The sequence below is a fragment of the Thamnophis elegans genome, chromosome 4 (genome assembly GCF_009769535.1).
Source record: "Thamnophis elegans isolate rThaEle1 chromosome 4, rThaEle1.pri, whole genome shotgun sequence".
Classification (NCBI taxonomy): Eukaryota; Metazoa; Chordata; class Lepidosauria; order Squamata; family Colubridae; genus Thamnophis; species Thamnophis elegans.
The window spans coordinates 97,528,584-97,816,941 of record NC_045544.1 but is presented as its reverse complement, the minus strand read 5'-3'; the positions used below and the strand labels follow the sequence as shown (position 1 = coordinate 97,816,941).

The following is a 288,358-nucleotide window of genomic DNA, read 5'->3' as shown; positions in this document are numbered from 1 at the left end:
ACTGAAATATGTGGCTGCCAAACTGATTTTCTTCTGTCATTTATTCATACTGTGTGTGATACTAACAGTTGATAATGATCTGATTTCAAAGGGATTTGGTAGGATAGAGAATCTAGGGCAAGCTTGGGAAAAGATGTCAGTTTATGATTCCTCCAAGTTAGTCTATCAAGGTCACAGAGCCCCTCCCAAACACCCCATCTGTATACTTTAGCCAGTGTTTCAAATCCATAATAGCCACAGTACCAACAATATCAGTAATATAATCTGCTTCTGTGGTTAGGCAATGGTCAAAAGATGTTATTGAAGAAATGACAGACATAGAACAAATTTTATCTAACAAATTAGAGATGGTATCAAAAGTAGACTTATAGCTGACAGGCGAAGGGAATGACTTCAAAAAAGACGTTTCACTGGATCTATAAAAGAAACTAAGTGAGGTTTTAAAATTTAAAAGGGAAATGCAAATGACAAACCAAGAAGACAATTATTTCCTTTGGATGTAAGAGTCGTAATGGTGCAGTGGTTAGAATGCAGTATTGCAAGCTAACTCATTGCTCACTATGAGGAGTTTGATTCTGACTGGCGAAAGGTTGACTCAGTCCTTCATCCTTCTGAGGTTGGTAAAACCTGGATTGTTGGAGGCGATATGCTGACATTGTAAATCATATAGATACTGCTGTACAAGCACCATGAAGCGATATATAAGTGTAAGTGCTATTGCTATTGAAGAATTTGGTGATGGGACAAAGAAAAAAAGGAAGAAAAACCAAATCCTACTAGAATATTCAAATGAACTAAAGATGAAAGACTGTTAGAAGTAAAAGGAAGGAATGTAATGTTGATTTACTTGATCAAGGCTAAAACAAGATATGTTGAAACTAAGTTTGTTTATACTTTTGATGAATGTTGGAAGCAATTTCTTTATATATTTTCTCTTTAATTTTCTTTGTTCTTTCTTTTCTCTCTTTTTTCTTATCTTTGCACATTTTTTACCTTTCTTCTATTCTTTTTTTCTATAGGTTTAGTTTGCATTAGATTTTATTATTATAATCAAAATTCTTATAGGTATAAATCCCAGCAGTCAAAAGTTTCCAAAGTTTCTAAGCTCAATTTTCCCTAGTCTGGTTCCCTACAAATATGATAGACTGAAATTCCTAGTATTCCCAAAATTCTGTTTGGAGATGATGAGAATTATTATACTCTTTGAAAGCATTAAACTTTATTTTTTCTGGATGTTTACTGAACTTATTGGTTTTTTTTCAGAAGCTCTTATTGAAATGGGGAAAAAGCAAGCCATAAAGCCCAAATAACTTTAAAGAAAACCAATAAATATCATTAATTTGGATATAGTTATGACTTAAGATTTTGCATAACATTCATGGCCCTTAGATTTATGCCTTCCTGATTTCCCCTCTGATATAATCATTACATTCTTACTTTCTGGTTCCATTTCCAACTAGTTAGAATTCAGAGTCCAAGTCATAAACTATGGTTAAGCTAATATATAGTTATTAAATCAAGCTGTCTTCATAGACCACAGTTTGAAATTGATTGTTTTGTTAGTAAGCTATGAAGATCGGCTACAGTCAGGGTTAGGTAAGAATGAAAGAGGAAAGACTTGGTATTCTGACAGCCTCAGTAGAGGAAATGCATCAATCAAAGTTCATGAAATGAGAATATTTATACTGATTTCTTGTCTAAGAACATGATGATCTGTTTTCCAATAGTTAGTTACAGGGTGATTGGAGTAGCCAGGAACTTCCAATTTTACTAGCCCCCCTTCCCTTGTCTTACTGTCAAGCCATGATTTAAGTAGACCTACCCTATTTTTCTTGAAAGAGAAAAAAGGAGCTAGCTAGGGTAAACAGCTCATTTCCGCTCTCTTCCCCCCACCTCACTTTTCCTGAGCCTCTTAGAGAAGCAATAAAAATGTCAGCAGAGTCATAAAAATGCTTAGAAAGCAAAGGAAGGTTGATAACAAGGAGAAGGGATCCTTGGGGGCAAGGAAAGCTGTGGGAAGCAAGGACAATGGAGATAACAAGAGCAGAAACATCAGAGAGTAATCATTATTTTAACACACATTTTCTGTAGTCTTAGTAAGGCCATTATTTTTGTAGTCCCAGCTTGGTTATGTCACAACTTCAGACCTCATGGATTCCACATATAAGTTGATTTGTATGTATACTTTGATAAACTTTTGCAACAGGGTTGCCACATTTTAGGTTTATATAATATTGCTATGCACCTCTGTACCCAATAAATGCAGGTGGTGCTTCTATTGATAGGCATTCTGGTCTCTGTTATTAAGCAAAGTCATGAAGGAGAAATTCCTTCTATAATTTGGTATGAAATTAAAAGACAAGCATGGGTGCTGGAGAATTCTGGAAGTTGAAGTCCATCCTAAAGTAGCTGAGATTGAGAAACTGTGATCCATGGTGATGCAGTATTTGTATGACTCCCTAGCCATTCATATTTCACAAATGGTATACCTGCACTTGATTCACTCATGGATTCCAGTTTCTGTTTGTAGGAAACATTGATTTGCAACATCTATACTTTGGATGAGAGCAGAGTTTTTCAAAACTGCATTTTGCAGAATTCTAAGATACTTTTGATTGAACTTTTAAAAAAAAAGTTAAATAAAGCCCATTTTCTCTGACTAGAGCTTTGTTCTTATCCGAGGTTCAGGATTTTTTTTTCTTTTTAAACTAACAGATCGTATGGCCTGAAAAGGTTTGAAAATGCTCATCCTAAGCAGTTGAGGAAACTTTTGGTAGCCCTTGGCAAAATTGATGCAGTAGCAGCAGCAGCTTGCAGCTCTACTTCCCCCCTTTTATATGAATGACCAGGTTCTGCCTCAATACATGAATTTGGCTTCATCTCCAACAGGACTTTTTGTATCCTAGACTCATCAGAGCTCCAAAATTGTACCTAGATCCACTTGTTTTTAGATGAATGTTTCCAGCACGGTGGCCGCCCTGACGGTGTTCCCAAAATGGCTTCAGGGAAGACAGCCTGCAACTCAGGGTTTCATCAAGGGGGTTTTAAGGTTTGTTTGTTTGTTTATTGGATTTATATTCCGCCCTTCTCTCAAAGGACTCAGGGCGGCATACAAAATAAAAAAACACATATTACAAAAGTTAAAAAGGAAATTAAATAAAGTGTCCAAAACCAAACCCAATTAATATTAACAATACAAATTTAAACATTAGATTAAAATTAACAATTAAATTAATCGTTTATTTTATTCTGTTCAGGCCAACTTTTGGAAAAGCCAACTTCTTAAGGTGTGTCGGAAGGACCGGAGGTGGGGGACTATACGAAGCTCAGGGGGCAGCTCATTCCAGAGGGAAGGTGCTCCCACAGAGAAGGCTTTCCCCCTGGGGGTCGCTATTCAACTGTCTGGCCGACGGCACCCTGAGGAGGCCAACTCTGTGGAATCGCACTGGGCGGTGAGAGACTACTAGTGGCAGTAGGTGGTCTCACAGGTACCCTGGGCCTAAGCCATGGAGCGCTTTAAAGGTCATAATTAGTACCTTGAATCATCTTGTGATTCTTCCTTCCATTCTGATACCTTTGGCGAAGTTGGAGGCTGAAAATAGCCACTCCAGTTGCAACTGTCAGCTCCTCTCCCCACCAACTTCTGTTGACAAGTGTTCTTCTATTAAACTAAATCATATAGGAGAAATTTCTCCTAAACTGTATCACAAAATAGCAGCCAACAGAACATTAGAGAAGAGAAAAGATAGCCAGGACAGTGCATCCCCTGGGCGAGATGGTCTACGTACACAAGCAAAAACTTGGTTCTATTATCTGGACACGAATTGTAAACAGTGATGTGAGGGGGGGGGGAAGGGCTTAGAAATTTTGTTAACTAATTTTTGTTTAGAATATGTTATAAAGGTTTAAGGCTATTGGATGGCTCTGTAATAATTAATGAAATGCCATTAGGTGGTTGTGTTTTTTAACTATGGATTATTCTAGGCAAAAAGGACACTAAAACAATTTCAGTCAAATGAGAACTATGATATGTTGAAAGTAAGACTCATTAAGAACTTTGACATTTGATATGAATGTAAGTAATGACTGTGGAAGAGATGCATGAAAGCTAATTATAACTAATTGACACACTTTCTACAAGATATAATGTAAGATGATTATTTTTGTGTGTGTTGTTTGTTTAATAAGAATTTAAAAAAATGTAAAAAAAACCTTGGTTCTATTATCAATCAGAATAGAGCTGGGAGGGACTTTGGAAATCTTCTAGTTCAACCTCCAGCTCAAGCAGGAGAACCTATACCATTTTAGACAGGTGACTGTTCAGTCTTTTCTTGAAAACCTCCAGTGAGAAGCACCTACAACCTCTGAAGGCAAGCTGTTCCATTGATTAATGGTTCTCATGTTAAGAAGTTTCTCCTTAATTCCAGGTTGCTTTTTTCCTTGATTAGTTTCCATCCATTGTTGTTAAAAATAATTCATGAGGAAAAGAGTACTGTTGACCTCCATGACTGAAACTACTTATATCAGTCAATATAGTTCGCTCCTCCCAGTGCTTTCTTAATGAGATCAGCTTCTTAGGCCACAATTTCCAACATGGAATTAGCATTGGGTGAGGAATATCAATTCTTCTGCTTTGTTTTTAAACCTCAAAATCCCACTTCTCCAACAATATAAATGCTTCCCTATGGTTCATTGGGGGAAATATACTGTACGAGAATCTGTCCATTTCCTATCACTGAAAAGTTCAAGTATTGGGAGAACACCTGGAGCAATGGTGGTAGGTTTCCAAACTTTTTACTATCAGTTCACTCTTGCATGATGTTCTGCGCAGAAGCATCCGGGCAGGTGGGTGGAGCTTCCCACCACCTCTACTATTGGTTCGGCTGATCTGGGAGTACTCCACCTCTGATATGGAGGCAGAAATCAAACCAATGAAGAAGCAGCAGTTATGAGGTGCCTTCTATGACTGTTCATTTTCCTGCTTTTCAATTTGGCACTTCATTTTGTTAAATTTAAATATCAGAGTTTGAAGCTAAATTGGTTTGTTTCATCCATTTATATCATTTCAATATGTAACTTACAGGCTAATTTACATGATTATATATAATTTAAGTATGTAATTTATAAGCTAATTTGCATGATTCATACCAGAGTATCAAGTGGCCCCAGATACATGGAAATTGGTCATAGTCTTTCTCTACAATTACATACTTTGAAGAGCTTCCATGCTCTAGCTTTATAATTCTGTTACTCTATAGGGATGTCCTTCCTAGAGGAGAACTTGAAATTAGGCACCTGTAGGATTTGCCCTCCACTGATAATAGCTTGCATGAAAAAGATTTGGGCTGTGAACCTCCTGAAGTGTACTTTAAAATTCCATCTATCATTATTTTGCTTTCATGCGAAGAGAAAAGGGTTTACAAGTTGAAAACAGATGCATATACAGTAGCTAGTGTAAATTAACTGCAATGGTTTTCTGCGAAGTCTGGGAATGAATTTTGTGAGTAATTTTCTAGCACTCATTTATTTAAAACATTTATGTGCTGCCTTTCCATCCATCATAATCCTCATGTTATCTGACACTCCGCTATGATAACCTACGACCCAAATGGCAGATGTCAGCTGTAACTTCATTTGAAAAATTCAATTTAATGAGGACAAATTCATTTTAAATTCATGTTGAACAGGATAGAAAAATGACAAACAAGAATTAAGAGGCCAAATCTTTTAACTGCAGCTTTTTAAAAATATTATCTTAGCAGCGGTGTTTTGTTTTTATAAAAATGGGAAAAAAGAGAACAAGGTAAAAAGAAAAAATAATAATATATTGACAATGTACAAGAGTAGGGCTTGAAAATCCATGTCTGCCAACGAATACAAGACCCAGCACTTTAAAAAGAATATTAAATTTGTCTGTTTACTGGAGTCAAAGATTTGCTTAATGAACCTTTGCCTATCCACTCCTAACCCCCACCACTCAGAGATAATTCAGCTACCGTAACAGGCAAGCTACAGAGGCAGGATTCCATTAGCAAATTCTATGGTATTTCTTGGGTTCTAAATAAGAATTATGGGCAATCTTCTTACTACTTGATTCAGCAGTACATTCATGTTCAATTTTCCAGAAATGCATTTCTAGGGTTTTTTTTTTAGTTCTCAACTTTTCAGTGTGGAGAATATATTTAAGGGAATGTAGCACTGATTTGCTCTGCATTAGTCACAGTGTGAACCAGGCAATCATTTACTAAAGGACAGCCTAGTCCTTAGAGTAAGAGATAAATTTATAATTGTATTGGTAACTGCTGTAAAGAATACCAGAAGCCAGTTCTTTGCACCTTTTTTCTTTTTTTCCCCTTTTAGATTTTCTTATTGAGTTACATGATATATATGAGGCAATATATTATTTAGAGAGAGAGAACAACTTAGCACTCTGTGCATATAATGAAAGGCAGGTTGTCTGGTTCCTGCAGCAAATTTGTGGTGTCACAACTTGTAAATTGTCTGGAATTAATTTATTGATTTTATTTGTCAGAAAAGCAGGAAAGTGGTGGTTTTGTTTTTGCCTCAAGTTCAAAAATAAACCTGGATTTGTATGGGAAGTTGGAGAACCACTGACTACGGTGCTTCTGGAATTTAAAAAATCCTAGACCACACCTTATGGATACTTATAACAGTCTGATAAATATTTTTTTTTTATTTTCCTAGTTCCTTGATGGGTTGCAAATCCAATTGGTACACACAAATCCCCATACTGGCATATGAAATATTGTTGGCACTGTCTGTGTGTTCGCATAACCCATAAGCCTTTATAGTATTTTGAGAAAGGTGGCAGATATTGCTCTTCCATTTGCAGTGTAAGTCTTCAATTTTGGCGATAGCTTTCAGTTGTATTCTTGCTTTGTTTATTGATTTGGTAAGAGGGAAATCCAGGGATGTTCATTTATTTTTCTCTTTCTAGGTTGGATCCGAGTTGGTATTTAATTTGGGATTCTGTTTGATCCTTTTTATAATTTCTTTGATAGGTTGCTTTTCTGATTGCATAAGTTATGCTTCCAGGAGAAGGGATCGTTTATTGGCAATTCCTGGGGCTGAGGAAATACCATAGTGCAGTGTTTCTCTGTTGCAGCAATTTTAAGATGTGTGTCAACATCCAGAATTCCCCAGCCAGCATGCTATCTGGGAAATTCTGGGAGCTGAAGTCCACACATCTTAAAACTTGCTGAGGTTTAACAATACTGCCATACATACAGGGACTGATGCTGGTGGCTTTTCAAGGAGACAAAGGGGTCAGGCAAGCTATCCTTCTACATATCTATTAGATGGCCTCAAGGAGTTAAATTTCCTTGATTTTGCTGCCAACCACAGGCTATCAAGAGTTTTGCATCCCAAATCTGGTGGAAATATTAAAGAACAGAAACCTTTTTCTTTGCATCTGCTTACAGTTAACTGTGATTATGCTATGTTTATCTGAAAAGCTTCTTGTTTAGATATCGGCGTTACTTTCTAGAGATAGAAGTTGTCAAGCTATGCATTTACACATAGCAGAAATCCAACTAAGCGACTGATATTTAATAATGTACTTACCTTGAATACAACTCTGCAGCAATTTAATTTGTGGATATGTTGCGAATAGAAATGCCATTTCTGCAAGAATGCAGTAACATGAAGGTAGACCCACAAGGTACTTTTATTGCTCTGCGATCATTTATATGTAAAAAGAACATATTTCAAAACAAAAAAATTGGGGAACAATTTTGATTAAAAAGGAGCAGAGTGTGTTGAAAGTAAACTAAACTGAATGCTATCTCAGGGAGATTTATTATTTTTTAGAATAGACCAATTCTTTCCAGGCCAGATGGACCTTCATGACACCACTACTGTTATTTGTACATTTATTTTGCATTCTGAGAGCAAGTATGGTATAATGGTTAAAGTGTCAGATGTGGAAACTCTGATTCAAGCCTACCTCAATTATGGAGGTTTACTGTATGTTTTGAGTACTTGGGACTCTTAAAATTTGTAAGATTTAAATAGTTAAAAACATAAAGATGTACAAATATGTAAGATATTTATCTACAATTTTTGTTTACAATTGTTCTGCCTTTTTTGTCATGATGCACTTCAAAGCACATTTAAAATATGCAATATTCATTAAATTATGAAATGAGGCTGATTTAATACATAACATAAATTATGAGGCATACAATTCATGGTAGAATACCCTGTTCTTTTAATCACTTATGAATGCTTCATTAGAAAACATATTATTTAAAATGCCTAACGTTTAGAAATTTTTCAGAAATTCAAAATAGAAAATCCTTATCTATCATTATTTTATGATTTTTAAACATGTGCCACACAAATATTTGTGTAGCTACCGTAATAGCTAAACTCTGTAGCTAAACTTAATAGCATGCTAGATGTGCATCTATTTGAAATGTAAATGGTATAGTATATAGAATTTTTTCCATAATGAAGAATTAACGATTCAGCAAAACTTGCTGATTGTTTAGATCTCCCTCATCCTTTAAAAAGCACATTTGTTCCTCTGGATCATAACAATATATATATTTTAATATAATTTCTAATGAATTTGCAATTAAACCTTTAAGTCTTCAGCATGACATCAATGGGCATTGCAGTGGTTACACTACCTTTAGTACACAGTATGCTTATTTCCTTCTTTTATTTGGATTTTTAAAGACATTATTTTTAATTGGGATGCTGTCATGTTGAAAATGAAGTGCACAATTTCAAAACCATTTTTATTTCCAAGAATAACTCTGGGTTCCCTAAGGGCTCCAAAATCTTTCTAAAAATTAAAAATAATTGTTTAAATCAAATGCTTCTGCATGATGTTATTCTATATTAACTGGTTTATTTTGGTATACTTGACATTTTTTCTATTGATATATTCTCTTCCTTCTTGAGATTGTACGTTCCTTAGAATTATCATGCCATATGCCTTCTGGACAGAGGTATTCTGTTATGTTGTATGATTTGGCACCAGGAGCTCAGGCCAGCACTATACTGAGGTCTAGGACCACAAGGCTCATTTGTTTTCTGTGGTACAGAGTTAAAAGTAAGACCAGGAGTATCTTAATAAATTGGGCCTCAGATTTCCATATCAGCTTTATACTTAAATTTTGATTATATTACTTCATGTGTTTACACTCCAGAAAATGTCCTTTGATTTCAGTCCCAGTATTTGTGAATGGAGCAGCTCTTCCACTGCAGCCATTTTGTGCTATCTATAACACATAGCCAAAATTTCACTGGCTCCAAAGAGGCAATGATCTAACATGTTAATAGGACATTGACAAAAAACAGTATTGATGGAGCCAGGGAATCAAATCTATTCAGTTGTCTGCAAATTAATCCTGATTTCAACATTTCTATTTACCCTTCACTGTTTTAACCCAACAAATTACAAGGCTCTTTATATATGTATATAAAATCTAAAAACAGATATACCCCACTCTTTATTGGCTGCAACATCTGATGATTTCAAAAGACAACTTTCACCAGCCATGATTCCCAAGTAGAGACAATATCGATTCAGCTGACAATCAATATATACTCAACTCTTGTTCACATACTACTAAAGATGCATACACCATACAACATTCAGTCCCTTCACCTCTCTATTACCCTTACAATCTCTACATTGAATTAATCATATTTAAAGAAAGACTGGCCAACACCTACTTTACAAACTGCCTCTGAAGCTAATATTCAAGTTTGTATGCCAGGGAAAGAATGTGTAAAATTCTTTTAAGTCTTTTGAACAGATTATTCATTGTTTTCCCTTCCTATAGGAAATCCCAGATAATCTTCTTGATTCTCCTCAGCCTTTGCCCTCTCTTTTCAGCCTTGTTTTCCACTAGAAAACAATTGGCAGTTTAGGCGATATTTTACTATCACTACTGCATCCAACTTGCTCCCTCTGTCTCTTCGCATTGCACAAAAGCACGTGAGCCACCACATTTCCCACATCGCACACGTCTGCTACATACTGCAGTAACAGCAGGTACGTGTATCCAAACTTTTGACATGAAATGGACAGGGGAGAAGAGTATGTGGTCTCCACCGAAACCCTTCTGACCAACCCTCCCCCCCTTTTTAAGGGAGAGCCGAGTTGCAGTGACAGGAGAACGCCCTTGTTTTCTATTAATTAAAATCTTGTGGCTCCCCGTCAAGGTCTTCTTTTGTACCTCCATTCGGTCATTTCTAATGGGGTCCTCCACCCCCTATGATCCTTCCCAAGAACGGAGACGACCGGCATTCGTTCCGACGACCTAAGTCCTCGGCAAATCTATTCGCCTCTTCCGAACTTTATTTTCCACCCAAGGCTTGCCTGTAACCTACATTTGGGCGGTTGGGTTGACACAGTTGTTGGGTTATTAAAAAGGAAGCCCCGTTGGATATTGGTTGCATTGTTAGCCGCCTAGAGTGGTGCAGGAGCGGCTGGCTCTGCATGTTGAGTAAATCCCATTAAACTTATAGGGCTGGATTCTCCCCTGAAAGCGTGTTTCAGGTTGCACAGCTTTTGCAACATTGGCGAGCGCAGGACGATACGGCGCACTACGCATTTCGGCTCCACCTCCAGCCCGATCCTCAAAACAATTGAGGCTCGGAAACTGGTCTGCTTCGCATGTTGCCCTCCAACCCTTTATTGCCACTCACAATCTTCCATCCAGCAAATCCCCTTTCCTCCTTCCCCAGGAAAGCTCACTCCTCTCTTCCCTTAGCCAAGGCTTCGGCCCGAGAACTTTCCATTCACCGCGAGAAGCCCTCCAGTCGCGGTGCGCGTACTGCGCCAGCGCCGGTTTTCCCCAAGACTCAAAGGCGGCCCCAACCGCCTACCAGTTAACACTCCCACCCGCCCCCGCGCCCGCGTCCTCACGGACTCCTCAATAGAGGGCGCACGGCTCCCGAGCCAGACTGTGCATGCCCGAGTGACGCATTGCAGGTACGAAGCCACCAATCAGAGGAGCCTGTTCGTTGTTCACTCACTCACACGTTTTCCTTCGTCCATCTTCTTTCGCCGCGCTAAAAAAATCCCTCGTTAATAAATAAATAAATAAACAAACAAACAAACCCTACTCGACAATTTTACTTTAAGAGAGCTACTTTTTACCATTCCCTTTTTCATCTTTAGGGAAAGGAACCTATTTGTGTGTCGGAGGCAAAAAAAATAAAATTCGTGGAGAAGGAACGGAATACATAGCGGGAGCGACGGTTGATACGCTAGTTGCGGAACCGGATCTCCTTTATTGCGCGCTTTTCATTTTCGCTATGGTGTCAGGGGGGGGGGAGGAGAAGGCGCGGATGGATTTCAGAAAGCAGTGAAGTGGTTTATGAGGCGCTGCCGGCAGGCGTGCTTCGTTCAGTGTGAGGTGAATCGCCGAGGCGTTTGGGTTTTAGGAGCTGAAGAGGCAGCAGACGGCGCGCACTCCTGTCTTCTGTGCCGAACAAGGCGGCACCAATCGTGATCCTTAGCCTGCAGTAATCGCCGCCAGGCCACAATGGTTAGCAAGTGGCTAGGGAGGGCGAGGATCGGTTTGGGGGGGGGAAGTGGGGCGATTTGGCGTGATCGCGGTAGTTACCAGCAGAACCAGGAATGGATTGCTTTAAAATGTCACTTTTTAAAACTAGTGGGGCGATGCGGGGACCCGGGTAGGCATCATGTGTGTTGGGAGGGGGATGTCGATCCTATGGAAGGACAGCCGATACATTGAGACCAGTTGAGAAAGAGCGCGCTGAAGTCCGACTTTCTCGCGCGCTCGTGTCAACGTCGACTAAAGAATTCAAACGGACGCCGGCTGCTTTTCTCGGCGCCATGCTGGGAGCGGAGAGTGTGTGTGTGGGGGAAGGAACAGAAGGTCTGTGGTAACTCTTTCCTTGTTAGATTCGTTTAAGGAAGGGGGTGTCCTGAGAACACCGTTTGCGGTAGGAAGCGGGGAGGGCGGGTAAAATTCAGTTGCTGTAGCAACCGAGTTGTCGCTGCTGCTCGTGCAACGTTTGAGGCGTCGCGGGTGGGAGGCGGGAGTTATCAGAAATGTGACGGCGCCCCGGCTTGGGGTTTTTTTTTTTTTTGGTGGCGCAGGGTGGAAATCGGGAGCAGTTTCTGTTCGCAGAGAATGTTTGGGAGAAAGTAAGCGGGGATCGGCTTTGCAAAAATCACACCTGAAGTTTAAACCGCTTTGCTTTTTTTTAAAGAGTTGCAAAGTTTCTGCTTTCCCTGAAAAGTAAGGTTCATTTAACGTAAAAGGTGCTGTCGCGCGCCATGGGAAAAAAAATCTAATGGGTTAAAGCGTGGAGCTACATTGGAATATTTGTGTGTGTGTAGAGAGAGTGTTTTCTTCCTACTGAAGGAATTGCAAGAAGCTAAAATAGGAATCTCAGTAAAAACTGGGGAAAAAATCTTGTAACATTTCTGTGCAGACTTTTTGGGATAGGATGTTGAGTTAAGGGTGCATTAATGCTCTGAGGTTCCTAGGTTAACATAAGTGAAGCCATATTAGGGAATTTTGAGGAATGTTAAGTATGAGGAGAAATAATCATTAGAAAGTTGTATGATTTGGATATAGACACTTCATCAGGAAAGAAAATATGGTAATCTAAGGAATACCCTTAAAATCACAATGCTAAGCTGCTATTTTACTGTACCTTCCATTCCAAAAAGATTTGATTGTACTTTCTATATTTTAACAAGTAATATGTTTAACCGGTAATATAGTTTCATACCTGTAAAGAAATGCTTGAAATTTGAGAAGACTGGGAATTGAGCAAGAAAGCTCTACTGCTAAATCTTGAGTTCTGGATGTTGAAATAAATGTGGATTCTGTGCTAACTCCACCTTTCAAAGTGAATTTTCTCTTCTTGAGTGGAAATAGTTGAGATGACTGATTTTTTTCTTTTTGCTTAATGAATAAATGATTTGTTTTAATACTAAAGCTGAATGAAAGTTTATCCAGGACAACAAACTTCTCAGTGGCCATAAAAAGTATAGAACCTCAGAGCACAGGATAAATTTAGATGTTCTTAACATCAGTATCAGAGGATTCTAATTTCTACATCCTCAGCAGCTAGACAGAGCCAATCACTTCATTTTCTGTTACCCTGCAGAACATTTCAAGTTGACTGTTATAAATATTTATGAATTTAAACTATCTTTTGTTTTCTGAATGTAAATCTTTGTACTGTATAATTTTTTTCACTGAAATAATGGAGTATGAAGAACAAAAGAATCTCAGGAATGCAGATGATTTTCTAAGCAACTTGCAAAGTTACTGTGCAAGTAACCTATATACAGATTTCTACTTTAGCTACATGACCTCAATGATAACAGCTCTTCAGAATGGCCTCCATAATCTTTGGTAGATTGCTTTAAAGCAAAGCTTGGAATATAAATATTTGGCTGGAATTTGGAAAAATCCTAGCTACCAGATCACATAGGCTAAAAAAATGTTATGCTAACATGTAGGAATTTAACTTCCTTATCTGTAGCAGGGTTTATTTCTAGAGATTAGAACTATTAAAGCCTTTCTGTAATGATTCCATATTTGTGACACTTTGTATCTTAATTTAAATATGAGTTAAATGACCAATTGAAGACTCCATATTGAAGAATTCTTAAAATGGAGTGAATAATCTATGTGCATTCAAGTTAGAATTATTCACTAAGTAGAGATATTTTATATAATATATATTTTATATAATATATATTTTTATTATATACATACATTTTATCATAGATGTGAGTATTTTTTGAAAGCATAAAATTATATTACAGGGAGGCTTTATTTCATTTTCCCTGAGAGCTGCAAGATATGTGCTTTCCCCGTGGGACTTTGAATTTAAGAGGCTTTAGCCTTTTTTGACCTTTTTAGAATTGCTGAAATTTCTTGAATGTTTTCTATTATAGAATTATTTCTGTTGCTCAGCCTTGTGGATTTTTTGGATAAAATTTCAGATTCTTGCTTTGTGTTCTAGGGAGAAATCAAGATCTCAACAGTTTCACCTGGGAATCTAGAATTTGTCATGAACATTTATCTGTAGGCCATAGTGCAGTTATGCCTCTGTAGAAGGTCATAAGTGATTCTTTCCAGCAAGGAAGAATGAAGTACAAAATGTAAAGGGCAGATTTGAGTAATTGATAGCAATAGCTGAATAATTCACTTCTAATGTCTGTTAAAGCAGTTTTTGCTTGTTATATATTGATAGAGCTATTTTTGAATAGATGGGTCATTTATCTAACATCAGTTTTACTATTTGTTTTATTTTTCATGTGCCCAGTCCTTGTAATAGCAATTATACAACTGTTGAAGAACCAACCCACTGTCAATGCATATTTTTCAGTTAAACATTTTATATTGCCTATAATATCTGATACCATGCAGTTGTGTTATGCTTACATACTGCTTTTAGACATCTTAGTTTTAATTAATAAAGTTTTATTTTTATCCCACATTTACTTTTAGGAGGAACTCAAGGTAGTAAATATATCTAATATCCCTTCTTCCTCCTATTTGCTCTATTATAATCATTTTTTTTAAATGAAAAGGGTGACAAAAGAGTCAAAGAATAGACTCAATTCTAATTGTGGATCTAGAATTTTCTGTTTTCTAGAATTTGAGAACTGGTAGATGAGAATTTGTTAAGGGAAGGGAAACAAGTTTTAATTCCTGACCATTGACGAGTTGTAGTTGCTTTAATTAGATTAAGTTTCTTTGAAGGCACCAATTGTAGAAATGAAGAACAGCATATTTTAAATTACACAACAGGATTTTATTTTTCTTTAATTGTTGTGCCCTCAAATCTCCTTGGAAGGGAAGAGTCTTCCAACTCATAGAATACATTTGCAGGTGGTTAGGGATGTAAAAATCTTCTACTGCAGAATATGGTTCTATCAATTGACAGCCCCAGCTGGATATCAAGTAGTAATTTTATGGTATGGGCCTTCAGGAGATGCCCTACTAAACCTATGTTAAGTGAGGTGATAGTGGTGATGATACTGTACAGCGTTTAAGATTTTTTTCTCCAGCTGTTTTACTTACTAACATAAGTTCCTTTGCTTGTCTGCCCCCCATAATTCAATAAGTATGGGTAAATGGATAGTTTGATGTCTGACATGGCTATAGAAAACGTTTTGAAGGTTTGCAGCAGCTGCATCTTTCCGAAGCTTCTGAATAGCTGTTTTAGAGGCTTCTCCAACTTAAGTGAGTCTGCATTCATCCTTGTTCAGAGTTTCTACTGGTACTTCTGACATAGTTGCAGTGTGGGCACATGTATGTGGAAAGTATCTTATAAAATCCTTAAAGTGTTTGAGCTTTCTAGAAAATGCTGTTACTTGTTTTGGGGAAGAGCCCTTTTCGCAATCTTTGTATAACTTTACTTAATAAACAATTATTTATATTGCAGTTTTTAAAGCCTTTAATATGCAGCATAATTGTGTATTTATGGGCATTGTAATTGAAAACTTCAGAAATATATCCAATTGCCTAACTTAGCATAATTTCAGCTCCAACCTGAGCTGTACTAGGGCATGGACAAAATGACCAATGTAGTCAGCTATATATAGTGCTTCAAGATTTGAAAAAGCTGTTTCTATTTTGTCACTAGAATACCTAAGCATTAAATCCAAAAGGATGTGACTATTAATTTACTGTTTAATCATAATAATTGAGATTAAACAAAATAAAAATAAGTTGTGGATACAATATAAATACAATAATATAAAAACAGCTTTATTTAGAAGCATGATAAAAGTGTTGGACTCAGTATAGTGGTACAATGCTTTTAATTCATGAAGAAAGTTACTGCATCTTTTCCCCTTCCTAGTTCTGATTTCTGTAGTTTCTTTTGCTCTGCATATCCTGTAACTCATAAAATCTTTTTCTAAAGTCTTAATAAAGTGAAACCTGTTCAGATTCTATAAATCCTTATTTGTTGGAAGAGTCAAAATATTGGAGTTTTAAGAGATACCTTTGTTCTGTATTATCAAGACAGAATGAACAGGTAAATTAAATTTCCTCAACTTCAGTTGAAGTTTGCAAAAAAGATAAGATTGATCTTCGGTTCAAGTATATGTGATTAAAACAATCACATTTCATTGATGTTCCAGCCTCACTTATTATTTTTCGTCTCTATGCAATGCAGAGAACATTCTGAGAATCCTAACAGCCATTTTCTACTTGCTTTTTCAGGCCTTAATGTTTCAAATTTTCCATATTGATTTGCCCATTAGAGAACATTGGGAATCAACATTTCAGTCCTTGTATGATACAGTGAAATGAGATGTAATGCATGTCTTGTATATTAGGCATGTTGAGGTCATTTTAAGTAGGATTCAAATATACTGAACTGTTTATAGAGAAAAATTAACAGCCAGACACGTTTGTCAACCATTAGTTTCACAAACAAGCTCCCAACTGACTGTTTAGATTTTTTTTTAGCTTGAGCTGTCAAATTTGCTGCAGGGTTTTATTTTAGTATACTGAAAAGTTTAGGCAATATATATGTGAGTTGATAGTCTCTAAAGATGTTAAGGTAAAGTTACATAGTTGAATCAGAAGGGTTAGGGTTAGGGTTGTTTAAAATTCAATATGTATTGGGCTAATGTTTCATGCTTGAGGAAACTGTCCCAAACCATTTTACTTGAGGAGAGAGCATTTCATAGGCAATTTCATTGTTCTTTATAAGAGCAGATTTCCTGAATTGTTATATGCTGAGGTTTAGTATTATATATGCTATATTCTGTATTTTCTATGAGGTAAATCTCCTCTACATTATAGTATCATAAGTATTGTTAGCATCCTGTTGCATAGGTGCAAATTAACATATTTTGGCAAAGTGTCCAGTACATTTTCCAAACACAATTACAGGTGTTTATGCAAAATTGTACAATTGAGTGTTAAACTTTTCTAGTATGCAGTAGAGTGCTATCTTATAATTAAAGTTACCTTATTTAACCAGCTTGCTTATTTGCTTGTCCATAGATAGTGAAAGTGACCAATTTCTCATTATTTCACATATTGACTAGTTGCAAAATCATTTTTTTTCTGATTTCTTATAACTTTATTACAGCTCATATGTATTTTGCCAAATTGTGTAATCTGAAAATCTGAGTGGCTCTGTTAAGAGCAGGGGTCCCCAAACCCTGGACCGGCACCATTCTGTGGCATGCCAGAAACCAGGCTGCGCAAACAAGTGAAGCCCCATCCGCGGGATGGAGGCAGTATGCAAAACCACACCCCCTCCAGTCCGTGGAAAAACCTCTCCATGGAACCGGTCCCTGGTGCTCAAAGGTTGGGGCCACTGGTTTAGAGTCCACTGACATGAATAGAATGAAGTTAGATTAATACCCAGTGAATCTGCTTTTGTAATTTAAAGCTACTATTTAATAGAAGAGGTAATAGAGGTACTTGGTAAGTCTCTCCTTACTGTTGATCTGAGGACTGCTGGCTCTATAGAACTTGTTTTCTTTTCTCTATATAAGGAATTCAGCTATAGCCATTATTTGACTGGAGCCATTTGGATTTATTTATTTATTTATTTATTTATTTTTTGCAGTAATTAGAAGACCTATGTCAAAGGTGTTGGCCTGTCTTTGTGGCTTGAAGCTGCGGCTTTTTGTCATGGTGAAGCCTTCCTAAGACATTTACTTGTCTTATTTAGCAACCAAATCAGCAGAAAATAGTACTACAGTACTCTTCAGTGGTCTGCATTTGTTTTTCAATATTGCGCTGAAAAAGATGTAGAGCACTATGCAAGATGCGCATTGCCTATTCCCTCCTTTCAAGGAACAGTACAGATGAAATATAGCTACATTTAAATGTATATTTATAGTTTGATTCTGGCTCTGTATTCTCAAAGTTCCTTTATCTTTTCATTCCCTCTTAGAGTGTTTGCTTTGTTTTCAGAATTATAAGCCTGAATATAGAGCCTTTTGTATATTCTGCAAAAAAAAGTAAGAGTAGTAAATATAAAACTAGTTTGCCAAGATATATTAACATCATTATGTTTACATATTCTAGGCTGATCAACTGACAGAAGAGCAGATCGCAGGTGAGATGCCAAATTTATATTACTTATGGTGTTAATGTGCAATTTCAATGGATTTCAAAAAAGGAATAATGCTTGAATTTGAATATTTTGTCTGCTAATTGAATTCTTTTTATTCATAACTGGCAACTTCAACTACTATGTTTATAATTCTAAAGATAGCTATAATTTAACTACAGGAAATTCTTAAACTTGAAATAAGAATATTGCATTACCTACATGCCTAAAGTTTGAACTGCATGAATTATATCACTTCTTTATATTAGTATATGCCTGCACTCCTTACACAGAATTTCTGAAGGAGCATATATTCTTTGTAACTTTCAGTTAAATAGATATGTAAAAGTGTGTTTGGATGTGTATATTTGGGTTATATTCCTTGAGGAAAAAAGTGGTATTTGCAAATGCCATTTCTATATATTCTTACTCAGTTTGCTCACAGTGACCATAAAAGTACTCTCCCTAAGCAAATTTTAATATGGATGTTTGCTACTTGAGAGAGAAGAGGAATAGCAAAAATAAGATCCACTTCCTGCTTGCAAATCTCAGAAGGTTGATCCAGAAATATATTTATGGATCACAGTTATATGTAATTCTATATTTACACCTCATCTTACATTTGTTCCTTAGTTTAACATTTTAAAGGAATTGCTAAAATAATAAAACAGAATAGTGTCATTTCAAAGCATATTATATATTCTGTTAGAATGTTTGTTATACTGAAGAGATAAAAATCTATTGAAATACAATTAAGCAGTTACTTTGGTGCTCTAATGTAGCTGAAATGGAATTAGCATTAAAGAAAGAAAATTAGGAAGGATCTGCCTTAATTGATCAAATGGTTAAAAGTGTCAGATTTCAAGATTCTTGTAATGTAGCCTTAATTTAGTAGATTTAATTGGTCTAGTTGTATTTTCTATCTGATTTACCTTTTTTTTTCAGAGTATAAGACGCATCAAGGTTTTGAAGAGGCAAATAAGTTTTTGCACTCTGCAAACCTCCCGAAAACAGTCCCATTTTTCAAAAAAAGGGCATGAATAGCCCTTAGGAGGCTTGTGGAGTGTTCCTGGGGGGGTAGGAGGGCAAAAAATGAGCAAAAAACAGCCAGTTTTTTGCAAAAACGGGCTTGTTTTTTTGTCAAAAAAGGGCATTAGGAAGCTTAGAGTGTTGCCGGGGGGGGGAATTTGAGCAAAAAAAGGGCTATTTTTTCCCCATTTCTGCCTTCCCCAGCCCCCAGGAGCTCTCTGAAAGCCTCCTACAAGCTATGCCCGGCCATTCTGGAGAAGGGGCGGGGTTTTGGGAGGCAAAAATGTTGTATTCAGTGTATAAGATGCACCCAGATTTTCAGCCTTTTTTTTAGGGAAAAGGGGCATCTTATACTCCGAAAAATACGGTAGGTGGGCTGACAGAAATGTATTCACTTCAATATGGAAAGTAATTTATTTATTTGATGGATAGCTAAATCATAACTAGAGTTAAGGCATTAAAATCAATAAATTATCATATGTTAAAATAATTTAAATCTTAAAACATTACAAATATCCCAAGATAATTCAAATCTAATGATAGACTTATTAAAATTGTGTATACTATTAACCTAGATTCATTGAAACTGTACTCAATTGCATATTTAAAAAGTGAAGATGCTGAGTGAAACTGCTATTATGCTAGTTTCTCTCTCCAGATGAAATGTGCCTACTTTCTTATTCCAGAATAGCTCTGAACTGGGAAAATAACTTGGCATAAAAAGTTAATCAAGATCTGAGGTTTACAGTATGTATATTCACATTTGACATCCTGCCTAGAATTAGAAATTCTAGTATTAGAAATTTCTCCCATAGCAATATAACTTTTCTACTAGTCTTTTCAGAAACCCATAATTTTTGTTGGTACATCTTAGGAAGGTCTTATTCTGATATCTTCTTAATTCATAGGCAATAATGAAAGATTAGCTGGTAAAAGTTCCAGTCCCCTAAGCAAGGCTCTGTTTTTTTGTCTCAAGAAAGAGGCACAGTCCAACGTATTTGAAGATAGCCTGTGATACACACACAAGCGCTCACACACACTTACTTACTTAGTAGGAGTAATTGCTGATAACTATTATCTATACCCAAATGGGAATAAGAAATTATAGCATTCTCAGCCAAAAAGGAATAGAAAGCCAAAGTAATGAAAGGTGTGATATATAGGGGAAAAAATAAACACAGATCTAATTTATTCTAATCCTGTTGGTTATGTTTCTGCTTTTCCATTTTTGGTCTCCTATGCTGATAGTTAGCTTTCTACTTTAACTTTAAATTTTTCTCCTCTTTTAGAGGACACATCTCTAACCATCCTTTCCTCTCAACACCTTTACTCTTCATATATTTGTTTTGCAATTTGAATCTTATTTATTCATTTCATACGAATACTTTCAAAACTACTTTCAGTTTTGTATTCTATGTGCAATCATTCCATATGTATTGACCCTATTTCTTGATGGTTAACCAGTTTCTTATCAAGCTATATACTGTATGACATAATTGAAGAAGCAACCATTAGGTAAATGTTTTAAAGCAACAATTAAGAAGATAAAAGTATAAAGTCTTAGTAACCCAGTCCTTTTTTATTAGTGAATTCTTCCAAAGAAAGTCTCTTTGAAAGTTTTGAATCTCTTTTTCCTGGGCTTTGTGCTATCCAGACTGAGCTACTACTAGATAAAACACTAACAAACTTTCACATCTGTTGATTGCGTATATCTAGAGGTCCTTATGTTTCTTTTTGAACCTCTAGAGCACGTTTCACATTCCCACTGTTCACTTTACAGGGATATTAGGCAAGTTCTTGACTTAACAATCACAGTTGAGCCAAAATTTCCATTACTAAGCAAGACAGTTAAGTGAGTTTTACCCCATTTTTATGAACTTTCTTGCCACAGATGTTAAATTAATTACTGCAGTTGTTAGTAATATGGTTGTTAAGTGAATCTGGCATCCCCATTGACTTTCTTTGTCAGAATGTTGCAATAGGTGATCAGATAATCCTTTGACACTTCATGGGTCATAAATACTTGTCAATTACCAAATACCCAAGTTTTGATCACGTGACCATAGGGATGCTGCAAAGGTTGTACCGATTGTAAAAAAGCATCATAAGTCATTTTTTTCAGTGTGGGCATGGCCAGCTCAATGTCACTCGTGTCAGGGGTGGCCCAAGCGCTCTGCCAGTGAAAATGGGCTCCTGAGCTCTGTTTTTGCCTCCTGCAACCTCTGCCAGTGAAAACGGATTTGGGAGGGCCATCTGCGGCTCTCCCAAGCTCCATTTTCGCTGGCAGAGGTACTGGGGGCCAGTCCTTCAATGTTTCCAAGGCGGCCTCACGGGCCAGATCTAAGCACTCTGCAGGCTGGATCAAGTCCCTGGATCTTGAGTTTGACATGCTGGTCCTATAGCTTCTGTCCTTGGTTTAATCAAATGGTACATTCTGTAGTTTTAAATATTGAAACGGGCTATCCCTGCATAAGTGATAATAGTTTTATATGATTCCTATTAAAAATGGAGACATTTTATGTTCTGGAGAGAGAATTAAAATACTTCAAACATCAAATACAAAGAGTTTAAGCCTCCATGCCATGATAAATTAACTAGTGTTTGGAAATATAAAAATAATGGGAATGTGTGGATCAGTGATAATCAAGGAAGTAAATTTCACATTCAGGACAGGATGATCCTATATAAAGGTAAATTTAACTACAAAAATCAATTTTGGTTATATATTGTTTTTCCCTGATAACATAGTATAGCAAGCAAATTGGTTTCCTACTGGTATTAGTGATAACTTAAAACCAATTAGGCAATAGTTCACTTTACTTATTTTGGCTAGGTATTATAATACGTTCTAAAGCTAAATAAGGCTTAAGTGTAATTGATCCAATAAGAGGTATATTAATTGGATTAATAGTAAAACATGTTCGTCCAATTACTAAGCTATAGAAATGTTGTAAAAGACTTGAACAGTAATCACAATACTTTGCATGGGAAAAAATGTGGTTATTCAAAAGAGATTTCCTAAGTCAGAATTTAAAAACTTACCTTAAAAGGAATAGCCGGGATGGAGAAAACAAAATCCTGTAAAACTGGTGGTTGAAGTTTGAATTGATTCAAGAATTCAATGACTAAAAGACCGTAAATAATTGTAGAATATCTTATTTTGTTGCTTCCATTTTCCATGATGAAAATTTCTTTGAAGTAAGCTGAAACTTTATTAAAATAAATCAGTGTTCCTCAGCTTTGGCAACTTTTTAAGTTTTCTGGACTTCAGCATTCAAAATTCTCCCGCCAGCCATGCTGATGGGCGATTTTTGGGAGTTGGCCAAGATACTTAAAATATGCTAACTTTGAGAATCACTGATGTAAGTACTACCATTTTCTTTAAAAAAAGGTTTAACTTTTTTGTAGTGAGTGCTATGAGATTTAGAAGATTTATTTATTAAATAATATTAAACAAGTTTATATACCTGCTTAGCTCACACATAGGTGACTCTACAATAGATGCTATTTTGGCATCAGATTTTTTTTTCAGAGCCCCAAAACAAGAAGGTCCAAAGGTAGGGAACATGAGAGGTTAAATAATAGTATAAACGGTATCTGGGAACTTCAAAAGAAAGAGAAGTGATATACTAATCTCCATTGTGGAAGTAGCTTTCTGAGCATCAAATGATAGAAGGATTTTTTATCTGATGGTAATAAAGGGGCTTCACATTTCCAAAAGAAAAGTATCTTCCTTTGGAACTGGTACATGGGTTTTTTTTATCCCTTTTCTTTTCCTGAAACTTGGAGAAAAGGTGGGGAAAAATTATAATGTAATTCTTAGTCACATTCATCTTAACAATGGTTTCGTGGTCTTAGCCATATAGCTTTCTTGGCAAGAGTACAAAAATAATGTCTTCTTGATTATTTTGTTGTATTTAATTTCAATTTGATGTTGTGTGGTGGTTTTTGTTTGCATACTAACCTGGTTTAGTCCTGTTTATGTTATCAAGTTTAGCCAAGGTTCACTAATTTAAAAAAGTTGGTTAGTTGACTCATCTCAAAGTTTTGTTATGGAAATTAATTACATAAAATTTGAAAATATCAGGCACTCAATATCCTATTGAAAGCATATATGTATATGGTTTCCTCTTTTGTGTTACAGAATTCAAGGAAGCCTTTTCACTATTTGACAAAGATGGAGATGGCACAATAACAACAAAAGAATTGGGGACAGTGATGAGGTCACTTGGTCAGAATCCCACAGAAGCAGAATTACAGGACATGATCAATGAAGTAGATGCTGATGGTAAATTTTATTTAAAACAATTCAGTAGTTAAAATTTAATCACCATTAACACCTGGATATAATTGAAAGGAATTTTATTAATATATAAATTATTTTCCAGGTAATGGCACAATTGACTTCCCAGAATTTTTGACAATGATGGCAAGAAAAATGAAGGACACAGACAGTGAGGAAGAAATTAGAGAAGCATTCCGTGTATTTGATAAGGTATTCCAGATATTTTGATAAGTTTTCAAGGTACTGTGTGCCTTAAACCAAGGGAAATTTTCACTTTGATAAGAACAAATTCTGTACTAATGCCAGTGAGCAATGACATATTGTTTTCAGGGAATTACATTTCACTTTTAATGCAAGCTTTCTTAACTTGCAGACAATCTGTTCTATAAAATTTTAGAAGAGTTGGTGCTACCAATAATAGTGCACTTTTTTCATTCCTGCCAACCCAGTTAAAGTATGTAACTAATGTCAAATAATGTCAGTAAATAGTTTGGTCTGTAATACAGTCTAAAAACAGAGCTTTCCCAGGTATGCATATATAAGAGTTCAAAAAGAATGGAACAATAATTAACTGTATAATTGTCTTAACTTCCTCAACTTTTCTTTGCAGTAGAAGCAAGTTATTTCTGATTAAGTAATTGTTAAAATATGAGTTTAAAACAATGTAATATAATTAAAGTGACTACCAAATGTTTTCCAGGATGGTAACGGTTATATTAGTGCTGCAGAACTTCGCCATGTGATGACAAATCTCGGAGAGAAGCTAACAGATGAAGAAGTTGATGAGATGATTAGAGAAGCAGATATCGATGGTGATGGTCAAGTAAACTATGAAGGTAAAAGTTATACATTGTTTTTAGTAACATAAGTTGTCTTGAATCTGTTAGCAAACAATCAAACCACTGGCCTTAACACACCTGCATAATTAAGGCCAAAGAAGTGATAAAATGGCTTCTGCTTAAAAGCAGTAAAAAAAGCTTTCTTTTCTGATGGCTAGAGGATGTGCTGCTTTTTTTTTTTTTTTGCATTTGGCACTCTGAAAAACCCAGTAAAAGTATTTGCAATGTGCAGTTTCTCCTTTTGAGAGCTTGCATTAAAAATGGAGAGATAATGCAAAGGAATCGCACTGTTAGAATCCAACTAATCTAACTTTTTCTCATAACACATAATTTCAAAGTGGCAATAAATTAATTGGCAATCAGATAAGTAGTCTTTTTCTAGCATCTGGCTAATCAAATAAAGATGTAAGTATTCCCATGCCCCCAATGTGATATCAGAAGATTGGCATCATTTTATTTTCTCTTTAGAAACAGGGATTCTCTGCAACAATAATAGTTGGAGTAAATCATGTCTTAGTGTCAAATATATCTGCAAAGTGACAATGTAAAGTTTTAACTGGAACTAAAAATAGAAAAGTACTATTTGGTTCTTAATTACTTGCTATAATCTTTCAAAAATACTTTATGTTATAAATATTGAAGTGCATGTTTATCTGGCCAGAAATAACATTAAAACGTAGATCTGATCAAAAGTATTAGTTTTTATTTGATGTGAGACAGAAGATATGCCAGTAGGGCTTGCAGTATATCAGCAAGGATTCTGACAGCCAGTTATTTAGCACTATTAAAGAGGTTGGTTTCTTTCCCTGCTTTCAATTATGCTTGAACAAAGACGTTTGAGGTAAATTATAGGTTTTATACTGAGGGGCTAAACTGTATTTAGGCCTTTGCTTAAGAAAAAATGTTCATTATGTAGCAGTTTTTGATAAATTGGTTATGGATCTGTAAAAACTAGAGCACAACATGAAGGTGGTCTATCTAATAATACTTTGTAAAACATTTGTAATGTTGCAGTTTTTTAAATTACTTAAATAGAAACCTTGACAATTGTATCTGGAAAATGTATTTTAATGTGACACTTAAAAGATAAAGCATTGAGTAACCAAAATTTTGGACATAACAAGGCTCAGTATTTTAGTTAGGTACCTTAAGAAACAGCTGATCACAATATTGGTGAACAACTGATGTTGCTTTTTGTATGAATTCTTTGTGTATTAGAAAGAATTACTACTAATTAAACGAATGAAACATGATTAAAAATTATTTAGGAATAATAGCTTAGTGAACCTACTCTTGAAATCCATAAATGGTGAGAAGCACTGCACAAATTTACAGAAAACAAGATGGTAGCTAAATGGCATAAATTTATTGGCTAAAATGGCAGATTGCCTGTTTTTTTTTTTTTACTATTTACACAGATACTTGAATGACATCATCTTTTTTTCTTTTACAGAGTTTGTACAAATGATGACAGCAAAGTGAAGACACTGCACAGAATGTGTTAAATTTCTTGTACAAATTGTTTATTTGCCTTTTTCTCTGTTTGTAACTTATCTGTAAAAGGTTTTCCCCTTCTGTTGAGAGAGATGCATGTATAGTAACAAACTCATTCCTCCATGTTTTCCCCTTTATCTGTCATCCTGATATTTTGGGAAAATGATCAAAGTAACAAATGTTTGCATGTGGCTTACTCTGGATATTTAAGCCCTTCCACACTTCTAAAGTTAGATGGTGTTGGTTAAATGAGGGATCATCTAGGTTATGCCTGTTGAAATTAGTTATTTTAGGAAATTTAGCATGTTGTTGAAATGTAGTCTTAACTCTGTGGACTATGGACAGTCAACAATATGGAACTTTAAAAAGTTTGCACTATTGCAAAACGGGTGTATTATCCAGGTACTCGTACACTATTTTTTGTACTCCTGGTCATGTACCAGAAGACATTTTCTTCTATAGTTACTATGCTTTTAAAAACTTTTGTTCAGCCACTTATTTTAAAAAGAATCCGCTTATGGCACAACTTGCCTCAAATCCATTCCAAGTTGTATATTTGTTTTCCAATAAAAAATAATTAACTCATATTGTCTAAATCTTTTTTGAATGCTTATACATTGTTTTTTAATGTGTCTACTTCTGAAATTAATCCTTGTACCTTTTAGACTCTAAATGAAGGCTGTGTTTAGGCATAGCAAAAGTAGCAATTTTACCTTTTAGGCTTGAACTTGGTTAAGCTCTATCTAGCATGGCATATAGCAAGGAATGGCAGTGGTTTCAAAACAAACATGGGAGACGGGCTGTGCAGGAATGAGATTTGAAGGTGAAAGGTAATTTGAAGTGTGCATGAGCATGTTGTCATTTCCTTAAATGCATCAAAGATAAGTTTCTTTAAGGAATTTCAGGAAAGTATAGTGCCCCTGAATCACCTTTTCCCCTTTCAAATCTAGAAATCTGTACAGTGAATACAGATAATATCAACAGTACAGTGCAAACGTTTTAGACAGTTGTACAAAAATGCTGTAAATAATGCTTTCAAAAATATATTTTAATAATTTTATTTTGATCAATATACAAAATGCAAAGTGAGCAAATAGAAGAAAAATAAAAATTAAATCAATATTTTACCTTTTGGTTCAAACCAGCTTCAATTCTTACACTTGTACACATCCCAAAATCAGGGATTTTGGAGGTTTAGCAGATTAACCAATTATACCAAGCAGGTGTTAATGATAATTCCATATGTGGGTTAAAACACAGTCATTAACTGAAACAAATGGCAGTGCAGGAGGCTTAAAACTGGGTGAGGAACAGTCAAATTGTGCTGCTGAGGTTGTGGAAGACAATTTCGTATCACAAGTCACATAAACCGTGGCAAAACTGAGCACAGAAACAAGGCACATTGTAGTTATATTGCATCAACAAAGTAATTATCAGGCAGATTGTAAAGCAGACAGATTCAGAATGTGCTGTGCAAGGTTTTTTGCAGAAGGTGGTCAGCCAAGAAAACAATGCAGCAAATGAAAGATACACCAGGCTTACTTACCTTGTCCAGCAGTGTCATTGGCAGAGAACTGCAGAAATGAGTGGGATCCAGGTACACCCATCTACTATCCAGAGAAGGTTGGCCAGAAGAGGAATTGTGGCCAAAAAGCCATACCTACAAATGAGACTAAATGACTCAACCGGGGTGCATAAAAATGGCAGCAGATGCTTTTGACTAGAATCAAAATTTGAAAGATGTGACTGTAACAGGAAGCAGTTTACTGAAAAGCTGGAGAGCGGTACAATAATGAGTCCGCAGGCAACAATGAAGAGCATGGTGGAGGTTCCTTGTAAATTTGGGGCTGCATTTCTGCAAATGGTGAATATTTAGACAGGATCAATGGTGGTATCAATGCTGAGAAATACAATTACTTATCCATCATGTCATACCATTAGGGAGGCATGTGATTGGCATCAAATTTATTCTGCAGCAGGATGACATAGATTCAATGTCCTTAAGAACAGTATAAAGAACAAGTTCTGGAAGTGATAGTTTGACTCCCGTAGAGATCTGATCTCAATACCATTGAGTCTGGGATTACATGAAGAGGCCGAAGGATTTGAGGCAGCCTACGTCCATAGAAGATGTGCGGTTCTCCAAGATGTTTGAGGGAACCTTGCTGAGTTTCTTCAAAAACTGCAAATGTATCTAGAAGAATTGATGCTGTTTCGAAGGTAAAGGCTGGTCACACCAAATTTTGATTTGATTTGGATTTCTGTTCATTTATTTTCCATTTTGTTAATTGATGAAGCTATTTATCAAAGCTACATTTCTGTTTCTGAAAGCACTCTTAATTTACAGCATTTTATACAACGGCTTAACACTTTTGCACAGTACTGTACATCTCAATGTCTAATATTGGAATTGGTGTGATTAAATGAGAAATGTATACATGTAATTATTACATTTGCTGACCATCTCCCCACAAGGTGACTGGGTGGTTTACAACATTGAAAGTTTGTGTGTATGTGTGTAGTATAAAATCGCATTAAATTACAATAAAATGCAAGTTAAAACTAAAGATGGGGAGGAAGGAAGCAGAATATACGGGGGGGGGGTAGAGGTGGCGACTTCTATTAGTTGATCAGCGTGATATTCCTCCATTGGTACCTCAAGCTCTTGAGGAAAGTCAGGCGGGTGAGAGCCAAGCAAATTCTGTATTGATGCATAGTTGTGTATTGAAGATAAACTGATATGGGTTATTCATTAAAGCTGCCCCCACTGATTGGGAGTTAATACATTGCATCACAGTTGTGATTGTGATATTGCTAATAGCTTAAAAAGGAGTCAAGGGCATTTGTGTACCCCTTTCTTCAAAAGTTTGACCAGCACATCAATTTTGTTAGTCATGCCACATGTTGGGAGCCGAACATGACAAAAACCTGCTTGTAGACTGCAATACACTTAAGACCAAGAAGTAAAAATGATTGGTTGCCGCTTCAAAAGTCGAAAGAGTGGACCAACAGGTGCACGGTCTCTGGAAAGAATGAGTGTGAGTGATGCACTTTGTTTTCACTTGGGCTGTGTTCCAAAGGAAACTTATCTAAAATTTTCTGGCGCATGGTTTCTTCTACATTTGTTTTATGTCTCAAAAAATAGTTATTCTATTGCTAAGTACAAAGCACAGGTAAGCCAAAAGACTGGGTGCAGTACTTTCTGCCCCTATCCTCAACTTTTTTAATGGACAGGAAGGTAAATTTAAACATTAGTTGATGCTAGTATTTTTAATTTGTAAGAATGCCTTTGGAACCATGTCAGGAACAGAGATGATTCTTTATCTGTGAAAAAAGCTAAGGATATTTGTTGAAATATAATTGTAAGAACAAATGGGCACCTAAGCAGAATGCCTACTCATAGAAAATGCAACCATTTGGGAAGCATCAATTCACAGAGTATTACTTGCTCCTTTCCCTACTACCCTGCTCATCTTTACTGTTTTCTGAGCAACAATGCACATCTTTTTACATGACCTTTTTGTTTTTAAAGAGGTTTTTCAAAATTGTAGGATGAAGCAAAAGGGGCAGGAAATCAACAAACACCAGCAGTTTTATGATAAACACCAGGGACTTTGGTTCTATTAGAACAGAGGTCTTCAAACTTGGCAACTTTAAGACTTGTGTTCTTCAACTCCTAGAATTCTCCAGCCAGCTATGCTTGGCAACTTTAAGACTTTAAACCTGGCAACTTTAAGACTTGTGGACTTCCAACTCCCAAAGCTCGTCAGCAGCCATTTTGTATGCAACACAAATTGCATACAAAAATGTCTTCTCTGTATCTTTCATTAATGAATCTTCAATACTTATTAAGAAATATTCTTAATTGTTTCAATATAGATGGTACGATTCAAACAAATTTATGGTGAATCAGTGATTTCAAAAGTTCAGTAATACTATGCATCCAGCAATCCTGGCCCCATTTGCTTTTAAACAAAAAATAGATTTTACTCCAAATAAATCACAATTTGCCATTTATCTAAACTTTAGTACAACCTTCAGGGCTGTTGCTTCTTAATATCATGTCTGGTCCTGACAATTCCAAAGGTGTTCTTAAAAAACAAAAGTTAGTTTCAATGTAACATAACCTTAAAGGTTTACACAGAGGATCAGGAGTGGAAAATACTGAAACCATCTTTTGGCATGCCAATGTTTTTTATTTGGTAATATGTAGCATGATAACTAAAAATGCAGAGCCCTTAATTCATTAAAAATTTGTGGGGTCACTCCCTTTGATCCATTTCATCAGTCTTTGGATTTAGAAAGGGGGATTAATAACATCAGCTAATAAACTATCCACGTAAATGAAAGACTAAGATGGATGCGAATATAAAAAGCAATAATAGAAGGGATCATTCAAATGTATGTTATAATTTTTTTTAACCTAGAATACATAATTCTATGTGTGTGTACAACTGATGTGTGACTCTGACCATGAACTCACTTAACTGAATTAACCGGGGAAGTACCAAAATAGGTGAAAAACTCCCAATCATTTAACTTCCCCTCTCCCCAGTAATGAAATGTAACTCTGGCACATCCAGCCACAAACAGGGTTAAGCTAACTCCATATAGTAATATCTTGGGAATACCTAGCACAGGGACCAGTATTGTCTACCCATAGAATTGGAAAGAACTTAAAAATCATCCAATGAAATTCCCTGCTCAGTGCAGGACCACCTGCTAAAGCATTGTGGACAAATGGCCTATTTGTAGTTGCTAAACTATTCCATTGATTGACAACTATTACCACCAGGAAAGTTACTCTAATATTTAACATGACATCCCCTCTCCTGTTGTTTCAGCTCACTTGTTCTAGTCCTGTCTGATTCTGCCTTGTCTCCTTCTCACAGACATCTGGACACCTGAAGACTGCCATTGCATTTCTTCTCAGTCTTTTTTTCAGGCCAATATTTCTAGTTCCTCTCTCTTTTCTTCATAGGACTTGGTTCCCTTACTACCTTGGTATTCTCCTCTAAATGCCAGGTTTTTTTGCCCACCCACTGTTGAGAACTGCAGTGCCAAGAACTGGAAATACTATTTATTCCAAATAAAACACTGAAATGCGGTTCCAAGGCAGAACCAAATGAGACAATTACGATATGGAGTTGATGTTCACCCTGTTCACCCAAGGTCATTCTCACATTCTATTACATCTGAAGGGTTGGGCAAAGGGAATAATGCCCTGTATAATTACATAATCACTGGAATGCTGGAATTTACATACATGTGTCAAATGTTCTGACACAAGCATATAATTGGGGTATTTGCATGATTATGTAATGGTATGTTAAGGCTCAACTCATTCTGTGCTTTAGTTTCTGCCAACTTCTTGTTTCCTTCTTTGGTTATACATCCCTGCTATTTTCTATTTTTTCTTTTCAGCATTTTGCAAACCCTGTGTTTATCTACACTGGTGTCCTTAGATCTCTCCCATTTTAATTTCCACTGTTTGCAATTACAGCTTCAATAGCCCATTTTTCAGAATTTCTCACCCTTTACAGAAAGTTTTCCCCTTCAGAATGTCAAGCCATTGGATGACTTCACCAAAAACCACTTTCCTGAAATCTAGTATGCAAGTATTTTCCCTATCTTTGATAGCAGAAGTTCAAGGATAACAAGAACACTTTCTCTCATTTCTGGTCACCTTCATTTCTTCAGATAATTCCTTGTTGGTAAAATTTATGGGTGGTGTAGCAGACTCCCCTTGTTCCTTCTTTGAGCTTCTAACAAATGAGATTGCCAACAGAGGATAACATTTTGGGAATCTCTGACTTTTGGCAAAGTGAAATGAGTGAAATCTCCCATTGTCATTATTTTTTTAAAGTTTGTTATCAGACCCAATAAGATTCATCCAAATCTTTCACCTGTCTGCATTGTATTTCCCTCCATGGGGTAAATAGGGCTTGAGAAAGCAAGGCTCCCTATTACCAAAACCATTGTCAGTTCATAACATGTCTCTAAAATATCAATTTGCTGCAGTTCCTAAAGTCAGTGCTGACTGAGCTTGGTAAATGCTCCAACAATCACAAGGTGGTGGCAGAGATACACACCCACAAAACCCCTTCTTTGCTGCCATTCCATGGACATCTGATTTTTTACAGCCCTAGCTCAAGATTCACTCATTGTCCTGTTTTTGGGAAATGGGAAATGGTTAGAGATGTCATAAAACCTCAATAATCATTTGAAGAAGGATTTTGGAATAACAGATACCTTTTGGAGAAAAAGTGAGACCTTCGTGTTTTCTAATTGGTTATTCTGATCTCCTTAATATGTCAACATGCTGCCAGAAAGGTATGAATGTGGGAATGGGCTAATCTCTATTTGGACTAAGTATTTATCTATATATCTATTTATCTGTATATCTTAATACCAAGTTATGTGAAAAGAGAACTTGCAAGCCAACCAACTTGCTAAAAGAACAAAACAGGAGTGGATACCTTAGGACTAGGTAGAACAGGGTTTAAATATATTCAATTTGTCTCATTTTAGAAGATCATTGAGGGAGGGATAATTTCCTTGTCCTAATGAACAGATTTTTTAATATCCATCTGTTGCTTCTGATTGACATTTTCACAGGTTTATGGGGAAAAAAACCTGGCATAAACTCCTTTTAGGGAGTTTAGAAGTGGTCAGGCCCCTGCCTGAACGCTGAATTTCCGAAGTGGGGGGGATGCTTCTTGGGGCTGAATACTTTGAATGCTTTCTCTTTTGCTGTAACCACATGGGAATTAGGGAGCGGGGCTGAGCCATCAGGATGGATTCCCAGCTGGTTCTAGCCTGTTACCCAAGGTCATGGTGTCCCAAAAATGACCTACTACCGTGATGACGAACGTATGGCACGCATGCCACCCAGAGCCATATTTGCTGGCACGCCAGCCATCAGTTCTCGTGTGCTGGCCAGCTGATTTTTCGCCCTTCCGGAGGGTTGCAGGGAGGCCATTTTTTACCTCCACAGACTTCAGGAAAGCCTCCAGAGGCTGGGAAGGGCACAAATCAGCCCCAATGGGCCAACTGGAAGTTCGAAAACGATCCGTTTCCAGCTTCTGGGGGTGGGGGGAGGCTGTTTTCGCCCTCCCCAGGCATCAGGAAAGCATCCGAAGCCTGGGGAGGGGTCATGCGCACATGCATGGGGGTTTGCGTGTGCATGCGCAGGTGGGTGGGGAGGATTCAATTGATGTGGGCACATGTGGGTGCGTGATACCACACACACACACAATTTTGGCACACCATAAGAAAAAGGTTTGTCATCACCGATCTACTATCACCATCCCGCCTCGGAGTTCTCATAACACCTTTGTGGCATTGTATTGGCCACTGGTGGACATGGGGCACTGGGTAGGGGTTGATCAGGGGAAATTAACAACGCTTCACGCGGGAATCTTCAGACTCTGCCTGACTCCACCTGAGTAAAAGTTCCTTTTGAAATACCAATTGTTTCAAGAGTCATACTTTCCTGAGAAGATAGCTGAGGCAGGTCCTTACACAAATACACATTTCTCAACTTGAAAGCAGAAACCCATTCTTAAAATCTTGTCTCAATTCTTTATCTGAGGCTACATTTTGTTCCAGATGCTTGTATTTTCTTCCAAGTAAGAACACTCAAATCCTTAGCATGTGGATTGTGATGTCATAGACAACTATTGCTGATTTGATGCAATTATCCTCTAAAAAAACCCAGAGGGAGAGCATGGTTGACAGCGTCTTGACTAGTAAAGCAAGCAAACATTCTCCAGTAAATGTTCTACATCTATCTTATTGCAATTCTAGCTCTTATTATATTTTCTCTTGTAAGATGAAACATTTTAAATGTATAGTAAAACTAAACATTTCATAAGTGAGACTCCTAGTGACTTCCTGGAGACATCCTTAAAGTTTTCTTGGCAGCAGCATGGAAGCATTCTGCCAATTTCTTCTTCAGGCTGTTTTTCAAGTTCTTAAACTAGCCCTAAAGGCCTTCACTTCCTGGTTGACTTCCATTTGAGTTCTGATCAGATTGTCACCTTGCTTTAGTAATCAGCTCTGTTTGGTTAGGTGCTAAACCTATTGCTATTCTAAATATAAAACCATTTTAATTTCCTCCTGAAAAATATATTAATATGTTTACTTACACTTAAAGTTGTTCTTTAACAATCCTGATTTTTTTTCTAGGTAGTAGAACATGAAAGAATACCATATTACAGAAGAGATACATGGTGGAGAGACTCACTAAAGGTAAATAATATAATATCTATTTATTCTTATGTTTTTAATTTACAAGCATAAAAAATATTTATCAAATTTGGATAGCTACCAAAATATTGCATGTTATTGAATTATATTCCAATTTGGGAACTAGTACAATTAAGACAAGTGAAGCTATTTAATAGTTTTCCATTTCCATTCTTGAATAAAGTAGAATTTAGGGATATCATGTGATAGTTTAAAACAGCCTTCCCCAACCTGACATCCTACAATTTTCAAAACTGGCCATGTTAGCTTGGAATTTTGATAATTGTAGCCTAATATATATGGAAGGCATAAGATTAAGACAAGCCAATAGAGAATTATTCTTAGCCTATTGAAAATGCTATTATATTCATAAATGCTATTGCAGTCATATTCCAAGAGGTATCTAGTTCTATGAGCACAGAATGTTAGAGTAATTAGTCCGTGAGATCAGTAGTGGGATTCAAATTTTTTTACTACTGGTTCTGTGGGCATGGCTTGGTAGGGATGGCTTGGTGGGTGTGGCAGGGGAAGGATACTGCAAAATCCACATTCCCTCCCAATCAGCTGGGACTCGGGAGGCAGAGAATAGATGGGAGCGGGACCAGTCAGAGGTGGTATTTACCGGTTCTCCAAACTACTCAAAATTTCCACTACCGGTAGGTACTCCAGAACTTGTCAGAACCTGCTGAATACCACCTCTGCTTGAGATGAATTAGTATGGCTCCTCCAATTATCTAGATACTCCTATGAATCATTGAAAATAAAGGGCCTCTCTCCATCCCACCCTTTGCAGAACATTTTTCATTGACATGTCTATATTGACAAGGGGTTGTTCAGTTTACAGCCTGTGGCCCAGCAATAAAAAAGAATTAATGTTAGAATAAGCTTCCCTGGATTCCCCTCTAAGGCCTGACCTACTTCCTGCAAGCTTTTGATTTTTTTGCCCTGGATAGACCTTTGCTGTTCCTCCAATTTTACTTCTGCGAATCCTTTATTTCACATTATAAATCAACATTGATCTATTAGCCTCTGTTCTGTTATTTCTGATTCCTTGTTGACCTGGGAGATGATTGATCTGATCTTTCTGAAAATAACTGAATAAAAATATTTTCCTCGTCTTCCAAGCCATATATTTGAATTGAGCCACAGATACTGTAGGATGCCTGAATATTTAACATTAACATTTAGACACTGGATTTCTGTGTTAAGTCCTTGAATTATTAAAGGAAATTGAATGGAATAAGAAGTGGTGAGTTATCCAAATGAATTATTAGCCCGTAAGTGAAATATGTCCCCAACTAAACTGTCCTTTAAAAGATTTGCTATTATTTCTTGCAAGAGGACCATTACCTACACTAGTGATGGTGAACCTCTTGGCACGGAGTGGCCAAACCAGAATGCATATGCATGCATGTGCATGTGCCAGAGCGCCAGAAACCCAAAGACCAGCTGGGTTGAGGTGAATGTGCATGCTGGCCAGCTGGACTTGGGGTTTCTGGCACGCACATGCTGAAGACCCAAAAACCAGCTGGCCGGTGCATGCATGCCTGTTTTTCGGCTGTTTTTCGTCCATTCTTTGGGCCATTTTGGGCTGTTTTTGGCCAGTTTTTTGGCTGTTTTCAGGCTGCCTTCTGTTTTCTGTGCCATTGTGGGCTGTTTTCAGGCTATGTTTCAGCCTGAAAAATGGCCTGAAAAACAACCTGGGTTTTGGCCATTTTTTGGATAATTTTCAGGCCATTTTCCAGTGCTCCAGTGCTCGTGAAGACCATATGCTCCGGAAACTAGAAGAGCAGCTGGCAATAGCATGCGTGCCCACGGAGAAGGCTCTGTGTGCCCCCTCTGGCACACATGCCATAGGTTTGCCATCACAGACCTACATTGTGAGATGTTAATTTCCCTGGGGTACCAAGAATGGTCAGTCCAGCCCAGTGTTTCACAATCTCAGCAAGATGAGCTGAGGAATTTTGGGAGTTAAAATTCACGCATCTTAAATTTGCTGATCAACGTTAGCAAAAATAATAATGATACAGAATGATCTGCTTAAAGACACTACCAAAATCCATATTTCTATTGTCAGATATGCAAAACATGTTATTCATGCTTTGTCTCTTTTTACTAGGAAACCCCAATCCCAGGGTCTTATCCTGTGCGAGATTTTCTCGAAGAAGCTCAGTTGAACCCAGTGAAACCGACCTATAATTTTAAAGGAGAAGGGAGAAAGAGAGTGTCCATCTATCAGCAACTACCTGATTTGACCTTCTCAAACAATTTCATGTACTATCCTCCTTCATTTGTGGAACTGGCAGAGAAAAGACCTGCTACTTATTCCTTTAAGAGTACTTCAAGGCAAAGCAACTATCCCGTCAGCGGAGATAAGGTAAAACGAAATTAGGAATGGGGATCTATAACAATAATTGCCATTTTAAAAGAAAAGGTACATAGCTAAAATATGGTTTGGGATATCTCAAGACCTACCTTTAATATCCAGATCCTGTCTTATATCCCAATGGGAAGTCCTTCCGAGTGGGTTTAATGGTCAACAAATAAGGAGCAGGGAATGGAAAACCAGAGAGAAATGGAATGGAGAATCTCAAAAGAAGTTATCCCCATCACCTTAGAATAACTAACTAACCATAATAATACAATCTGGCTGACAATCCAATAAACAAATAATAATAATAATGTCCACTGAGGCATTACCTTGACGTGGTTGTGGGGCTTGTGTGCTCCAAGGAGAATTGAGAGCTAGTTCAACCATAGTCTCAGAAGTCCTGACAAAGATGGTCTTTTCCATAAAAAGTATGGTGAGACACAATTTACAGAAACTTATAGCAGCTCAATCATTGCCCAAGAAATGAGAAGGAATCACAAAAAACAAAAGAAAAGCTAGTGGATCAAAGTCTATTTATAATCCAAATGAAAATACTAACAGAAGTAGAATTGGAAGAACTACAAAGGTCTATCCAGGGCAAAGAAATCAAAGGCTTGCCAGAAGTAGCTAAATGGTAGAGGGAAACCAGGCAAAGTTGGCAATAGAAGGGGCCAACATAGTTATTGAATTATTTTCACTCCCATACCAGGTACTCTCTCATCTTCCAAAGTCCTCTAACTAAAAGGCAAGAGGAACTGGAACAAAGAATAATTGAGTGTCTTGAATAGCACACATACAACCAAATAAGGTTGCCCACATTGAAATTCATTATAAAGAAGCAGCTAGCACAATTTTTAAATATGCCAATACTGTAATATCAAACATGAGCAACTACTCACTACAAGAACCAAACCAACTGATATATAATACAGCTGCATTTATAACTGACAATTTGGGCTGCAAAATCAACAAACAAGAAAAAGACAAGTGCACCACCAAAATGAAAGGTCAGGGTGGAAAATAAGATCAGTATGCTACGATCAGATACAAGCAAGCAAGTACAGATGAAAGAAAGGTAAAGAACCAGAAGACCCAAAAGAAAAAGAAAAAACCCTGATCAAGAAATATCACCTAGAAACATGGAAAAGTAAGGAAACACAGGAGATAAGCAGATATGAAGCTCAAGCAGAATCTCTAATTTCAGTCGAATCAGAAATATTTCTACCAATTCATCAATGGAGAGACTGCAGCAAACCAATCAGCATCTGACAAAGAAAAAACGGTGAAGTTCTGGGCACAGATATGGGACAACCCAAAGAAATACAACAAGAATGCAACTTGGATAAAGGAGGTGGAGAAGAAAAGAACTGAAATGAAAGACATTGTAATAATTACAGAAATGGTAAAGAGAAGCAAAGAAGATCAAAAATTGCTCAGCAGTGCATAAAGAATGAACTATATATTTTTTGGGTTGAAACATCTTGATTGTCTTATTCCCACTTGTTGCCAAGCAGTTTAACAACCAGCTTCAAGAAGATGAAATTGAAGATTGATTAACATCTGATAATGAAAGATCCAACAAAGGGGGCAGCATCAGGCAACCACAGTTCAATTAACTGCTTACCAACAACTTTCAAATTACTAATCGGTGTGGTAACTGATGTAGTCCAACAGCATTTAGCTCAGGGGTGTGAAATTCGCATCGTCATGGCATCATCACATGACGTATCACAGGTTTTCCTCCTTCGCCAAATCATGCATGGGCATGGCTGGTGCGTGATGCATCCAGCCCGCAGGCTGTGAGTTTGACAGCGCTAGTCTAGTTAGAAAAAAGCTGGTATTACCTGAGCAGAAAGGAAACCACCCAAACAGCAGAAGAGCAAAAGATCAGCTCCTAATTGATAAAATGATTTTGGAAAATTGCAAGAGAAAGAAGACTAACTTGAATGTATCTTGATTACAAGGAGGCGTTTGACTCCCTGCCACATGACTGGATAATCAAGTTTCTGGAAATAAGAAATAGAAAGAGGAATCTTTCAAGGATACTTACTCTCATCACTACTGCTTATCATTGCACTGATTTTTTCCATCAACGATACTGAATAAGTCAGGCTACAAACATCAAAAATATCTGCCAGGCTATGCTACCTCGTTTACATGGATGATCTGAAGCTGTGTGGAAAAACACCATCTGAAATAGAATTGCTGCTCATCATCATATATACTGCCAAATTATTCCAATGGAATTCAGATTAGACAACTATGCCACCCTCACCATCAACAGGGGGAAATAGTGAAAACTGAAGGAATCAAGATGCCCTGTGGAAATAATATCAAGAGTTTGGATGAAGATAATCACTTCAAATACCTGAGGATCTTTCAAACTGACAACAACAAGCATACTGGAGTCAAAAAGAAGATCAGAAGTGAATACAGTATGAGAAGGAAGAAGATCTTAAAATCTAAACTCAGTGGAGGAAATGCCATCAAGGCAATTGACTCCTGGGCTATTCTAGTCATTAAATACACAGCTGGAATAGTGGATTGGGCTCAAACAGAACTGAAAGCCCTGGACAGAAAGAATGGAAATATAATGACTATGAATCATGTCCTTCGTCCATGCAGTAATGTTGACAAATTCTATTTATCAAGAAAAAGAAGGTTAGTATGGAATGTTGCAAGTAAATCAGACAGTAGAAGAAAAAAAAGTTTATTGAAAGAACATTTGAAGCACTGTTCCCTCTAAGGTGCGCGCCCTGCGCGGCCGCAGCACGTGGCTAGAAACCCCCGCGCAGAGATTTCTAACTGCTGCGCAGAGATTTCTACCAAAGCAAACGTGGGGAAGTCCTTTGCAGGCGGTTAGAACTGGCCGCCTGCAAAGGACCTCCCCAGACTTGTTTTGATGAGCCGCCCGTGGCAGTGGTGCCTCTCTCTCCACGCGGAGCACCTGAGCTGGCCCCCGCGTTATCCCTCCCCTTCCTCCTCTGCCGTGCTTTTGAGGCCGCGGGAGCTAGTAGGAAAGCGGCGGAGGTGGAGGCGACGGCAGGGATAACCCAGAGCCCAGCTGAGGTGCTCCGAGCAGAGGGGGAGGCACCACCGCTGCTGCTTTGCCGGTGAAGGAGAAGGAGCAAGAGGACTGGCGGCTTTGAAATGGTCCCGCCGGCTGCAGATTTGATTCGGCGTAAGCAGGGGCCGAACACATGCTGAGCCGACTTTGCGCAGTGAGGCGGAGTAATTCAACCCCCCTCAAAGAACACGTGTGTGTGTGTGTGTGTGTGTGTGTGTGAGAGAGAGAGAGAGAGAGAGAGAGAGAGAGAGAATTGGATCAAAATTGGTGGCCAAAGGAGTGGAGGGAGGGAAGGAAGGAAGGAAGAAAGGAAGGAAGCCCTGCCCCCTGTGAAAAAAACTGAAGATGGAGCAGTGAATGAATAAGCCATAAAAGCAACAAACAGTTAATGCGTAAGTAAACTGAGGAGGAAGTTCTCAACTAAGGAAGCAATATAAGAAAGAAATATAAAAAGCTCAATATGCCAAAACACTTATTTTAGTCTTCATTTAATTACTTGTATTGTAGTCTGATGTAACATCTTTTTAAAGTTAACGTTAGTTAGAAAAGATAGGGTACAAAACTTAAATAATAAAAAAAATCTACATTCATTTTGAAAAATAAATGCAATACTTGATTAATTTCATATCTTTATTTAAATAGTTTTGGCATGGCATATGATTTTATTGACTCAGTTGGAAATGATGTGGATGTTGTATCTGATTCTGAGGTATATATATATATTCTTAAGTAACATAACATATAGCATATTGTCCAAACTTGCTAGACTATTTAATTGATCTTATTACTTTAAAGGGGGAGAGTTTCATGATAAATTATTTTATTACATTTATGTTGCATTTATATATTATATTTATTACATTTATATTCCACATTATATATTTGTATTGTTATTTTAGTGTTTATTGTCAATTTTGATAGATATATTGATATATCAATACTGATTTTAATCATACTAAATAACAATTACTGCTATTATTTATCAGCATTAAATATTTACATTTTTAATATTGAGTTAGTCATATTTTAGAATAATAGGATTATCTTTTAATAGGATAATTGGCAAAATCTAATTCAAATGTGTTGGGTTGCATTCCAAAGGAATGTGAGAGGACAGGTTGCCTGCAAAATGCCAGGACCCAGGACCCTGTTGGTGCCATGTCTCTCTCTAGCCAGTCTAATGATCTAAAAGCTGCGCAGAAGTCTTTTTTTTTTTTTCAGGGTGAGCAGAAAAGTATAGTGTTTGAGTAGCACATTTTCATGCCTGGCATTCATCAGGCTGAAACCTCGCTCACAATTGGTGCTTGGCGCTTGGAATGTTGTGCAAATGTCCAGCAGACGAGACAGAAGTTCAAACTGTTGCTCTCTTAGGTGCTCAGGCATGAAACTGTGCCGCTCAAACACTATACTTTTCCGCTCACCCTGAAAAAAAATTAGAGGGAACATTGATTTGAAGGGCAGTGAAGAAAAAAGAACGCCATGAAAGCTTACTGAATACTGGAGAGACAAAACTGGCCTACCAGAAAGACCAAATGAAAAATAGAAATGAAGTGCACGGCAAGACAAAGTATTACATGAGCAATACATGAAAACTAGCAGGCAAAGCAAGTAAAAGCAAAAGCTGGCAATGACTCAGAGCAGGAAAGTTAAGAAAGAGACAGAAAGTCTAATTCTGGTTGCAAAGACCAGGTCTTAAGAGCAAATGAATACAAAGTCAGATTTGAGAGGACAGCAACAGACAGCAAATGCATCCCTGCAAAGAAGCTGAGGAATGGATCACTTAAGTTAACTGCTGCAAGAAGATCCTACAGACTGATTACAAATAATGACTTGAGAAAGTAACAACTAGGGTGCATTGGAATATCTGCAAGGAATACAATTTGCTTCAAGCAGGAACTGGCGGGAGCACAAAATAGGCAACGTAATAGAAAATAAAGAAGCTAAATTGCTCTGGGATTTTAGAATTCAAATAGACAAGGACCTGCTACACAACATTCCAGATTTAACAATTGTTGCTAAAAAAAAGGCAAAGTTTGGATAGTGGACACATGTGGTTCTCCCGAGCTCCATTTTCACTGACAGAGGGTTGCAGGAGGCTGTGGCAGCTGCAAGTAGAGCTCGGAGCCCATTTTCGCTGGCAGAAGCATCGCAGGCTGGTCCCTTGCTGTTTCTGGGGCGGCCCCTCAGGCCAGATCTAAGTACACTGTGGGCCGCATCTGGACCCCCGGGTCTTGGGTTTGACACCCCTTAGAGGGAAAAAATCTGGTCTTAGGCTGGCTTCTTAGTTTTCTATTTACAAAGATTGTTTAAAGATAAAGAGAAGAGTGACTTCACATCTGCAATCAAGTACAGCAGCCCCTTAGTTTATTTCAGCCATGCCAAGATAAGGCAGGACAGGGCAGAGTTGATCTCTTGGAAAAGCTGATCAATACATTAGACTACAAAACAAAGCCTAAAATCTTATATTTGTACACTGTATTTTTGATTCCCCACAGAATATAAGGACTGATCCTGGACAGTATGATCTTTTCCCTCGTCCAGTTCCTACTTTTCCTACTAAGTAAGTATACTTTCTAATCTACTTTTCTTTTTAAATGGATTATTTTGGCATGTAAAGTCTTAACATTTCTTGAATTTGGCTGCATTTCCAAGCAGTAGCATAGCCCTTGCCTGAAGCCAGACCATTGTGGTAAGAGGCCAAGATAGATTCTTGCTGATCTCCATGAAAAATTAGGCTTTTTTGAGATCCTTTCTTACTGGAGAAATGCCTTCCAGTTTCTCTGAGACTGGTGCAAAAAGACCGCAAAAGATAAAGATCCTAAAAGAAGTGACAAGACGAAAAAAAAGTAGTCAAAGCAACTGTTCACCTTGCCAGTCTGGTTAGTTACAGGGCAAGGCAACATGTTGCCTTTCAGATTTTTGAGACTGTAATTCTCATCAGTCCATCCAGAGGGGCTACTGGTTGAATTATGGAAAATGTCATCCAAACATCTCACACACAAAATTGGCTGTTTATCCTTGTCTTTCTCCTTGCTGTGATGAGTGATGGACAAATAAATTGCATCGCTATAGAAATAGCTGGGAAAAAATACTGATTTTTAAAGGCATGTTTGATATAAAATTGGATTGTAGCCTCAATACAAGGAGGAAAGGTTGGTCCTAGAATAATCACTGACATTTCTGCAGCAATGCTGTGCCTTGGAGTTCCGACTATTTTGGCATATTATTAAGGCCAGGCTCTTTGGTGGATGAAAGATCAAGGAAGGAAATTTAATGTGTGTGTTTTTAAAAATAGTGTAACAGATAACAAATTAACAGAGTTGGAAGGGACCTTATAGGTCATCTAATCCAGTGGTTCTTAATCTTTTTGAAAGAATCGTCCCCTTGAGCCATTGAGGAAGTTATCATCGCCTCCTCCCCCAACATAACCTCTCAATCACAACACAGGGAAATAATTCTTCAATTTATGCAAACACATTTTTTGTTTTCTTTAAAATTGTCATCAGGACATATTGATGCAAATAATTTATTTCAAGTCTTTTCCCCATATCTCAACTGTGTGAAAAAGTCTGATGCCACCCATCACTTTACTCCCAAACTTCATGATACATGTATTTCATTATTATCTTATTTATTCAAGATACTTAAATGCAATGGCCACTGAAAACAAAATTCAATTGCAAGAAAATGAAATGCCTGAAAAAAAACAGTAACATTTAATGATTTAATTACAAGTGAATTTTAAGACGCAAAAAGAAATATAAAAAGGGCATAAGAACAAACCGCAATGCAGGAACTAAGAATTTCAAGATGAAAACTCTGAAACTAAATTAAGATTCGAGGAAAATATATATTCATGCACATTGTAAAAAGGGTTAAAAGGACACAAAGAAAATTTTTACAGAAGGAAAGCAATAAAAATCAGAGCCCAAATATGGGAGGAAGCCTACTGCTTTCCTTTCTCTGTCTATCGGCTCGTCACAAGAGACCATCCAGACAGAAACCCAATATTTTTACTGTTGCCTTTGTTACATTTGTGTTGTATTTATTTATTTATCAGCACAAATACAACATTATATATATATATAATGTGTGTGTGTGTGTGTGTGTGTGTGTGTGTATATACACACACACATATACATACATACATACAAACACACACACACACACACACACATATACAAAGTTTACACAAAGAGCACAACCAAAAAAATTGAAACCATAAAACCGAGAAAATATAATATCGAACTGGAGTGCATGCTAAAAAAGTACAATACAAAGAGACACACAAAATTTTTTACAGAGCATAACAAGAATTCAAAAACGAAGCCAAAAACTCAGACTGGAACGTGAAATCCAATGCAAGCAAATACAACAATAAGAGCTGAGACAATTATTAAGGAAGAAAATGTATGTACACAAAAAGCAAAAAAAAAAAATCAATGGCTGCCTTGTGCTTGGTGAGCTGATGCCAATTTCTTGATGTCTAGAATCATTTTTGTTAATCTCATTCTTAAATCGCCATGCTCAGTGATCTTCAACATGTTCCTTGACTTAGAAAGGATCTGTTGGATGGCGCTGAAGCCCCTCTCCACTAAGTAAGTGGAAGGAAAGGCTAAAAGAAGCAACTTAACTTCCTCCCACAATATTGGATAAGTTTCCTCATTTTCACCCAAAAAGCTTCGCAGCCGTAACTCTGAAAATGTGATTGGGTTTCACAGTCGTATTACAGATCTGTCAGTGGCTCTTGCAGTTTGGGATGAAGTTGTGCAAAGTCTGCTGTGAAAGGATTTAGCACCCAAGTGGGCACTTCCAGATTTATCAGATCATAGAATCTCGTTTCCATATCTTCTTATAGTTGCTTCAAGTGGCAGCAAAAAACATCCAAATATTCTGCTTGGAGCTGACATTCATTACCAAGGCTTGGGAACTGATACAGCTCCTGGCGACTCATATTGCTTGGAAGGAAGTCCAATTTGGAAATAAATGAGCAGATTACTCCTTTGGCCTTAAGAAAATTGATTTTATCTCCTTGCAGTTTTACGTTCACTTCATTCAGCTTGTCAAAAACTTCAGCGAGATAAGCTACATCCAGACGTCGAAGTTTAAGAGAATTGCTTAAACTTGGATCAATGGATTCAAGAAATTCGACAACTGTGTCAAAAAGTTCGTGGAATTGCCGCAAACACTTTCCTTTTGAAAGCCACCTTACTTCGGTGTGCAAAAGGAGACGTTCAAACTCTTTGTAATTTTCTTCACAAAGCTTGTGAAAAAGTCAGTTGTTCAAAGCATTCGACTTAATTTTATTCACAGCTTTAATGACGTAACATATAGACTCATGCAATCGGCCACTCAATTTTTTTGAGACAAAGTGCTGTCTATGAACGATGCAATGGACAGTCATAACTCCAGGTACAACCGATTTTAGATGATCTTGAAATCCATGATATCGTCCAACTATGGATGCAACTCCGTCAGTTGCACATGCCACAACATTTATCAAAGGGATGTTTTTCTCATTCAAAAACTCTTCAACCTTTTTAAACATTGAAGAACCTTTTGTGTCAGTGGCTAAATTTTGAGCAAATAACAGTTCTTCCCTGCTCTTCATTTCTGTTGATGAAATGGACATAAGCCAATAACAAGGCTTCATTTTCATGAATCGTTGACTCATCAATCTGCATCACGAATTCTGTACTTTTCAAGATGTCAATAAGCCTATCTTCCACTTCAGCAGCCATTTCATCAATTCTTTTTGATACAGTGTCATTGCTCAAAACAATCGATTGCGTGTAAGTGCTTGTGCTGGGCCACAACAGGGTGGCAACAACCTGTTTCACTGCTGGTAAAATCAGTGTTTCTCCAATAGTGTGAGGTTTCCACATTTTGCTATCAACAAAGATACTTCATAGGAACAAATGAGCCCCTTGTCGGCGTTGAGTGATGATTTTCCAAATAACTTCTCAACAGTGCTGTGACTCTCGAACTTGGCCTTTAAGGATTGGAAAAACGATATGGTTTGTTGGCTTTATCCAAATGAATTCTTACCAAATGATCTTTCAGTCGGGAAGGCTTCATCGCTTCATTTGAAAATGTTTTCTCACAAAGAAGACAAAATGGAAGCTGTACGTTGGAAGGAGATGGAATGAATCCCAATTTTAGGTATTCTGTCAAATATTGGCGACACTTCCTCTTCTCGGCCATGTTGAGAGGTCTTCAAAATGAAAGGCACTAACTGCAAATTAAATTTTCGACTGCACTGGAACACTATAAAACACACGTGGACGCTGATAAACCTAGTTTCAACAGTTATGTTGACATTACAGCTGACATCACAGGGGACAGCCGCTCAGCATGCAATGTTTCGAAAGAAGCGCTCACTCCTCCATCACTGCCCATTCTGGCCAATGTGCGCCATTGTATGGGTAGAGTGATAGAGGCTGCTGTGCAACACGCATGAAGATGAGTGATGCGTATTCACATATGTACGGCATTCTGAAGCTAGCTAGAGGAACATTTTAAAACACAGTTCAATCTACTAATAGCGAGTGGTCTGATGTTTTTGTATGACAGATGTTCAGTGATTCACTGTACGAAAAAAGTCTCAAAAGTGTTCCCAAAACTTTTCACTCCCTCGCCCCCATATTGCCCCCTTCCGTTCCTTCGCCCCGTGTCGCCCCTTTTTGTTCCATTCCCCCCCCCCGAAAAACAAAAGTATTTTGGTATTTTTTTGGTATTTATTAGACATTTATAGGCCGCCCTTTTCCCTGAGGGGACTCAGGGCGGCTTACAATCAAAAAGGAAAGGGAGTGTAGGACAGTACAAAAAGAAATGTGCACAAAAGTAAATTAAACAGTAAAACTCAACATTCACTCAGCATTCGGGAGGGGCAAAAATAAACTTATCCCCAGGCCTGACGGGCTAGCCAGTTCTTGAGGGCTGTGCGGAAGGCCTGGACGGTGGTGAGGGTACGAATCTCCACGGGGAGATTGTTCCATAGTGTCAGAGCCGCAACAGAGAAGGCTCTCCTCCGAGTAGTCGCCAGTCGGCACTGACTGGCGGATGGAATACGGAGGAGGCCAACTCTATGCGATCTGATGGGACGCAGGGAGGTAATTGGCAGAAGGCGGTCTCTCAAATAGCCAGATCCACTACCATGGAGCGCTTTATAGGTGGTGAGTAGGACCTTGAAGTGCACCCGGAGATCGACAGGTAGCCAGTGCAGCTCACGGAGGATCAGTGTTATGTGGGCGAACCGTGGTGCGCCCACGATCACTCGCGCGGCCGCATTCTGGACTAGCTGAAGTCTCCGGATGCTCTTCAAGGGCAGCCCCATGTAGAGCACATTACAGTATTCCAGCCTGGAGGTCACAAGGGCTCGAGTGACTGTTGTGAGGGCCTCCCGATTCAGGTAGGGCCGCAACTGGCGCACCAGGCGAACCTGGGCAAATGCCCCCCTGGTCACAGCTGAGAGATGGTGGTCAAAAGTCAGCTGTGGGTCCAGGAGGACTCCCAAGTTGCGGGCCCTTTCTGAGGGGTGTAAGTTTTGTCCCCCCAGCCTGAGTGATGGTATGTTGGTCAAATTTTTGGGAGGGAAACACAACAGCCACTCGGTCTTGTCTGGGTTGAGTATCAGCTTGTTTGCTCTCATCCAGTCTTTAACAGCTTCTAGACCCCGGTTCATCACGTCCACCGCTTCATTGAGTTGGCACGGGGCGGACAGATACAACTGTGTATCGTCCGCATATTGGTGGTATTTTATCCCGTGCCTTCGGATGATCTCGCCCAGCGGTTTCATGTAAATGTTAAATAGTAGGGGGGATAGGACCGACCCCTGCGGCACCCCATAAGTTAGGGGCCTCAGGGACGATCTCTGCCCCCCTACCAACACCGACTGCGACCTGTCTGAGAGATAGGAGGAGAACCACTGCAAAACAGTGCCGCCCACCCCTATCTCCCGCAGTCGTCACAGAAGGATACCATGGTCGATGGTATCGAAAGCCGCTGAGAGGTCCAGGAGAACTAGGATGGAAGCATGGCCTCCATCCGTAGCTCTCCAGAGATCATCGGACAATGCGACCAAAGCGGTTTCTGTGCTGTAACCGGGTCTGAAGCCAGACTGGAAGGGGTCAAGATGTGTCCCCTGGGGGGTGATGTCGTCCAGGTTAAGAACTACTGATCTAATCCTCACTCAAGCTGGAGACCCTACATCATTTCTGACAAATGGCAATCCAATCTCTTCTTGAAAGTCTCAAGTGATGAAGCTCCCACAACTTCTGAAGGCAAGCTGTTCCATTGATTGATTGTTCTCACTGTCAGAAAGTTCCTCCTTATTTCTAGGTTGAATCTCTCCTTGATCAGTTTCCATCCATTATTCCTTGTCTGGCCTTCAGGTGCTTTGGAAAATAGCTTGACCCCCCCCCCCTCCTCTCTGTGACAGCCCCTCAAATATGTCAATTGCATATAGTTTTATGAAATTATATTGTATCTATGTAGCTTGTAAGAATCAGTTAAACTTAATTTCTGGGACTGTATGCTTGATCTTTCCTTTGAGTCTTAGTATTATTCTAAGAAGGCCTTAGTCATTCCTTCCCGCCACTTGACTTCATTTGGATGGTGAGAAAAGAGTTACAATTCAATAGCTTTGAAATATGCAGGAGGGATTAAATGATGTTGTTAAAGTAACTTTAGTTTTACTGATTTCAACACTTTTGAGTAGTTCCTAGGAGTGGGTCCTTCAAGTTAAAACCAAGGAATAAAAAGTGGTCAGTAGAATACTATTAAAACAACTAAAAATAAAAAAAAATAAGTACAAATTAAAATCAATTCAGTTTAAAAACCATTCAGGCCTCCTGAACAAAATGTTTCACAACAGACACTTGCATAGAAACATAGACAAAATTCATATTTTACATAATCCCGCCCCCCCCCAGTTTAGCAGAAGAAGATGTTTCAAATGTGGATCTTCTTAAGTTGGTACAAGATTCAAACCTTTACAACATAGCAACTCAGCTTTAGCCTTTTGGGAGATGACCATTAAGAGGGCAAAGCAGACCTGTCAGAAAAAGATTTTGAAGAAGATGGAATTGGGAGTGAAGTTGGTGCAGGCCATTCAGGGGTTCTTTTGCATTTCCTGGATTGTACTCGGGGGCATAGGAGCCTCTGTTCTGTACTTTTGAAAAGAAGAAGCCTTGCATTCATTGAGATGTAGATTAAATTAAAATCCCCAAATGTTTCAAAAGAACCGAAATGCTAAAATAATTTTATTTTCTCTCCTTATTCTATGCAGGAGTTATATGTTTCGATCGGCAGTTCAAAGAGATCCCATTTTTCCTCTGGTAAGTTTTATTGATTAATGACTATAAAATGTTGGTGTTTCATGCAGAGAAGAGAAAAATCCACTCCAATCTTTTCTTCAAAATAAACCATTAATACTTCCCAACTCTTCAACTTTCACATTTAGCTTTTTTGGGAGTAGTTAGATTTTTCAGGACTAGCCCCACAGCTGTAAACTTTGCAACCACTCTTGTCATGCCATCTCGAGTTTTGTCATCCCCCCCATCATTAAGGGATGGTGCTATAAAAATGTAAATAGAGGTCAGAGAGGCCATTTTTTTCTTTTAAAAATTCTTTTTTTTTAGACACATGTCAGGAAAATGCATATCTCCATTTAAGAACTCACTTTCCCCCAAAAAATAGTATTTCGGAGAACTGGCCTGCATGACTCCCCATGTCTAGGGGAGACATGATAGCAGAGTTCCAATATCTCAGGGCTTGCCACAAAGAAGAGGGAGTCAAGCTATTCTCCAAAGGACCTGAGGGTAGGATAAGAAGCAATGGGTGGAAACTAATCAAGGAGAGAAGCAACTTAGAATTAAGGAGCAATTTCCTAACAGTGAGAACAATTAATCAGCAGAACAACTTGCCTCCAGAAGTTGTGAACGCCCCAACACTGGATGTTTTTAAGAAGGTGTTGGATAACCATTTGTCTGAAGTGGTGTAGGGTTTCCTGCCTAGGCAGGGGGTTGGATTAGAAGATCTCCAAGGTCCCTTCCAACTCTGTTATTCTATATTCTAAATACAATTGCATCTGCTTTAGACAGATATATCATCTTTCTCTTCTTGCCCCATCCTCTTATCTTCCTCTTTCTTTTCTTTTTAGCCAGTCTAGTCACAAAGGACCGAATCAGGTATTTTTGCCTTCCAGAAATTCTCTCCTATTCAGGGATTCCCCTGGAAAAGTGTCAGGAAACTACTATATACCTTTTATGTAAAGAAAGTGGAAGAGCAGCATACCAGAAGAATGGAAATTTCCTAAGAGGGTTATGGAATGAATGAATATCATACGGTGGCCATGTTAGCATGACATGGCTAACCCAGTTGCCCCTCTGACATATTTCTATCTGCCAGCAACATGATAACCAGGTGGTCAATTTCAACCATTTTTTCCAGCTGTGCCAGGGGTGGGTGGGCGCAAAACCCAAGAGGCTTCCTGCAACCATGGAATTGATGTCCTACCCTTTTTTTACCTAAGTCAAAAAGTCAAGATCACTTGGAAAATAAGCGATGAAATATTATAATTGCTACACTTGCCCAGTAGAATTCTAGTTTCTTAAGAAATGAAATAAAACAGGCACCATGTTGGGGCTGCAGAATTGTTGACAACTATTAGATGGCAGGAAAGTTGTATTTTTTTTTTTGTATTTCTTAGCTGCCATCTAATGATCAGCTGGATTTTTATAGTTCATATATGCTAGTTGATAGAATATTTATAGCTCAGAGTTGACCTATGGGAACCTTAGTGCTCTCTAAACTTGGTTGTCTTCTTGCAGATGTTTCATTATCAAACCAAAGTAGGTAATTGTCATCAGTGCTAAATATATGCTAAAGTTATACTGAAACCATTAAAACTATAAGCATTCTAACATTGCATCATCACTACTAATTTACTAGTCAGATTGGTAGCACTATGTTTATGTAAATCTTGGCCAATCCAAAAGATTTATTCTGCAAGATGATAGTAAGAACCTATTATGCATATAAGAAGTTATAAATCCAGGGCATTCACCTTCCCTGGTAAGTCATTAGTCTTACTGCACTTTCAATTGGAGCTCTTGACATCTGTGTAACATCATCCTAGTCCTTGTGTTGGACAGCCAGTGTTTCCATGAACCAGTCACCATACTACAAAAGCACATATTGCCAACTGAGTAATATAGGTTCTTGAGCAAGAGAATCTATGTAGGAAACTCCAGCCTTCATGAGAACTTGAACATTTTCATTATAAGCTACCTAGGATCATGTCTTTCATACTTGACAGATGTGTTGATTGCAGTTGTCCAAATATGGATCGGAGGAATAAGCAGGCTGATGTTATTGATGCATCTGTTCCCCAGTTAATAATACCTAGATTCAGGAGCCAAAGCAATGAGGAAGTAGTGAGAACTTGCCATCAATATTAAGTAAATGTATTAGATGGAGAGCCTATGAGTCACTCCACCATAATCTTGATAAATGACTCAATCCTGAAGGAACAGATAGGAGCATAGGCCATATGAAACTTTTCAAAAGACCAATCACTCATATTCTTGAAAAGCTGTCACTTTAGCACAGTCAGAATTACACAGAAGACCTTGAACTATATAGCTGTTGTGGCTAAATGTGCCTCCCAAGCCCTCTTCCCAGTATTTATGATAGGAAGAAAAATTTGCTTAATGGCATTTTTACATTTTGTAATCGGATCGAAGTTCACTTCAGTTTCAAAATTGTGTTAAATGAATTTAGAAAAATGCTCTTTTTGGGGTTTTGTTCACATTTGGGGGTGTATCACATTCTAATGTTTAAAAATGTCTGAAAGTAACACATGTGCTTAGGATTTTTTAAAAAAATATAGCAATGGAAGTATATAGAAAATGATTACTAAATGGAAGTGAAAAGCAAGTATTGCTTTTCATAGTAGAAACATGGAAGTGAAAAGCAAGTATTCATATGTAACAGCATTCCAGAGGCCAAGGGGCAGTTTATTATTGAGTAATCCCAGAATGCCAATCACTTTTGAAATGCAGCATAGCTAGCAAGGTTTCTGAATCCCAGAGAAGTAGAAAAATGGATCTCTTGTATCCTGACTTGTCAATAGCCATTTGGCAACAGGAGTAATTATGTCAGCTCTGATGAGATGTACGCATGGCTAAGCACTCCACTTAACATTCTGCATCATCTGCAGCTTCAAACCTAGTAAGAGAAAACACACATGAGAATAGTTTCACAAAAAGAACTGGGATAGTGCAATGAATAGAATGCAATGTTCTATTCTTAGACTTATTCTGCTGACTGCCAGAAGTTTAATCCTGACCAACTCAAAGTTGACTCAACCTTCCATCCTTCTGAGATCAGTAAAATGAGGACCCAGATTGTTGTGGGCAATATGCTGACTCTGAATTGCTTAGAGAGAGAGCTGTAAAGCATTATGAAGTGGTATATAAGTCTAAGTGTTATTGCTATTGCTAAAAAAAATATCATGGTAACCTGAGCATAATGGTTAAGCTGTCCTACCTAGGAAAGGGGCAACTGTACCCCAACAGAGATGGATAATATGTTCCTTGTTGATGTGTGAAGTAGAAAAAAGATATTAAAAAGCAACAAAAAAATCAGCACCGGCAATGATATTATAGAGAAGGTAATAATCAGGAACAGCAGTTATAATGGCAATAGAAGGAATTTAATTCATTACAATAAAGTACCAATATAATTGAAATTCCAAAAACATTGAAAAAAACATCAATTGATTTGTAATGAGAAGACTTGGGCAATTGTTTTCTGTTGGAAGAGTAGGGATGTTAAGAAATAGGTTCTTCACTGATGGAAAAGAAAAGCTTTTGCTTGACCCAGACCATAATTTCTTTGTTGAATTTGCTGCTTTCAAGTAGGATGATGACTGTGGTTCTCTGACTTAAAAAGTGGAACGAGAAAGGTATCATACGTAGGTGTTGCCAACAGCTCTGAATCAAGATGTGGCTTCAGGCTTATAGTTCTGTGATGGACACGCTGACCCATCTACAATTCCCAGGTTTCTCCATATGTTGGGATCGATGGGCATTGAATCAAAAGTACCTGCTCTATATCTAGTTGGCTTTTTCTGCTCCAAAAGGCTTTGGAACATCTGTAAAGCAACACTATTGGCAGTTGTGATGGATTCCTATATGCCTCGGGATGGCCACGATTGAGTAACAGGAGCCTGGACTAGATTGTCCATTGATTTAATGCATTGTGACTTTTTAATGATTTAATGGCCAAGTTGTCAAATCAATGAGGGTGTATTTAGGGAAGAGGTTTATAAAAACACATACTGTAAGTATTGGGTTATGGTGACTAGCAAGAATGTTATCTCCGTCATTCTGAGGCAGTTTTCTAATTAAATTTGTCTGTCTTTTCCCTCTATTACAAAGCAATGCTGTGTTTCCCCTTTGTATTTGTCTATGAAAATGTGTTATCAAGTGAAAGCGGTGTACCACAAGGGATTGGGTGTGTGTTTGTGGAAATGAATATGACAGTTCCGTCACTCCTAACACATGTTCATGCACAGAAATGACAGTTTATGACAGTGATTCCCACATGCCTTTTACAGCTGAGCAGAAAAAAAGGCATATTTTGCTGAAATTAGCCATAAAAAATCTGCACTATGGAAAGGAAAATAGTCAGCTAAGCTATTAAGAAGGAATCCAGGCAAGCTGTTAGAAAGTAGTAAATGAGCTTCTTTGGGTCAGATGATTTTCTTCCTCTATATTATTAATTTTGGCCCAGCTGGTCCATGATCAATAATATTAGGTCTTCATACCACAATTCTCCAGGGATGCACTTATTATATAAGGCATGCTTTTTTTTTGAGGTCACTAGTGACTTTCTGTTTTTTTAAAAAAAAATATGTATCTGGAATGATGATAGTGGAAGGAGGGCTTGCAGCTTTTATATGCCAACAGGAGCTGCTGCATGTTGAGGAGTGATCAATAGCTTAAAGAAGCTTTCAAAGTTTCATGGTGCCCTCCAGTGCAATCCTTGTCTCCTTGTAACTCTGAAGTTTGTTTGCTTTTATATGATGTATTCATACATTTTAAAAGAAGAAGGGGAAATTGCTTGGGGCAAAGGCAATAAAGTGGCCCTTCAAATATTTGCTGACCATTATCCTTGGTTTAAAAAGGCATGATGGCAGCTATGATCCAACCCTATCATTTATCATAATCCCATGTTAAAAAGGAATGCGCAATGCGTGGTCCATGGGTGTAACTAGTATCTTAAAAGCTATGTTACATTTCTCCCTTGTCATTAATGAGGAGGTAAATTATATATGATTGATTTATTCATTAAGTGCATTAAGCTGACGTTGACTCGCATATTATATGGATGGATCCGTAGGTTTAATTTTATTACATAAAGTTACAATTTTAATTAACGTTAGTTGCTATTACACTAAACAAATCCATTTTAACTTTTGTTCTTCCCCTGCCTCTTCTTTGTTCTTGGGCTTAGGCACCTGCCAGCACACCATGTAAAACCTACCGGCATGTGTCGCACAAACAGCTTATGTAGCCCTGATTTAGCAAAATGGGAAACCACCTAACTAAACTTATGATCTACATTTTGGCAGCCACCAAATCAGAATATTTTACCTGTTAAGCCATTAGGCTGTGAAGGATCTCTGAGAGATATGGACATACCCATTATAGTGGAATTTAAACTGATGCCTTTCATTTCCCCTCAAAGTTTGCAAAATTCTGCTTTTAGTTATATTAAATCTGGATTTGGTAAATAAACAAGATACAACCTCACTTTAGATTCTGTTGATGGGAATTGCACATGAACCTTATTTTCCGCCATCCCACTCAACATTGAATAACTGCACAGAGGCTATCACATATTTATTTATGAACCGTGGTGGCATAGTGGTTAGAATGCAGTATTGCAGGCTAACTCACTGATCACTGCCAGGATTTCAATTTTGACTGGCTCAAGGTTGACTCAGTCTTCCATCCTTGCGAGGTCGGTAAAATGAGGATCCAGATTATTGGAGGCAATATGCTGACTTTCTGAACCACTTAGGGCTATAAAGCAGTATGAAGCAGTATATAAGTTGTTAGATATTCACCTTATCTACAGTGGTTTCCACCAAGCTCCTCTGTTCCAGCAGGAACAGAGGTTTAATCCTATTGGTCGAAGGGTCTGACAGCTCCCTATAAAAGGGCTGCTGTCAGACTCAACCTTCGCTGGATTGTTCTCACTTGTTGTATTCAATAAAGAGCTGTTGTTACCGTTAAGCCTGTATGTGCCTATCCATTACCCAATCTAACACTGGCAACGAAGGTGGGATTGGAAGGCAACTAGGTGAACCAAAAAGAGTGTAGCAATCCAGCAAGTACATCCAGCCCAGAGCTCAGCGCGGCATCGAGCAGCCATTTTTGAGCGGCAAACTCAAATTGCTCTCTGTATGCAAAATGGTTATGCACGCCCCACCGACTCCGTATGACCCAGTCACCGAGCACTGGGAATCGTACATGCTATGATTTGACTGCTTCCTCGAGGCAAACGACCTCATGGGCATTCCCGAAGGCCGCAAGAAGAACATGTTCCTCAGATACTGTGGTTGGGAAGTGTTCGAGATGGCAAAAAACCTTTCTGAGCCGACACCGCTTCAAGCAGTTCCCTGGTCTGCACTGCAGCAGATGCTAAAGACCCACTATGCTCCCAAGCTGTCTAAGCACGTTCGCGGGCATGAGTTTAACATCAGAAACCAGAAAGAAGGCGAGTTGATTAATGAGTACATTGCGGTGCTTTGCAAGCTGCAGCATACTGCGAATTCCGACACCTGGATGAACTGATTCTGGACTGCATAATTTGCGGCGTGCAGGACATTACCCTGCAGAGAAGGTTACTCACTAAATCTAACCTCACTCTGCAGATCGCATTGGACGGGGCCAGGGCATCCGAATCAGCCGTCAAATCGACTGAGACTCTGCAGCGCCAAAGTGTAGCACAAGAAGTGCGGAAAAGTACATGTGTACATCGCGAGGCTGCAGAGCCCGAGAGCTCAGAAGGCGAGGAAGATGACAGCTGCCACATGTGCAGCAGCCGTGCCTAGCTGGCGTGCAAATTCAAATCGTGTCTCCCGCCCTGTGCTAGCTGTAGAGGAGACCATTCCATATCGACTTGCCATTTCTACGACGCAACCTGTCAGCACTGCAAACGAAAGGGGCACATCACCAAGGTGTGCCAGAGTGAATTCCCTGCCACCACCTGGAAGCCTAAAAGTGCACCAAGCTGCCAACAGAAGCCCAACCCAGGGGCCTGGCAGAAGCCACCACGGCACTCAGAGTGTGACAATAGAGTCACGTGCCACACATCAATAGGCCAAGTCCACTCCAGGTGGCCAAAAAAGCTGAGGGTCACAGTCCTCATCAAGGACTCTCCATGTGAGATGGAGATCGACACTGGGTCATCACTGACCATCATACCGTGGTTGACCCTAAAGCAGGCTATCCCTAGCCTACAGAAGCAGCACCTAGCACCCCTGACATCTGCCTGCGTGATTACCATGGAAACCGGGTCCCCATCGTGGTCCAAGGCACCTTCCGGGTGAACTCCAAGCAATTCAGCAGGAAACTCCCAGTGACAGTGGTCAGCGGCAACCTGCAGAGCTTCCTAGGGCTAGATTGGTTCCAAGCCCTGGGCTTAGAAGTGACCGGTATCAACGCCTTGAAAAACGACAGCACTGAAGCCATCTTTAAGGAGTTCGAGGACGTCTTGGGCACCGGTCTGGGTAAGTATGTGGGGACTCCAATTTCCTTTAATTTGGACCACAGCATAGCCCCAATTAGGCTAAAACCCAGGAGAGTACCTTTTGCTCTCCGCCCCAAAATTGACAGGGAAATTGACAAGCTCATGAGCCAGGGAATCCTAGAACCGGTTCATCACGCATGCTGGGAGACCCCTATAGTGACACCTATCAAATCTGATGGGTCTGTTTGCATCTGCGCAGACTATAAATGCACAATTAGTAAAGCGCTACAACAAAGTGCCTACCCTGTACCCATTGTACAGCACCTACTCCATTCACTAGGCTCAGGAAAAACCTTCACAAAATTGGACATGGTGCAGGCATACCAACAATTGCCTGTAGATAGCGCTACGGCAGAGGCCCAAACCATTGCGACGCACAGGGGTGCATTGAAATGTCACTGCCTGCAATTCGGCGTTAGTATCGCCCCTGGACTGTTCCAAAGGATCATGGAACGGCTTTTGCAGGGGATTCCAGGAGTCCCCTATTTTGATGACATTTTGGTATCAGCTGCAAACAAGGTGCAACTTTTAAACCATGTGCGAACAGTTTTGGCTTGAATTAGAGACAAAGGCCTCCATCTCAAATAAGAGAAATGCCAAATTAATGTGCCAAGAATTGTATTCCTAGGGTACCTGATTGATGGTTCTAGGATTCACCCAACTACACAAAAAATTAAAGCTATTCAGGACACCCCCACACCTCGCAATCAAACCGAGCTGCAGGCGTTCCTCGTCTCCTTAATTTCTACTGCATCTTTCTCAAACAGAAAGCCACCATTGCTGAGCCCTTACACCATCTCATGGCTAAGAACATGAAGTGGTCCTGGGGCAGAGCCGAGACTGCCGCATTTGCTGCGGTAAAACGACTCCTGTCAGCGGACTCCTTTCTAGTCCAATTCAGCCAGACCCTGCCATTCATGCTGACCTGCGACGCTTCCCCTTTCGGCGTAGGTGCTGTGCTCAACGGAACCGAAGCCCCTATTGCATTTTACTCCAGGACCTTGTCTCCCACTGAGCGGAACTACAGCCAGTTGGACCGTGAGGCTTTGGCTGCAGTGGCCAGAGTAAAGAGATTCCACGAGTACCTTTACGGCCGGGACTTCGAACTGGTTACTGACCACAAGCCGTTGTTGGGCTTACTGGCTGGGGACTGACCTACTCCAGTGTCGTTATCACCTTGCATGACCAGGTGGACCGTCTTCCTAGCTGCCTACTCCTACTGCCCCATCCACCGACCTGGATCCACTTTGGGGCATGCTGACGCTTTGAGACGCTGCCCATTGCCAGAGCTCTCACTGACTCTACCCCCGAGATGCCAGTCCTCCTCATTGACTGCCTTGAGACTTGGCCTGTCTCATCCAGTGATGTTGCCCATCAATCTGCAAAGGACTCCACCATCAAGCAAATTTTGAACTGGGTGTGGAAGGGGTGGCCCAAGAAGCCTGTTGGGGCTGATTTCAAAATGTATTTTGCTACATGCGATGAGTTATCGGTTGTTAACGGCTGTTTACTGTGGGGGAACCGGGTAGTTGTTCCACCCAAACTGTGCATTACAGTATTAGAGGCTTTACACGTAGGGCATCCTGGAATTGTCAGGATGAAGTCTTTGGCTAGGAGTTACGTGTGGTGGCCTAACATGGACAGGGAGATCGAAGAGTGGGTGGCTACCTGCACATCATGCCAGGAGTCCCCTGGTGCCCCCACGCCCCCAGAGGTGCCCGCTAAGGAGTGGGAGCGACCTTAAGCACCATGGTCTAGGGTGCACATTGACTTTGCTGGCCCAGTTCATGGCCAGACATTTCTTGTAGTTGTGGATGCCTACTCGAAATGGTTAGAGGTAGTCCTGATGACCTCCACTATGGCAGAAGTGGTCATCAAGGTGCTACGGAGACTTTTCTCCACGCATGGCCTGCCCGACATCTTGGTCTCTGACAATGGGCCACAATTCACAGCCATGCAATTCAAGACCTTCCTAGCAGCTCAGGGAATCAGGTATGTCCTGGTCACGCCATTCCATCCGGCCTCCAATGCTCAGGTGGAGAGAATGGTGAGATCCGCAAAAAAGGCCCTCGCTAGAATGGGCCCGGGTTGATCACTATTTGCTAATTCAGCACATCACACCCAGTGCCACTACAGGGAGAAGCCCCTCCAAGCTTCTCATGGGTCGCTGGCTAAGGTCCCACTTAGACCGGCTACACCCCAATTATTCTGCCTCATCGCCCTCAGACTCCACAAGCAAGATTCGGACATTTAGCATAGGGGATTTGGTATACACCCACAACTATGCCGGGGGAACTCTGTGGATTCCTGCCACAGTGATAGGCATCACCAGCCCTCGTTCTTACCTCTTAGAGCTCGAGGACAGTAGGAATTGGAGAAGGCATATTGACCTACTCCGTGGCTGCCTCTCCAACTCCACTCTTAAAAAACCAGAGGTAACTCCTGCACAAGTTAACCAAAGCCCTACGCAAACAGAGCAAACACTCACTCCTTCCACGGCGAGCTCAAGCCTGAGGGTACCGGGAAACTTCTCTGGTTTTGTTTCAGGGCCACAGTGAGCTCCGAGCGAACCGGCTCTAGAAGCTCCAGCCGCGGCCTGTGAAAGGTTCCAGGAGCAAACAGGTCTGTCCAACCAGTCCAAGGAAACCCCTTCTACTGAGTTGCGCAGGTCAGGCAGAGCTACCCAAAAGCCCACCTACCTGCATGACTACGTTACAAGTAGGATTGTTCCATCCAAGAGGGGAGGGGTGTTAGATATTCACCCTATCTACAGTAGTTTCTACCAAGGTCCTCTGTCCTGGCGGGAACAGAGGTTTAATCCTATTGGTCGAAGGGTCTGACAGCTCCCTATAAAAGGGCTGCTGTCAGACTCAACCTTCGCTGGATTGTTCTCACTTGTTGTATTCAATAAAGCGCTGTTGTTACTGTTAAGCCTGTGTGCGCCTATCCATTACCCAATCTAACATAAGTCTTAAGTACTAAGTGCTTTTGCTATTCAAATTTGTTATAGCTTCCCAACTCCAGTGGACTTAAGCCTCTTTCCTCCCTTCTCTGACATATCTATTAGATTTGATAGGAAGGACTTCTCCAAGCACACAAATATTTATGCAAGGAGTCAGATGCAGGATAAGATCCTGATGTTTAATCAGGATACTTCCTTGTGGTCTGTCTACATATTTAAACACACATGGATACTTTATTAAGAACACCCAATGGATTCTCCTTGAGGTGAGGCAATATGTCTATACAATATTGAGTATATACTTCTTAAGGCCTTGTTTGTTGAAAACTGAGGAACATGTGTATAATTTTTTCCATGTGTTGTGTCACAACAATGTCTCTCATGCTTTCAATTCCAAATTTTGTAGCTGGATTTATCTGATAGTTTGGAATCCCAAACTTTTTTTCTGCCTTGCAATGAAGAAGCTAGAAAGTCTGTTGCTGCTTGGGTGCATAATCACCGCAGTTTTGTATCCTATAAATAGGTTTAGTAAAGCTTTGTGTGGTTTCAGAACAGAATATTCTTTCACCCTGAGGCCACAGCAAGAGACAAGGTGTAAGAACATACTCTCTGAAAAGCAGGTCCTTTCTCAAACCATTATCTGAGTTCTGTGTCTACATCAGCTTTACCACCTATCAACTGAGTTCTAAACAATCGTTGTCAGGTTGAAAGGGCCCTATTTTGAACTTGTGAATCAAGGCAAAAAGGTGCATTTAGGGAGAAGCATGATCACCATAGTGTTTATGCAATTAGAAGGATGCTGTCAGCAAGCTTGAAAACATATTGTATTTTTCATAGGCTTTATAGGCTAGGCCTCTTCCCTGGGAGATGTGATTCACCTTTTTCCTTTCAAGAAAGTTATGCTTGCTTGTATGATATTTGTTTAAAAATGCAACGTATCACTGTTTTTGTTGTTTGGATAAGGTTTAAATGCCTGTAGTTTTTTAAATACATGGTTAATTCTGAGATATCAGCCAGGTCATAAGCCTTGGAAAAATAAGAGGACAAATTTAACTTCCAGAGCCTAGTTCTTTTATTTTCCAGATCAGTTTAGCATTTTTTTAAGGATTATGATGGAAGAAAATATGTATATGTATACATATCAGAATAAACTCTGATCAGCTACTGTAATAGCTATACATATTTCAGTAGCCGATCAGAATTTATTCTGAAAGAGCAGCAGCAAACTAATGTGAATTGTCTGAGGAATTTTTTTTTTTTGGCTTTTAAATAGATGTTAACCTTTCATTTGAAAATCCTTGAGGATCTCATTAATGACCTCGTGGCAGGTGGCCTCTTGTGACAGAAGAGCCGTTCCATGTAAACAACTACTCTTTAAATGAGTTATTGATACAGCTGCTATCCAATATTTTGCAACAAATGAACTGGAACTGACGTCTTAGTGTTTTCCTGCCTTGGAACAGCTGCAACCTGGGTGTTCTTTGCAGGTGAAAGCTATTGATGCCCAGAGAGTGATTTTGCATGTGTTGTTCACTGCGTTGGAAATAAATGGCCATTGTTTTGGGATAGGCATGGACAGGCATGGAGATTCTGCATAAAGAGATAGGGTTGCAATGAACTTTGTTTGTAGATTCTGTCTCAGGTATAGCAGGAAGATGGTTTAGGATGCAAAGCAAACCAACATTTAACCACTGCTTTTATTTTATTTTGCTTTTAGAGATAAAATTTATTCAAGTTCACTGAGGTTCTATTAAGTCAATATTTTCCATTATTTTCTCCTGAAACATATTCCAAGGTGGATTAGGGAGAGAAAAAATGACATTTTAAAAAAGTAGCTTAAAAATAGAGGAATGCTGGGACCACCATATGTGGACTGGGAAAATCCAAAGAATCATTAGATTTATTAATGTAAGCACATACAATCAACAATAAAGAGAACATATGTGGACCTCTCTTGAATTCTTGAGCCAAAGTACTGTTTTAATTGTCTTCCTCATCCCTTGCTTGACATTCCTTGGATCTTCTTTAGATATATCTGGTAGGTGAAGATATTTTGTACAGTGAGGGGAAAATTGTGGCAGATATACTCCATGAAGTATGCTGAGGAATTTTAACTCTTTCAGCCAAGGCACATGCCTTCTAATTTTAAATTTTAGATATGTTAAAATCATTGTGTGGTAGAGTTTTATCTCAAAATCATCTGGAGCAGTGGTGAAATTCAATTTTTTTTTACTACCGGTTCTGTGGGTGTGGCTTGGTGGGAGTGGTGTGGCTTGGTGGGGGTGGCAAGGGAAGTATACTGCAAATCTCCATTCCCATCCCACTCCAGGGGAAGGATACTGCAAAATCTCCACTCTCACCCCACTCTGGAGTCAGCCAGAGGTGGCATTTGCCAGTTCATAGAACTACTCAAAATTTCCACTACCAGTTCTCTGAACTACTCAAAATTTCCGCTACCAGTTCTCCAGAACCTGTCAGAACCTGCTGGATTTCACCCCTGATCTGGAGGCCACCATTTTGGAAAAGCTAATTATAAAAAACTATATATTTCTACAATTGATAGAAGAATAAAAATAGAAGTTGTACATTATATATGTATTCATTATACTGACATCTAGGTGGTCCTCATTTAAAATTACTTATTCAGCAACTGTTCAAACTTCTGATGATATTGAATTGAAAGGTACTTACAATGGATCCTTCAGTAATTCCAGCCATCACATTTTCCCAAGGTCATGTTGTTGCCATTTTTGACTTTTTTTGCTAGCTTCCTACAAGCAAAATCAATGGGGAAGCTGGCAGGAGATCGCAAATTGTGACCATGTGATGTCTTTGCTTGATGATCTGCAATGATTCGCTTAATGACTGAAACCGGAAAATGCTAGAATTGATGTTGCTAAGCGATGCAGTCACGCAACATTGCACTTTTTGACTGTGTCACTTAGTGATGGACATTATGACTCCCATTGTTGTTGTTAACTGAGGACAACCTGTATTATATTTTGATAGGCCTATTCATATTTTATTATAATATTATAGTCCTGAAAATTTCTATTTTGTCTTTGTCTTTTTATTATAGCTACATGATTTTTTTAAACCTAAAATGCAACGTCTGCTTATCAAAGATTCTTAAATTATCTGTTGTTACAATCCATGACAATTCCTTATGATTCACTTTCCATTGGCGGCTTTTTAAAAAATGCCACTGTGTTATGCCTGTTTGAAAATTTCAGAAATATTTGCGTGGAAAATCCTCCTCAACTTTTATCTTGAATAAACAGAATAAAACTGAGTTGCCCCAATGGAAAAAGGTATGAACACACCTGCACAGAAAATGTGATTATTTCAAATATGTACGAAAGCAGGAATGTTATGCTCAAAGGAACATGACAGATGCTAATATAGGAACACAGAAATAACAACAGGCAAATATCAGCCTATCTCCAAACTATAAATAGATTTATTTCTTGTCTTATAACAATAAATAAATTACTGCTTTACTAGTTGGTGTCACTTTTGTCTCCAGGTGGTTGAGAATAGATTGATCAGTGCAAATGCCTTTGTTAGCAAATGAGTCAGCAAAAGATTGGTGTCAGTTGTTTGTACATTTTAAAATATGGTTATTTGTTTTTGCAAGCCAAAAGCTGATATCCTGTAATTACTCCAGGGGCTTGCAAACCTGTCAAAATCAGTCAGTGTTACTTAGCTCTTAGCTCTTACTAATCTTCCTAGAACAAAACAGCTCTTTTCATTTGGGTTCCTATGCCCAGGGAGGCAATCAGGGATAAATTAAGTGGACCATTCCATTTCTCATCCCTTTCTACATTCTCATAGCTAGGCTCTCTGTATGGTGGAGACACGGGCATCTCTAGGGTAGAGGGGGAAAAGAAAACATGAATGATGCAAAAACCATGTTTTATGTAGTTGCATTAGAGGTCCTGATGCAAATACATAATTGTGTCATTTTCATGATTACATAATTGTACTCGTTATCCTTTTGGCATGACTGTGGTTTGCTGCAGAGACTGTCATGCAGAGATCCACATGGAATGAGAGAAGGCACCAATGCATAGGGCTCAATTCTTTCTTGTTCTACCATCTTCAAGAGTACAGACTCTGAAGCTTCTCCCGCAATCAGGGATCAACATGCATTGCTCTATGATGGTGTTATCAACCTTCGGCAAATCTAAGAAGTGAGGTTTTAACCCTCAGAATTCCCCAGCCAGCGTGGCTGGATGAGGCATTCAGGGGAGCTGAAGTCCACACATCTTAGACTTGCCATAGTTGAGAAACCCTGCTCTAAGAAAGTTCTCAAAGTGAAGTGCTGGGCATTGTCACCCTTGATATTTCCTTGTCCACAGGCAGCCACACAGCCAAATATTTGGGCAAATAAGCAGACATGTACAGAAAAGCTATAGCTGTAGCTAAACCTTTCCTTCCTCCAAACTGTATTTCAAGTATTGAGTAGCTGTCTTGCGCTGAGTAAAAATGTTGATTATGTTAGCAATGTCTTTAAGACTACATAATGCTAGGAACAACAGTGTGATGGAACTATTTATGTATATGGAACTTGTAAAAAGGAAGCATTTTATTACGTTGTAGATGCAAGGTCCAGGCCCAGGGCAGTATGAAATAAAGGATGTCCAACCAGTTTCAATACGATCGTCCTTCGTATCAAAAGTACCACGAATATTGCCAGCTCACACTGTGAGTATAACATTGATAATGGTTCAATCTGTGCTTGCAGCTGTAGGGCTGACTTGGGGTTCCTGACTTTCTTGGAGACATTCTATTTTCAGCCTTTGGATTTTCAGCTTTTTTTTCAGGGTGAGGTGGGGGGACACCTAGTATTTTCAAGATATAAAGGAAAACATGGAGACAGTAAATGTTACTTAGATTCAGGCATTATTAAGTTGTATCCATGGAAATAAAACCCGGTTGTGGAGAAGATCAGACTGGTTGCCTGATGTATTAGAACACCACTTGACAATACACCTGGGATCTGTTCTGAAGTTGGGCAATCTGGAATAAGGAAGTGTGCTCAGTCTTGAAAGATCAAAATGAAGCCCAAACACGAGGGCATTCTAGTCCATTTCAGGTAGTCCTTGACTTACAACCATTTGGTTAGTGACTGTTCAAAGTTACAATGGATCTGAAAAAGTGACTTATGATTGTTTTTCACACTTACAACTGTTGCAACATCTCCATGGTCATGTGATCAAAATTTGGATGCTTGGCAACTGGTTCATATTTATGACAGTTGCAGTGACCTGGGATCATGTGATCATCTTTTGCGACCTTCTGACAAGCAAAGGCAATGGGGAAGCCAGATTCACTCAACAACCAGGTTACCTCACTTAATAACTGTGGCAAGAAAGGTCATGAAATGAGGCAAAACTCGCTTAATATATAGCTCAATTGGCAACATAAATTTTGGGCTTAATTGTGGCCATAAATCTAGGACTACCTGTATAATATTTCATTTAGCATTATTCATCCTGCAGTAGCAAGCTGGCAGCAAATATAAAGCTACTGGGACAAACTAGGCACTAGTCTGTGAATTTTGCGATATTATATTTTAGTTTGGTAGATGAATACAATCCATTATCTTTAATCATATGAGTCATACCATAATGTTAGTATAATTTAATTTGGATTCTTGCACTGAGAAAAGAGTTGGACCTGATAGCCTGAATGGCCTGTTTCCAAGTCTATGATTCAAGGACTGTAATTCTAATCATCTTGAATTTGCTTTTGGTTGCTAAGAACATCTTATTGAAATCCAAGCATCTTAAAATTGCTGAGGTTGAGAAACGATGCAATAGACAGGAAGGGCCAAAAGAGTAGGAGGTTCAGAATAGCTACCATGTTTTCCCAAAAATAAGACAGGTTCTTATTTTCTTTTGACCTCTGAAATGAGCACTTGGCCTTATTTTCGGGGAGGTCTTTTTATTTTTGAAGTGCAGGAGGCAGCGAGCATGGACTCCCCTACTGCTGTGTTGCAATATTTTTTGAGGAGGGCTTATTTTAGCACAGGTGCTCAAAAGCCCGATTGAGCTTATTATCCAGGGAGGTCTTATTTTCAGGGAAACAAGGTAGTTACCAGGTCTTACATTCCCTGTTTCAATATTTTGAAACATGCTCCTCAATGGTGAAATTAACAGGATATTCCTATCTAGATGATCTTCTTTAACTCAGACTGATTCCACATAGACAGGTCCAAGTAGTACCTGCTCTAGAGGTGGGTTTTATTTTATTTTTTTTGGTAGCAAGAAATTTAAAAAAAAGACCTTAGAGTGATTTAAACAAGATCTGAGCTGTGAATACTAGCATTGTTGTTGTTTTCTTATAGAATTCTTGTTTGTATCTCATTCTGTACAGAAAGTCCCTGGTCCAGGATATTATTGGCCTACCAAGCAGGCACCAAGACAGCCTAGAACTATTGCCAGCCTTGGACGGGAGCATACTATTTTCTTTAGCAATGTTCCTGAACTTTAGAATACAAAGGATACGTCGTTGTGACACCTTCATTAAGACAAGCTTCCTAATTTTTATTCCTCTTCATTTTAAATGATTATGTTGTTAATCTATGCAAATGCTATTTTGATCAGTGTTTTTTTAGCATCCTAGATTGTTTTTGGTTTTAAATCATGGCATACTTTATAACTGTGGTTAAATCATGGCATATCCTGTGACTGAATATTTTGTAATTTGCCTGAACTTAAATCATTCAGAGACAGCAGTATTTGCTAAATGCAAGGTCAGCATTGGAAGAGAAAGAGAATAGAGATGACTTAAGTTATCCAAAAGGATTGGCCTTCTCATCTTTTTCCCGATAAGAAGGATAATTTGGTGCCAGCATATCTAAATGCCAAACCTTTCTATTTCTCATTCAACCTTCCCAGATTTCCCCGGGTGTTATCTATGATAAATGAATAGCTTACTTCAAAATAATGACATTGTAATCAATAGCATTCACTGGTCTCTTTACAGAGTTTCAAACTCTGAAAAAATAGTTTATATCCACTCAAAAGACTACATTTAGTAGGCCAGGAAAATCGTAAAAAGAAGTGAAAATGCTTATTCTTTAAAAATAAACTAATCATTACTATAAGAAATCTAGAACTTCTTTCTTTGCAATCTTTTTTTTAATCCTGGAAAATATTCTATTTGAAAGAACTGTGTGTTGGAGAAAGGGGAATTGGTTGTGGTTTGGCATATGCTTGTTTGTTAGTTAGGCTTGGCTGAGATCATGGCTGTTTCAAGGTCTCGTCATGATTAAATTGTTACTGTTCTAGCTTTCCCTAACTACAGGTAGTCCTCGACTTACAACCATTCGTTTAGTGACTGTTCAAAGTTACAATGGCACTGAAAAATGTTTCTTATGACTGGTTTTCACACTTATAACTGTTGCAGCATCTCCAGAATTCAGATGGTTGGTAACTGGTATTTATGATAGATGCAGTGTCCCGAAGTCATCTGATTACCTTTCGTGACTTTCTGACAAGCAAAATCAAGGAAGAAGCCAGATATACTTAACAATGGTGTTACTAACTTAACAACTGTAATGATTCACGTAATAGCTGTGGCAAGAAAGGTCGTAAAAAGTTCACTTAACAACTGTCTTGCTTAGCAACAGAAATTTTGGACCCAATTGTGATCGAGGACTACCTGTATTATGCACAACAATGTGCAAAATTTAGGGATTGACTGTGGCAATAAAATAGGCATGAAATAAGCATGCCAGGTTGATACAGGGAGGGAGTCAGTGAAGATTGATGGTATTAGGCATCTGGGAAGGAGGCGAAGGGCCCTTTGGGGTCTAGGGACTGCACACAAAAGCTTTGTAGTGGGAAGGGCTTGCCATTAACTTTTGGCAGAACTTAAATGGGCTCTGGAAGCCATGAAAATGGGCTCCCCAGACTATGAGAGGAAGGCATTCGCAGAAATGGATTAATGCCTCTCCTCCCCTTTTAGAAAATGTGTGTTGCTTCAACTTGTGACGTTGCAGCCATCCGTGATGGGCAGTTCTGGGGCCCAGACTGTTCAGCTGGCTCAAGGCATCCTGCTGAAATGGAGACCTTTAATCTAGGGAAAGTTCTCCTCATATCCAGTTCATTCATTGCCTTTACTTCTAGGTTTCCAATAGTATATTGCTCCCAAAGGACATTTCTGCCTCACTTTGTACAATATAACATGGAAAACCTGAGTCAGCAAAGAATTTCAGTGGAAGCAAATCATTGATAAATGGAGCAAAGTCTCTCCGGATTACTAATCATTATCAAAGGGGATCTTGCAAATCGACTTCTCAGAATAAAGTATAGTCCTTTATTATTCCTTAACATTAATTTACTACCTATCTCCCTAATCTTAATTGCACTCATATCCCCCCTCCCCCATGTGCTATTAAAATTCATTAACTTGAAAGCAAGCCTCAAAGTTCAGAAACTTCAGCTGGCAGAGCCCTTCAGCACTTCTGTAGTCAAATGAGAATGTCAAGTGATAATACGAATGTGCCAGAAAGGTTGCGGGGAAGCTGCTTGTTCACGTGTTGAAAAGGCTGTGGTAGCATTGTAGTAATCTTGCAGGCATTTTTACAACTCTGCACTGGGGTTGGGTTTGACTTGAAAAAGATTTGAGGGCTGTGGCAGTGATAAACCGATAGTGCACTCTTGAGAACGAAGGTCAACTGTATGTAGCAGAGGAGATCCACACCCTAGAATTTTGCTTGCATCTTTTCATAGCATCAACATGCTCCACCAACTTCTTTCTTTGCACCCTCTCATTTTCATCTGATTCTCTTGTGTATGCCAAAGGAAGCCTTAAGTTACCTTTAGCTGTCTTGGTTTAACAATATTCTTTTCTGTCTTAATCCAATAAATCTGGTATGCTTCCTTGGCTGTTTTGCTGAGGAAGTGGTCACTTAAGTCCTAGTGATTGGGATCTGCCCACTTCCTGTTGGCTACTTTAGGTTGGGTCCTTCTGGTTTGGCAGCAAGAGAATCCAGTTCTTTCAGTTCAGCCTCTACTTTGCATTCCCCAGTTCTCCCTAGCCAATATTCAATCCTAGCCTTAGTCCTTTGGGCAAATATCTGTGATTGGGCAGGTCTATAGTGGCAGCCATTTTCTGAAAGGACAAGCAATACAATACAATACAATACAATACAATACAATACAATACAATAGCAGAGTTGGAAGGGACCTTGGAGGTCTTCTAGTCCAATCCCCTGCCTAGGCAAGAAACCTTATACATGCTCTATGACATTTTACCAAGTTGCCACTTCTCATTTTGCCTCAATATTATTTACATGGAGCCTTTTGAGAGAAGAGATTATTCTTGTTACAGTTACTTGAGGCAGAAAGAATCTCTAGAAACATCACTTAATCAAAACAAATTCCTTGTATTTTCCAGAAAATCCAAGCTGCGATAATGCCAATTTTTGGCTTGATAATAAATACATTGAGTTCAATTTTTTAGACAATCAGACCCAATTCTTGCCTTCAATGTACCCTTCTCTGAACTTTGCAGTATACTTCTTCAATCAAAAAAATAATAATATGTAGCAAGTTGCAGATCCTAGGGAAAAGTAACCCTCCATGAATATATTACTGAAACAACATAAAAATACATTATAATAACAACATTGCAAAAATGTATATAAAAGCCAAGACTGCATTGTAAAAATCCTCTAGTGTACATGAGTAAAGAGAGGGGCACATAAAAAGAAATATTGTTGTACAATTGAAACAATCTCAAGCTGATATGAAGATCAGGCAAATGAGAGTGAAAACCTGAAAGCAATAAAATTACTTAAAGCACAAATGGAGAAAAATCCATCAATTTCTGGCAGCGTAGCATCTTTTCTCCTGGGTAGCATTATGTAGAATTTTTAAGAAAACGTAATACAAGAAAGTGATATATAAATCATCAATCATTTGTAGTTTTCCTGCACAGGCACCATTGCAGTGGACAATTCTTTGCTTGTCTGCTAGCCAAATTATCTGGTACCTTCAAGATCAAAAAATGGATGAACCAGGAAAGATTCTGTCACGGGAACACAGCTCTTCCGTGGTTGATTTTTAATTGTATCTTCTAATTAAATACTAATTCCTAACTTGCTGGCAGTTTACTTCATATTTTGTTTTACTTCACTTTATCTATTCATTTCTTCAAAAAATAGCAACGCAAGAGACAAAATAAACACCCCACAATGGTAAATACATGCATAACGCCATCATTACACCACAATTAAAAATATGGTTTCCCAATAATAATCAACTAAATGTTGAATGCCTGTTCAATACCAAAAGGTTTAAATAGAAATATTCTGAATGCCAAGAGAGAAGTGTCCAATTGTACCTTTGTAGTCATCATATTCCATAATATGTGGGCAACCACTGAGATGGTCCACCTACTGACTTGAAGCTGTTGCACATGTCTTAGAGACCTGGACCTTGAGTGGACTTTCTCTAAGTGTCCTTACAGTCCATGCAGAATCACGGCCTCCAAATTTCTATAAGGTGTTATTTTATAATAGTGGATTTATCCTGCTAAGAGACTGACCTCTGCATTCTTTATCACTCATAGTTTCTGAGTCATCTTCAAAGGCAGCCCTATCTAAGCACATTTTAAGAGCCTGAACAGGTGGTGATAAGTGTGAGTTACTGTTGCCAGTGCTTCCTGATCTAGGCAGGGCATACTAGCTAAAGGTGAAGAAAAGTCTCCCTATCTACAGAGTCCACATGCTCTTCAAGTAGGAAGCATGAATCCAACACCCACCCACCCCAATCACACACTTGCTCATTCAGAGGGAAAGCTATCAGACCAGCAACCATAATGGATATTTCTCTCACAGCCAACACACTTCCATATCTTTATTTCCCTGGCTTATGCTAGTCATCTGTGCATTGACAATACTTCACTTACATAAAGAAATAATTTCTTACAGGATTTTTATATAAATGTGCAATAGTATATGGAGAAGACACTCCATATTGGAGCAACCACTGGTTTGATTGCTTTGCTTCTATTACTACCAAGTGGATCTGCTTATTGAAGAAGGAGTTGAAATGCTCTAAGATGGTTCCTTCAGTTTCTCAGTCCATGTAAGTCAGTCTAAAAGGATAATAACAATAGCAAAATGCTGCTAAGTCCACATGGCCATAATGTTCTGTTCTGGGCTTGAATCCTGACTGGAATTCCTATAGGATCCTCTGTAGCTGATTCATCACTGCCTTCTCAAAAAATGTCACTGAAAAAAAGAAAATTGGAATCTGAGTCTATGCAGTGGGGTTTTGCTTAGAAGAGAGATGGTCTCCAGAGAGCCTACCACTGCTTCCTTCAAGACAAGTAGTGTCTTATTTCCCTCAGAGAGGTATCAATCACTTTCCAGCTCTAGCTGTACATATCGCATCTGGCAACCTGGAAGAGCCAGAAGTGGCATGAATCCAACCCACAAGAGGCAAAGCTAATATTACCAAGCACCTTATCCATGTCCTCAGGTTCCACAAACTCAAAAGAATATTGTGAAGCATCATCCCTTCTCATCGCACATATCTCCTGTCTAGTTGAGCATTAGACCTAAGAGAACAAGAGTGACTTTATCCTTAAAGAAGTCTGCAACAACAGCAGAACAGCCTGCAGACAACTTGTTCTTCCAAACCTACCCTAAAAGAATAAGATTTAGCTTGAGACTGGATGTCAGGCAAGAACTGGAGGGCAGAATGAAGATAATAGACATGCTCTGCTGCTCTTCTTGCCAGCATGTTGGTCCAATTAAGGTATAATATCTCATTCTTTTCCCATTGTTATTGCAGGCATCTTTTAACATGCTTCATCTCTCATAGCTCTTCGGAGAGCCAGGGAGTGGCTTGAGATTGTTATCCAGAAGGAGAACCTGTGGGAGAAATTTCATTCAGTGCTTGTCCTATTAATTTTACATATTTATTTATTCAATTTGTATATAGCTTCCCTTCTCAAACCACTGACTCTGGGCAGCTGCCATAATAAAAACAATTAAAACTGTCAAAATGATTATAAAAAAGAAATTAAATGCAATTAGCAGCTGAGAGATATTGTAATTGGTATTAATACAGCCTTCATATACTCCAAACTTCAGACCCAGGTGCATAGCCAGGTCTTCAAGAACTTGGTAGAAATTGACCAGGGCCAAGATAAAGATGCATGCCAAATCCTTAGGAAAGTCCCTAAGCACTCTGAAGAAGTTCCATGAGACATTTAGGGTGGACCATATTAACAGGTATACTAAATATTCCAATAATATATTCCATATATATAATGGAATTAATTCTCAGTTATAGTCATTTGTACATAAGGTTGTGTGTGAGACATAAATACAATTAGTTTGTGTGTTTGTGTGTGTGTGTGTATTTATGTGTGTGTGAGAGAAAAAGAGATAGAGGGGGAGAGGGAGGGAGGGAGGGAAAGGAAGGATAAAACTCCAGTAAAAACCAAGTTTGGAGGAGAAACCAAAAACTCCAGTAACCATAACTGGTTTTGTTTTGTTAGTGGAATTAATACAGCAGAATAATAATTTTGGAAGGTGATCATGCTAATTGGCTTCAAGTTGAGCACATCTGTTATGGAGGAATTTACACACAGAGGTACAGACATACACTCACATACACACAGTATAGTGCTTTGATTTTATTAGGTGTGGGATTTCCAGAAAGGCCATGAGTTTGAAAATTATATTGATAATTACTCAAGGGGCAAAATTGTTGCATGTTCAAAGTCTTACAATATGCAATAAAGGACAGATAAGAACAAGTCAAGGTGTACAGCTACAACGTAATTATAATTGTATATTACTTCCAAACCAAACCCTGTGAGGTGATAAGATCATGAGAAATCAACTAGTTTTCTATAGTATTAACTACTGGGATAAAGGATACCTGCGTTATTGGACGCCTTCAAAGAAGATAAATTAATAAGAAACAGCAAAGGATCTGCAGAAAGGAAAATTTAGTTCTGGACCATAGGCCACGGAAAAGCAAATGTCAAGGGCTTCATGTGCTGGAGAATGAGGCATGAAGGGGTCAGAATAGTTAACTTGAATATTGTTGCAATAGGCAGGCAGGAAAACATGCTTACTTGTTAGCATGTAAGGAGTTGGCAAGAAATTAGCAGCTAAATATTTTATATTAAATATGGTAGCCATATTTTCTTAGAAAAAAATAAAGGAGAAAACTGAAAAGTGGGCAAATCTGAAAGAGGTTTATATTATTTTAATTGTTTATAGCTATAACTTTGCTTTACAAAGGAAATTTCAAAAGTCACTTCTCTATGAGACAAGTGGCCATATCTGTAAATATAATGAAATAAATAAATTCAAGAGCAAGTCAAGCTTTATAAAAAATATCCTAATAAAAATATCTGAAATCAAGTATATATGTACATTTAGTTTGAAAGGCAATTCAATTCCATATTTTTTTACATGAATGTGAAAGACTGGATTTTATGTGGTACAATTTATGGTAGAAATCAAATGACCAAAATAAAGGATAAAAGTGAGTTTTTGAAAAAATATATCTAAAAGACAGTTTTCTAAAATAAAGGCTGTCCTTTATAATAATGAATGTATAGTCTTTGAAATTATAAAGCAAAGGAGTAGACAATTGGAATAATTTTAGCTAAAACTCTGTTAATATTGTTAGTATAGATGCTTATGCATACATTTGGTCACTATATACACACTAGCTTACTAGAATTATTACAAAGATACTATGCATCAAGCTTGGATAGTAGTAAACACTGTTTTATTCACTTGTTAGCTATGTGTGCATGTCTATCTTTCTTCATATCTGTACTCACCTATTGACAAAAGGCAACAGGTCTCCAAAATCTGCCTCAGACCACAATTAAGACCATGTAAAGGGATTCCATTGGCAGCAGGGTATTCACTACATCAGTAGAAACCCTAATTTGTCTCTGCGGTCCAATCACACTTGGCCAATAAAGAATTCCAGCCTATTCTATTTAAGGATGAAGGCCTTAATGAATGCAACCCTTTCCCGTCTCTGTTCTTGGCATTGACACTGCTGACGGAAGAAAACCCAGCTGAGCAAATTTCTGAGAGGGTGATACTGTCCTCCTTGCTCAGCCAGATTTCAATAATACCCATAGATCTATCTGTTCTTTTCCTACTAAATAATGTATATATATGATCTCATATATATCCTCATTTGAGTATTCTTCTTTCAAGTCACGCATCCTGTCACATAAGCCAGCTCAGACAATTCAAACAGGGAGATCAACTCCTTGTCAATTGCTTCTCTGACTGATTCCCTTCGAACACTCAGAAACATTCACAAACATTTACTTAACCCAACTTCCAGTTGGGGGCTACTCTTTACCCATAAAACAACCCACCTGTGGACAGTCCTACTTGCCCTCTTATCACAAATAGATTAGCGTCCAATCTTTTGCCTGAACAAGTACTCAGAGCTGGTATTAAACTATTGCCCTAAGTGTAATGAAGTCTCCTGACAACTCCCCTTGGCTATTGGGCATGTAAGTGGGGCACAGATGAAACTCCCTTGCTTCCGTTCAATCTTCCGATCTAGGTGCAAAATTTAGTTTTGATTATTTGAGTGCACACATGTTTATATATTTTGTTTAAATTAACAAAACAGTATCCAATAAAAAGCACAAGGAGAAGAAAGAGAAGCCATTTATTATTGGGGGCAAGATTTAGTCCCAAAGAGTTCAAAACTAAAATAATCACTTACTTTAAAACAATGCTATACAAATGCAACTTCTTACAGACTATCTGCTTCACCAACTCTTAATAAAATAATTTAAACAATTTTTTAAAATATTTCTTATAAATTAAAGCATCTCTTGTCTTTTTTGCATCAAGCATACACAATGAATTACCAATCAGCCTGTCCAATTCCTCATTCCAGTAAAAGATTTGAATACCCATAATCTCCTGTAAATAGTAGAAGAACTCGACCGCCTGTGACATAACGGAATCCTGACAAATCAAGATGTATGATGAGGGTTAACTTGTACTTCTGTTCTCAACTTGATTGGCACCCAGCTCAAAAATGGATTGTTCTCATTGCCGACCTTTATGCAGGTAAATTCCTCTCAAGAGCAGTTGTATTGATATAAATGCTCAAACGGATATAAATGAACGCTCAAACATCTTATAGATATAAAAGAATGGTCCAATGTTTTGTCTAAGATGTAAGAAGTGTTTTCAATGAACTGGACAGTAAATGGCTGGACTTAAACTAGCAGACAAAGAATTAGCTAGTTAAATGAAATAAATTCATGCATATACAGTATACGTATCTCCTACAGGCATTGGTTCATAGAGTGAGTGAGGAAGATATCCAGCTAAACAAGTCAATTGACCCAATATACCTCTTTAAACATTTGTACATGGAAGCACAATATTTTGATTGTTCTTCTTAGCTCAGTACTTACTTGGATAGCTGAAATTCTGATTTACATGTTCAAAATGCTCACATAGATAGTTTACTTCCATCTCTTCCTCCCAATCACAGTCTCAAAATATAGCTGGAGACAAGTTGAAGAGAGTCTTATAATTTTGATGTCTGAATGTAGTGTAGTCTTGAGTTAGTTTAACTTTGAAGAAGTGGAGTTATTAAGAATGTGAGAACGTTGTTTTATTGGGCTGCTAAATAATATTTCAATGTTCCTACCACTGTATTTATTACATTATGCATAGTAAATGGAGTACTTGTATATTCATGGTAACTTAGCAAGAATACAGTGAACAATATTTGATAGCTGGAAGTTTAGAGACAGCATCAGAATCATTAAAATATAGAGTAGCTCATTTAGATCAGCATATACAAATACCTCTAAATGCAGGTTTAGTGCCCAAAATGGAGCCATATGATTACAGTGGGTGTGACGGCTATCAGAACTTTGTCATAAGTACCTTTTGGGAGAGTATATTGTAACTTGAGGACTGCCCATAGATCCAAAACTCTTCATAAACAGACAAATTCCAAATTGTTGAAATATAATTTAAATATAATCTAGTAGTTTCATTTCCATCCAAGAATCTGGTTCTTAATTGTAATAATAACTACTGTAATGAATAAGGAATTGTCAGTAGACATGTTCAGGGCATATGCACTAATTGTAAAATATTCTAAGAGTCTAAGTAGCTAGTGAATTTCCTTTGTATTATAATCAAGATGAAAAAAGAATTGTTCACATTGACAAACTTTCTAAAGGATTATAATAATTCAACTATTAAAATTGTTTATTATTCTTGCAAGAGTCAGGAATGTTGTTTTGTGTATAAGTGCTTCTTTTGTAAATATACTTAAGGAATGACTGAGCCTCCCTTGGGCAAAAGACCAGCTGCCTTACAAGGGGAGATGAGAGAGAAAAAGAGAGGGGGGGAGGGGAGAATTTCGCATTCCTCAGAGAATATTGGAGAAAATAAAGTTTTCTGAGAAACAAACAAAAAAAGAGTTTCGGGGATGCTTTGATAAGTATCTTATCAGATGCTTATTATCAAGTCAATAAAATTGGCCATTAAATACCCATCTTTGATCCCATTCACCTTTTCTTTCTGACCTCTCAAAGTGCTCTTCTTCACTCAGCAAGAGCACAGCTCTTAATAGTCTGAGAAGAACCTTTGGTTTCTAGGTCTCTAACCGGAAATGTTGTACAAAAGGCCTTGAGGAAGTAAGAAATCATTGCCGAAACCTAGCTATATTGGCTTCCCAAATATTTTTTCTTTGCATCTGGACTAGCTTTAACCATGGGTCAAGGTGAAGTGCACTGATTGCTCTTTGACGGTTCTCTTACTTGAAAGTCAAAAATGGTGGATACTATGCAGCTTTTCTAAACTATCTTTCTGAGGTAATAGGACAGTCTATTTCCCTGTTAATATTCCAACAAGTTTCCATTTCAACCCCCTTTCAGAATGGAAGGAGGGGAGTCCTGGGATATTGTGTCCGAGGGTCAGCATCGTCTTAGCACATGCTCTGATGTTTCACTGACCTGGAAAATTGAACATAGTAACAAGATCCTGGTAGCAATGAAAAGTATATTAGAAGTATAATAAAAGTATATTTTGGGGAAAAATATATGTACTTATAACACTTAAATTTAAATAAGCCTTTCCACTATTTACCCAACTCTCGGGGCCAAACAGGGGTGATTTTTACCAGTTCAGTGAACCACTTCAAATTGTCCCTACCGGTTCACCCAATCCAGTCAAATTTCACCCCTGCTTCCTGAGTCCCATATGATAACCCAATGTAATAGATGGGACTTAGAACACAATTTGCTGGATGGGAAGAAATAATTGGTAATAGTTTTGCAATTTTTTAAATACAGTATTTGCCTTAAATATACATATACCTTATTATATCTATATTATTCAGACCAAACAAAAGCTGCCATATTCTAAGAGAGAAGGAATCCCCACCTTTCTTGTGTGTGTGTGTGTATGTGTATTAGGTGGATTGCTCTCCTGGTTCTACCTAGTCTTCTCACTTTTTTGGATTCTTTCCTTAGCCAAACTCACAATTTTCTGTTTCTTATTTTTTTAACTTTCAGAAAATTATACTGAGATTGCCTTAGCCAGAAATGCTACAAATCACATTATGATTTTGCCTATTATAATGCATTAACTTAATGCTTCAATATCTAGCTTGGATCGCAAATCATTTTATCTCTATCAATACTGACAGAAAGTCTTGCACCGACATCCAGTAGATTATATAAGGACAGTGAAAAAATCTATTCATTTCATCAACTTTAATTTCTTTTAAGATCTATCTTTCTATAGATACACCTTCGGAGTCTAACTTGTCAATCCTTCAAGAATCATAAAGTTGAAGCTATTGTGATAGAAACAGACAAGCTATCCTCTTTAGGCTAAAATGAAAAACTAAAACAGATTGGGTTTATTTATTATCGCTTCAGAGCACCATTTTTAAGGTAATGGGCAATAAAAAAGTTGAAAACAAGTTTAAAAGGATATAAAATATACCAAATATAGTTAAAAGAATCCAGTAAAATCCCAAGCTAGCACTGAGAAGAAAATCTACATTCCAGATAGGGGTGGCTCAAGGCACTTAGTTGCTGTGGTTAAAGATAAGATGTTCAATTTGCTGTTCAATTGGAAGCTGACTGGCTTCATATTGGTGTGAAAATAATCCCTCATGTTAAATGGGATGAAACATATCCTCTACATTGCTTTATCACAGACATGGACTTTGGATAGAAGCAGAAGTCTGAGGAACAAAACATATCAGGAAACATAGGAAGAACTGAATATATATTACCTGTCGGACATAAGGGAAAGGGTGACATGATTGAAACCTATAAATATAATAAGAGTGTGAATAAGGTTCTGTAAGGCAATATTTTCAATATTAAGCAAAAATCAAGAAAATGGGGCATGACCTCAAACTGACAGATGGTAAGTTCAAAAGTAACATTAGAAAATATTACTTCCCAGAAAGAGGAGTGGAAGCTTGAAATCAATTTCCAGAGGAGGTAGTGGATCAATCATTAGTAAATGAATTTAAACATGCTTGGGATAAACATGTCCATCATCCAACAAAAAATTAAAAAACAAAACAAAAATAAATAAGATATAAACATTGTGATTAAAATAATAAATAAATAAAAACCATACAAAAACAAATAAACTCAAAGGGCAGATTCAATGGACCACTAGGTCCATTGTTTCCATATAGGCTCAGAAATTTATGGTTTCTCAGCCTCGAACTGCTTTACAGCAAGATTTAAGAAAGAGAAGATCAGCATCATACTGTGCTTTACCAGAACTTTTTATTTTATGTATCCTTCTAGAAATTGGTCTAGTTCTCCACTAAATGAGATTTGGTTGATTTCTCTAGCCTCAACATTATAACGCCCAGACCCGGCACATTAGAGTTTATTTCATTTTTATCATCTTTTAATTTGCCAGAAAGTCACACAGGTTGTGGGACTCCTATCTCTCTCACATACTAGTTAGAGAGAGGATATAAGGTGAGGCATCTCCCCAAGTTTGGTAGCAGCTGGAATTATTAGGCTGAGATAAAATGGCAGCCTTCCATTTAAATCTTTGTTCACAATGTGAAAAACTCATGCCACCTGGTGTGAATATGTTGGTAAAAAGATACTCCAAATGTGGGAAGGTCTCTAAGTATATTTTAACACAATAAGTTATGCCATCCTCACAACCACAGATCGTCTTAAAGGTACAAACAAGGCTTGTGGCTTTTTAACCTTGCTATTCTCCAACACATGCTACCTGAGGTAGCCCTTCTCCCTAGAATGTAATAATACTCTTGACCCTGGTTATAATTTATAATTAAAAGAGAAAGACCTAAATTCATCATGACATTACATCCATACACCATATGATGTGTAATTTGAGGCATCAAGGCTACATGCAGCATCTGAATGATTCTCCAGACACAATAGCAGAATATGAATTCTTGTGGTGTTTAAGTGGGAAATCTATAAAGTCAGCACTCCTAATTTTATCTTAATGTAGGGTTTAAAAAAAACAAAAAAAAACACCTCCCCTCCATTATTCCTTTCCAAAGTGGAAAAAGAAACAGAAACTCCTACCCCCCACTCCTCACATACTGCCCTTATTTGCATTTTAAATAATCTTCTGATCCACTATATAACCCCCTTCCAGTGGTGAAATTCAATTTTTTTTCTACCAGTTCTGTTGGCGTGGCTTGGTGGCGTGGCAGGGGAAGGATACTGCAAAATCCCCATTCCCTCCCCACTCTGGGATCAACCAGAGGTGGTATTTGCTGGTTCTCTGAACTACTCATAATTTCCGCTACCAGTTCTCCAGAACCTGTCAGAACCTGCTGAATTTCACCCCTGCCCCCTCCCAATGTTAAGTGGCGGCTTGATCACCAAAAGATTGCCTGCCCCGATACACCAGCATCTAAGTTATATTTATTTGAAGTCCACAGTTTGGAGACTGCATCTGGAATTTCAATTCTACTTCCAACATTATTAATTTGGAATTCAAGACAATTGTCTGTAATTTATTTACTATTTGTGGCAGATTATGGAAATGTACTGCTTTGCTACTGACAATCTGGCTGGTCTAGAGAATGGAGATGTTTGATTTAATCTAAGGTTCATCTACTGTTTCCCAAGACCTCTCAAATGAATGGGAAACTATTTTCCCCTTTTTCTGTGGATTTGAATGTACGTGTAGCCAAAATATGAACACACCTTCCTTTCCTTCTATTGCAGTAGCTCAGAGTAACTTAATTGAAAGCATCAGGAAGACCGTGACTATTTCCCTGTATCATTTTTTCCTTTAATCTTTACACATGGGCTTCTTCCCTCCCTCAATATACAGTTTCAGCTACTTTTCCTCCTAGTATGTAGTTTCCTACATACAGTACAACAAGGATTATTGTAGCAAACAGCTGTATTTTCAGGCTGTCAAAACAGCAGACAATAATCCTAAGAGATGTGAAATGAGTTAACAAAAATACATAAGGAACAAAGATTTTCTTCAGGCTTGCAATAGCATTTATTTTCTCTTTAGGTCTTTTAGCAAAGCTTCCAATCTATGAATTGGAGAATGAAAGTAGCAGGTATTCATATGGAAGAATTCTTGCAAATTCCAGGTCTCTTTTGGACCAGTTCTGGACCATTATTTCTGAAAGGGATGCAATGCCTTTAGCTTCTGTAGGGATATTTGGGCATAAAGATGGATTACCCTTTTGTCACTTGCCATTAAATCCCATTTTCTTAAAGGCTTTGGCTCTAATATTGTACAGTTCAGTATGTCAGTCTTTAGCCATACTGGGTTCATTCGCAGTCTAGAATAGATGAGCCAAAGGCCCCCTGCTTCCACGCAGATGTGTTGGCATGATAGGCAATATTTTATTTTTTCTGTAATATGTCCAGCTTTTAAATTTTCTTTTTTTAAAGATGGTAAAAACTATCTGGTAGGGAATCCTCTGGACAACAATGGTCCAGGTACAGAAACCCATGGACTAATTCTTGCACTATAGCATTTTGTTGACCATGTTTTCCTACTTAAACTTTAGCTTGTTTCTGAACCTCTTATTGTCATATCAAATCACAAGAGTTTAGCAGTGGTATTAGTGGTGATTTGAGAAATAATAATACTTTTAACTCCTTGAAAGGGAAGGGAAATTGTACATCTTTCATGGTTTGCATAAAAGATCGCATTACTGCAACGATGGAGCATTTGATAACCTAATAAGCAGAGAAACTTGACGTGAACTCACAAACCTGGGTAGATCTTTCCTGTGTATTCTATCAAAGGTGGCCCAGGGCAGAACATGGAAAAGATTATTTCTGCAATATACACCTCCAATTAATTTCCCCTACTCCTCCATCACCCATTGCACTGAAAGTTGCCTAGAATAACAGCTGCCATCCCTGCAATGTAACGAAGACGGACCCATGACACTATTGTATCTGGTTTCTTCCCATTTACCAAGCTGATCTAAATATCCACTCCACAAACATAGCCATCAATTATGAATGAGGCAGATAGAATGACTGTTTACACACTTACATCTATTTTAGTCTCAATGAAATACACCAGAAGCAAGGGGACTTGTTCAATTATATGGTAGATGGAGAATGGAAAGTGTTTTCTTTTAAAGTGGTGCAAGAGTTTGCTGTGGTTATATGTCATGGTTACCTGTCAGTTTTTCTCATTCAGGGTGATCATCAAGATTACAATATTAATAAGATATAGAGCGAATTCTCCCATCTTTTGTAATTGTTAATCATTGGTCTATGAATCCTTAACACCAAGGCTACATTAAATGTAGTGATGATTACTTCTAAGTCAAAGTTCTTAGGATTTCATGGCACATTACTATACTTTTGAATAATTTAAAACATTGGTCAACTTATTCTGCTCCTCACTTACTTTTAGGAATAATTGCAAATACCAAATACATTCAACCCAAAATAGCTAGTTTGATTTATGTACAAATAAGTACATGTCTTGACCCAATGTCTGGAGATTAATTGGATATGGATGGAGAAGGACAGACTTAAGCTCAATTCTGATAAGACTTCTCATTCTCTGCTCAGTCTGGATATCGCGACTAAACAGTACTTCCCTGTTTGAGATTGGTTCACAATTTGGGGAGTCATCTTGCAGTCATAACTCCTGTTTACAGAGGAGGTAGCAGCTGCAGCCAGGATACCTTTGCACAGATTTATCCGGTACACCGCTTGTGATCATTTCTAGATGAAGTATGATTGGGTATGGTCATTTATAAAGTCACCATGGAGATGGATTTATTCCAATGTATTCTACATTGGACTGCCCTTGAAGATCACTCAGAAGCAACAGCTGGTACAAAATGCAGCAGTGCTTTGGCATGCTGTGATATGTCCTTGTGTCATCACTACTAAGTGAGTTGCACTGGTTGACAGTTGGCTTCTGGGTGACCAATTCATAGTTTTGGTTACTATTTCTGAAGTCCTTCATGGCACTGAGTCTAATAATTTGAGATAACCCATATCTTTTTACTGCATATAGTTTGTGCATGTCTAGTCAGAACAGACAAAGTAGTTTGCTCTAGGTCCCTTCAAATACTGTAAACAGTGTCATCTGCTCAGTTTGGTTTTGTAGGAAATGTAATAAAATACAGGTGAGAGTCAGTTGTGGGATTCAACATTTTTTACTACTGGTTCTGTGGCTGTGGCTTGGTGGACATGGCTTGGTGGGCAAAATCCCCATTCCCTCCCGATCAGCTGGGACTCTGGAGGCAGAGAATAAATGGGGGGAGGCGCCAGTCAGAGGTGGTATTTACTGGTTCTCCGAACTACTGAAAATGTCCGCTACCAGTTCTTCAGAACTGGTCAGAACCTGCTGAATACCACCTCTGGTGAGAGCACTAGAAGCAGATGGTTAGAATACATATAACTTGATCCAAGAGCTTGGATTAGTATGTATCTGGGGTGGAGAGCATAAGGACCTAGGGCCACATGAGTCTTCCTCTTTTTTGCAGCCCCATGGCCTGGACTAGGAGGAGCTGACTGGACAGTTTCCTGCTCTTTGGATGTAGGAATCACATGAAAACTATGGTGATTGACTTAAAACAGGCCTATCACAAGTAAAATGAAATAAAATATAACTCCGTGAATTGCTTTTCAGAAATACATCCTATTGAATTCAAGGGTATTTTACTTCATGCAATGTATACAATATTATAAACTAATTAAAATAAAATAAAGTATTTTGGAGCTTAAGGGGATTATTGAATAAAGCTTTAAGATTTTATTATAAATATCTTAATTATTTAATCCAAAAATTTAATTGGTTAAACACAGCAGTCTTTATCAGGAACATAACTTTTTTTATTCCATTCATCTTTACATTATCTTCAAAAATATTAGTTTCTTCCAGATATCCCTCCCTGAATTTCATTGAAACAGAGAGGATGTTTTCTTCCCTCCTCCTCAAAGTGTATTCAAATATTTTTCCCATACTTTTGCAAAACCTGGGTTATTCCCAAGCCTACTGAGACTGGGACTCTTGTCCTTCAGTGATAGCTTGAATGATGAGTTGCTATTATTACATATCAAGAACCCACATGAGTCATACTGTCAGTGGTGAGATTAAAAAAAAAAATACTACTGGTTTTGTGGGCATGGCTTGGTAGGCGTGGTGTAGCTTGATGAGCATGGCTTGGTGGGCGTGGGAAGGGAAGTAAAATCTCAATTCCTTCCCCACTATAGGGGAAGGATACTGTAAAATTTCCATTACCTCCCAATCAGCTGGGACTCAGGAGGCAGAGAATATATGGGGGTGGGGCCATTTATCGGTTCTCCAAATTACTCAAAATTTCTGCTACCAGTTCTCCAGAACTGGTCAGAACCTGCTGAATACCACCTCTGATATTGTGTCAGAAACAACATTTTAAGTATTTGTATTATTCTGTTCCACTCACACTACTGTATAATAAGTTTTATTTATTTATTTATTAAGAAAAGTTATATATGGCCATCCAGTTCATTCATGGTGATTCCAGGCAGCCTACAGAAATAAAACCTCCAATACAATATCCAATAAACCTCCATCCCCTTGGAAACAACAATCAAGCAAACCATTTGATGGGCTCCCTATCATTCTTTGGTCTCCAAAACAGCTGGCAAAACCATGTCTTCAGGACCTTTCAAAAGAATATCAATGTGGGACCAATCTTATTTCTGCAGAGATGATGTTTCAAAATGAGGGAGCCACCATGGAGAAGGTCCTTGTTCTTGATCCCACTAGAATGGACCTCCTTAATAGAGATGACCAGTAATATAACCTGCCTCGCACTCTGATAGTCAGCTAGATGAAACTTGGAAAAGACAGTCCTTCAAATAATTGCCCCTCCATTTTTTTTAGAGCTTATTGCGTCACAGTCAACAATAAATACATTGATTGTGTGAAGACACATTCCTCTGAAAAGTTAATTGTCTATCACAAAATTCTTATATGGTTTTCTGAGCTTTATTTTCCCCTGACCCCTTTCTTTCAGCTATGGGCACTTCTACACAAGGTGTTTGTTTTGTTTCTGAATCAACTTGTATTCCTTTCTGTGATGTTCTTCAGCAGTTCAGCCAATTTATTTCTCTCAGCTGTACTAGAAGAGCTGCAGATTCTGGAGCTCCATAGATGTTGGAGGCAGAACAAGACATTTCTTCTTTTTACTTATTCTTTCTCTTGGCTCCTGAGCTTCCAGATCACTAACAGGTCCTAAAAGAGAAATACTGGCTTGACACTTATCATCTTCACAACTAAAGTGAGCAGAGATGACTCCTGACCTTTCTGCAATGGACAACTCATGCGAAGTACATTTGAGTTTTTATCTTTCTTTCTTGTACTGAGTGGGAGTAAAAGGCCTTTTATTGCTATAGGATATGTGAGAGATCAGTGATTTTTGCTTCCATTTTTGGCATTTCTGAGTCAGCAAAAGTGAAATCAACCATTGCTTGCTTCTAAATTGCTATTAAGGAACTGTGAGTCGAAAAGGTGATACTTTGGAATTGCCCTGTCTGGATCTCCCCTTCCCCTAAAGTTTCAGAGTTAATGGCTGTATTAAGTAATGGGCAAAAGAAGATGAACTACATTCAGAACTTTTCTTTGTATATTTTATAGCTGTTAAATTATGCTTTCTATGTTGGCTTTGATGTGATGGTGTTTTTTTTTGCGGGGGGGGGTAATGTTTTCCCCTCAAAACTAATGTTTGACAGCATAGTTTGACAGTATCCCCAGTACTCAATTGTATCTTTTTCTTTGGTGTTTGCAAAGGTTTTGTGAATGTCCCCAGACTTACTGATACTTCTGATATATATATATATATATATATATATATATATATATATATATATATATATATATATATATATATATAGATAGATAGATAGATAGATAGATAGATAGATAGATAGATAGATATAGATATAGATATAGATATAGATATAGATTAGATATAGATATAGATATAGATATAGATATAGATATAGATATAGATATAGATATAGATATAGATATAGATATAGATATAGATATATTTATTACACACATACACACACTCCATAATGATCGGTCGCATTTCATATTCTCTCTACTGAAGGGTAATAGTAGCATCTACAAAGGTCAGCACTAATACAAGAGGGGGTAAATTATCGCCTGGTTTCTCTGCTCTGCTGTTTCTTGATGAAAGACAGCAAATAGCCATTTAGAAGCTGCTTATTTAGAATAGTTCTGCATCAACAGAGTTTCACCCCCTCCAGGCAATGCAAACATTTTGCTCATTGCTGAAGGTTACAGCAGGTTGATTCTCCAAAGCAAGTTGGACTGTTAGAGCTTCTCGGGAGCAACATAAAGCCGATTTAACTGCTGAAGTATTGTTCATAAGAATTCCCCTGTCTCCAGAAGTAATTTGTAAAGACAAATGAAAGCCTAGTTAAACTTGATCGTCATGACTACAGTCATGACTTCTGTTTGCACCATGATGCTCAGAGCTGCTTGCCATTGGAAACATGGCAAGTACATGGTACATAGTATATGATGCATACTACTGTTGGAAGAAATATCCATCTGGGTTCAGTTCCAAGTGGGGAAAAAGACACTGAAAACATGGAGGCTGTTTGGAAAGATGGTTTAATGGTGGACAGGATCACATGGCTTGAGCTCCTGAACAGAAAAGCGGGATCACATGCTTCAAGATGTTGGGTGAAGAAGAAAAAAAGGCAGAGATGCTGAGGGTCCCTGGTTTTATGTCCTCTCTGGGATTTGAACTTGAGCTTGTATTTTGATCAGTTGTCAGACTCCCATGGGGCAATGCAGTGGCAACTCTGTAGGCTGTCTCCCAGATTTGCTTGACTTGCTGGGTGATGATGTAATCTTCCCAAGTGCCCTGTGGTGAGATGTGTAAAGGGGTAATATTATCATGTCTTAATCCCATCACTCTGGAGCTGAAGGGGGGAGATCTTTGTTATGTAGAATAAACTGGCTCAGGCCTTAATGGCTTATTGACAAAGGTGGGGTGGGGGAGAGCTGAGTTTCTGTCTCCCATTTAGAGAAAATATTCTGTCCTTTTAATATTTCCTAAAATATTCCATTTTCCAGTAGTGGGGTGGGTTTTAACTTCCTACACTACTAATGAAAGAAGACTATTCTTTCTCTCTTGGTTTCTGGCTGCTTCTGCCTATGACAAGCTGACTAGGAAGTGCTTGTAATAGGAAGAGATAGAGATTCTCATTCAATTTCATCTGTGTCTCACTTTGACCTCTAGGGGGTCCTTGCTTGTTTATTTCTTTTTATTTATATTTACAATACAATACAATTGCAGAGTTGGAAGGGACCTTGGAGGTCTTCCAGTCCAACCCACTGCCTAGGCAGGAAACCCTATACCGTTTCAGACAAATGGCTATCCAACATCTTCTTAAAGACTTCCAGTGTTGGGGAATTCACAACTTCTGGAGGCAAGCTGTTCCACTGATTAATTGTTCTAACTGTCAGGAAATTTCTCCTCAGTTCTAAATTGCTTCTCTCCTTGATAAGTTTCCACCCATTGCTTCTTGTTCTACCCTCAGGTGCCTTGGAGAATAGTTTGACTCCCTCTTCTTTGTGACAACCCCTGAGATATTGGAACACTGCTATCAGGTCTCCCCTAGTCCTTCTTTTCATTAAACTAGGCAGACCCAGTTCCTGCAACCGTACTTCATATGTTTTAGTCTCCAGTCCCCTAATCATCTTTGTTGCTCTTCTCTGCACTCTTTCTAGAGTCTCCACATCTTTTCTACATCGTGGTGACCAAAACTGAATGCAGTATTCCAAGTGTGGCCTTACCAAGGCATTATAAAGTGGTATTAACACTTCATGTGATCTTGATTCTATCCCTCTGTTTATGCAGCCTAGAACTGTGTTGGCTTTTTTGGCAGCTGCTGCACACTGCTGGCTCATATTTAAATACATCTTATTTTATTTATATTTATATTTCCTATTTTTAAACCACTTATCTCCCTCAGAGAGTGGCTCTGCCTGGGTAGTGTATAGTGTAATCAATATATAAACAACATATTGAACTATTAATATTAATTTAAGATTTAAAATATTTAAGTTATAAAATCTAACATAAAATTTCAAAGAAGTAAACAATTTTAAGATGGGCATTTAGCAATAGGTAATACATACCAAAGGGATTGTCATGGGGCCAGTCATCCCATAATTGCATGGACATTTGTGCCCCCCCCCCCAATGCAAGACTACACAGCCAAGATTTGACCCCCTTGCAGAAAGCCCGGAGAGTGGGAGCCCCCTCATCTCTGGGAGCAAGATATTCCATAATGCAGAGGCAATGGCAGAGAAGGCTCTATTGATTGTTGATTGCAAAACTCTAGACTTAACTCAGAGCCCCTCCAAATGTTGCTGCTCTATTGTGATTTTAATGGGACAAAGAGACATTGTTAAATATTAACTATTTAACTATTTTAGTTCTATTCATAGGGTCATTGTCACTGTCAACTTCAAATAGGTGCCGTAACCTTGTTTTGTCAAACAACTGATCTGTCCAATATCCTCAATTCCTTTCTAATAGAAGTGTGGCAGTTAGAAAAATGTTCCTCCAAACCTAAAAAATACCACTCAGAAGGCCCAATGTTTCTAAATCTAGAGTAGGACTCTAGATTTATAGTTAAAATGTCAGTCTTCTGCAACCAGGTACTTCTACTTTTTGGATATATCAATTCCATGTCAGAATATTCTTTAAAAGTATGGGATGATCTGTCAGTCAAAGTATGAAGAGATTTTCTGACCTCATCCAAGCATAATTTTCTGGACATCCTATGGATGACCACGACAATCAACTGATGGGCCCAAAATATTTCTGGATCAGAACCAATATACAGTATATATCAGTGATGGGATTCAGCCAGTACGCACCTATTCGGGAGAACCGGTTGTTAATTTTCTAAGCAGTTTGGAGAACTGGTTGTTGGAAGAAATCTCCTTTTGTTTTTCCCCACTTTACAGGGCTAATCCTGTAAGGAAGGCAGGAAGGAAACATTCTGGTGTTATTTCTAGCCCCATCTTGATTGCCTGCTTACAGAAACTGCCTCTCTGGTTAACCCTTATTACATTGTAACAGCTAAGGCGAAGCCCCATCAACATGAGTGACGTTGAGTTGACTACACCCAGTCAGTCACATGACCACTGAGCCATGCCTATCCAGCTGGTCTTTAGGGCAGAGAACCGGTTGTTAAGTTATTTGAATCCCACCGCTGCTATATATATATATATATATATATATATATATATATATATATATATATATATAGTATTCTACAATTTTCCCCCTTGGAGTAAGTACAGAAGCATTAGAACAGAGATTGAATACTGTATTTCTACTTTGAGCAGGTTTATGCTCTGGAAACTGATCCTGTAACTAGAAGCCATATTTTTGTAATCAGCCCAGGACAAGAGGACTTACAACCCTAGATCCTCTTCCAAGGCAACGTTCATTTGCTAATTATCTCTGCCAGACAAAGACGAGTAGGTTGATTAACACCTTTGACCTGCATAGACCAGACCTTAACCCCCTGAACTCAGATTTTCCTGAAATAGTGCGTGTCACTATCAATGCAGCTGGAGTATATTTCTCATATGACAAGTGGACGAGGAAATCTTCTTATTACTCATTTATAAACACAGCAATTTTCAGGGCACTTCTAATTGTGGCAGCAGTTAATCAAAAGGGCACGATTGCAGGGAAAATCTGTCAATAGATTTGGATTGTCAGGTGAATGTAGTTCACTTAAGTACTTTGATGTATCTTTATTTAGTTTCTCTCTTACTACAATCACCTGGTGTACACTTCACAGTGCTTAAGAACTCATCAACCCATTAACTGCGGCATGAAGATGTCTTCCTATTTTGAAGGGCCATGCCCTCATGATGTCACTTCCATCTAATCTCCAGATTAGATGACGTAGCTTTTAGATATTCCACTGTTGAAGTGATAAATGTTCTTCTCATCCAAACACAAGTCATGCTATACAAGCAATTTACAATTCGGTGACAGACTACGAGGATGAGGTGATTGTGGACAGTGATCTGCTGTCAATCCTTTGAAGTACTCCAGACAAGAAGCACAAACCATGCACCAAGATCACCTTTACCGTAAGATTACAGTAACAGAATTTGCATGATAGTTGTCTGGTCTGTGACTGTTCCTCTTGTCTCCCAAGGTCATTTCTGCCTACCATGACATCTGCCTCACTCCTATTCGCTGTCTCAATCTGTGTAATGGGCAGAAGGAATTACATTAAGAATCAGGAGGAGCTGCTATGGTAAAAAAAAAAAAAAACCTGAGTCCAGGGCAGAACTAAGCTTAGAATAGGTCTCAAACAAGACCCTCCCTAGTTCTCACAAAGATAGTGGGAGGGGGGAAGAAAGCATATTCAGACTTTCAAGATTCCCATACCATACCGTTATAATAACAGTAGTATTGGCCTGCATGCCTTTGTTTTTCTAATCTGTTCTATATCAAAATGAAAGCATTTTTTGTTTTCAAACCTGAAGATTCAAACCATCAATTTTTTCTTCTTCTTCTTCTATATTTAAAGTAGGTATACTCTTACTCTTCACCAATCTGTTTGGAAAGGATCGGGAAATTTGGTCTGTTATCATCATAATTTCTTGTAATTAGAATCATAGGGCTGGAAAGGACCTTGGAGGTCTTCTGGTTCAATTGTCTGCCTGTAGCAGGAGACCTTATTCAATCTTGGATAAATGGCTGTTTAATCTTTTCTTGAAAATCTATAAAAATGGAGCATCCCAACTCCAGAAGGTGAGCTGTTCCATTGATTAATTGCTTTTACTGTCAGAAAATGTCTCCTTAGTTCCTTGTTGGATCTCTTTGGAGTGGTACTATCACTACTCATGATCTTGATGCTATTCTTTTGTTGATGCAGCCTAGGACTGTGTTAATTCTTGTGTGTGTGCGTGAGTTGCAGCACACTGATGGCTCATACTTAAGTAGTAGTCCAAGTGATCTATATGCCTCCTTTTCTTATAATTCTCTTTTAATCAGACACAAACTAGTGGGTTTACAAAACTAAATTTCACAATCACTCAAATAGAGGGCGGTCATCTAACAGCTCTTTTGTCTATTGTAAATTTAGGAATATGGCCACCATACTTTTCTTACAAATGTTGAGTCTGTGGGCCATCTGTTCTGACCTAGGCTTCCCAAGAGCATGAAGCAAACTCCTTGTCCCAACAAAAAACCCTTTTATTAATTTGCTGTGAATTCTGTTCATTCACATCAAGCAAAGTCTTTCAAGGAAGGGTTTACAGTCACAGACCTTATCTGGCTTGGAGAGCTGCCAGGCTGATATCTGGAAAACTTGGCAAGGAGTTCTGGAGAGTGATGAACCAATTAAGCGAACTAATTGTCTCCTGCAAACTCCCCTCCCCTTTCGCTCCTCTTTTATTCCCTCTGGGAGGGCCATTCATCATCCACCTGTGGCCTTACTCCCAAATCGACCCGCTCTATAGCTGTTCCCTTCATCTGGCAACTCTGCGCATGTGCACACTGGGAACAGGCTCCAGCTGTTCATCTGATCTGAAGGCAGCTGAAAACTGGCATACGGCTCTAGCCCCAGGACTGGCCCATGTTCCTCCCAACCTCCTCACTGTCTGAATCTGCTGCCAGCTCCACTGGCCGCAGGAGGGCCACAACACCAGCTTATTTCCTCTAGTCCTTCTATTTCGAGACAAGAAGGTAATTATGTAGTCTGGGAGAAGCAGAAGATATCACGTGCTTTAAATGTCTCATTCCTTTCATGGCCTGTGAATGAGGTTATGGAGATGGGAAAGCATTTTCTATTTAGATCTGATTCTCACCCTCATGGATATTCCCTTTGGAATCTGAAGGAGATTTTTTATAATGGCTCCCCATGAACTAGTGTTTGCTTTAGTCATGATTAGGTCACATACCATATTTATACTTATCACATCTCTGTCTACCTCTTTCTTGCCAGAATTAGGTCAGAGGAAGCAGAAGATGTAGCCAAATTAACACATTTGAACAATTCAGAAGCTGTTTTGAATCATAACCACTGCAAGAGCGAAAATAAGCAATGTTCAGACTGGAGGCAACTAATGAGAAAAGCAATGGTAAGAAAGGTGAGGGTTCCTTTAAAAGGTGCAATTTAAAGCAGGGGTTTTCTAACTTTTACAGACTTGTTGAGTGTTTTTTAAAAAAAATTCCAGAACTTCTGATCAAAAGGCAAAACTTTTGCACTAGAAAATTGGTTTTATTTGAGTGCTCTCTAGTTCCTCAATGAACATCCCCCCCCCCTGTAGTGTGTCATGGAACCCCTCAAAGTCTTGTGGACATTATATTTCAGCAGAACAGTTATAAAAACCCTGATGTAAAGCACAATTCTTCAGAAAGACTGGCAAAAACAGCCAGTGTGGTTTCATAAAGAAAGAGATCTTGCCAGGGGTGAGTTCTGGCAGGCACCACTGCCGGTTTGCTCATGGGTGCGCTGCGCACATGTGCAATAAAAATTGTTCTGCACATTGCAGAAGCAAAAAACAAGATGGCGGCACTATGGCGCCCCCTGGAGAACCGGTTCAGGGGCATAGCAGGCCTGGGTCACTGCCAGTTCCAGCAACCCAGGCCACCAAACCACTACTGATTCGTCTGAACTGGTCTGAACTGGTAGAAACCCACCACTGGATCTTGCAAAGGTAGATGGGACATTTTAAAATAGAGAGTTTAAAAGCACAACAAGTGATCCTAATAAGCAAAATGTGAATTCTGAAGAAGGCAATGTAGTTGTCCATTCAAATTTAACAAAGGCCTGAAAAGAAAAAGATACATATAAGAGCAATGTCTTCTTTTAAAAGACAACATACATTTAATCTGGCAATTCTGAAGAGCAGAATGAAGAACAGGTTTGGGATTGATAGAAATATCACATTTATTCTGAGTAAATTTAAATCTCAGGAGCCAGAAGACTTTCATCCTAGGATAATGAAGGAACTTACTGATGGGATTCAGCTGACCCCTTACATAATATACATATACTGTAAAGTGTCAACCAACAGGAAAATAATAAATGACTCTTATCTTCAAAAAGAGAGGAAAGCGGGATCTAGGGAACTGTCATTCAGTCAGTTTAACACTGGTATCTGAAAATATTCTGGATCAAAACATAAAATGATTTATAAACAATGTTGAGGTAAGCAAAAGATCTGTCAAAAACAAGTCTTGTCAAAAGAACTATTTAATTTTTTGCACAGTGCATCTTTGCACCAGTAGATTATAGGAATGCTGTAAACATAATATACTCCAATTTCAGAAAAACATTAAAAAGAGGTATTCTATGACTTTGTAATTAGCAAACTAATTAAATGTGAATTGAGTGGCATTACTGATAACTGACACATAGGTAGTCTGAAAAGCACATTAATGGTTCCTCATCAAATTGTAGAGAAATAGTGATGGTACCATGTGATTCAGTCCTGGTTTGTCTACTTTTTAGTATTTTTTATTAATATTTTGATTTGACTGAAGAAATGAAATGCTTATATATTTGTAGAGAACACAAAGTGGATTGGATAGGCAATATCCTAGAAGGCAGAAATAAAATTCAAAATAATCTGGAAAGATTAGAAAAGTGGGATTAAAACAACAGAAATCAAATATACCGTGCATAAGATGGGAATCACTTGGCTTGGTAATTTTAATTGTGAAAAGGATTTTTGAGTACTGGATTAGTAGCAGTTCCATTTGGCTGTCAAAAAAGCAAATTCACTATAAATAAGTATAGTCTAAATCATGTTGGTGTATTAAATCCATTTTTTGGTTTCATAGTTACAGGACTCAAGACAAACTGAAATAAGTTCAGAGAATGTAGTAAGAATGATGAGCGTGTACAGTAGAAACTAAAAGCTTTGACTGGCAATTACATAAACTGGAACTCTTTAATCTTGAGAAAATTGAAGTGGTATATGATAGCATTCTTCAAATAATTGAAAGGAGGTCACTTTAAAGAAGGCCAAATTCTTTATTAGCTTAGTAGGTAGAGCACGAAACAATATATTTATGATAAAAGAATTGCATATGCCAAATTAATATTGGAAAAGTTTACAATAGTAAATTTGATTGTGTAAATAATTACCCCAAAAGATGGAGGACTCAATGAGTGTTTAAACAGAAGCTATAAATCCTTCTGTCAGGGATTCTTTGAATGCCTGTACTGGAGTTTAAATGGTCTCTTCTGATTCCATGGTTCAATTCCATAATATGGTACCAACCTTGATTCTTCCTGGATAGGATACTTCCCTTTACCTTCCATATGAAACCCTCAGAAATATACTAAATTGTTTTTTGCAACAAATAGGCATCATTCAGAATTTGATTTGTGTACATTGATGCAAAGAATGAGAAGCAGCAGCAATGACCTTATATGCGCAACACATCTTTCTCTCTGGGATTTGTTTATTCATCTGGTGAAAGCTGTTTCAAACTCAGTGTTGTCATGTCTCATTGTGAAAAGGCATATCAAATTTCAAAGGCATTGCAGACTGGCTTCCAAATGAAATAAATGATGTAGTTTTTCTTGGAGAATATTACATATTAGAATTATGGACGTAAGAGCAAAAGGGGAAAAATTGTTTATAATGTACCGAAGTATTCTAAGTAATTAATGACTTTCAAGCCCCACACATTCATCAGTGAAAAGTTCCTAATTAATCATGTTTATACAGTTAATTAATTTTCATGTTTTCTACTTTCTCTAAGATGGAGTGGCTATCTATGACTCTCCAGAAATTGCCAAACTGTAACTCAAAGTGGACTCACCTAGTAAGTTGTAGTTCAGCTATGTTTATCTATCTATCATCCACCCACCTATCCATCCATCCATCCATTAACGCATTTATATAACCAACCAACAATAAGAGACTCTGAGCAGCTTATAAAATTTAAAATATCCATCATATAATAAAACTCCATAAAATAACTCATCCTTGGCAGTTTTCTCCTTCACAAAAACATGTACTGCAACAAAAGGGAGTTTTGACTCTTATATAAATTAATGGAATGGACTTGTAATAACTAGATACAGTATTATTTTTGTCAGTGGCATCTAATCGAAACCATATTTGGCTGAAGAGTGGCCGAAATAAAACTCTCAATAAATATATAATAATAGTTTCCAGAACAGTTGGCTGTAAATAAAATAAGAAAGCATTCATGCTGTTACACCCAATTGCAATTGTTTAAACTCACTCAATCTTCAGAGTTTAATGGATTCAATATTTTACGTATTCTACTACACAGTATATGAAAAGTTTCATAACCATTAAACACTGCTGAGGCTGTTATGCACAAATGTGAAGTTTACTGGCTAATAAACAGATATCTAAGAATGTCTGGTCCTAGTCTTAACATGGATCCTGATTTGTGTTTGTCTTCTTCAACTTCATCCTATTTTTCACTGAAGCGCTGCTTTATGAAGATGCGGCATCATTTACCGGGTTACCAAGGAGGGAAATGGTGGTTGCCAGGTGATGAGTCACCACTGCCATAGTAAGCCTTAGTTATTCCCTGCAAATTAATTGTAATGCCCCAGTTTTGTCACTGGGACAATAATGGAGAAAGGACATTCGGGAAGGGTCCTGTTATGTGAGGAATATAGCCTGAAAAAATTGTTTAGTTGATTATGTAGTACTCTGCCAAATGTTTGTGCTATCAAAATTCAAGTCTTGTATTACTCAATTAGCACCTTGATTATGTATATGAGATAAAATAGGGCCTTTATCTTCTCTATCTTCTAACTGGAACTTTGAGGTGATTTCTGTCCTAAAGACTAAACCCCCATACCCAATCCTACTTTAAATTGAGATTTAGAAAGAAAGTAGCAGCAGGTAAGTTTGGATAGCCATACCATAGGGGCTTACACCTATCTTATCTAATCTGGTTATTGATAGTATGTTTATGGGAAAATGAACTAGTTCAGGTGAGTACATGAAATCAGTCAGAATGATCACAGCAGCCTAATTAAAAGTAAATACCAACGCAACTGAAATATTAGTAAAATGACTCTTCTAGACCAGTGTTTGTCAACCTTGGCCACTTGAAGATGTCCGGACTTCAACTCCCAGAATTCCCCAGCCAGCGAATGCTCGCTGGGGAATTCTGGAAGTTGAAGTCCAGACATCTTCAAGTGGCCAAGGTTGACAAACACTGGTCTAGACTATCTCCTCTAAACTGGAAATAAAATTTTAAGAGGCAAGAGGTCAGTTATATGGAATAACATGCTGTTATTTGTGCCATGTACTACTAAAGGAACAAAAGGATAAAATGATATGAAGAACCAAGAAGCTACAGTTACATCTAGTTACTGTGCTTTCACAGATGCCTATACTTTTATTTTATACATCCCTGAGCACAAACAAAACTGATTTAGCCTAACATTTGACAAATTAGACTCACGGACCATTGTAATATTCTGCAATAGGTCCCAAACCTATAGGTCCCAAATTTTGTAGTAATTTTGTCCCTTGTGCATCCCAACATCTCCCATCACGGTTCATGATTTGTACAAGCAATTTTGGTGACTTTTTAATGATTTATCTTTAGCTCTAATGATCCCCAACTATGGAGCATTTGTGGAACACTCTTAAAGAAGATATTGTAAGGGATGTGTCCCTGTCAGTATCTCAAGCTGTAGCTTAATGTCCCAAAACTTCTGATGATCTAGAACAAAATCCTTGTTGAAATTTTAAAGCTGAGCTGCCCTAATTTTTTCTTAATAAAATATTCTGGAAATACGGGGTACCTAGTGCTCTCTGAACTTGGTTGTTTTCTTGCAGATGTTTCATTACTAAAGTAGGTCACATCAGTGTTAGTAGGGAGTGGAGTTTGTTCCCATTTTATATTCAAGGGGTTTGCCCTGACAGGTCAAGGAAACAACAAAGCTACCAGAGCATCTGGGACCCCACAGTTCAACCCTGAGCTACAAATATTCTCTTCTATCAGTATTCTGGAAATGCCTATTGTTTTCTCCAATTTTATTTTATTTTTATATCCAATGCCACAGTAATTTAAGGCAAGGAATGAAGAATGTGTCCACCTGACATTCTCACCCTTTTTAAATCATATATTTCCAAAAATCTATAAGTCTTTAAAAAATGCAGTGAGACCTCCTCTTGGAAGTCTGACTAACTGACATCTCAAATGGGAGATCAAAAATAGTCTTCAGAGCAAAACAAAATAACCCAACTGAACAGATATGTTATAGCTTAATGCTACGTATGAACTAAACTAGAATCTGGTACTGAATCAGCTTAAAATGTGATATTCTTGAAACAGAATCATTACCATGAATAAAGCTTTTCTTATTCACACAAACACACTCACACACACACACACACACCTGTAAACTGACTGCTTATCATCTAAACCTCTCCACATAACACATTTGATGAGTTAATACTAAACATTCACAATTCCCTTGGAATAACTGTAAATGGAATTATAGGGCTGCTGGATTCAAGGTCCAAAGCAGTCAGAAAGCACTCAACGGCAGCTTCATTTTTGCCCTGAGCATGAAGGACTTCTCCAAGGCTGTTCCAGGCTTTGTGGCTGGTACTCTGTATCTGGACTGCATCCTGAAGAACCTTCTGAGCCAAATCTCTTCGCCCAAGCTTGTTGAGTACCAGTCCCTGCCAAAGGAAAAGTAACTCAGTGTTAATCACAACAAAACTTAATTGTTTGATGGATAAAAACAGGAGAATAAGAAGATACTGAGGCAGGCTAATATTCCGTATTGTCAAAGTCTCTGTCAGAGTAGCAGTATCTATGTACACTTGCAAAAATCTTGACAACCACTAGATGGCAGTGAAGTGACATAAGAAACTATAATTACTGTGGTTGCCCAGAATTTTGCTGGCAAATTATGGTAGCTCTTTCTTGGATTTCACCCAGAATCTTTTTCAGACTGATTTGGCGAGTCCAGGAACTGGATGCTATGAGCTATACTATCAAGCTATATATAGCCTTTGTTCTCAAATACAGAGTCCAAGTGTAATTATAAGTTATTCCGAATGATTTCCTTAAACAAAAGCAGTGTATCCTTTAACTTGTAGCCTGATATTTTTTGCTTCGTTAGTGAGCTCCAATTCCTCAATTTTTCATTTCAATTCTCCCTTGATACTTTTAAGAACTCTCGGTTCAGCAATGGAATGTCTAGAAATGCTGAAAAATTCTCCCGTCATTTCACCATGTCTTGGTACTTGATGTTGATTTGGCCATAAGAACACAGATGGTGCATTGGACAAAAAGTGTCTTATAGGAACATCCCCCAAGCTTATGGAACATTTTGCTTTTGGAACATTCACAGCAGTGAAAAGCATTGCATTGTTGTACTCTTGAGACTGAAATATATTCTAGCTCTGAAGAATAAAACCAGTATTCCCCAACCCAGTAGCTTCCAGATGCATTAAGAAAAACGAATGCCAAGATTATTATCTTCCATAATGTATTATAACAAGCATTCCCACAATGTATATGAGGAAACTGATGCATAGACTTGTGAAGGTTGATACACAGGTTTGATTTCAACACTTGAAGGCCTTGACTGACAGAAAGATACCAAAATACCAAAGTCTCTCTTAGGTTGACCAAGAGAAAGACAACTTCTTTTTTGTTATCATCTTTATCTTTTAACAAAATAAAATATTCTGAATTCTAAAGAGTTTCCCCTTACTCTTATACTACAACGGCTCTTAGCCTAGGCCAGGGCTGTCAAGCTCATGGCCCGTGGACCGGATGAGTCACCTGCTGGCCATGTCCACAGCCAGTTGAGCGAAGGGGAAAAAGTCATAATGCATCACTTGACACCTCTGTGATGACATGAGTTTGACACCCCTGTCCTAGACCAAGCTGGCAGTAGTGATGGTTCTGCCCACTGCCAACGATACCAGATGCTGGTTCTAGCCCAGTTGCTGTGAGTTGGATAACTTGTCTGTCAAAGATGTTTACTTCCAATAGATTTGGAATAATCATGAACAACAATTTATCGCACTGTATTTATACAGGTAGTCCTCAACTTATGATGGTTCATTTAGTGACAGTTCAAATTTACAACACACTGAAAAAAGTGACCATTAATGCCCATTTTTCACACTTACAACCTTTGTAGTCTCCCCATGATCATGAGATCAAAATTCAGATGCTTGGCAATTGGTTCATACTTACGACTGTTGCTGTGTCCCAAGGGCACATGACCACCTTTTGCAACCTTTTGACAAGCAAAATCAATGGGGAAGTCAAATCCTCTTAACAACTGCATTACTAACTTATCGACTGCAGTGATTTGTTAATAACTAGGGCAAGAAAGGTCATAAAATGGGGCAAAACTCACTTAACAAATGCCTCACTTAGCAACAGGAATTTTAGGCTTAATTGTGGCTGTTAAGTTAAGGACTACTTATATAGGAAACAACAAGCGTGACTACAGATTGTAGCATTTATATGCTACTAAAATACTCCGGTTTGTCTGTAATTTTCAATTGGGCAAAACGATGCATCACTTAAAGAATGCGTCCAAAGTCTGGACTTTTTGCTCCTCTGGGACCGAAATTGAGAAAGTTGTGGCTGCCAAGCTGCCACAGACAGTAGTGGCTGCATGATCATCATTTCCAATGTTCCCTGCCAACTTTCCACATGGAACCTCAATGGGGAAGCTCGTGAGAAGTTTGAAGTTGCACCCACTGCTTTTTTGTCTGTCTCATGTCATTCTGTTCTGCAGTTTAATCTGCAGGAAACATCTCTGGAATAATTAGTCAATGGGTCACTGATCGTCTAGTTAACAATAAAATGAAGGAACAAGTAAAAACCAGAACAAATCTGGGTCTTTCTCAAGGTGCCTAGGAAAAATGAAGTCTACAGCAGGGGTGTCAAACTAGATTTCTTCGAGGGCTGGATCAGCATTGTAGTTTCCTCTACAGGCCAGGGGGTGGGGAGTAGGGGGAAGACAGGACAGACGCCTGCTGCAGCACCCTGCTGGCCAAAATAGACCATGTGGAGGCTCCGTGGGGTCTCCGCGCGGCCCGTTTTTGGCTGGCAAAGTGCTGTTGAAGGTTGGGGAGGCCAAAAACGGGCCATGGGCCAGTCTTTTGATATTTCAAGGCTGGCCCCATGGGCCTGTGGATCTTGATTTGACACCCGTTGTCTATAGGTAGTCCTTGATTTACCACAGTTTAGTGATCGTTCAAAGTTACAATGGCATTGAAAAAAGTGACTTATAACTATTTTTACAATTATGGCCGTTGCAGCATCCCCATGGTCACATGATCAGATGCTTGGCAACTGATTCATGACAGTTGCAGTGTCCCAGGATATGTGATCACCTTTTGAGTCATGCAAAATCAATGGGGAAGCCAGATTCCCAATAGCTGGGTGATAACCTAACAACTGCAGTATTCACTTAACAAGGGTGGCAAGAAAAGTCGTAAAAATGGGGCAAAACTCACTTAACTGTCTCACTTAGCAACAGAAACATTGGGCTCAATTGTGGTCGTAAGTCAAAGACTACCTGTACTTTTTAATGGAGGTTATGTTCGACCCCTCAAACACCTCTTATTATTTTTTCTTTTTGTGTGTGTCATTGCTCCCCCCCCCCATTTTACTTTTGTTAAGGAAAAATGAGGAAGAGGGGCTCAACAGACGATTTCAAAACAAAGAAAGTTCGGGAGGCACGTCGTCATGAATTTTGGTCCCAAGCCAGTCACATTCCCTTGAAGTGGGAGTGGGCACGCCAAAGGGATGATCATGCCCGTAGATCCAGCTGCTCTGAGATTCAGAAATGGGGTGGGAGAGGGGTGCCAGCTGCTATGCTACGGATGAGGAGTCAGGCAGCATTACATTGGTACTTCCTTCATCTCACCCAATGCTTCTTCAAGCGGAGGCTGACATGGGAGGGGACAGTTATATGAAAAAGCAACAGCCTCAGATCTGTCTGGATTGGATGAAGAATCACAGTCTCAGGACAACTCCCACCCCACCTCAAAAAAAAAAAAAAAAAAAAGAGCTATGTATTTTTGACTCTGGAAAGCTAGTATGACACACAGCACTGAACGCTCTGTTTCCCTGAAGAAATCTCCCCTTGAGAGCTGCGAAGCTCTGGCAGAATTTTACATCTCCCTACAGAGTCTGGCAAGTGGTAAACAATGCCTCCATGTTATTGCTGTGTATAGTCCAGCTGGGATCTGCCCATGATGCAGAATGGAAAGGTGTGGGGGGAGGGGGAAGGAGGGAGCAACAAGAATATTCATGTATCCTCCTGCAGAAGGCAATTTATATTTTTAGCTGGGCTCTCTCTCTCTCTCTCTCTCTCTCTCTCTCTCTCTCTCTCTCTCCCTCCCTCCCTCCCTCCCTCCCTCCCTCTCTCCCTCTCTCTCTAGTAGGTTTCCTAATGAAAGTTCAGTTTCTCAGTTTCCATAGAAACACTTCTTGTTAAGGTGCATGAATAATTTCATAAATTCTGCAGAGATTGAGGGAACATTAGAAACGTGTACGTGTGTGTGTGTGTGTGTGTGTGTGTGTGTGTGTGTGTAATAACCGCACCACCCTATTGCCATTTCAAGAGAAAGTAAAACTGCTATTCCCTTTTGTTTTGGTAAATGAAGTATTTTTCTCAAATCAATATAGAAATCAAAATCAGTCATGAGGCTTTTGAAAACCCTGGGGCTTTTAAGATTTTTTTTCTTTCCACATCTTTTCACTCAATTATATGTCAGGGTAGGAAAGAATTTCCCACTGTTGGTAAAAGCATAAGAACCCTGCTCGGAGACAAAAAGGCCCATCTAATTTGGCATTCTGATCTCAGAAACATCCCATAATAAGGACAAGCACCCTTTTCCACTGCTGATTATACCAGGCACAGAGAGATGTGTTGCCTCTAAACTTGAAGCATCTGTTTAAATCTGAATACCACCTCTATCTATTTCCCTTTATAGCTCCCTAAACCAACAGGATCACAAATGTCATAAACAAATTAGGTCTCTGTATGAAAAATGTATTTTTTAAAACCCAGATAATGCTATTTTCTACTTGTTAATCACATGCAAGGCTGGTTCTAGGCCTAAGCAACCTACGCAGTGTCCAATCTAGGCAGTATGCCAAATTTTAGGGGGCACTAAAATTAAACAGACTTCCAAGATACTCAATATGCATATAAAATCTGATAATCTTTGCCTGTTGCTTTAGAATTTTTACGCTTTTCAAAAACACCCACAAGGCCATTTGAGTGGTTGTGAACAATCACTAACCAGGCATTGCAAGTCATGAAAAAAGAAATTATGTTTACATTTATGGACTTCAGGAAGCTGATAATATTACTGAAGCGAAACAAAAGTCTGACGGGAAGATCCTAAGTGAACGGATTGTGGGACTATTTATTTATCAAAGTTATACTTGGAAAAGTGAAAACAGCACACATTGTATGCCAGAACACCCGCTCGAGGGTTAAATATAATTTTGCAGAATAGTTGCCATATGACAGCAATGTAATTAGAATTTCTGTGATTCACTGTAAATAGGTTGAAAATATCCGAGAAAGAAAAAAAAAAAACATTGTCCAGAGCTGAAAATCTTAAGTATACACTTCAAAGACTCAAAGAAAATAAAAGAAACAAGATTGTCTTTTTGACATTCCTAACAAAATTGGAAGATGAGCCAAAGCATAGGAAGTGTCAGAATATGACTACGCCGAAGATGCCAAAAAAGGTAAGAACCAGCCCTAAGCCCATGGAGTTGTCCTGGCAACAAGTTGCCACAGATGACCCCAAATTCCATGTTGTCTACTTTTCAGTGATATACAAATGGATGCCCTAGTTTTAAATAAACAAAGGCTAGAAGGCTTCAGTATCAGAAAAGTTTCCTTCTCATTTTGTTTGATCTTATAAAATGCTGTGAAAAACTCACAGTCTTGTATATTTAATTTGCAATTTATTTTCCTGCGCATTTTATTGAACCACTATTTTACAGAATGGTACAATGGATCTACATGCTAACGAATGCTGGATGCTTTATTTATTTATTTTTATTTATGGTCATGCAGCCAGCATGACTAAATGGCGAAAGCACATGGAGCGCTGCTACCTTCCCACCAAAGGTGGTTCCTATTTTTCTACTTGCATTTTTACAGAAGCTGGGACAAGTAATGTGACCCCATTACGTGGCGCTAGGGATTCGAACCGCCAAACTTTCTGAGCTCACCATCTTAGCCACTGAGCCACCACGTACCTAATGCATCAATGTAATAACACAAAAGATGGATGAGTGGAAAGCAGAGAGCAGAGAGCAAGAGGTGGGGAAGTGGAATCTGCCATCAATCCACCAGCCACCAGTGTGGAATTCTCCCATTTGATCCCCAGGCCAAAGCTCTTTTTCCTTTGTTCCTCTCTGACAATGATCATTTGCACTTCTTTGGTAATATTTATCGTTTCTTATTTAATTGAGCATTTCAGTGCTATTTCAAAGGCATGGTAAGATACTGAAAGTGAATACAGCATTTCAAATCAAAGAGCTTCAAACTATTCATTAATCAGTATTAACTGCATGGCAACCAATGGAAATAAAATGTCAACAAAGCAGTATGAGAGAATGCCATCCACTTACAGAGAGCTTTCTGAAACAGTTTTCTGATGCTTGAGGAGAGGCAGCAGTGAAGTAGTGGAATGTCTTTATCTAAGGAAAGGCTTTTTAGATTTTTGGCACCACTGACTCAAAAAAAAAAAGACTCAACATCTTTCCTCCTTCTATTCCTCAAACAGTAATTAATGCAGTGTCTTTGAGGAAGGTTTTTTAAAGCAAGAAATATTAATCCTAAATATATCTGAAAGGCTATTTGAACCTTTCTGAGAACAGCCTGTCAAGAGCGAAATATGAAATGACATCCTACACATGAATGTAATTATATTTGTCTTTTATATTATAAAAATGTAAATGTATCGGAACATTCTAGAACACTTTCTCAAGTCCCTGATCTAATTACCTTGGGAAAAATGAAACATCTTTATCTTGGAAGGTTGGGAATTACGTTTATTATCATATTGGTGAGGAGTTTGGACTAAAGAAAAGCTGACATAATAAAATATTATAAACGTAATAAAAAAAATGCCAAAGGTTATATACAAGGTTTGAATAAAACGCAAGCCTCCAGGTCCTTAATATTAGTTTAAAGAGGGATCCTTTAATAAATGAAATCTGAAAATAATCCTAGAAAGAAGCTCTTTCATTGTCTGTATTTACTTCTCCGCGTAATAAATATAATTTACTACAAACTTCTACTAATGATGGACAAGCTTCCTAAAGTTTTCATTTAAAAAAAGCCTTGTCTCTTCAACCCTTTCACTGAATCAAGCCAATGCCCAAGAAGAATTGAAAGTTGCCAACAAAAGTCATGCTACAAGAATGTAGGAGAGGAATCCTTAAATTTTGAAAAAAGGTGAAAGTCATATGGCAACAAGACTGGACTATTTATTGTATGGGATGAGATGGTGAGATCCAACTCCACAATTGCCTCTGGGTGACTTGTCAGATGTGAGATATAGCTTGTGGCAAATGTTCCTTCTTGTGAACGCTGGTGAGTCATTGTTTCAAAGGTTGAATGCTCCATTGTAATGTTATGACTTCATAGTGGAGCCAGGTTCAAGGAAATCCATGTAAATAACATCATTTGCATATCCCCAAATTGTAATTATGGCTTTTCCTGGTGAAACCTGACTTTTGAAGGTTTTTTTATTTTTACTCCATGGATAAAGCTATGCCGAGCTGTCAGAATGTCATGAAAAATTCCTCTCCTACATTCTTATAGCATGAGTATTGTTGGCAAATTTCAATTCTTGAATTCCATCTCTGCTATCTGCTTGTGAGGAACCCGTCTTGCACAAACTTTCTAATATTGAAGAACATCAACAATGTGACTTGCATGTTCCTGTGAAATTCCAAGCTTGACAGCAATGTCCCTTTGAGGGATCTGCTGATTGTCCTTAATGAGTTCATCTATCTTTCTTATGTGAATCCTGTCAATTGCCACCACAGATAGGCCCCTTTGTTCTTCATCCTACTAGTCAGCACATCACAGTTCATCATATTTACATTTTTTGACTATGCAAAGAACATAGTATTTACATCAACTTCTTAATCCACTATAAAAAAATATACATTCACCATCATCACCATTAAAATATCAATTTAAACCATTTAAATTTTAGTTCCAGGAACTTTTTCAGTCAAAAATTTAATCATGGAACATTGCTTAAAGGGCACTGATGAGTATTCACAGCAAGCTTCCATTGCATCACAACTTTTTCTGTTAAGAGCTTCTCACCACAAAAAGTAGGAGGACAAAGGCTAAAGAAGATATCAGACCTTCTAGCATGTCAGTACTGCCAATTGTTGGCAAATTTGAACATTAGAGACATTACTCTTCATTCAACCCTTATGTAAGATGCCATAGATGTGTTCCTACAAATGAAAGAGACAGTGATGACCATCTCTTTTAAATTGTGAGGAGTGTTATAATCCACTGGTTTTCCTATCAGTATCAGTATCAGTTCTAATTCTAGAAAGCCTTAAGATAAGATCCTTTCTGAAATCATTCCTCCCAGGCCTTAAGAGGGTATATCAAACTTGTTATTGTTTTCATTGTTTTGCTGTCTTCTTCTGGACCCTGTCCAGTGGTGGATTACAACTGGTATGCCTCGGTACGGGCATACTGGTGCCTGCCAGGGGCACCGCATACCATTCCAGTACAGTGCTCTGGAGGGCCCACCCATCCGCCCCTGCTCCTTACTGGTATTTGAGCTCTTCGGGGCTTCTGTGCATGCGCACAGAGCATATAGCACCTGCGCGATGCTCCATCAGGCAGCTGGAGCATCATGGAGGTGTCGCAGAGCATCGCAGACAGTAAGTATGCATGTGCATGCTGCACATGTGTGCATGCGTGCTACGCACATTCATGTGATGGAAGCCTGGCCCCAGTGCAACTAACCCTAACCCCACCACTGGGTAGGGTCTGGAACCCACGACTGACCCAATCATATGGCCAACAAGAGAGGGCAAGAACTATACAGGCTACCATTGGTACTCTTTTTCATTCTCCTGATCATCTTTATTTTCTCACAGAGGTCAGAGCACCAGAGGCTTCAGGGTTTGGCAATAGCTAAGTATTTAATCTGGGTCTTGGGACATCTCCATATTGACTCATAATACTGGCCCAGGTTCTTATAACCTGGGATGTAGGATGCATGCAGATGTGAATCGTTTGCAATATTTTTCCAAGACTTGGAGAAATCCATCTCCCTCATTATACCTGTTAATTATACTCCTGTGGCCCAAAGGCAGAGGAGAGACATTCCCCAGCAGAAACATTTAATTTTGATCTTTTCTTCGGATCAGAGTATCAGAAGATCTAAAGGCTGAACAGAAAAATGTAAAAGAAGCAAGAGGAAAGAAGGGAGTTAAATGTTTTACTAACAGGTTTAGACTTAGTGAGACCCAGATTTCACCCCCCCCCCCCCCACTGCTTATTCTAAGAATCTAAGAAAACGTTCTATCTATAGCACAAAAGCTATGGACGAAAACCTGACATTCCCGCTGTCTTTCACCAAGTCAACAGACTGGCTGTTAATGTGTTTCACCTTAAACATGATCAAACATTTACTGGTAAAAAAGGCAGGCCCTTAAATATCCTTTCAGAAACTGGGAGGCCCTGATGTCTTTGTAGGGAGGCCTCAGATAAACTCAAGAGTAGAAACTTAGGGCAAGTCGGGCAAGGGGTAGAAGAGAAAAATAAATTGGATATATTTTCTTTCTTCTATTCTTTCTTCCAAACTTACTCAAAGCATAACAGCAGGCTGCATGGAACACTTTGCAGGCGGTAATGCTTTCACTGAGACCTAAATGGAAATGGAAAAGCAAGCAGCAGATGCTTTGTCCCAGTATTTAAAATGCACCAGGCACAGTGTTTTCTTGATTCCCCCCCCCCAACCAGGTCAAGGCTGCAACTCCAGCAGACACTATTGCAAGAGAAGAGCATGATGCCATAATCCACCCACATTAAATACTTGAACAAAGGCCCAAATAGCTGTCTCTTCTGCAGATCACATTTTACAAGTTTATATATATATAATCATGGATAAGCTGTACTCATTCAGTTTGGCCAGCAGGTTTCCACAAGATACCTTAGTTTTAGGGAAATGAATTTCTTCCCAGGAAAGCTGGCTGGTAGACAACCACAGAAATATAATCAGCACTACTGGTTTCTTGGCAAGGTTTTTCAGAAGTGGTTTGACATTGTCTCCTTCCTAGAACTGAGAGAAAGTGACTGGTCCTAGTCACCCAGCTGGCTTCATGCCCAATCAAGGCTAGAATGGTGCAAATCTTATCAACCAATTTGTGTGATATATGAAAAAAAAATCAAGGAGATTGCTTCTAGATCACGGGTCCCAAACTCCCAGTCTGTGGGTTGAACTGGTCTGTGATCCTTTGGGAACTTGACAACACAAGTGGCAGGTGAGTGAGCAAAACTCTATTTGCACAAGTGGCAGGTACACGTGGGAATCATCCCCCCCCCCCCGGTCGGTCCATGGAGCATGAAAGGTTGGGGACTGCTGTTCGAGATAAAACAAGATGATCTCATGTTCAATTTCTGGCATTTCCAAAGAACAGATAGCAAATGAAAGGTGTTTGCCTGTGAACATATAGAGTTCCCATTGATCAGAGAAGTCCAAGATCATGTTACTATCTTATGCTGGAAATATACAGTATTTGGATTTTTGTCAATATGTGGTTTTCTCACAAAATGAGGTCTGGTCAATTATTAAAGACAGATTTAATAGAAAATGGTACTGCCTCCTGGTGGTTGGTGTAGCTACTAGTTCTCCAGTCCAGAGAATTCCTTGTCCATTATGGGGCTTAACTGTATAGGATGCTGGAATTTGGTACTTTGATTTTCAGTGTGTCAATATTTTTATCATCACTATTACCACTATTATCTATAACAAAGTTGTGATAAACTAGAGGGAGACTTATTATCACACTGTTTATCTCAACAGTACCTAACACTAGGATGTTATATGGGTCTCTCTCAGAGGTCGGTTCTGCTGGTTCGGCCTCAATCAGCCGAACCAGTAGTAGCGGTGGTGGGAGACTCCGCCTACCTGCCTGGACGCTTCTGCGCATGCCCAGAAGCGTCACATGCGCGCCCGAACTGATAGTGAAAAAATTACCAACCCACCTCTGGTGTCTCTCTCTCCCTCTCTCTCTTTCTCTCTCTCTCCCTCTCTCTCTCTCCCTCCCTCCCTCGCTCTCTCTCTTACACACACACACACACACACCACTCATAGCCTCCCAACTTTACACTGTTCAGAAGTGGTTACTCCTGATGGTTTATATTCTGCAGTTATTCATTATGTCACCTGTGCAAAATAAAGCTAACCACATGAGGCGAAGGAACTTGTTTTATGGCAACTTTCTAGTCTTATTTCTTTCATATATAATTAATAACAACTGCTATATAATGTACAGTCAGACAGATCCTTAGGACCAACCTTTCTATTGTAGCTAGTATTAGAAAATGCAGAAGGATGTAAGCAAGAATGTTTAAGCCTCCAGGCCTATTTCTCCAAACTCTAGGAGCAGACTTTTAACCTTCTCTAACCTGAAGTGTTTCATAAATCATAACCTTGAATAAATCACAAGATATTACTGTATTATAAATGGCTTTATGGTATTGTTTATTACACAGTTAAAAGATAAAGAATAAGAGTGGGAAAATATAATTTCATAACTAAGACAGAGAATTTAAATTTCCTTATAAATATTAAAGATACCTTGCTTGGGTGAATACAAAACAGTCTAAAGCATCTTGATGTTAGAGAGCTGCAGCATAAATTTATTTACCTATTTACAGTAGAGTATACAGGTGTGTATTTCCCTTGTCTGGGGTTCAGTGAATTTGTTGGTGGTTTACAACAAAGAATCAAGACAATACCTGTGTGCAGTTTTTCTACAAAATTACAAATGATGAATATCATATCACATACATATCAATCTCTCCAAAACTGTAATATCAAGCAAAGATCTGGATCGGTGACCACTACTGGCCAAATACCATCATTGATCAAATGACAGAACTGATCAAATGTCACATTCTAGACCTACAATTTGCAACATCTCAGTCACTGTATAGTAAAATAGAATTACATCTTTAAGTGTCATTTGTTGTGTGTAGAAAATTAAGAAGTGTTCAAACATTGAACAGGGCATGTATATACACATAGTCCACTGGGTACAGCTAAAATGAACACATCATGCTGGGAAGGCAAAGGCTACTATAATTCAGTTAAACATTCACAGAATATGTGATTGTTTTATGTAAATAGCATTAATGTCTAACATAATGGAGCAATTTTATCCAATCCTCTTGGCATAATACAGGATGTACGAAATATGGGGTTATATTTTCAAAAGGCAAGCAGTTCAATTAAGGGCAGGCAGTTTAAGGCCATGTACAGATTAAAGCAGTTTGCCTTAATTCCAGGAAAGAATATTTATTAATTTAGTTTAGTACTCACTACGCTAAACATGGGTGGGTCTACAAAATCCCAGAAATATTTCCCATCACCCGTCTCCCCACAATATCACTTTATTTAATTCTTCCCCCTGAATCCAAGAGATCTGTCTGCAAAGACCATTCTATATTATTCAGCTATAGTCATTCTTTAGATGTCTAAAATAGCAGTGTTGTTTTTTAACCACCTACAGCAGTGTTTTCAAACTTGGCAAATTTAAGATGTATGGGGTTCAACTTCCAGGATTCTCCAGCCACGATGCAGACAATTATCACAGAGACTCTGATAAAACTTGCATTCATCCACCAGCCACCATACCCATGCCATCTCTATCAGTTGTTGTTATTATTATCTCTTTTATTCATTAAACATGGGACTCAGTCAACTGAACATTTAAAAATGTATCACAAATATTACTGATTGGTGCTGATGGTTGATATGGGTTGCTGCCAGCATCCTAGGTATCATCATCATCATCATCATCATCATCATCATCATCATCATCATCATCATCTATAGGTGCCGAGGTGGTGCAGTGGTTAGAATGCAGCACTGCAGGCTATTTCAGCTGACTGCTAACTGCAGTTCGGCAGTTTAAATCTCACTGGCTCAAAGTTAACTCAGCTTTCCATCCTTCCAAGGTGGGTAAAATGAGGATCCAGACTGTTGGGGGCAAAATGCTGACTCTGTAAACTGCTTAGAGAGGGCTGTAAAGCTGTTAACCAGCAACTCATCTCACAGTAGCAAATGCCAAAGTTTAATAATGTATTGTATAACTAAATTTCCGGTATTCCCACCATAGTTTTGCAAGATAGGTTAGAATAAGATAGGAGAGACTGACCCAAAATACTAAGTGAGCTTCCAAGACTGAGGATGGATTTGAACCTGAGATTCCCAATGATGTTCAAGCGTTAAACCACTATACCACATGCTTTCCAATGACTTTGTATAAATACCCACTACCCCCATCTCCATTACCCTGGGGAAAGTTTACACAAACAAAAACTGTGTACCTGCAACCTGAAGTAATAAAGTCTAAGAAAAGCCTTTCCCATAACTTCTGCTGAATATTAAAAGAGGCCCTACAATTTTCACAGTGTATGGATATACAATGCATACACTTACATAGATCCTTTACCTATGGTATAATGGTTTTATCCCTTAAGTGGTATCTGAGAAAAGCTACTTCTGGCCCAGATTTTAAATAAAATCTGTTTAAATAACATTGGGTCAACACTGGAGGTTTATTTTTTCTTCATACACCCAAAGAGTACAATTTGAAGGCAGCAGGCAAATGATCTACTGGCTCTGGAGAAGGAGGAGGTCTTCCCTTTCCTTGACCTACTTCATTCCTTTACAGTTGGATTGTATTCAAAATCTGATTGAAAGACTGCAGTTGCTCAAGGAGTTATATATATATATATATATATATATATATTTTAAATGCTATTTTGGGAAATTGGAAACAAACATTCTTGGAATTCTGGTTCTGGTCTTTAGGATTTAACTAAGCAGAAACACTGCAGCTCAACTGCCATCGAGGATGTCAAAGACATAGGGTTGTGATGGCGAACCAATGGCACACGTGCCAGAAGTGTCATGCAAAGCCCTCTCAGTGGGCACACGTGTCGTCGCCAGCTGCTTTTCTGGTTTCCGGCGCACACATGCACACTGGCCAGCTGGTTTTTGTGCATGCTGGAAATCTGAAGACCAGTTGGCAAGTGCGCATGCCCATGCCGATCACTTAGTCTTCTGGTCTCCGGTGCTCCGGTGGGTGCGAAGACCAGCTGGTTGGCATGCATATGTACACTGGAAACCCAAAGACCAGGCATGTACTGGCCAGCCTGTCTTTGGGTCTCTGGAGCTCCGGTATGCATGTGCATATGCACACACATGTGTTCTGGTTTGGGCACTCGGTCCTGCAATGGTTCGCCATCACTGACATAGGGGGTACTACTTGCAGTCTATAATGGTAACCACATGTACACTCACATTCTGAGATGCAGTTATTAGCTAGGTTGTCTATTCTGTTCTGTTCTATTCCTTGCCTTTGTCCACTTTTCCTATAGGTCATCTGGAACTCTACCCCTAATTTACCTTCAGGCAATGGAGTGAATAATAGTCTTGGGAAACAAAGGGGAGGAAGAGAAACTTTATGTCCTTCCTCTCCATTATATGAAAGGACTTTTTCTGGGTTACAACCTCAGAAGGAAATACAGAAGATGCTGTCTAGAAGCTGGCAACTTTCCTTCAGCCCGCGACAATGTTAAGACATCCAATTTTAAAATGGATATGTTTTGGAGGGTTCCACATATGCTTCTTTTTGATATATGGTGATGTGGAATAGAGATACCCAAATGATAAAGACCCTCCAATGTTTTTGGGAACTAAGATTCTTTGACCGTAAACTAGTGGCACATCTCACACCAATGTGAACACAAGGAAGTCTTTGTTCCTTCTCCTGTGAGACAGGAAAAGAGATGGTTTGATTTCACGCTGACTGTCTTTCTTCTTCCTAGCCATAGCCAGAGCCTGAGTATGTCTGCTGCTGCTGCATATGCCATATGCCTGCAGCAGAAATCCATGGAGCAGGTAAGGCATAGAAGTCTCAGCCTAGGAGCATTGGCTATCCAACATCTTCTTAAAGACTTCCAATGTTGGGGCATTCACAACTTCTGGAGGCAAGTTGTTCCACTGATTAATTGTTCTAACTGTCAGGAAATTGCTCCTTAATTCTAAGTTGCTTCTCTCCTTGATTAGTTTCCACCCATTGCTTCTTATCCTACCCTCAGGTGCCTTGGAGAATAGTTTGACTCCCTCTTCTTTGTGGCAACCCCTGAGATATTACAAAACTGCTATCATGTCTCCCCTGGTCCTTCTTTTCATTAAACTAGACATACCCAATTCCTGCAACTGTTCTTCATATTTTAGTCTCCAGTCCCCTAATCATCTTTGTTGCTCTTCTCTGCACTCTTTCTAGAGTCTCCACATCTTTTCTACATCGTGGTGACCAAAACTGAATGCAGTATTCCAAGTGTGGCCTTACCAAGGCATTATAAAGTGGTATTAACACTTCATGTGATCTTGATTCTATCCCTCTGTTTATGCAGCCTAGAACTGTGTTGGCTTTTTTGGCAGCTGCTGCACACCGCTGGCTCATATTTAAATGGTTGTCCACTAGGACTCCAAGATCCCGCTCACAGTTACTACTATTGAGGAAGGTTCCATCTATACTGTACCTGTGCATTTTGTTTTTCTTGTCTAAATGTAGAATGGTGCATTCTACATTAGATGGTGCAGAGGCTCAGGGGAGAAACTAGTGCTCAGGAAAGCCTGATGAATGTGTTCTGGGAATAAGCTGTGTCATATGGGATCATGTGCAAAGAATTAGGGAAAGCATCCATGCAAACCTGAAAAAAAAATTAACTATTGCGCCCCCCCCCCTCCCCAGCGGTATGACAAAAAATGCTGGAGAAGGCAAAATATCTCAGTTATTGAGAGCAATGCTGACTTTACTAATATTGACAGTGATGCTGATTATTTCTGATATATTACCTTGCTAAGGATTGGCAACTTATAGCTTGTGGCAAAGCTTCAGGGAATGCAGAACAAAATATCAGTCACTGGCACATTCAGATTTTCAAGAACCCCAAGGCTTACTTCTTAAGCATTTATTTATTGCTTCCTCTGAATATTATCTACATCTGCTCAAAGGCAGTAAATAATCTACTTATCTTTTAATGATCAGAAAGAAGAAAGCATATGGCTCAAGGATTTGGTAGAAGTTCTTAAGAAGTGGGGCCTCAGCAGGTGTCTGATGGTGCCTAACAAATTATGAGCATGACTTCAGGACACGTTATCAAGTGATCCTGTTGAATTTCTGCATTTATTTTAGTGTGTAGTTTCAATAATACAGAATTTTATATGAAGTGATTATCAAGAAACTATTATAATGGGACCCCTGAATGAGCTTGATTTATTTAAAAATCACAGAAACATAATTACATGCTGCTATTGAAGTGAATTCATTTACAATAGTTCATACAGATAGAGATGATAAAGCTGGTAGTCATTCAGATATCTTACTGAGTAGATCAAGCAAAGAAAAGGTGGAAGCATTCAGAACCCTTTAGCATCAGACAGACGTATGTACAAAAAGTCAGTAGTGATGACCTAAGAAAAAGTTACTATTATTTTGAATTAATCAAGACAAAAACCAGGACTGAATCTATTGCATGTTTTTGCTGGAATTATATCTTCAAAAGGACATAAAAAGTATGGTTTTGGTACAGATAGTTTTGCTATGCCAATTCCCCCCCCCCCCCTTTTACTTTTCTGGTTATAAATTCATTCTAGCTGGCAATCAAACCACAGAAGAACGTCTAAGGCAGTGTTTCTCAACCTTGGCCACTTGAAGATGTCTGGACTTCAACTCCCAGAATTCCCCAGCCAGCATTCGAATGCTGGCTGGGGAATTCTGGGAGTTGAAGTCCAGACATCTTCAAGTAGCCAAGGTTGAGAAACACTGGTCTAAGGGTATCACTCCAAGATACAGTCTATTTAGCTGGTATTCCATCTGCCCTCCATAAGAAGACAAACGATTGAAATGATTTGTTCTTGAATCATTAAATGTGACTGAACAGTCTCAATCTTTCTCTCTCACACACCTTTTTGAAGCATTTTCCTGGATGAGAGGAAAAACAACAAGGGAGGCAAGCCTCTGAATGTATGAGTGAATATGGAAGTGATTTATAGTAGCAGTTTATAGTATTATTATGTATTTGTTCACGAATAATAGACCATATTAAAGTAGGCACACATGCTGACACTCTGAAAAGCTGTTAGTGGTATGAGAAAGCTGGGCTGCTGAGTAAGTTAGCCATAGCCCTAAATTGCTCTCTGTATTCTGAGGATATTAAATGATGATAGAGAAACAAAGAAAATGCTTTATTATCATTCTCCTACCACACTTCATATAAATTATGATGTGTTACACTTAATATTTTAATTCCATCTACATGATTTACTTTTGTAGACAGATGCAAACAGTTGTATATATCTGTCACTGGCAAAGGAAAGCACTTAAGGAACAATAAGGCCTATAGAAAATATTGTGAAAGAGGAATTTCCTCTGTGATCCTGAAAATGCATGCAAGATTTTTCTTCTTGTTCCTGTAGGCATTTAGGGCTCATTTTGGGGAGTAGTACAGAGGTGATATTCAGCAGGTTCTGACCAGTTCTGGAGAACCGGTAGTGGGAATTTTGAGTAGTTCAGAGAACCGGTAAATACCACCTCCTACGGTCCCCACTTCCATCTATCCTCTGTCTCCTGAGTCCCAGCTGATCAGGAGGAAATGGGGATTTTGCAGTATCCTTCCCCTGCCACACCCACAAAGCCATACCCACCAAGCCATGCCCACAGAACCAGTAGTAAAAACTTTTGAATCCCACTACTGGAGTAGTACATATTTCTGGAAACTAATTTGCAAAAGAACTATGCCGTTGTCCATAGCTTTCTATTATTATTTGACACTTTGATGTTGCCTAGTTACTAGTTTTGTAATACTAACGATCTACATTAGACAACCCATCTCACGAAGGCATTACAGGCATCTCAGTGCAGGTAGGCAGTAAAACATAGAGTATGACCTACTTTGATCCCCTGAAAAAATCTGCAGAGAAGGGCTTTTCTACCATTTGGTACAGGTAGTCCTTGACTTACAATCTCTTAGTGACAGTTCGAAGTTTTTACAACACAGAAAAAAGTGACCTACAATTAGTCTTTGCATTTATGATCGTAGCAGCAACCCCCATAGTCATGTGATCAGAATCCGGACACTTAGCAGAATTTATGTATTATGTACTTATGTCCCAAGGTCATGTAATCACCATTTATGATCTTCTCAGCTGTCTTTCAACAACCAAAATCAAGGGGAGGGGGGATCCAGATTTATTTAATGACTCATGTTTCATTTAATAACCATAGTGATTTGCTTAAAAACCATCACAAAAAAGGTCATACAATTGTGTGTAACACAACCATCTTGCTTAGCAATGGAAATTCTGGTCCAAATTCTGGTGGTAAGCCAAGGACTACTAGTACAGACCTAATGTGGCAATATCTATGCAAGTAAAGGTAAAGGTTCCCCTCGTACATATGTGCTAGTTGTTCCTCACTCTAGGGGCTAATGCTAGTGCTCATCTCCGTTTCAAAGCCGAAGAGCCAGCCCCGTCCAAAGATGTCTCCATGGTCATGTGGCCAGCATGACTAAATGCCGAAGATGCACGGAACGCTGTTACCTTCCCACCAAAGGTGGTTCCTATTTTTCTACTTGCATTTTTACATGCTTTTGAACTGCTAGGTTGGCAGAACTTGGGACAAGTAACAGGTGCTCACTCCATTACGCAGCGCTAGGGATTTGAACCGCCAAACTGCCAACCTTTCTGATCGACAAGCTCAGCATCTTAGCCACTGAACCATCATATCCCTCTTCTATGCAAGTTATTAAGCCTAAACAATAGATCCTCTAGTTCAGAATTTTTATATGGAAATTTGTCTATAAAGTTTTAAACTAGGTTTCATAGATTTCTTCAAGGGGCCTTGAGAATTGTAATCTTTTAAAAGTATTATTAGATTTTTTACTCTGCCCCTACCCCATTTCTCTCTTCCTCTCTAGATAGATGAACTCAGTGAGTATGCCTAATACTCCTGCTTTCTATTTTCCCTACAACAATAATCCTATAAAGCGAGTTGGACTCAGACAGACTGATCATTATATAATGAGTTCCTGTTTTAGTTCACAGTGCAATGTGCCTAGTCTTTGGAGAGAATTTGTGACTTTTGCAGGCATACAGCTTGTTAAACTGCTTGTACTGTGCTATTTTGGGGACAATAACTTATTTGAAAAGATAAAAACTTCAAGAATCTATATGAAGAATGGATTCCATGGACTATGTGGCATGTTCAAAAATTACATCCAGTTTGGTACTAATTTCTGATCAAAAAAATCTGTAAAAAAAATTCCCTGTGTTGTACCTTTATCTCACTTCTTGGTTTACATTGAATGATCCCTAAGGAAGACTGTAAGCTTTTGCTATTTAATGAGGACTTCGATTAATTTATTTAGCTATTTTCACTACTGCAGAAGCAGGAAACCTGTAGGACATGTGCTGCTGAGTATTATATTGATCTATTCATCAGAACACCTCAATCAGTTTTGCAATTAATGGGTGCAAGGCTGAGAAAACTTAATTTTAGTGCAGAACATCTGCAGAAGTGTGACTTTGGCTTGGACCCTGAAACATCACCGAGAAGGTTACATTCTGTTGACTGAAGAAACAAGCACCATGGCATAAATAAATAAAATTGATAAGTTATTCATTCTTATGAAACAGTTTTCTAGTTTCTCATCCTGCTGTGCTGTGGAGAACCACTGTGGTGCATTTGTGATGCAACATAAAAATATGCTGAACTAAAATAAGTTTCCATACAAATGTGTCACGGAGGTTGAGGCTGTTATTCTATATTCTAATGTCTCTGAAAGACAGAGATTTTGGGAGGCCTTCTTAGGATATTAGAAACTAAGAATTTAATAAACTGCATATCAACACAGAATGCATTAAGGATAGCCTTCTGTATGCCAAAATCAATTAATTACTTAATTAACTAATTATATTTGTAGACTATATGTAGACTGTACCAGTCAACTGATCCTCTAGGACATGGGTGTCAAACTCCAACGACAAGTTGTGATGCATCTGGCCTGCAGGTCACAAATTTGATACCCTTACTCTAGGAAATGTAGGACAATAAAACAAGAAAGGCAAGAAAGTAATATAACTTCTCTCACAAAACTCCCAGCAACTCCAAGCAACAGACAATAGCATTATATAGTATCATGGTTGTCCACAACTTCTCAAAGCCAAAGGGGGAATAATAAAAAGGTCTTAATAACCTTGCAAAATGGAAGGAGAAATGAGGCCAAATGTACTTCTCCTGGAAGTAAATTCCAGGGTATAGGGGGATGCATTGATAACCAATGCCATCAGGCCATAGTTCCTATCTGTCTCAAGGAGGGAAGGCTCTCTGCACCCTTTTCTACATGTTCATATGAGATTGATAGATGCACTTCTGTAACATGGGTTTTGGGGTGTCATTGGACTCATAAAACTATAGCTATGGACCATGGTTATAGATCTGAAGGCAAATTTCCAATGTCCTCAGTTAAATAGGCACAATGCTGTAAGAACCTTTGCCCAGTTGCCAGCAGAAAAGTTTCAGATTACATACTTGTACATGCTGCTGAAACATCCGATTGCTTTATTTTGTTTGGCTTTCTTGTTTCATATTGATACAACATTTATCTTCCATAAGGGTTAGCAGATTCCATAATCCTCATAAGAATCCTCTACTTCCCTGTATTTCTAGTTAGACAGTAGCAAGAGTTTGTTTTAAGATGGAGCAAATTTATTATGGCTATTTGCCTTTTTTCTAAGAAGTCTAAAAGGAAGAATGTTTAAAATTGAAAGGACTTACAGATTTCATTAGGAATCCCTCCTAATCTAAATATGAATGACTCAACAGTTTTTTCTTTAGATCTGGTGCAGAAATGGGACATATGTACATATACCTCTGGAATAAAATGAGACTACTTTGTCAAACAAAAACACAAAGGTTATTAGCTACAGTTTTTTCTGTGCCAATTTAAATATTACCCTGTAGGACTGCCAAATTTAGACTGCAAAAGGTGAAAGAAGATGGCAGATAAGAAGTACAGATAGTCCTTGATAAACAACAATAACTGGAATCAGAATTTCCATTGCAGTTGTAAAGTCTGTTGATACATGATTGTATTGCTCAGCAATGGCAATCCTGGCTGTCCCCATTGCCATTGTTAACTGAATCCCACTGGTTGTTAGATGAAAACCAAGCCTGGTTCTACCTAGCCCTGAACCTTAGTAAGGTAAGGGACTGTCTTCTCTGTCTCCTCCTGTGATGACCCAGGGCAAGGCACGGAGGCAACACAGTTAGCTGAACAGTTCAAACTGAACAATTCTGGAGTGGATCCAATTATTTAGAAACATAATGGCTTCCATTTGCTGGGTATGTTCATGTAGAGGCTAGACATCCATCGTGCTGGAATTTGGTTTCCTGAAAGGATCAGAAGATGGATTTTATGACCTGAATATTCCCTTCCATCTCTTGGATCCTATGTCATTTCACACATTTCAAATATTAAAACAAATGTAAGAATACTTTTTTTTTAGTATGACTGATGGCTTCATCATGAATCGGTGCTTTACCTTCCCTCAGGGCATACAATTTTTAAGCAACTGCTAAGAAGATAGGAGGGAGATTACTCCAACAGTTCTCACAGGGTGACTAAAATTGCAGCTTTCATGCCATATCTTGATAATGCGAGAAGCCTGTTGTAGGGTCATCCATCACAAAATAGTTTCCTACTATATACCATGGCAACAGGAAATATTAGGGATGTGGTGGCACAGTGGCTTAAAGACGTTGGAACTGCTGGCCAGAATTGGGTTGCACTCCGGTAGTTTGAGCCCAGCTCCATGAGATGGAATGAGCTTCCATTGCTTGCTACCCAGCTCATGCTCACCCAGCAGTTCGAAAGCATGCAATATTGTGAGTAGATAAATGGGTACCACTTCGGTGGGAAAAAAACTAGCTGTGTATGTGTGTGTGGAGAGAGGAAGCCGGCCATGCAACACAAGGTGAGTCAAGACTGGCAGAGGAGCCCGGAACTCAAGTGCTGCTAGTCAGCTGATGTAAGCTAGTCTGCCCCCTGTGGTACACCAAGGATAGGCAGGCAAGCGCCGGATAGAATGAACTAGTAATTTAGGCTGTCAGGGCTGCATTGTTCATATTTGTTGACTTCCCTGTCATTGTATGCCATACATTAAATAAATAATATGAAAACTAAAAATGGATGCCCTTTGGGTAATATATGAGAAGGAGATCTTAATAAAAGGATCAGTTGTTATTTTATATTTCATGTCTTTAAAAAATGTCACAATAACATGCACGTCTTTAAAAACCCATGCACATACCTACATCAGATCAGGGATCAATCATACTGTAACTGTCTGCAGTGCAAATTATTTAGGCTATTGCTGGTTTATTTATCTCTTACATCTAACTGTCAATGACCAACTGGAGAATCTGCAATTGCAAAAGGATACCTAGGCTTGGTTGGTGTTCTAACAATAACCCAAAACAACAATCACACAATCCTCAAATCAAGTTCTTTCTTTTTGGCATTTTTTTCATCTTTACAATGTAAGGCATTGCATTAAATAAAATCTAAATTTCTCCAAAGTGTTCCAATATGTGATTTCACCAGGAAACTCCCAGATCATCAACATCCAGAGGAAGATATTTCATGATGGAGTTTAGGTAAAAGGCATTCAAATGATACAGCTTGTATAATGAATAAGATAGCCCAGTGATTGGAGTACTAGCTTCATAAAGTATGCTAAGTTTGATTTTGATTCAGGATCAGTTTTGGCATACTCATTGGAGAAAACAAACATATAATGTAATCTATATAAATTAGATAATAAATAAAATACAATGTCATCAGTCTGTGCTTACACTATTTGGTCCAAATTTTCCAGTAGAGAGCTTGTGTTATGAGAAAACAGCTCACCAACTTTTGACTAATTAGCTCTTTTTTCCAGGTTCATTATAATCTTTTCATTTCCTGCCATCATTTCAAAGATATTTCCTTATCTCTGGAAATAGAATGATGAGAATGACCACGAGCTGGCAAAAAATCAATGGACACAGGAATGGCTTCCAACTTCCTGTTGGCTTCCCCATTGAATTTCCTTGTTGGAAGCTGGCAGTGAGCATTGGGACTCTTTTCTCCTTTTCCCCCCTTCTGTCCCTTCCTTTCACTTCCCTTCCCTTCCCAGAAGGCAGGTAAATGGCTGCTGCTGGGTGGAAGAGAAAGTGAGGTGTTAAAGAGTGGCTCAGAAACTGTCATAGAATATTGAAAATGAGGATTCTGGCTGCAGCATCAGTGGTAGCAGCCTGGCAGCACTGAAGCAGTCACAACTTCCCAAGATTTCATTCCCTTGAAAATCGTGTTGTTTCAAAAATTGTTGCCCTACAATGCACCATTTTGCCCAGTTAAAGATTACCAAAACAAGAATTTTAGTTATATAGAGAGTGAGAACAATTTTGCTGGAGCATCGAGGAGAATTAGTGTCCATTTATACCAAGTGTTCAAAACATTCATTGACAATATCAAATGGATTTCATCTCCCCTCTTATTTTCTCCAAATAGGAAGAGAAAAAAGAAACAATTCCCCATATTTTGTTGTACTTATTATCTGAAATAAGATGGCACTGCTGTAACCACCTTAGAATTTACATCCGCTTCTGCTGTTCTCTTCCCTCTGATATTGTGGGAACAATTTATTACTATGATAGATGCCAGGAAGGCAGGCAGAGCATTGCAGCTGAGCTTGTGCAGATTGCTTTGGGGGATTGGGGGTGGAGAATCTCTGCTGAAGAAAGATATTTATGCCAGCTATGGAGTTGCCTGGCTGTTCTTTCCATTATGTCATGTCAGCTTCCTTTAGTCTGTTGTCAGAATGAAATCGACTGTAATTCTAACCAGACCTAGGCAGCACCAGCATGATACATGAAGAAACTAATGTCAGGCCTGCAGCCAATTTTTCTTTTGGATCTTTGGCCAAATTGGAACTTTGAGGAATGCTTTGCCTCAGACTCTGATTTAATTTTGGATGCTCTTTGGAACCCTGACATGTAAATTGTGATTTGCCCTATCTAGAACCCAATATAGGGTTCTAGATCAGATGATGCTCACAGTAATAAGCTAATATTTTATTAAATATAGGTACAGAAAAAATACAAAAGTCTACATTTTGTACCATAAGTCCAAGTGATTTTGATTTTCCCTATGTTTTGAAAGGAAGTAATTTAGGATTTGATAGTGATTCTTAATTCAACATTTTAATCTGTATCCACCATAATGGTTCTCTGATGGCATATAAGAATCCTTGGATATTTGCTGATTGTAACGCATAAAGAAGTTCATAGTAATACCTCAGGACTTAAAGATGAAGATTGTCATGAAGCAAAGTGTTATAAAAAATGAAAGTTGAGGTGAATCCTATGGAAATGAACATGATCCCTTTGACCTTTTATTTTACTGGTGTCTGAAGAGAATACTGTACAGAATTTTAAATACAGTCTTTCATATTATTTCCTGGTTAAGTGAGTATTTGATTAGTGTCCGTATAAATTCAATGACATGTCTAGCTTTTTTCAGGCTAATCCAAAGGAAAGTGATATTGGGAAGTTTAAATATTAAGCAGCTTGGTCAGAGATGGGTTTCACATAATTTTACCACCAGTTCGCTGTGCACTGAAAATGTGAGCTTGTGCATGTGCACACCTTCCACACATGTGCATGGTCTTTTGCGCATGCACTTTGCTCGCAAGCAGGGCTTGTACACAAGTGTGCGGCTTAGAAAACGTGGCTAAATAGGATAGCATAGCACTGGATTAGGGTTAGTGTTTGCCACTACTAGTTCGCCTGAACCAGTCCAACTAGGTGAATACCACTACTGAGTTTGGTCTAATAGTTGCAGCTCCAGACTAAGACCAGGAGATTGTGAGTTGTATTCCCACTTTAGGCATGAAAGGCAGCTATGTGACTTTGGGCCAAACAGTCTCTCTCAGTGCAACCCACCTCATAGGATTGTTGAGGAGGGAATAAGGAGAAGGAAGGAATATTATGTATGTTTGCAGCCTCAAGTTATTTATAAATATAAAAAGGTGGGACTAAAACATCTAAATAAAAAGTAAAAAATAAAAAAACCTCTTACTATGAGATTTGAAAAAGTTATCTTGAAAAACAAGGATTCATGTGGAATAAGATAAAATTAGTTTCAGAAGTAATTGGAAAGGCTATTGCCCAGATTCATTTCAGTGTAGTTTTCTTAGTAGAGGATGCAGAAAATAATATCCTGTATTAATTTCTCATAGCCAGATTTTTTTAGTTAAAGAAATCACCCCATATATGAGCTGCCAGAATAGTTACAGATGTTAATCCATTGAAGACATCATATGGAATGGCCATTAAAAAAAAATAACATGGTAATGACAATAAGCGAGAGAGAGATATGATATGATATGATATATATATATATATATATATATATATATATATATATATATATATATATATATATATATATATATATATGGAGAGAGAGAGAGAGAGAGAGAGAGAGAGAGATATTATCTTAGAATTTAAGACTACTGCAAAGAATTATATTCATTTTACATAGTGGATTGTCACAATTGAAGTGAGATGGGAAGCTGAGACTTTTTAGCTCATGGTAATGGTGGGTTCCTACCGATTTGGATCAGTTCGGCTGAAACGGTAGTGGTTTGGCAACCTGGGTCACTGGAACTGGCAGCAACCCAGGCCTGCCACATCCCCAAACCAGTTCTCAAGACACTGTCATCTTGTTTTTTGCTTCTGTGCATGCACAGAGCAATTTTTATTGCATCAAGAGCAGTGGTGCATCCATGAGCGAACTGGCAGTAGTGACTGCCGTAACCCACTCCTGGCTCACGGGTGTCAAACGCTCTACATCACATTGCTGTCATGTGACATTTCATCAGGTTTTTCCAATTTGCAGAGCTGGGATGGGTGTGGCCCACGTGTGATGCATCCAACCTATGGGCCACCAGTTTGACACCCCTGTTCTAGCTCTTAGTTAACAGGTTCACATTAAGTCTCTGCGCCTCTCTCAAAAATTTCTCTCTTCTATAGAGTTTTGATTGCAATCAAGATATCATCTGCTTAATCACACAAATTATTCAATTCATTATTTTAGACCTATTGTCATGCATTTGAATTACAGATACATGATTGGCCTTGTTTAACTGAATCAGAAGTCTAACTACATGGGATTCCTTTTGCCAAAAATTTGCAAAAGTCCAAGCCTATTCCCACAATGGAAAAAAGAAGTGGAGAGTACATAAGGCACATCTGATATGTTGCAGAATAGTTTCTAATCTGCTTGATTTTTCAGTGGCTAGATAGATGGCCAGTAGATGGAATTAACTATCTTGATTTTAATTAAAATCACAGATTCACATCTTTTGAGAGACAAATTCTGTCAGGTATAGTTCTTCTCCTTTAGGAAGTAGAGGAAAAATAGATAATTGTCTTGTGCTTTATTATAAAAAAATCAATTAATTAATGGATAATTAAAGGTAGTCATCATGATGCAAATAAGCTGAGATGTGCTTCGAAGGGCAGGATCATTTTGTGTTACAGAAACTTTAAATCAGAGGAATGATCTGCTACATGACAAAGAAAACATATCCTCTTAATATAGACATATGATAAGCCTATCTAGTAACAACCAGGGAACACACATATAACTTTGGAGATGAATTTTAGATATACAGTAGGACACTTTACTGATTTACCACTAGGGGACATAAAAGGGTGGGAAGGACAGGATGGAGTAAGATTTATAAGCAGGAAGAGATGCTGCTAGTATGTACAACAGTTCTATTTCAGGGACATTTCTTTCAGTTCTTCTGAAATGTTTGGAAAATTGAAAACTGGATATGATTCTGATAAATCGTGTATCAATAACTTTGAAACTGGTGTTGGTGTGAAATGTGTAGTTTATCAAAAAGCTTTCACCATGATTTTGGGAGCCAATGTAAATACTAAGATACAGCAGCCAATTTAGTTATGGTTTTTTTCCCCCCAGCAATACATACTGAGTAATTATTATTCTATAGATATTACAAGCAGTCTTCTGTTCTGAGATATTGCTCTTAAAGATAATAATAGACACATGTTAGCAATATGATCCGCCTTACGTTGCTGGATATAATATAGCACAGTCCATTTTAAAAAATCCACACAGAAGTATCACGGAGAATGACGAATTTTTGTTCTGTTCACTCAACACCTGCATGTCCTTCAACATTTGATTCCTACACTTCTAAATTTGATTCTCATTCACTTTCAAATGGCTATGTAAGGCAATACATGCAGGCCCATGGCAAGGGCAGTTCCAAAATGTTGATGGCCATCTGGTTTATTTATATGAACAATGTGGTAAGTGTGACCCATGACAATCTAGTCAACCTAGAAGGTTCATATTAACATTAAAGTTATGCTATTATCCCATAAACTGGTGATGTGTCCATAGAATGGCAACTCAAAAAGCAGAATGAACTGACACATCTCTTTCTGACTGAAGCTCATCTGATTTCTCCAGCATTAGTTTTTGTAAAGCTGCCATAAGCAGCTTAAAAAAGAATGTTTTAATGCAGTAGTTCTAAGCATCTGATGGTGTTACATCCAGTTCAAAGTCAGCAAAAGCTTCTAAAATGCTTTCATTTAATTGCTTGAAAATATTACAACATGAAAGCTTGATTTTATCAACAAAACCACAGGTGGTACCCACAGCCTCTAAAAGCATTAAAAACAGTTACTGCATTTATTCTTTCTCACCCTAAAGCCTCATAAATAGGTTGAACAGGAATTTTCTGTTGATCACTGCCAAGAGTGCAGGGGTTTATTGATAAGTTGAAGTGCTAATACTTCATCAGAATAAAGAATATATCCAAGCAAGATGGCAATTCAGGAAATTTCATTTTAATATCTACTTACTGTATGTGCTCCTTAAATGGATCAGTTGATATTAAGTAAGTGCCATTATTGTAGTGAAGTTGCTATTGATTGTTGAATTTGTGAATAAATTTATGGCCCAAGTACAGTAATCATTCTACTATTGTTTAGAGATTGGACAACATTTTCAGTAAAACATTCCTGATCCCACCACTATTTGAGGCAGCATACAATTGGTAAATTCCTTTAATAAGTGTTTGATATCAGCAACATTTTTCAATGACTTTGGAAAGTTGTGTCTGTTGATCATGATTTGTATTTTATCATAAATTAAGGAAAGAAATTGCAAAGGAAACAGAGATTTCTGTGATGGAGTCTCCAGCTAAAGTGGAGTGAGATGTGAAGAGGGAGGGCTGAGCTTAAAGTTCTTACCCAACAGAAAGCGGGACAGAGCCTTATTTCCGCTAAAGGCCCTGAAGCCCTATCTCCGGGGTGCGTCACATGCTGGCCCCACCCTCACCTGGTTTAGTGAGGGGGAAAAAAATCCTGATATGTCACATGACACCACTGTGACGATGCAAATTTGACACCCCTGTCCTATCTGATAATTCCCAAGAGAATGCCGTTATTTTGGCAAGATTCTTGTAAATGTCATTGCAACAATAAAGAAGTAACTTCGATCAACTCATATTTCTTTGTGCCCGACACTTACCAAGGCTTTGCAACTAAGTTGTTCCTTCAAACATTGCAATCTAAATGTGCCTATATTAGCTAGTCAACTTTTCTTTGCTACTTTACTGTAGGAATGCCATCTTCAAAGTGTGCAGGGAATTAGAACCATGCTGATTATTCATAATTGCTAATGGTATTTTAAAATTTACATCTGGTTAAGATTTGGCAGCCAATAGCATTACCATAAAGGGTCTAGTGTCCTTTTTAATTTCCAAACGTCTTAGAATACAATTTCACAGTTACATTCTTAGAATTTATCTTCCATATGTTAACTTTCTTTTCCATGATCTTTATAGGAAACCACAATTCACCACCATGCTTTAGAACAATAGGGTGAAAATATATTTACAAAGTGCATTGGGAAGACATGGAAACTAAAGGTGCTTTACAATATATCAGATGTTATCCTTCATAACTAGATTAGTTTTAGCAATTGTCCATATACAACAATCTTTTCTAACCTGATGTACACCAGATGACCTTGCTGGAGGGAGATGATGGATATCTGTTCATCATATCTGTAATTCATTAAACTAGGGAATGTTGATAAAGAATCAAAAAGAGAAATGGTACTGCCCTCAGTTTTCTCTCTGTACCGTTTCCCTGAAAATAAGAGCTATCCCCAAAATAAGACCTAACATGTTTTCACACATGCCCCTAATATACGCCCCTATCCCCAAATAAGTCCTAAGAGCCTGTGTAGCTGGCTCTCCCCCCCCCCAGTCTGTCTGGTTGCTCACGGTGTCGCAGCCACAAGATGAGGTGAGGTGGTGGAGGAGCTGCTCCATGCACCCCGCACCGAGTTACCTCAGGGCCTCCACAGCCAGGCCATCCACACCCTGATAGCTGCCTTGTGGCGGCAGCACCAGCACTCATTCGCAGGATCTCACATGACCACTGGTCCACTTCTTCTTGCTTGCAGTCACAATGGAGCAGGAGGTCAAGTGGTGTGTTGGTGCCACGGCCATGAGCCAAGGCAGATGTCAGTGAATGGATGGCATGGCTGCAGGACCCCAAGGTAACCTGGTACAGGGTGCATGTGGCAGCTCCACCCACCCCGCCTCACTTCATGGCTGTGGCACTGGCATGTTACTTGGCCTCCTGCTCCATTGTGGTTACAAGCAAGTAGAAGAAGTGGGCTGGTGGCCACATGGGGTTCTGTCGGATGGGCCTGCTGGAGCCAACACCTCGTGAGGCAAGGCAGGTGTTGGGGCATGGGTGGCCTGGCTGCAGGGCCCTGAGGTAAGCTGGTGCAGGGCACAAAGGGCAGCTCTAGCACCACACCTCATGGCAGCGGCACTGCTGTACTGCGCGGGCTCCTGCCTTGCCGCAAGCAAGCAAAAAAGTGGGCCTCCCATACATGAAAAAAAAAAGGCCTAGTGCTTATTTTGGGGCCCAAAAGAAAATGAGACCCAGTCTTATTCTGGGGAAACACAGGTACTTCTTTCCCTCCAAATTTAGATAAAGGTTATCAAATATATACCGTGGTTATAGTTAATTTGCTATGTAAATGGGTTGTTATACAATGGAAGATATTGACATATGATGGACCAAGTCCTACAGCTGCAAAAACAGTACTCTTAGCAGGGGAAAATGCAGATGCCAAACAATAGAAGAATTGCATTTTAGGAAATAATGCTCCAATATTTGACTACCAATTTATCATGGCATAACATTACATTTTAATAATTTAATAAATATTATCTTTGAACACCCATCCCCAGAAACAAAGTTATAAATGCCTTTAGAGAATGTGTGCTTATAACTTTATATTTGCTTGCAAGAATCAATATATTGACCGCTTTGCTGGCCACTGGTTTTATGCCCTTTGCTTAAAATGAGCCCTGGTGTTTTCAAATCATATTTTCTAACAGCCTAAGGGCAAACGGAGGAATTCTGCATTAATTAATTCTGATATATCAGGGACAGAGTCCTGCTTACAAGAGAAATTTGGCTTGTAGACTGGACTGTTTTTTTAAGTGGCACCAAGCACTTCAAATCCAATAGCAGAGATTCAATGATCCTATAAAGATAATTGTTACTATCTCTGTCTTTCAATAGAAGAAAAAAAAAATCACACATACAGACACCAAAACACAAACAAATGACTGCTGCTAAGAAACAAAGAAATGTGGGAAATAAAATCCATTTAACAAGAAAAAATGTCAGCAGTAACAACAAACAAAAACAACAACCCAAATAAACAATAAAACAATCCTTGGTGCAGAATAAATGGAGCTGAAATAATTTACTGGCTAATTTTGGAACAGAAGGCTCAAGGCAACATATATGAAATGCATATTTGTTTGTTAAGCAAAATTTGACATCATACATCACAGGACATTTGCTTCCACAGGAAGTGGTAATAGTTACGTAGTTTAGATTTTGAAGGAAATTAGCAAAGAAGGGTCACATATGAGAACTGCAGCAGAGCAGCTGAGGTACAGGCAGAAAGTCCTACACTTAATTCATTCACCTTCAAAGAAAGAGTGAAAAAGTCCTGCCTGAATCTCAGGAAAGCACCTATTAAATCAGTGCAAATAATATTGGCTTAGAATGGACCAATCACCTCATGCCAAAGTATAACAGAATAACAGAGTTGAAAGGGACGTTGGAGGTCTTCTAGTTCAATCCCCTGCTCAGGCAGGAAGCCCTACATCATTTCAGTTGTCCAATCGCTTCTTAAAAACTTCCACTATTGGAGCATTCACAATTTCTGTAGCAAGTTATGCCACTGATTAATTGTTCTAACTGTAAGGAAATTTCTTCCTTAGTTCTAGGTTGCTTTTCTCTTTGTTTAATTTCCATCCATTGGTTCTTGTCTTGCCTTTAGGTGACTTTGGAGAATAGGCTGACCCCCCCCCCTCTTCTTTATAGCATCCCTTTAGATATTGGAACACTGCTATCATGTCATCCCTAGTCCTTCTTTTCATTAAACTGAAGTGATATTAACACCTCACATGAACTTGATTTGATCTCTCTGTTAATGCAGCCTAGGACTGTGTTCATTTTTTTGGCAGCTTTAGCACACTGCTGGCTTATATTTAAGTAGTTGTCTCTTAGAACTCCAAGAGCCCTCTCATAATTACTACTATTGAACCAGGTACCAGGTACCAGGTACCACCTATACTATACCTGTGCATTTAGTATTAATTGCCTAAATGTAGAACCTTACTTTTTTCATCATTGAATTTCATTTTATTAGATAGGGCCCAATGTTCATATCTCTTCAAGAGCCGTGGTGACGCAGTGGTTAGAATGCAGTACTGCAGGTTAACTCACTGCTCACTCCACGAGTTCAACTTAGAGTGGCTCAAGGTGGACTCAGCCTTCCATCCTTCCAAGGTCAGTAAAATGAGGATCTGGATTGCTGGGGGCAATATGCTGATTCTGTAAACTGCTTAGAGGGAGCTGTAAAGCACTATGAAGCGGTATATAAGTGCTATTGCTAATGCTATCAAGATCTTTATGCAGTATTGGCTATTCCTGGCAGCTTGGTGTTGTCTGCAAATGTGATGAGCTCCTCATCTATCCCCTCATCTAAACTATTGATTAAGATATTGAAGAGTATTGAGCCCAAGAATTCTTCAGTTTTTATTTTTATGGCAAATATGTCTGTTTATTTGATACAATACCTAAATAGCGCCCACAACATGTTCTCAACATTTCAAATGTGCACACCAGTCCTGAAAATTATGTGTCCTGCTATTTTAAGGAGCTCACTAGAATTGCAACATTAAAAGACCTGAATTTTGGGCACTTGGGATTCCAAGTGCCATAGCAAGGATGTAACCATAGATTGATTCTCTTGTACATACTTACCAAACAGTTCATGATTTCCACTCCACTTGGATTCACAGTTAATGCTTCATCATACAACTGCTTAGCCTCTTCCAAGCTGCCGTTCATCTCTGTGAGCCTCCCCCGCATGTACAGCACAGCATGAGATGTGGGAAAGAGACTAGCTGCCTCCTGGATACAAAAGCTTGCTTCTTTGAGATGCTGTTGTTCCATGAAGACTTCAGCTACAGAACCCAAAACAAAGCATGGGTATATTCTAAGCTTTATTCTGGAGATGATAAAACACTGAGAATATTAGTAACTTAAAAATAATTGTCACAGGAAAGATAGCTTGCTTATGACGCATGGATTTTCAAAAGGTGCTAGAGATTTATAGAACCTGAAAATCAAAGGGCTTGAAGGGACCTCAGAGGTCTTCTAGTCCAGCCCCCTGCCCAAGGCAGGAGACCTTATACCAACTTGGTCAAATGGTTATCCAGTCTATTTTTTAAAAAAAAATCTCTATGATGGAGCACCCACAAACTCTGGGAGCTAAGCTGTTATATTAATTGTTCTCATTATTAGAAATGTCTCATTTCTAGGTTGGATTGTTGGTTGCATAGCCAGATATTAAGAATGGATTTGACATTTTTGCCCACTTATCGAGTCTTTCCCAAGGACAGGCAGTTGTTCAATAATATTAATAATATGTTAATAATTAATATTAACATATTAATATTATGCTGTTGTTCAATAATATTAAAGTTATAATGGTGATGGTGATGATAACGACGACTGTTTTTTCAGGCCATACAATGAATTTTTCATTTGGTCTATTTAAATTGGGCCTGCACAACATGAGGCCTGCCACCAGATTTGTGTGGCCTAGTGACTCTTTGAAAACTTATTGAATTTGCTGCTGCTAAATGTTGCCACTGCCTAGAAGATCCAATGTCAGTCTAGGTCAGTGTTTCTCAACCTTGGCGACTTTAAATCCTGTGGACTTAAAGCATAGCTGGCTGGGGAATTCTGGGAGTTGAAGTCCACAGGACTTAAAGTCGCCAAGGTTGAGAAACACTGGTCTAGGTTTTCACAGCCAACTCTGACTCCAAATAGACACTCTCAAATACTTCTAAGGCTCCTTGATATCACTCCTGCTACACCACCAGCCCCTAACAGTTGGCTCATACCAGTTTTGTGACCTACAATGATCTTTAAGATATTGATTTGACTTTTTTTTCATTATTTGTGCATGCACGGAATCAACAAAGACATAGGTGATGACTGGATTTTAAAGAAAAGTAGCTTTAAAAAATATTTCTCAGTTCTCACTTTCTTGTGGAATACAGCCCTTTCTTTGGTCTTTTTCTGCCTTTCAACAAATATGTGGGTTCATTTAGAGCTTTCCCTTTTGTTATCACTCTGTGGGGGAAAAGACTGCAATTCTCTTGGGGAACTTATGAAGCTATTTTATACCAAGAGCACTGCCTGCTCTGAAACTAGGTTTCTAATGGGCGGAGGAGTTTTTCCTCCCCTAATCAGTTTAACAAAAAGCACCTCACCCTATCAATATTTCTAATGAAAGAAAATATATACAAGATCCAGACCTTTTGCACTATAATATATGATGTGAGGCCCGTCCAAGGAACTGCTACACTCACCAGATCCAAAATTTCTTGTGCTCTGTTTGGCAATTGTTTTTGGAAATCCTCCTTTGTCATTGCTGCCATCAGAGAAATAACAGCAGTATTTGCATACAAATAAAACTGGTCGTTGCTGATCAAGGCAGAATCGGTGAAATTATTATTTTAAATTTACACTGTTCTTATTTGAGCCCAGGGTACTTTAGAAATATTTGGGGGGAGGAGGTGAGTGATATACACTACCCATTAATATTTGTATGTGATATCATGAGGCAAGTGTGGAAAAGTAGTTTGTGTTTAGATATCGCAATACACATTTCATGACTTTGGTGTCACTATGGTTACAAATGAGCCCCATAACAACTATAGGGATCTATTTCATTTTAACTCTAAAGCAATTTTGTGAGGTAGGCTGGGAAGGAGCATTTAAGACAAAATCATCAGCAACTTTCGACAACTGAGGCTTACCTTGATTCTGGGTTTCTCTTTGAGCCCAGATTCAAAGGCTTAAAATTTTCACTGCAACAATTGGGGAAGTGGGGGGGGGGATTTCAGGAGCCTTAAAGCAGAAATGGATGTCCTAACCATCTGTGAGACTTAAAGCATCCAGTTTGACTCACAACCCCACTCTTCCCAAAGCCATGTATTATGGTTCTACCTACTTTGATGGCCACTTGTAGCACTGGGTCCTCATGTTTTATACTTCTTTTTTAAACTGTTGCAAAATCTCAGCTCTGAATTCCCATCTTGTATTTTTGCGTGGCTCTAATTGACACTGGTATGCCTATCCTTAGACACAGATAGCCATCACAATGAATTTTGGCAACATCACAAGCATCATTCTTTGCTTCTCAGATTTAAATAGCACATTATACTGGGCATCAATACACAGTCTCGGAGTCTTGATTCCTTCATGTTTGATGCTAATGGTTCCAGAGCCATTCCATCTTGTTTGATGAGACTAAATGAAATGGCTGAAAAATGCCCCATCTGTTTGCAGTCAATCCTACTGCCCGAATAGAGGGGAATTATGTAGGACTGCACTATTCAGTTCTATTTTGGAATCAGCTTTATTTATCCCCATTATAAATATTTTATATATCTACAACAAATTAACATAAATACTTCTCTGGAAACTATTGATCCGATGGAAACCATTTTGGGAACTTTTCCAGCTGAATAATAAGAAATTCTTTAAAACAATTTTTTTAGCTTAAGTTTAAAAATGTTTTGCATAACTTAATGTTTTATAAAGGGAGCATTAGAAAGAACAGGTTATTTTTTCTTTTAAAGTATTAGCAAATCCCCCCCCCCCATGTTATATATTTACAATATATAACAGATAGATGGAAGTCTATTTTTACAAAGGGAAAGTATGAGTAAGGAGATTGCTCTAATGTTTATGTTTTGCAACAAGTTGTAATATGTGCCTGCATTTCACAACTAGAAATACTGGGCAAGAATACTAATGCAATCTGCGGACATGAATCAAGTTTTGTTAATGTAAACATTATGATCCATGTACAACAGTTATTAAACCCTCATTTTTAGATGCATATATATATATATATATATATATATATATATATATATATATATATATATATATATATATATATATATTTACTGAACTAGTTCATTAAATATTTTGATAGACAAATTAGTAATTCTTCCTAATGCTATCAGAAAAAAATATTTTTAAAATAAATAATTACGATTATTCAGTTCCTTGATATCAGACACCATTAGACTATTAAGATAAGAGCTGACAACATTAATAATGTCACAGTAACAAAAGAAAGAACAGGGAAAAATATTTTCAATCCTTAAAGCAGTTTCTCAAACTTTTTCCCCTGGAGAAATCCTTGAAATAATGTTCAGGCCTCAGGGAACTCCTGTATTAAAAATGGCAAAAAATACAAAAACTTAACAGTACAATTCACTTCTAACCTACTCACAACCCCTGTTTTACAATGGTTACAATAATAACAAAGCAGCAGGCGGCAGCTGAGTCACAGCGTGCAATAATTCCTACCACTGTGAATGCTAGTATTATATAGCATGCATAGTTCAACAAAAAATGTCAGTCATAATCTTGCATGGAACCCCTAGTGCCTTGAAAAAAAAACCCACTTGTGAAAGGTTGCTGTAAAGTAACACCTTTATTTGTAAGAAGGATGAAGGGTATTATTTAGCTATTTCAGTCTGACTCAAGGTTGTTAAATCTTTTTCTAGGAAAGGATCCCTCTCATCAGTCTTTGGCAGGAAACATGTTTAGATGGACAAAGGGACAATAGCTGAGAGTAGCTGAGCTGAGGATCCTGGCAATACTAGCCTAGAAGTGCCAGTGACTAAGAATGGCCTATCTCTTAGAAGAGTGACAGGAGGGTTGACCTGAATCAATCCCACCATTTAGCTTGCCTCCAGACCCCTCCTCAATCTTCTCAGGAAACAGTAATCAAGTAATTTAGATACCCTGGGAAAGGTGCATTGTTGTATATCATTTCTTACAAAAACTGCCTAGTTTTGGAGCAACTTTATATCTTCAGTGTTAGAGACAAAAGTAGTGAAAGGATGTTCATGCATTTTAAAAATATGTCAAATCTGGCCATTGTGCAGCTAATGGAGCGCATACACCAGGCATCAGGAGTTGAGGCCTGAAGAGGTATCTATTAATATTATTTCCAAATGTATGAGTTGTGGAATGCAGTTATATTACCTTTTGACATAATTATTTTCTGTTATTAAAGTGCAAGGCAATTCAATTTAATCTCAAAGATCTTCAAACATAAAGATCCCGAGCTTTTTCTAATGAGTTTATTTGGATCTGATAAAATAACATCTCCATTCAGTATTCATTAGGCTATTGACTGCCCTCAAAACTAAGACATTTTCACTATTTTTATATTATTTGACCTCTCATGAAATATATTGAAGACAACAGTATCTGTGGGTGAGCAGAATTTCTTCCTGCTAATGAGGACCTGTCTTGACTTCTCAGGTGACCTCAGGAAAATAACCTGAAGATTCTGTTATTCATACTCCTGAGAATTGGGGAAAAACTGAAAAGAATGAAATGTGGTTGGAGCTCTCATTTCCCAGAAGAAAAGAAACAACGGGAGAGGACATGCTTAGCTTGGAGAAAGCTTCTTTTTCAAACCCCACATATAAAAGGATCAGGTAATATAGGATAAGGAATATATTTTCTTCCAGGACAGCCTTCCTTGGACAGCCTGGACAGAACTAGAACTAGATGAACAATCTGATCTACTGTAAAGCAGTTGGTTGCGTGCTGCAATTGTATAACAACATGTTCCTTTAACATGCAGGGTGTCTGTGGCTAATGAGGAGGAATCCTGCTGCCAAGTGGGTAAAAAGAACACTATGAAATGATCTTTAAACCCTGGCTGCCTTTAGGAAGACCTGTTAATTTTAAAATCCTTTGTATTCTTAAAAATTGTACTGTATTTGCAAATAATGCCAGTATGGTCTCATTTTCAGTTTTTATTCCTTGACTTTTTTTTCCCAGCAGTGTGATGTCTACACAAACCAGCCTCTTATTATTAAATTCTGTCAAAAACACCGGCAATATTTACAAGGAAGGCACATTATAAATATTGTCAGTGGAAGAAATTATTAAAACCCTAAGACTTTCCATCCTTTCTCTTTTTCAGCACAATCTGAAGACATAAAGCTATTTTTAAGTATATAAAAAGATATAGGCATCTGCATACCTGGGCTTTTATCAAAATGTGCCCCTTGCCCAAAATACCTTTAATAAATAAAAAATGTAATACTGTAATAAATAAACTACTCATACAAAAGGGGTGGTGCTTTAGTGCCATACTATTTTCATCATCTGGCTCCCTTCCTATCCTTTCTCTGCAAATGCCTCTAAAAAGAATGAAGCACTGTTAGCCTCTGCTTCGTTTGCTTGTTATCGGCTGCCATAGAAACAGGGAGGGTGGGGGAATGGTATTTGGGAAGGGAATTATATGGTACTGGAGGAGTATGTAGAAGGGAGTTTTGTTCTCACCATCTTCTGCGCATGCTGATTGCTGATTTTTGGCCTCGGTCAAGGCCGACTGTCTCGCATACCAACCTGATGAGGCATTTTGAAGATGCACCCCACATGACACCTAAGGGAGTTGCAGATTGAACACTGGGCTGGGGTATTTGGAGGGAGGGGGCTGGGTAATCATTTGATATGTACTTGTTCACACCTTTTTGGCTCAGATCTTGCTTTTCTTTCGCTGCTATCTTTTCATAACCAGTAAAAGTATCTTTAATTCCATGAATAATGGAGTTGGGACTTTTCTTTCTTGATTATTGATGGAAGCATGCCTGACATTAAGCAAGATTGATCTTCACACTCATCCCAGAGCCAACACCTTCTGAGGGGAGTGCACATAAAGAAAAATAAATTTTAAGAATCTCCAAAGAATAATGTCCAATCCATACAGTGACCAGGAGGACATGGGGGCTACCGGATCCTCCTATCCCCTGGAAACAGAACAGATGGCTGAACTGGATTTGGAAGAAAGATCTGCCCGTCACAGATGGTCATTAGGAGTAGGGCAGAGGAGTGATCCTGAGGAGATTCCTGTCGGGAGTTACCACCAGGCGATGCCAGTGACCAGAGGCTACCTGGCAGGAAGCTGAACAAAACCTGATGACCCATGCTTTGAAACTTCTTCAAGAGACATGGGAGAAACACCATTTCTGTGAAGGGAGGGAGGCTGAATTTGCTGAGCAAGAAGAGAGGCGTGCGGAAGACCTATTTAACCCTGAGAGGGCCCTGGGGGCAGACAGCGGAGCTGATCAAGATGGGAGAGCCTCAGCTGCAACAGCGGCAGCCGTCTGAGCCCCTCCAAGAGGGGGAGGGGGGCCTGCAGACGCCGAATGCCAAAGGTCCCTCTCCTTGGAGTGAAGTACAAAGGAGATCCCAAACACCTGAGGTTTTTCCTGGTTGAGGTCTGGAATTACATGCAACAGTATGGAAAGGATTTCCCATCAGAGGAAGCCAAAGTAAGAGCTGTTACTATGGCATTGGAGAACAAAGCAGCAGTCTGGATGGTTGCTTTGCATAATGATGACTTCCCCCTGCTGAGGGATTACAAGGTGTTTATGGCCGCCATGAGGAAGTGCTTTGATGACCCCCTAGCCGATCAGAAGGCGAGAACCAAGAGGAAAACCCTTACTCAGGGAAGAAGGCCAGTGGCTGAATATACCCAAGAGTTTCATGAGCTGTATATGCATATGTGGGGGTGGTCCAAGGAGGCTTTAGTGGAAAGTTATAAGGATGGGCTGAATGAGGATGTGTACCAGAGCTGTGTGAATAGGGGAGCCCCACGCAACCTGCAATGCTGATATGAGCTGGCCACAGATGTGGAAATTGACCTGGCCAGGAATAAATACTGGGGGGGGGGGGGGAGGCAGCGATAAAACCAAAAATCACCCTCCTACCACCAAAGAAGCTCCTAAAGGATATATACTTAATATATAATTATACTAACATATAGTATGTATGTATGTATGTATGTATGTATGTATATGTGTATGTGTATGTGTATGTGTATGTGTATGTGTATGTGTATGTGTATGTGTATATATATATATATATATATATATATATATATATATATATATATATATATATATATATATTCTGAGGTTTTCGCGGGTGTTAGTATGTAGGTCTCTAGTTGTTCGGGTTTTCTCCCGCGTAGAATTGGAGATGTCCAACTAGAGACATATATATATATATATATATATATATATGTATGTATGTATGTATGTATGTATGTATGTATGTATATGTATGTATATATATGTTATGTTTATGCTGATAAATAAATAAAGGGAGACTAGTATAGATCTATTTCAAGCTATTTAGCTCTCATCAGCTAGCCATACCCATGTTGGGAATAAATATATATATTTAAAGTCACAACCCCTGGTATGCCCAAATATGGGAGGAAGGTCACACTTCCACTCTCTGTCTTCGGCTCGTCACAAGAGACCATCCAGACAGAAACCCAATATTTTTTACTGTTGCCTTTTTGTTACATTTGTTATATTTATGCTGATAAATAAATAAAGGGAGACTAGTATAGATCTATTTCAAGCTATTTAGCTCTCATCAGCTAGCCATAGGTTCGATTCCCAACATGGGTATGGCTAGCTGATGAGAGCTAAATAGCTTGAAATAGATCTATACTAGTCTCCCTTTATTTATTTATCAGCATAAATATAACATATATATATATATATATATATATATATATATATATATATATATATATGTATGTATGTATGTATGTATGTATGTATGTATGTATGTATGTATGTTGTATTTGTGCTGATAAATAAATAAAGGGAGACAAATACAAATACAAAACAAATGTAACAAAGGCAACAGTAAAAATATTGGGTTTCTGTCTGGATGGTCTCTTGTGACGAGCCAATAGACAAGAGATAGGAAGCAGTGGGCTTCCTCCCATATTTGTGGATACCAGGGGTTGTGACACTAAATACATACATACATACTTACATACATACATACATACATACATACATACATACATACATATATATCATACTTAATATTGATGGCTTTATCTGAAACTTCCATCTTTTAAAGGTAAAATTGGGGAGGGGGAGGGGGAGACTTCTTCAGAGAAGTATTGAAATATCAGGAGAAGTACTGAACACTTAATCATGGGCGTGGAATTAATTCATGGGCATAAAAAAGTAGTCAGATGTATTAAAATAATCTGCTGAATTTGGAACTAAATGAGGATAACAGGAGGAATATTGCATAAGGATTTTATCATATTCAACTATCTGTTAGCAGCCAACAATATAATTTTATCTACCAAAGGGAGGGGGAGGAGGAGAAGGAGAAATGAAATGGGCTGGAGACATAAGCAATTTGAAAAAGTGAGCACTAAATAGCACTTCTCTGGATTTTTTCAGCTGTTCTGAATCTGTGTGGGCTCATAAATGTACCATTTGCATTGCCACAATAAAAAAAAACATAAGCACAAATGTAACAAGATGAAATGTATGTAAACGAGAACAATAAATATATATTCATGGCAGTGAGGAAGATTTTAACAGTGAGTATTATTTATTCAAAGGGTGGACTGAAAATCAGTAGAAGGTGATGTATGTGGGTGGTTTAATTTAGGTTAATTTTTTTAAAAGTTGAAAAGCCAATTTCCATTCTATTACTTATTCTATGGAAAATAAATAGAACAACTTGATAGAAGCAGAATTTTTCTAGCAGCACACACAAAAAAGGTGGCTGATTTGTGAGAAGAAACTTTGTTGACACTAGCCAACCAATTTTTAAAAATGGGCTCAAAAAACAAATTAAATTGACAATAAATATGTGCTTCTAAGAAATTAAATTGTATGTTTCTATTAGTCATTTATTTTGCTTACTGGTGAACCGGAAACACAATTAATCTATGGACCTAATTCACAGTGGGCTATAGAAATCAGACGGGAGAATGAAGGATTGTTTGAAATAGGCTGTAAATCTTTTCTTTGTATAGAAATATTTGAACAAAAGTTGATTTCGTTTCTTTTTTTTAGGTATACATATGCCAAATCTTTTGATAGGAAATGAGTGGGAAGCCAGGCTACTCATATAACAGTTTTGTAAATAAACCTATAAAAGAGGATGGGAAGGAGGAGGAGGAGGAGGAGGAGGAAAACAATTTTGGTCATAAAATCTTTGTGCTCATATTTGCAAGTCCATATATAATGATCTTAAACTAGAATTATCTATCTATGAAGGGTTGTGATCCCCAGAATACTTTAATCTTAGAATCCTGAGCTGCGGTGGTGCAGTAGTTAGAGTGCAGTACTACAGGCTACCTCTGCTGGCTGCTTGCAATTTGGCAGTTCAAACCTCATCAGGCTCAAGGTTGACTCAGCCTTCCATCCTTCCGAGGTCAGTAAAATGAGGATCCAGATTGTTGGGGGCAAAATGCTGACTCTGAGCGGGCTGTAAAGCGATATATATAAGTCTAAGTGCTATTGCTATTGCTATCCTACAGCCATAGGAGAAATCCTGGTAAATTAGACCAACAGTTCTCAACCTCAATAATTTTAAGCATACCGGCCAGGGAATTCTGGGAGTTGAAGTCTCCCACATCTTAAAATTGCTAAGATTGAGAAACTGCAACTTCCCTTATGCTTCACTACTGACTATGATGGTAAGATTGATGAGAATTCTAGCCTAATGGCTTTTGAAGAGTTACAGGTTTTTCATGCCTTAATGAAGATCTCAACATGGAACAGAATAGGTACAGGTAGTCCTCAACTTACAACCAAAATTGAGCCCAAGATTTCTGTTGTTAAGTGAATTTTGCCCCATTTTATGACCTTTTTGTCTCAGCTGTTAAGTGGATCACCGCAGTTGATAAGTTAACCTGGTTGTTAAATGAATCTGGCTTCCCCATTGACTTTGCTTGTCAAAGATCACAAAAATGATCACATGATCTTGGGACACAGCAATGGTCAAAAACATGAACCAGTTGCCAAGCATTCTGATCACATGATAATAGGAAAGCTGGAAAGGTCGTAACTGTGAAAAACAGTCATGTCTCTTTTTTCAGTGCCATTGTAAAGGTCACTAAACGAAGTGTTATAAGTTGAGGACTACTATACAACAACATCCCACACCTAAGAAGAACAACGAAAAAGTGGAACAAGTTTAGAGATGATGAGAGAACTGGAAATCAAATCTTATGAGGAATGGTTACAGGAATTGGTATGCTTATCTTGTGGAAGAGAAAATTTCAGGGAAATATTACAATTGTCCTCAAGGATTGGACTTGTTCGTTGTTGCCCTGGAGGGCAGACACAGAAGCAGTGGATTGAAACTACAGGAAAGTTAAACATTAAGAAGAATTTCAGATGGCAAGAACAGTTAACCAGTGGAATAGATTATCTCCCAAAGAGATACGTTCCCTTTCATTGAAGTCTTCAAGCAGAGGTAGTTGTTTGTCTATAATGCTTTAATCCTGCATTGATCAGGAATTTGATTAGAAGATTTTTGAGATCCATCTCTATGTTTTTGTGATCCCTGTTCACTCAAGTACAGATAAATTAGATGGCCATCCTGTTTCCAACTATACTTAGTCAGACATCTCTTAAAGTTAACAAATAAATATAAAGCTAACTCCCAAGGCTTTGGGTTCTCCATATCTTCATTAAATGAAACAAATGGCATCATTTAGGGCTATTCGGCACTGCAGAGCTGCAAGAAATGGAGCTATTCGTTTAAATTCCTTGCAGCTCTGCATGTTGGATGGGAAATCCATCCTCCTCTCCCTCTTCCTCACCCTTCCTCCAGACTGGAGACATAAGGACTCAGCTGAGATGTAGACTTATTAGATCTATTGATTGTAGTAACTGAATTGGAGAACAGTGGTTTTCTGAATCTCCAAATAAATCCACAAATAGAGGCTGACTATAAATTCTTTTGTATTTTAAAAAAGTTGGGCTTATATGACAAACTAGGTTAAATTGGCTAATCTGGGTCAGAAGTTATTGTTATTATTATACTAATAATAATAATATTATTATTGTATTGGATCAAACTGGTCACCCACATTTCATCTTAGCATGCTTGAAAAACTTCCTTGTCTGTTTAGGTTAATCTTTTGTGAACCCCAAAAATTGGATAGGTGTCAGGTCCACCATCGTTAGCTTGGCGCCTCGCTGGCATCCTGCCATCAAAGGCCAGGAGGGAAGGGGTATGGGGGTAAGGACAAATGGGCAATAATCATGCATGGGGATGTGATGGGAATTAGGGAGGGGGAATGACAGGTTGAGGAAGATCAGGGAAGCATATGTCAGGATTTCGTAAAACACCTGTGTGTCTCTTTGTAGTCTAAAGATGAACTGGCCATTGGGGGAGAGCTGGGACAAGTGGAAAAATTTGTAACTTTTCACATGGAAAATTTAGTTCTAGCCTGACTTTACTGCAGTCAGCAATCTTGAGTAAAAGATTTTATCACCCAAATGGAGTCGAGGGTCTTTCTTTCCCAAGGGACCTGTTTGGGGCAGGTCTAGCAATATGCTTGGTCTGGTGGTTAAGGCATCAGGCCAGAAAGCATGAGACAATTAATTCAAGTCCCTCTTTAGTTATGAAAGCCAGCTCAGTGACCCTGAGCCAGTCACTCTCTCTCAGCACAACTCACTTCACAGAGTTGTTGTTCTGGGGAAAATAGGAGGAGGCACATATGTCAGATATGTTTTACATCTTGGGTTATTTGTAAAAATAATAAAAGGTGGGATCTAACTAAATAAATATCATTTATTAACTAAATCACAGTTAAACATGTTATCTGAATGCAACCTGATGTTATTAGTGTATGGTTGATCTATTGTGTTTTGAACCCAGGCGATTAGGCTGGTTTAGTAAACCATTAGTTAGTTAAACATGTTGTGTGAAAACAACTGAAGATCTTCACATCGCATAGTGACTCCCTCTTGCCTTGTCTGCCAAATGATGACCAGTCTTTGGCTCAAGGCAAGCTTTTTTTTGTTGTTGTTGCAAAGATAGAAAAAATATTTCAATGCTATTTTACTGCTGGGTTCTGAGAATGACAGCAAGTGCTTCATGGATGGCCTGTTCTCTGCAGAACAGATCTGCAGTTATTTTTTGAACAGTATTACTTTTGGCAGTTTATTGTTGATGAACCATATCAATTTGCTGCTGATATACAATGGAAAGAAGCTTAGAGCTGGTTTATGTAAAACACTGATCTGGAGCTCTGAATGCATTCGAAAGCAGTGTCAAGAATCATTCTTCCTGTCACTACTCAGGTGGAAACAATTGGATTTCTGTCCTGAGAAATCAAATGGCTTTTTAAAGTGCAGATGAACCATCTGGAATCAAAGTTCCCCTTATTGCTCATTCAGGCCTTTTTAACCTGAAAAATGTACAGCTATTGATTGAACTTTCTGCAAAAAAAAATAAATGTCTAGGACTTTCTGTTTCCAGGTTATGAAAATAAGATATAAAAGCCAGTGAATGTTTCAGTTTTGAATCAATATAGATGAGCAGGCTATTTGGATGATAACTCTCTTGAATGCTTTTGTCCAGCAAGCAGCCTTCAGCATTACGTTGCCTCTAATCCTGGAAGCAACATTTTATCTCCCAAATATCTGTCTAATTTGTGTAGTCTCTGATCCTTGTGAACTGAAGCCTGCCTCCCTACTGTATCCATTGGTGAGAAACTTCACTTGCCTCTGGAGTAGAACAGAAACAATATGCTGGGATTGTTTACTTGTTCTTTAGTCACAGCAAAAGCTAATAAGGACAAACATAACTATTTGGTAGGCAGAAGATCAGCATAAAATTCAGGAAAGTGATGCCAACACACTTTGATTTTTCCCAGAAAAATGGCACCAATGTTGTTGGAGAGGCAAGCAAGGATTTAAATCGTTGATCTTACACTATAAATATGTTGAGAGATTCTACCTCAACCTTTTTTCCTCGGATTTGAAATCAGATTTCTATGGAAACTGTCTATTACAATTGAAACACTGAAAATGGATCAGAGGAAGGAAATGAATGTATTACAAGATTACTGTATATATAACACAGCAAAACAGATGTTTTCTATTAGCTCACTGTCTTGTGCTATTCTGGATTCCAGCAGCACTGCACATTGGTGGTGCATTCATTTCAATATTTCTTTAAAAGATAGTGTTCAATTTGCTGCTGGGGGATGGAAAGGACTTGCTCTGTTTTGCCAATGAAGAGAGAGAAGGATTAGCTATTTTAACCATCTCTTTGCATATGTACTGTGGAAGGTAGTAAGATCATCCACCTGGTAAGGTCTGGAACTGGGCCATTTAACCAATTACTTCAGCAAGTTTTCTGTGGAATGGCCATATTTGATAAAGCTTAAGTTTATTTAAGTTTATTTAAGATGACTGCCAGTGAATAAAATGCTAAATATTTTACCCTTTCTAATTGTTCATGTTTTCTGATATTTATCTTAATAAATATTTGTTCCCTTTTAGCCTTTTATATTATGGCAATTAGTTTATTTTGCAGATGCAGGGGTGGGATTCAGCCAGTTCGGACCGGTTCAAGCGAATCAGATGCTAATTTTACATCTGGTTCGCCAAACTGGTAGTTGAAAGGACTGGCCCAACCCTTCCCTCGCTTCCCAGGAGTCTCCACGTGGCCCATTTTGGATGCTAGGTAAGTGCAGGGCCCGCGTAGAGGCTCTGGGAGGGTGAGAAATGGGCCTCCCGGAAGTTCCGCTGTGGTGCAGGAGGCCAAGTAAGCCACAACCACCATGACCACACCCACCCAGCAATGGGGTAGAGAACCTAAAAATTTTCAATCTCACCACTGTGCTCATGGCTAATATGTACACCGTCTTGGAAACTATAGGTATATTAAGTATATGTAACTGTAATACTTATGCATATATAAATAAAGCTACCCTGGAATGGAAAGCCACAAAATCATACATTGAAAAAAACTACAGCTTAACTTTTTCCACAGCACAAGAAATTCAGTACTAGAACATTTGAAACAGACAACTGAAGAGGGACAGCTCTCCACCTTCTAGAAATTGAGTGTGGAAATCTTGAAGGTGGAAATCTTAATGTCAGTTGAAGTCTCCTCTTCTGCAACTTCAGTTCTGTTGGTCTAATTCCACTGTCTACATAGGCAGGGAATAATATTTGTCATTATTTGTATGACAGTACTATAAGTATTTGATGAAAGTTTACTCTCCCATTCCTCTTCTCCAGATGATTACTAGTGCAGACACAACTTTTATATGCTCTATGATTTATTTTAATTTTGTTTATGTTTTGACAGATTTTTCCCTTTGAGTTGAATGTTGTGTACATTATTTTATGATATTTTAATACGAATGCAATGTAGAAATACGTATATTTTAAGAATTAAATATATGGATACACTTAATTCATTCAGCCTTTCTTCATAAGATTATTTAAACCGCAACTCCACAGTCATCTTATAGGAGAGATGGGTGACATAAAAATTTAATCAATAATAATAATAAATTCTGTCAGAAGAGCTAGGCAACTCATAGACATGTTTGATATTCTCTACATTTCCAAAAATTTAAAAAAATGGCAAATGTTCTGCTATGCGATATTCAGACTCCCCTCCTTTTTTAAAAAATGAAATAAATATAAATAAACAAATTAAGCCTCTTGTAAGTTTAATGCATTTATTTTGTGTTTGACTTCTCACCAAACATGGACACGTGGAATTAAGGGCTAATCTTATTGTCTGATGGTGGCAATGTGGACCTCAGATAAGGTAACATAGATGGATGATCTAAAGTTTGTAAGTAATCTCCAATTTATTTATTTAGTAGATTTATAGGCCGCCCAATCCCAGAGGGATTATATTATATCTTCCTAGAATTCTTCCAAATTTTGATGGCAAAATGACTGAATTTCCATAATTATGGTTTTTCTGTGATTTCCTCCCCAAAATTAAAGTTTAAAAACCATTCTCATTTCTTCCTTTAAATGTTCCCATGCACAGAAGCATTGCGCGCATAAGCGAATGTGCGTGGGAGCACGCCTGAACCAGTAGTGAAAAAAATCGGCAACCCACCTCTGTCCCAAGCCACCAAATAGGGGTGGATTTTCTCTAAGATGTTTCCCACTATAATTCTACTTCTATTCATACACCCCCGCCCCCCTCAACCCCGAGAAAATATGATTAAGTTATCCAGCTATTAGATGGTTTCTTTGTAAGATTGTAAAGCAAGATTGCAGCTCTTCCAACATTGCCTACCTGCTAATACAAATCTGTGGAAGATACTTTGCAGCAACAGTATTTATGCCAAGATGATTGTCAGAATCTTAGAATGAACATCACATGAAAACAACTTACCAGCCTGCAACCAGATCTGTTCAAGAGTTGTCCACAGCTGAATAGGCCCTTGCTTTGAGGCAGAACTCTGCATAGTTATCTCTGACATGGCCTGTTCCAGTCGTGATGCTGCAATGGAAGATGCTCGCTGGGAGCCTGGAAGGAGATGTAGAAGATATGACTCAGATATTATTCGATTGCTGTTTGTACAGTATAAGGGGGCGAGAGGGAAGTACCTTGATCCACATATTAGACGTATGGCCCAGTGGGAGGCCCATATTAAAACAACATACCTCATGTGTGACCAGAATCTAAAAACAACATTTAACACAGCCCAAATTCTGACTAAAATGGTCCAACTGAGATCGGCTTATTATTTATTTATCTATCTATCTATCTATCTATCTATCTATCTATCTATCTATCTATCTATCTATCTATTTATTTGTTTATTTATAGGGTTTGTATGCCGCCCACTCTCGAGAGACTCAGGGCGGCTCACAGATAAAAAGGAAGGGGGGAACATACAGAAATTAAAAAACAACATTAAAAATCCACAACATTCATAGCTTAGGATGGGGCTGGAAAGATCAACAGCCCCAGGCCTGCCGGAACAGCCAGGTCTTGGTCGCTTTGCGGAAGGCTGGAAGGGTAGTAAGGGTCCGGATCTCCATGGGAAGATCGTTCCATAGAGCCGGAGCAGCTACAGAGAAGGCCCTCCCCCGGGGAGTCGCCAGCCGACATTGACCGGCAGATGGAATCCGGAGAATGCCTAGTCTGTGGCATCTTATGGGTCTCTGGGAGGTAAATGGCAAGAGGCGGTCTCTCAAGTACCCAGGTCCAATACCATGAAGGGCTTTATAAGTGACGACTAGCACCTTGAAGCATGTCCGGAGACCAATAGGAAGCCAGTGCAGCTTGCGGAGGATAGGTGTAACGTGGGTGTACCTAGGTGTGCCCACTATCGCTCACTATGTGGGCCTCATTGCGGTAGATTGCAGGGGTGATACAAAAATTCAATTTTGTCGTTTTATACTATTTTACATATTTATCTTTAAATTATTCTATTACATCCTATAACTGTTGTATTTTACCCTACTCTCATTTTAAATTGTTTAGAATCTTATTGGTAATATGTGTTTGAACCTGTATGTTGATATGGCCTATAGGCTAATCAATCAATCAATCCATACATAAACATAGTCAAGCTTTTGAGGTTAACAATATAATTCAAATGATGGTATTTGGCTAATGAAAAAGTCTAAAGCATTTTCATTTTCTTATTCCTGGAAATCATTATTAGACTAGATGGTAGTGTGACTGTGTCTAAAGGCCATCTCCCAGGAAACTAGTAGACTTCCTTGTGCAGATGAGTGGCCATTGTAGTTGGCCTGCATTTCTCCTGCAGGGCATTGTTTATGCCCTTATGTACTTCAAAAACAACAATAAAGCAGCATTATTTTAAAAAAAAAATTCTGCTGTTAAGTGTACTCTGAATTATGTTTTTTTTTAATCTCCACAAACATTCCAATGCTGGCACCTGTTAAATTGAATTCTGAGGTTGCAGTGTGTTATACAGCATATATACATTAAACCCTAATTTTGCTATTGTAAAAGTTAGGAGTTTGTGACTTTATAATTTAAACTATAGTTCATGTGTCAGGAAGCAATCACACATTCTGCAGGTATGAATCAGTGGTGGGTTTCAAAATTTTTTGAACCTCTTCTGTAGGTGTGGCTTGCTTTGTGGGAGTGGCTTGCCAGCCATGTGACTGGGTGGGAGTGGCTTGCCAGCCATGTGACTGAGTGGGAGTGGCTTGGCAGTAATGTGACTAGGTGGGCGTGGCCAACTTGTAAAATGTGGTGAAACTTGCTTAACAACACTCTTGCTTAGCAACCAAAATGTTGGCTCAGAAACCCTGGCATTTGAAGCATGCAAGCCTTAAAGCTGTCATTTTACAAGACCCTTGCACCCCGAACCCTTTAGAAAAAAAATCCAGGGGTGTTCAAACTTGACAGCTTTAAGACTTTACGGTTTTGACAGGACTCTTTGAAGTGGGCGGGGCAATTGGTGAGCCAGCCAATCAGTGAGCAGTGGGCAGGGCAACCATGGTGCAGACGGGCAGGGGGATAGAGCTGGAACCAGTTCTAAACAGCATGGTAGATTTGTGGAACGTCTTCTATACAAGAGGTTACAACTGGCAGGAACCCACCCCTGGTATGAACAGCCCCAGATGCAATTTTTAGAATTTTAAAACTGCAAACATAAGAAAAGGAACTATGGCCAGAAGCTTAGAAAGTCCTTGCTAATGAGGATTGGACTGGAAAATGTGAGTAGTCTAGAGGGGTTGGGCTGGGTAGTACCACAATTTTGCACTGGTTTGGCTCCTTCCTTCAAAACTGGTCCCAATTAGTAGTAGTAGGAGTGACATGCCACAGGACTCAGTACTCTCTCCACTCCTTTTTAACATCTACATGAAGTCAGAGGTGGTATTCAGCAGGTTCTGACTAGTTCTGGAAAACTGGTAGCAGAAATTTTGAGTAGTTCGGAGAACTGGTAAATACCACCTCTGACTGGCCCCACCCTCATCTATTCTCTGCCTCCCGAGTCCCAGCTGATTGGGAGGAAATGGGGATTTTGCAGTAACCTTCCCCTGGAGTAGGGGAGGGAAAGACCGTTGGCTTACCTGAACGGTCGTTCTCGGGGCACTGCGAAGAGAGCCCAAATGCTGGGTTAACACAGCCTATCTGCCCTTGGACTGAGTGATGTTTTTCTTGACCACGCCTCCCTTTGCCTGCACATGCTCAATTCGAAAACGAAGGAACCGTCCTGTAATCAATTACAGTCAATACAGCCACATCGTTCAAAATACAAACACCCGGGTGGGTTTGGGCTCTCTTCGCAGTGCCCCGAGAACGACCGTTCAGGTAAGCCAACGGTCTTTCTCCAGTGCACTGCTCAGAGAGCCCAAATGCTGGGACATGCCCAAGCTATTGAGTCCCAGGGTGGGGAAGCGCCGAAGCCTCTGGCATTTCAGCCACTCTTTGTAATACTCTTCTGCCAAGTGAGGCTTCGGCTGAGGCAAAGGTGTCAATCTTATAGTTTCTAATAAAGGCCGTGGGGGAAGCCCAGGTGGCCGCTCTACAAATGTCTAGGATAGAGGCCTGGGTTGCCCAGGCTGCAGACGTTGCAGCGCTCCTGGTGGAGTGAGCGGTGATTCGTCTCGGAGCCGTCTTGCCCTGGTGCTCATATGCCAGTTTGATGCAAGCACGTAGCCAACGTCCCACAGTGTGAGAGGAGACCTTGCGGCCCAGGGACGCAGGGAGGAAGGAGACAAAGAAAGCCTCTGACCGGCGGTAGTCCTTTGTTCTCTTTACATACGTGCGCACGGCCCGTCTCACGTCCAGCTTGTGCCACTCACGCTCCTTAGGGTGAGAAGGATGGGGACAGAAGTTGGGCAAAATAAGTTCTTGAGTCCTGTGAAACAGGGAGTTAATTTTCGGAGCAAATGACGGATCAAGTCTCAATATTACTCTGTCCGGGTGAACTACGCACAAATCCTCCCTGACAGAGAGCGCAGCAAGCTCGGCTACCCTGCGAGCGGATGTAATGGCCACCAGGAAAGCGGTTTTGATGGTGAGGTAGCGCAGACTGGTCTTTTTCAAAGGCTCAAATGGGGCTTTGGTCAGGGCCTTAAGCACAAATGGAAGATCCCATGACGGATACCGGTGAACAGTTGGAGGGCTGATGTTCGCTGCTCCCTTGAGAAAGCTCTTGATCTGGGGAAGCTGACTCAGCGAGCGAGAGGAGCCCTTTGCCAGGATGGTAGACAACGCTGCAACCTGGCGTCTGAGGGTGCTGACTGCAAGGCCCTTATCCAGACCCTCTTGCAAAAGTCTAGGGTCTGGGGGATCGAGGCTGAGGAGGCCTCTATGTTCCTAGTCTTGCACCACCGTGAGAAGGCGGCCCAGGTGGCATCGTAGATTCTAGTCGTAGAGGGCTTCCTGGATGCTTGGATTGTTCGAATGACCTGGTCAGAGAATTTTTGCTTTCTCAGGAGCTCCCCTTCAAGTGCCAAACGGCTAGCTGCAGCCACTGGGGCTCCGGATGGGTGATGGCCCCCTGGCTGAGGGCAATCTTGTCCCGGGGGATTCTCCAAGGTCTTTGAACTGAGAGGCTGACCAGGTCTGCGTACCAGGGCCTTCTGGGCCAGAAGGGAGCCACCAGAATGAGGTCTGCCTTTTCGGTCAGGAGCTTGTTCACCACTTGAGGGATGAGCGGAAGTGGAGGGAAGGCATACAGAAGTCCCTGAGGCCACACTGACCTCAGAGCATTTGTTCCCTCCGCCTGGGGCGAGTGGTAGCGACTGAAGAAGCGTGGGAGCTGTGTGTTGTTGTGTGTGGCAAACAGGTCTACCTGTGGCTTGCCGAACCTCCTCACGATCTGCTGGAACAGGTCCGGGTGCAGGCGCCACTCCGAGTGGTCGATGCGTTGGCGGCTCAGCCAGTCTGCTTCCCGGTTGCTTACGCCGGAGATGTGATCTGCACTGAGAGAAGCCAGATGACGTTCCGCCCACCTGCCCAGCGCTTCTGCCTCGAGCATGAGGGCCTTTGATCGAGTGCCCCCTTGCCGGTTTATGTGCGCTTTTGTCGCCACATTGTCTGTCATCAACAGTACATGAGCCCCTCTTACTAGAGATGCGAACTTTCTCAGCGCTAGGCGAGCTGCCCTCAGTTCCAGCCAATTGATGCTGTGGGCGGCCTCCCTCTGAGTCCATCGGCCTTGGGCTAGTTGGCCCTGACAGTGGGCGCCCCACCCCAGGAGGCTGGCATCCGTGGTGACAACTAGTCTCTCTGGCTCCTTGAACAGGCAGCCCTTCCTGACTGCCTTGGACCTCCACCATGCCAGAGACCGGATCACCTTTCGTGGGAGCCGAACCCGCCTGAGTGAGTTGCTGTTCCTGGCCCTCTGCACTGGCAGCAGAAACCACTGCAGCTCCCTGGCGTGAAGGCGAGCCCAGGGAACCACCCCCAGGCACGAGATCATTATCCCTAGGAGCTGGGACAGCTGAATGATGGGTACCGACCTGGCAAGGCTGCAGTGCTTCACTCTGCGTCTCAGGTTCGACAGCCGGTCTGGCGAAAGAAATACCTGGCAGGAGGTGGAGTTGATGACCGCACCCAGGTGCTGTATACAGGTGGATGGTCGGAACTGGCTCTTCTCCATGTTGACAGAGAAGCCATGGTACTGCAGGGTCTGCACAGTTAGAGAAACTTGGTGGTGAGAGAGTGAATGATTATGTCGTCTAAATAACATTCCAGACGAACCGGATGGTTGCGGAGATGAGCCGCTAACACTGCCAGAATTTTGGTGAATGTTCTGGGCGCAGATGATAGCCCGAAGGGAAGAGCCCTGTACTGGAAATGCTTCCCTTCCGCGTAGAACCTCAGGAACCGCCTGTGGGCCACATGGATGGGGACATGCAGGTAGGCCTCTTTGAGATCTATTGATGTCAATAGGTCCCCCTCCCTCACACAGCCCAGGATGGAGTGGAGTGACTGCATCTTGAACCTCTTGTAATCCAGATGCTGATTTAGGCTCTTGAGGTCCAAGATGGCCCTCCACCCCCCTGAACTTTTGGGCACTAGGAAGAGGATCGAATAGAAGCCCCTCCCCTGCTGATCCCTGGGGACTGGCTCTATCTCCTCTATCTCTAGGAGATGGCAGATTTCTGCCCTCATGCGTTCCCTCTTTTCTGGGTTCCTGGGGGTAGGACAGCGGATAAACTTTTTTTGGGGAAAGGATAGGAAGTCCAGGAGAAGGCCCTTGCGAATGGTGTTGAGGACCCACTTGTCCGATGTTATCTCCTCCCACCTGTCGGCATACAGCCGTAGCCGACCCCCGATGGGGGGATCCCTGTGACCGTCACTTTCCCTTACGAAAGGGCCGGGATCCACCACTGTTGTTTCCTCCTCCTCGGAATGGTCTCCGAAAGGAAGACTGGGATTGGTTGGCACGAGCCCCGAAGGATCTGTCTTGGTGCCTATCCCCCCCTGCCTGAAAGGGCCTCTGATAGGAGGAAGGGTGAGAAGATTGCCCTGTTTCCTGGCTCCTGTAGGGTCTCTTACGAAAGGACCCCGCCCCTTTCCGGTCACCCCTTTTAAAGGTTGCCGGAAGGATCTTGCGTTTGTCCTTGGTTTCGGTGACAAACTTGTCCAGGGCCTCTCCAAACAGAAAGCCCCCTTTAAATGGGGCCGATGCCAGCTTCCATTTAGCCTTCATTTCGGCCTGCCAGTGCCTGAGCCATAGGAGGCGGCGGGAGGTGATATTGGAAGCTAGAGCTCTGGAAGAGAATTTTGCTGCTGTCAAGGTGGCATCCGCCGAATACTCGACAGCGGTAATAATCTTGGTTAGCTCATGGTGCCACGTAGATTTCCTGGGCGGGGGTCTGGACCTGAGTTGGCGCAGCCAGAATAGGGTGGCCCTAATAAAAAAGGAGGCAGAGGTGGATGCCTTGATGGCCCAGGCAGACGCCATGTGTGTTTTCTGACATGCCTTTTCTGACCTCTTATCTTCTGCCTTAAGTCCCTCTAGGAGCTCAGCTGGCAGGTTGGAATTGGAAGTCAGAGACACGACTGGGGCATCTACTTCTGGGAATTTGAGGATTTCCTCCATTTTATCTTCTACTGCATATAGAGTTCTATCCCCCCCACTGGGGTTGGTCAGGGTGCCTGGCTGTAGCCACTGGCGCTGTACCGCGTCCATAAATAGGTCTGGCACAGGAATAACCTCGGGAGTTTCTACTGTCTCTTTGAACAACCCATGCTTAAGATCCTTGGAAGAGGAAGCCTGAGAGGCCTCAGGCCTGGAAGTGGGGCCTAACTCTGTGGCCGTCATGGCTTTGTGCAAGATAGACTTGAATAATGACGGTTGAAACAGGCCAGAGAATTTTGGCTTGTCAGGGGTGGGGTTTTCGTCTTCGGAAAGGGCGAAAATCTCCCCTTCTTCCTGCTCAGAACTTGATAACCCAGAGTGAGAGGGGCTTGAAGATGGGGAGGAGGATACAGGCTCCTTAGAGGTGGAGGCCCTAGGTTTGCGTTTCTCCTTTGGGGCCTTGCCCTTGCGAGAGCCCTTGCGCTTAATGCCTTCAGCTATCCCTTGGGAGATGGCTAAGGCAATTACCTCCCTCATTTCATCCGAGAGAGCAGGACTTTTTCCCCTTTTTTTCTTTTGCTTACTGGGCCTGCGCTGGCTAGGCCTGCCTGAGCTGGATCCACCCTTCCCAAAGGGGGAATTCTGGACAGAATCTCGTTCCTCTCCGATGGAGGAGCTAGGGGAGTCGGGGTACCCCCAAGATGCTTCAGGAGATGGATCCCTGGATGCATAGTTATCCCCAGACAAGAATTCACTGTCCCCGGGGGATTGGGCCTCACGATCAGGGGAAGCTGACTCCCTGCTGCGACGGTCTGGGCTAGGTTCTGGCTGAAGGGGCCTTGAAACCTCCCTGGGATCCACTGTGGCTCTTGGAGAAGACCTTTCAAGTGAGCCTTTGTGCCCTTTGCCTTTATTTACAGAGGGATCCAGCTTGCAGCGCTTGCTGGAGGGCCCCACCTGATCCCCTAAGGCCTCCCTGCATTCCTCAGCCATTTCAGGTCCCCACGAGGCCTGGGAGATAGCTGGAGTTGGGATGGGCACGCGCTGGCCTTTGCAGTCCAAAAGCGCTGGCAGAATCTCCAGGAGGGAAGGGCCGCCTTGGGGTCGGATTTCCTTCCTCCCACCGCCCTCGGTTCCCCGAGACTTAGCTTATTTTCCGGAGGGAGAGACTAGCTGGCTTCCCAGACTAGCCCCCAGCCTCCCCGCGGCGTTCTGCAGTCGTTGAGGGCTCGCTGAGGCTCCGTTGGCTGGCTGGGCTCTTCTTGCTGCCTTGTTCCTAGCACGCTCTGAGCTCTGCCGCTCTGCCCAGTGAGTCGGAGCGATCCAAAATGGCGGGGGGTGCGCACGCAGCCGCTTCCCGCTCTTTCCAGACCTGAAGGTGTGCGAAGGCTCCAGCCGTCGCTGCTGTTGCCGGACAAAATGGAGCAGGCGAGGGAATCCTAGCAATCCGGCTCACCTGCTTTAGAGCCTTCTCAGAGCCTTGCTGGACTTTTCCTCCCCCTGGGACGCCCCTGTTCCAACAGGGAACTTGGTTTATCCCACTAATTGCTCCCTTGCTAGCCAGCCCCCGCTGTGCAAGCCTTTCCAACTCCCTGCAGTGCTTGCAATTAGCAACAGCAGGGAAAAGCCCGGCAGCCCTTCTCTTAAAGCGACGGGAGCCTCACTGGAGGCAAATAGACAGACCTGATGTAGAAGCGTGATTTCCTCTATCTGAGAATTTAAACGTGGTCCAAATTGGGAAACTTTTTCCAGCCTTTCTGCTCTTAGACTGGAGCTCTCCCAAAACAGCCCTAACTCGGGCGGACTGAGTTTTCGAATTGAGCATGTGCAGGCAAAGGGAGGCGTGGTCAAGAAAAACATCACTCAGTCCAAGGGCAGATAGGCTGTGTTAACCCAGCATTTGGGCTCTCTGAGCAGTGCACTGGAGAATGGAGATTTTACAGTATCCTTTCCCTGGCATACCCACCAAACCATGCCCACCATGCCATGTCACGCCCACCAAGCCACGGCCACAGAACTGGTAGTAACATTTTTTGGATGTTACTTCACTGCATGAAGTCATGGGACAAGATCATCTATCACTTTGAGTTAGGTATCTGCAATATGCTGATGATGCCCAACTTTTTTTTTACTTCTGGTGACCCAAATGATGCTGCTGTTGCCCTCTCTTGGTGCCTGGGGACTTGAAATGGGGGGGGGGGGGGACGGACAACAGGCTTCAATTGAACCCTGGCAAGACTGAATGATTTTGGGTGCATGGGGCTCAAGATTCAGGACTTTGTCACCTTTGACTCTGGATAGGGTGGGACTACTTCTGATAGATCTGGTCTGCAACTTGAGGTTTCTCCTGGACTCACAACTCCTGCCTGAAGAGCAGGTGGCAATCCCTGTTAGGAGAGCCTTTGCACAACTTTGGGTTGTGTGCCAGTTGCTAGCTTTTCTGGATCAGAAGTCCCTGCACTTAGCCATTCAGGCCCTAGTCATCTCATGGTTGGACTATTGTAATGCACTCTACATGGGGCCATTCTTGAAGAACATTCAAAAGCTATAGCTGGTACAGAGTGCAGCTGCATAAGTAGTTCTTGGGGTCCAAAGAAGGGCCCATGTAACATACTTCCCCATGAGCTGCATTGGCTGCCAATCTGCTTCCAGATGCATTTCAAAGTGTTGACAATCTCCTTCATAGCATAGGTCCAGTTGACTTGAGGGACCATCTCATCCCACTGGGATTGGCTCATCCCACTCGTGCCAGCAAAGAAGGCATGCTATGAGTCCCGTTGACCCGATTTATTCAAGTTAGGGGCCCCAGGAATAGGGCCTTTCTCTGCCACTGCATCTGTCCTCTGTAATACCTTGCCCCTTATGAGGTTGGCCTCAACCCTCCTGACATTCCGTTAGCCTAAAGACCTAAAGACCAATGGGGGAGCATCACAGTGGAAGTGGTTGATTGATTCAAGGTTGACTCAGCCTTCCATCCTTCCGAGGTGGGTGAAATGAGGACCCAGACTGTGGGGGCGATATGCTGACTCTGTAAACCGCTTAGAGAGGGCTGAAAGCCCTATGAAGCGGTATATAAGTCTAACTGCTATTGCTATTGATTAACAACAGATCCCACTTCTTCCCCAACCCTGCGCCCACTTCCCTCCCTCTCTTTATTTAATCTCTCTCTCTCTCCCCCTCCCTCCGTCTCTGTCTTTCATCTAACTATCATCTAATTATGATCTATCTATCATCTATCTATTACTATCTAGCTATCCATCCATCTAATCTTTTATGATTGTAAGCCACCCATAGTTACCCTGTAGTAAGATAGGCAGCCAATAAATTTTGTAAGTAAATAAATAAATACTGGTACATACATACATACATACATACATACATACATACATACATACATGCATACATACATACTTTGCAGGTTTTTAAGAACATAGATTGCATTACTCTGTACCACATTCGGAGAGGAATTTAACTTTTGTGAACTACCATTTCTTTTATTGTAGTTAGGTAGATTCTTAGACTACTCATTTCAACTACTGTCCAAACACTGATATGTTTTTGTCATGTGACAAGTAGCTACTGAAATCTAAGCCCACTAAGTATCCCCTGAAGCTCAAATTCTTGTTTACACAGTCTTCCTACTAAGAAAAAAAGGGAAAGTTATTCTATCCAACATGAAATAAGCTGAAACATGATTTCATCATCATCAGATAGTGGTAAGTCATCCGTTACATGAGGAATATTGGTTTAATATTGGACAAATTGTAGTCTTATGCCTGCAATCGTGGAGAAATATCCCAAAAAACAAAAAAGGAGCCCAGAGGATCTAGGGAATGCCAAGATCTTTGTGTTCACCAGTCTCTCCCTAGGCTTCCCGATTGCTGCAAAGCACATTTCGCATGGTCTGGATAAGAAGAGCCTAATCATATCTCAGTACAACTATACTCAGGGCAACATAAAAGCACACTTCATGAATGCACATAAATTCCCCTCCGGCTTATTGCAGAATTTATGACCCTAAGCTTTCAGTAGCTAGCTCATTTCTATGAAACACATCAAGGCTTGGCTTTTTTCCTATCTTCCAACTGGCTTCTCCTGTCATCTTAGTTTGTTGTAAACAGATCAAATTGAAAACCATTTGATCAAAAGGCAAGCTGTCGATCTGAAATCAAATATACTTCAAATATAACATTCAGTGCTGTAACTGTACCAAGAATCATAAGCTCAGTTGGCATTTGCTTGAATTTATAGATTTCAATCCTGACTTTGCAACTCTTATACTCTTACTGTGTAACATTACCTTAATTGTGCAATAATAATCTCAGTTACTGGAGAGATGGAGCCACCAGGAAAAATTAAGAATGCAAAGGCAAAACAAAATTGCATCCTGCTTCTTAAGAATAAAGCCCATCAGTCTTGCCTCTGCCTTCTAGGAAAGAGCAGTCTTTCTCCTGTAGGCTCCAGACTCCTGAAGATGGCCTTGAGAAGGAAAAATTAAGAGTTCTTTATGGTAATGAATATCCGGACCCTAGAAAAAAAATCCTTGCAATATTTTTCTCCATTTTTAATCATTGTAAGGAATAATGAAAGATCAAGGAGAGTCAATCTGAACCTCAAAGTTTTCTACCATTGCATTGGAACTTGGAAACCCTGAGATTAATTGCAGAAGCCAAAATATACATAATTTCCTTGCTTCCCTGCACATCACTCTACACTCTTTATTCCCACTAACCTCTTTACTGAAGTTGTGTCAAATTCACAAACAGCAACAATCAGTTGAAATTAAAGTACTACTTTTGAGTTGAGGTTGACCTTTCAGATCTTCACTAAACTGATGTCAGCTCTCTTTGCAAACAGCTATATCTCTGAGCATGTGCACACTTTTTTTTGCATAATTTCTTGATCAGAGGGCCACCAAAAATAAGATTTTATTCAACAGTTTATTTACGAACTGTTGTTTGGTCCACATGAATATGGGGTTTGAATTTATGGATGCGATTATCACGTCTTGAAGGTAAGCTTCAAGGTTGATTATGTAGAGAAAATCTGTCTGACACACTTCTGTAATTTAATTGCACATTCCTGCGATGTCTGCAAGTCAGCCAGCCATTTTAACTGGTTCAGCATTTATGAGACATTATAAAATAGACAGATGTGGCCTTTAATAATACTGAATTGCAATTTCTTTACTCCTGGGTGACATGGGTGAAAAAGACAATATTCCATAAATCCATGGTGTAGCTACACTTTTATTTCAACAATGTTCCTGGGAACATTGTTGAGAACGCAGAAAGAATTCTGATAGATTAGATTTTCCTAATCCAGAATTAAGTCTAGTACAGTCAAACAGATGCCTACAAAAATCTCACACTCAGGAAATGAGTATTTATTAAGTGACTCCACGGCATGTTGCCTATGACAATAGAAACAGTATAGAGCCATCGTATGCAACTGATACAACACACAGCACATATAGTGGCTGATGGTTATGAGATCCATAATTCAATATACTGTGTCAAATTGCTGATCATTGATCTAACATTGATCTATTTTCAGATGACGATTCTATCCACAAAAGTGTTGCTATCACGAGTAGGTTAACATAATAAAATCTTGAAATAAATGTATTCCTTATAATATATTAGTAGGGAAGAAGATATTTGTACGGAAGAATGCACTGCATTAAAAAAAACAAATTCTATTTATTGTTCAGACTGGATTTAGGCCATCCGTTAATCTCTTTGTTTCTCTTACCAGAATCGTTATCATGGGCATCAGGTAGAGTAAGATACACATTATTATTCTTTTTGGCTGGTAATGTCTCAGTCAAACTGTTTGCTTTTTCTGAATCACTGGAAAAGAACAACAACAGGATAAACGTGTTAATTATCACTTACCTAAAGGCAGGGTATATACTAGAGCCAGAATGCCATAGTAGACCAGGGCTTGGACTAAAACGTGGGAAGGTTCTAGCCAACGTTCAACCCAGTGATGGGTTCCAAATTTTTTTACTACCGGTTCTGTGGTTGTAGCTTAGTGGGCGTGGTGTGGCTTGGTGGGTGTGGCAGGGAAAGGATACTGCAAAATCCCCATTCCTTCCTCACTCCAGGGGAAGAATACTGCAAAATCCCCATTCCTTCTCCACCCCACCAAGCTGCTTTCCAGCTCCCTTCTCCTGTGCAGGGCAGCAAAAGAAGACCCAGCCGAAGAGCTGGGACTCAGGAGGCAGTGAATAGATTGGGGGCGGGGTCAGCCAGAGGTTGTATTTGCCAGTTCTCCGAACTACTCAAAATTTCCGCTACCTGTTGTCCAGAACCCGTCAAAACCGGCTGAATACCACCTCTGGTTCAACTGCGAAGATTCAGTGGGTGATTTGGGACCAATTATTTTATCTCAGTCCCACCTACCATACAGAGTTGTTGTGGGAAAACAAAGGAAGGGGAAATGCTTCTGCAGAAAGATGGGAGAAATTTAAACAACAGTAATAATCAGTCCTAGAAAATGAGCATCTATCAACCTTGAAGGCTGAAATGTGGGTGCACATGACATAGTTGTGGTCAAATTGCTCAGGCAGCAGGACTTCTGGCAAAAAGACAGATGTTTGTTGTGTCACAAGCCATGCTGTGTGAAAATTTTGATAAAGCAAACTGCCAAGGCAGGATGATGATGATGTCAAGTGGTGATCAATGCACTTGGATTAATTTGACATGTTTTAGCAAACTGTGGCTTCTGCTGCTGAAAATCCGATGGTTTGCTTCTTTCCTACCTGTGAAGTAGGGAAAGTGTGATCTCTTCCTAGTGTTCTTCTCCATCGTAATGAGGAAAGCTGACTGAAGTCAAAATTATACTAGTCATCACTGGCTCAGTGGCTTATAACTAACTATGGGTTGTGTGTGGTCTGTGGCACAGAATGTTTTTATTAGATGTTATCATTTTTCTTTGTACATGGTATTCCAATCCCTGTCAGCTGCCCTGAGTTTCCTGGTGAGTGGGTACCCTGATCATTCTCATGCACCAAATTGATCCATTCATGATGCAGAATAGAGAATGGGTCACCTGATGTCCTACTTTCCATCTCTATTGTGCTGCTCTTATGTACATAAAAGAATTAAGGCTGGAAAAACCAAATACTATTTTCTCTGTATAGTTCCTGCTAATTACCCACAGTATTGTTTCCTATGTCTCTGACAAGTTGTATCCTTTTGCTATAAGGATATACATAATGTAATTTGTGGTTATTAAATCCCCTGTGCTTTTTATCTCTTGCCTTTCATTCATTTTTTTTCTCTCTCCCGCTCCCTCCCTCTTCTCTCTGCCTTTTGTCTGCCTTTTGTCCCCTGTTGCCATCTAATCATGTTTATATTTGCTGATGTTTAATAAATAAACATCAAGTTACATTTTGATAACTGAACTAAGCAGTGTGTCTTCTTGCTCTAATCTGGATATAAGCACCCATTGCAAGTGGGCTGGGTGGCAACTAAACTGGAAATTACATGCAGTATTTTTCCACCAGCTAAGTAGTGCTGCATACAGCCTTTTAGAGCAGCAAAAAGAGCAGCCATTCCTGGAATGGAAATGCACTTTCTGCTCAGAAATTAAGGTTGTTTATATAACTAAAGGGGAAAAAAACCCGGGATACGGCTTCTGCTATTAATAAATAAAATTCTAGGAAATATTTTAAGTATTAAGTTGGTATGTTTGCACAGATACGCAATGTTTATTTATTGAATCTGTATCCTTTTTTTAAAAAAATCAAAGGGCTTGGGACAGCATTCACTTCTTTTCTTCCCACTCTTACCCATTTTTTCCAACAGCAATTTTTCTAACAGTCACTCAGTGAAGGTAAGAGAAACAATAACTCTGATATTAATCGTAGTCATTTTAGTAAGATTTTTAAACACATTCATACAAACATACCATAATGCAACATCATAACTGAGAATGTTCTTTTTTAATTAAACAAAAAAAAGTCAAGCAAGACTTTAAAAAGCATCACATTAACAGGTATGGCAGGTTGGACCCACAAACTCTGTAATGCTTTGTGTATTTCCACTGAAAACAATTGGCCTAACTTAATATGAGTGACATTGATTTCAATAGTCCAGCCTTAAATATACCTAAATCTGAATCCCATTAAAGGATTTTAATATTAGTTTCTAGAAAGAGAAGGGAGAAAGGCCAATTACAATATATTTCCCATTGAAGTGTAGCTAGAAATATCTGAGCGTATTTGAATCATTCTTAAATATATGTGTTTGTGTGTGTATAGTGGCAGGAAGAGATACTGCTTAAGATCATCTGAAACAAGGTCATTTAGGGTTTTAATATCAAAATTGAGCCTCCAAATTAAATAGTTTTTAATTACATTAACACTGTTATTATGATATATATGACAATGTTAGCTCAAGCTTGTGTGTCAGTAGCATTCAACACAAATAAAGTTTGATTTCATTACTGTAATCCAGTTTGTTAACCTGCCCCATCTGTCTTCTTTCAAAAAAAAAATCCCTATTAACCCAAGCATATGTAAGATAACCATGATTCTGGAACCAGATGGTCTATTAGATTGCCTGTATTTTGCTTTTCTGTTCTTTTAGAATTAAACTGAATTTAGTTTTGGTAGTCATTTTTAAGCATGGCTGGTTTATTGGGATGGTTTGACTTAAAGATTATTGTTATCACTTTTTGTGAACCACTCTGGGTACAGAAATAAAATCAATCCATTAATACTACCAAATGAATAATGAATTGGATTTCAAGCCCCATAATCCACCCTCAAGAGCTCTCACAACCCACATAGGGAAACACAGCATGAGTGAATGCTGATATGCAATATACAGTATTCCATTTTTATTCACTGCTACTCAAGATCAGTAAATAATCAATTAAGAATGTCATTATTGCATGGTATTAAATAGGAACCCTTGTCTCCAAGTAGATGTATTGTACTTTATCATTCTTTGACATGAGCAGGGAACATCAATGAAAGAGAACAAGCAAGCAAGCTCAGTTAGTATACCAGTTGGTGGCATTTTGCCAGGAAAAAAAAATGTTGACGATGTCTTGTGGGGTTGTGTAAGTGTCCTGACATCTCTGTCTAGCTGCAGCCCAGCCAGGGGTAAAAGAGAAGGAATTTCTTCCCTCCACCCCTCTCCCTCCCTGATTGCAAGGATCTGATTCTGCTCTCCATAGAATATGATCTGTCCATTTGCTTTGATCTGCAATCCTGCAAAGTTATAATGAATTCTAAATGGCAACCTGCATTAAAATTTCAGGTTTATCTCTGGAATGGAGCAGCATTGGAAAGTCAGTCCTGTCTTGGCTCTGAAAGGCAGAGGGAAGGAGGGATGATCCCTGGGATCCTGCTATTCTCCAAACAAGGCTTGATAACCATGATGGTTATTTCCCAAGGTCTGGCTCTTAGAGACTAAGCTGGTTATATGATATTGCCTTCCTTTTCATTTACAAGTGTTATAAAGTGGCATATCTTTCAATGCTTGCTTGTGGATGCTTAATGGTTTCTACAAATTTCAGGTCTCTTACTCAGATACCTATATTTAGATCTAGGCAGGAATCCTAGACCTACTAAAATGCTTGTAAATCCACTCCAGGATTTACAAGTATGTAAGCGGGTGCAGTACAGACATACAATCTTCTTTTTCTTCTCATTCCAAGTATAGTAAATGGAATTATGGATTTAAATTGCATGAAAGCAGATTCTGATTAATCATTATTTAAAAAGCAGCTGGACAGTAGAATACATTATCCAGACAGGGGGCAGACATCCTTTCTTGGATGTGTTCCAATGGAAGCTGGACAATAAGGATGCTTTAATTTGGATTCCTTCATGCAATAGAGTATTGCACTTGATGGCCCAAATGGCCTCTTCCACCTCTATTCAATAACAAGAGCAACATACATACAGACAACTCTTTCTGCATTTCTGGGTTTAAGTAAAATCCAGTTTCAATGTAAAGAAAAGCCTACCTTTGCTGCGAAACATTATACAACATCTGCCACTGATGCAACATATGTCTACAGGTCACTAAAGCCTCTTCTGGTCCTTTATGTATTAATTCCAGTTTTATTTTTGTGAAGAGTAAACTGCAATAAAAATATACACACATATAAATAGCAAATAATATTTAGCTGTAAAGATAAATACATGATAAAAATGATTTCCATTCGTAGAGCGATGATGTCTACTGTTTGACATCCAAAATTAAGCTATTTTCAAATAATATAAAAACACTATGCTTAGCTGATAACTGCTGCCAGCATTACAGCCGAAATGGAGCCTTTAAAAAGACACCAGGATGGATGGGAGAACTCTAATTATTGCAGAAATTTTTAAAAATAAAAAAATCCTAACAGTTCACCAAAAATAAATGTAAATTTTATTCAAATAATTCAAAAAAATCAAATTTGAGGAGAAAACCAGACAGATTGGCAAAAACAAGTAACTGAGAAAAAGTGGGGGAAAAATTCCCATCCATGGATATAGATGGGTTAAATGTATGGAATTAATATTATAAAACTTATTACTAATTTGCAGATGGATTCCTTGGGCTTCATTTTTAGTACCATATTAATATTAAAATAGTGTTCTTATATATTATAGTATGTTCATACAATAACAGGAAAAACTGAAAAACAAACTTTATAATAGAAATGAAGTTAAAAAACAATCAGGCTGGAAAACATTCTTCAATCCCCAAATCTAAAAATGTTGATAACCTAGATTTTTTTAAAAAAACAATTTTTAGTTAAAAGAAGATTTTACAAAGATTTAAAAAACGATAGAAACCTATGGTGAATACTATAGAAAAGATTCTAAAGGGTAGAAGTGAAGAATTACAAAAAAGTAGGAAAAAAGTAACAACTTTAACTTGGATTTCTAAAGGCATACATTTGTACATACAGTATTTAACATTGTTGTGAAAAATGGAAAAAGACACACTACATTCATAGCTTTTAAACCAATCCTGCCTAAATCTTTATTCAAAGAAAACTTCATTAAGTGAACATTACAGTGAAGAAATTATAATATTGATAATGGACAGAATAATCCTAAAGAGATTATTTCCACTATATTATATTAATGCCACATGTTTTAAGGGGAGAAGCTTGCAGGGGAATTACTTCAGCTCCTTAATTATTTCAGTTGACCTTTTCATTGGTTTTCTTAGCTCTACAATGCCTTTTCAAGGTGTCAGCATGACTTTTCTTGCACTTTTAGGATCCGAGCAAATCAGCTAACCTTAATATTGCTCATCATCCAAAACTACCACTGGGGATCAGATTGAACAAACACATAAAAAGCCTATTCACAATGTTCCCCTACAATGGTGTCAGATGTACCAGTATATTTATTTATTAAATTTCTATGCTCCCTTCTCATGAATACAACAACTCTGGGTGGTTGTTTTACTTCACTTATAATTGTCCTTTCAAAAGATGTATGTAAATTAGCACAGATATATTTTATGCAAAGCTTTCTCCTTTTGTTGGCAATGTATAATTAGTGGTCCAGCTGGTGAATGAAACCCAGGAGCACATGCTCATGAGTTAGGCTTAGTAGCTCCCATACCCACCCACTTCTTGGTCTAGCACAATGCAGCTTCAGCAGAAAACTTAACAAGAATTTTATGGAAAGGAGAATTATGGTTGTGTGAATGTCAAATAAGGTCCTGAACTGAACTTTATTCTATCTGCTGAAATACAGAGCTTGCTGCAAGATATATGGCAAGAAGTAGAATTTAATCCTCAGAGCCATTAAGAAAAATTCCAGCAGAGCTATGTTTAAAATTCAAAGCCTTCTATCAAATTCCATTTGGTTACATGAAGGATTACCTCTTTATACCCATATCCTTGAATAGCAACATTCGTTGACAGAACTAAAATTGTCATTCAATAAAAGGTGAGTTGAATATATAAGATGAAACTTTCATTGGAAACCAATCCTTCCCACTAAGAAGGGTCTTAGGTTTAATGTCAGAATGTCCTTTAAAGGATAAAGTAAATGAAAGCCCAAAAGAAGAAAATGCATCTTTGTTTTGAAATATTCATTTTAATATTCAATTGCACCAAAGATGTTCCTGAAAACAATCAAATCATGCATGTGATCTCAATGTTTTTATAGGAATCCCAGCATATTTACTCTGTAACATTTTTTATTTTAAATGCCTTGCTGGGAAGCACTCAAATGTTCCAATGTGGTTGAGGACATATATTTGGGCATGTAGGAAGTTAAAACCCACCCCTCTCCTGGAAAAATGAAATATCCTAGGAAATGTTGAAAAGGCAGAATATTATATTCCCCTGGATAAGAAATGGAGAAACATGTTTTAGTCAGGAAACAGACTCACTCTTAATAGCCCACACTTTTGTCAATGAGCCATTAAAGCCTGAGCTAGTCTACTCTACACAACAAAGGTGGGATTAATCTTCTACAAAAACTCACCACAAGGTACCTGGGGAAATTACATCAGCCAGCAAGGCAACCAAACTTGGACTTAAAGCACAGCCTAAAGAATTGCTCCTGCATGGCCCCATGGGAATCTGACAACCAATCAGAATACAAGAGCAAGATCAAAGGCCAGAGAGGGCATAAAACCAGGGACTTTCAAGATCTCACTCTCATTTCTTCTTCACCCAACATCTGGAAGCATGTGACCCCCTCTTCTGTTCAGGAACTCAAGTCATGTGATCCTGTCCACGATTAAACCACCTTTCCAAGCAGCCTCCATGTTTCCAGTGTTTTCCCCCCCACTTGGAACTGAACCTAGAAGGGCATTTCTTCCAATAGGCATTTAGCAGTTTAAAAGTTTCCTCTGACTCAAGGGAGTGGTACTCATCTCTGAGACGTTTCTATCATCATGTAAGCAGTATGAAAATATGGGACACAGTAACCTTCCTGCTAAAGCAGTACCTATTTGTCTACTCATGTTTGCATGCTTTTGAACTGCTAGGTTGGCATGAGCTGAGACAAATAACAGGAGCTCACTCCGTTATGCAGCGCTCAGATCTCGAACCCATGCTGCAGGCTTTCCAGATTTGCAAGCTCAGCATCTTAACTGCTAAGTGACCGCATTACCCCCTTAGTAGTCATCATCACCTTCACCATTACTACACTTTTCAGATTTCACAAATGCATTAATGTCCAGCACAAATTGTGCACATCCATTAAACATGAACATAGAGTTCTTGCTCCTGAGTGAAATTCTCCCACTTCTTATTAAAGCTGTGCCACAAACACTTGAAAAGCAGCATCTTTCACAGAATTTCAGTGCTCAGAGGTTCAAGGATTCCTATTCACATCCCCCATTATTCAGTGGAATAGTTGGCTGCTGGAAAATAAAGGACGGTATTCTTTTTCCTATTGGCTGCATGAGGGCAGCCATAATTAGGCCTGTTGAGAGGATTACGGGAAGGGTAGGGATGTGAGAGAGGGAGAAGAATCTCTGGAATATATGTATATTTAAATGTGATGCAGCTATGCCAAAATGGAAGCACTTGCACATGTTTGCCCACCCATCTCCAAGTCCCACAATCCATGCGGCTCTTGGGACAAAAAAGTACCCATCTCTTGCTCAATGTGAAAATATAAACGTAAAGCCTCCCTCAAGATAAACGTGACTCCTGTAGCTCCTGGTAGTTTCCTTAGTAAGAATACAAAGCAGTTAGTGTTGCTTTCTTTCAGGATAGGCTTCCTAATCTAGCATCTAGCCCTGGGATTCCTCAGTTTCCCATTCAAGTACCAACCAAGTCCAATCCTGCTTAGCTTTTTAAAGACCAGTCAAGTTTAGCTCTATGCTGCCACCTGCTGTACCAGAACAATAAAGGGTGCAATTGCTTAAACAATTCTAAAGCTGATTCATGGGCCAGTTATTCTCTTTTTCTACACAGTTTATCTTGCAAAGTTCTTATGAAGATAAATAGAGATAAAACAAGATAGCACAAAAAGATATGCTCATCCCATTTCGCCACCGTTCTCCAGGATGCTGGATGAATAATTCAGGGTGCACTGCAGGAGACTTCAATATTATTTTCTTAAGTACAAGCAGGCAAACAGTATAACTGAGAATTAATGTTTTAAAGTCTGTATACAAAGAATAGATTATTTGTCATAGCCACCCAAAGTGTTTCACCATGTTTGTCTTGTGTAAACAATCAAATACTTTTTTTTCTTATCTGACATTATGCCACCAATGGAAACTTCTGAGCAAAGTTTTTTAGTCCACTGACATGAGTCATCATGGTCAGATCAATTTCCTCATGACCTCTTAAGTGAGCCTTATGCCTAAAATCCAGAGGTGGAGGCTGGAGTTTGGAGCATTGTATAAGATAGTAGCAGATATGAACGTTGTACCTTCTCTGCAGTTTCAATGGATAGATTATGTTGAGTAATTTGGTGGGAAATGATAGCTATTATTTTGCTACAGCAGGTTTCAGAGGATCTGGATTCGACTCTTAGTCAGTGGTCATATCCAGGTCACTTGACATGCAACATTTGTGCCACTTCTAGATCAGCTCTGCATTTACACAGTCACATAGTGCATTGCCTTTGGGCAGCAAAGTCATGGAGCTGTGTTCTCCACGATATAGAAGGAATTCACACCAGCACCGTTCTGCAGCAGAAATACCGGAGCTTGGAAGCAGCCAGTTTCCAAGTGAGAATTCTTGCCTTGCCCTGCCTCCAAGCTCTTTGGTTTCCCATATCCCCACTGGAATTTATGTCCTTTAGCACTTACTGTGCTGGGTTTCTAAAAGGCCCATCTTAGAGTGATTCCCCCCCCTTTTTAAATTGGGCTAAGTTAGGACAATGAAAAAGAACAGCTTCCTGGTTGGTTGCTGACCAGATCGTTAACATAGTATCCTTTCTATTAGATGCATATCCTGTTGTGTAAGGATTTATTTTGGTGAATACGAAAACCACCATAGAGCTGCAGTGTATTCTGGCCTTGCTCCAAAATACTCAACATTTGTAAATATGGATTAATGCAGGGGTGGGCAGCTGGGGGTTTGCAGGGGTTTGGGAGAACCTCTAGCTAAGATTCTGTGCAGTTCGCAGAACCACCAAATCCCACCAAATCCCTGGCTGACCTTTCCCACCCCACCCTTCCCCTCCCAGGAGTCCCCACGTGGCCTATTTTGGATGCAGGTAAGTGCAGGGCGAGGCAGAGGCTTGGGGAGGGGGGAAAACGGGCCAACTAGAAGTTTGGGAAGGCCAGAAACGAGCCCATTTCTGGCCTCCAGAGGGCCTCCGGAGCCTGGGGAGGCCATTTTCACTCTCCCGGAGACTCGAGGAAAGCCTCCAGAACCCAGGGATGGCAAAAACACTCCCCCCCATGGTGCAGGAGGCTGACTAGGCCACGCCTACTATGGCCACGCCCACCCAGCAACCGGGCAGAGAACCCCTTGCTAAAATTGTTGAAGCCCACCCCTGATTAAGATGAAGGTCTACTCTTTTACATCAAAAGTCATAGTTGAAGTGGTAGTGCTATGCAAATGTTTTGTTTCAAATACGAAGCTTGTAGTTATATAGATTTTATTTCCATCATACAACCTCCCCTTGTTTAATATTTCACCTGTTTTGGCACATTCAGGGATTGCAGCCAGAGAAAGAGAAAAGCCTCCATTAAAGGAGGATAGTTGTAGCTCAGAGTTGAAATGAGAGGTCCTTGGTGTTCTTTGAGCTTTTTGGTTTTCTGTAGAAGTTTCATTATGCATACTAGGCAATATCATCAGTGCTAGTCAGTGCTATCACTGGTAATGTTACCTAAGGAAACATCTTTAAGAAAACAGCCAAGCTCAGAGAGAAACAGCTGTATATGTGGAAATTTCTCATTTCTGTTAAATTATTAAAGATACAAGAGATCTGATTTATGGTATACAGCATAGAATCACCTTGCTAAAATCCCCTTTTAAATACATTTTCAGCAAGCAAAACTAAAAGGCACTGCATTGTTCTTTCAACCTATTCAAAATAATATTGACTGTTAGCCTTGACAGAAGTTTCTTTGAGGGAAAGTTGGCTTCAAAGGGTGGAGCTGAAACTGACTTTCTGCTTAATTAGGAATTTTTGGAAGTTCTACACAGCCTTTCAGTTTTCTTTAAATGTATATACTAGACACAAAGTAACATTTATAAGCCTGATTTTTTACACCTTGTTTATGAAAGCAACCCTAACTTTTAATGCCCCACAAAACACTCCTTTACTTCATATATATCCTGACGAAGTGAACAAGGAGAACCTTGTGGGCACTCAACATTATCACTCAGAGGGAGACTGCAGAATGGGGCTCCTTTTCCATTCCTCCTGGATTACAAAGGCAACTTGCCAGATGCCCGAATGGAAATCTGGATCTAGTCTTCAAAGGTCAATGAGACAACACCTTCTGAAGGGAGGAAACCCAGTGAATTTACATTATGAATCATTCATACTTTAACATTTTGGTTTTCCATTCAAGTGGGATTTATAACAAAATGCTGAGCGTATTCTCAAAAATCTTCCTGCTCCCAATTCCACTTAGCCATTTACTCCAAATAGACCTCTTTTTTCTCTTTCTAGTAGGTTCAGTGCAGTGGTGGGATTCAGCCAGTTCGCACCTATTCGGGAGAACCAGTTCTTAACTTTCTAAGAGGTTCAGCGAACCGGTTGTTGGAAGAAATCTTCTTTGGGTTTTTTTCTGCTTTACAGGGCTAATCCTGTAAGGAAGGCAGGAAGGAAACATTCTGGTGTTGTTTCTAGCCTCATCTTTATTGCCCTGCTTAGAGAAACTGCCTCTCTGGTTAATCCTTATTACATTGTAATAGCTAAGGCAAAGTGCCCATCAACCTGAGTAATGCTGAGTTGGCCATGCCCACACGGTCACATGACCCACCTGGTCATTAGGACAGAGAACCGGTTGTTAAATTATTTGAATCCCACCACTGGTTCAGTGTTGGAAATACTAAAAAAAAGTGGTATCTGGAAAAGAGTACAGAAAGTTGAGCATTATCCCATGTAGTTATCTATTATAAGCAATCTACACAGCCAATTCATAAATTGTATTTTCTAAGGGGACAGGCCTTTTTGGTAATGTCTCCACTTTTTGAGAGTGTGCTCCAGAAGTATTTTGATCCATGATATGCCTTCCTTAAATGTTAAAATATTAAATATTAAACATATTTTTGTTTAAAAATGGCATTTTCTTAGTAAGGTTTAATTGCTTCTAATTCTGATTTCCTTGTTTTAGTGCTAGGGCGCTAAGTCAGATAGTGATGTTTAATAGATAATTTATAAGTTTATAAATGTTTAAAAATTCAAAATATTCTGGGTAATATTTTCTTTACATTTCTTTATTCTTTTCATTTCTTTATTAGACTTATTTGCCACCCATCTTGCCTCGAGGCAACTCTGAGCAGCTTACAAACATTAACATTAATTTTTCTAATCAGGATCATTTTATATTCAGATCTCTCTCTCTCTCTCTCTCTCTCTCTTTCTCTCCATATCTTTAAAAACTTCTCCTTTAAAAATTCATGTAATCTAAGCAGGCAGGTCTTTCCCACAAGGTAGTTTTGTTGATTATTCTTTTGTTAAATTAATGATTATGACTGCTGGAGATAAGAAATGTAGAAAGCCCCTAGAGAAGAGAGAGTAGAAACCAGATAAAGGGTTTAAGGTTTTTGAAACCAAGGCAGTAATTTAAATGGTAGGGGGTTGTTCAGTTGCTAACTCAGACATCTAGGATAGTCTTCCATCTAAATAGTAACTGGAACTACGGTAATCCCTATTTAGTTTACTTGAGATCAGCCTGAGTCAACTAGTCATTGTAATATTATCTATGGTATATTTTTATGGTTGGCTTCTCGTGACTTAAGGAAATAGATTTCGCAGTTATTCTCTAACACAGAAAATTGCTTCTATTAAGTTAATGTATTCCTATGATTAAAAAATGAATTATCAAAGAAAGGACGAAGGGGAGTTAAGTCAGGAGTCAAACATTGTCAAAATCACAGCTATTAATTTCTTACTACTTGGAAAATATTTTCGTACAGTCTGATCCTAACTCAGTTTGCACTCATGAACATTTTTGAGTTCTATTAATTCATGTCTCAATTGAAAAGCATCTAAATGATGTTTTAGATTTGGAGTATTGTTTTGTTCTTCGTAGTTCCTTGATTATCAACATCAAGCCTACTGCAAATAGAAAATCAGCACATATAGATCTGTACAGATTGATATATTAAGATATAGGTCATGTTATCTATTACTACCGGTATACTATTGCCAGATTTTTCCAGTCTTAAGGGATTCTTCAGAATTGTGTGGAATGATTCTTTCATTCCATACAATTCCTAGAAATGGCTAGGTAACATTTTAAAAAAGGGCAGAAACAGTTATGGTTACATAAACCAGTAAGTAAGATTATAAAACAAAACAAAAAAAAAAGGTTTGATAATGCAACATCGGAAATAGCCTGTAGCTCCATCTTATCCCACAATAAGAATAAAATATTACTGTTATGTCCCTGTCATTCATTCATTCATTCATATTAGACCACTCATTTTCCTAAAGAAGGGGCTCTGGGAGGTATACATCATAATCTGCATATAAAACATCTTATAAAATTAACAATTAAATATTAAGATTAATTTAGGATTATTTTTAAATATTATAAGATTAAATCATTATAAAATTGCATAGAAATTAAAATCAGAATTCTAGGATGGACATTTAATATTGCTTAATATAGTGGAGAGAAGGTTTGTGTAGCACCAGCCAGCCGCTGCCTCCACCCCCGATAAAAGGCCATAGAGTCAGGTTTTGACCCCTTTACAGAAGGCTGGGAGAGTAGGAGCTTGCCTCATCCTTGGGAGAAGGATGGTCCATATTAAGGGGGCAGCGGCAGAGAAGGCTGACTTCCTAGACCAAACCAATTGAAATTCTTTTGACTGATAGGCTTGCAGCATACCCTCATGCCTGATCAAATGGGAAAGGCAAAGCTGGTTCTGTAGGTAGCCTGGCCCATGCCATGTTGGGCTTAATAAGTGATGACCAATACCTTGAATTGGACTCAGAAGCAAACTGACACCCAATGCAGTTTGCAGATCAAGGACACTTTACTTTACTTTTTACTTTTACTTTTTGCCTTTATTTGTATGCCGCCTTTTTCCCTAAGGGGACTCAGGGCAGCTCACAATTCAAAAGGGAGGGGGAAGCAACAAACAATAAACAATACAGCATATTAAAAGAGAAAAACGCAACAATCACACAATTCGAGTGGGGCTATAATCTTAGCCCCAGGCCAGCCGGGACAGCCAGATCTTTACAGCAGCGCGGAAGGATTGGAGGGTGGAGAGGGTCCGAATCTCCACGGGGAATTCGTTCCAAAGGGACGGAGCAGCCACCGAGAAGGCCCTCCTCCGGGTAGTTGCCAGTTTGCACTGGCTAGAAGATGGAATTCGGAGGAGGCCTAATCGATGCGATCAAATCGGTCTGGTGGAGGTAATTGGCAGTAGGCGGTCTCTCAAGTACCCAGGCCCACTACCATGAAGGGCTTTATAGGTGATAAGTAGCACCTTGAAGCGCACCCGGAGATCAACAGGTAGCCAGCGCAGCTCACGGAGGATAGGTGTTACGTGGGTGAACCGAGGTGCACCCACTATCGCTCGTGCGGCCGCGTTCTGGACTAGCTGGAGTCGCCGAATGCTCTTCAAGGGCAGCCCCATGTAGAGCACATTGCAATATTCCAGCCTACAGGTCACAAGGGCACGAGTGACTGTTGTGAGGGCCTCCCGGTTCAGGTAGGGACGCAACTGGTGTACCAGGCAAACCTGGGCAAATGCCCCCCAGGTCACAGCTGACAAATGATGTTCGAAGGTCAGCTGTGGGTCCAGGAGGACTTAACGTAGCTCCTGTGACTGCACCTATTTACTGGAATCTAAATTTAAGATGATATTTGTGTATTTGTTTGTTATATTCCCCCTTTTGTTATTATAATATACGTGAAAGTATTCCTGTATTTAAAACATTTGAACAAGAGGAACGTTTGTAGGAACTGGGTATGTCTAGTTTAATGAAAAGAAGGACTAGGGGAGACATGATAGCAGCGTTCCAATATCTCAGAGGTTGCCACAAAGAAGAGGGAGTCAAACTATTTTCCAGGGCACCTGAGGGTAGAACTAATCAAGGAGAGAAACAACTTAGAACTGAGGAGAAATTTCCTGACAGTTAGAACAATTAATCAGTGGAACAGCTTGCCTCCAGAAGTTGTGAATGCCCCAGCACTGGAAGTCTTTAAGAAGATGTTGGATAGCCATTTTTCTGAAACAGTATAGGGTTTCCTGCCTAGGCAGGGGGTTGGACTAGAAGACCTCCAAGGTCCCTTCCAACTCTGCTATTGTATAGTAAGATGTGCAATATACATTTATGCAACAAAACACCCCACAGAAGCCAGAAGATTGTTAAAAAATTTTTCGCAAACTTCAGTGGCACTGGAATATATCACATCTGCAACTTGAAGGTAACTAATAGGGATGCATACTTCAGACTCACAAGCTTTGATTCTTGTTGGAAATGTCCCTTCATTAGTTGAAACTTTGTTTTGTTGCTATAGCTACTTTCATTACAAGTGGCCTTGACTAAGGCAAGAAGTATTTATTAAACATAAAATAAAAACGTATTTAGTTTCAGCTGTAGGAAGTTAAATCTAAAGGCATGAGAACAGTCCTGTTGGATCAGGCCAAAGTCAAACATATTTTTGTCCTGCAGAAGCCAACCAGGGTCTGATACAAAATTTACAAGCAAGACCTAATAGATCACAAAACAGACCTTCTCTGAGATTACTGTTAGAAATGAAAGACAGCGTGATAGATTTCCATTTCATTATTTGGTCTAATCCCCTTTTAAAGCTGTGCAAATTAGCAACTATTATTACATTAACCAATCACTTCAACCTTTTCCTGTTAATCTTTTTAAAAATGCTGTATCTTTGAAAATGACATAGATGCATTTTATATTTCCTACAACGTACTTTTTATTTTTAATGAAATCTATCCATTGGTCTGGAAATGGCTCTCTCTTACTTCCAGTGGGGTATTTCTACTTCTCATACATACATACGGACATGCACAGTTAAATTGGGCAGGTTTCCCCTTCTCCTGAATTTCTGGGACGGAGAGCCTGGGAGAATTTTAAGGGAGGGGGGAATGAGTGCTTTAGCTTTTGCTCTAAAAACACCCCCCCCCCAAATTAGTCTGCTTTTAATTCTTGCATCACCCACTTTGGATGATGTCTCTTAAAATACTGCACAAAGCCATTGACAGAACAGTAAATGCACACTGCTGATATATCATACATCAAGGTCTGACTCAGGGAAAATAATTCCCAAAGGGATAGTCGCATTACTTGTCACAGTAAAAATAACTAAGTGTCTTCTGGTACTTTAAAGACTAACATGGGTTTAATACTTTAAGATTTATAGGCCATGGAAACTCATGTCATAAAAAAATTGTCAGTGTGGAAAGTGCTGTACGGCTCTTTGTCAACACAAATCAATATATAAAACCTCGTGTTTACTTGGAAGTCAGTTCAAGTATACTAAAAGTGATTTCTGAGAACCATAGCAAATGTGTTCAAGCATCAAGATATTTTTAAAGCCTCCTTCAGTCTAAAAACCAGAATCATTAGAAGCTGAATTTGTGTCTGTGTTTCTTCGCATGTGTCTATGTGGTAAACAGCAAATCCAAATAAATGTTCAACTCCATTCTGTCCTGCTAAGGTCCCAATGATCATCAGAGCCACCATTACAAGAGGCTGCTTTGAAGTGGAGCTGTCCTCGGTGGCTACGAGAACTTTTCTTTCTGAGTGAGGGGAAACAGTTATTTTTGTCTGGGATGACAGCAGGAGAAGAAAAAGAAATGTCTTTCTGTCCCTGTTTTGTTATGTTGATAAAAATTAGTTTGGAAGCTGCCCTACATTCAGTAATGACTTGTTTTTTTAAAAAAATCACATGTATAGTTGCTAAATATGACTAGTTTGGTCTTTAGCAATTTGACAAGAACACTGCAAAACTACAGAGCAATCCTGCTTTTACTTATAGAATCAAAATAAAGTCAATGGAAGACAATCACCATCAACATAACTAGAATGTGTTCTTTGTTTACGGTTTTCATGTGGCATAAAAACATACACTGAGTATGTTATGTTTAACCAGGGTTTAATGCATACATAAATCTAAACCATAAAGTAGGGTTTATAAATTATTATGTCTGAGTTCCGTTTCCAGCCAATTCTAACCTTCAGTTTTACATCAACAATATGTTTTCTCTTATTTCGCTTAGAACTTAGATAACAAAATTGTAGGTTAAATTTTTGAGGTCTATTTTTCTATCTGTAGTTTTGGTATTCACTTGCGATATATAAGCTTTGCAATAATAAAAGCCGATAGAAGATTGAAAGATCATTTTTAATGTTCACTTGATCACTAGTCTTTTCAAGAGCTCTTTAGAGCGATTATTGGAATTTACTGCTCTTGTGTAAGTACCCTTCAGAGCTAATTGAAATAATAGTAAAATGTGATCCATATAATTATTTAGCCATGAGGCTTGGTGTGCAAGTGTTTCTTGGATTAAATTCTAGCATTCTGTCTAATGTATTCTATGAAAAAAATCATTATTTTTCTTTATTATCTTTATAATAAATGTTTGTATTCTATGTTCACATATATCTTCTTACTTACTTAGTGAGCCGTGGTTAGAGTGCAGTACTGCAGGCTATATGCCAGCTGCCTGCAATTTGGCAGTTCGAATCTCACTAGGCTCAAGTTTGATTCAGTCTTTCATCCTGCCGAGGACCCAGATTGTTGGGTGCAAGACTGTGAAGCACTATGAAGTGGTATATCAGTCTAAGTGCTATTGCTACTTTTATAAAGAATAATGAAGAAACATGCTGAATCTGGAGTTGGGACTAAGGAAAAACTAACTGCATAATATCTGAGAATATATCTCATCATGTGCTAGTTATGCACCAAAAACTTCCTACCTCTGTTAACCTATTGTATGCTGAGAAGGAAGGAAGACATTTACTACAAAGTATGAACAGGACAGGAGATGTAAGAGACTTTGAAGAGGCTAGAAAAGGAATGAAAGGGAGATAAGACATACAAGAGGATTTCCCCCCCTCATTATTTAGTTTATAACTGGCAACTCAGTCCTGGTGACCAATAGCCTGGAAAGAAGCATTTCAGAATATTTAGAGCAGTGCTTTTCAAATTTGGCAACTTTAAGTTGTGTGGACCTCAACTCCCAGAATTCCCTAGCCAACATGCTTAATGTTGCCATATTTGAAAAACACTGATTTAGAGAAATTCTGCCTTAATGAACACAATATAAATGTGGGTTGGAAATATGTCCAGCAGTCTCCAAGATTTGGTACTTATCCCATGATTACTGTACCATTAGAGATACCTTACTGAAACCTGTGTAATCCACGCTTCTTGATCTTACCCAAGTATGGAACTTAAGAGAAATGGAATAATTACACGTTTAAGGGAGTGAGATCTTACAGATGAAAAGTTAACAGTAGCCATGCACTCATTATTAGACTTCATGCATTGCCTTGCATTATGTTTTTTTATGAAATAATTTTATTAAAAGCTTAATTACAACAAAAAAGGAAAAGAAAAATATATTCCTAATTTTATGGTTTTTAAATCTATTCATCAGTCATGATATTAAGATCGTTAACTTTTAAAAGACTATAAACAGAAAGCTGGCTGTATAGTTATGTAGGAGAAAATGTGCAGTTCTGTAGTATTTGAGAAGCAGCAGGTGTTCATGTAATTAAACACAGAGTAGTAATACAAATCCACTTGGGAGGAGGCCTTGGGTTGCCCAGGAATGGGTGGTGTTGAGTCCAGCTCACTCACATCACACTCTATAAAAGGGCCCAGAGGAGTCCATTGCCAACATATTTCTCCTGCAGAAATCATATTCTGGTCTTGCATTCATCTGAACCTGGGAGCAGCACCTAACTTAATATTTCTGTCTTATCCAACCTGTCCAGCCCAAGTGGGCTTCCCTGTTCATACAATCACTTTGAGAAATAAACTGGCACCCAGGAAGCAGAATTACGCCTCTTACTGTTCATAGATACCCTTAAAATAACAACTACATTTTCTGTAGTTTGAAAAAGCTATCAGCTCTCTTTGATGCATAATAACGGATATGATTGTACTTTCCACTTGTTTCATATTAGAATGCATATTATTTTTAAAGCCCTATCCAAACCAACAGGTCATAACCCACATCATCATCATAATTAACACCATCAAATAACATTTACATATCCCAGGTATTTGGAAGGGAGTCAAAAGGTAGATAAAAATGCCAAATCCAGTCTAAACATCTGGCTATGTGACAAAACAACAAGAAAATAATAATCCCTCAATGACATGGTTGTGAGACTTGTGTACTCTAAAGAAGATCTGAGCTATGCCAGAAATTCAACTACATTGGACAGGTCTCATCAGAGAAACCAGGTGAAAACTATCTCTCCCATAAACAATATGGTGAGTTGCAATTTTACAGAAACCCAAACTGGTCAAGGTCAACAAGGATGCACTAGGTATCGAAATTCCTGGACATCTGGGGACAAATGTGCTATAGGACTCGGGACTATTTTCTGAGCAACAACAGCCAGCAGTTGCAGGACTACTAGAAGAAAAGTTGTTTACCTGTCACAAATATACAAAAATTGAAAACAAAGAAATACAGGTAACCCTCCATTTATGACAGTTCACAGTGACCATTCGAAGTTATGACATAATCCCCCCAAGCAGTGGTGACATTTTTTTTCTACCGGTTCTGTGGGTGTGGCTTGGTGGGCATGACAGGGGAAGGATATGCAAAATCTCCATTGCCCCCCCACCTCTGGGACCAGCCACAGGTGGTATTTGCCAGTTCTCTAAACTACTCAAAATTTCCGCCACCGGTTCTCCAGAACCTGTCAGAACCTGCTGAATTTCACCCCTGCCCCAAAGTACTTACAATACAGTCCTAAAATTATGAATGTTTCCACACCATGGCAGTTGTTCACCCTTACAAACAAACGCAAAGGCACTGCAATATTTGCCATGCCTAGCCGACCCCCACCTCTGGTGAGTCACCTTGCAATGATCTAGTGAGCCTTCAGTTTCTTGGCATGGTTCTGTGGTTCAGGCCTTCAGTGTGTTCTCAGAGAATGGAGGCTTAAAATACCACAAGATTGCATGCTCTCATGGTACTTTAGGCCTCAGTTCTCTGCAAACCCAGTCCTGGACAAGATCTGTGGCAAAAGGCTTTACAAACAGAGGGAAGGCCTGAAGCACTGAATGAAGACTTCCCTCCATTTGCAAAGCCTTTTGCCATCTTTGCAAAAAGCCTCTGCTACTGAGAATGGATACCAGGATGGGCGTTCAGATTCAACAAAAGGTCAGCACCAGGCAACTACAATTACTGCTTACTAACAACTTTCCAATTGCTAATCAGTGTGGTAGCTGATGCTGTCCAACAGCTTCTAGTTGAAAATAAGCTGTTTCCACCCGAACAGAAAGGAAATTGCACAAACAGCAGAGGAACAAAAGCTCAGTTCCTAATTGACAAGATGATTCTGGAAAATTGCAAGAGAATGAGGGCCAACTTGAATACAGCATGGATTGATTACAAGAAGGCATTTGACTCCCTGCCATGTAATTGGATAATCAAGGACCTAGAGATAATAGAACTCTGTAGAAACAGCAGAAGCTTTGTACAAAGATCAGTGGCACAATGGAAGACACAGTTGTTGGTCAATGGTGATAGACAGGGAGGGGTTAAATCAAGAGAGGAATCTTCCAAGGAAACTCACTCTCACCACTGTTATTGGTCATTGCATTGATTCCTCTGTCAACCACACCAAACAAGTCAGGCCATGGCTGTAAACATCAAAAACTTCTGCCAGGCTATCCCAGCACCTTTACATGGATGATCTGAAACTGTATGGAAAAACCACCCACTCTTACCAAGGAGAGGGTAAAATAGTGAAGAAATCAAGATGCCCTATGGAAATGACATCAAGAGTCTGGATGAAGACAATTACTACAGATACCTGGGCATCTTTCGAGCTGACAACAACAAGTACACTGAAATCAAGAAGGTTAGAAGAGAATACATCATCAGGGTGAAGAAAGTCCAAACTCAATGAAGAAAATATCTCAAGGCAATTAACACCTGGGCATTTCTAGTATTAGATACACAGCTGCAATAGAGAACTGGACTCAAGCAGAACTAAAAGTCCTGCATAGGGAGACCAGAAAAATAATGACAATGAATCATGCCCTTAATCCATGCAATGATGTTGATAGACTCTAGTAACCAAGAAACAAAATTGGGTGTGGAATGTTGCAAGTTACTAGATAATTGAAGAAGAAAAAAGGGCATTGGAAGAGTATCTGAAGAACAATGGAGAATGGAAATGTCTAAAAGCAGGAAATTTGAAGAAAGAGACAAAGGGGCTAATTCTGGCTGCACAAGACCAAGCCTGGAAAACAAATGCACACAAAACCAGAATTGAGAAAACAACAACATAAGCAAATGTTGCCTGTGCAAAGAAGCTGAAGAACAGGAGATCACCTAGCTGGCTTCTGCAAAACTGACTACAAACAACAACATGACAAAGTAGCAACAATGGTGCATTGGAATATATGCAAGAAATATCATTTGCCTATAAGCAAGAACTGATAGGACCACAAAATAAAGTACTAGCAAATGAAGAAGCTAAATGCTTTGGGACCTTAGAATTCAAACAGACAGGCACCCGCCACAAAACACCCCATATTTAAAAACTGTTGATAAGAATGACGAAGAAGTCCGGATAGAAGATGTGGCAGTATCTGGAGACAGCAATATGGAAAAGAAAGAATTGGAGGAAATCACAAAATACAAAGACTTGCAAATAGAAGAAGAATGACTGGGATGAAAGAAAGCAAAGATAATATCAATAGTAATAGTCTCCTTGGATGAAGGCCCAAAACACCAGGAACACTACCTCATTGGCATTATAAAATCACCATCAGTCAATTGCAAATGGTAGCTTTACTTGGGACAGCTTAAATCCTGGCAGGATACCTTTTACACCATCAAACAAACTTTGCCTATCATAGATCTTTGGAAATGATTTGATAGGTGGAAAAAATGCTAAACCCAATGTAAACATCTGGCTGACTTTGTGAGCATTCCTAATAATTTTTATTTCTATTCCACTCACAGCTGAGGGTCTTACAGCAAACTAAAAAAAAACAAGGCGGCTTTTTGCTGGAATTCTCATTGTTTAATTTTAGTTACTCATAGAATCTATTCAGGTATCAGTTCAGACTAAGGAAATTCTGATTTTTTCTTCTTCCACTACTAATCCATCATCATCACATCAAACCTACCTATTTTACTGTGGTAAATCATTATATAGCATAGTCATTTTTTATTGGGGCAGCCTTGGCAATATGCAATTTAGTTTGATTGATGGCAAAGGCAGAGCTTAATTTCAGTTATTATAAATTATTTTTTGCAGCATAGAAAGAGCCATAATTTCTGCATTTTTCCTATTGATTTCTAAACACAGTTCATTTGTTCATTCCATTGTTTTTCCTTTGTTCCTTCTACATTTTAATTGACTCTTTCCCCTCAATTAAATACTTTGCTCACATTAGACCAGTAGATCATCAAATAAATCAATCCAGAATTCTCATTCCAGATACGAATGACCTGGTTCAAATTATTCTACTTTGGACATCATATGCAAAGATTTTAAACTTTGGAAAAAGCTCTATTGCTGATAAAAATCATGTATCAAAGTACCCTAGATGGATTCATTTACACCTGTGATGGGTGCACTGTGGGAAGTTCTGAAAGACCAGATTATTAAGATAAAGATTATTAAGATATCATAAAGAAAATCTATTTATGTGGTTGCTCAGAGTATACACCAACTTAACTATGCCACATAATTAACCAAAACCCTTATTTTCTTATTTTATTATGTATGTATGTATGTATGTCCTGTATGTATGTATGTATATCCTGTATGTATGTATGTATATCCTGTATGTATGTATGTATATCCTGTATGTATGTATGTATGTATGTATGTATGTATGTATGTATATCCTGTATGTATGCATGCATGCGTGCATGTATGTATGTATGTATGTATGTATGTATGTATGTATGCTGGTCTTGTTGTATTCGGGTCTTTTCCTGTGTAAGATTGAGGTTATTGTCTTGGCAACATTTTGGCGAAGGTCCCACTCGCCATCTTCAGGCTGGTATTTTCGGCTTCGTGCTTGTGCGAGTAAAGTGTGGTTGGAGCTACTGTCTCTCTATATATCTTGGTGGGGGTGTGTGTAGTGCTGTCTTCGTTGCTATAAGTGGGTTGATTGGCTGTGTAGTTGCATCCTGATTGGTAGATAGAGTTGATGTTTGTAAATTGATTGGCTGTTTCGTATCATCCTGTGTGGCTGAGGTGCTGGCTGTGCGTCCATTATTCTTTTGTGTTGCAACGATCTGGATGGTGGGTGGGGGTCAATTGCAATATGTAGCCTTACAATAAAGTAGAATTAGTTCATCTTGCTGTATTTCTTCTCAGATAAAAGCAGCATTACACTGCAAGTTCCACCACTTTGGAAGGTGCATATGATATTGCAGCTATCCTTCCTGCAACCCCAATTGGAATCAGCCATGGGGAAAGAGGAGAACCCACAAAATAATGCCTCCAGTCCAGAAGGATCTCATGGTAGACGGTATCTAAAGCTGCCAAGAAATCTAGGTGAGCCAAGAAAGTTGCACCATGACAGTCCAGGGCCACTAGAGATCATCCATAAATGCCATCAGTGCCATTTCAGTAGTATACTCCAGCCTGAACCCAGACTGAAAAGGTTCAGATGATGACACTGGATTAAAGAAGCCTAAAGTAAGCACATATGATTGCTCCGATGATTTGGCTCAAACCAACAAGGAGAAAGAGGGATAGCATTTTAACAATGGTTACTACAGGGGTTTTGGGTTTTTTGCCTGTTTCATTGCAGTTTTGCAACTATAATTATTGGTAGATAATTAGTGAATTCTATGCTGGACCCTGTGTCAGTTTTGTTTCTTTTCCATACTGTACTTCAGGTGGTCTGCGTGTCTTCTTCTTTTTGTTTTAAGTAGAATGTTGTACCTTTAGTTATCTGGAAACAGAAGCTGTAGCTGACCTTCTTGCAGATATTAGCTAATAGGCACATCCAGCTGTTTTACCATAGAATCAGTCCTAGTGAAAACCTGGGGCATATTTTTCAAGGCCAGGCACTGGGTAAAAGAAAAATATTACTGTTCTGAAAAACTGTGCTATTATTATTCATGTTACCATTTTTTAAACTAAAGGAGTTATGTGCAAAAGAGGATTTTGTATGTATTCACTGTACTGAAAACATTCACCGTTTTATATCTGCTTGCTTTCACTCTAATGCATTCCGGAAGTTCTCTAACAAAATATTAGCAAAAGCTTCCAAGAAGAAGCTTGTTTCTGTTTCTTTTAAGCCTGGGGATCCAGGAAATGTTCCACAACATTGGGTTCAGCACAAACAAGAAGCCGCCTTGTGCTTAATATCATTATCCTGGACAGAGAGAAAGAAGCAGAGGTTTTTTTTAAAGCTGATCTGAATAGAAAGAAGAGTGGGTTTGAGAAGAAATACTGGTTTTTTTTATGAAATGTAGGATGCTATTTAATAGTAAGTTAAATCATTACAACAGGCACAAAGTGACCTATGGCTCCCCAAAGGAGTCCATTTTTGCTCCTTTATCATAAACCTTTTACAATAGATGTTTCAGATTATTCTTCTGCTCCACATGTGCAATATATTTGCACTCTTTTAAGAGTTGTATGTGCTCCCAGGTATCTTTATCTCCATAACAGTTTTCAGTAGAGCAAAAGGCCCTTCCTTTAGACCAGAAATGGAGAAATTGGTTCCCCATCAGTACTAACTAGCAGCTGGGATTGGAGGGTTGTGAGGGGGAATAAACCCAACATCTGGATTGCACAACTTGCTCATCAATCCTCCATGATGTGCACAAAAGGGTGAGAGACGGAATATATTCTGAACAACACTTACTGAAAGCAGTCAGGATACTCTGCAAGGGCCACATCCATTACATCCAAAGCATGTTGGTAGTCTTTTTGTGATGAAAAAAGGAGGGCCAACAAATGAAGAGAATTCATATCATCCTTACACAGTTTCAGTGCTTCTTGGAGAAGCTCTATTGCATCACAAATCTGCAAAATAAATATTAAATGATTGCTCAGTTACTCATCCTTTCAGATCAGTTTCACTTGTTCTGGCCTTTTGACTACAGCAAAATAAAAGAAGTCCCTAAGCTAAAATATCAACAAAGGCAGAATTATTAAAACCTAATTGCAAGGAGTAAACCAATTGAACTCCCCAGCAGGAACTTTAAAACATCTTTATACAATCCTAAAATCCTATAAATTAACACTTCAGGTAAGCTTGCTTATATTTTAAATAGTAGCAGGTGATAAGTATTTTCAAAGCTGTTAAAAACAGGAAGGAAGGAAGTTATTATTGAACTGATCTCTTAATCTTGATATCTTTTTAATTTAACTATGTCTTGTATGCATCACTATAAAGAAAGGGTGACCTACTTTACATTTATTTATTCATTTATTGAACTTAAACTCCTCCACATTCAACTAAATCTTATCTTACAAGGTGTAAGCAATGAAAATATCAGTGGTAAAAAATCTGACATAATTGATTAGAAAAATGAAAATAAAAAAGAATAACAGTTCAGTGCAATGCAATGCAAATCAAGAATTTGTTTTCCAAATATTGCCAAAATTTGAAAGCAAACAGAAAAGGGACAAATCTGATCTCCAAAGGGGAAGCCATTTTAAAATAATTGTGTTGTGATAATTGTGATAGTCTTTTTTAACTTTAGAAGTCATGAAATGTTGCTACCTTCTAATTATTTTGCTAAATGAAAGGAACTCACCAACAATAGAGGCTTAAAAACAAACTGAGAGGGTTTCTAAACTTTTACCCTGAAATCAAAGAATTAATAGAACAATTATTTTACTCTAGCTCATTTAATTTCAGAAGATGTATCCTTGACAGTAGTCCCCAAATTGGCTGATGAAAATTTTAATTATAGCATATAATCTGTCACATACATTGATATTATCATTTACCCTATGGTTAACCAGAAAGAGAAAACATTTTTTTATTCAGAATATTAACATATATTTAAATGTTTTTTATGAGTTGGCAAAAGCAAAATATTTTAAATTGGCTAGCAGCCTCAAACTATATTTCAAGCATGACTTAAAGATTTACATGCAATTAAAGGAAGAAAAATAGAATGAGCATAGAAAATTCTGGCCAAATATCAATAGATTTTAAAAATATATTAAGGGGGTATCCTAAATTGCATTTGGAGCTTCCAGACTGTTCTCACTGATATATAACCAACAATATATAACAATATAAGTTAGTAGAGCAATAACTTTCAATCAACAATAATAGCAAGAAGAAGTCAATTCCAAATTTAATTCAAAGAATAACTCTCTAAAAAAATTGGGATTACTTTAAAACAACCTTCTAAGCATGCAACTTAATAAAATGGAAAGTAGAATAATTTTGAAAAAACCCAACAATATTCAATTCAGTTGCAAATCTACAATAATTCTGGAAACCCTAGTAGGGGAGTGAGCAGCATATGATCTTTCACCCTAGTGAATCTCAAGAAGCTTCAATGGGAATGGCCAGTGGTGAGGAAAAGTAGAAAATGAAATCCAGCAACATCTGAAGGACCACAACTTGCCCACCCTCATCTAGAAGTTTCTCTAGTCGTTTTATGTCTTCCATAAACATGCATAAGAAGAGTTTCAATAAAGTTATAATCCAAGCATCAGAAAGTTAACAAAATATATAAATAACAATATGCAATAATGGACCTAAAAAGTATTGAAGCACTTTCTGACTGCTGATATATCAATTCTATGAGAGATTTAAAAAAAAACAAGGGCAAAAAAATATATGGCCAAGAAAAAGAATTCATGTACGGTAGATGCCAGTACACCATAGAAATAGTTCCATTCTTTCTGTCTTTGTACTTACCTGTCTGATAAGAGCCAGCTGCAATGAGGTATAGAGGATAATTTGGTGGTCTTCAGGTGCCAAGTGATGAGCTCTGCAAAACACAAATGTAGCTTATGCGGCAGTGCAAAAATTATTTACCATAAATTTACCAGCGAGGCAATTTCAAGGCGTTTGCCCCATTTTCCTTTCTTGTAATTTTAAATTGGATTTAAATTAGTAGCCTATCACACAGAGGTCTCCATCACCCTCACTCCAGCACAGTAATAGAACTAACAATGAAAAGATCATTAGATGGAAAACAAATTTTGATTCCTTTCCTTGCTATGATTCTAATTCTAAAATATTGTTCCTGTTTTAAACAGATGCTCAGCTCAAGCCCACATAATATACTAGTTGAATGCCAATTGGCAGCCAATTATAGTCAAGATTAAATCTTTGACATAGACATAGAAAAGAGGCAATGCCGTTCAAAACTTCAAATGTCTTTAATGATATTGCTCTGAGCAATTTAGAATGTGTGTATTCTTACAGTGATGCTCTTCTCATGATACTAAAGAGAATGTCTTAGTTTTAAAAGAAACTGAAAAAGAGCCATTCCAATTTAACTGAATAAGAACTGATTACTACCAGGTGCGTTATAGGGTCAAGTTTTTATTGCTTTCAATAACTGTGTAAAGCAACAAATGTCGAGCGGGTGGTGCATTTTTTCCTACTCTAGAGCAGCATTGGCCAAACAAATGGCATCTGCAAATTATCCCTGTTTTTTTTTCTTGTCTTAAAATCTTGAGAATACAGATAGTCCCCCTAGAAAATAAGACTACTAGTTCAGATTTTAGAATCTCCAACAGATGGACACTATCTACAGATTATAGTAAATTGAATCTTATCCCATCAAAGCTCTTAGAAAAAAAAGTCAGCTTCCTTTTAAAAAGGCAGATATTTAAAACATGTATGTATACCCCCAGCACACTGAGCATTCCCATTTGTCTAACCTTGTAAGCCTGGTTATCAGGGAGAAACCACAAATAAAAAGAATCCTTTTCATCTTAAATCCCTCTATGGAACTAAGAAGAATGCAGATTCTACAACTGTTGATCAATTGGCAAGAACCCTTCCTTTAATTCCTCCACCAAATGGATTTACTAGCAATATGGTACAATTGACAATGCTCTCTTTGAGTTTGAAGACTGACATGAAAGTAATCTGAGGCATGCTGAGTCTCAGCCACTTAGTAGGTTAGAGATGACCTGGCACCTCTATTGTCCCTGGAATAATATAGCAGGTCAAGATAATGTCCTTGCTATTCTAGTGTGTCCTTGATTAGAACAGCAAAACACAGTTGCTGTTAGGAACACACTTAATTCCTTATATAATGTCAAACAATTGGTGTATTTATGCATAGTTTAAACCAATTGATAGCAGTTAACCAAGGTTTCACAAAATACTATTTCCCCAGTCATATCTAAAGTTGCCCACTGAGGGTCTCTCTCCCATTCAAAACTGGGTTCAAGAAATGTCGAGTTAAATTAATTGTTCAGCTAGCTCTGTATTTCAATTAGGCTAGCACTGGCTCACCCCCCCACTTCAAGCAGAAGTCTGCTAGCTAAGGATACAGGTATGGATCCAGGATGTCCTATTACATAGAACATAGAATAATAGAACTGGAAGGAACATCAGAGAGCTTCTATTCCAACCCCTGCTTGAGCAAGAGACCCTATTCCATTTCAGAGAAATGGTTGTCCAGTCTCTTTTTGAGAGCCTCCAGTGATGGACCACCCACAACTTCTTAAAGCAAGGCATTCCATTGGTTGATTACTCTCACCATTAGGAAATTTCTCCTTAGTTCTGCTTCTCTCCTTGGTTAGTTTCCAGCCTTCTTGTCTTGCCTTGCCTTTTTTGTCTTGCCTTTAGATCTGCCTTTTGGTGGTTTGGAAAGTAGTTTGAACCCCTCATCTTTGTAGGTATAAGTACTGTATAACTCTGGCCCATTAAATTGAAAACAATAGCAGTAGACTTATATACCATGGAACCAGGGGAGAAAACTCAAAGGGCATCTAGCCAACCCTTTGACAATCCAAGAATTGATTGCTCTGGCAGGCAGTCATCCTGACTTTACTTAAAGGGTTTTCATGTAGGGAAAGGGTTACTTAAAGGGTTTTCATGTAGGGAAGTCCATCTTTTGAGACAGTTTATTACATTGCCAGTCTGCCTATATTGGTCAGCCATTCTGTCCAATGATTAGTGAAAATCCCCCCTTTTGTCATTTGAATTCATTTTCTCAGATCCTGTTTTCTGAAACAATAGAAATCTGCCCCTTTAATTATGTGACCGACTTTCTAATATTTGAACATAATTATCTCTTCCATCTTAATAGCCTTTTTCCCAGGCTAAATATGCTTCCATCTTCCCCCTTTTTTTCTTTTCACATTTTCTGTCTGGGCATATTCCAGTTTGTTCACATTCTTTTTAAAAAATATGGTATCCAGTTTAATTAATGACATAAAGAAATCTGCAACATGCTTGCACAACTGGTGTCCTATTAAGCTCCAGGAGAGCCAACAAGCTATGCATCTGTAATCTGTTAGATTGACAGCTCCTTTTTAATACATGCTTAAGCACTTAACAAAACCAGGAAGCTTCTTTGTATATCCAAAAACCTCTTGTGGTTTGGATGATTCTACCTTTTGGGGATTATGGAAGCTGAAGAATGGACTACAATTTTTAAGATCTTAAGCTTATAGTGCTCAAGAAATAGTCAAGCAATTGTTTTCTTAAATGAATGTATTATGACATCTTAGTGAAATATCCAATGGAAATGGAACAATGGAAAAATATCTAATATTGGGGAGGGGGCCATTGTTCAATGTTAGAACACAGACTTCCACAAAGAAGACCCCAGGTTCAAGCTTCGGTCACTCAATTTCTTTCTTTCTAACCTGCTTTAGTGTTAGATCACTGAAAAGCCCAATGAAGGGATGTCTTCTAGGTCAGTGGTCCCCAACCCCCGGTCCGCAGACCGGTGCCGGGCCGCGGAGTACCTGGCACCGGGCCGCGCAGCGGCCGGGGGCCATGATCCCTGCAGCTGGGCGCCGTGGCTCTCCTGCTGCGCCAGCCGCTCCTCTTCCAGCCGCTCGCCCAGCGCGCAAAGCTCCCGGCAGCGGCGCCACAGCTCCTCGAGGCGCCGGCGGCTCTCCTGGTTCTGCGCGCGCAGCTTGCGCAGGTCCTCTTGGCCCAGGCGGCCCCCTTCCAGCTCCTGCATCGCCCGCAACTCGGCCTCGTATCGCTCCAGGCTCTGCGCGCAGCTCCAGCTCACCACCAGCGCGTAGTCGGAGGCCAGCTGCCGCTTCTCGGAGCGCCCGGCCCGGAGGACGCGCGGGGCAGACAGCAGCGCGGCTGGCCGCTGCTTGCGCGCTTCCTGCAGCCCTTCGTGCTCGGCCAGGAGCTGCTCCAGCAGCGCCTCCAGAGCGGCGCAGTCGGCCCACAGCCCCTCCAGCTGCCGCCGCCGCCGGGCCAGCTCGGGCTCCAGGCGGCGGAGACGCAGCTCTCCAAGTTGCGCGCTCAGCCTCTCCAAGCTCTCCAACTCGTGGCGCAGCGCGTCCCGCTCCAGCTCGCCTTGAGGTGATCTCAAAAAATAAGCTAGGTTGGATATGACTGGGATAAGATTTCCAGATGTTGACTTGGCTCAAGTCACCGGTTCCTTTTTCTTGCTGAATGAAAACTCCTGCATCATGGTTGTATGTAGGATGTATTTAGAAAAATTCAAGATGGGAACCATCTTGGTTTTTATGTGATGCAAATAAAAGAATAAATAGGCTTTTAATTTCATAGTCATGGCTATTACCTTGACATTTTCGATGTCACTCTGACACCCTTGTCCCAGATAATTTGGTGAATGGACAGAGAGGCTACCAGCTAGTAGTAGGCTGGCTTGAATGCACTTACTAAGAAAGGATTCACAGTGAATTCAATGAATAACATTTTTGGGTGATCATCAATATGATGGGAGCTATATATCTATTGCAGCATTTACCTGCAAATTTAAAGGAAGTCCAGAAAGCGATTGCAATCTATTTGGCATATATTTACAAATACATATTGAAAATAATGCAACATTTAACATTTTCTGATCATGGTGCTGTCATTGGTGTACTATCCTGGTAATTAAAAATGGTGTCTGTAGAAGAATAAAAATGTGGTTGTGTGTTAACAAAAGAATAGAAACTATAAGCATATAATCTTCCATTCAAATAGTTAGAAATTAACTAGAAATAGTTAGTCCAGTTTACAAGCAACAGCCTGACGGTAGATCAGTTTAATGAAATATGGATTACTTAAAGGGGTACTCCGGGCTGGGAGTTTTTTTACACCCCCACCCCCACCCCTGCGCGCGCTCAGCGGGCCACGGTAAAATTATCACAGGCTGACTGGTCCGCGGCGATAAAAAGGTTGGGGACCACTGTTCTAGGTGATTTAATTGAAGAGTAAGACTCTAGGGAGTCTGTAGACATCTGAAAAATTTATTGTACAAAATTAGGATACTTATGTAATCCTTGACCGCTTCATAACTAAATAAATGCAGAAACACCACTCTCTACACAGAACATTCTGAAATTCTTTTTTTAAAAACAAATTTTAAGTAGGTCTCCTATACCCACCTCTGTGAAATTATGCCTGTTTTGTATGGCCTCGACTCTTTTCAGAGCCACTATTCATCTCCAGCCAAAGTAACGCTTTTAATACTAGCACACAATTCTGCATCTAATAAGGATATACGTATGTGCCTCATTGAAATTCAGAATGCAAGGAGCTAATTGAATTCTGCAAACGCCCCCTGTTGGCTAAAAGTGGACATTGATACCATCCAAGATTCATCCACTTCTAAACTGAATTTAAGCTATTAAGGAAACAAGCCACAGTTTATGGGGAAAGGTCAAAAGGCTAAAAATAAATGCAGTTTAAGAGTAATATGGGACAGTAATTATATCTAAATAGTACAGTAATAGAGAAGTTACATCTGAGTCTAAGAATGTATGCCACTTAAAGCCACCTCACTCAGTTCCCTCCTCCTGCATCTCAAGAAGCTCAGAGACATGTAAAACTGTGCTGCCCAGTTCTATAGGCAGAAATATGCCCTCTGGCTGCCAAAAAGGTATTCTTTATAAGTCCTAAAGAAAAGCAAAATTTGGGAAAAGAAACCCTTAAAAGTTTGGACGCATTTAGAACTGTAGTGTGACTTTCAGATTAAAATGCAAAAACAAGCACATTTCTGCCAACGGGGATCTGGTTTCCTCCCCATCCCCAATTTCTTCTCACCTTTCTAAATTCTGAAGTGCTCTCTGATGCAAGTCATCTTGTGTGCTTTTCAAGGTAGCTGCAAAACAATAAAAAATAATACATCAGGGTAAGCATTATTCCAGCACAGTACATCTGAATAGCTGGGAGCTCTTTATTATTAAAAAACAGTCTGATATTAGTCTTCAAACAGCGTTTGCTTGCATGTTATGTCTTAAGACTTTTTCTTTCAAGAATCTTGCTTAAAAATATTTATTGACATTTCCAGTTATTTAGAAACTTATCTTTCCAATGGTACCAGATATCATTATACACTTTTTTATTCTAAAGAACATCAAGGTACTATCAGGAGAAAAATAAAAAGGTCAGGATTGAGTTAGGGACTATCTTCTTTCAATGTTTCTGCTTTCTTCTGCACTTAGGGTCTTAAAAAAATCCTGTCTACCATTTTTGATTATGGTTAATTTCAAAAATCTAGGTGGCTCCAAAATCAAGCCAACTTCATGCCCCAAGAGAGGACTGTAATCTAGATCTCCCCAATTCTGATAAAAGAATCAATCCATTAAATATGAATAACAGCACTTCTTCTCAGTGTTATCCCAACACCTCAGGCAGGTCTTTTTCAAATGGCTTTTCCCAAAGATACTGCACATAAGCCAAATGCAGAGACTTCTCTTCACAGCACTTTCTCTGTGAAATCACCTTCCGATGAATGTCCTAATAGTAGTCATGTGATGATAAACAGAAAATAAATCCAAAGTTTTTGTCCTTTTATTTTGACAAATCAGGAGATTTGGGGGGGGGGGGCATCATGTTCTTTCTTTCCTAGTACTTGGCCCAAGTAGTTACTGGTACTGGTGGTTTTATTATTTTAAAGCTTAATTTTTAGTGTAACAAACTGACTGCAGGACCTTCTCGCTGATATTTTCATCGAAGAATGTGGGTAAATGACTCTTCTATTAAAATGTTCTAAGAATTCTTTTGCAGTTCTGTTAGAATATTACTTTATTATTCCAAGTTTTTAGGGCATTGAAATAAAATGTTCAATGGCTCTATATTTCCTAAATATATTGGGCTGCACTTAGTGTGCTTAATTATTATTGCTTGAACTCAGTGGTGGGTTTCAATTTATTTTCTGCATGCAAGAAACATCCAGGTGGGTGGGCGGAGCCTCCTGCTACTGCCACTACTACTTGAACTCCCGCTAACATAAGTTAGCTGGACACAGAACTTGTCTCCCTCTAACAAACTCACGGCCCCCTGGCCAGATGCCTCATGCACTTTCCATGCCCACCCCCGTTTTAGCAAAGGGGGGGGAAGTTGCAATACGTCACATGACGACAAACGTGTCATCACGAGTTTGACACCCCTGCCCTAAAACATTTACCTCACTTTATCTAATGTGTCAACCATTTTCCAGAGACAGGGTTAAAAAGATTAGGTTGAATTTAGCACTTCTGCATGATCATCTGTTCGAAGCTCTTGGAAGGCTGCCTGAAAACGAAAGCCAAGGGACTGCACCTGCTGTCCCCTTGATGTAGAAGACGTGTCAGGAGTCTGCTGCTTGAGAAAGAAGGGACAAAACTTTGCCAAAGGGTCAAAGAGTACAAATGTCCTCTGGGGATGACATAAACTCTTTTGGGATAGACTTTGGCTTCTGGCCAGAGCATAAATGAGCAATGACAGCAGTTGGTTGAATGGCAGCTTTGCTCATTCTTCTGCTCTCCTGAAGCTCCAGCTAAATCAGCTCAAGTTTCACAAGGTATCATCCCAACCTCTCCCACATAGGAAGCAAAAATAAATTAAGGAAGTTAGAACTCAAGCTGCAAGTGCAATTATGTCAGGGATATCAAGTAGAGCAAGAGGGAATTACAGATGTCTTTCTGTAGACAGTTGGGCAATGCAGGAGATAAAGAAGCAACCAAGAAGGAAGAAAATAATAAAGCTGGATTGCAAATATTTATTGGTACCTTGTATCAAATTGAATTTCAGTGGGTCATTTTTTTAGATACTAGAGAGATTAACCATTATTTTGTTAAGTGTCTTTTTTCCCTCTGGCTTTATCTGTAACTTAATTTGCAGGAGTTAGGCAAAGGCTCTTTACTTATTTCTGTCTTCCTACTAATATAAATTTCATCTACTATCTAAAATATTTCAACCCTTGAGATACTAAAGCAGGGGAATTATGTCAATAACCAGGCCCAGAATGAATGCAACATTAGCACTATAAAATTGTGATTAAATACAGGTAGTCTTCGACTTGGAACTACAATTGAGATCAATATTTCTGTTGTAAAATGAGGCATTTGTTAGGTGAGTTTTGTCTCATTTTATGACCTATCTTGCTTCTCACTTAACAGTTGTTAAGTGAATCACTGCAGGTGGTAAATTAGTAACCCGGTTGTTAAGTGAATCTGGTTTACCCATTGACTTTGCTTGTCAGAAGGTCGCAAAAGGGGATGACATGACCTTGGGACACAGCAACTGTCATAAATATGAAACATTTGCCAAGCATCTGAATTTTGATCACATGATCATGGGGATGTTGCAAATGTTGTAACTGTGAAAATTGGTCATAGTCACTTTTTTCAGTGCTGTTGTAACTTTGAACAGTCAATAAATAAACTGTTGTAACTATATGATAACAATAGCAATAGCAATTAGACTTATATACCACTTCACAGTGCTTTCCAGCCCTCTCTAAGTCGTTTACAGAGTCAGCATAGTGCCCCCAACAATCTGGGTCCTCATTTTACCCACCTCGGAAGGGTGGAAGGCTGAGTCAACCTTGAATCAGTGAGAATCACACTGCCAAATTGCAGACAGCGGGTAGTCAGCAGAAGTAGCCCGCAGTACTGCACTCTAATCACTGCGCCATCGTGGCTCTTTTTTTTTTTTAATTCCTCTTTCCTTATCGCTGGTAGAAAATAATGTGGCTGCTGTTCATTTTGATTAAGAGGACTCAGAGATACTCCTTAATTCTGCTTCAAAATACAAGTTTTCTCCTTTGATCGTGGCTCTATCCTCACTCACTGCTCAATTACGTAATAGTCCTTATAGAGCAGCCCTTAGGAATGTATCTTATGGCTGCTATTGAAATAAGAACTCCTGGGCAGAAATAGGTTGAATGGCTCCTCACATCTTGTCAGTCATTTAATGTGTACATCATAAAATCAGTTAATTTATCTTAGTTTTAGAGAGGGTAATAATAAAATTACAATAACAATCAAATCAAGTTACATTCATATTTTTCAACAAGCCTTACGCTATATCTCTCAAGCAGAGTTTTCTTTTTTTGCAATTTTACTTCACACGCGTTTATTTCTACACACGTATATAAAAGAAGGTAAATCCTATTTTACTTCTCTGGCACTTGTAATCATAGCACACATGTGATGAAAAACATACTCAAAGCATGGTGTATAAAATAATTGAAATACTCTATCAATGCAAGGTGGGATTTTTGGCTTAGGTTTATGTTGCATATGACTCTAGTGTGTGAAATTTAAAATTGTGCACAATATCTGTGGGTCCCCCCCCAATAATCTTTTTAGCTTTTGTTAGCATTACAGGATCTGATAGGCTTTAATATTAAAGGAGTTAACCAGTTTTGTATTATGTTTCCCAATTTGGTATCCTCAGGATGTTCTATGAGCTAAACTGGTAATTCAAGAATTGTAGGCCTAGTAAAGACATCAAATCAAGGGAATAATAACTCCAGAGACCGCTGGTTTCAAAGAGTAAGCGAATGCGTTTTAATTACTGTGTTTTTCGGAGTATAAGACGGATCTTTTTTCCTCAAAAAAGAGGTTGAAAATCTGGTGCGTCTTATACACCGAATACAGCATTTTTTGCCTCCCAAAGCCCCACCCCTCCAAAATGGCCGTGATAGTACATATAGTGGAACATGCTATTTAGATAATAGTGGAATCTCCTTCACTGCTAATTTTGAAGCATCTGGGTAGCCATCATGGATTCAATAGAATCTGTTGCATTTGAAAAGTGATTATGATTATATAATTGCTAATCTTTCCAATTCTATATGTTTCAATGTGAGATTATTGTGGGATCATTTGTACCAGTGGTAGGATTCAACACTTTTTACTAATGGTTCTGTGGGCGTGGATTGCTTGGTGGGTGTGGCAGGGGAAGGATACTGTAAAATCTCCATTCCCTCCCTACTCCAGGGGGAAGGTTACTGTAAAATCCCCATTTCCTCCCGATCAGCTGGGACTCGGGAGGCAGAGAATAGATGGGGACGGGGCCAGTTAAAGGTGGTATTTATCGATTCTCCAAACTACTCAAAATTTCCGCTACTGGTTCTCCAGACCTGGTCTGCTACTGGTTCTCCAGACCTCCGCTACTGGTTCTCCAGACCAAACCTTCCGAATACCACCTCTGATTTGTACTATATAACAACAAAGTTGCCATAGTTATCTGTGCAAGAGTGGTGAGTAATATCTATGCAGATTCTCAATCATCCAGTCATGATTATTACAAAAGTGCTTTCCAAAAGGCAACTGGATTTTGCTTTTTCTTGAAAACATTTCCTTTGTCATTCAAAAAGCTTCTTCGGTTCTGAAGAAGCATCTTGGATGAGAAGTAAAACATCTTCAAGGAAAAAACAAAGAAAATCTAGTTCTCCTTTTGGAAAGAATCTTTGGGACTGACAAATAATGATATAACCTCAGTGATGAGTTTTGGTGCTTGGTTACCAATGAGATGAGATACTTTTAAAAATGCAGATTATAATAAAAATAGATAGTTTGGGTTGCAAGATCAGTTTCTGCTCACATAAGCCAGAAGCAGAATTTTTACTTCAATAAAGAGTTAAATCCAACTATTTTCCATAACTGGATGAATTTTAAATGATTTCATTTTTCCAGCTTTCATTATCACAGTATGTGGCCTGTAAATTGAAATTGAAGTGCAAGAGACAGCAACAAGGTAGCTGGAGGTATGATAAAAATTGGCCTATGTTTAGCCTGAGAAACAAAATGACTGGGGGGGGGGGGGGAGAAAGGAAGTTTTCAAATATTAGAAAAGCAGAAAAAATACTAGAAGAATATGAAAAGGTGGTGAATTTTCTCTCTGCTGGTCTGAGGCCAGGATCATATCAAATATACTGGCACAAGAGGAGAAATTTCAGTTACAGATTAAACAAACCTCTTGTCTAAGTGATAGAACCAATTCACCAGAAAGATGGCATAACTTTTTGGTTGAATTTAACAGGCTAAACAAGTCACAGTTGGCAGAAAAGTATGGCATTTCAGTCCTGCTCCTCCTTGAAAGAGATGATCCACCTAAAGTCTGGATTTAGCAGTCATAATACATTTAATGAAATAAATAGATACATAAAATCAAATAACCTCTATGTCCACATCAGTGATTGTTTACAACAACAGATACAGATAGAAAGTGTTTTGGAATACCAGATGTTGGACATAAGCTATGAACACTCACCTATGTTCAGGTGAAAGGAATTAGTTTCATCACTTATTTATGATCAGCAAGAGACATTTTGCTTTATTGATTTTTATATTGGTTTAGTAAGATTATGTCTTGATAATCACTTTTAGATGATTTAGAAAGAAAAAGGCATAATGAAAGATTGGCATCAATAAAACAAATAGATTTTGTGAGTAGATGTTGGCAACTTATTGCTTGACCAGGCAACTACCTGTATCCACCTACAAGGTATTTCTTCCTTTTAAATATTCTTAACTTGTTGAATGTTTAAATACTTAAACTGACTTCTTCAAACAATAGCTGTGCAGATCACATTTAACAAATCAAAAGATTACCATCAGTTGCTTGAAGGCTGTATGTCAGGCCTAATGCTAAAAAACCCTTTGCTAGGAATTCTCCAGCGTCTTCTCCCATGTCAACAACCATCTTGGCGAAACGTTCTCCTTCCTCCAGCTAAATCGATGAGAGAAAGGGAAAAACATTACAGGAAATGTCCTTTGCGACATTTTAATAGAATATTTAATTCTTAGGAATGAATTCAAGATTAGCAAGCATCGGAACTCACTGCTGTAAAATGGTGCTATGCTTCCAGTGAATTTGGAAGACCAGACTTCTAAATCTCAATGCATGACAAAAAGCTAGCTTTTCCCAACATGGTGCCCATCTGCAACACATTCTAATCCTATCAGGTGAATATGTATGATCTTTAGTGAAAGGTTTAGCACTAATGCTGGCTCTGGACTTTGGGAATAGGAATCTGTCAAGTATGTCACTTCTACCATTGTTAAAATTGCTTGTATATTGCTCTATGTTTCATGCATATGGCACCCCGTCTCTTTGGCAGATGGAGAATCAACAGGCAAAAGACATATGCTATTGCTTTCCATTTCTTAGTTTTGTCATCCTGTCCATGTTTGGACCAAAAGGTGTGGGGTGGGGGGTAAGAGAACAGCAAGGCAAAGAGTCAGAAACTTTTGACTATAGATTCATTACTGGGGCACAGATATTGACCCATGCAAACCATACAGTCATAGAAACAAAGAGGTTTTCTAAATAGGAGACAGATAAAACCCCTGGGGAGGTAGAGAGACCCAGAAATGAATTAACAGAGACAAGAAGAAAGGGGAAGGGCAAATGGGGCAGATTGTTATTTATGATTGACTGAACTTAGTCCATGGGCCCCAGAGTGTGACATTCAACTTCCTCATAACTTCCAGAGAGGCAACTATAAAAACCAAGCAATACAGCAGGATGATGGTTTTAGGCTGATGGGTCACATTAAACCAGTCAGCAGGATGATGATGAAGAAGAGGTAGAGGAGATTTATAGGTTGCCCAACTCCAGAATGAATCTGGGTGGCAAAGAGAGTATCTGAAACAAAAGAATTGACTGAGAAATGGGAATGTGGGTGGCAGAAACAGAGAAAAGTGTTGTCTACTAAAAAGTTTGACCTTACTCAGCTTGCTGACCCCAAAGAATGCCCCTAATATACTGTAGTTCCAATGTGAGATGAAATTATGCAGATAGGAGGTACACTCAGATAACAGGTCTTTGGTATCAGTTATTAACTTTTGCAGTTGTGATAGCCTTATCAAAATATGGATCACCTTTAGATGGCAACAAGATATGGAAAACACTATCTCTTTGCTTTCATCCAAACTTTTGCAGCTCAGATTCAGTATGATAAATTCTACCTGTAGGTGCCCAATTAGGTACTGCAACCTGTTAGGTTCTACTTCTGAGATTTTGTTTAGTGACTCAGAGTTTTTCTAATGGGGTTAACCTGAAACTAAACCAGATCAGAGACAAATATTTTAAAAGCTTAAATCTCTCTGCAAACATGGCTTCAATTGAAAGAAGCCATTTCCCCCTCTCAGTTAGTGTCCTGACAAGTGCAGTATGAGAAATAATTATATTAATGGAGGATTACTAAGCATCGCTTTTTCAAAGAAATGCCTGTAGTACTTTCATATTTTTAAGTAATAATAGGATATGTGCCCAAATAATAATGCTTCTTAATAAAAACTATCTTAGACGACTAGCCAAGCTTTTCCTTGTATTCTCTATGAGACAGAAGAGGAGAGCAATGATATTTTTTGGGGGGGGATTATTATCGATAAGAAGATATAGTAGCAAACATTTGTGAAACAGAGCCAATGCCACTGCTGATGGTGTTTCATCACCATCAACAGTGGCATTAACAGAAGAAGATGACCAACAGACAGCATGATTTTTCAGAACACTAAGTTACAAAAGAGCATTCTGGGACAAGAACAAAGAATCTAAAAAGATCAGCTAACTCCAAAGATTCCTCAGCTATCAGAAATAAGAAGGAATAACAAGGCTTCCAACTCTCTCCTGGGTTGAAGGATGTGCACAGAAACACACTCAGCAAGATATGCCAATAAACTATGTTCAGCCATTGTAAACTATAATAATCTGTGTTTCCCACTGCCATCGTCTTTGGTGAAAAACCTCATTTTGTTAGTAGCCTACTGCTTAAGAACTATTTTTCCTGAGACAGAGGGAGGCTTTTTCCAGCTAACCATATAATTTTATTGCAGGTTTTTGAATGTATGATTGAACTAAGCCTACAGGCACTCTGACAAGGAATAGGAACAGCAGGTGTTGTCCCCTAGCAAGAGGATGCCCAGCTGGTGTTCAGCTGGCACATCTTGGCATGTTGTTTCTTTCTGTTGTGTTTCCCTTCCCACCTCCTTTCCTTTAGGAGAACAAGGCCATGCATTTTAAACTATACTTTTTACATCTAAAATCAACAAGCAAACAGTATTTCACCAATAGTAGTTTAATATTGCAAGGAAAGATTAGGTGACAGTCAAGAACATTAGTATGGTATCTTTTTTAAGGACATGATTTTTTTCTTAAAATTAGATAAATCAGGTGGGAGATTTTAAAAAGGAGGTAAAAAGTGAAAACAGTTCTGTTAACTGTACAATTCTAGAGGTTTAGGAATAGAAAACCAAAGATGTTTTAATCTCATCCACTCCCACAGTCTCTGCCATGCCAAGAGACTCATAAAGAACAGTTTATATGTTATATAGCAGCAAATCCCAAATCCATCACAGGTTTTTTTAAGCATCTGCTTGCCTTTCTTGATATTTTTGGATGTACACTTTAAAAAATGCTTCAGTATATACCTAAAAATGTTGTGCTTTATGTAATTTTAATTTTAAATCCAAAAAATATTGGACGTTTGTCCATGGAAGTCCCACCATAAAAACAAGCATTATAATTTCCAATGTAACATGAATATAAATATAAAGTTCTAAATATTTTTAAACTTTATGAGTGAGTTTTTATTTTAATATTCATGCTTAATTCAAATTAGGTCCTTCTGTGAACTCCTGCACATTACAATGCTCCTATGGGCACTACCAGGACTGCAGTGCGATTTTCATTACAGAGCAATATCAACTAACAATTTCCATGCTGTCATATATTAATGCAGGTTGTAAGATGCGTAAAACAGATATTGGCTTTTGCATATGTATCACTTGCTCGATCACGAGACTGATACAAAAATGGTCCCCCTACCCAAATGAGCATATTTGGAATGTATTTCCAAGTATGAATAAGATTTGCCTTGCAATGTTTTTAAATATCCTTTCAAACTTCTAAAACTCTTGTTTCCAGACAACACATCTGGATATTTAAAGACCAGAAACATTTTACTGCAAGAACAGAACAGAATAGAATTGAATATGGGAGGAACCTTGGAGGTCTTCTAGTCCAGCCTCCTGCTCAACCGGGAGAACTTATATCATTTCAGATAAGTGACTGTCTAGTTCCTTCTTAAAAACTTCCAATGATGGAGTGCCCATAATTTCTGAAGGCAAGCTGTTCCACTGGTTAATTGTCCTCAATGTTAGAAAGTTTCCCCTTGATTCCAGGTTGCTTCTCTCTTTGATTAGTTTCCAACCATTGTTTCTTGTCCTGCCCTCTGATGCTTTGGAGAATAATTTGATCCCTCTTCTTTGTGGCAGCCCCTCAAATACTGGGATACTGCTATCATGTCGCCTCTAATTCTTCTTTTCTTTAGACTAGCAAACCCAAAACCTGCAGCCGTTCTTCATATGGTTTAGTCTCCAGGCCTTTGATCATCTTAGTTGCTCTTCTTTGGACTTTTTCCAAAGGCTCAACATCTTTTTTGTAGTCTGGTGACCAAAATTGGTTGCAGTATTCCAGGTGTGGTCTTGCTAGGGTTTAATAAAGCAGCATTAATGCTTCACATGTTCTTGATTCTATGCCTCTGTTTCTACAACCCAGGATTGTATCAGCTTTTTTAGCCGCTGCTGCATAGTGCTGGCTCATATTCAAGTGATCAACCACTAGGACTTCAAGGTCCCTTTCACAGTTACTGTTTTTGAGCCAGGTCTCACCTAATCTGTACTTACACCTTTGATTTTTCCTGTCTAAATGTAAAACTTTGCTTTAAAACAACAATAAAATTCATTTTGTTGGATAGGACCCCTTGTTCAACTTTGTCAAGATCCTGAGCTTATTTTCTGGGATGTTGGCTATTCCTGCCAGTTTAGTATCATCTGCAAATTTGATGAGTTCCCCTTCTATTCCCTCATCTAAGTCATTTCTGAAGCTATGGAAGAGTACTGGGCCTAAGACAAAGCTTTGTAGTACCTCACTGCTTATTTCTCTCCATGTGGATGTATTTTGAGTACAGTTTGGTCAGCAGTTGTGTTTAAGAAGAGAGGAGCAAGGGTGATAAAGAATAATTTATCAAGGGCCTTATTTTCAGCTCATGTTACAAACAAGATTTAAGCCAGAACTTTCTTGATTCATTGGGAAAGCTTGCAGCTTTTGGAGAAGGAGAGGCATTTTACTATAATGTAGAGCAGAAGGTTTACAACTAGACAAATGTCAGCTTAATTTCCTGACTGAGCCACATAACCTGTTACCTAAAACACTGAAGATGTGCTGCCAATCACTGACAGCAATATTGGGAAAGAGGAACCTGTGATTAATCTACATGGAAAGGATTTCTTATCAGGACACCTCAGAGGAATCCAATCAGCCCTAGTACTTTTTCAGAATCCTCTATGTCTTCTTTACTCTCTCTTGGACTTAAAATATACAACTTCTTTGTGAATAAGTCTTTCTCTGTGGATTTGTTTCATCTGATAGTTGGCTTTGTTGTAGAGGCTGATTTCTCTGTTATCAGTGACTTATTGGTTCTTCTGCATTTTTTATTTTGTTCAATTTGTAGTTTGATGAATCAGTAAATAAAACTGCTAGTCACTATTCTAGAGGCATTGCAATAATTAAAAATATTTATTTCAAGAAAATATAAATTATAATTAAAATATATTGAGGTATCTCTTCCCAGTGTATAATAAAGTAGCCTGAAAAATATACATTAGGGAAAACATAGATTTTCTTTCATGTGTTTATGACATTCTGATGACTATTCTTACTTTTGTGGGTGATTGATAATTACATTTCTAAATTTACTTCGAAACTGACAATGTATTTATAGCTTGTTGGAAGTACATAGAATAAGTTGCATTTTTAAGATTTCTAAAAATGAGTGGCTTAGTATTTCATAACACAGCAGTTGTTAATCTTGCATCAGATACCTAGTAACCTGTCATTCAGTGTTAAAGAGAAAAACAAAGTACTACATTTTGTAAAACAATGAATAGATTAGAATAGAATACATGGAATAGAATAGGTTAGACTGGAAGTAATCTCCAATCAAAAAATTAGAGCTACTACCACACTGTTCTAAAAGTTTTTAGTTGGAGACGAGATATGTTTGCATTAAGAATGAATTTTCCTATCTTGCTAGACAAACACTTCAAATACAGCATTATAAAGTGTAGTAAATAGCTACTATTCTTGGAGTAAACCATTTCTCTGTGCTGATCATCCAACAGAACGTGAGGTCTTATTGAGTGCCCTCAAAGTTTGCCACCTGTGTAACTTATACTGTAATATTTAATTTCAATCTGTTAATTATATACTCAATGAATTAAAAGGAGGAACTAATCAACCTCAAGTGTTTAGTAATCATCTATTTTGCTCTCGGTAGGTTATTTTTCTGATTTCATTTAATATTTCCAACATTTTATTGCTCCTCTTATTGGAGCAGATGGGTGAGGTTGCAGCCTTTTGGTAACAGCAAGCTAGCACAGGCAACAATTTCTCCTACTTGGTTTCTTATTATGACTAGCGCTACATATTAATGAGATTGAAATGCGCAGTTATAATAACATAACCAATAACATGAACTTGTCTTCACAACAAGAAGTTCCATAAAAAAAGAGCCATCTGTAATTAATATTGATTAATCTTTTTTCTATTTTCCATTTTCAATACTCTAAGTTACACTAACTAAATGCTAGAAGGTCAATAATTTTAAACTATGTTATATAAACATCACCTATTGAATTTTTTCACAAGAGCCATCTACTGGTAGGAATAAAACCAGTTTTCTCCAGACAGCAGTCATATCTGTACTGTATTTAATTGAGGGGGGGAAATCCCATCGCATTTTGTGGCAATTTCTTTCTAAGTCAACATGCATGGACCGCACGGTGCTGGTGTAGTAATTAAGAAATAATTCATTATTGCATTGGGGAAATCAGTCTGAAGAAGCAATTCAAACTCTAGATGGTGGGAAGTCTTTGGTTAACCTCTTTATTTTAACCTCTCCCCCTACAAAATAACAGAGAAGCACATGTCAGAGACTCCTTTCAATAAGTCAGGTCAGTTCCATATAACTGTGCAGCTGTTTTTGGTTTACCCCCTCATCTTCCTTCTGTCTCTTCCTCTCTTTAAGCCACATTTGAGTGCGGCACCTAATGCATTATGTAAGAAGCACTGCGCCAGCTTGCTTACCCAGTGCAGAGGTCCAATGCAGACCTTGGCGGCAAGGAGAGGGACGGTGGGATCCGCAGGACGTAGCTTTGCACATTCTCTGAGCACTGAGACAGCATGAGCAGACTGGACAAGGGAGGAAGGAGAAACAAAAGAGGCAAAGGAGAAGATGGTCAGACAATAAGATGCACAAAGCTTATTTATGCTAAATGCTTCTTCTTCCAGAGGATGTGTTTCTTGTTACCTGAATATTGAGATTTAGAATGGCTCTCAAAGCACATCTTTTGTTTTTGAAGTCTTCTTGCTCCCGACTCCCACAGATCAGTGGGTGTTCAGATCAGGTATGGTTTTTGAAAAACATCTAATAAAAGACCTAATAATATAACACAGAGTTACCACTGCATCTATTCAGTGGTAACTCTGTATTATATTATTAGGTCTGTTTTACAGCAGGCCCCTAACAAAGGAAGAGCTTCAGTTGTATGGAAAAACATTGGCAATAGGTAGGATTTCTGCAATATCAATTTATTTACAAATGTAAATATAGGTAGTCCTCGACTTACAATAGTTCACTTAGTGACCATTTGAAGTTACAACAGCATTGAAAATGTGACTTATGACCATTTTTCACACGTATGACCACTGCAGCATCCCCATGGTCATGTGATTTAGATTTGGATGCTTGACAACTGACTCACATTTGGGATGATTGCCGTGTCCCGGGGTCATGTGATCACCTTTTGCAGCCTTCTGACAAGCAAAGTCAATAATAGCAGTAGACTTATATACCGCTTCATAGGCCTTTCAGGCCTCTCTAAGCGGTTTACAGAGAGTCAGCATATTGCCCCCAACAATCTGGGTCCTCATTTTACCCACCTCGGAAGGATGGAAGGCTGAGTCAACCCTGAGCCGGTGAGATTTGAACCGCTGACCTGCTGATCTAGCAGTAGCCTGCAGTGCCTGCAGTGCTGCATTTAACCACTGCGCCACCTTGGAAAGCAGATTCACTTAACAACCATGTTACTAATTTAACAACTGCAGTGATTCACTTAACAAACATGACGAGAAGAATCATAAAATGGGGCAAAATTCACTTAACAAATTTCTCACTTAGGAACATTGATTGGGCTCAATTAATGGGCTCAATTGTGGTCATAAGTTGAGGACTTGCTCTATTGAGAGCGAAACAACAGGTAGGTATCCTAACAAGTTACAACCTGGAGCTAAAAAATAAAGTGGTATTTGTGTCCTAGACTAGTCTTTCTTAACTTTGTTAACTTTAAGATATGTGGATTTCAATTCCCAGAATTCCTTGTCCAATATGCTGCCTGAGGAATTCTGGGAGTTAAGTCTGCACATCTTGAAGTTGCCAAGGTTGAGAAACACTGTCTTGGACCCTCAAGACACTGTGCTAAACAATCAGGAAAGAGAAACGTAATCTACCGCAGTGCCCACAACAAGGGGTGGGTTCCAACTGGCACTACTGTGGTTTGCTCCTGTCCATGCTTTGCACGCACACATGCGCATGCACAGTGCAATTAAAAGTGTTCTGTGCCAGTGCAAAACTGAAAAACAAGATGGAGCCGCCGACCAGGGAACTAGTTCGGAGGCGTGGCAGGCCTGGGTCGCTGCTGGTTCCAGTGACCCAGGCTGCCAAACCACTACCGGTTCAGCCAAACCAGTAGGAACCCACCACTGCACATAACGTATGGATAATAAGTCATTATGGTGGCTGTGATGATGCAGTGAAAGCTCCACTGGTTTTTTTTTTAATGTTAATTGTGATGAGAATATAAGGAGCAGTTTAAGGTATAATTGCACCATCGCAGCACTGCCACATAGGCTTGTTTGATCATACTCTGAGGATACCCTAGTGGTCTACTTACACATCCTCCAAGTAAGGTACAATATCTACACAACACATAAACAGAGCTCCCTTTTCAAGCTAGATACAATATTCAGACCAGTTCCGCTCTTGCTGGATGCAACACATCCAGCAATGGATGTGCCAAATATTTTTTTTCTAAAGTAGGAAGTTGTCTTTCATTTGTAGTCATGAATTTATAGTATTGATTTCTCAATACTAGAGATGAGAAGATGGAGCTATAAACGCAGCAAGTAAAGGAACCAGAAAATCTTTAAAACGTTTGACAGTGAAGCACAAGAAAGATGTCACTGTGAACTTTATGGCAAAAGATTACATGGCATAAAGGACCACATACGAAATGGTGTCCTATCTTACCCAGTTAAAAAAAAGAAGCAGACTCTTGGAGATTTATACTGTATATCAGTGAATATCAAAAATCCGTACTATGTACCAGTAAATGTCATAAATGATCCCCTTGGAGCTTATCAGTATGTCACAACAAACACTATTGATTCTAAACAAACAAAATTACTGCTATTATAACATGTTTGTTTTTTTGCTAGCCACTCAGTCACCAAAGCAACTATAAGGCTAAACAGGAAAATAAGGATTAAAAGCAGAAATACAACAATGTATGAAACAGATACAAGGTAGTATGTCAAGGAACAAAATTAGCATTTAAAAAGCAATCCCCATGGAGGTGATAAATCACTCTTTCCCAGCTTCTGCCAGAAAAGCTAAAAGTCATTAGGGTAAGGGGCTGTATGGATTGAAGGAGGGCTGCTATTCCAAAGAACTGAGGCACTTACAAAAATATGTGTGTCTCTTGGACCTACAAAGGAGTATCACTTCATAGTTGGGATCTGGTCCATGGTAATCCTGCTGGATCTTACTGACTGGCCATAAACCACTGGAGTAAGGCAGTCAGATCCCCAGCCATACATTGCTTTATAGATGAATACTAAAACCTTGAACTACACCTGGAATGAAATGGTAACCATTGCAACTCATGAAGTAGAAGTATTGCATGGGTAAACTAAAGTATGTCCAAAACTACTTATATCACTGCATTTTGGGTGACGTGAAGCTTCTAACTGATCTTCAAGAACGGTACAGTACATTACAATAACTCAAAGAATGGATAAATCAAATAATGGCTAAGATTTATCCTAATCTCCCTTGGATTAGGAGAAGGGCCTCCTAATCTAAAAAAGAGCATAATTGGCAGACCAAATGTACCGTATTTTTCTGAGTATGAGACGCACCTTTTTTCTTCAAAAAAGAGGCTGAAAATCTGGGTGCGTCTTATACATCGAATACAGCATTTTTGGCCTCCTGAAGCCATGCCCCCTTCACAAAAATGGCCGTGCATAACCTTATGGAGGCTTCCAAAGAGCTCCTGGGGGCTGGGGAGGGCAGAAATGAGCAAAAAATGCCCCCCCCAACACCTCTCTATAAGCCTCCATAAGGCTATGCATGCAATTTTTTTAAAAAAGAAAAACGGGCCCGTTTTTGAAAAAAACTGGCCGTTTTTTGCTCATTAATGCTGCTTTGACATTGTACTCAGGCCTGAATCCTCATTGAAAAGAAGAGGTTGGCAACTGGTCAAAATGTATCTAGTGTGCTGGGTAAAGCAATGCCTTCTTGAGGTATTGTGCTGCTTCTAATAAGGCAAGGTAAACTACCTCCACTTTCACATGTGGGAAGAGTTTACCATCATGCAAACCCAAGTGGTACCTCCAGATGATGACCCTAACAATTCTGAGGAGTTTCTCAAAACTCATGAACTCTTTACAAGTAATCAATCAAGTCTCTACTGTGGCCAACTCAATAGGACCTATTCAGCTGAAGTCCAGCTCGGAGTAGCTCTTAGTGATTTTATTCATCAGATCAGTAGAATATTCTTCACAGTGGTCCTTAAGAAGTTTTTCCTCCTCTAAAAGGGTCCAGGCAATGCTTTGCTATCTCTATACAGGAGAGGAATTAATAAATTATGTGCCATGTGGTACTTCTTAGCCTTGAATGGGTTGAAATCAGATCGTTTCATATTATCCAGTTATGAATGCCATCTGCTTGCCTAAGCTGCTTTCCAAGCTTCAAGTTCAGACATTCACAATTCACATCCCAAGAAGGAGAGCAGCCCCTCCTTATTTGTGCCCTAGAGCGTATAAGAATCTGGAGAGTTGGGATCAACAGACCAATAACTGTATTTAAATACCCGGTCATTAAATTTACTTAAAATACTTAATGATTCTCAAATGAGTATTGAGATTTACCTGGAATTTCTGACTAAATCCCTGTAGTGTATCTACTGTAAGCATAAACCAAAATGTTATATCTATATTAAATCAAAAGATTGCAAATGCTGGCAGATTTTAACTTTTTAAAGTGACTCACAAGAATATTAAAGTATATAACTATAAATGGTACATTTATAGTTATATAAATGTACAGGACAAACTACAGGAATGCATGGGTTTCCCTTTATACACTGGAGTTAGTCTTGTGCCTCTATCCTCTTGGTTGGGTTAATGTGCTCTCCACATTCTGCTTTGAGTATCTATAAATCCTGTTCTGATTTGCGGCCAGATAGTGGTGTCCTGATTTAGAATGTGCCTTCTTAGAATATGATAAGCAAAGTTACTAGTTAAACCCGTAAGCTTTGCTATCTTCCCACTTTCTTAATAGTTTCAGCAGTAGGAAACCATCTACCAATCCTGACATTACCATGCATTATTAATAGTTTTCCCATCTTGCTTTTTTAAGGTCCACAAAAAGCAAGATAGAAATAAAATCAACTTGTTCGAGCTCTGGTGCTGGAGAAGGCTGGTGCTGTGTATTCCTTGGATAGCAAAGATGACTAACAAGCAAGGACTGGAGCACATAACATCAGACATGTCACTAGAAGACAAAATCACAAACTGCATCTCACTTACTTTGGCCATGTCATGCAGGGGAATTCATTGGAGAAAGCAATTATCTTTGTCTTCAAGATTAATCTTTTATTACATTTTCCTTTTCCTTTATACAATCACTTAAATACTGTGCAGTTAAAAAAAAGAAGCAATAAACAACTCATAACACTTCTATCCTACATACACCCTTCCTTCTACCCCTCCAACTTTCATTTCTCCCTTCCAACAATCCCCTCTTCTACTTCCCCTCCCCATCAGCCATTCCTTTCTCCCCTTCCCACCATCTCACCCTCCTTACATTCCCTTCTCACTCCCTCTTAATTCCCCCCTCTTCTTTCCCTCTACACCTCGCTTTGGTGTATTTCTAGTATTCATTGGTCTATTTGTTTTGTACTAAAACAAAAGAAAAATAAAAGAAGAAGAAAGAAGAAAAGAAAAGAAAAAGAAAAAAAAGCAACAGTATCCAAGTGCATTCATTGTTCTGAAAATTGACTCTATATTTCCACCTTCCCCCCCACCCCCACCCCCCTGAACCCCCCTCCCTGACCCCCTTCCGACTTCCCAGATCCCATTCCCGGCATCGTTCTTTATCAAGCAAAGTCTGGAGTATATTGAAACCAAATAGATTAGAAGTTACAAAATAAAAAAAATAAAAAAAATAAAGAACAAAAAAGAAAAGAATAATAAAAAGAAAAAAAGGGGGGGGAACCCCCCCCCCAAGAAAGAGAAGTCAATAAACTCTCTAACATTAAACTCAGCTTCTCATTATTTTTAAAATCTTAAACAATGTCTTTACCCGCTTCCGCATATAAATTTTATACCTCCCATCCTGCCTTTACCCGTGTCCGCATATATATTTTATCCTCATCCATTGCTCCTCTCATATTTACTCCACCCTCGTGTAGACTCTCCAGATAATCTTTCTTAACCTTGTATTCAAATAACAATTTATACAAAAATCAGCTAACATTCTGGATCAAGGTAATCTAATTGAACTTTCACTACCCTTCCATCTACCCCACACCACCCGACTCCATTCATCCCAAACCACAATCCAAGAAAACTACGATCTCCGCTCTCCTCGCCCCAAAGAATAGATCATGCACAGTTTAAATTAAGATTCAAACAAGTCTTATATAAGTCCCATACAATATATGTCCAAATTCAGCACCGCTTCTTTCAGTCTCAATATCTCTTCATCAGTATACAGCTTTGTCATTTTATACCAGACAGGAGTCCTGAAATTTTATTCAGATTAAAAATTTAAGAAGTATTTTAAAGGCATAGCTGGATCTTTATTCTTTACTCTTCTGCCCTTCCGGAAGGGGAAAGCAACACCCTCCGCCTTGTAGCCACGTGTCCCGCTGCTTATCTTCTCCTTCTCCTTGTCTTTCTCCAAGTCCGGGTGAATCAGGAAGTCCCGCCTTCAGAGTTTTGTAGTAAAAATCTCGGGCTTCGCAAACAGAATTGAGACGATATTTTTGGTTCTCAAATGTGACTGTGATACCAGATGGCACTTCCCATTTATATTGTATCTGAGAATCTCTGAGTTTTTCAGTTAAGAAAGTGTAGTCTCTCCTTGCTCTTAATATTTGAGATGGTATTTCTTTAAAAACAATCAAGTCCTGTCCATCGATTCGCAGCCTGTTATTGTAGAACTTCTGTATTATCGCATTTCTGGATTCTCTTGTGGTGAAATATATAATTATGTCCCTCGGAAGCTGTCGTTGTTTTGCTACACACGAGTTCTGGCGATAAATTTTTTGAATCTGCCAATCAAAGTTAAATCCCGGACTTCCCACCGAACGTCTGAAAGCCTCAAAAAAGGTCTGTTTCAAATTCTCCTGTTCCTTTTCACGCAATCCTCTGACTCTTATTGCAAACGCAGTCTTATTGTAATTTATCATAACGAGTTGTTTTTGAGCATTTTCAACTTCCTGTTGTAACATTTGAATTTTAGATGTCAAATGAGAATTAGCTTTTTCCAAAAGTTCCAATTTGTCCTCCATTTCAGAAACATAGTCTGTCATAACAGTCATAACTCCGATCATATCTACCCTTGTTTGAGCAATCTTGGCATCCAGTTTATCATATAAGTCCGATAAAAGTTGTTTAATTTCCTGTCTGAACTCTTTAAGGGTTTCAAAAAGAAATTCTTGCGTTAAGAGATCTCCAGTAGAGGGCGTGGGAGGCAAGGGCAGCGATTTTGTAACAATTTCTTGAGATGTATTATTAAGGAAACGCTTAGACTGCTTCGATTTGGGAGCCATTATAAAAAACGCACAAACAAACAAGCAAACAAACAAAGTCTCTGCTCCCCTCGGTTTTAAATGGGATACTATTTATAGACTTTTAACAGTTAATAAGGAGAAGTCTTCAGGAGAATAGAGCTGATTGAGTGTGTCAAACGCAGAAGCTATAAAATCGCCATCTTGTAACGCAGCTGGATAAAAAAGCCTTTTACAAAATTGAAGCTGGTATTTTGAATAGTAATAAGAAAAAAATTTACGACTTCAAGTTAATATTTGGTTTTGAAGCCATTTCAAAATTTATCTGCCTGCAGTTAATAAAACTCTATTGCCTGAATATGCAGCTTTAGTTAAAGAGGCTGAGTTCCCCTTTTATTTTGAAGTTTAAGGCTTGGCAAAACTTTCAGTGAGTAAACATTGTAACAAGACCGTTCAGCAGATTCATCACCATTTAACTTCCAGATAAGCAAAGTTAATGAAGGAGTAAAATTCTTGTAGAAATGAAACTAATTAAAAAGCTTCTGCTGGCCTATTGTGAAACCAAAACATATGATAAGCAATCTCTTTTGTTTTGAATTCTTGTGAGAATTAACAAAAAGTGTTCATTATTACCGGAGAAACCAGCCTGCTCGGCGCCATTTTAAAAGCCTCTAAGTAAATAATTTTTCGGAGGAGAAAAAGAAAAGAAGCTAAAATGCTGATAAACAATTATTGTCCACGGAAACGGATTCAGCTCGTGATAAGATTAAATCAAACAAAACTTTGAACTGAGTGGGGGAGACCTACTTTGTCCTGCACAAGGCAGTTTGAAATTCCCAGCACGGACAGCCGTTCTGCCTTGGGCTAGCCCCCCTTTCCCTGCAAGCACAAAAGCTGCAAAAATCGAAGAGCATTTGCCAGCAAAACAATTTCTTCTTTCCTTCTTGCCTGAAGGATAAGAAAACCTGATAAGACGTCAGATGGAAGATCCTCTAAACAGGTACGTAGCCAGGAATTCGGAGGCAGCTGATTTTTTTGCTGCCACCACCAGCAGGCTCCTCCCAGGAAGTTCCGAGAAAGCAATTATCTTTGGAAGAGTAGCAGTAAAAGGGAACCAGGCCATGACGGTGACTATACACCGGTGATACTTGTTAAATCAGTATTTACTGGGCAACCCTCCAGCCCATTACCTACCAGCCTGTTTTGAAACCCTTTGCTGGGCATCTCTTTCACCCTGCAGGTACCAGGCAGCCAGTGCATATCCTGTCTGCTCACCTTCCAGACCGGAAGAAAGTATGGGGTTTAAGGCAGTCCCAGGTAACCAACTGACGCAGGATTCATCTTGCTCCCTCTGATATACCTGAGAGTGCTGCCACCCAGCAACATGGGCAGGGAAGTTCAGCAGATTGCTCTTTCTCTTAAATTGCCACTGGTTAAGGGGAAAAGTTACTTTAAACCCAAGATCAAGTTAAACTTGTCTCAATCGTGGGCTGAGAATAAAATGAAGCCATCATCAAAAACACACTGCAGAATAAAAGAGATTGCCTGGAAATGCTCATACTGTGCTTTATAAGTAGGAAAAGCGGAGTGAGGAAGTTGGCAAAATGTCCCTATCCTTGGAACGATCACATATGTGATAATAGAAGGATAAGTGCCAGAGAAAAAAAGGTAAGGTGAACAATACCATCCTGAAATCTAATTGTTTCTTTCCTTTCCCACCTCCTCAGTTATTTAGTTCACATTATATCATAATCCTCCCTTCCCTTCCAAGTCTTCTAAATATTCAGTTTTTCAGCCTTCATTGGAATGTTTTGAAGGCTCGCTCCATTCTTAAGATCTTTTTTCCTTTGTGATGGGAGAAAGTCTGCAGTTTTAGAATTTGTTACCCTTCTTTTTCGTCTATTGTGTGAGAGGGAAAACCTATTTCCAGCTATGTAAGTTGCATGAGCTTCAGGAATAAAGGAAATGTTTTGTAAACACAAAAAAAATCTTTCTTTATATTTAAATCAACTCGATGAAGCCATCTTTAATCTGCTTCTATGATACTCAATTCCAACTGGGCTGATCAATATATGTACATGTGTGTAATATATTGTATGTGCATATGATCTTGTCTGATACTAGAATGAGTGAAAGACAATCATGTACAGCATGAGCTATAAATTAGAATAACAATAATAGAGTACACTCTATTGTGCAGGGTCTAAATAATCAGATAATTAAAATGTTTATATTCTTCCGTCAGACTGTGGGTGGAAAGTACATTGTTTGCAAAGTTCACTGCAAGATAGTAATAATTAGACTTATTAGTGATTAGACTTTAAACCACAGAAGAATCTCAATACAGTACAAGGTTTTTTAAAATTTAGATACGGCTTCCATATTAGGATCCCTCTGATTAATGATGAGATGGATTTTATCAATTCATTTTTAAAATCAAACATTCCTCTCAATTTTGGATTGCAATGCTTGCTTTTAATTTGTCACCTCACACCTGAAATTCCTACCTCCACAGTAGTTGAAAAAAGAAAAGTGGCCTCACTTGTAGCGAGGGATTTGATAGTTTTTGTCTTTTTTTTTTTTTTTTTAAAGGAAGAAGTCTGCTGGATCTGATTAAAAAATCTATGTCGGCCAATATTCCATAGTAGCTAACAACGATGGTTCTATTAAGAAATAAGTAGGTCATGTGGGCAAGAGCCATTTCAGCTTCAAAAACTAGTATTCAGAGATATATTGCTTTTCATTCAGAGGACACCAGGAGGTCATAGTTAATAGTAGCCACCTTTGCAATATTCTGCCCCTAGAGGCATCCTCAAAATGTCCTTAAACTAGGAAATCTGGGAGTTATAATTCAAGAAATTCAGAAAGACTTTAAATTAGAAAGAAAGATGGGGATGTATGTAGATTGATTATATACACCTCATTACAATATCATATTTTGGTTAATGTCAATATGGTTTTGGTACAGATTTACCACTACATGTAGCTGATGGGAACAAACAAAATGACTAGTGAATCCATTTTAATGCTCTTTGTTAAGCAACCACAAGACCCGTGCATAATTTGCGCATTCTAATGTAAAGAAGTCCTGATACTCCATATCCGTTCTTCAACTCACAGGCTACAATCCAGGCACTGCAGCAATGGCTTTAGCTGGATCACAATGATTTTGCTGATTTTTTTCCCCAGGCAACTTTGGAAATCTCCATGTGGCGTGCAGCTTTAAAGAAGAATCTCCCTCTTTATTATACATGCCCCTGGTCTTCTTGCAAAAATATTGGGCCGCATCTTCTGATCTAACTGAACTTTGTACGTCTGTTGATTTAAGATTTGGTTACAATCTTAACGTCTTTCCATGCTTATGCTATTTCAGGAGCTTTCTAAAACCTTTGCATCCTTCAGGGCTCCTGACTGCAATGCAAAGACAAATGTTTCTTCTTTTTTTCCCCCATCGGGTTACTTAGCAACCACAGTAAGCTTTTGTAAGGAGAGTAACAGAAGGAGCATCCCAAATGAAACCCCACCCTTGCTGTTGCGGCACTGAAATTACACACACACCCCTTTAATGGTGTAGAACAGTGGTCCCCAACCTTTTTATCGCCGCGGACCAGTCAGCCTTTGATAATTTTACCGTGGCCCGCTGAGCGCGCGCAGGGGTGGGGGGGCATTGTTCTGCAGCGATCATGGCCCCCAGCCATTAATGTCTAAACTGCTGCAAGATATACTTAAATATTGATAAAATGTGAGGGGGTGTACTCACTTCTGTGATATCTATCCATCCATGTCTGTCTCTGTCTCTGTCTCTGTCTCTCTCTGTGTATGTATGTGTGTATGCGTGTATGTGTATATATCCTCTATCTATCTATCATCTATCTATCTATTTATCTATTTATCCATCCATCCATCCATCCATCCATCCCTCTCTATCTATCAATCACCTATCCACCATCTATCTATCCTAGCTGGCTGGGCAATTTGGGGAGTTGAAGTCCAAAAGTGTTAAAGTTGCTGAGATTGAGAAATGAGGACGAAACAAAAGGGAAGAGAATGAAACAAGGTCGTAGAGAGAGATTGCAAAATGAAAGGGCAACTTCTCTTTTTATTTCCTTCCACCCCCACCACCCCCACCGTGCCTCTCTGGCAATTGGCTGCCCAGGAGGTGGGGAGGGGAAGATGTTTCACAGACAGCTGCCACCCGCCCATCTCTCTCTCTCTCTCTCTCTCTCTCCGCCTCCCCATCTGACCTCGGCTGCTCCACGGCGGAGACCCCAGAAGGCAAGCAAAAAAAAAAAAAAGGGCTCAGGAGTGGGGGAAGAAAACAAACCCCATCACGTTCCTGTCTGTGAAAGCTCCCCACTCCCTTCCTGGGCAGCCAATTGCCAGAGAGGCAGTGTGTGTACGTGTGTGTGGGGGGGGGGGTTGGCAGCCCGCGGCGCGCCTAGTCCGCTGTGGAACGCGCTGCCACCCGCCCAGCGCTCTCTCTCTCTCTCTCCCCCCCCCTCCAATCTCCCGCTTCTGCTTCGACTGGCCAGCAACTTGTCCCCGCTTGCCCGGGGACTGGCCTCTGATTGGCTGGCGGGGAGAAAGCCTCGCCAGGGAGGGAGGCGAGGACTCCGCGGTGACGTCATGGGGACGGCGCCCCCAGGTAGCGGTGAACCGAACGCGCTCCGTCTCCACGGGCTACCAAGGCGGCCGGGGTGGGAGTGGGGTTTGGACCGGAGAGGCGGCTCTCGGGTTCGAGTCCCGGGGTTGATCTCAGGCTGCGCGTGTGGGTGAAGAGGCAGCAGGGATCATGGCCCCCGGCCGCTGCAGCAATCATGGCCCCGGGCCGCTGCGCGGCCCGGTGCCAGGTACTCCACGGCCCGGCACCGGTCCGCGGACCGGGGGTTGGGGACCACTGGTGTAGAAGACTCTTGAAAGACTGTAAACATCAAGATAGATAGTTTGTTATGCATTATGATCACCTTTTTGAGCAATTTCATTCTGCCATAGACATCAATATCATTGTGGTTCTTGATGATGATGATAACAATACTGTATATGTAGCTGATGCTTCCTGTGTATGTTAACTATGGCATAAATATGAACTTGGGTGTACAGCAACATAGGTTGACTTACCACAGTTCATTTAGTGACTGTTAGAAATTACAATGGCATTGAAAAAAGTGACTTATGACTGTTTTTCACACTTACAATTGTTGCACTCCTCCCATCCCCCCACATGGTCTCATGATCAAAATTCAAATCTTGGCAACTGATTCATATTTCTGAGGGCTGTAAGATCCTTGGATCATGTCATCACCTTTTGTGATCTTCTTATAAGCAAAGTCAATGGGGAAACCAGATTAATCTAACAACAATATTACTAACTTAACAAATGCAGTGATTTGCTTAACAACTATGGCAAGAAAAGTCATAAAACGGAGCACAATTCACTTGACAACTGTCTTGCTTAGCAACATAAATTTTGGGCTCGATTGTGGTCGTAAGTTGAGAACTACCTATATGAATTTTAATAGGGGGGAGTGAATCCAACGTTCCCTGTTCCAGCCCTAAACCTGTATATAGTCTAGGTCCAGTGCCCCCAACCTCTGGTCTATGGACTGGCACCAGTCTGCAGGATGCCAGCAACTGGGCTACAAAAACAAGCAAAGCCCCAGGATGCAGGCAGCTGGTGAAACCACACCCCATCCGGTCCATGGAAAAACTTCTCTCTACAGAACCAGTCCCTGGTGCCCAAAAGGTTGGGGGCCACTGGTCTAGGTTTAAGCATGGGTGATAAAACTCAGGTCAAATTGATTTAATTACCAATTCTAATCTAATAGGTGGGGAAGTTGTGGGTTCCCACAAGTGAATTACAACACTCAGCATCCCACTCACCTCACTTTCTAGAATAGGAGCTTGAAGTCAACAACATATGGAGAATCACAGAATTCTCCAGAATCACAATATATGGATTTCTGAGGGTGCGATGGCTGAGCTGTTAACACCCTGGACTTGTTGACTGGAAGGTTGGCAATTTGAGACCAAGTACTGCCTGATGGAGTAATGACTTATCCCAGCTTCTGCCAACCTAGCAGTTTCAAAGCATCTAAATCCAAATAGATAAAAAGGTAGCATTTTGGTGGAAAGATAACAGTGTTCCATACACCTTCGTTGTACAATCAGCAGGCCACATGACCATGAGAACCTCTTCAGACAGCACTGACTCTTCGTCAGTGTTGTCTGAAGAGGTTCTCATGGTCATGTGAATTGGAGATGAGCACCATCCCCTAGTGTTGGACACAACTAGCAGGGGAAAGGGGAAACCTTTATCTTCACCTTTATTTTTTTAACCTTTGTGATTTCCAGTTGGTCTTGGTTTCTAGTGACTGCAGTTGCTTGGCAAGGCATTTTCAGAAGTGGTTTGCCCTTGCCTCCTTCCTAGGGCTGAGAAAGTGTGACAAGCCCAAGGTCATCCAGCTGGGCTTTTTGCCTAAGACGAGACCAGAACTCACAGTCTCGCAGTTTCCAACCTGGTGCTTTAACCATTATACCAAACTTTCTTGCTATATATACCTTTCCAGTGAATGTGGGTGTGCATACATGCACACCTCTATCAGGAGCTGGGGAATAGACCTCATGAATCTGCTACAGTGTACTCTATCCATGAAAGCATACGTCATAATAAATTTGTTAGTTTTTAAAGCTGTTTTTGCAAAAATTCTATTGCAGTCTTTGTATACCAACATGCTCTGTCAAACTGTATTAAATTTTAGTGGAGCTCCTCAATTTTGTATAACACTATATTTTTTTAATAAGACCAGGAGTTGAAAGTGAAATAAACAGAGGCAATAGATTGCAGAGAAACCTCATGGTACTTTTTCTGTGGAATATTCGTTGCCAAAATTGTAATAGCATAGCAAACATCAGCTAGGAACTGTTTGATTCTCTCACCCACGCAAAGCCTTCAAGTAAACAAGATATCGGCAAGAGCAGAGCATCTATTTGCAAATTCTCCTCTTCATGTTGCCCAGAAAATATTTCAGGAGTCAGTTGAATGAGGCTGTCTTCTTTGCTGTCTTATTAAGAGACATTGACAGAGAAGCAGCAGTACTGCAAGCATCAGATCCTATGTTATCAATTAGAGTGGATAATGCTAAACATCAAGATAGCACAAGACAAGGTCCATCTTATTCATCCATTTTCCCACAGTGACCAGCTAGATGCTCCTTCAAAGGTCTCAAGTAGAACAGGGGAGTAAACCCACTATAACTCCCATATTGATATTAGAATATGGAACCAGTCTCCTGAAGGTAATAATTATGCCATCATATTGCTACCAATACAGAGGTAGTATTCAGCAGGTTCTGACCAGTTCTGGAGAACCAGAAGCGGAAATTTTGAGTAGTTCAGGGAACCGGTAAATACCATCTCTGACTGGCTCCTCCCCCATCTATTCTCTGCCTCCCAAGTCCCAGCTGATCGGGAGGAAATGGGAATTTTGCAGTAACCTTCCCCTGCCATGCCTACCAAGCCACACCCATAGAACCGGTAGTAAAAATATTTGAATCCCACCACTGTACCAGTAGCATTAACCTTGTGATGGAATGCAGTAAGGAAGTGGGTGCACTCCAGAGGAATAAAAGGCAACTTAGTCCAGATATTATGTGCGAGAAAAAGAGAGTGAAAACAGCCCTTCCCTAATAGTTCACAGAGTATTTTATAGATAGTGGAGTCCACAGTTTGGCAAGATTTTGTCTACAGATATGAAACAATAAAGAATTAAGTTGGAAGGAATCACCATGTGTTTTGGGTCTGACAATCCTCTATGAATTTATCCCGTCCCATTTTAAAGATAAACTGGTATTATCATTTCATCTATGTAGTAGTTTATGCTCTGTGAGAGTTTTTTTCACCTTTTCTCAATCCCCAACTATTCAGTTGTTCTGATGACCCTGGATTTTAATGTGATTAGAAAGAAGAAAAGCTGCTTGCTCATACTGTGTATCATTTTATAAACATCTATGGTATCATCTCGACTTTTACTCATTTTTATCTGAAATGAAACAGCACTAGATATGTAGTTTCTCTGCTGCGATGTCCAAATTTAACATCCAGAAATCATGAAGGGAATTAGAATGAGACAGAATTAAAACATTACCAAATTGGTGGGGTTGATGTTTTTAGAGAACAGTGGACCAAGTTAGAAATATTCACGTCTGCTCTGCCTCCTCAATTTCACACTTCTCAGCAAGCTTTACCCTTCCTGAGATTTTGCTGCTTGTCAATCATCCACAAAGTTGCAAATTATTTGGGCTCTTCCTCCCCTGAAAGATGCCAGTTAGTTCTGCTGACCTGCCTTTTCTTGTAGCCCTCCCATTTTTCCTTCTTGCTAGCACCCTGTCTTCTCACACAGAATCACTGGATTTTTTCTTTAAGGAGAAATCAGGGAAAAAACCCTATAACAATAACTACTGGTTCCAATTTGTTGGAAATGAAATGTTATCTATTTCTCCACCTTGGGTACCTCCAGGTTATGTAATAGTCCAGCCGGTCTCTTCCTGAATTAAGCAGAAGAAGAGAGACATGATATGTAAAGGAAGAGTCCTTGACAGAAGACAAGTACCCTACTCAGTGTAACTGGGCAAGCTTTCCTTTGCTAGCAAAGAAGAAAAGAATATCCTTGATACTGTGTACAACTGAGAACACTGGAAGTTGAGTCACAGCAACAGGACTTCTTTTTCTTTTTGGTTTCACTACTTCCGAGAATGAAGCTTCTTGGAAAAGCAGCGAAAAGTTTCAAACCAAAAAGAAAGAGAAGTCCAGTTGCCATGACTCAACTTCCAGACAACAATACTGGATGGTTGAGAATCTTCACTGACACAGCTGAGAACAATTTATTATGTTGATAAAGTAGGGTTCACATTCTTTCTGCTTAAGGTATTATGGGTTGGGCACATGACCAACAACTACTATTAAAAATACAGCTTATCATTATTCTTAAGGTAAAGGTTCCCCTCATAAATATGTGCTTGTCATTCCCGACTCTAAGGGGCAGTGCTCATCTCCGTTTTAAAACCGAAGATGTCTCCGTGGTCATGTGGTCGACATGCCTAAACACCAAAGGCGCACAGAACGCTGTAACCTTCCCACCAAAGGTGGTCCCTATTTTTCTACTTGCATTTTTACATGCTTTTGAACTGCTAGGTTGGCAGAAGCAGGGACAAGTAATGGGAGCTCACTCCGTTACGCGGCACTAGGGATTCAAACCACTGAACTGCCAACCTTTCTTATCGATAAGTTCAGCGTCTTACCCACTGAGCCACCACATCCCTGTTCATTATTCTTATTATTGCTATTTATTATTCTAATAAGAACAGGAATAGCATCTATGAGTAGATAATCTTAAAAAGGTTATTTTACAGTTTTACTGTGTCACTATTATTGTTCTCACCAAAAGTGATTTTACTTTTCAAAGGCCCACCGATGAATTCATAAAGAAAACAAATTTGAACTTTGTTATTAATTTGCCTCATTATTTCATTTATATTTCTCAAATATGTTTGTATATTGTGATTCAAAACAACTGACTGATTTCTCATTCAAATAAAATGAATATTATCTGGATCTTGCTGATATTGACTTTCCGGCTAGCTCTGGAACACTAATATGAAGAGATTTAACAAAATAGCTTTAGGATTCCTTATAGGCATATTACTGCATGCATCAGTGGTCATGATGCTGGGATGATCAGAGTTGCAGTTTAGTGCATTTGGAAGATGCTAGTTAGAATTCCTACAATTGGGACCAGCAACTCAGTCATTAAGCAAGTGGTCACTAAGTGAAGCCATGACTGTGCTTATGATCTTACTTCAGCTTTCCTTTGCTTTAAAGACCTGTGGAGGTTGTAGGTGTGAGGATTGGTTGTAAAGTTATTTTTTCATCACAGTTATTTGTCCTAACTGTGAATGGTTCCTAAATGAGACAGTTGAGAAACAAAGTGTATGTATGTACTCTAAACAAGTGGCTAGCTGAAGCTGGGCCTGGAAGAAGGATATAACAGTCTCTCTCTCTCTTTGACTTTTAATGCAGTATCTATTGAAAAATACATGGATGTTATCTCTTAGAATGATACATTTATATAGGTACTCTAGGTAGGGTAAATCTTGGTGATCATCTAATCAACCTCAGCAATACTGGATATCATCTTTGACAGTTGATGTCCACTTCTTTTTAAATATTTCCAGTAATGGATTGCTCATCATTCTCCAAGCTAGCCTGAATCAAATAAAAAAACTGAAGGTCATGGTTAATTTGAGCATAAAGAACAAGTGCTTAGTAGCTCTGCCTCTAAACTGTGTTTGTTGAACAGGATAATAGAAAGGAAGAGAAACATATTTCTCTAGGCTTGGTAAAATCAACTGGTAACAAGGCTACTTTCTTTTCACATTTTTGTGCCTTCCGTTGTGTCTTTTTTTGGTGTAAAATAAAGATTGCATTGAAGTTTTTAAGTTTTATATTAGTTTAATTAAGTGTTTTTTTTCTTTCTAGCTGTCTGATTTGTATTTGTATTTAGAGATTACAGTTGAATACAAAATGTAATAGTTATACACATGCCCTGTGGACCCTATAATACAGTGACAGTTCTTCTAAGTATGCTGGAGATCAGAAAAAATCCTTAGCATACTTAGCAGTATCTTTAAAAAGATATGATTTTATCCACACATTTGCATTTGACTTATATACATACATACCTCAAACTATTCTCTTTTGCAGTAAGCAATGTTATGTAAAGGGCAAAAGAAGACAAGAGATTATAGAAAAAATAACTAAATCTAGTTTGTAGCAATATTAATCTCTGTAACTCTCAGTATCTTCCTATCATTATCAACCATTCTTCTCTCCATGATGGCCACACATTATGTCTTATGATGTCTTATATTGTTCTTTTCTCATTCAATGACCAATGGATGCTGGTTGGGAAGGTCATAAATCAGGATCCCATGATGGCAAGACACTGCAACTATCATAAAGGTGAGCCAGATGCCAAGTGCCTAAATTCAATCATGTGACCATGGGAGTGGTGCAGCAATCATAACTTCAAGAATGGGTCATAAGTCACTTTTTCCAAGGATGTGGTAATTTACAACCATTGTTAAATGAGCAGTTGTAAGTCAATGACTATTTGCACCTGTACGGAAAATAGAATATCCACAGAACCTAAACTAGAAATTAGAATGACCTAAAAACACCATTGGACACAAAAGTTGCTATGCATTAAAAACCTCCCTAGGAAACAGTCTGATCTATCTTCTTGACTAATAGAGAACTGTGCTAGTCCATGGACAGGTTTGGGCCACCAGAACAACCATCAGTATGAGACAAACATAGGGTTCTCTCTTGAGGCAAATCAGAACTAGACAGTCATAGCCTCTTCATTTCTAAGAATGAAGTCAGCGGTGGGACTCACTTCCCTTCCCTACCAGTTTGCAAATGTGAGCACACACTTGCTTGCTTTGCTCATTCACGCCACCTTCTGCATATGCGCAGAAGGTTGCACATTATGTTGGGGCGAATGGGCGGAGCCTTCTGCAGCCGCCGTTACCAGTACGCCCAATCCGAAAAAAACCGGCTGAATACCACCTCTGGGTGGTACCCTCTTTCAACCTTTCTGCTGCTTAAAAGATTCCACTTTTCAGTGGCCCTATTCTACTGAAAATACGGTGAGCTCTTAGTTGGGTTTCTCCCTCCTCACTACCAATGTGGAAGACAATCAGTACATAAATATAGCAATTATTAAGTTAGCTCACTACTAAACAATATTCAGCTTGGTCTCATGTTCTGCCCAGCTCTCTACTCTACCCCACATAATTATTTGACCTGGAAGAAACAATCTATTCACATGAGGACATGGCCAAGGAAAAATATCACAGACTAAGATCTAAAGCTCATGGGTTACCTGAAGCTTAATTTGGATATATCAATATACATATAGCTTGTTAACGACCACCTTGATATTTCATTAATCAGCTGATCAGCAAGATGGATTTCTATTAAGCGTTGCCTAGCAACAAGATGGACAGCAATTTTTTTAATAAAGTTGTCATTTCAATAGCTTAATATTTTAAATGCAATATTTTATTAAGTGAGAAATAAGCAGAATGGAATGCTGAATCAAAACAATCTTGTTTAGCAATGAGCATAATCTATATAGACCAAAAGATTCTTTGGTTATACTTGAAAGAATAAATTTATTTTCAAAATGTGAAGGTGTCTGGGGAAATTGAAGGACTCGTCAATCTGTTTCTGTGATAATCAAAGATTTATGAGTCCCATTTTCAGCACTACATATATGAAAGTAAACCTCAAATGTAAGATCTTGTTTTTAATAAAGTTTGGACTTGGCTGTGGTCCAGGACAATTAAAAAAAGATATTATGTGTTTAGTGGCTTTACCGGATAAGATTATCTTTGCTGATCATTCCCTTCCCCTAACTCTGAATCTCTAGAATCATGGTGTGCAGTAAAAATTGTAATTTTCACAGTTCTCCAAATTGTATCTCTCCCTCTTAAATGTAGTATGACTCTCTTAGTAACATTTTGGAAGTAGGATTGAAAGACTATCAGATAAAGGAGGACATTTTTTTTCTGCCAGAGTCTTTCATAGATAGAATTCTAGAATTGAAAAGCTGCACAAGGATAATCTAATTTAATGTTTCTCAACCTTGGCAATTTTAAGATATATGAATTTCATTGTCATGGTTGAGAAACACTGAGCTACTACAACCCTCTTCAATGTGCAGGAAAACCAATTAAAGTATTCATGAGAGGTAGCTATCTAGTTGTTCTTAAAAATCTTTATTTACCAAGATGTCACAACCTCCAGATTTAGACTTTTCTTTTGCCATGTACAGCTCTTACTATCAGGAAATTTTCTTTATATAGTCCTAATAATAATGCACAAATATAATGTCACTTAATTCTATGATATTTCATCAGTTTAGGAATCAGCCTGAAAGAGATCTAGATAGAAGAACATCTAAATATTCTGGTTGATCATTAGATAATTTTCATATATTGGCAAGGCTTTTGGAATCCCATTTTTTCAACAACAAAAGCAGAACATTTTTCTCCATTTAAGTTTGGCTGCTGAAATTTCAAGGACATAAGAAAACTGAAGGTTTATGAAACCTTCATAAGTTATGAAACTTTTGGTAGATTTTTTTAAGAAGAAAAAACTTGGTTGCCTTGTGCCTTGCATTGAAACAGATAGGTTTGTATTCATCATATTTTTAAAAAGTAATTATTTATCATTTTCTTTATTTCACACATTTTCATACTATATATAGTATAAATGTATAATGTGGGTATTCTCTGAGTATGCAGAACCTACTGCCTTACTTTTGGTTAGTTATTCTATCAGACATTCAATGCATCTATATTAAAAAAGAATGATCATTATTACAAATTAGTACTATATTACATAGGAAAAACTTGAAAAGGGGAACTAACATACACTTGTATGATTTTAGCACTAATATTTCAAATTGCATTTTGTTTTCAAGTTCAGATAACAGCAACAATTCTATCTATATAATAGTCTGTTTGCTTGTTTAATCTTACCTTGCCACAAGCTGTCATGGCCAGAGCCAACTGGTACCAGAGATGAAATTCACCAAATGCAAGCTTCATTGCTCGTTCTAAACACTGGGGACAAAAAGTATCGATTATACATATGCATATACATAAAACAGAGTTGGGATGCTGGGGGCTCTTAGGGGTTTGGGAGAAATTCTAACTAAGACTCTGTGCAGTTCGGAGAACCCCCAAATCCCACTCTTGGCTGGCCCCACCCACCCCACCCCACCCCTCCCAGGAGTCCCTACGTGACCCATTTTGGATGCAGGTAGTACAGGTTGTGTACTGAGGCTTGGGGAGGGCAAAAAACGGACCTAACAGAAGTTCGGGAAGGCTGGAAACGGGCCCTTTTTTGACCTCCAGAGGGCCTCCGGACCCCGGGGAAGGCAAAAATGCCCCTCCCGCTGTAGCGCAGGAGGCCAACTAGGTTACATCCATCATGGCCACACCTACCCAGCAACCAGGCACAGAACCCCTTGCTAAACTTTTTGAAGTCCACCCCTGCATATACATATCAGAGGTGGGTTGTAGTTTTGGCCCGGATTGGGTGAACCAGTAGTGGCGGTGGCGGGAGGCTCTGCCCACCTGCCCGGACGCTTCTGCACATGCACGGAAGTGTCATGATGGACATGAGCGTGCACAAAAAAATCAGTAGTAAAAAAATGGAAACCCACCACTGATACATATACATATACAACAACAGAGAGGGGGGGAAGAGAGAGAGAAAGGGAGGGAGAACAAGCCTGAAGGAGGAGAGACACATTCCGATAGTGCAGTGTTTTGGGGTTTTAAAAAAAAGCATGCATGAAGAAAGGGCTATCTGAGGTGGATTAAGTGCACAAATGGGATCCAAATAAAGTGTTTTCAGTGCCTACAATTATCCTTCATGCTATTGTTACAATACTTAGGATGCAAGCTTATATAGTTTTCTTCAAAGCTGGACTCTAGATCTCTCTCTAACAAAATTAACATCCAAAAATATTTCCAATAGATATAGCATATAATGCAGCATGGTAAATATAAACACAATATAATTTTGAGGGGAGGGGTTGTTAATGTTTACAAAATATTACAAATCTAGCAAAGATATAAAACTGTGAGATCCTTCAGAGTCGGTTTAATGTTGGTTTAATGTTCCAAGTAATAGACCCATAGCAAGCAAAACTCCAAGGCAGATGAATTCCTCAAATAATAGCTTTATTGGAGATATCATATTGGACAAATCTGGTGAAAACCGACTTTGACGGTTTCCACGGTTTTCACTTAATTTTCCTCAACCCCAAACAATCAGTTATATGGTCCAATCAAAACACTCTCTGGTTGCCTAGTGACATCATTCCTTCCACGGTCCAAGTGTCAGAATGTCCTTGGTTCCCAAAAGTAAGTATTTTATTTTGACTACAAAACCCAGGTATCTCTAATCCCCCCCTCCCTATCCCTCAGCTCTAGTGTGGCAACACTGAAGCTCCAAGATGGCTCCGGTCAGGTCAGCTTCAGGGTTGACCCAGAAATACAAAATATATTTCACCTGGTATACCAACTGCATCCTCTCTTGGACCCGGAAACCCTTTTAGGTAGTCACTCACATTCTAATCATCTCATACAGGTTGACTATTTCAATGAGCTCTACATCAGTTTTACCCTGAAAGACAACTCAAAAGCTCCAACCTCTCCCGAATGTGATAATTCTGGTCTGCAAATTGTACTGGTTGGTATCTTGCTTCTACCCAACCAATATGAGCTGACAGGGTTGGCATGCTCCAGGTTCCTTCAATCAAACAAAGTCATCTATCAAGATCCAGGAAGCATATCTCTTCTCTGTCATGGCATCTGCCTTCTGGAGTGCTGTTGCCTCTGAGAACCAGATGGCTCTCACCCTGGTAATTTTCTGGAGAGCCTTAAAGACCTAGCTGTTCAGTCAGGCCTTGGAGTGAAGTGGCTTGAACCTCCTGATGGTGGTATATGTTCTGTGGCGTTTGCTACAGTGGTGGGTTCTGGGTGGTATGGCCTGGTATAGCCGTACCGGTAGTAGCCGGGAGCAGCAACCACCATAACGGTACGGTGGCTTGTTTGGCCCGCCCACGTTCCATAGCTGTTTATAATGCGACCGGCCAATTGCATACACGCGCACAGCATGCGGCACCTGCGCAACCTCCGCTGAGCAGCTGGATGTTGCAGGGCGGTGGCATGTGCATGCATGCTGACTAGGACGCCAGACCCCGTGCACAGCATACTAGTTGTGACAGGATCCGGAACCCACCACTGGTTTGCTAGATTCACTATCTCATCCCTTTCCTACTTTTCTAGTCTGGTTCATCTGTTGTATGGTTTTGTTTTTATTATTTTGTTTTACATTTTACTTATTCTACTGTTGGGCCACTCTGTTGGGTGGCACTAAATAAATAAATAAATAAATAAATAAATAAATAAATACCTCAGAAAGCATGACATACTGTCCTCTTCTGCCCAGAGTGATACTCAGAAGATCATAAACTGCTGATGTACTCTGAAGACTGATGGCTCGGTCATCTTTCTGATCAGGAGCCCGGCTGATTACTGCATCCTGGCTTGCCTGGGAATGAATTCAAATGTTTTAAAAGAGGACCAAAAGTATCTTAGAAAGGTCTTCAGCTCTTTTTATGGGCCAAACATTGCAGTAACTGATGTTTTCAAGACTATTTCAAAATGGCAGATTACAAACAGAAAGCCAGAAAACAGTACAGTATTGTCATATATTGGGGGAGCGGGGAGTGAACTCATAATAATAGTCGTAAAAGTCTTTTTGCCATGTCTGCTGTTCTCTGAACTGACATTCAAACATAATTATCGTGCCATTTAATCCTATTATTTCTTACTTATCTTTGCACATCATTTTAATGCAACACTTAATGTTCCCAATCTATGAGCCTTAGGGTTGTTTTATATTACAACAGTCCGATTCATGCTTGGTTTTATTCCAGAAATAAATAGAAACATAATATATCTGACTGGTTATATGCTCTATCTATACTCTAAAAATCCCTCAATCACAAAGAGGTCCAAAAATGCCAATTATGTTTGAGCAAATGTGAAAGAAAAACCTTGCTGGATTAAATTCAGGGCCTAGTTGAATCCAAATTGTTGTTTCCAACAGCCTCTGGGAAACCCACATACAGGATGGAATATAACAACCTTCTCCCACTGCTATTCCTCAGCAACTGATACTCAGAGGCATCAGCCATTTAATATAATTTTAACATGGAGTGCAGAACTTAAGACTCCTGAGCCAAAGGCAGAGATCAGACCCACCTCCTTCAGATGTTACTCTGTTCAAATGGAAAACAACTATACCTGTGTCTAAATTTATATTGTCCCTGGAAGGACATATCTGTCCCCCATGTGAATAATTACTTGGGATTTGTTTTCAATATGGGGCTGATGGCTCTGTTTAATTTCCGTTCATGGTTTTATTATTACTGAAAGTTGGCTGTAACCACTTTGGCAGTGAAATTTATCTGAATGGGTTGGTCATTTCTGCCAGCTCTGAGATATTTTGGAGGTCGCTTAGCTCAGCAAGAGCCAAGAAAATTAAAAGTGGAAAGTTTGTGTCTGGCTGTTTGCTAATTTTGCATCCAGAGAATTGACCAAAGTCTTGTTTATTTTCATCCAGTAACTTATAGAGTTTTATGTTTGCATAATTGTTAGTACTACACCATCTGCATAGCATTTCATCTTATATCCTCTTCCTGAATTTCATTATTTAACATTTCAGCAAAAGAAAAACTCCAAGTAAAATAAAATTGATTTGGGAGATAATATATTACTAATTTCTAACATAATTCTGACAGATAGAGCTAACCGTCTGGCTGGTTGGTTGGTTTTTATATGGAAAGGAGTAAGCAAACCATTCACCACCCAAAACCAGATCTGAAATTTTAGGGGACAAAGGAGTGGGAGGAAATTTAGCGGGGGGGGGGGTGTTTTTGCTTTTTTGTGATTTTTAACTATGATTTACCTATTTTAGTTCTTACAGTGTAGTTTTTACTTCTGCTCATCCCAACATGACAGGAAACTAACCATCAATGTTCAGTTTCCAGAACCACAAATAAAACTGAAGGCCCTTATGTGACAAAGACATATGTAACTTATTTGATGAAGGATAAGAAACGAAAGTTGCTTTGGAAATTATTCTTTTGTGCATCATAATCAACAGTGCTTCTTTATCCTAGAGTAAAGAAAAATTTAAAAGACACACACTGAGATATGTTGAAATGTATAGATGTGCATAATAATCAACAGTGTTAATTAACATCTTTCCATTTTGTATACTGTACTATTTAAAAGTTTCTGCATCAGTACCACTGCTGCACCATTGATTTGTGAAAAATAGCTGCACTGAATATACCCCCACATGTTCTGAAAACTGGTAATCAGCCTCACATCAGAGTCAGCTATTTTGAGCATTTGTCAGTGAGCCAAACTAAGAATGTTAAAGCAATGCCTTAGCACAGAATGCCTTAGCAGATAAAACATTCACTTGAATGAGCAAATTACCATAATTTGAGGGATTACCAAAAATAAAAGATACATGTAACTCCATCTAAAGACTTGGTGAAACATGGGCGAGACTGGGCATTCTGCAAAGGGAACACAACTAGAGTTCAGATACCAGGAATCTGTCCAAAATACCAGAGTGAAATCCAGAAACCCACAAAAAGATCCAGCAGACAAAAAAAGAGAACAACAAATGGAGCATATTGTAATTCCATATGTTGCAGGGATATCTGAAAATCTCAGGAGCATTTTCAATATATAGGCATACTTTAAACTTAATTATACATTAAGGCGGAAGCTTGTCCACCCCAAAGACAAAACACCAGACACAAACTGAGCAATGTTGTATATGCAGTGCAATGCAGAAAGACGTGCAGACCACTTCACAAACTCATGACACAACACGGGAGAACAAAATCATCAGGACAAGATGTAGCAGTCCATCTGCATTTGAAAGACAATGTCACTCTTTTGAAGACAGCAAAGTCCACATTCTGGACAGAGAGTTCCACTGGTTATAAACAGCGGTCAAAGAAGCCATCTATGTCAAAACAGAACAGCTTTTCCTCAGCAGAGGATGAGGGGCATAACACTACCTATCTCCGGTTTACAACACAGTCCTTTCAGCAGAATGTTCCACACCCATTTGCATTCTGGTTCAGGGGATTTTGAGGATACAGATAAACCTTCAAGTGGTGTCAACAACTCTCAGAGAGCTAATGATAGACCTTCAGAGTGCTAATGACCAGATGACTACAAAGAATATAAATCCTTCCACTGCCCATCAGTCGGTTAGAACTGTAGAAGCTTCCTGGATGAGAAGTGAAACATTTTCAAAGAAATGTTTTCAAGCTCAGTTGCCTTTTGGAAAAAGCACCTTTGGGACAACCATGACCTGGATGATTGAGACTCTCCATTGACATTCAACAGAGTGAAACAAAGTTCATAGTCTTTCTACACATAAATGTACTTAATTTCTCTTTATTTCAGAATTCATTAATGGGGAGACAAGAGGAGCATAATTTATTGAAAATTATACTCATAATATGCAATGGCAGCATGTAGCAAACAAAGGGTATACATTCATACACATTAAGAATATGTAGATTCAGCTGGACTTCTCACCAATTTAAGAATAATTGTTCAAGTGGTTTTTAGAGATCAGCTCCAAATCAGAATAAACAGGGACCAGGGAATTAGCAGCCCTTCAAATGTAAGCTCTGTCAGATGGGGCTGATGGGAACTGGGACCCAACAGCTTCCAGAATCTAGTAATTACTTACTGCTGGAATAACCAATATTAGGTTGAGTCTTAACTGTACATTCCTATGTACCAGGGATCTCAATTTGTCTCTCTTTTTCTCTGACATAAATCACCCATTAATTATAAGAATCCTATTTAACTGAGCCAGAAAATATGTCTTTTGAATGGAAGGGGTTAAACTGGATAAGTAAATAATAAATAAGAACAGTTTTTTCCAAGATCAAATGCCAGGTGTCCATGATACTTTGTATGAATTATTCCAAGCTCTTCTTACATTCCACACAATATTCATTAGAATTAGCCAGAGACTGCTTGTTTCAAATAAGAAGAGAGGCGGCAGCCATTCTTATCTCAGTAACCTTGTGATTCCTTGTGCTAGTGTGCAGCATGTCTGGGAAATATCAAACTGAAAGGAACACATTAGCTAACCAGTAAAGTGAAAATCAATGCCACAAACGTGGCCCATAACAGTTATATGAATGGTACTTGAAGGTACCAAAGAAGAAAAAAAGATTTTCTATATGTAAATTGAAACATTGCAAAATGATTGCGGATTTTGTGGAGGTAGTGAGAGCAGGAGAAAGAGAAGAAAGTGTTGATGGGAAAATGTTCCTTTTCTAACTCCATTTCTAATTCTTGCTAATATTAAGCAGCATCTGGAACTAAAACGTTGCTGGAGGGTGTATACAATTAAAACAGGCTTGGAGTGTTTTTTGAGGACAGCTTTTTTATTTGCACCAAGGACTTGGTTTCACCATGCATTCTGTAAGCATGAGGCACTGCATATTTATGCATGCAGCTCAATACACTTGATTTATTCCAGGCCTTAAAATCGGCAGTGTGAAAGCAAAAGAAAGATTTTACACAATTGGGCGTTTGGAAATGAAAAAGGTGTGACTCATGTCCTTAAAAGAAATAAATATTAAAAATAAGATTTCCCTTAGTAAAGCATCTTCATAATCTCATATATATATATATATATATATTTGCAAGACTAACTAGGCAAATAACCTTAGCAGCACAGTCCACACAGGAACTAATGTCCACCATGGTTGGAAGGCATCAAGGCTGATCAAAAGAACAAAATTATTTCAGCCCCAGAGATTGGTAGGGCCAGTCTTTGTGATGATGTGGTGACTTGGTCCTCATTTCTGCAGTAGAAGGAAAGAGAAAGTCTTCAGGGAAAGATGCATTGTGGTGGAGGAGACTCTGAAAGCAACCAAAAGCTGTCTTTCCAGTAAAAAATATAAAACCATATCAAACATAAAATACAAAAAAACAAATTCTACCTGTCACACTTTGAAACAGATTCAGGAAGGCGAGATTGCTTTTAATAACAAACAGCTGGTCAGGAAAGGCAAGGATCCTTTTTCAGGAGAAGGCCCAAATGGGAGAAGAAACCAACTAGACAGGTGTAAAACCAGAAAAGGCCATAAAAATAAAATAATAATAAAGAGTAAGTAAAAAAAGAGGAAAGATTCATAGCTGCTGGGAGAAATATGATTTGAAATGAGACAATCCAGAAGACAAGCTCCAAAAAGATCTTGACAAACTTGAACAAAGGGTCCTATCCAACAACAGGAAATTTAATGAGAAAAACAAGGTTTTACCCCTAGGCAGGAAAAACCAAAGGTACAAGTACAGATTAGGTGACACCTGATTCAATAAATGGCCAAAATATGCATATCAAGACTCCAAGATTCTATAAGCTAGTTCCTTTCTCGCTGTAATAAAACCGTCTACTCTAAATATGTGAGAAACTTGTCTTTTTGACTGCAAGATGCTTGACACAAATGTTCAGGAAAGCAATTGGTGGTGGTTAGTTTTCCAACTGATACATGACATTGAGTCTAGAACCCATCAGATACCACTCTGAAAGTATTCCATATTAGATTGTGTGTGGGTAGCAATATTGCCTGATTTCTTTGCTGAGATGTGTAGAAATAACTCCTGATTCAAGAATGTGAGGAAAGTGTGTTAATGTGGCCTTTTAGCAGTACATGTAAATATAGAGCTATCATAGACTGCAAAATAAATATGAAATATGATTATATCATGGTATATCTATTCACACTATATGAACTTGTAAACAATTATTCTGCTTCAAAGTAATTGGATTGTAACTCTCATGAGCAATTAAGCTTGGAAGCCTTAGAAATTCCCTTAAACCACATTTTGCAAAAGCTGTGTTCATTAACACAGCTGTTGTAGGTAATGGTACCCAGTTGATCTATACTATTAGCATTTCTGGAATCCTGCTGCTTTACTAAAAGCACTGGTTCTTTTTAAAAATTTGAGTACGGGCAACATAAAATTTAGATTGGAAGACAATATAAAAGATAAACTGAAATCAAAAATAGTAGGCACAATACATTAATTGTTTTGAGTCTTAAGTGGCTCTACAAACATAAATCTTGTATTTGTCTTGGCCCACAACATAACTGGAAAAACATTGTCTTGCAGCCAAAAGTCCAAAGTTTTCATGACCAATGAGGCAATTCCTCAGCCTTTAAAGAAACTAATTCTTCTGCAACCTTTGATCAGAAAGTTGGCCAGATTTATGTTCCATTCTTTTACTTTCTTGGAGGTACAGAGTTTTAAAACCAACTGAAGGTTAAGAAACCTTTAGTCCAATCCAGGAGTGTCTGCAGGGTATACTAAAAATATCAAGGTGGCAACCATGATGGGTGCAATCAAATCTCTGACTGATTTTACATCAATCAATGTATATACCAGTATGTCCTGAGGACATCCCTGTTCTCATCTTCCCTTTATAGTTGGGAGGAAATGTAAAAATGGTGTGATTTAAGTTTAATAGATGGCCTCTCAGGAAAGCCACCTTCCAGTCATAATGTACCCTTGATTCTATCATCCCATTTGACCACCATAAAATACATTAAAATATAAAAGAAAAATATGTCAGTTCCATCTCTTTGATTCTCAGTCGCCTGAAGATAAACCTGCCCAAAACAATTGTTCCCAAGTAAGTCTGAATAATTCACATTTGCATATATTTCAGAAACATATAAAAACTGCTCTAATATAAGCATTATACAGGACACTGTTATATATCATACATTATACAATTGTATTAATCCTTAATATAACATTATGAGCCATGGTGGCGCAGTAGTTAGAATGCAGTACTGTGGACTGCTTCTGCTGACTTCTGACTGCTGACTGCCTAAAATTTGGCAGATCGAATCTCCCCAGGCTCAAGGTTGAGACTCAGCCTTCCATTCTTCCAAGGTGGGTAAAATGAGGAACCCAAATTGTAGTGGGCAATATGCTGACTCTGTAAACCACTTAGAGAAAGTTGTAAAGCACTGTACAGCAGTATATGTCTAAGTGCTATTGCTATTATATGATACAAAATAAATATGATGCTTGCCTAAAAGTATCCAAAGCAGGACAGCAAACTGCAGCCCCCGCCCCCCCCTTGCATTCAAGGCCAGACATTTTGATAATGGTATACACAAGCCATTGTCCTTCTTTCTGCTACTATGAATTGCTTCTAAATACATCAACCTAAGGCAAGATCCAAGAGCTGCAGCTCAGAATGGGCCTATCCACCGCCACTTATATTGCATACAATGGAATATTTTTATTTATTTGAATAGGAAAGGCAAAAAACACCTCTCAGTTCTCAATTCTAAGTTGCCAGGCTACAACAAACAGGGCACTTGAAGTATTAAAGTGTTGAATTGTTGGAAGTGATCTGAATAAATTTTAGGTTTGCATTATAAATGACTAACAAGTAGCTAGCTTTTCACAACACCTACAGTCAGCTGCCTAAAGCATCACTTCAGTTTGTTCAGCCTCCAACTAAAATGAAACAAATTGTCATGTAACTGTTTAGGTTTTTAGTCTTGGGAGAATGAACTCTTGGGAATTCCATGTACGGTTACCATAAGCCAGTTCTGTGGTATAATCTCCTGCTGTTTATTTTGCTTATTTAATTCTTAGAAAAGCATTACAAAGTCTGTCTTCCTTCTCCAGAGATGTATCACCATAAATCCATCAAGTCCAAGAAAATGGATTCAGAATTTTTTTTAAACAAACAAACAAAAGACTGCTTTTTCGTTAAGCCTATTTTGGGATCGGGATAGAAAAAAAATTGTCCCCCTGTGACATTAAGAAAGATTCACCAGATTGAAACACATTTTCTATTACATTTTTCAGGCAATTCGTTCAATGCTTATTTAAAATTGGGCACCATTCAGTGATGCTTTAAAAAAAATAAAGTAACATCTGATTCCTCTGTATCAGACGTGATTGTTTTATGTTCAACCCATAGGTATGCTTTTGTGGACATGAAATGAATTGGTAGCTTAGAAAAGATACCTGGAATTCCCTTCATAAAAGCATAATGGTGATTATTATGAAATGCTTAATTGCTATTCTTCTTTACAGCTATTTTTATTTTGCTTACCATGGATTCGCTGATCAGGAGGAGAAGGAGAGCTTCTTCAACGTTGTCATGGGGGGTATAGATGCTGAAAGACAAACAGACTTTTTTCAAAATATAAGCAACAATAAGAATTATTCTCACGGGAGACTCTTGTTAATAGCACCACAGGATTAGTAATGTGAAACATCTCATGCATGATTAATTTGTTATATAATCGTTTCTTCAGACTGGAATGACTAAAAGCTATAGAGGAGATAACTCATCTGTGACGAGGGAGAGCAAATGATTGGTCAAAAACTCTTTATTCATGAAACAATTTAGCTTCTGGGTGTTCTGACCGTATTGAATCTAAAACATTTGGGGCCAGATTGCCTGCACATGGATCAGCTTATTAGAACCTTGCAACTGAGCAATGATCCTTCAGAAAGAGCTGGTTGACTGATGAATACCAGGACCTTGTTTGATTTGGCCCCCTCATATTTCCAGCAAGATATGTGTGGCATTATCTCTATTAATATGGCTAAGTCATTCATTTTAGGAGATCCTCTACTCAATGACACTAGCAAACTTTCATTTGCCCTTCTCTATTCAATTGGTCTATTAATGCAAGGGAATTTTAAAAGCCTTTAAAAATTAATTATTATCATTATTTTAATTTCTGGTGTTACTCTGTGTAGTGATATATTTCACATAGGATGTTTTACTTAGTATTTATTCTATGCACTGAAACTTACCCCAAAGAGTAAGTAATAAATTGATTTAAAATTCCAGATACAAAGTTTAATCCACCCCCCCTAAAATTATTATCAGAGACCTCTAACAGAAGATATGGGTATTATTTCTAACTAGCTGTTAACCTGCCGATGCCTGGGTATTTGTTTATTCACAAATGTCTGGACCAAATGTAATTTCTAATGTTGGATTTTCCCGCTTACTAGAGGGAGACCCCTTGTGGAGTACTGTGAAGCCATTACCATGGCAAATTCACTGTGCTATATAGTAGAAGCCATTTTAAGGCAGTACAGTAGAAGCCATTTTAAGGCACAATAGGCTGTATCTTAACAGAACACACACACCAAGATTTGTTAGGGGTGTCTTACCCCCATAGTATTTGTTTCCAGAGAGTAAGTCATCGGTGTACCAAGTTTTATTAAAATTGCTCGAGGTGTTCCAGAGTTATGCTGTAACACACACACACACACACACACACACACACACACACTAATAGCTCTCTTCCCCTTCAGTAGTTAAGATGTTTTTAAAATTCTGTAAGTTCTAGGCCCGTACTTATCTCCAGCGTGTTGCTGTAGTTTTCGACGTAAGGTGGTACAAATATAAGCGTTGTCCTCTTTCTTCATTAACTCAGGAAGTGGGTCAGATAAGGGACTCCAGTAACAATCTTCACTTAGGGAGTGGAGGAGCAGCTCTGCCAGTTTTTTGTTAGCTGTCTGGTAAGAATGTAAAGAAATTGAAAAATACATTCTTAAAAACTCAAAGGACGATTTCACCTTATGCTATGAGCCAGTATAAAACACGGGATCCATTGAGTTGGACAAGAAGGAATAAACCATAGTAAGTATTACAGAAGGGAGCTCAAAGAGGCCAACACAATAATTTCTGCTGCTCAATATATGTGTTTGTGGGTGTTAGCATGTGTACCTTATATGTTTGTATTTAGGCTTTTATGGCACTTCAGTACAGACAGTGATGGTAAATGTTATTTAAAAATTGAACCTTTCTCTAAAAACATCTACTTCCTGTCCCCTCAGTGGGCACTTTCTTTATTGCACAGTTCAACAGTGATATTACTTTGTTTTACTTTTGTTATGAATAACACCAGGCAAACTCTATATTTTATTGATATTAGCTTCTGGCAAAGCAAAGAAGAAAAAGCATTTTTTTTTGTTTAAAATACATTTTCTAGCCGCAAGTAAAATTTACACTGTGCCATTCAACATTCCAAATTAATTAATAGGTTAATTCTACCTCAAAACCTTTATGTCCATAATATTAAAACAAATTATTAAAATTATTGGTAACACAATGCAAGAATCCAAAACTTTATTCTTTTAGGGCATATTAAAAATCAGAAATAATGATACTGTTAATACATTATGATAAAGGTGATTATATTCAAATTTCACAATACAACTCAGCGTTGTGCACTTTCCCCCTCTAGCTTAGTCCAGGAGACAATATTATATTATTTTGGCTTTCATTTTTTATTGAGCACAATAAAAGGTGAATGTTAATGCTTCTCAGAACTCTCTGGATCAAGGGAAAACAGGAATCATCCACAAATTTGCTCCATACAGAATCTTCCTATGAAGAGATTGTAAAATAATGAACTTTTCATCTTTTATACAGCATATTTGTTCTTATGTTATTCTATCATTGTGCATTTCTCTTCTCCCCACCCTCCCACTCTCAAATAAAAATGGAGCAATGAGGCATACATGAAACTGCCCTTGAAAATCACTCAAAAGCTACAGTAGTATGTCCATATGATAACACTGCTTGATGAGCCTGTGGGCTTCTGAGTACAATTCAAGATACTGGCTAGAATATAGAACTCTATGTGACATAGGACCTGGTTACTTGCTATCTCAAACAATTTCTACCCATTGAATTAAACAGTGGGATCTAGGTGGATGAAGAACACCTTTTCTGCTACAGTATCTGTCTTCTAGAATAGTATCTCCCACCCACCCCTGCAACCCGAGACAGCTGCATGTCCCTTCCTGATGAGGTTCCATTTTTGGTCGTCTTGGGTAATGAACCGCTATAAGATTCGAGTTTCTTATGTATGGTTCTTTTTCATAGGCACACATCTCTTTCTTTTTTTCATTTTATTGTTCTAACATTTTTTATAGTGTAAAGCACCCCAGTTGTTTGGTGTTAATCAACGGGGGAGGGGGAGACAAAATGCTTTTCCCTGATCTAAGAAAAATCAAGTTTATGTGATTGTTAATCAGAAATAGAATAGTTTTTCGTTTCAGAGTAAGTCTTTTTTTTACTATGCCATCATGTTTTGAAACAGACTGTATGCAAGATCCAAACTTCATTCTTTTGATACTGCAAAAATTTACATTAGTATTTTGGCATGCAAATGGTTGTAAATGGTCATACTCTGCAGCAATCTGGATGTGGGTGCAGCATCTTTGGATGCTAAAACTGGCATTCAGCATACCATCAGTTGGTAGAATGATGGGACTATATTTCTTGCAGTTCCTGTCATTTGTTAGTTGCTGTTGCTGTTGCTAAAAATGTTCCCAGAAATACACGAAAGCTGACTGAAATAGCTCTTGGAGGAAAAAAAGGATCCTGAAACTTTCTAAAATAAAAGTTGGCCTATTGTCAACTCAAATTCCAAAACTCTGATCCAATCTGTTCAAATGCAACTTTTGAACCTCTTCCTTTTCTGTTCTTCCTTTCATCTCTGTCTATCAGTTTGCTGCTTCTACAGAAATGTAAGAAAGGCTCATATTATGGCAAGACAATTTTTTTAAAAAAAGTTTAGATTAGGCAGATGATGCCTAATATAATTTTTTCCCATCTAGATCAGGGGTGAAATTCAGCAGGTTCTGGAGAACTGGTAGCGGAAATTTTGAATAGTTCAGAGAATTGGCAAATTCCATCTCTGGCTGGCCCCAGAGTGGGGTGGGAATGGAGATTTTGCAGTATCCTTCCCCTGGAGTGGGGTGGGAATGGGGATTTTGCAGTATCCTTCTCCTGCCATGCCCACAGAACCAGTAATAAAAAAAATTGAATTTCACCCCTGATCTAGATGTTATAATAATATTGTGTAGTAGAAAAAACTACCAAAGTTAGGTATGTTAAATTCTATTTGACCATATTAACCAATTAGTTAACTCAGAAGAGCAATACCAAGCTTACATGGTAAGAATAACAGAAGAAAGGGAGGGAGAGAGAGAGAGGGAGGGAGGTTTACAGGCTTCTGCCAGGAGAGCTGATGTGGAATCAGAGATTGAATTTACCATTCTGAAGCTCAGAGTAGCCTTTGTTTCCATGGTCCTTAACATTTCTCTTAGATTCCTTATTCCTTGAATAATATTGCTAAAGGGAAAAAAATCAAGTGTGAAAAGCAAGTCTGAATTGTCCATGAATTATGAACAACAACAGAAGAATCTCTCTTACGTTGAATATATGTACATTCATACATATATGCATACATACATATGCACACTTATGTTCAGGTTGGGTTATAGTAATAGGGCAAGTCAGCAAATCTTCAAAGAATACTTTCCCAGATGATGACTGATAAGAACTTACACCTCATACTTAGTTTGTCAGAAAGCAGTGCCTTCTCCCATTGCACCTGGATAGAAGAGTGGTCATACAGAGATCTAGCACTGTGGATTCATGTCATCCTAACCTATTGCACAGGATAATGCTGAGGACAAAACATGGCAGACAAAGTATGTTACGTTACGTTCAGCTCTTGCATTAAGATAGAATATACTAGTGGAACCAGTATTTTCCCCCAGCTTAATTTGGAGACATTTAAAAAATTTATATTAAACCTAGTTTAATTCTTAGCCTAACATGTATCTCTATTTACTACTACAGAATAATGAAAAACTGGGCCACATTTTTCAACTAGTATACTTAGATTAGCTATCCATTCCCGATTCAGAGAATCTATACATCTCTTTCCCTGAATTTAGGATATGTTGTAAATTGGCTTTGTTGACAGGAAGCCCACTTTTCTTCATGAACTATAGCCTATCTTACACAGATGTATATAGAGAAGACAAACTTCCTAATACTAAGAGCTGTATATTATGCTTCTTTGGTAGCCTCTATTTCACTGAATGTATTTAAGCAGAAGCTGGTTATCCTTTTATCAAAGATGCTGTAAACTTCACACCAGACCGCTCAAATCCATGAGCTTTCTATGGAAGTTCCTCCTGCTTCAATCTGAAAACCAGTTAATATTTTATTTTACACTAAGAGAAATGTACACTTGAGATGTCAACAAATTTGAAGTGCCTAGCTGAAAGAAAACAGATGCACACAGGCACATAATTAACATACCAGAAAATTGTATTCCCTGAAATCACATCAGAGCTTGTAAGGATTTGTTGTACTTGGGAGAACTCTACATACTTCCGCTCTTAACTTAAGAAACAAAATCATTTCTCTAATCATACCACATTTAGAAATCACTCATCTAACAAGAACATCAAGTGACCCACTTCACTTTCCACATTTTGTTTACTTGGCTTGTGAAGAGATCTGTCTGCACCCTCTTGTGGCAGAGAAAAAAAGAGATCTAATCCAATCTACTTTTTTCCCCTCCTACACCGATCCTCTCTATTAAAACAGTGGGGAGAGAATTACAATTAAATGTTCTTGTAATTTTGACTCCTACAATGATAACTCTTCTAATAATTAATAATTCCTTTTTTGTGATTAAATGAAGATTTGTATTGTATTCTTAAACACATGGGTGGTGCATCTTTCTGCCAACACAGGATTGACTTTAGGGGTATTAAAACAAACCCACTGAACCAAAATTAGCAATTAGATGAAGGTGCTTTATGCATATATAACCTGTTTGCCTCCAAGGCAACTGTGGCAAGAAAGGTCATACAATGGGGCAAAACTCACTTAACAAATGTTCTCACTTAACAACAGACATTTTGGACTCACTTGTGGTCATAAATTGAGGACTGCCTGTATTACCTACTGGTAGCTTGGAACAGAACAATATACAAAGCTTTTTATGTGAAATCCTGTTTATTATTTACCTACCCTTTCTTTAAATGAGCCACATATGCACTCTGCAGAGCTGCTTCCAGAAAGTAAGGAAGTTCAAAATCCAAGGAAGACATCTGACTGCCTTTTATGTTTCTTGTATGTGTATTATTAAAGCTCTGGTAATAGAAGGGGGGGGGGAGAAAGAGAGAGAGATGGCAGATAAATATGAACAATAATTTTGCTTAATGCTTACTCTATTCTGCTTCCAAAAGATCAGAGAAAATGACTAATAAAAAGGAAAGAGGATAGGGTAAAGATAATTTGAAATTTGCTTTGAATTACACTTGTTATTTCTTTATAGTTTGGACATTTATAAACAAAAGAACAGCTGAACCACAAATAGTAGCCTACTATAGGCGCAATTGCTCCCTCATTTCAATTGTTTAACTGAAACTAAAAAGAAAATAGAAAAGTGGTCAAGCATCTGAGTCCTGGGTCCCATAAACTGGATAGATTACAAATCAATGCCTAACCTTCTATGACCCTTAAATTGGGGCTTTGCAGTGACTTGAAGGGAAAAATGTTTTGAAGGGGGGAAAGGTGATTTGGAGTGCATGTGGACATTTGTACAGCATCTCTTGGAAACTCCTAAAAGTTGCTGCCTTTTCCCCCCACCAGCATAGCTGTAGTGTGATCTCAGGAAAAGATGGATTTGGTTTAAGTCCCAAACGTGGTTTTTTTTTCAGGAGGCAACTGGACTTTCTGGTTTTTTCTTTGAAGACATTTCACTTCTCACCCAAGAAGCTTCTTCAGCTCTGACTGGATGGTGGGAAGTGGAAGGATTTAAATTCCTTGAAGACAGCTGGTCATCTGCTTCCTTTTAGAGCATGGGTGTCAAACTTGTGGCGTCATGTTGCTGTCATGTGACTTATTGTGATGTTTTTCCCCTTTGCTGGCATGGGCGTGGCCTGCACGTGATGCACCCAGCCCACAGGCTGCCAGTTTGACACCCCTATTTTAGAGAGTTGTTGAAGCACTTGGAGATTTATCTGTGTCCTCAGGATCACCTGAGTAGTGCAAATGGTTCCTGTAGTCAGCAACCATTAACACTACTCAGGTGACCCTGAGGACACAGACAAAGCTCCAATTGGCCCTAATGACTATGCAGGTGACCAGATGTCTGCAAGGAGTACAAATCCTTCCATTCCCCACCAGCCAGTCAGAGCTGAAGAAGCTTCTTGGATGAGAAGCAAAATGTCCAAAGAAAAAACAAAGTCCAGTTGCCTCTTGAAAAAAATCACTTTTGGGACAAACATGACCTGCATGACATAGAGAACCTCTACAGACTTTTGGTTTAAAGCACTGACAGTGGATATTGCATTAGCCCCATGCACAGTCTAAAGCACCTTCAAATCCAAACAACTGAACAGACCTGATAGATTACTCAATAGTCTGTAATCCGGTTACCATCTTTACCAGCTGGGAAGTACAATAACATCTGCAGCAATTTGCAATCTGCAATGATGTCAGCCTACATCAGTTACAATCTTCTACAGTGAAGCTACTGTATTTGCATGATAGTGTAAAGTTGCACATTAGTCAATAGTTCCCAGCATTAATGTCCCTTTTGTGGATGCACATCAACTTGGTTGATCACAAAAAAGCTAAAGAGGATCAAACTTACTTAGAAGCTCAATGGAATGCTGCTAAATGCAAGAGTTAAACCACCCTAGAAGATTATGGCAATCCCACTTCCATATTGTTGCCAAGAAAATACCATGGGTGGACCAGGAATTGAGCATGACTTGAAGACTTTTCTTTACCCAAATGTAAAATAATTTAAATAATTGAATTTAAGACAGTTCCTCACCCCAACATGCAAAACAAAAGGGGAACTTAGTACTGTATATACCCATTATCAGATTTGTAATTGAGCTAAGGTGACCTTCCCATTTAAAGATAAAGTGGAAAAAATAGTCTTCATTTTAAATAAGTGCAATAGAGACATATAAAATGGTTTTGCATGAAGTACAGCTGATATAGCATGCATTGTTCAAAATCTGGCATTTCCCCCTCAGAATCATACATTTTAATCTGTGGCGTTTTAGTGATTTTCAAACCTGTGTTCCAAAATTCAATATTCAAAAAGCTGGCAAAATGTGATGCTAAAATATAAAATTACGTACAGAGATCTGATTCAAATTTACATTCTGCCAGCTACATGAAATCTTGGGATATTTGGACTTAACCACCTCAGAGAGGTATTACCTGAGCAAAAGAGAGCAACATCTTGAGCCCATTGGAGGGAGAGTGGCATAAAACTGAACATCAAGCAGGGCCTCGGGGTATATAATTTAGCACGTTTCCTGGCTTTCGTTTAATGGAGAACAAGTGGAACAGTTATATAAATCCTTGGGAAATGCTAAGGGGGGGCTCCTTTGAGCTGACTTTTATTTACCTTCTCCATTTCTTGCAGGAAAATCTGAGCGATTACACAGGCCCTTTCAAAGCAAGCCATGACTTCCTCTTCTCTTTCTGACAGCCGGACTTGGGAAGCAGTGGAATTGGGTGAGCGCTCCAGTGCCAAGCCTGTGAAGACAGCAACAGTGTCTCTTCAATGCCAGACTAAGAAGCACTAATCATCAATTAGTTCTCACTTTGTGCAACCATCCCCATAATCTTCTCTACCTAGAGAAGCCCAGCAGAGCTGGAGGTTGTTTAGTTGAGTGAATTTAAATCTTTTATCCCCATCTGTCATAGTGCCTCAGAAATAATATCTCCTCAAGACCCTGTATGGCCTTTGCCCTAACCATGCTGGAAAAAATATTTTTTTAAAAAAATTCCCTCCAGATCTTGAGTTAGGATGAGTGGTAATCCTTCTGCTTTGATGTTATCTGTTACTTTGAATGGTTTCCCCCCTCAAAGGCACATCATTCTCTTTGTTTTATTGTGGTTCTTGGAGTTCTTTTTAATGGTGTACACTTCCCAGAATTTCATAAAGTTATTCAGTTGTTTGTATATGATGCACAAATAAATACAGGTCACCCTTGACTTATGTTGTAACAGAGTCCGGAATTTCCAATATAAGTCATGGTGATGTAAGTTGAGACAGTCATGTCACCAGACCTGTTTTTATGACATTTTGGGAGCTGTTGTTAAGTAAATGCTGTAGCTGTGGTAGTTGTTAAGTAAATCAATGTATACCTGTGGGCATTTTTTTAAAACTGGAAACCAGTTGAAAAGGTCAGAAACTGGCAAAAAAAAAAATCCCATCATAAATCAAAGTCACGTGACCATGGAACACCAGGACTGAGTCTGGGTGGTGTACAGCACATACCATTGGACAGAAGCCAAAATGAAGAAACTGTGCAGTCCTAAACTGGAGGAGGGAGTGGGGAGAGATTCAGGAAAGCCACACCCCAGAATATCTCAGGCTGTATTTAGTAGGGTACAAGATTGTAGCTGTAGTCTGGCAAGGTCTCTCCATTAGATGTAAGCAAATAAAGGATTGGATTCAATGGATTTGTTTTGTGATCTTTGGGATTGGGGTTGACATTGTCAGAGCATAGATTATTTCAACTTCAGGAAGAGTAATATCTTTACATACATACATACATACTCCATATCATCCCATTTAAAAAAAAGTGGGGGGAAACTAACTTTCTAGCTAACATGTAGCTAAATAGACATTGCATCTATATCAGCAATAGCAATAGCACTTACACTTATCTACCACTTCATAGTGTTTTTATACCCCTCTCCAAGAGGTTTACAGAATCAGCATATTGCCCCCAACAATCTGGGTCCTCATTTTACCGACCTCGGAAGGATGGAAGGCTGAGTCAACCTTAAACCAATGAGAATCGAACCCCTGGCAGTAAGCAGAATTAGCCTGCAATACTGCATTCTAGCCACTGCACCACCAAGGCTCCTGATGAATATGAGCAATATGCAAGGATGTTTTTGAAATCAAAAGGGGATGGTGAGCAAAGTTTTCAGATTACTAACAGAATTGCAGCAAGAAGCTACAATATATATACTGTAAAGCGCTCTATTTCTCCTAGTTTTGCAAAAAACAAATATCAAAAAACAAATATCAGAATGCTACATATATACATAAATATATACACACAGACAATCATGTGGTTATGAAGACTTTAATCCAATCCTTTGTCAAGGATAAGAATTCTCAGGCTATCCCAGACAAATGAGTTTTAGGGTAGTTGTTGTTTAAAAAAATAAATTATATCTTTCCAGTATTGTATTTCAACTACGAGTTCCACCCCCCCCTCCCCAAGTTTCAATCACAACAATAATGTCCTATTCCACCACCACACTCCACGCATACTAGGATTTCAAGTTCTTCTGGTTTGTTCTTCGTACTCTGTGAATAAGCAACTGAGCCATTTAGTATCGCCCTTCTTAGGTTTGCCTGTTGAATCTCCCATTGTACAGTATTTCTGACATTCCTTCCTTCTGATCACCTGCTGCCTTGTACGATTTGATTCCTTTGGGCTTATGCTCGAATGTGGTTCTGGAGTCTGGACGTTCTTTCTTCCCCTTCAGATATACGTTGAAAGCCCACCAGATATTGATGGCATTATATTCATCGAATTGTATGTATGTTGAATTGGATTACATTGAATATAATGAATATATTCATTATATCCAAAATAGTATTCATTCATTCTAATAATTTAAAGCAGCTTCTTATATGTGTGGAATCTGGTTACTGCCTATAAAGTATTATAGATAAATATAGATACAAATACTTAAGTATGAGGCAGACTCAGTTCGACAAATAAGGCCAATTCTAATACCATCTTTTTCTGCCTCTCCAATTAGAACCCTGTATTTTCCATTCAATACTTATGAAATTTTCTTGAGTATCTCATGTAAAGATTATCTTTGCAGACAGAAAGTTCCAAATTGAATTCCTGGCACCTCGAAGTAAATCTGAAAACACCCTTCTCTGATTCTCTGTACAAATACAGCTACTCATTATAGATAAAACTAAGCTTTGAAGATTAAAAGATCTTATTCAGATATAGCAATTTCCCGAGTTCCTAACCACTTTGTTTTAGATACCTTATACTGTACTCCATAGGCCAGGGTTTTTTTCCCCAACATGCTACACAGTCAACCTGGAAATGGAACAGAATGCACAGAGAAGAATGGAAAAGTCCTTCTATTTATTATGCTAATCTTACAAGACCTGTAAGACTGCATCAACTTTGCCTGTGATGCAGTCTTAAGGTTGTATGGGTCATCTCTCTCTCTCTATCTCTCCCTGTCTCTCCCCACCACCAATATCACAAGTGAAAATCCTGGCAAAAGCAAGCCATACCAAACAAAAAATGGACAATCTGCTGCCCTCCAGATCAAGCTGTTACCCTAAACTCTAGCCAGCATTTCTTTTAAAATTCAACATATATAAATGCGAACTCTAACACTTGATACCAAGGGTTGGCAACCTGCGGCTCTGGAGCCACATGTGGTTCTTTCATCCCTCTGCTGCAGCTCCCTGTTGCCCACAATGATAGGGCTTTTGTTAGTGCAGGTAGAGACAAAAGGATGCCGCACTAGGAGGAGACTCTATGGTAGGGAACCGGACTTCCAGTTGGCAGAGGAAAAAGGACACCGCGCTAGGAGGAGACTCTATGGATAGGGGGCTTCCAGTTCGGATCTTGTGGCTCTTTGAATGTTTAAGGTTGTCAACCTCTGCTTTATATTATAGTGGAAAAAGATAATGATGTATACAAAGAAGAATACAACACTTTATACCCAATGGGAAAAAGTAAAGATGAAAAGTTTTGTCCAGTAATACACAGGAGCATAAGCACAGAGAAACATCTTGCTGAAAGTTCCCAAATTCTCACAGTACTAACAGCACATCATCTGGAATGAAATATTAAGCAAAGTACTATAAGGACCATCCCAACCACTATTGCTGTTTTTAACACCATACTATGGGTGTCAATCTTTTTATAATGATCTAATAAACGTGCAGGGGATTCTGGCTGATCAATTAGTAGGGTTACAAGGGAATGAGAAGAAGGCAATCAAGTTAATCTGCATAGTAGATTTCTCCAAAAGTTAGAAGGCTGTTTTTCTTCAGGAAATCAATAATCATGGAGAAAAAAATGATGTTGGATTGACCACTGGGGTATAGGAGGTATATAGGATGAAGGTGGAGGAAGTGCCTGGAAAAGAACCTGAGAAACCCACCAATCACCGCCCTTGAAACTGCCCCACACTGAATTGATAAGGACAGTTTCTCACTGCTGATGCACAGTAAAACTTGATCAGTGCAAAGTACAGCAATATAGTTTTCTGTCAACTCAAGGATGGGACGAATGCATATTACTCAGCTGTGAGGAAATGCTTTTGCTGCTGGTGAAATTATGCTTGGTATTCTTAAGGACTGTATTCTGTTGAGAGAAATGATTCTAGGGTCTATGCTCCAGTGTCATGTAAGGCCAAAGGCAGAAGAGATTGGCTTGGAGAGACTGCATGAAATTAGACAAAAGCCTGCATTTCTATTCTATAAAGTGCTACAGGCTGGCTTAAGGAACCAAATCTTTAATAACAACATGTAGCACCTGTGCCTCCCCCAAGAGATCAAGTATATTTTCCACTGCTTACTTGTTATTCTGGTCAAAAGATAGCACACCTTCAGAAGTATTACAGGGTCTAATCAGGACAGCCTCAATCTGAAAACTGCTCCTTTTGGTAAAAACCAAGTCCTTGGTTGACAGATTTAAATCTTAAAATAGGGATGGGCACAGGGATGGGTTCTGGGTTCTTTTACTGCCGGTTCATTCAGGGACATGTTTTGGGTGGACCTGCGCTTTGGGCATGTGGCTGCTTGATGCGTGCTATGTGCGCATGCGCAGTAGTGAAAACATTGTTTCTGCGTATGCGCGGAAGCAAAACCAAGAAGGTGCCGCCGCCAATAGAACCAGTTCGGAGGCATGGGCGGCTGAGTTACTACCTACTCAGCCGAACCAGTCTGAACCTCGGATGGGCAGCTCCAGGGCCACATATGGCTCTGAAGCACCCAGAGTTCCTATAGTTTGAGTATACAGTAAGTTTTTGTTTTATTTCATTCTTTGCTCATTTTGGGCAAGGGGTTTAAGAGAATAACAGATACCCTAGATTTACAAGGGGTTAAGTACTTCTTTCATTCATTAAAATGAAAAAAACAACAACACTTCTTTTCCTCCAAAAACACAACTTTCACCTACTTGAATTCTAAGAGGCAACATGCGTAGTTCACACCTTCGCAAATCTAAGATATCTGTTTTACTTCAAAAACCATCTAAAAGAGATCAAAACAGTTAGCCACCTCCAGTTCAGTGACATCATAACCACCCAGCGATGCCTTCTGCAGAGGCAAACAAATATTAAAGCATGACCTTCACTTTGCACATTCATATTCAAGGCTAGGGCTTCCGTTGCTCTTGGGTGTCTTCAAAAGAGTGACCTTTGCATCTGAAAGACTAAGGTCACTCTTTAAAAAACAGCAATCCTTATCTTGGACAGGGATGGAACCACTGGTTTGAGAGTACGATCAAAGAGGACAGCCATATTAAAACTGAACAGCCCTCTCTCAAATAGGGGGCGGGAGGGATATGATACTACCTATCTCCTGTCTACAGCACAGTCTTTTCAGTAGTCCCAAAAAGGTTCCACACCCATTGCACTCTGACCCTGAGAGTGCAGATAAACCTCCAGCTGGCCTCAATGACTCTCAGAGCGCTAACAATCAGATGACTATAAGCTAAGGAATATAAATCCTTCCATTCCCACCCCAAAAACAAAGGCCAATTGCCTTTTGAAAAGCAGTTTTGCTGCAGCTGATTGGGTTCAAAGCCATGAGCACACAAAACACACAGCTTACTAAACCATTATGGTTGAATTCATACAACACTCTTAGGACCAAAACCAACCACTATGTTTAGTTTTGAAAAACCTCTCTCTGGTTTTTCAATATATATCAAAATCAACAAAGCTGTCAGGAAAATGACAAAATTTGTATATACACATGGCAAATATTTAATGGATTTGCATAGAACAAGTGAATATTATAATAATCTAGATTCACTTAACTGACTTGCTCACCAATTGGCTGATGGATACACTCATTTCATTATCATATTTCTCCCTTGAAAGTTTTTTGGTTCAAATTTTACTAACAGATACTTTTTTAGGGTCATACAAGTCAAATGCATGTTATATTTGTAATTTCTGGATATTTAGTAGGTGAACCATAGAAGAGAATAGCAGTCTATATGTACTCAAATATAGCTAAGCAATGATAAGCCCCTTCTTTTTTCAGAATCATAGCCATAATGTGTTAAGTGAACCTGATCAATGACTCCTATATTTTAAATTATTAGACAGCATGTTATCAATCTAAGCTAAGTAATATCAAAATGCTATCAGTTAAACTGTCCTCAGAAATACCTATCCGGGAACATATATGTGATCTTTATGCAACTAAGCTATATATTGTAATAACAATAGCATTTAAACTTATATACTGCCTTTCCAGTGCTTCTAGCCCTCTCTAAGTGGTTTACAGAGTCAGCATATTGCCCCCAACAATTTGGGTCCTCATTTTACCCACTTCGGAAGGATGAAAGGCTGAGTCAACCTTGAGCCTGATGAGATTCAAATTGCCAAATTGCAGGCAGCCAGCAGTCAGCAGAAGTAGTCTGCAGTACTGAATTCTAACCACTGTGCCAACCGTGGTAAGCAGGAAAGGCCTATTTAAATTAAATAGTGAAGCAAACTAGAATGCTTCATAGACTATCTGATGTCCACAAAAGCAACGGTGGGCAGGTAGGCTAGCAAAAAGAAATTTGTGTGAAATTAGGAACTTTTCATGGTAGCAAATAAAATAATAATAAACTATACACTCTGTAAGTAAGTCAGACATATCAAAGTTTCTAATGATTTCTTATTATTAACTGGAGGATATCATTTCTAAATGCTTAAGCCTTTCTAATCCAATAGCTACGCCATCACAAATAGGTACCAACGATGCATTTCCCCAAAGCCAATAGAATAGCAGTACATTCTAAACTGTGGCTCCTTAGGAAGCACAGATCAACATGATGCCTGCTGTTCAAAAGGATCATTGCAATAGTAATATGGTGTTTTAGCTTTGATTTTTACATACCAGTTGAAGGTATCTGATCATTCCAGCCTCTATTCACCTAATAAGTGGATTGGTATGCTGAAAAGGTTAGAAGAGGATAGGCAGAGAGCAACTACTTCAGCAGCAGTCATAAACAGCACTGAAAGGAAACAGAAGATGAAGAATGCAAGCAGAGGTATTTTTTTCAAGGGTTTCCAGAAAAACAGCGGAATCATAAACCCTCTCTTCCCTCTCTTCCAAACATAGAATAACAGACACATATAGAAGAGATATTATTGTTGTTGTTGTGTTGTACAATGGTTGAAAATGCAGCAAGGAGAAATGTAAGTAATTCTACAAAGGAAAGAAGAATCAAATATTGTCAGTTTGATAAGCACTAAAAGCTGTAGGAAAGAGCCCATGGTGGATCTGCCAATAGAGTGGGTCTTTAAAACTGACCCACTCCCCACTGTCTTAAATATTGCCATAAACTCCACAAAAGAAATCAGACTGCGTTGTTTTGCACAAGCATCAGTCTCAATCTGGATCCACTGACCACCCAAGCAAGAAATTACCTTTAGTACCCCAGGTTGTGCCCAAATTATCTCTTTGGGCATCCCTAGTTTAAGAACCACTGCTTCCTTACAAACACAATGTCACTTTAATTTGGGTGGAAGCAGACATCTGTTTAAGATATTTATTCCCTGTTCATGTCATCAGGCAGCGCTCTTGACTTTTCAGATCTTTCTCCTGAATCTTTTACATACAACTGAGCTGATTTTTTTTAAAAAATATTGTTCCTCTTCTGCCACCTTTACTTATTTTTTCTGTCTTTTTCATAGCTTATCTGCAATATATATAACATGTTTAATAATCATTTACTCTTCCAAAGATACCATGTCATATATAGTCCAAAGAGTTGGGTAGAGCACCATTTCTCACCGCTTGACAAATTTTATGGTACATGGATTTCAACTAGCCAGAATTCTCTAGCCAGCATAATATTCCATGTCAGAGCAGAAAAACCCATGACATTTAAAATACAAATCTGTAGTATTTTGTATTGCAACACTGTCATGCTCTCCTATTTTTCTTTTTAAAAAAGCAAAATATTACAGTGCTACTGATTTTCCCTGTTGAGTTAATTTCAACCTATTTACTGAAGATCAAAGAAACTGAAGAATATGCAGAATGTTGTTTGATTGTTTACAAATAAAAAATTGATAACTACAAGGCTAATCAAAATTCAATCTTTTAATCAGGCATAGGTATTTTATATGACTTAGAATTTTGTTTATGATATTCCATAGCTCATCAGCTTTTTAAAATTTAAATCAGTGCAACTTCAACTAAATTAAATAAAATGTTTGCAGGATAAAATAAACAAGGTTTATATGAGTTGATTTTCTAAGCATCATCGCAGTGGAAATCAGAAACCATGACCTAGACAACCCCCATACCTTTAATAACAAAAGCTTCGGTTAGCAGACGCAGCTTGTATAAAGGTTTCTTTCTCTATACAAGGTCTTCGAGGCCACCTCTTGCATACAGGCTCAAAGTCTTCGGTAAACAACCTTCAATATAATGAAGCTTGCAAGGAGCAACATTGCTTCTGTCATATCTTTTGGCTGGAAAATTAAAATGTCTTAGTAATATAATAAAGCTGTGGTTAAACACATGTTTGTTTGGAAATATTCCTGTTCAACCTTGCATGGAATCAAGCATTTTGTTAAACAAAACCTTAGTGAGCTTTGAAGTACATGTGAAATATAATGAGTGCAGAATGCAGATCCCTCGGTTAATTTGAAAAAATATAGCAGTTGGACCTTCTTTTCTACTGAAATTAATAAGGCAGCTCTTAAGAAGAGGAACATTCTGTCATTACAACAGAGGATCCGCATGGTTTCCTGTTATGTTCAATGGATGGAGCCATCTGATTTTCTTCCATGCATTTTCAAGAACAACTTACCTATGTGAAGTAGAAGTTACAGTGTACTTTGACTTGGATTACAAGTTTGCTGAAAATATATATTTAGCTTAAAGTTTTGCCCTGCTTATTTTTTTTTACCTATATAAAAATATTTAGGGCAAACCTTTAAGCTGCTTTGTATATATTTATGAAGCAGCTTAACGTTCTGCCCTGCTTACCCAAAATTTCTTCATAAGGAAAATACTTTGCATCTCTTCAGGAATTTTGAAACTGCAATCAAAGTGTGTATATATGTGTGTGCAATATATATACATATATATATATACATATATACATATATAATATAACATATACATATATACATATATACATATACATATATACATATACTATATCATATATACAATATACATATATACATATATACATATACATTAACATATATACATATATACATATATACATATATACATATTACATATACATATATACATATAAATATATACATATATACATAATACATATATACATATATACATATATACATATTACATATATACATATATAATACTACATACATACATACATACATACATACATAATATATATATATATATATATTTAAAGTCACAACCCCTGGTATGCCCAAATATGGGAGGAAGGTCACACTTCCACTCTCTGTTTGTTATATTGTTATATCAGCAAAATATAACATATATAATATATTATATATATTTTATATAAAAAATATAAATAACACATTTCAGCTATCCTTTGAAAAGTTACAGCACTTCAAACAAGGGAAATTAAATCTTACTTAATAAATCCTACATCAGCCTCTTCTTACATCTAATTTAATTGCAGCATTAACTGCATCCCTTCTAAGTAACCATTGCCCTGTTTTACCAAGTATACCAGCTTGAGCACCACAGTGCTATAAAGGCCATCAACCTTGACTAACACATTATGAATACAGCCCAGTTTATGGCTTTAAGCAATAGAGAGATTTGAAACACACAAAGTGCTTTATCTGTAACAACCCAAAAGGTTAAAACTTAAGAACACCCCCTCTAAATGGTTGATCCCCCTATGGTTCATACAGCTATTTCTCAGTCACATTCACATTTTCCAAACCAAAAATAGCCAGGGGATAGACAGTGTTGCCATTTGTAGGAGATTAGATTTGGAAGTTTGCCTCAGAGCATGAAAATCAGTGCATGGTTAACATAACTATAATATCCACCTTGCTAGCCATTTAAATTAAGTAAATTAACTCCAAGTGAAAAAATGGAAAAATTGGCAGATTATTTTTTCATAGGTATGCTAGATCCAAATGGATGTATAACTTACTTCCACATGATATCCTCAGTTCATTTAGTAACCGTTTGAAGTTACAAGAGCACTGAAAAAAGTGATTTATCACCGTTTTTCACACTGATGACTGTTGCAGCATGCCCCACAGTCACGTGATCAAAATTTAGATACCTGGCAACTGATTCACATTTATGACAGTTTTAGTATTCTTTTGAGACCTTCTGACAAGCAAAGTCAATGGGGAAGCCAGATTAACTGTATTACTAACTTAACAACTCCAGTGATTCACTTAACTATGGCAAAAAGGTCGTAAAACGGAGCAAAACTCACTTAACAACTGTTTCACTTAGCAAAGTTGAGGACTAGCTATATGAGAAATGTGAAATTTTTATCAAGCTTTCCTCATTTTTGTATATAATACTTGTACAAAAGAGTAACTTTCCCAATTTGTAACGAAAACTCACATTAATGAATTAATGCAGATTTTAGAAGTTGGGACTTTGAAAGAGACATAAAATCCCACCATGCTGAATTAGAGCTATGACTCCTGAATAAACTACCCAGTGGTGGGTTCCGGATCCTGGTGCAACTGGTACGGTGCAACGGGGCTGGCCGCCACCACATGAACACGCGCAGCATGCACACACATGCGTGCAGTAGGTGCATGCGTATTTACTGCCTCCAATGCTCCGCAACACACCAGCTGCTTGGCGGGTGTCGCGCAGGCGCTGTACACTCGGTGTGCTTGCACGGAAGCCCCGAACAGTTCGAATACAGGTAAGGAGCATGGGTGGGCGGGCGGGTGGGCCCTCCAGAGCACTGTACCGTAACGGTACCTGGTGCTCCCAGCAGGCACCGATACGTCCATATCGGGGCGTACCAATATCCACCACTGAAACTACCCCATGTGGAATTGTTCAAGTAGCAGGCCAAAGAAAGAGTCTCTTGGCAGCTTCCATAACAATAAATTGTACAGTTAGACTTGTTCTGCCCATTATGATGTCTCCTTGTTGTTATTTTTAAAAAAAGCAAGTCTCTTGTATCATTAGCACTCCTAAAATAGATCTATAGAAACATAAGTGTATCTGCAATAAAACATTGTTGGCATTGTTAGAGCCAGAAAAAAGATGTGGTTGTTTTAATGAGTCAATTGATTTGATTTACTAAAATAGCTGCATCCTTTTTCTAGGCTCACATAGAATTCTGAGAAAAGACAGAAGAGGTGGCTGTGCTCACATTATCACACATTCCAAAGCACCTTCTCAAAGTTATGTTCAAGAGTCTTAGTAGCTTTAATTTGGAAACCCTGGACTTAGCCACTCATGTCTTTTACTAGGACACTGTATTCTCTACCCCACCACGCCATCCCCTATTATTTCCTTCCTCCAAGTCAGCAATATTTCATGACCCTTGTTTATGTTTGGTCCTCAATGGCAACCTTTGATATTGGTGTCCCTAAATTGTGTGTATACTTCTGCAAACCCTCAAAACCTGCTAATGCCTTCATTTCTTCATATGGATAATGCCATTCTAGAAGGGTTGGTTCTTGGAGGACAGAATTGCCTATTAAGTTGTATAGTGTTGAAAGTTTAATTTAGTAAATCATAACAAACCCCAACATTCTTTTGAATAAAAGCTGCTGCAGATAGAAAGCAATTATTTCAGATTTTTATAAATGCATCAGGCGAGATTAAAGATTCCAACATTTTATTATCTAAACCATTTGAATGTATATCATTAGCAGTGTTTTTATGCTCTTTTTTATTTCTATCTAGAATTCCTACCAGTAATTTTCCTCGATTTAGAATGTCAGTCAAAAACTTTTTGGCGTCACTCAGTTTGGGCTCGTTTTTTTCCATTAATGGCATGATTTCTTTGATTTTGGCAAGGTTTCTTTTAAGCACAGCTCCAGCAGTGCCTCCGCAGCTAGTAGATTCTCATAGTCCTCTGCAAGACATAGTCAATGGAATAAAAAATTACACACTGTGTTATGTTCCCATATATAGCAGGACAGAAAGCTAAACATAGAGTTTTAACCATTATATAAACATTTCCTCGCATAAGAAAATTTGCCCAGAGTGCAAAACTTGTTTATGTAATAGGAATCCAACTTAAGTGATTATCTATACATTTATAGACATTTCTTAGAAACTTTCTTATTTAGACATATACATGAATATCCTGTGTCATGTATTCTACTTCAGATTTGTAACTATGACTCTTTAGAGAAATAAACATCAATTTGTTCTGTTGGCTTATTTAAAGAAATGGACAGAATTTGATTCAGTCATGAAAACTTTATTGGAAATAAAATCACAATTATTTATATAAATGTCTTGTTACTGTGTTCTAGAAATCTAATCAATAAGACTTTATAAATCCAAATTTTTCTGCAGGTCTCTCTATAATTACATAATAAATAATAACTGAACACAAGGGATTTACTTATTTACTTATCAATATGTATACATAAAACTGTACTCTAACCAGCATCAAGATCTGAGTCAAAAATCTGTGCAATGTGACTTTCTATGCTTCTCATCCCCGAAACCCTTATCTTTCAACCTCACAATCTGTTCCAGAAAGTATTAAGCAAATACATTTTGAGATGCATAATTGCCCTGTGCGAGTCAAATCATGATTAAACTATTAATTTATCTCAATAGGTCTGCACATTCAACTATTAATCCCTGTGGTCGCTAATTTCATGTCTGCCCATATCCTGTTTGCCCATGGGGGTCTTATGACAGGTTAAGATAATGAGATACTTATAATGGCAGAAGATAAAATTAAAAGCTAAAATGTTAATAAAACATTCAAGCCATAAATAGCAGCTACGTAATCATAAATATGATCTGAGTTCAAAAACAACATCTACCAGAAGTGTGCAGAGAGAATATCAAAAGATCAAGAAAATGATTGCCACTGCATAATTGATACACTACTTTAAACAAATTTTTTAAAAAAACTATATGATTAATACTGCATAGCAATTTAATATTGAGTATGCCTTGTTTCAATCAGTTATCTGAGCAGAACCACACTGAAAACAGTGCAAATTTTTCCTCAATAATATGGAGAATTTTACTCTTGGAGTGTTGTTTTGCCTCAGATTTTATAAGAGCAACTGTATTGGATATAAAGTAAACATGCAGAAAATACAATCTATTACTGGAAAGGACAACAAAGCTTTAACCATATGAGCTCAAACACCATTTAATATTACAGAAGCATTTTACTGTATTATTCTGACTCTCTAAAATAGAATTATTCCCAAAGAAACAGCAAAGCTGTCTCATATTCTCCTCCTTTAAAAAACAAACAAACTATTTGATGTTCCTTTTCTTTCCACTTATTTTGTCCCTTATCACTCCTACCCACTACTGCCACACTTTTTTCCCTGGAAGAATTGCATATGCAAAACTGATTGAGGGAAACATACATGCTGATAGTGCAACTAGCATGCATTTATGCTTTTGGGTGGAGTCCACAAGATAACTTGAAATTAGTGACACAGCCCCTCTACAGACACAAAATGGCTGTGGTTTGAGGCAAAGGTTTCGAGGGGGGGAGGAGGGACAGCCAAGCTGCTGGTGAGTTCATTCCTCTTTCTACGTTTCACAGACAGTTTTATTTTCTATTCAAAGGTTTCGCTTTAAAATTGAAACTGTGTTTACTTAGCCTCTATCTATCTTGCTCCATTTCCCCCCAAGAATGCCGCTAAAGTTCTCCAAGCCAACCAACGTCTGAAATAGTGAGCCAAAAATTCCATGATACTCAGCCAACCCATTTTGTAACTGAACACATGTAAATACCATCAGGTGTGGAGACTTAATCTACATGATAGGGACATGAGAAGTGGCAAAGCATCCCAGTCAGTCTTGATGGCACCATTTGGGCATCTTCAACCCTGGTCTCATTTGATGGTGGGGCAACCTTTTTCAGAAGCAGAGGAACCCTTCTTGCATTTTGCCCCCTCCATACTTATTCTAGCCTAAGAGGTAAAGGTAAAGGTTCCCCTCACACATATGTGCTAGTCATTCCCAACTCTAGGGGATGGTACTCATCTCCGTTTCAAAACCGAAAAGCCAGCGCTGTCCAAAACCGTCTCCGTGGTCATGTGGCTGGCATGACTAAATGCTGAAGGTGTACAGAACACTGTTACCTTCCCACCAAAGGTGGTCTTTATTTTCCTACTTGCATTTTTACATGCTTTCAAACTGTTAGGTTGGCAGAAGCTGTAACAAGTAACGGGGGCTCACTCCATTACATGGCGCTAGGGATTCAAACCGCCGAACTGCCAACCTTTCTGATTGACGAGCTCAGCATCCCTGAGAGTCCTAGTTGCCTTAATTATTTTATTTATTTATTCACATTTTTCACAGCCACCCAACTCCAAGGGCTTCAGGGCTTCCAAAGCCAATCATGATGGCTGGCACAGACATAAAGAGCAGCCTGTTCTCAGAGGTCTTTCTTTTTGCCTTTTCCTGATGCTCACTCTGAGAGGCTGCTTTATCCTTCCAAAGGAGAGCGGATGGTCCGGCCTCGCAGAATCAGGCAGCTGCTCAGCAAGGACCTCTGCGGTCAGCAGCGGGTCAGAAAAAGGAGGAGGAAGCATTACCCTGGGTAATGGATAACTCCACCATTGGGCTCCTTTCAGTATGTGTGTGAGTGTGTGTCGGTGTCCAAATAGGCTGCTACTTCCGTGCTAAACCTACCCACAGTCATCTTCTACATATTAATTTGGAAGGAAGCGCTTGTGAATTCAATGAGATTTATTCCCCAGGAGAGCACATTTCACTGGGTTCATTCAACTAAGCATCGCTTGGGGAGCGGCACTGATTATATTCTCTTAAAGACAAGGTCACCCAAGAACTGATTCTGAACGAGGAGCATTTGAGGGCGGTAGAGCAGCCTCCTTCAAGAGTACCGAGCAAAGCTGAAGGAGAGGGAGAGGCAGCGGAGGAGGGAGACAAATTGGAGTAAAACCGGTCCGGGGTGCGGTGAAAGGTGCATTGTCAAGCCTTTTGTCCATACTATTCAACTATCTGTAGAAACTATCACTATTTCTACAAACAAGCCATTGCTAAGCCCCAGGGATGATTTCAAAAGTTGCTGGGCAGAGAATGGGGTGAGCTCCCCCCCCGCCGCCAAATAAATCTCCTTCCGCCCCCCAAAAGGCGACGGGACGCTAAGAGAGACAACCCAACCATACACACACACATAACACACACACACACCAGGCAGAGCCGTCGCTTCATCAGAGCCAGCCTATGTTAAGGCTGAGGCTGAGGCAACCCCAGCCCCGGGGTTTCGAAAAGAGAGGTTGGGTTCGACGGAAGCTGACCGCGGTGAATCTGTCGGAAAGCGCGCCGAGCCAGCTCGGGGGATGAGTTTATGGTTCGTGACATTGTGCGAACCCAGCACTTTCAGCTGAGCAAGGGAACTGGGCAATAGGGCTCGGCAGAAAGGGCGAGCGTCCTGACCCTTACAAGGGCAGGCAGACAGGCAGGCGGGCGGGCGCTTCCATTTTTTTATATTTTACGGAAGGGCAGCCGGTCACTGGGGAATCCCAAGCGGCCGGCTTGACTGCCTTACCAGATTTCTGCGGTGCGGCTCCGGCTCCTTTAGCCCCCTTGTGCCGAGGGCTGGACGTCCGCGCCCTCATCTGCGCCACCATGGCGAGCTGCATCTCCCACTGGCAATCCGTCCTGTACCTCTCGATCGCCTCTTCCATTTTCAGGTGAAAATGCGAGCCTTTCGCAGCCATCTTTGCGTGGGTGGGTGTCTCATGTACAACAGGGAAGTCCCGGGCAGGCAGGCAAGCAAGCAGCAGCGCGCCTCGGGAAGCGCCGGGTTCCCCACCCCTCCCTTCCCTTCCCCTCCTCTAGCTAGCATAAGCAAGCTTTCAATTTCTTTTGGACACGCTGGGAAGGGAAGCCCGGGTTTCTTCAACCTCTTGGTGCAAAAAACCCTTTGAGATCAGTTACGAGGGGACCATTCACCAGTTGGTCCCGGCATTCCGACGGAAAATAATTGGCAACCTTTGGAAAACGTGCTGGACTGAAGCAAAAAAAGTGGAGCTGCAGTAGAAGTGACTTCAACGACCTATGTCAGAAGCACGCCGCCTGTTTACTGCTAGTCCCCGATCGGCAGGCCTGTACTACAGGTCCGGATCAGTAGTTAAAGGAAGTCTTATTTTTCCTCTATTTACTTTTCAGATGAGTACTAGGCACTTTGAGTACTAGGCATGGTCTGGAAGTTAAGGGTTAGAGGGGGCGGGGGAAGTACCAGGGAAGGATAGCAGAAGGGCTTCCTTTGCTATTTCCTCTGTGTCCTTGGATCTTGGGTCGTCCCAAAAAGATTTTCTACACCTCCAACTTCCTTTTTTCCCTTCTTTTGACTGTGCTTGATCTGTCGGAGATCAACCTTGGGTAATTTGTCCTAAGACTCGAGGTTCAAAATGACACAGTAATGTTTTTTAAAAAATGTTTTTAATTCCACTATTATTTTTTATGAATAATTCATGGCAGCAAACATACTTAATTCATTTTCCGCCTCTCATTTTCTCCACAACAACAACCCTGTGAGGTGGGTTGGACTGTGAGAGAATGATCAGCCAGGCTGACTTTCATGCCTAAAGTGGAAGTAGAACTCACATTTTCTTGGTTTCCAGCCTGGTGCCTTAATCACTACACTACACCGCTCTAGTGTTTATTAACTTAGGTTTAGCATGTCATATTAGCCAATAGGTATGTGTGTCAGGATTTACATTTATGGGAAAGTAAAATTCACAAATACAGTTTGTTTCTTTTGAAGGAGAAATGGGGCTTCATTTGCTTAAAGGAATTGTGGAATATGAAACATTCCCTTGGGAAGGCATATTCCATTTGATTTAATGGCTATCTTTTACATTCAGTTATATGTAACCCATTTTAAGAACATTTTTACATGTAAAATTGGCTTTAATTTAGTGCATGGGTTTTTTAAAATAATACAAATTATCAGTTTGTGCTATTGATAATTTCTGAGATCCTAGCACCAATCAAAATGAAACATAACTTTCCCCCCCTCTTCTGAAGCATTAAATAAAATAATCATTTGACATTTTTAAGGCATGGGCAAAGAATAAACTTGATTAGATTTCATTGGGAAGGGGCTGCAATGAATCTTTTGACTCTTGTTGACTACATGAATGAAATTTACCTGGAAACAATGTGGAAGTTGTTTTCCTTTGGGTTATCTTTTTAATTTCCCAAATCGAGCCTATAGATTTGGGATTTCCTTGTGACCAAGTACTAACTGAGAGTCAAATTAGTTTATTGCAGTGGATGAAGAACCAGGCCAGAACTGGGAGGTTATGAGTTCTAGTCCCACCTTAAACACAAAGTCAACTGGGTGACTTTGGGCCAGTCACTTTCTTCTCAGCCTTAGGGGAGAGGCAATAGCAGGCCATTTCTGAAATATTGCTAAGAAAACTAAATAGATTTATCTAAGGTTTTGCCATGAGTCAACATTGACTCAAAGGCACAAGATAAATAAATAAATACTAACCAGTTCTTACTCTACTTAGCCTTTTATTTGAAAATTCAGCCAAGGTCAGTTAAGCACTGTTAGTCATAAATCAGCTGTTTCTTTATTATTATCATACAATCATCCTATAATGTCCTACCATTTAAAATAAACCTGTTCATTACCCAGAATTCTAAAAGTGTGATCTACAAAGCATCAGCTGTCAATAGAAGTCCCCATTCATGGGTCCCACATGCACAGTAATCCAGCGGCAAGAACTGCTTGCCCCCTAAGCCCTGTGCATGCTGGCAGCACATGTGTGTTGTCTCAATCTTCCCTCCGGGTGCTGACAATCACCTGCGCCAAATAGAACTGAGATCTTGCACAAGCAGCCACTTCCTAATGATTCTCTGCAACCTGTTTGTTTACTCATTTATTGATGTACATACAAGTCTAACAGGTCACTTGAAAGAGGTGCCAATCTACTGCTTAAAAGATTGTGGTGTAACTATTATTGCTAATGTAGTTCCATGATCTCCAGAGGTTGTAACCAGAAACCAAGTTTCTGACAAATGATTGAACTCCCTTCCCTACTCACCTGCCCCCTCCCACCCTTGCTCCAGCCTTCAGTGGATGACCTGATCCTGACAGCAAGAAAATATATCAATTATAGCATCTTAAGTTGACCCACATGCACAGTAATCCGCTGAGCTTGTCGATCAGAAAGGTTGGCAGTTTGACAATTCAAATCCCTAGCGCCGCATAACAGAGTGAGCTCCCGTTACTTGTCCCAGCTTCTGCCATCCTAGCAGTTCAAAAGTGTGTAAAAATGCAAGTACAAAAATATGAAGCACCTTTGGTGGGAAGGTAACTGTTCTGTGCGCCTTCGCATTTAGTCATGCCGCCACATGAGCATGGAGACGTCTTCGAACAGCGCTGGCTCTTTGGCTTTGAAACGGAGATGAGCACCGCCCCTTAGAGTTGGGAAGAACTGGCACATATGTGCAAGGGGACCCTTTACCTTTAAGTTACCCACAATATTTAGGATACTATTGCTCATTAGCTACATTACCAAGCTTGTGCAAGTAAAAGAATATTAGCCTGGTATACTTTTGTATTGCCTCACAAACTGAAGGAAAACACATTGTCTGGATGTCCCCTAGGGGAAAGATACAGTTTGAATAGGTCTTTGGGGGGGGGGGGGGCTTTGTTCTGAACACACAATAATTGAAATTGTCTGCCTGGATTTAAGTATAATAATAGTTTTCTCGCTCTTAATTGCAAAGTTTAGACAAATCAATGTCTAATCTACTGCGTTCTGGCCACAAATATCTTCCCATTGAATCAGCCCCTCCCATTGATGTTTATGGACATCCAGCAGCTCTGTTTTGCTTGTTCCTCCCAATCCAGACCCAGCTGCAAATTCAAGATAGCTACAGCTCTCTAGCTGATATGTCACCCTGGATCAATATACTTCATATATTGGATTTTCATATAGATATTAAATAATGTGGGAGAGGTCTACCCCCTATGGCATCCCTCACTGGAGCAGCTGAGGCTTGATGGCTCATCCCCTATCCCTGGAATTATGGGCTCAGAAGAGCAGAATCATCACAAAATGATACCTCTCACTTCCAAACCATGCAGGCAATCCAAAAGGATGCCATGATTAATGGTAATCAAGATGTCAAATAAGACTCAGGGGGTCCATTTCCTCCATTTACTGTGCCATAATCACATAGGAACACTAAAATGCATCTTTTCTAGGATCCTCTGTGGTTGAAATACTGGCACCTTGGCAGCTCAAAAGCGAAGGTGAAGACAAAGCAAATTTGACAAATGCAACCAATTGAGAGAAGGCTTCTTCACAGACAGGTTGCATTTGTACCTCTTTCAAGATGGCTGATAATAGGCCTCTTTCTCATCAAAGATTCATTTGTGCCAGGGGTGTCAAACTCAGTTTCATTGAGGGCCACTCATTGAGGGTTGTGTTTGACCTCTGGGCGCCAGGTGGTCATGGCTGTGCAGGAGTGGTTGTGACCGGGACAGCCTCCTGCAGCCCTCTGCCAGTCCTCTGCTCCATTTTCACTGGCAGGAAGCTGTCCCAGCCGAAAACAGAGCCGGGAGGACCGTTTACAGCCCTCCCAAGCTCCATTTTCACTGGCAGAAGCACTGCAGGCCGATCCTTCGCTGTTTTCAGGGTGGCCCAACGAGTGAGATCTAAGTACCCCTTCAGTTTGACGTTATGCCCTATTTGTATGCTTGTCACTGAAGCCAGGGGGAGCATGGGTCCAATCCACAAATGACAAGGTTCATGGACTCTTCATTTTGTCAGATTCCACAAATGCAAACAAAGCAAGGAGACATGCAAAGTATCTCCTAGCTCACCTCACTTGATTTTGGCCAACTGTTTTCCAAACCAAAGCAGACAGAAGAAACTTTATCCTCCAGGAAAGCCATAAAGCAATCTGGATAGCCAATAGTCTTTTGTCCCACTTGTCCTTGCATATGTAGGAGATATATTTTGAACAAAAATATAGGACAGGAATTCACAGGTGCAATAAGCGGGGGGGGGGGACTTTGCCATTCTTATTGTCACAGAATAGGCTCAAATATGATTTCATTAAATATGAATGTGATTTGGAACTCTGTATAAATGATTGTAATGTAATAACTTAAGAAATATTAATGAAGCATTGGCATAGCAAAAACTATTTGTTTGCTACAATGGAATACCATTCCATATTTGTAATCCTGGATTGACAATGTCTTTGCTATTTTATTTCAGACGGGCACCGTTTTGATAAAATGAAATATTAATATTTCATGGGGTCAAGTTTTATATAAAAACTGAACTGGTATAACAATATGCTTGTTTATTCTTTTCATTTGTTAATATTTGTGTTCCTTTCTTCTGGCTTTCCAACTTTATATGTTGCAGCCCTAAATGAATGCAGTAATATTTGAAAATGAGCAGGAATACAACATGCCTGCTGCAAAAATCAGAACCACCATCAGAGCACAGCAAAAAAGCCGAGAAAACAAAACTATTTGCCTTCTGGGGTTTTTTGCTGCACTGTTGCTGCGGTCCTTGTATCATCTCTCTTTGTCTACCTGGGATAAATTTCACAACAAACCAGATCTTGCACCCAGCTCATAAATATTATTCTATTAATTCAGCGTTTCCAATCTGGGGGCTTCAGTCGCGTTGCCTTCAGTAAAGAACCAGGCTGAGAAAGAAAGAAAAAATCCCATTGCAAGAAATCGAAACAATCTTAATTTTTATTTATTTATTTATTTGCAAGAAATCGAAACAATCTTAATTTTTATTTATTTATTTCGTCAAGCACGTATTAGATCACATATATAAGTATAAACATGATTTTGAATACATGAAATGAATACGAATGAAAGGAAACATTAGGACAGGGACGGTTAGGCAAGTTGGTGCGCTTATGCACCAATGTGCATATTCACAAGAACAGCAACAAGCGCGGAAACACAACGACAGTTCGCCGAAGGAGTTGTCATTAGCGTAGCCCTAGCAACTGGCTAGGAAATTCTTCCGTATGACGACTACAAAAAAAAAACCTGCCCGACGTATCAGCGCAGGTGGGCGGGGACCAGAGGCTCCTCCTCCGAACCTAAGAGGAATGAAGCCACGTCATAAAATGAGTGGGGGCGTGGCCTCTGCGGACATACCTGATTTCTTACGCGCACACCCCTTCGGTAGGGGATGTGGCTTTGTTTTTTTCTCATCCCACGTAAAATATCAAAGAAAGTAGCCAATCGCCGAGGAGAAGGCGTGGCACTCTTGACGTATTGAAGGTCAGAGGTGACATGAGTGGTGGGGAATGGTGGCCGAGAAGGGTCAGTTCTATAAGTGTTGCTGCTCTTCCCGGCCGGACAGTGTCATCTTAAGGGCGGAATTGCTGGGAAAGAGGTGTGGGGACCCAGGTGTTTCGGGACGAGCGTCTGTAGCCGGGATCTCCCGGTGGCCAGAAGACGGGGCTTGCCTTGTGCCTGCGGGAGACTGTACCGCCTGCTTTCCCGTCCGGTCCTAATCTCACAGTTACTTGCAAGCCAAGCAGTTGGAGCCGTTAGTCATCTCCTGGTAGTGGGGAGATCCTTCGAAGTGCTACTAATCCTGCAGTCCTCATAGTTGGCTGAGGTTAATTTTGGAACAGGTACACACAACTTCGTGGCTGCAAATTGCGATCGCAGTTAAATAGCATTTGAAGTAGAGTTTATTTTGAAATGAAAAAGTGGGCAGAATATTCTTTTCTACTGGTGGACAAAAAGTTTTAAACAATTTTTCAAGCACTCCAGGAATACTTGCAGTTATCAAGTATAATCTTTATTGTCATTGTACTTAAATACAACAAAATTGGTTTTTTTTTACAGTCTGTTGCTCATTCTAATACCCTCCGTTCCGTTGCTTGATTTTATGTGATGTTACATTAACTCGGGAAATTTGCAAGTTGCATTGAGATGATTTGCCTAGAAAGCTGAGACATAAATGCTTAATATTGCAAAGTTTTAAAATGAGGCAGGTCTCTTGCTTAAGATGTTCTTTTTCTTGTCTTGAATTCCTAGATTGACAGGATAGGAGGATAATAATTGTAATAACTGCTTAAGAGTTTGCACAGTTACCATAGTTTAAAAAACAGCTTTCCATAGGTGCCTCTTAATATTGGCACTATCATTTATTTTGTTACGTTATTGTATTGTATCAAATGGTATCTGAATTCTGACATTTATTTGGAGGAATGTAAGTTCAAACAGTTTTGAAGCCAATATGGATACTTTCTCATAATACATAGTTCTGTCTGCTTGCAATATTGATATCATATTTGCCATTCAGCTGTTTTGAAGGCTCTAAGGAAAAAGTTTTACAAATGCAACATTGTGTTATGTCTGGTAAAACTGGATACTTTTTCATAATATTATGGTAAGGGTCTAATTGTTTTCAATGTTGGTAACATATTTAGATATCAGTTGTTTGAGAGGCTCAGGGAATAAGTTTTGCAACTATAGTATGGTGTTATAGCCAGTAAAACTCATATGTGAGTTTACTCTTACGTACACCTATTGCAAAATTTGTCTCATACAGTTGCAAGATAAAGTCAATGAATTAGCTGTTTCGGAAAATTGTTGTGATTCCAAACTTAAAGGTTTATTGACATGACTTCAAAAATTACAATTCAAAGTTCAGTACATAGCGATATTTTTTGATAGGTAGTGATGGCTGGTGCATATTGAATAGGTGGGGTTGAGTAGGAAAAAAAAGTTGTGCTTGGCTTCGTCTTAAGAGTTATGAAATATTTACATCAGCCAAATGTACACGTAATGTTAAAAAGTCATATGTGCCAGAGTAATTTGTTGTAGCTATTCATCTATCTTTAGTTGATTTGTTTAAAGGTATTATTGTGCCTATTTTAAAAATCTCTGACCACATTAAATTGTAATATATATGAATAAAATCACAATAATTTGAAATACATAATATTTCAACCTATTAATTTTATTCACATATAGCAAAGGGAAAATGAAAGATAAAGTTTTGAGATGCATTTTTGGTGCTTATGGTGAGGATGTATAGTATTCTTTTCTTGTAGAAGCAGTGGAATTTATGCTTGAGATATTTAGTCTTAAAAGCAGTGTTTGCAAATAAGCAGCAGACTCTTAATTTTATGCTTAAAGTATTACATTATAAATTGTATTTTTTTAATAGAATATGGCGGCTATGGTACATCCAAGGATTTATAGCATAGATATTCTCTGCTGTATTATCCTTGCTACCTCCGTTATCTCTTTAGCAGAGGATCACATGGATGGAAGCCATCAGCCCAACATGCGTCTTGATAAGAACATGGTACAAGACAAAGAGTATGTACTCAATAAATTGATATTTATATAATTCAGTTTTATCTCTTATTCTTCCCTTATAGATAGAGTTGTGATCAAGTACAGGCAATACATAATCTATGAATTAATCTGGGAATTTAAGGTTACAACTAATATACTTGCAAAGTTAACAAGTAGAATTTAGATGGACACTTTTTTAACTGACAACTTCTTTATGACAGAATTACAGAACTCAAGGCCTCGGCCATTAACAGAACAATTTAGTTTAGGCCTTTAGTTTTCTCCTTAAATTAAAGAACAATTTAACCAAATTTCAAAATGAATGGAAAAAGGCACTTAATTTTTTTCCATTCATTTTGAAATCTGTTTAAATTGTACTTTAATTTAGGGAGAAACTAAAGGCCTTTTGGCTAAGAGCAACTGCAGTATCTGTTTGTACAGTTATAATCATGAAAAGTATTCTTAAGAGTCAGCAGATGTATATTAATTTGGGCTATTCTTTTATCACTTTTCCATCTGGTCCATCTGGACCAGAGTTCCATCTGGTCCAATTATTACTTCAAGGAATATGCACTTTGATTTTAAGAGCTGGATCTGGAATAAAACTCAATACAGTCCTCACCTCAGTTTATCCTCAGCCTGAATGCTCACTAGATGTGCAGACCAACTCCCAGAGTTCTAGTATGGTTAATGCTGGGAATTTTGGGACTTGAAGTCTACTTGTTTAGAATGCTAAGACATTAGAAAGACCCTGATCTTAACGAAGTTGTCACTTCAGAGTGCAACAGGTATGAAAAAGGGAAATACCAGGCTAGGAAAAGACTGAAAATAAAAATGTCAACATTGTAATGATCTTGCCCAAATCTATGGTATGTCTAGATATGGAATGCTGCGTACAATTTTGGTATTGGCATTTGAGGAAAGGGCACAATAACTATAGAGAAAGAGAAGCAAAATGATCAGAAAGCCCTGAAGATTTTTTTTCTAGATTTTTGAGGACTCCTTAGGAAAAAAAGACTATTGAGAGAATTATAGTGTATAAATAAAATGAATGACAGAGGAATATGGAGGGGGAGCATTTTCTAGTGAAGGGATTACTCAATGATGCTAATAGAAAAGATGTTTAAAACAAAGAAAGGGAAACTACTGTAATGCGCTCTACATGGGCAGCCCTTGAAGAGCATTCGGAGACTTCAGGTTATCCAGAATGCAGCCGCGCGAGCGATGTGGGTGCACCTCGGTACACCCCACATTACACCTATCCTCCGCGAGCTGCACTGGCTGCCTGTTGGACTCCGGACGCGCTTCAAGGTGCTAGTCGTTACTTTTAAAGCCCTACATGGTATCGGACCTGGGTACTTGAGAGACGCCTCCTGCCAATTACCTCCCTACGACCAATTAGATCCCACAGATTAGGCCTCCTCCGAATACCATCAGCTAGCCAATGTTGACCTGTCGACTCCTCTGGGGAGGGCCTTCTCTGTGGCTGCTCCGGCCCTCTGGAACAATCTCCCTGTGGAGATTAGGACCCTCACCACTCTTCAGGCTTTCCGCAAAGCCGTCAAGACTGGCTGTTCCGGCAGGCCTGGGACTGATGAGTTCCCAGCTCCACTTGAATTGTTGTGATGTTGTGTACCTTTTAATCTGTTTTTTTTGTATCTTGTTTCTGTCTTGTTTGTTTTTTGTATCTCCCCCTTCCCCACTTGTTTGTTAGCTGCCCTGAGTCCCTCGGAATAGGGCGGCATACAAGTATAATAAACATACAACATACAAATCTTTCACATACTACATAATTAACCAATTGAATTCATGACACAACACATTGATAGCACTAGTTCATTAGCTTGAAAAATGGATTGGATATATTCATAGAAGACATTATGTCAAAATCTATTAATTCTCAAGACCAACATTATCTCCAAGTATGCCTTGAGATATTAGTTGCAAAGGAATAAATCTATTCAATCTATTTTCTGCTTGAGAACACTCCTGAGAGTGGATTAAGATGGGTGTTGGCCTAATCTCGTAGGGCAGTTCTTATGTTCTTAGATAAATACTGCACTTTATACACAATGTGGTATGACTCAATGTGTTGCATAATTGAGGCAATTGTGTCTTATTAAATAATGTTGAAACTGGATGAGCACAATATGTTGAATTATCTGTATGTGTATCTGTATGGAAGTTTTGACAGCTGCACTGTATTATCTTATAGCCACATTATGGAACATTTAGATGGTGTCGTTGAGAAACCAGAATCTGATATGTCACCACAAGAACTGCAGCTTCATTATTTCAAAATGCATGATTACGATGGTAACAACTTGCTTGATGGTCTTGAACTTGCCACTGCAATATCACATGTACACAAACAGGTACATATAGTTTGTCTGAACAGGGAATTTGATGGGCCTTTCCACAGTCCTGGAAAAATGATATATGTAATATTGTGTATTTCATATATATATATATATATATATATATATATATATATATATATATATATATAGAGAGAGAGAGAGAGAGAGAGAGTTATATAGTTATATAGTTATATAGTTGTTATATAGTATATAGTATATAGTTATATAGTTATATAGTTATATAGTTATATAGTTATATAGTTATTACTATATACTTATATATAGTTACATATAATATATATAGTTATATAGTTATATAGTTATAGTTATAGTTATATATATGTGCTAGAGACCTTTAGATAGTTCTAGCAGAATTATCAGTTTTGTAAATTGGAAAACTTTGAAATAGCTTAAGGAGCAAATCAGCAAAAAAAAAAATACAGCATTATTTGAGAAAATTAAACTTAAATACAGGTAATCCTCGCCTTATGACCACAATATGACCAAACTTTCTGTTGCTAAGCAAGGCAGTTTTTTAAGTGAGAGCTGCTCCACTTTATGATCTTTTTTGCCACAGTTGTTAAGCAACTCACTGCGGTTGTTAAGTGAATCTGGTGGTCCTTAAGTGAATCTGTCTCCCCATTGATTTCAGAAACTGGCTTGGAACATTACAAATGGTGATCACATGACACTGGGATGGTGCAGCTGTGATAACATTTGGCAATTGTCTACATTTTGATCAAGTGTCCATGGGAATGCTGCACCAGTCATGTGAAAACTGGTCGTAAATCACTTGTTTCAATGTCATTGTAACTTCAAATAGTCACTAAATGAATGGTTATACTTTGAGGACTACCTGTAGAGAACTGTACCTTCTGAGTTTTGATTTATTTGCCAGATCCATTCAAATCTTTCACTCTCTAGCAATATAATATCAAGAAGCAAGTACTAAAGAGAGGCTCCAAGCCAACTCCTTGATAGAACTCATCTGTTGTTTTTTCCTTTCTAGGGTGATGGGGAACACGTTCAGACAATAAAGAAGATGAACTAATTAACTTGATAGATGGTGTTTGCACGATGATGATAAGAATAATGATGGTTATATCGACTATGCTGAATTTGCTAGGTCAATGGAATAAGAACTACCTTCAGTTTTCATGGGCCCAATTCAATGTGATTCTTATTATAAATTAGTAGGTGTGTTCTGCCTTTGAGCTGCGAAGTTAATAGTAGGCTGGTACATGTCACCATTGGAATTGCTATTCTTGTATGTGTTACATATTGGGAAAGTAAAAATAATGGAATGTAATGGAAACTGTTGTCTGCTGTGATATGGATAACAAACCCACGTTGAGCAATATAATGCATCGCCCTATCAGCAGTTTATTTGGCAGTCATCAGCCATTTGCCTTATAAGGCAAAACCTATACTTAATCAATATTTATATGTGTGTTTTTTTCACTCTCCTTGCAGAATTAAGTAGGTATGAAACCAGAAAAAGTTATCATTCTTTTGAGTGTAGAAGATAATAAAAAAGTGAAGTGCTGTGAAATATTCATTAAAATCATTGCGAACATAAATGTGTGTCTCAGTGGTTTTCCCTTGTATCAGTATTTCTCTGCATTTTAATCTGCCCATTTGGGTTTATTTGTTAATGGTGTTTCTGGAAATGTAGATTAAATGCCAGTGTTCACCTGTATCCTTTACCAAAACCTGTTCCAATACTAGCTAAATAAATTTTTGTAACCGTGGAAAAAACAAGCTGCCTTGTTAAGATTTCTACCAATGTACCTTAACACCAATTCTTAGTGTTAAGTATGAATGATTATTTTGTCTTAAAATTAACTCTTTGAGGAGAGTGGTTAAATATTTGAATGGTTTTACTTATTTAAAAAGATTCTGGAGCTTTCAGCAATCTTTGGTCCTATACCATTCAGTAATATCCTGTAGATTTAAAATAATGTAACTGTCTATAGGTCTGCCTCATTTTATAAATTTAATTGGTTAAATAATATGTTGTATTTCACAAGCTGAAAACTCATAGGACATTCTCTAAATTATATAGAGATCTATTTTCTGTAAAGAAATATTCTTATATTCTGTAATAATTGCATTTTGTTAATTATGCAATAAAATCTATCATATGATTGCAACATCTATATTACATGATGGCACAGACGTTTGTTTTTTATTTATGCTAAAATACACAAATTATAACATGATACTTCGGGTTTAGAAAAATACAGGCATGCAATATATTTTATCTTGGTTTAATGAGTTTTGCAATTCCAACAAACTAAGCTGGGTTTGTACTGCAGTTCTGATTTATTGCTTAGCATGTTTGAACCCTTCCAGGTTTTTCTCATTCAATGAATTGTGATAAATGAAGCAATAACATAGCCCAATGCAGAGGTGTCTACAAGGAGATCAAAACAGGCAAGACAGTGTTCACACCAGGGCAATCCAAGCCCCACATGTTTCAGTGTCATGTCCATGTACAAAGAAGTATGGCTTCTATTTCTTATTTCTGGATGTATGTGATGATCTTTTATCATTTTCCCCCACAATACCTTTTTTCTGTTGATACAAGGCATTTCTGTTGTGTTTCTCTACAATTTGTGGCAGGAAATACAGGAGAACTGTATTATGAATCTTAATATTGGCTTTATGTAGTTTAAAATACAGACATTTCCCCCAAATTCCACTCTGAAATCATAACCCCATCCATTTTGTGCAATTGCTCCATCCATTGCAGCCCTCGGCTCCCCTAAAATGTTTGGGGTGGTGCTGACCCACAAAAAAGAGGCACAGCCATGATTCAAGCAAGGGTGAAGAAATCCTTTTTCTATACAGGGCCCAGGCCAATTCCAGGCCAGATGTCATTTGTAGAAAAGGCTAAAACTAGCAGCCCTTTTGCCCATTGGACTTTCAGATCAGAGTCAAGAGTTTTCTTGTCCGAGGTCTGAACTAATTGTTTGTAGAAGACTCTTGAAATTAGGCCAAGGGCCATAGATCACTGAGGAAGGCAGTAGGACTGCTGTATGTGCAAGTAGCTGTTTTAAAAAACCAATGCAGAAAGAGAATGAAGTAACTTTGCTTTTCTTTCAATTACTTGGGGCTCTCTCTCCACTCTGATTTAGCATCTGCATGAAGCCACTGGATGAAGTCATCTGTAAGCATGGAGTTAAGTATCATTAGTTTGCTGATTAGTTCGCAGTCGGTGTTAGTGGGGGGGCAGAGGTCGACCCCTAGGCCCCTAACATATGGGGTGCCTCAGGGTTCGGTCTTATCCCCCCTACTATTCAACATCTACATGAAACCGCTGGGAGAGATCATCCGCAGGCACGGGATAAGATACCATCAATATGCGGACGATACCCAGTTGTATCTGTCCGCCCCGTGCCAACTCAATGAAGCGGCAGACGTGATGAACCGAGGCCTGAGGCCGTTATGGACTGGATGAGGGCTAACAAGCTTGTACTCAACCCAGAAAAGACCGAGTGGCTGTTGTGCTTCCCTCCCAAAGATTCGACCAATATTCCATCACTCAGGCTGGGGGGGTCAAATTCTACACCCCTCAGAGAGGGTTCGCAACTTGGGAGTCCTCCTGGATCCACAGCTATCCTTTGATCACCACCTGACGGCTGTGACCAGGGGGGCATTTGCCCAGGTTCGCCTGGTGCGCCAGTTGCGACCCTACCTGAATCGGGAGGCTCTCACAACAGTCACTCGGGCCCTTGTGACCTCTAGGCTGGAATACTGCAATGTGCTCTACATGGGGCTGCCCTTGAAGAGCATCAGGCGACTTCAGCTAGTCCAGAACGCGGCCGCACGAGTGATCGTGGGTGCACCGCGGTTCACCCACACAACACCTATCCTCCGCGAGCTGCGCTGGCTACCTGTCGATCTCCGGGTGCGCTTCAAGGTGCTACTAGTCACCCATAAAGCCCTTCATGGTAGTGGATCTGCGTACTTGAGAGACCGCCTTCTGCCAATTACCTCCCTGCGACCAATTAGATCTCATAGATTGGGCCTCCTCCGAATTCCATCTGCCAGCCAGTGCCGGCTGGCAACTACAAGGAGGAGAGCCTTTTCAGTAGTAGCTCCGACCCTTTGGAACGAGCTCCCCATGGAGATTCGTACCCTCACCACCGTCCAGGCCTTCCGCATAGCCCTTAAGACCTGGCTAGCCCGTCAGGCCTGGGGACAAAGATAGCCGCCCCTCCCGAATGATGAATGAATGTTGCTCATTATTTTTACTCTATGTGTGTCTACGTCATTGTTTGTATTCCCCCCTCCTGATTTTATGTAAGCCGCCCTGAGTCCCCTCAGGGAAAAGGGCGGCCTATAAATGTTAATAAACTCTCAAACTCTGATAACATTCAATTACATGTTTTTTACTTTGAGCCAATGAAGTGAGCTTACAAGTGCTTAGGAAAGGTATAAACACCAAGGATGTAGGTCAGGGGTGTCAAACTCTTCATGGTGGCGTCATATAACGTATCGGGACTTTTCCCCCCTTTGCTAAATCAGGCATAGGTATGAGCTTAAGCATGTGTATTTTCCAATGAGACAGGAAGTCTATTTAATTACAATTTATTAGAATATTTTAATAAAAGGGATTCCTCTCATTCAAAGAGGGAACCTCAGCACCCATCTAACATTCCCTTTTATAGTTAAGACATAAAAGAAAATGCAGGAGAAAAGATGGTTGGACAGGACAAAAGTAACTTCCCCTTTGCATAAGAAATCAGTTACACATAGTCAAACATGATTTGCATCCCATAGCACCACACATATTCATTTAAATGGAATCTGATGATAGAAGGGGTGTAAATTTTAAGATGTTAATAAGAAACAAAGGTTGTTTGGAGTTCATGAAAGGACAGACCAGACACCAATGAATGCTAACAAGGTTTCTGTTATCAGGAGACATTCCCCAGTTATCCCCTTATGTAGATTATCTTTTCAGTTTATAAATGTTAGAAGCTATCAATCAATCAATCCATACAGTAACAGGATAAAAGTGTTTCCTATATTCCAGTCTGTAATGGTTTGATAAACTCTTATCACCATTTTAAGAGAGAAAAATAAATGAAATTAAAATACAAAGTATGATAACTACCGTATTTTTCGGAGTATAAGATGCACCTTTTTCCCTCAAAAAAGATGCTGAAAATCTGGGTGCGTCTTATACACTGAATACAGCATTTTTGGCCTCCTGAAACCCCATCTCCTTCAACAAAATGGTTATTCATAGCCTTTAGGAGGCTTGTAGAGTGCTCCTGGGGGCTGTGGAGAGCAGAAATGAGTGGAAAACGGGCCATTTTTTGCTCAATTTTGCCCCCCCACCCCCTATGTATACCCTTTTTTGACAAAAAAATGAGCTTGCTTTTTGCTCGTTTTTGGGCCCTATTCCCACTTCCCAGGGGCACTCTACAAGCCTCTTAAAGGCTATTCATGCCCTTTGGGGGGGGGAAAGTGGGCCAGTTTTTGCGAAAAATGGGCTGTTTTTGGGAGGTGCATTGCAGAGTGCAAAAACTTTTTTTTTAATTTGCTTCTTCAAAATCTTGGTGCATCTTATACTCCAAAAAATACTGTATGTTAGCTAATAAGTATAACAATATTACAAAGTGCAACTGGCCCTCACTCCTCAGAGTATTGAGTAGCTGGACTAGATTCTAAACACAATTGGGTAGGTGCTCTATGATTGGTTGCTTTCTTGCAGACATTTCATTACCAATCTAAGTAACAACATCAGTGCCAGAGTTAGCATAAATTTTAGGGTAGCACTGATGATGTTACCTAATTTGATAAGGAAATGTAGGCAAGTAAACAACCAAGCTCAGAGAGCACCAAGGACCCCTGAGTTCAACCTACAAATATCCTCTTATATTGGTAAATACATTCCATTTCCACTGGATGGCAGGAGAATCCCATATTTGCTACTGTAAGCTTTTTTTCTGGATCAAAAGGCTTTTTCCTATTCCAAGAGTCTAGGTTCACAAGCTTCTACCATAATATTACAACAAATTTTGTAATACTTAACCGCAGTCTAAAAACTCTCAACCTTTATTGCTATAAACATATTAAAAATGTATCAGGAAAAAAGAATCAAACATCCCATGCAAATCATCACATAATATATCCCATTTTCCTTAATTTATTGATTCTGTCATTTGACAGGACCAGCCAGATTCTTCAAAATCTCCTGTCCTTGCCAAGACCACTAGATGAAGCCAAATATTTGTCTTTCCTCCAAGACACTTGAGTTATGACATGCCAACGATTTGGGTTTAATATATGAGATTCCCCTCCACCCTCTTTTCCTTCAATCTTTCAAACTCCTTGTCCAAATTTCCACATTGTCTCTTCAATCCTTTATTTGTTGAAAAATGATCCTGGTGCTATATATGAGCCAGACAAGATCATGACCCAGCTGAAGAAGAGTGGAGAGTCAGAGTGGAAACTTGGACAAAGTGGGTAAAAATGCCTTGGTGATATTTTTGTGAAATTATTCTTTTAGATAAACCCTTTTAATTATTAGTATGTGGAGCTTATTATCTTTCCATGTAACACTTGACAGGCATTCACCACTTCAAAAAGGTAATACATGTCAGTTATACAAATTTTACCCAATCTTGCAGTAGGTTACAATGACCATCGTCTTCTGCTAACTGCTAGAGCTACATGAAAGGTATATATTGTAAATTATATTAAACCAGTTTTTCACAGTTATGAATAAACTTTTAATAGTTGGGTTCATTTACTTTACTATTCTGTAAACAAGTTTCCATAAACTACCATTGGCTGGGTTTTTGTAATGCATAAACCAGAACCAACAATTCAGGCTGTGGTTTAACACTGTGTCATGAGTATTTCTTGGAGCGGAGCAGGACAAATGACATCCTGAGTATCTTGATCTTATTGCATTAATGACATGAATTATGCCATTTACACCCCCTGCACAAAGGCTCACAAGCCTTTGCAGGAAGCAACTTGGTTTATGCTGGTCAGTTTACCTTCTGGAAATATGTTTTGACTCTTTGCTCCATGTGGTCTTGCCAAGCTAATTGCCAATTAAGACTTTGGCAGCATTTTCAAAGAAGATAAAGGTGGGTGCTTATCAGCCTTATCCTGAAGGATTTCGGCAGCCTGTTGTAGAACTCTTTACAGGCTGTGAATGAATATAATTTGAAATAAAAATAGGATTTTTGGACTTAATCATGTGTGTTTTACTATATCAGGAAGCCTAGGTCAGAACAGATTCAATCCCAATTTCACTTTTTAAAAAAATCTGTTTTTACCCCTGTCGTGACCAAATTTAAGGCTGGACATTTGCTGGAAGACTTTTAACCAACTTTGGAAGAACATCAAGAAAGCCAAGATTGAGGTTTAACACTTGGCAATCATATTTATTAGCTTGGATGCTTGCTTTCTACTGGAAGCCAGTGGAAGTAGTGAACTGGGGCCCATCTTAATATATATACATACATATATTAATAAAACTATATGGCTCAGACATGCAAGTAAAATAGACTGGCTGGATCATTGTACTGCTCTTAATGTCAGCTGTTGCCAGAAATAAGGCAGCCAAATGCTCCACTGGAGAATACAAAAATGAACGCAGCCATTTCTGCAGGGCTGGACTTAGTTCCATTCTAAGCCAAATTAAAGGACTCCCAAGTGCCTCCTATGTACTCTCTGTATTTCACTTTTGCCAAACCAGAGGCAGAGATACAGCACATGTGAAATAGCCCATTTGGGCAGACATGGCTTTGGCTTCCATCTGTCCTGGCCTGTACTGTTTTGGCAAGACAGCATGGTGTGTGTGTGTGTGTGTGTGTGTGCGTGTGTGTGTGTGAGAGAAAAATCCACTCTTCATGTTGGCAAGACAACTAGTAGCTGTGCTCAATTTCCCTACATCTGGAAACTTGGATGTGGCTGTTCTTCCCTGTCTGCTTTGTAATGAGAGAAAAGACATGCTGTTCCCAGCTGCAGGAATGCTGTAAAGAGCCCAGCACAAGAGATTGGATTGGTTCTCTCTGCTCAAAAGGGTACTATATCACTGCTATCAGTGACAGCAGAGATTTTTACTACTCCAGTGATCTGGGTTGTACATGTCTTCTGATATTTAAGAAGAAAAGTAACGTTTTGGCATTCAGGTAATTTCTAACATACAGGCTATCTTTAATGCCCAAGCATAGTATAATTAGATCTGTCTGTCTGTCTGTCTTTCCATGTATGTATGTATGTATCTATCTATCTATCTATCTATCTATCTATCTATCTATCTATCTATCTATATCGATCGATCTATCGATCTATCAATCTATCAATCTATCAATCTATCAATCTATCAATCTATCAATCTATCAATCTATCAATCTATCAATCTATCTCTAATCAAGCAATCAATCTATCTATCCTATCCTACCTACCATCTATCTAATCTATCTACCATCTATCTGTCTGTTCTGTCCGTCCGTCCGTCCGTCCGTCCATCCATCCATCCATCCATCCATCCATCCATCCATCCATCCATCCATCCATCCATCTATCTATCTATCTATCTATCTATCTATCTATCTATCTATCTATATCGATCGATCTATCGATCTATCAATCTATCAATCTATCAATCTATCAATCTATCAATCTATCAATCTATCAATCTATCAATCTATCAATCTATCAATCTATCAATCTATCAATCTATCAATCTATCAATCTATCAATCTATCTCTAATCAAGCAATCAATCTATCTATCCTATCCTACCTACCATCTATCTAATCTATCTACCATCTATCTGTCTGTTCTGTCCGTCCGTCCGTCCATCCATCCATCCATCCATCCATCCATCCATCCATCCATCCATCCATCCATCCATCTATCTATCTATCTATCTATCTATCTATCTATCTATCTATCTATCTATCTAATCTATCATCCATCCATCCATCTGTCTGTCCATCTGTCCATCCGTCTGTCTTTCTGTCTGTCTATCTATCTAATCTATCATCCATCCATCCATCCATCCATCCATCCATCCATCCATCCATCCATCCATCCATCCATCCATCCATCTATCTATCTATCTATCTATCTATCTATCTATCTATCTATCATCTTCTATCTCTATCTATAGTTCAAGAGGCCTTTCAGAGACCTATCCTCGTTTCCTGGTCTGTTTACATGTTGCCTAGCAATCATGTGGAGTCTGAATTTTTCCACTGAACAATATAAGATGCACAGGATCTCTACAATGGGTATTTAATCCCAAGCCAATCAAATTATTATTCACTTTCAGTTGCAGTTTTTGTTTCCTTTTGCTTCAGGTTTGCCTGTGTATATTTACTACAAGTAAATATATTCAAGCCACATAAAATTCAGCTTTCATTCATGCATTTGGAACATTTAGAGAGTCAATTGGTGCATTGGTTAAGGTGCTGGACTAGAAACATGGTTGGCATGGAAGCAAGCAAGTGACTTTCAGGTAGTCATTTTTCCTCAATGCTAGACTGAGAAGTCCAAAATATTCCAGAATAAAGCAGTGGCAAATGCTAAACCACCTCTGCAATGTTGCCAAGACTAGCTCATGAAATTGCCAGAAGTCAAGGGTGACTTGAAAGCATTAAATTAAAAGAAAAGTGGGGGCCATCCATATCTCATATTTTCTTTACAGGCTTGCTTAGCATGCAACAGCACTTGGCTGTCCCTATCTGGAATAGTCCAATAGGTTGAGTTGGCTAGTGGGTAGTCATGTTCTGTAGCTCAATGATAGAGAAGTTGCTTAATACCTAATATCTTCACATAAGGATGGGAATTACTGTATCTTGCTCAATGGAAAATTGGTAAGAATAGTACACACACACACACACACACACTCACACACACACTGTGTGTGTGTGTGTGTGTGTATGGTAGCTAAACTCTAATACAATCTATTATACTTCCTTATACCTTTCTATCCTTGAAAACCATCTTGGCTCTCATCACATCCATGTACTGCTTTTTACATAAACTTCTGTTTTCTAAATTCTTATCTCTCACTTTCCAAGGATCGCGTTAACCCAGCCACATTTTTTGTTTGTTTTCTGTAGACACCTGCCCCTTCTTCCTTCATGTATTTCTTTTGCGGATCAATCTTCCTTCATTCTCACTATATGAGCAACAATCTCATTTTTCATTCTATTCAATTCTTTTAACATTCACTGATTCTTGATAATATCTCCTCTTTAAGAAACTTTGCACATTCTTTCCCTGATCATTGCTGAATCGTTTTTTCCAAAGGTCCTTTTTTTTTCCACAGAAGCTTTCCTTTCATTCAAAGCACTTCTCTCAGTACATGCAAGCAAATAAACTTTGGGGAAAACACTCCAAATTCAACCCTACCCCATTTATCATGCATTGTATCTAAATCAATGAATGTACAATGATTTTTTTTCCCCATATACATATCAGTGATGGGATTAAACTTTTTTTACTACTGATTCTGTGAGCATGGCTTGGTGGGCATGGTGTGGCTTGATGGGTGTGGCTTGGTGGATATGGCAGGGGAAGGATAATGTAAAATCCCCATTTCTTCACAATCAGCTGGGACTCCGGAAGTAGAGAATATATGGGGGCGGGGCCAGTCAGAGGTGGTATTTACCGGTTCTCCGAACTACTCAAAATTTCCACTGCCGGTTCTTCAGAACTGGTCAGAATCTGCTGAATACCACATCTGATACATATCATATACACCGGCATATCAGCCCATCCATGGATACAGCGACCTTGAATTTTTAACCAAAATATCATGAAAAATACATCATCCTCAGATAAACCAGCTCATATATTTTCCTAGATTTTAATTTTCACAATTTTCTTATCTACAGATTTTCATGGTATTTTGATTTTTAAAAATGAGGGTCGGTTTTTCAGTCCAGAAACCAGGAGACTGTGGGTTCCTGTCCCACCTTAGGCAAGAAAGCCAACGGGGTGAGTTTGAGCCAATCACTCTGATAAACTTTGAAAGTAGAAGGAAGAATGAGTATTAGGCATGTTCCCCATCTTGAGCTATTTATAACAACTAACTAACTAACTAACTAACTAACTAATGTAGGAAGGAAGGAAGGAAGGAAGGAAGGAAGGAAGGAAGGAAGGAAGGAAGGAAGGAAAGGAGGGAGGGAGGGAGAGAGGAAGGAAGGCAAGAAGGAATATATGGGTAGATAAATTCAATTCAATGGCACCTAAAATTCTAGTTTATCTGCAAGTATAGATGATACATTTCTCAACATCCTGCTGAAAAGAAAAATTTGGTTTGCCCAGCATAAAATCACACTTCACATTCCAAATGTTATTCATTTTTCATCTCCTATAGCCTTTTAATTAGAACTCTAGGGAATATTTTTCCAGCCCCCCCTGTCAAATTTGATTCTTTGCAGTTTTTTTTCATTCACTCTTGCTACCTACCTGTTGTTGATTCTTGTTTAGCCCCCTTTACCCTTTTCAATTTTTTAAAAAAATTAAGAATGTGCAAAATATCCTGTAAATGAGCCGTTCCATTTGCAGAGCAGTTAATTTTCTTGCTAAAGGTATGGTTAGCTTTGCCACCTTTCAGACAGTCTGTCACAAGGCCAACCAAAACCTCGTTTATTTCAAGTTTTCTCACACTCTATCCAAACTTAGATTTCTATTCTAATAACTATCTTGAATAATGTTAGCTTCATCCCACCAACCAGAAGCAAACGCCCTGAACTGACATTTACTCAAGATCCATGGCAAGAAAATTTAGAATAGTTTTCCTAGAAAATCTTTCCTCTCTAAACAAGGGCAATTGTTGACCCGAGCTGTCCTTGTAGGTGATTGATGGACAAATGCACAGTTGGAACAGGCAGTAGGCAGGCACCCAAGACCAGCTGAAGCCCAGACCTGCTTTCCATAGGCAATTACTCTAGATATTGAGGGCTTTGGGGGGTTGTTTTTTTACTAGTTAATTAAAAACTGCTGCCTGCTTTTCCAAAATCTCAAAGTAGCTTTTATGTTTCTGCATAGGCAGCTGGTTGCCATAAATTATAAATTCTGGAAAACTACATCTACCAGAACTGAGCTGCAAAGCCCTGAGCAACTATTAGATGGGAGTTGCAGAACATTCTAACTTTTTTGTCATCTTGTGATCATCCAGAATTTTGCAGTTCAGTTCTGGTAGCCTATGAAAAATTAAAGTAAATTTGCCTGTATAGATGTAATTATTAGAGGCTATTTATATTCCTTTTAAGACTATTGATACTCCATTTATTCAAAAGATAAAACAATATTTCTGCTTCTACAAGCTGCATTGTGTATTTGGCTATAGCATTGGAAAGGAATCTTCCACCTTGCTTGTTAGTAGGGAAATTGCTCTCTCCGTTTGCAAGAGGCTGGTCAGTAGCTATCTTTCACTCTATCCACACTTTATTGTTTGCATCAAGAAAAATGTATGAGAGATGCTAACTATGAAAAACATATTTGAACTAGCCATTTCGGGCCAGGGGAGAAGAATCTCTTTCAGGACATCGTTCCTACATCTTTTAAATAGCCTAGTTATTTTTCTCAAGAAAATTCATGCTAGGTTGTGAAGTCACCACGAGTTAAAGATTTTACCTTTATCATAAAGTAGTATGTGGTCTTTCCATCTGACCGCAGTTACGCATATCCTTGATCCTAATATTCAAAGGAAAGAACTATTTACCATTTTTATACCTTATACCTAGCTGGTACTGTAGATGAATGTCAGTTCATCTGAAGTCCCCCAACTGTTTGGAGCCAGTGAATTCCAGTAAAAGCCATTTTCAGACCATGTTGTGGGTGGATTGGGACAACTTGTCATGGCTAACTCACTAAGGCCAATTAGCCATAGCCAACTTGCTGTGATCAACTTGCCAACTCACCAGGGGAAAATTTGCATATGACAATTCAACAATTCAGTAAAATAATTTTTAAAATATTGTATTTTTTGCCATTCACATTTTAGTTTGTCCCTCCTTTTGCATCCTTTCTTTAATTATTCTGTTGTACCATTTCTTCAATATTAATGTAACTCTTGTCCTGCAGGGAGTTGTTCGGCAGCGAGTTGGCTGTGGTGAATTGGCTGTGTTGAGTTGTTGTAGACCCGTTGTGTGCATTCATATGCAATTTCTGCAATAGAAGCAAGCTACCCATTTTCAAAATGTCCGCCATAGTGCTTCTGCCCAGTTATAAAATCCCGATACACCAAAAAACAAAATGGCATGCTTGAGCTGTGCCATTCCATTTTACACTCTCTCCCAACTGCCCACTAAGAATTCTGCTGTTGCCCCCACATTATGGATCACCTTGCCCCGAGAGATGCGGTAAGGCCACCTCACTTTCCTGGCCTTCTGCAAAGGAGTCAAAACTCAGCTGTACAGCCTTACATGAGGGCCACAGAGGACTACGCAATCCTGAGGGTGAGTAACCCTCTGCATTTATTAACAATTGCTAAATGCCCATCTTGGAATTGTTTTTACCTTTTTGAAATTTTATAATGTTATATTTTATAATTTAAAAAATAATTTTAAATTAGTTTTAAGGTTTTAATGTTAATTTTATCTGTAATTTATATATATTGATTACATTATACACCACCCAGACTCCCTTTCTGAGAAAGAGGGGAGGTTAAGACAGACAGACAGACAGACAGACATGAATAAATAAGAATTCCAATTTATCTTTCTCTTTTTCTGGGGAGAAAGGCACATTTATAGAAGAGGCACAAGACTCACAATTTTACTTTCCAGAAAAACCTATAAAGAGTCTAAGGCAATGGTTCCCAATGTGGGGCCCAGGCCGCACAGAGGGGCAATTTGATTTTTAGTGGGGGCAATTTGAGCCTTGTTTAAACCAAGTTAATGGCCTTTTGGCTTCCTCCATGTAAATAGAGTTCACCTTTTGAATAAAGTAAGAATTATATGTCACAGAGGGGGGCATCAATATTTTAAAGGTGCTTAGGTGGGGCATGGCCAAAAAAAGATTGGGAACCACTGGTCTAAGGTCATTCCTAGGGAGGCTGGTGCCTTGCTATGCAATTGTGGGCACTTTCAAAATACTGAGTGTAATTAATAATATTTCAAAATGTTAGAAATCTTTTTGTCTCTCTATTTCTGTCTCTCTCTGCAAATTCATGTGGAAAGCACATATTGATTCTTATGCTTGGTCAAATATTTTCTCATGTCATTTTGGCAGATCCAGGTCTGTATAAGAAACCTGGCTTAAATATAGTTCTTCAGAACCTGATGGGAAGCAGCTGTTTAGTCCAGGACACGGTCTTCTAGTAATAAAATACAAGGTTAGAATATAAAGCACTTACATTTTAAGGTCGTTTACATTTACAGGATTTTAGAAGGGCATTTCCCATTGTAGGTGCTTTGCAAATGTCTACACTTCGCTAATGTCTTAGGGAACTCTGGAAGTTGAAGCTCACACAGCTGGTACCTACATTGTGAAAGACTGTTTAAAACCATTCTTGATTATCCGCATTTATGGAATTAACACTGTAACATATTTCACCTGCTGTTTATTAAGAAACTATTCAGGATCCAGATTCCAACTAATCTAAGAAGAAATAAGAAGTGAGAGTTGGTTTAATGTCAAGGTTCCAATTATTGAACCCAACAAATTCAGCCCTCCGAGCTTTCTCTAAGAACTATTTTCATTTGTGCCAATATGATGAACTCAATAAAACAGTTCTTTGAGAAAGCTGCAAGTCTCGGGGTGCTGATTTGGTTGGGTTCATTAGTTGGAACCTTGACATTTAGAAGCTAAGACTACCTTGGTTAGGAAATAGGATTAATTTGAAACAATCTATATGCTATTTATAAAACCTGAAATGAAACCAACCTGTCATAAAATTTAATCTCCAGACATTTGCCTTCTGTTGTAAAAATCCACTCACTCTGCCAGTTGAACTGTGTAATCTTCAGATTTCCCATGTTTATAACCCAGTTAAAGTAAAAGTCACATTTGTTTTCTTTATTTCAATGACATATTCTCAGAGAAACAACTGTGCATTTTGTTCAGAGATACTACAACTCAGGGACATCCATTTTGAGTACTTTCAGCCTTAGAGAAGGCTTCAACTTTTATCACCCAGTTCGGATGACTTTATTTTCATCTTTTAACTTTTAACATAATTAAACCTCTCGGAATTCAGTACAATAGATGCAATGTAGCCACTGAGAATTAAAATAGAGATTAGACAAAGGCATGGATGATGGAACTTTGTAGTTTTTAGTAATGGTTGGTATCATTACTAAAGTTGTCAGAAGTCAAGTGCATCTCAAAGAAGACCTATTTTGTTTATTTAGGACCAAGTCACATAGGCTGACAGAAGCTGGGCAGTATCAAATTCATTTTTGTAAAAACAATCTGCCGAAACCACCATTTATGAGGAAAGGAAAGTCACCATTTCCCCCATGTTTATCTTCTATGATAACTAAAGCACCACTATTTGTGGTGCAGTTGATCATTCAACCAGGTCTACTGTACTTATGACATTCTGGCTGTAATCCTAAAACTAACACATCGTGAGGTTGCCATAGCAATTGCTTATAGAAATAGATGCTGCTTTTCCTTGATGCAGTGAGAAAGTTCTTTTTATAATTTGTTTATTATGTATTTATTTATTTAGGTTGGATTTGATTTTTATGTTTCATTTAGCATAGCTGTTCTGATCTTTATGTTGCCAATTTTTTAATATTAAAATTAGGACATCTATAGTGTAATAAATCTTCCTTCAAATCCAAACCCGGGACATTGAAAGCAAGTAAGTTTCAGTCCTCCAAATGTGTAATTGAGGAATGACTGCTGGTAAACAGCTCAACCGCTTCAGAAAAAGCAATGCCTGATGTTAGGAAATGACAATCCAATTATCTGTCACACCCACGTCCTATTGGGCTTTGTCTGTATAGAGTCAAGACTCTATGACACAGAGACGAGATATGTTCTTGGCGGATTCTTGCCTTTTGTGGTTTTGATTTGCTATGGACTTGCTAGCACTAATGAAGCAGATTGGACTACAAGAAAATTGCAGGATGGAGTGTACTTTTTTTAAAAAAAATGAAGAATGCCTTTGAGGAATCATGTATAAAAAGTGAAAGATCTTATGTATTAAATGTCAACTACTGGTGACTACATGGAAATGACTATGTTCTTCTTCATCCTATGAAAAAAATAGTGTGCCATCATCTCCTTTCAGAATATTTTGTATACATTATAAAATGGAGGACAAAACATAGATATTTGAAAGAAAAGTAGTATAGGTGAACTTCAGACTTGCTTTATTCTGCTCCCTATTTTATTTTCTATTTTCATTTTATCAGGATCCAAAACTTACTAACAAGACCCAACTGCAAAAGGCTTGGAGTTTAGGAAAATTCACTTCCGCTTGTATCATTTTATTTTTCTACCCCTCTAAAATGCAGTTCCCACAACACTGACTCAGCTTTTTCTGTCTATAATCAGGCATCATGGTAGTTAGGAAGACCAAGGAAATAACAGTGGAGATTTCAAGAAGGCCTTTCATTGTAGTATCAGGATAACTACAGAGGGTTCTCTTATGTATGGCCACCATTGAGCCCCAAGAATCCGGTGCTAAGCAAGACAGCAGCTAAGTGAGTTTTGCCTCATTTTACAAACTTTCTTGCCCACAGTTGTTATGTTGCTTGCATGAGTGGAGTCACAAGCGCCTGTGACTCCACTCATGCAAGCAGTCATGTCCATGTCCATGTCCATGTGAGTGTGACTGCTAGTACTTGCAACATTCGCAGGAGGGGATGTGCATACAAGTACACATGCACGCAGAACAGCCAGCTACTCAAATGGCCCGGAGACCAATAGGCCATGGCCCAGTAGTGGGCCACGGCCTAAAGTAGACCCCTGCTTTAATAGGACAAGAAGGGCAGGACAAGAAGCAATGGGTGGAAACTGATCATGGTGAGAGGCAACTTAGAACTAAAGAGAAATTTCCTGTTCTTATCGAGGCTTTCTGAGAAAGCATAAATCACAATCTTAGTCCCAAAAACCTTCTTTTATTTATACAGCTGTAAGTTATGGGCATTAACAGTCCGCAAGGCTTCACAAACAGTCCATGAAGGTTCTGACAGATGTCTGCTGGAATTGCCAGAGTCTTTCAGGGGAATGTTGATAAACACTCACCTTATCTCCCTTGGAATGCTGCCAGAGACCTAATTGCCAAATGCAGAGCAAGGCCAAACTTAGCACAGAGTCAAACAGAATTTTTCAACGCTTGAACTCACAAGATGAACTAATTGATTCCTGCAAACGTTCATGTCCTGTTCACTCTTCTTTTATGTCTTATGGGAGGGGCCAATCATCTCCAAGCCTTACTCCCAAGTTGACCCTGTTTTCTTAATTGTTCTTGCCTTCTGGCAGCACTGCACATGTCCACACTGGGAATAGGCTCCCACTGTTCTTCTGTCTCACTGATGTCAGATTGTGGAGGCTGCGGAGTCAGCAAATAACTACCAGATGGCCTTGTTCACTTCTCTGCCTCCAATGCAGAGCCCTCGTCTGAGCTTTCCCCAGACTTCAGAACTGGTCCATGTTCCTCCCCAACCTCCTCACTGTCCAACTCTGCTGCCAGCTCTTCTGGCCCCTGACAGTCCACAACAAGACCTTCCTTCCTCATTACTTTTGCTTAGCAAAGAGAGCTTGTCTGCCTGCTTGCCTTACAGTGGAACAACTTGCCTCCAGAAGTTGTGCCAACAATGGAAGTTTTTAAGAAGATGTTGGATAACCATTTGCCAGAAGTGGTGTTGGGTTTCCTGCCTAAGCAGGGGGTTGGACTAGAAGACTTCCAAGATCCCTTCCAACTCTGTTATCCTATTCTATTCTATTCTATTCTATTCTATTCTATTCTACTCTACTCTACTCTACTCTACTCTACTCTACTCTACTCTACTCTACTCTATTCTAGCCTCTGTCGTTCCATTGTAAATGCATCTTCCCAAATAGCTAATCACACACATTTCCTCATTTTAGCAATAAAATCAAAGTGCAGAATAATTATTTATTATTATTGTTGTTGTTAAAAGAATCCTTGCTTGTTTCACCAAGAACTGTATGGTAGTTCTACAAGGATTCCTAACACCAAATGTTTGGGGGTGCCAAAATGCAAAGCAATGAGACAGTTACAGGTAAAAATCAGGACTCTTGGAAGCAGTCCATCCTTGCTAAGAATTGTTTTTCCCTCCCATGACTGGCTCACTCACTCTATCTAGATTATACTTGATCAAGTCAAGATTGACCTAGCCTAGTCTCTACCAGTAGGGCTGTGCAAAGTCATGCAAAGTTCTATTCCCCTTTGATAGCATGTGGGATGAGGTGAAGTTGTGAAGAGCATGTGGAATTGGTATAGTCACTTAGGCATGAGGAACTTTACTGATTTGATTTAATTGCTGCATGTTGTGCTTGCAGGAGATATGCAAGGTAAGCAATCGTTTTATTCCCCTGAATAAAGCACTCAGGAGGAGCATTCAGTAGCTGTTCAGGACTTCACCACTGCTTTGCAAAATGCTTATTGGGGCTCCCTTCGTTCTTCTTTCTGTTCCGCTCGCTCTTATGGAGGACCAGTTTTGCAAAATAGTTTAATTGATTTAGTTTGGGCTTGCCAAGGACAGAACTGGGTGGAATTATTATAACTGTGCATAATTGAGTTTGTTTTAGATTAAGTGTAACCTTTGCCAGGGTTAGTTGGCTGGGTCAGCAAATCCTTTTATGGCATTCCCCCAATATTGTTAAATATTCCCACTTCCTGCTTAATGCAATTAAATATGTTGTATGAACGTGGCATTGTGATAAACATAGATCCACTAATTTTATTTTATTTAACAGCTAACAACAATAGTAAAAATCAAGCCTGAGCTTTGACAGTATAATAAATAATTTAAAAATCCAGAATAAATCTTTGACCAACATGGAAATAAGACACTATAACCTATTCATTTTTCATAAGATGCTGTTACAGAGTAAGCAAACCTAATATTGAAGGAATATCTATGGTAAGGTCACTTTTCTACCAATTGGCATTATGGTGACCTAAAAAGGTGGAAGACTTGCTATTGAAGGTAAAGGTTCCCCTCACACATATGTGCTAGTCGTTCCCGACTCTAGGGGGCGATGCTCATCTCCGTTTTAAAGCCAAAGAGCCAGCGCTGTTCGAAGACGTCTCCATGGTCATGTGGCCGGCATGACTAGATGCCAATGGCGCACAGAATGCTGTTACCTTCCACCAAAGGTGGTTCCTATTTTTCTACTTGCATTTTTACATGGTTTCGAACTGCTAGGTTGGCAGAAGCTGAGACAAGTCATGGGAGCTCGCTCTATTACGCAGTGATAGGAATTCAAACTATCGAACTGCCAACCTTTCTGATCGACAAGCTCAGCATCTTAGCCACTTAGCCACCATGGCCCCTTTGCTATTGAAATCTAACTTCAATTCAGAAATATTTAGTAAGAGGAATTGATCAAACGCTGAATCTCTAAGGTTCTATGTGAGACCCATATATGTGAATCTCTGGAATAAATACACAGGGATGCATTTTAAAGATCTCTCTTTTGATCCTTCCCCCTTTTTGTGAGGAAAAGGGATAAGAAGTGGATTTTGATGCAAATCAAGAGGCAGCAAAGGAAATATTTCTGAAAGAAAAAACAAAAGATCAGTCACTGCTGATTAACATACAGTATTTGGAATTATAGTTTAAAATTGCTTTTCAGGGTAATAGTCAATGTGGTGGCCTGGCTTTTCTTTATGCTAATCCTGTTAATAAATAACAGGATTTGTGTGCCCAACTACTGTATAAATGCTCTCTAATTTCTACAGCGTTGCCCACGGCAAAAAATGTGAGCCCATGGCTATTATATAATAATGAAAGCCAAGAAGCAGATGCTATATAGGCCATGGTATAAGCAGCATGCACAGAATGAAAGAATTTTCCCCTTCTTTCAACATGAAAGCATCAGACTCTGGGATAAAGCAAAATGTAATGCTTCTAGAACAAAAGGAATCTCCAGTGAAGCGTGGTATATTCTCTGCAATAAGTTTTTTTGCAATAAACCACTCAGATTTCTGCTAGTCAGCCATGCCTATACAGTACAGTAAAACAGCCTTCACTGTGCAGCCTGTGATAGAAGTATGATTGATGGGTTCTTAGGACAAAATTTTCTCTATATCCCTAACAGACTGTAGGATCCACTGTCTGATCATACATGGGCATGAGATAAAAGGCTGTTCTGCAGAACTGCCATCAGTTTTTAAAACACTGTTTTTCATGAATTAAAATTGTTTCAAGTACAGGTAGCTTGCTATTTTTAAAAAAATAGCTTGAGATCCTTCAAAAGAAAAAGTGAAATCTAAACATGTTTTAATAAATAAATGTGAGTTCAATGAGATTCCATTAATGTATTTTATAATAATAATTTTGCAACCTACTAGAAAGGGTGTGGCTTCTCCTTCTATAAAAAAATATAAGAAGGGTCTGAACAGCCACCATGAATGGTGATTTGCTTTTTCCCACACATTGTAAAGGTTCAGCCACATCCTGTGATACCTTCCAATTCTAAAATTTAATGACACTCTGAATTTCCTGCCTTTGCTACATTATAAACGAAATTTTAATTCATGATTTTTAAAAAATATGATAACTGTAGCAGGATTGTTGTATGTACAAAAGTACTGTGTTTTCCCGAAAATAAAATAGTGTCTTATTTTCTTTTGACCCCCAAAATAAGCACTTGGTCTTATTTTTGGTGAGGTCTTATTATTTTTGAGGTGCAGGAGGCAGTGAGCGTGATCACCTCTTGGCTGCTGCTGCATTGCAATATTTTTGGGAAGGGCTTATTTTTTGAGTAGGGTTCATTTTAGAGCTCAAAAGCCCGATTGGGCTTATTATTCAGGGAGGTCTTATTTTCAGGGAAACAGGGTATGTTCAAAGTATGTGCATCTTTTTTTGTACAAAGTTCAACACTACACTCAATGGATTATGGTTGGTAAAGATGGAACTATCTTAAATGGCTAAATAGACTCTAGTCAGAGAAGAGACAGTTAGCTATGTTTATTGCGATCGGAAACCCCTTATGAACTTTTTGCAAAAGAGAAAAAGTAAAGATAGTTATATTGTAACCATAAAGTAGTTTAATGGTACTCATAACTGCTTAAAGAAGATTGGAAGCTGTACAGTATCTTTTTTCTTTCTTTACTAGTCTTCTTTTACTTCTTTTAACTTTTTGCATTTTTAGTTTTTTTCCACATGTTTTTTTTACCTTTATATTAATTTGTATCGGTTTTTGTTTTCCTTGTAAAATATACAGTAAGTTGAATTTCATCTATTTGCTTTAAAACTTTGTAAAGCTCCTTATTAAAGTCTTTAATAAAAAGATATGTTTCCTTACAAAGTCAAGATTAAGCACAGTTGTCTTGAAAAAATGATATATTTTAATGTTACACACTTACTTACCTAAAATGGAGAAGTGTTGTAGTTCATATTTATGGTGATGTGGTTACATATATGTCAATTTGTTTCAGCAGAGGCGACTGGTATCATGTGTTAAGATCAGAGGTGGTATTCTGATGGTTAGGACCAGTTTGCCCAAACCGATAGTAGAAATTGCAGGTGGGCCCACCCCCACCCATCCTCCTCGGCTCTATGCCATCCCATTTAGGCTCCTTTTTTTTAGCCAAAGCACATGCACGGAAGGCTGAGTGCATGCATGGACGCTCACATTTGTGAACCAGAAGGAAAGATAATACCACCCCTGGTTAAGATGATAACTTGTGAGCTCGATATTCTTCATCTATATAGATCTAAAGCAGCATTCTTAAGGAATGGATGAAACTGTTAAGGAAAAAAAAAAACCTAGTTCAGCCCTGGGAAAATGGAAAGAATAAAGTATGAGAAAGAAACTCAAAATGACTTTGCCTTGATTTTGTTTGGTATAAGAAAGGCTTTTAAGATTCTGTTGTTATAATCTACAACAGAATAAAAGAGTTGGAAGGGATCTTGGAGGTCTTCTAGTCCAATTCCCTCCTCAAGCAGGAAACCCTATATCATTTCAGACAAATGGTTCTCCAATGTCTTCTCGAAACCTCCAATGCTGGTGCAACCACAACTTCTGGAGGCAAGTCATACCACTCATTAAAAGTTCAAGAAGATTTCAGGGGCAAAAAGCTTACATTTTAACAATAGCTTTCAGCATTTCTGGGATCAACCTAAATATTCTAGGGATCCACATGCAGGCCTGGCGCCTCAGCTTGCTTACCGGTGTCCTACAGGATTAGCTGATGTGTTGAATTATACCTGGATACTACTCCATGAAGGAAAGCTGCCCAAAGAGAAAGCGTTTGCTTTGTTTGTTAAAAGGCAAATTTGATATTTTCTTACTGGGGTAGGAATCTGATTACAACTTAATGCATAACTGAGTGCCCTGAGGACTCAGAGCTGTGATTAGCTTCCCAGAACAACCTTTTTTTAAAAACAAAACTTTAGAGCCACCTCCAACTAAGCAGCATTTCTCATTATTTTGAAGCAAGAAGGACACAAAACCAGTAGCAGCAGGATCAATAAAGTGGGCTTTAAAAAGCTCCAAGTCCCTTCTACTTCATGTAAACAGCTGATTGCTGGCTTTGCACTATCCCCTTGCCCATAATGTTGTTGCCTTCATCTTGACCAAATGTGTTAAGTGCAGCTTCCAAGCACCAAAAAGTTTCCCTTACCTAACTTTTAATGTCAAAAGAAAAAATTGCAGGATGACATTTATCAAGTAATGGAAGTGGGGAAGATGTTGTGGCTTTAGATATTTTGGTCTAAAGCAAAACATGGGACTCTGCTACACTTAGAAGTAACGCTACATAAATGCATAGCTTCCGCAATCCTGAATCTCATCAGAGCAATTCTAAGACTGGTTGTTTTTTTTTCATATTGAAATGAATCATGGACTAAATGAACCATTGCTCCTCTTTTCCTTTCAGCCTTGGCTAAACAGTTAGCAGTTTGAACTTTCCCCCTTTTGATTGTATTTTTTTAAATTCCCCATCAAAAGTTTTCCCTATCAATTTACATTCAGGTTGATGACATTTGAAATTAGATCGGGTGATCCACT

General features: G+C 39.0%; 4 protein-coding genes across 4 annotated transcripts; 3 read left to right on the top strand and 1 right to left on the bottom strand.

Annotated features, from left to right (window-relative positions):
* Positions 1–11,368: 11,368 nt before the first annotated feature.
* CALM2 (calmodulin 2) lies at positions 11,369–26,298 on the top strand. The gene is made up of 6 exons (XM_032215658.1): positions 11,369–11,531; positions 18,042–18,072; positions 23,240–23,383; positions 23,484–23,590; positions 24,081–24,216; positions 25,673–26,298. The coding sequence occupies exons 1-6, from the start codon at positions 11,529–11,531 to the stop codon at positions 25,699–25,701; spliced, it is 450 nt and encodes a 149-aa protein (XP_032071549.1). The 5' UTR covers positions 11,369–11,528; the 3' UTR covers positions 25,702–26,298.
* A 6,279-nt stretch (positions 26,299–32,577) lies between these two features.
* Positions 32,578–65,690, top strand: STPG4 (sperm-tail PG-rich repeat containing 4). Its single transcript, XM_032216069.1, has 7 exons — positions 32,578–32,586; positions 33,904–33,966; positions 36,083–36,340; positions 41,897–41,961; positions 48,691–48,739; positions 63,793–63,897; positions 65,572–65,690. The coding sequence occupies exons 1-7, from the start codon at positions 32,578–32,580 to the stop codon at positions 65,686–65,688; spliced, it is 666 nt and encodes a 221-aa protein (XP_032071960.1). The 3' UTR covers positions 65,689–65,690.
* Positions 65,691–94,931: 29,241 nt separating this feature from the next.
* TTC7A (tetratricopeptide repeat domain 7A) lies at positions 94,932–257,721 on the bottom strand. Its single transcript, XM_032215831.1, is given in 22 exon segments — positions 94,932–96,442; positions 128,580–128,782; positions 144,105–144,239; positions 156,493–156,590; positions 160,726–160,842; positions 180,891–181,051; positions 182,913–182,985; positions 188,208–188,265; positions 193,991–194,108; positions 200,532–200,636; positions 221,125–221,208; positions 223,574–223,711; positions 231,368–231,431; positions 232,634–232,794; positions 235,345–235,423; positions 237,125–237,246; positions 239,529–239,659; positions 247,676–247,810; positions 247,813–247,843; positions 251,244–251,353; positions 251,356–251,406; positions 255,058–257,721. Coding segments are annotated over 22 exon segments (2,568 nt in total). The 5' UTR covers positions 255,230–257,721; the 3' UTR covers positions 94,932–96,220.
* On the top strand, positions 255,120–267,363 carry MCFD2 (multiple coagulation factor deficiency 2, ER cargo receptor complex subunit). The gene is given in 6 exon segments (XM_032215832.1): positions 255,120–255,202; positions 262,706–262,860; positions 265,055–265,214; positions 266,209–266,230; positions 266,233–266,265; positions 266,268–267,363. Coding segments are annotated over 5 exon segments (438 nt in total). The 5' UTR covers positions 255,120–255,202; positions 262,706–262,708; the 3' UTR covers positions 266,339–267,363.
* Positions 267,364–288,358: the final 20,995 nt, after the last annotated feature.

Excerpts from the sequence above, each read along its gene's own strand:
- CALM2 (XM_032215658.1), top strand. Across the intron at positions 18,073-23,239 it reads GACAGAAGAGCAGATCGCAG|AATTCAAGGAAGCCTTTTCA; the intron begins GTGAGATGCCAA and ends TTTGTGTTACAG. Across the intron at positions 23,591-24,080 it reads CATTCCGTGTATTTGATAAG|GATGGTAACGGTTATATTAG; the intron begins GTATTCCAGATA and ends AATGTTTTCCAG.
- STPG4 (XM_032216069.1), top strand. Across the intron at positions 36,341-41,896 it reads ATCCCGTCAGCGGAGATAAG|AATATAAGGACTGATCCTGG; the intron begins GTAAAACGAAAT and ends GATTCCCCACAG. Across the intron at positions 41,962-48,690 it reads GTTCCTACTTTTCCTACTAA|GAGTTATATGTTTCGATCGG; the intron begins GTAAGTATACTT and ends TATTCTATGCAG.